This window comes from Pectinophora gossypiella, chromosome 14 (assembly GCF_024362695.1).
Source record: "Pectinophora gossypiella chromosome 14, ilPecGoss1.1, whole genome shotgun sequence".
Lineage (NCBI taxonomy): Eukaryota > Metazoa > Arthropoda > Insecta > Lepidoptera > Gelechiidae > Pectinophora > Pectinophora gossypiella.
Window position 1 is genome coordinate 8,120,436 of NC_065417.1, and position 238,334 is coordinate 8,358,769.

General features: G+C 38.2%; 15 protein-coding genes and 2 long non-coding RNA genes across 28 annotated transcripts; 8 read left to right on the forward strand and 9 right to left on the reverse strand.

The window, feature by feature from the left end:
- The first annotated feature begins 44,651 nt into the window (after positions 1-44,651).
- Positions 44,652-49,317, forward strand: LOC126372360 (mucin-4-like). The gene is made up of 2 exons (XM_050018069.1): positions 44,652-45,410; positions 48,704-49,317. The coding sequence occupies exons 1-2, from the start codon at positions 44,699-44,701 to the stop codon at positions 49,225-49,227; spliced, it is 1,236 nt and encodes a 411-aa protein (XP_049874026.1). The 5' UTR covers positions 44,652-44,698; the 3' UTR covers positions 49,228-49,317.
- Positions 49,318-51,529: 2,212 nt separating this feature from the next.
- Positions 51,530-52,777, reverse strand: LOC126372343 (pupal cuticle protein G1A-like). Its single transcript, XM_050018048.1, has one exon. The coding sequence runs from the start codon at positions 52,720-52,722 to the stop codon at positions 51,613-51,615; it is 1,110 nt and encodes a 369-aa protein (XP_049874005.1). The 5' UTR covers positions 52,723-52,777; the 3' UTR covers positions 51,530-51,612.
- Positions 52,778-53,850: 1,073 nt separating this feature from the next.
- Positions 53,851-54,566, reverse strand: LOC126372353 (cuticle protein 16.5-like). The gene has a single exon (XM_050018062.1). The coding sequence runs from the start codon at positions 54,377-54,379 to the stop codon at positions 53,870-53,872; it is 510 nt and encodes a 169-aa protein (XP_049874019.1). The 5' UTR covers positions 54,380-54,566; the 3' UTR covers positions 53,851-53,869.
- Positions 54,567-67,787: 13,221 nt separating this feature from the next.
- Positions 67,788-73,510, forward strand: LOC126372359 (uncharacterized). The gene is made up of 6 exons (XM_050018068.1): positions 67,788-67,879; positions 69,330-69,701; positions 69,819-71,042; positions 71,363-72,241; positions 72,335-72,630; positions 72,753-73,510. Exons 2-6 carry the CDS (start codon positions 69,333-69,335, stop codon positions 73,360-73,362), a joined length of 3,378 nt encoding a protein of 1,125 aa, XP_049874025.1. The 5' UTR covers positions 67,788-67,879; positions 69,330-69,332; the 3' UTR covers positions 73,363-73,510.
- A 1,081-nt stretch (positions 73,511-74,591) lies between these two features.
- Positions 74,592-78,558, forward strand: LOC126372684 (IQ domain-containing protein K-like). The gene is made up of 5 exons (XM_050018532.1): positions 74,592-74,841; positions 75,314-75,453; positions 76,008-76,102; positions 77,365-77,494; positions 78,415-78,558. Exons 1-5 carry the CDS (start codon positions 74,592-74,594, stop codon positions 78,517-78,519), a joined length of 720 nt encoding a protein of 239 aa, XP_049874489.1. The 3' UTR covers positions 78,520-78,558.
- On the reverse strand, positions 78,542-80,202 carry LOC126372349 (uncharacterized). The gene is made up of 3 exons (XM_050018057.1): positions 79,889-80,202; positions 79,271-79,519; positions 78,542-78,777 (listed from the first exon to the last, which is right to left on the reverse strand). Exons 1-3 carry the CDS (start codon positions 80,069-80,071, stop codon positions 78,622-78,624), a joined length of 588 nt encoding a protein of 195 aa, XP_049874014.1. The 5' UTR covers positions 80,072-80,202; the 3' UTR covers positions 78,542-78,621.
- Positions 80,203-81,168: 966 nt separating this feature from the next.
- On the reverse strand, positions 81,169-156,513 carry LOC126372338 (3-phosphoinositide-dependent protein kinase 1). Of its 2 annotated transcripts, none has more exons than XM_050018039.1 (5): positions 156,320-156,513; positions 85,050-85,305; positions 83,916-84,842; positions 82,794-83,071; positions 81,169-82,686 (listed from the first exon to the last, which is right to left on the reverse strand). In XM_050018039.1, exons 1-5 carry the CDS (start codon positions 156,320-156,322, stop codon positions 82,582-82,584), a joined length of 1,569 nt encoding a protein of 522 aa, XP_049873996.1. In that variant the 5' UTR covers positions 156,323-156,513; the 3' UTR covers positions 81,169-82,581. The 2 variants fall into 2 exon arrangements, with proteins under 2 accessions (XP_049873996.1, XP_049873995.1); XM_050018038.1 differs by lacking the exon at positions 156,320-156,513 and adding an exon at positions 89,882-90,339.
- Positions 132,917-189,492, forward strand: LOC126372335 (integral membrane protein GPR155). 2 transcript variants are annotated; one of them, XM_050018034.1, is made up of 15 exons: positions 132,917-132,937; positions 171,063-171,165; positions 171,258-171,547; positions 171,627-171,931; positions 172,271-172,392; positions 173,660-173,825; positions 174,632-174,859; positions 176,222-176,374; positions 176,894-177,065; positions 177,557-177,718; positions 182,531-182,663; positions 183,868-184,054; positions 185,043-185,218; positions 186,705-186,830; positions 187,252-189,492. In XM_050018034.1, exons 2-15 carry the CDS (start codon positions 171,074-171,076, stop codon positions 187,442-187,444), a joined length of 2,505 nt encoding a protein of 834 aa, XP_049873991.1. In that variant the 5' UTR covers positions 132,917-132,937; positions 171,063-171,073; the 3' UTR covers positions 187,445-189,492. The 2 variants fall into 2 exon arrangements, with proteins under 2 accessions (XP_049873991.1, XP_049873990.1); XM_050018033.1 differs by lacking the exon at positions 132,917-132,937 and adding an exon at positions 170,371-170,669.
- On the reverse strand, positions 158,533-165,862 carry LOC126372336 (uncharacterized). 3 transcript variants are annotated; one of them, XM_050018036.1, is made up of 8 exons: positions 165,737-165,862; positions 165,531-165,634; positions 163,343-164,783; positions 162,935-163,163; positions 162,664-162,822; positions 162,240-162,587; positions 162,008-162,154; positions 158,533-161,675 (listed from the first exon to the last, which is right to left on the reverse strand). In XM_050018036.1, the coding sequence occupies exons 2-8, from the start codon at positions 165,563-165,565 to the stop codon at positions 161,545-161,547; spliced, it is 2,490 nt and encodes an 829-aa protein (XP_049873993.1). In that variant the 5' UTR covers positions 165,566-165,634; positions 165,737-165,862; the 3' UTR covers positions 158,533-161,544. The 3 variants fall into 3 exon arrangements, with proteins under 3 accessions (XP_049873993.1, XP_049873994.1, XP_049873992.1); XM_050018037.1 differs by having other exon boundaries at positions 162,252-162,587; positions 163,343-164,789; XM_050018035.1 differs by having other exon boundaries at positions 163,343-164,789.
- LOC126372367 (uncharacterized) lies at positions 167,165-168,643 on the reverse strand. Its single transcript, XR_007567156.1, has 3 exons — positions 168,187-168,643; positions 167,536-167,575; positions 167,165-167,369 (listed from the first exon to the last, which is right to left on the reverse strand). It is a non-coding gene; the product is annotated as an uncharacterized LOC126372367 (long non-coding RNA).
- On the reverse strand, positions 189,478-191,471 carry LOC126372348 (DNA-directed RNA polymerase III subunit RPC8). Of its 2 annotated transcripts, none has more exons than XM_050018056.1 (5): positions 190,981-191,471; positions 190,773-190,867; positions 190,392-190,575; positions 190,092-190,232; positions 189,478-189,768 (listed from the first exon to the last, which is right to left on the reverse strand). In XM_050018056.1, exons 2-5 carry the CDS (start codon positions 190,863-190,865, stop codon positions 189,557-189,559), a joined length of 630 nt encoding a protein of 209 aa, XP_049874013.1. In that variant the 5' UTR covers positions 190,866-190,867; positions 190,981-191,471; the 3' UTR covers positions 189,478-189,556. The 2 variants fall into 2 exon arrangements, with proteins under 2 accessions (XP_049874013.1, XP_049874012.1); XM_050018055.1 differs by having other exon boundaries at positions 190,773-190,980; positions 191,397-191,454.
- A 1,902-nt stretch (positions 191,472-193,373) lies between these two features.
- On the forward strand, positions 193,374-201,852 carry LOC126372630 (ecto-NOX disulfide-thiol exchanger 2). 5 transcript variants are annotated; one of them, XM_050018457.1, is made up of 11 exons: positions 193,374-193,610; positions 194,062-194,083; positions 194,296-194,523; positions 195,119-195,753; positions 195,843-196,073; positions 196,297-196,480; positions 197,304-197,410; positions 198,960-199,079; positions 199,339-199,482; positions 199,893-200,036; positions 200,693-201,852. In XM_050018457.1, exons 2-11 carry the CDS (start codon positions 194,077-194,079, stop codon positions 200,882-200,884), a joined length of 1,992 nt encoding a protein of 663 aa, XP_049874414.1. In that variant the 5' UTR covers positions 193,374-193,610; positions 194,062-194,076; the 3' UTR covers positions 200,885-201,852. The 5 variants fall into 5 exon arrangements, with proteins under 5 accessions (XP_049874414.1, XP_049874415.1, XP_049874418.1 ...); XM_050018458.1 differs by lacking the exon at positions 194,062-194,083 and having other exon boundaries at positions 193,374-193,579; XM_050018461.1 differs by lacking the exon at positions 194,062-194,083 and having other exon boundaries at positions 193,374-193,497.
- A 77-nt stretch (positions 201,853-201,929) lies between these two features.
- On the reverse strand, positions 201,930-205,060 carry LOC126372331 (dynein intermediate chain 3, ciliary). The gene is made up of 11 exons (XM_050018030.1): positions 204,808-205,060; positions 204,556-204,703; positions 204,180-204,435; positions 203,957-204,066; positions 203,733-203,884; positions 203,531-203,665; positions 203,360-203,441; positions 202,809-202,987; positions 202,549-202,681; positions 202,354-202,458; positions 201,930-202,285 (listed from the first exon to the last, which is right to left on the reverse strand). The coding sequence occupies exons 1-11, from the start codon at positions 205,053-205,055 to the stop codon at positions 202,076-202,078; spliced, it is 1,758 nt and encodes a 585-aa protein (XP_049873987.1). The 5' UTR covers positions 205,056-205,060; the 3' UTR covers positions 201,930-202,075.
- A 124-nt stretch (positions 205,061-205,184) lies between these two features.
- Positions 205,185-208,078, reverse strand: LOC126372613 (meiosis-specific with OB domain-containing protein). 3 transcript variants are annotated; one of them, XM_050018437.1, is made up of 10 exons: positions 207,951-208,078; positions 207,319-207,627; positions 207,162-207,223; positions 206,896-207,049; positions 206,731-206,811; positions 206,563-206,656; positions 206,307-206,479; positions 205,655-205,814; positions 205,436-205,535; positions 205,185-205,371 (listed from the first exon to the last, which is right to left on the reverse strand). In XM_050018437.1, exons 2-10 carry the CDS (start codon positions 207,572-207,574, stop codon positions 205,213-205,215), a joined length of 1,239 nt encoding a protein of 412 aa, XP_049874394.1. In that variant the 5' UTR covers positions 207,575-207,627; positions 207,951-208,078; the 3' UTR covers positions 205,185-205,212. The 3 variants fall into 3 exon arrangements, with proteins under 3 accessions (XP_049874394.1, XP_049874395.1, XP_049874393.1); XM_050018438.1 differs by lacking the exon at positions 207,951-208,078 and having other exon boundaries at positions 205,185-205,362; positions 207,319-207,921; XM_050018436.1 differs by lacking the exon at positions 207,951-208,078 and having other exon boundaries at positions 207,319-207,921.
- Positions 208,079-208,081: 3 nt separating this feature from the next.
- Positions 208,082-209,602, forward strand: LOC126372332 (uncharacterized). The gene is made up of 3 exons (XR_007567149.1): positions 208,082-208,547; positions 209,180-209,219; positions 209,388-209,602. It is a non-coding gene; the product is annotated as an uncharacterized LOC126372332 (long non-coding RNA).
- Positions 209,603-210,985: 1,383 nt separating this feature from the next.
- Positions 210,986-214,194, forward strand: LOC126372414 (DNA polymerase delta subunit 2). Its single transcript, XM_050018144.1, has 8 exons — positions 210,986-211,472; positions 211,553-211,674; positions 211,754-211,847; positions 211,964-212,115; positions 212,520-212,696; positions 213,345-213,416; positions 213,527-213,763; positions 214,027-214,194. Exons 1-8 carry the CDS (start codon positions 211,111-211,113, stop codon positions 214,137-214,139), a joined length of 1,329 nt encoding a protein of 442 aa, XP_049874101.1. The 5' UTR covers positions 210,986-211,110; the 3' UTR covers positions 214,140-214,194.
- Positions 214,195-214,708: 514 nt separating this feature from the next.
- Positions 214,709-236,123, forward strand: LOC126372415 (activating transcription factor of chaperone). The gene is made up of 5 exons (XM_050018145.1): positions 214,709-214,863; positions 216,655-216,748; positions 217,869-217,990; positions 226,834-227,004; positions 234,896-236,123. Exons 3-5 carry the CDS (start codon positions 217,891-217,893, stop codon positions 235,609-235,611), a joined length of 987 nt encoding a protein of 328 aa, XP_049874102.1. The 5' UTR covers positions 214,709-214,863; positions 216,655-216,748; positions 217,869-217,890; the 3' UTR covers positions 235,612-236,123.
- The last annotated feature ends 2,211 nt before the right edge of the window (positions 236,124-238,334 follow it).

A 238,334-nucleotide genomic window follows, 5' to 3' on the forward strand; every position in this document is an offset into this window, starting at 1 on the left:
TAAAAATGGGTGACCACAAAATGGGAGTTAAAAGTCCATTTTAAGATTCCGAGATTTAGGCAAATCAAAATCGAGACAAAATATAAGAAATAAAAATAGAAATGATGCACCTAAGAAATTACGCTGAGGAGGTCTTCAGTCTCATCATATGTTAGTGTAAGTAACCAGTTTGTTACAGATTTCTTACACTTATAAATATTTAGGTTGTAAATATTACACCGTCTGTTAATTTTATTATAAATATATGCACCGAGAAAGAAGAAGAACCTACGAGCAAATGAGGTCTTGCAAGGTTGGGAGGGGCAAACAATATCCGACCGTCTCTTCGAAGCCACAAGATTCGGATCATAGGTCAGACTCACATGCATTTTCATTATAATTGAGAGAATAAAGAGCTTACGGATCGACAGAACCTGCCAGTCTTGGTAAAGTGCAATTGTCGGGAAGAGGTACGGACGGAAGGCCGCAACCTTCAATACTGCTCTCTGGGCAACCTCAAGCTTCATCAAATTAGACTTTGATGCACCGCCCCAGGACGTAATGCAGTATGTAAGAATTGATTTACAAATAGCAAAGTACACTGTTTTAATCAAGTCAAAATTAGCAATATGTCGAAGACACCTGAACACGTAAATAAGTTTTCTAACGCGAGATGCCACCAGGTTAATATGAGTCTTAAAGTTAAGGTGTTGGTCAATATTAATACCAAGATATTTAATGACCGGGACGCGTTGTAGACTAAGACAGGAGCACGAAGAGATCTGGTCTGGTGCCTGGTTGCAACAGTGGGCAATCAACTCGTAGAAATCTGGCGGGATCTGGGGACTACGGATAGCAAAGGTCATGTATTTGGTTTTGCTAGTATTAACTGTAAGATAGTTATTTAGAAGCCATGAAACCACAACATTAAGGCCAGACTGTGCGATACTGAAGACCTCCTGCCATGAACTTGCTTTAAACACTAAAGCTGTGTCATCGGCAAAAGATATAATTTTGCCTCCAGGCAGTGGGGTAGAACACAAGTGGTTAATAAACACCAGAAACAGCGATGGACCCAGAATGCTCCCTTGAGGCACTCCGCAATTTATAGGCAAGTCCGAGCTAACATAATCATCAATTTTTACCCGCTGTGTCCGTCCAGTAAGATAACTCTCAAATAACTTTAATTGATTGCCTCTAATGCCCAAGCATTCAAGCTTTTTTAAGAGAATGGGAATCGAGATTGTGTCGAATGCTTTGGCTAAGTCCAGAAATACTGATACGCATTTCTCGCCAACGTCCAACCCCTCCACCAAAAACTGAATCAAATCACGGACAGCATCAGATGTTGATAGCCCAGATCGAAACCCAAATTGCTGATCAGATAGAAAGTTATTAGCTTCTAAGAATTTGGTGAGTCTATTGTTCATTAGCCGTTCCAGTATCTTAGAGAGTGTGGGGAGAATAGAAATGGGTCTATAGTTTTCAACACAATCACGATCCCCAGCCTTATAAATAGGTAAGACAACAGCAATTTTAAAGACATTTGGAAAGATGCCAGCTTGTAAGCTTAGTTTACATAAGTGCGTTATAGGCTCAATCAAGATACCTTTGTAAGTTTTCAAAAAAGCAGACGAAATACCGTCCCAACCAGAGGTATTGCTAGTTTTTAAGGCTGTAATAAGTCTATTAATTTCCTCCTCATCCGTATCCAGTAGACCAAAAGATTGACAATTGGAGCTATTGGCCCAGTCTGACGGTACAATGCGATTTGGTTGATTGGCTTTAATTTTATCAGCAAGTAATTTACCACAGCTAACAAAGTAATTATTAACAACATTAACGGAGTGGTGGGAGTCATTGGAGCAAGACAACAAACGACTAGAGCCATCCCTAGGTTTTTTTAAGCCTGTATTAGACTGTATAACATTCCATAATTTCTTTTTATTTGAGCCTGCATCTATTATTTCCTTTTTTTGGTATTCTCGTTTAACTTTCTTTAATATTTCGTTACAAAAATTTCTGTACCTACGATAAGTAGTTCGCAAAACATCGTTGTTTGGAGCTTCTCTTAACTTTTTATGCATAAAGTTACGGTTTCGCATGCAACGCAGTAAACCTAAAGTAATCCAGGGTTTAATTATCCTAGCTCTTCGAGGCACCATTAGGATCTTGGTATTAGAAATAAGAGCCTGCGAGAGCAGAGAAACCAAGAGTGAGGCAGCAACATTAGGATCTGTAGAAGAGAGAACCGGGTGAAAGTTAAGAGTCTGCATCGTATGGTCTAGACCTTCATAATCAATGCGAGATACTCTTATACGAGCGTAGTCAGGCTGAGACATAGGAAGACATAAAAGAATGGGCTTGTGATCTGTTACTGCAGAATCGATTATGAATGTTAAACTTGAGTGAGTAAATTTTAAAAAGAAGTGGTCCAGACAGGTTTTGACTCGAGTAGGCTCTGTGTGTGTCGGCAACAGTCCATGCATGGCCAGTAGGTTTAAGTAATCATCCGAATGTGGCTCAATACTATCTGGGGATATGTCTATATTTATATCTCCTGTTAATATGATATTCCTAAAAGACGACAGAGATTTAAGGACATTATTCAGTGACTCAATAAACAAGGGGACATTCTTTTTGTAGCAGTGTGGACGGTAGATGGCTAAAATGACTGTATGGTTTGATATTTTTATTATAATACAGTTGCATTCAGGGAATGATGGCTCTGATATAACACAATTAATCGAGTTTTTTACGAAAACCACTACGCCGTCGTTCTGATTATAATTGTCATGAGTGCGATAAGAAATAAAACCATCAAGTATAGGGAGAATATCGTGACAACAGGAGAGCCAGCACTCAGTAAGTATGATAAAGTCGATTACAACATTTATACGAGCCAGTAGCGTTAATAGCGCATCGAAGTTGGCATTTATACTACATATGTTAAGGCATAAAATCTTAGTTTTCTTACGGGGATTAGTAAGAAGAGTTATGATGGAGTCAGCAGAGCAGTTTTTAACTACCGAGATCCCAGAACCGTCAACTTCGTCCAGTAATTGATTTACATCAGCGAATTTGGCGAGTATATTTGAAGAGGACAAACAATTTAGACAATGATTTTATTACCAACCTTTGAAGGATATAACAAACAAATAATATAGAAGAGGATTTACCCAAAAATAACATAATAAAACAAACCCCATTGTGGATGTAGGAGAGTGTGTTACATGTAAGTGTACCTAGTGTGTAGAGTGTGTGAATGTATTTATCAAAAGGGTACAATTTAAATTCCCTCGTAAAATGAAAACTAAAACATAGGGCTAGAGATACAATGGTAGTAGAAACTAGTCACATTTTAGACCTTAACAACTGCAGCTGGAGCTCACTTTTTATCAGGATCGCCCGTTCACCTTCTGCTTTTTTCAAAAATACATTACCATCCGAGACCCATGCAAATGCGTAGTTATCCTCAGTTTTCAACTGCTTTGCCAGGTAGAGAAGACGACGTTGTTTCGGTGTTAGATAGTCATTGACGTAAATATTAGTTCTGTCATTTTCCATGCCTAGATCAGAGGCTGTAAGATGAGGCAAATTAGTCTTGTATCTTGATTTCACGGCATCAAGGACTCTTGCTTTAGTAAGACAAGAAGTAAAGTCAATCAGAATCGAGGAAGTATCTTTACTTTTCATGCTGGGTTTGCGGAAAATGTTTCTGCAGTCATTCGTTTCGATTTTTAATCCCAAAGCGGAGCCAATGCTGCCAACATAGCGATATAAGTCTGCTTTATTTTCGGTCGTTCTCTTAGGTACATTAGTCAGCTCAATCACGGTCTTGTTCAAGTTTTTATCAAGTTCCTCGCACCTGTCATGCAACTTAGATACTTCCAATTTAAGGTCCTTACGGTCAGCTTCCAGTCCAGTGATAATTACTTGGATTGAATCGATACGATCCGATATATCAGACATGGATTTTTCGATACAACATCACCAAAGAGAAAATTTAAATCGAAAAAATGTATTTTTTTTTACTTTTTATTTCTTTTGTATACAACATCTACTTAACTACAGTTTCTTCCAGGCAATGACAACCAGGAATGACCCATAAAAACTTGGATGCGGGGTGGTACAACAAAATCGGGTACCTAACAGGTAATAACGAAATCACTTAACTAAGGAAATTAAAGAACATTGTCACCAAATTACTTATTCGTCCTGTAGGTCTTGTGATTCACAATCTATACGCTATCAACATCAAACAAAACATTACAACGTAAGCAACAGAAATCAAAATCATTTATTCAACGTAATTATATCAACCTGTTGAAGTTCAATTTAACATTTTTGAATCTATATCATTTCGCAAGGTGTTATGGCTGAAGAGAAGAAATGACAAGAAACTGCAACAGCAACACATCTTCAAGTTATTTAATAACTAGAGGAACACATTTAATACTAATTACACATAACATTTAATAATCATTACCTAATCTTATAATAAGCTTTTTTAGATAAAGTAAACTTCACATGTGCTTTTTTATTTTCTGACAATTCAAAATATTATGTTATTTTATTGTAACTGTAGTTATGTCTAAAACAAACATAAGTTAATTATAATGTGTAAGTAAATTATTGTTTTTATTATGACAATTATTTATTTCAAGGTATTGCGTCGCAGAATAAAAAATAAACAGCATTATTTTTCATGACATGACATAAATTTAAATAGAAATACATACCTGCAATCTTGTGAGTTTTGTGATCAATTTGCATACACAATCGTTTCCTAAATTGCCGATTAAAATGTATTTATTAAAAACAAAAAAGCTTTTTCCTGTTTGGCTTTGCAATTCATTATTTAGATTTATTTTGTTTGTTTTTATATGTTTTAACTAATTATTTGTAATTTACATCTTCCGTTTATGTGTGTGTACGTTTTGTTATGTCTGGAAACAATAGAAAATCTCAAATGATCTTCTATTAAAAAATATATATATCACATGTTTAAAGGAGATAGGGATTTAGTATAATTACTTCATCATTATTTATCCTTGCATATAAAAAGTACCACAAGCAAGTAGTTTTGTTATGCCTCATCCTCACTTTTCACGCCATACACGTTTCGCAACTTTCGGGCACATAATAATACGAGTATGTATCTGATAACATAACGTGACAAATACTTTATTGCACAAACAGGAAATACGAAAATACAAAAGAAAAGAGAAATAGAAAGAGTACAATAGACGGCATTCTTGCTAAGTAGCAATCTCTTCCAGGCAACCTAACACTACTTATACTCCTGTCTTTAAGCTGATATTGCCATGTAACATTTTTTCAGTGGCAAACCAAACGTACCTAAGTAAGGTTATGTTTATTACATGTCACTGTCAGTTGATAATGAGACTTTTTTTAAGTGACAGCCTATGGAAATCTTTCATACAGACGTAGTAATAGCCCTAATGGCGGGAAAAAAACATTTTAATTTTTTATAAGGATTTGACGCAACCGAAAAATCTGAAACATTTTTATGTTCATGAAAAAGGTTATTCCTACTCATAGGAAAATATTCCAAGTAAGTACTTTTAATTTATTCATCCATTTCCCATTGTGACTCTACCAACCATGCAGTAAGCCCCTTCCTGTCACGAAATCTTTTACAAACACGATTTAATTAGTCCTAGGTGGTCAAGCTACCAGACAAAGCTTCTAGGAACAATCTCCTTGTTCTGTTTACCCCTACTAAGTATCACCTTGATGACAGATTACGTACTCGACGAAGGTCAGTAACATGATACCAAGTGAATTGCAATAAGTCCGCAATTCATGATTGATATAGACACACACACACACGACTTCGTTATCAGATAGGTACTTTCAATTCCAGAATAAAATTAGACAAAATAAAGAACAGTCTGTTAAGTCAATTATATTATCACCTAATCTTATTTCTTTAACTATTTAAAAGTTAATTATTTAGGCATCTTCGAAAAATATAATATCACTTATGCCAATTAATAGAATGGATTAAAAATTGAATATCTTTGCCTGTCTTTCTCTTCAAAAAAAAGTAAATAGACTTCTACGTCAATGATACCTAAAGTTCTATTCTATTCATTAGGCACGATAAGCCGTTGGTCCAGGTTACTACTTACCAATGTAAGTGAGTATTCGTTACATAAGCCTTGTCAGGGGCCTTTTGCGGCTCAGTAATAACCCTGACACCAGGGTTGATGAGATTTGTGATCCACCTCACAACCCTCACGATAGAAGATTCTATTCATTACAATATATTTGAGTGCCTGTATCCTATAGTTTATAGTATTTTTTTATATTCGACTGCGGTTACACGGGGACCATATATTTTAAAAGTAAAATAATATAAAACTTAGTTTTCTTGGGTTATTTACGTTTATATTGAAGTTGTAATTTAATCGACGTCCAATCAAAGGTACCACCCAGTGAGTGAAGGTCGCACGCACTGCAAAAAAATATCATGTTCTACATTAGTTCACTTCCTAGCAATGTACACGTAATTAATTTATTATAATACATAATATTACGCATTAAAATAAAGAATTACATCAAAAAACACGACATTCTAGCAATGACGATAAGTTGTGACAAAATAGGAAGACCATTTAATTAATACGTGTAATTACCCATTACATAAACTGAATACAACTGGTTGGTATTTCTTATTATGATACGAATTACGAAAGCGACAGTCGAAGGATGTAAAAAAAACCGAAATTTCTACAAATTAATTTATTGGAATTTCTTCAAGATAGAAAAAATACACTGTTTTACTTAATTAACTTAATACTAATCCACAACTCGACCCGACCGATGCGTGTGTCAAAGTGGTTCCCAGGGCTCGTCTTCGAGGTCACACGCGCTTCCGATGCGCCGCTGCTTCAGCAGTTTCCAGTTTCTATTGCGAAACAATCTAGGCCATCAATGGCGTCATATATTAGTGCCGTGTGCAGCGTTGGGGTGTAGTCAGCATTATACATAGGGGATGATGACGTAACATCTCCCTCCCGAAGAACAGCAACTATTTTCTATGTTTTTATAGAAAATATTGCGGGATGATTCCTCTTGCCTGGTTCTTCTATGTCTTCATATTTCGTTTCGCTTTTTGTAGAGGTAGAATGATTTTTAATTTTGTTGAATTTCTTCTGGCGTTTTAGTATTAAAATGATGATACTCAGTGCAAGTGCACCTAATACAAGTGCATAAAATGGGATGGTTGTGTGATACAGTGAGTGTGGTACCACACTATCTACTTCGATGGGTGCTTGTAAAGTAATTTTCTTTTGAATGTCATGTAGAGCTTTCAGGTTTATAGAGTTCATCTGGAACCGTGGAGATGTAGTAGATTTTTGGCTTTCAGTGAAGGAAATTTTCTTGAGCTTCAGCGGTTGGCCAGCAATTTGATCGTTTTCATTAACAATGGTGAATTCTTCAGTACGTAGAATACAGTGTAGCGGCATCGTCACTAAGTAGCTCCCTTGAAGTTGATCGTAGTCGTCGCCGTCACAGGTAAGTTGGGTTCTTGTGAGGTTTGGGAAGGACACGATGTAGCTTCTGTCATCCAGCTGTTCCATGGCTTCTCTCTTCAGCTCGATAGTGGTCGGTTCGCAAAAGCTGCTAATAGACTGGTTGGTGATTAAAGTATGGACACAGTCATCGTGCTTTCTGATTTGATGATTGAGATTTTCTGTACAGAGGTATAACTCCTCAACCTTCGGGCATTCAGCCTCTATGTACATGAATAATTTCCCTTCGGTTGCTATGTAAGGGTAGGGAGGTATGATGACTTGATGATTTCTATTGGGTGCTAACGCTAATTTATATAGATTGTAAGTATTTATATCTAATATAGGAATTTTGAAAAGTATAACTAATTGATTTCCTACGTAATACGACCCTGGTTTTATTATATTATAATAATTTCTAATCTCTAAGTTTAATATCCTATCTCGTCCGTATAATAACCTAAGCTTATTAATCATATTTTTTAAGACAACTGTACTTAACATAGAATGATGAGTACTAGATGCTTGTATAAATGCTAACATGTTTTCTATCCTAGATAATTCCTTAACTAAATGTTCAGTGTTTGCGCTAATTATAGTAAGTAATTGATAAAACTTAGCATATTTAATTAAGCTGCTTTCTCTATATGATTCGGAATTTAGTAAAAGCTCAAGTGTAGAATTAATTTGTTTTTGATTCTCTGCTAGTTGCGACATTACCTCATAATGTTGCGACATCCATTCCTTAGACAAACTAACATGATTATCGAGTTCAGTTATGATTTTGTTTTCATTTGCTTGTAAAACTTTAATTAATTCATTATATCTTACGGCATCGGAATAATCAAGGTTACCTGTAATGCTTTTTATAACTGAGCCTAAGCCATCGATTAATCCTCTTTTAACGCGGTTGGGTTCTAGACTTCTCAAATGTTCTATAACATTATCCAGTTTTTCTGAGAGATAATTTATCTGTAGTTCGTAAAGAGTATACGTGTCATTCGGTAGTTTAGTCTCAAAGTCGCGTATTTGTAGTTTTATCATGTCAATTTTGTCTTTAATGTCGTTGATTTGTACATATTGCACAAATGTGTGGTAATGGGAAATAAGTCTTGTCGGTCCTAGTTTAAAAGGTAAGAGTCCCGGTCCGTCATCTAGATTTTCAAGTCTTATGTCCTTTGTCGCTCGAACCCACTGGACAGCTATCATCACCAGAAACCTGTAACAATTTACTAGATTTAGGGGCGCGTTTTAAGCGCGACTTAGCAACAGGACCTCTTTTTTTGGAGGTGTAAATATGAATTGGTAAGTCGGCCAAGACTTTATCCTGTGTGTAACGAGGCGCTAGTTTTTGGCGACTTGCTACCGGGTTCTTAATGAAGACTTGCTGATCAGGGTGGTACTGCTCCTCGTCCTCACGGTCCTTATTCCTGTTCTCTATAAGATTTGTACGATCATGAAGAGAAGACTCATTTATTATGTTATAAACCTCTTTCATCTGATTTCTGTGCGATTCTATATACTGTTGAAGTAAATGATTTGTTAAATTTATGCTTACGGGATCTCGAGGATCGAGATGGCCGCGTATAAGGTCACAAGGTCTACATTTAGTAAAACTATGTATAGATCCATTGTATGCTATAACTGCGTAAGGCATTAAGTTTACGACGGGTTCATTTTTCTGTTTTAGACGTAACAACCTTAGATGTTCCAGTAGGGTGGAGTGAAAGCGTTCGACGATTCCGTTATCATTTGGACAGTGGGGAAGTGTTTTATGGTGATCTATGTTATGTACTTTTAAAAATTCGATGAACATCTGATTCGTGAATTCAGGGCCGTTATCACTAACAATATTGAGAGGTAACCCATGGTGAGTACCATAGTGGAGTAACCCTTGTATTACACTTAGGGCTGTGCCATCACGTAGATGGTACGCTTGGCCGTATTTGGAAAACACATCTACGATAGTTAGATATTTCTCACTTTCGATAGTGAGAAGGTCCACATGTACAATTTCAAATGGCTTGGTGGCTGGAGGAACGATATTAAACCTTTGCTTGATGGGGTTGCGATCATACTTACCTTGACCACACACCGTACAATCGTTAATAAATTTTGAAATTTGGTCCTTCATTTTAGGCCAGTAATAACGTTTTGATAATGCCAAATAAGTTTCGTTTATTCCGCGGTGGTTCGTCTTGCCGTCGTGGTAATTCCTAATTATTTCCTGCTGCCTAAAGTACTCCTTTACATTTTCTAATTCTGATTTACTCAACACTAAATTCATGGCGGAACTACGGAATTTATTTTGGATAATGGGAATTATAGAGTACATTGCTAGGGGAGGTGTTATCAATAGGCCAGTTTTTACTTTTGGGTTGATGTATTCCTTAATGGCGTTAACAACGTCATTTTCTAAATCTGTATGTGAAATTTGGACCACGGTACGCGTATGTGTTTCAAAAGGTTTTGAAACGGCTGGGCGACGCTTGACGTCATCGACTACTGACAACACTAATTGTCGTTGAAATTTATTTAAAGGATCTTCACTAATAGGAACCTCGAGGATTGGGTTCTCCTGAGACGTATGGGCAGTGAGTGTTCGAGAGCCAGATGGAGAGGGCGGCCTCTCAGAAGGGTTCACGTCCATGGAACTAGTCTCTTCGTTGTGTAATTCGACGCGGGATAAAGCATCTGCATTTACATTATGTTTCCCTTTCTTATACACCACGGTGTAGTCGTATTCCGACAGTTTTAGACGCCATCTCGTTAACCGTGAATTGGGTTCTTTAATATTAACGAGCCATTGTAACGGTTTATGATCCGTTACTATTTTAAACTTTCGGCCAAATAGGTACGGCCTGAAGTATTTAGTAGCCCAAACGATAGCTAAGAGTTCTTTTTCGATAGTGGAATAATTTATTTCACTATCGTTCAAAGTTCTCGACGCGTAGGCTACTGGTTTGTCCGCGCCTATCGTACCTTGTGATAAAACAGCTCCTAACGCGATGTTCGATGCGTCAGTGGTCAGGATAAACTCCTTAGAGAAATCCGGGTATTGTAAAATCGGATCGTTAGTTAACAGTGTTTTGCAGTGCTCAAAACTCTGAACGTATTCAGGGGTAAGTTTTATTTTTACACCCTTTTTGAGCATAGATGTCATAGGTTTGGTGATTTTAGACAAGTCCGGAATAAAACGGCGATAATATCCTAACAACCCTAGAAAACTTTTAATTTCTTTGGTTGTCTTCGGAATAGGGTATTTTTGTATGGCGGCTATTTTATCTGGGTTAGGCTTGATGCCTTCTCCACTGATAATATGCCCGAGATATGGTGTTTCTAATTTAAGAAATTCAGACTTGTCCATCTGAATCTTAAAATTAGATTCACGAAGTTTTTGAAAGACTTTACCCAGATTTACCATGTGCTCCTGTAGTGAAGCGCTGAAGACTATAATATCGTCGAGGTAAACGAGACATACAGTATTTTGCAATTCTTTGAGAACATTGTCCATGACACGTTGAAACGTTGATGGACTATTTTTGAGTCCCATTGGCATGCGTAAAAATTCGTAATGTCCGTTTTCGACATTGAAAGCTGTTTTTGGGATGGATCCATCTGATGTTTCCATCTCAACCTGATAAAACCCACTGGCTAAGTCCAAGGTGGTGAAATATTGACATCGTCCCAGCTTGTCCAACACGTCTGTTATGTTGGGTATGGGATACTTGTCATCCAGGGTTTTCTCGTTTAACTTACGGAAGTCTATAACGAGTCGCCATTTAGTTTTACCAGAGGCGTCAGCTTTCTTCGGCACAATCCAGATTGGTGAGCTCCACGCGGAGCGGGAAGGTCTAATGATACCCTGTTCCAACATTTTGTCTATTTGTTCCCTAACTTCTTGCCTGTGTACATACGGATATCTATAAGTTTTTGTATAGATAGGAACTTCATCGGTGGTTTTTATACTGTGCTTAATTTGGTTAGTGAATGTAAGGGGTTCACCTTCCAGATAAAACACGTCTGCATACTGCGAACATAAAGATTCCAGGTTCGCTTTTGCCTCTGCGTTCATATGATCCGTACGTAATCGTTCTAATACACGTTTCGCGCGATCATTATGGGCGCGGTCAGTACGCGTGCACTCGATATTGTATAACTCTGCCTGTGCGGGCCTGTCTAGGGAAAAGATAACGTCATTAGGTGTCGGATTCTCGACTTCTAATATTCCACGATTGTTACTTACTGTTGTCAAGCATTCATGAATAATACAACTACATATGATCTGTCTCGGAATGTATGCATCGCCATCCGAGGTATGGATAGGTATTTTTATTAATTTTGTACTTTGTGCCGGTATAATGTTTTCATACAAATTTGTATTGCGCGAATTATGTACATTGATTGGATTTACGGCATGTTTAGTTGCTAAGGATAGTGATTTTAAATCGATCTTAGCTTCCCAATCCGTTAATAGGTCAAGCCCGATTAGACCGTCGAAAAAATTATGAAAATGATATATGAACAGTTTAATTTCATTTTTGTCGTTTAACTCTGGAAAGCAAGGTATAGTTATTGAGTAATTATTTCTAGATGTCGCATGCACATTAGTCACTTCAAAGGGGTCATGGTTAAGTGGCAAGTGGGGATAGTATTTTTTTACAGCTTCCGGGCTTATGAATGATTGATTAGCCCCGGTGTCAATTAACAGTTTCAAAGGTGGATTTGAAATCTGTATAAAGGGTAATTGACGCTGTGTTTGCAAATTAACCTCTATTTTAGTCTTTTTGTATTCGGGGTTTCCTGAAAATTTTCACCTACAGAGGGGGTGGTTGTTTCGTCTTTCTCATCGGTAAGTACAGTAACGTCAGCTGGGGATGTCTCTTCGTACAGACACGGTAAGTTATAGTTATCGTCATACTGAGTGTAATTTTGATAGCTATTATAATAGTCATTGTCATAAGTCGGCTGGTAAGTCATGTCACTATAGTAATCTGGATAGTAGTAGTAATTATCATAGTCGGTCGCACACTCATTAACATTTACTTCACGAGTCTTGAAGTAGTTTGTTGGGGGTGGATTCCCGTGTCTCCTCCAGTCATGTCCTGTCAAAGGTAGGTTTCTTGGTGTAAAATGTTGGACACCACTCATAGGCGTGGGAACTGGATTCCTTTGCGGTAAACGGAATACGTTACTGCGTGGGTTATAGTTGGGTGGCAACGCACGGAACATTTGCTGCGTGCGTGAAGGTCCAGGTAAGGGATTCTGAGGCTGTGGGTTGAATCTCATATGCTGCTGAGGGGGAGAGTAAAATTTGAATGGCTGCGGTGGCATATTAAATGGTTTATGTACTGGTACAGGTACCGGTGGTAAAAAGGTAGGGGTTGGTTTACCCTGTAATTGAGCTTTAGGTAGCGAATCGTTACGCTGTTGGAGATAGAGGGCGTTTAGTTCCTCTTGTACGAATTCCAAGGCCTTCTCAATAGTAGGAGGTCTCATGCACCTGATCCTAGACCCTAGAGGGTCTTTTAGTCCTCGCACAAAAGCCTGTAACGTAAGCTTCTTGTAAAGCTGACGTTTAGCCTCGATAGTGGTGGATAAGGTTTCATTCAATGTCACATATGTCATTATGGTGCTATATAAAGTCTGGCAATGGTTATAGAATTCTTGAGGAGATTTAGAGCCTTGCATAGCGAGTGACAGATCATTGTAAAGAGCTGTCTCGTCCCTTTGGTCAGCAAAGTTGTTGATTAAAGCATCACGGATACCTTGCCAGTTGTCTGGTACACCATTTGAATTTATAATCGTCGCAGCAGGTCCAGTTATCTTATTCAAGATGCCGTTAATTAGACATAAGTTTCCTAATTCACTGCCCTGAGCAGTTGACATGTAACTTACTACCAGTGCGTCACATAATTTTATAAATCTAACGAGAACGTTAGGGTTCCCGTCAAATTCGGGGACAGGGCGAAGTGCCTTATAAATTACATCAGGGTCGTGAGACATATTTACTTTCGTTTCAAAAATATCCTCTAAAATATTACCTAAATCAGGGCTATCCATAATTCTACCTAAATCTACGTTACGTTGCCTGCGAGCCTGCCTGATTGCAGAGTCGCTCGGCGTTGATTTTACGTTACGAAAAATTTTGGAAAGGAACTAGGAACTAACAGAGCAACACGAATAAGAAATATATTCAGTAACTCACATATACATCTCGGTTTCTCTGCAGTATCAATTTCTGGATACTCCTCCTGGCTGTGCAGCTCCCGTAGGTTCAGGATACTCGAACTGGACTTGAAAGCCTCCAGGTGGTCCGCGGATGTAGCGACGTGTCTTCGATGTCCGGAAGAATGCGTAGTTCACGAACCAGCCCGCGAGTATCCTACCGACTGCGCCAATTACGAAAGCGACAGTCGAAGGATGTAAAAAAAACCGAAATTTCTACAAATTAATTTATTGGAATTTCTTCAAGATAGAAAAAATACACTGTTTTACTTAATTAACTTAATACTAATCCACAACTCGACCCGACCGATGCGTGTGTCAAAGTGGTTCCCAGGGCTCGTCTTCGAGGTCACACGCGCTTCCGATGCGCCGCTGCTTCAGCAGTTTCCAGTTTCTATTGCGAAACAATCTAGGCCATCAATGGCGTCATATATTAGTGCCGTGTGCAGCGTTGGGGTGTAGTCAGCATTATACATAGGGGATGATGACGTAACATACGACTTGACAAACATAATTATTTCTATTTTTACAGATAATTTATTATTTTTGCCACTTGTAACACGTTAATAGTTTAAGATTGTGTTTAGCACTAAACTAAAAAAAGGAGAGAGACCGATTGGTCTGGTCTTTCACTATTTGTTCGTATTTATAAACCGTATAAAAAAATATAATAAACTATTTGATCTTTTCATTTTCATCCATTTTCATTCGGTTTTATTTTGCCCACATGCGTGAGAAAGTTATTGTATTCTGTGAACACAGCTAAATTTTCTTACGATCTGAGGAGTTAAAAAGGCTACAATGAATCAATTTATGTGCGCAAATGTCGAATTGCATTAGCGCAAGAAAAGTTTATTGCTTGTGCAAAGTTTATGCTTTTTAGAAAAACGTCTTCAACATATGTATAGATACATATATTAGAGATATGCAAATTTGTTTAAAAATACCCATAAATACTTTTTGTAAAAAACAATGTGACTGTCCTACACCGTATTGGCTTCGACACCAAGGCAGGTTAATGTTGCTAAATTCTACGCCTGAAAAGTCCATTAAAATATATAATAAGCTCCTAAAATATGAAACTAAAACGACTTTTTATAAAAAAAAAAACAATGCTAATAGAGCTGTCACACTGTAGAAGAATTTTAAAATGATTAAACTTAATACACACTTTCTGTCTTCCTTTCACCGTTACTGTGCTCACCAGGGTTCTTATTTTAGTTCTTATGCCTATGTATCACCCCATTGTACTACGTAGAATACAATAAATAATTGATTATTGTGTACGTGACACAAAAAAAAACGAATGCACTCCAAATCCAACATAATCCTCTCGATAAGCGATCTCCCTAAGATCTTAAAGGCTAGCCAACTAGATTATATAAATGCTAAGGTAGACCACACACTATACAATCCACTCTCTCTGTGTCACGGCTGAATGTGAACCAGGTTCTAATTGGTGTAATAAACGATCACAAATAACGTCGAACTGGTCGTACCTCGTACCATTGACGCATTCCTCTGTACCTAACTGGTAATTATAGTCTGACTACCCTACTTAGTGCAGTAAGTAAATATAAATTGTATAGGAACCCTAGACCCTAGTAAATTGGTTATTTAAACCAATTTGTTAATGTCGGTGTTATAAGGTGAAAATCTACACGACTTGCATCCGTCCGATCATGACCTATGCAGGGGTAGTTTTCGCTCACGCGAGTCCCTCTCAAATTCACCGTCTACAGGTAATAATACAAAATCGTTTCATGCGGAAAGCCACGGGAGCTCCGTGGTTCCTTCGCAAGGAAAATCTGCACATTGACCTAGGTCTGCCAACCATTGCCCAATGGCTCAAATTAGCTTCCAAACGTTTTTTCGATTCTCCTCCGCACCACCCAAATCCCCTGGTAGTTGCGGCTTCCGAGTACATTCCGCTTAGGGACGGTACTGAAAAGTATCGGCGTCCGAAGGACGTAATATACGATCCCGACGACCCGATCACTCTAGCCATAGAGGCAGCCAATCAGCTCGCGACACCAAACACTTCAGGTCCCCGATACCGACCCCGCCGGCGTGGTCGACGATTTCCCTCATTCAGCGCTTATCGCTATCGACCCACTAGGGTCGATTAATTCTTTCAAATATTTTTCCTCTCAGACGACGCCCTGAGCCGAGGTTCGCGCCCAACTGGGCACCCTCAGGCCTGTTGTCTTAAACGTTGTACCGGGTGAGAGCCTTCAGCGCTCCCCATTTGTCCGGCCAAGTAGTTAATGCCATCTGCGGCAAATCTACAATAAATCAAAAAAAAAAGGTGTTATAGCTTTATACCTAGTTATGACCTGCTGAGTATAACATGCTTGGATAGATCATCATCACTAATTTAAGAGTCACGCTCTTTTTGGTGTAGCATTCCCCATGCTAGTTTTTTAGGGAAAAATAGGGCAGTGGTTTCCCTCTTGCCTTACGCCCCGCAGTGCTCTGTCTGACGCGAGTGGGATGGCGCTCAGAGTAGCATATTTCAAAAACGTACTAGGACTCCTGTCCTCGGCCTAGACTTAGTAGTACTTTGATAGATACGGCTTTTTAATGAAATATTTGTAATAAATTTTATAAATTTAGTTGGAGAGAGTAAAGTTGAACGGCATTATGGACTTTGCCTGTGTAGTTAAGTATCGCCTTCTCGCGATAGGTATGTGTAACTTTGGTCGCACCAACTGTGTGTAGATATAAGTTTATATCCAATTTTTTATATTTTAAATCTTTATATACTTAACTCCTTTATTTTTAGAAGCTGTAGGAAGACAAAAGATAATTAAATTTTAAAACCACTGACTATACCTATTCTAAATATAGAATATCCTGATGTGATAGAAAAACAATATTCTTTATTTTAAAAATAGGTCTTAGAACTTCAGATAAATATTTTCCATTACTTGTACTAAGTTTATAAAACAAAAGGGTATCAACAAGTTTGGAAAAGTATATTCTTTTTAACGAGTTTTGTCTTGTTCTTGAACAAGAGACGCAAAAGTAAAACTTGTTCGTGGAGATCTATTAAAAATTGTGATGTTTCTACTTGTGCTCCGATAACTTAATTTGTTTATAAATTCGTGACTTTGAGACAAACTTTAATTAGTGTCAGCTGAAATTGTAAAATTCTAAGAACGAAATTACTTCTCATATTGATCTGGGGGCACAGGAGTGCCCCCGCCAAGACGAGCAAAGCGAAAAGCAAGGGCATAAAGTTTACATTAATGAGTTCAACAACAACGTAATCATGGATAAATGAGCCCTCAGCGGGCATTCATTAATTCCTGGCATTTTGGCCATACAAGTAGCGTATGCTATCCGAGCCAAATGTACATAAAGTTACGTCAAAAAAAAAGACTGACGAATTGACCTGACTAATCCAGCAATAAAATGTTTTTTTTTTCTTCAATTCTATCTATTTACACTTTGTCAAGTCAAGTTGTACAAGTAGGAATGAAATGCGATTTTATAGCATTCAACTGTCGCAAGGCTGCGTGGCGACTACAATCGCAATGTGGCTGACAACTATTAAGTATTGCATATACAAGCAGTTAAGTAACTTCATACAATAAGTTCGCTTTAACTCACACAAACAGCATTGCGTTGTAAAATCGTATAGTAGGTAGGTGCCATGATATATAAACGGTATTTCGGCTTTTCGTCAAGTACCTAATTACACGCAGATTTTCATTACTCATACAACGTTTTGCGATATGTTATTACTGCCATCCAACGATTAGCGTAAAAATGATTGCCATCTGTTTCATTTCCTAATTAAATTGACTGAAAGCTAATCTGTACGCGTGTTTTATTACCCTAGTGTGACATGTAGCGTTCGTATAAATGTAGCTACGAAAAAACTAATTAGCAAAAAATACGTGTGACACGTTCTCTTATTTTATGTGCACGGAAGGAGTAACCTAACCTAACCTAACCTATAATTTTGGCAAGTGAACTAGTTGGGAAAATTCAATTAATGTCAAGAATTATTTGCGAAGTGAAATTTACCAAATATTTTTATGTGATAAGGACCTGCACTAGCTTAACTAATCATGTTCGTTTAAAATTTGGGTAAGGTACATTGGGATAAGTTATGCAACTTCAAAAGAGAATACTCTCTTATCGTTTGCCTATTCGCACTGGAGTGAGTTGTGCTACATAGTTGGAATAACTTCCGGACCCTGCTACAAGAATGGCTTCTCGCATCAAACCGATTTCGCTAGCCATAGAGGCAGCCAATCAGCTCGCGACACCAAACACTTCAGGACCCCGATACCGACGTGGTCGACGATTTACATCAATCAGCGCTTATCGCTATCGACCCACTAGGGTCGATTAATTCTTTCAAATATTTTTTCCTCTCAGACGACGCCCTGAGCCGAGGTTCGCGCCCAACCGGGCACCCCCAGGCCTGTTATCTTAAACTTTGTACCGGGTGAGAGCCTTCGGCGCTCCCCGTTTGTCCAGCCAAGTACTTAGTTAATGCCATCTGCGGCAAATGTCCAATCAGTGACATAAAAAAACAAAAATAAGCATCAAACCGAAATTCACCTGTTTATGGCGCGGTTTGTGAAGCTCTACCATCTCGAGGGTAATGATGACCTCATGCATCAGAGCATTTTGGGCCGTTACACCTGTTGTAACTAATATGAGTTTTCGGTCGTGCTGCTTCACTGCAGACTGTCGTTTATCACCGGGTCGTGGGGGCCGACCAGTAACTCACCCGTGGATCGCCTTGATCTACAAAACACCCAGCCCTTATACAGAACGAACTGAAATTCGTATCTATAAAAACATCTTTGTATCTCACGCGATCTCGTTAAAACCCGCTATTGGAGTAAGTGAGACAGAAAGAGATGAGAATCACATTGAAACAATTTTGATATACCTATTTACTTAGTCCTCAAATAATGTAGGAATGCAGTCTTATTAAGTACTTACCTATATTTTGTATAAATTCTAAATAAAAGTCACGTTTTACAAGTGTACAAAGTGTATGTGTTTTAATCCCAAAGTTGATGTTAACGTATTTTAATTAGAACATTAATATGCAATGTCATTAATTCGTGTTTTTCTATCTGTGCAAGACAGACATCTTTTAAAAGTTTTAAATTATTATTGTTAATTCGACATAGCGCAGTTCGATTAACGCGTGACTTACATCATAGTTTCACGGGTTCGAATCTCGGCTCATGACTTCATGAGTTTGCATTAATGTTTGATATTGATATCACGCGACTTTCAACAAAAACATACAAATACCTATACCTAAATTGAAACAATATTTGCATGCTATTGTTGATAGGTGATAAGGAGGAACTTCTATGTACATCCATCTATTAATCAAATCAAATCAAATATACTTTATTGCACAGAACTAAATTTCAACAATCACACATAACACACAGAGAAGCTCGGTGGCGCAGCGGTAAACGCGCTCGGTCTGCGATTGTTGAAGTTAAGCAACTTTTGCAAAGGCCGGTCATAGAATGGGTGACCACAAAAAAAAAGTTTTCATCTCGAGCTCCTCCGTGCTTCGGAAGGGACGTTAAGCCGTTGGTCCCGGCTGCATTAGCAGTCGTCAATAAGTTTAAGGCCCGATCTCCCTATCCATCCTTAGGGAAGGTCCGTGCCCCAGCAGTGGGGACGTTAATGGGCTGATGACGATGATGACAGTACAAAAAAACCCAATTAAATTAATGTACCGTTTTCAAAGGCAAATAAAAAGTATTTCTATTTCATTTGTGCCTACCCCTTCGAGGATATAGGCGTGATGGTATGTTAATTCGACATACCAAATACGATTCACACGAGCTTTCGTTCGTTAATAATTAGCTTGTTTAAATATAAATTATGATGTAATGGCGTGAACCCTAACGTAAGCGTCAAAGGAATTAAATCGACGCCAACACTGTGAGCACAAATATTTCCTGCAACGGTGTCCTTGTTGGCTAAACTTTGGTAAGAACCACGGAACAAGTCCACCAACCTTATAGCTACGTGACTAAACGTGATTCTATGTATTATTAACGGCCTCTGTGGTCCAGTGGTTGAGCGTTGGGCTTACGATCCGGAGGTCCCGGGTTCGAATCCCAGTGGGGACATATCACAAAAATCACTTTGTGATCCCTAGTTTGGTTAGGACATTACAGGCTGATCGGAGAAAGTAATCCGTGCGAAAGGATCCGTGCTTCGGAAGGCACGTTAAGCCATTGGTCCCAGTTGCTAAATACTTACTGATGTAAGTGAGTAATCGTTACATGAGCCATGTCAGGGGCCTTTGGTGGATAAATCCCCTGACACCAGGGTTGATGAGGTTGGTAATTCACCTCACAACACAACCCACACGATGGAAGATTTACATAAAACAACCTAACAATGAATGGCGAATAGGAACATGAAGATGTAATTAGATCATTGAAAAACTTATTGACACTTCGGTGTTTAAATGTAACGCAACGGATTTGAGGCTATAATGCATGATTTTATCAAAAGTATTTCGAATCTGTAGTTTTGTTCAGAATATTCACTACTTAGTCAGACACGTTTCATACTTTGTTAACACGTTCACTGTGTAACTGAACAGTTGATATCAACCCCTCACGTGCAATATTATTTTTCGATAAACACATTGGAATTTATTGTACATAAATGGCAAGAAAAAAGCAATCTGAAATGCCTCCTAGCGGATTTTCCTATTTTCCCTAGTGGCCCACATATGGGATATGCACGTATGAGTTTCAAATTTATTATGCCTCAAAGGTGGTTCATACACGGAATCAGAATCATTTATTCAACGTAATTATCATAGATAAACTTGTTCAAGGTAGGTTGAAGGTCAATTTAACATTTTTGAATCTACGTCATTTCGCAACGTGTTATGGCTGAGGAGAAGAAATGACAAGAAACAGCAACACATCTTTTAAATCAATGTACATTACAAGTTATTTAATAACTAGAGACACACATTTATTAATACCAGGCATTTTTATCATTTAGGTAATCATCAATCTTATAATAAATAAGCTTTTTATATAAAGTAAGCCTCGCAAGAACTTTAAATTTATTTTCTGACAAATTCAAAATACTGTCTGGTATTTTATTGTAAAAACGTATACATAGCCCCAAAAAAGATGATTTTAATTTACTTAGCCTATAATTTCGGATAACTATACAGTACTTATAACGTATTGAAAACTTGTAAACGTTTTCGTCTTGGTGATACATTGCTATGAAACCTAAGCAGATGGCAACAGCAACACAAATGAGGAACGAATACGGTACCTGATGACGTCATTACGAGAATGATAATGAAGAACATAAAACGTACCACCAAAGTACCTCCTTACGCAATGAACCTCCATAATTAGACACATCACAATCCATGACGTCATAAACTTGGGTATCTTCTAAATGTCACGACGATCTTGAAAAAGATAATGTCTGAAGTGGTCGTAATAGGTAGCGAGACAGCTTATCAGATGTTCCACTTGGTGACAAAGGTATTGTCTGGCCCACCAGCATCATACCTGCCATTCAAAACGAGCATTATGTTTACACAAATGAAACGTTGTATGAATACAGCAACCCACACACTACGACAATGGCTTTCAATCTGCAGGAAGCTTTAGGTTTCCTGCTCAGGAGTGTCATAATCATTATAACACTTAAATACATATATAGAATGAATTTATTTATGGAAAGTGTTTACGCGAACATATAACAGTAGGTAGGTATATGAGTCTGAAGGCAAACTTCTAAATGAGTGCATACTTTAGTTGACACTTGATTGCAATCATACATGATTATCTGTTCTATAATCTGTGTGTTGTGAACAAAACAATTTTAGCCTAGAATTTTAATTTCACCCGACTTCGGCTACAACATAAGCCCATGAGCATATGTTACGTAAGTTACAAAAAACTAGAAATACCTTATCAACGTACATGTTTAGTAACTCCCCCATACTTTTAACTCTACTACAATAGTACTTATTGTTCCAAAACATAAACAGCCTATCCACGGCTGGGTACAAGTCTTGACAGACGGTCACGAGTACTGATATGTATACACTTTGAAACCATGTCACATTAACTTTTTTTACAAATTAAACCTTAAGTCTCATTAAATGTCAAATATTATAGTGCGACAGGGTTCTAAAGTGGGTACATGATATTGCTCATGACTGTACATTGACTTTGAATTTGGAGTTACTATAAGTTATTGATACTTACCTATTTATCTTCTGCATAAATCCATGCAGCTGAATTGTTTAATGGAAAACAAACATTTTCAGGGAATAAACTTGTTTTGACAAAATTTCCATGAATCGTTGTTTCCATTGACAATGAAATCAATATTTAGTGTCAAAGAGATAAATACGAGGAAGCTGTTTAAATAAAATATACTTTATATAAACACGAGTTTCATCTTGTAAGCAATGTCTTACACTTTTACGTATCAATCACTCAAATATGTTTCTGAAATATGTACAAGCCAACTCCATTTAGCAGCCATGTCAAAGAATTTCGCTGGAAAAAAAATGAAGCATGACATAGCAGTGTTTGCTATTGATCGTGACTCGCGTTTCACGGTTCCTGTTCTAAATCTTTTCATATTTCGGCAAGGTTCAACACCCACAGGCCGCTGATAAAAACATGGAGCAAGATATTAGGTACCTACGTACTCTGCACATAGGGGTCTATCGTGATTTGTCCGGACATAGATATTGGTATTTTGGCTTTAGTCGGGACTTAATTTGTCTACTTTATGCAGAGGATAAACAGGTAAGTATCAATAACTTTTAATAACTCCAAATTCAAAAATTCAAATTCCAATTATTTATTTGCTAAAATATCGAGAAATGGAGAGTGGTCTATACGACAGGTTTCACCTAGTTTAGGGTCCAGCCTCTTTTTTGTGCTCAAACTGAATGATTTTATAAGATAAATGTTATTTTTGGGGGAAATAAACTTAACTTTCATTTACTTTTATTACTTAAAGAAAAAGTAGTATGTCATATAGTTAACGATATGTAGCAATAAGTATAAGTAATTCTGTTTATTTTCTGAGTTCATCGTGTCTTTCCAAATTATTCTTCTTCTTCGAAAATTATTCCCGGCACTTTCCCGTAAATATACAAAAGTGGTATAAATTACATGAGACCTTTGAGTTCTCGATATTCTCGATCCGTTTTGAATGGATAGCTGACAACCGCGCCTTAGGTATAAGGAAACAATTACTAATAGTTTGGGTACAGCATTCTCCGGGCTAACATTTTGCAAGCTGGCTGATGAAATGTGCCTGCGACTTGCATCAAATGCAACTTTTACCGACATAATTATCTATATCCTGACCTATCAATATTATATTAGCACTATACTAGCAGTATAGTTTACGTACATATTCACGAGAATTTTAAAAGACAAGTAAAATGTGTCTATAATATAAAAAAAAAAACAATCCTTACTACATATCTTCTAAACTGTTACCTAATAACATCTGAAAAATCTAAAATAAGTATCGTGTACTTTCAATGTAGTCCTCAGAAAAATTCAAAAGTTTATTTGAGTTCCAGCAATCACTTATCTTCTAAAATGAATAGCTTCTTCTTCTTCTATATATATCGTGTAGATTGTGAGGTGGATTACCCAAATGCTGTCAGGATTACTATTGACCCGCGAAAGGCCCCTGATATGGCTCATGTAACGACTACAAAACGAATAGCTAGCTAACTCACAACATTAGTGGCATGGAAGATATTGGGTCCAGAGACATTTTTGTATACGTACCTATATAAAATAAATACCCTCACCGAAAACGAACACGCGATCATTTGAACAAATAGGCGAGCGGACCACTAATTCTATTAGAAAGAAATGTGTCTACAATAGCGTAAAATTGTTCATTCAGCAAGAAAAGTCGTAAACTTTTAGGTATCGCGGCCGAAGCTTAGACTCAAATTAATATAGTACTTCCTTCATTCTTGACGAACATTCACGACTAACTTGGAGGTCTCAGGACAAAAGTCTCAACTTTCGCAACTTTTTATTACACCATCTGACTAAGAAATTAAACAAACTTGCGCCTGTATTCAGGCGAGTCATTGACATTTTGGTCAACTTAATACTAAATTAGCTTTAATCTTTGTCTAATCTATAAAGCTCGCTACAGATAGAGCACCAAAAGCGGTCATGGGCGGGGTATTTGTAACGTTCGACTTTGTATGCCCGCGATCACACATAAATCAGCAGTGACTTGGTATGGTTTTAGGCGCCCGAAGGATGTAATATATGGTCCTGTGACAATCCGATTACCCTAGCTGAAGTCGCAGCCAATTAGTTCGCGACAACATACACTTCAGGACCCCGATACCGACGCCGGCGTAGTCGACGATTTCCTCCTTTCGGCGCATATCGCTATCGGCCTACTAGGGTCAATTCATTCTTTCAAATATATCCCTCTCAGATAACGCTCTGAGCCGAAGTTGCCAGCAACTGAGCACCCTTAGGCCTGTTGTCTTAAATTTTGTACCGAGTGAGAGCCCTCAGGGCTCCCATATATCCTGCCAACTGGTTAATGATTGAGATACCGCCTCTTTGTGCACTGGCCTTAAGATAAATACAGTCCACAATACAGTCACGTCCGGAACATTGAAAATGTTGTAAGTTTTGTCGCATTAAAACGTAAAGGACCTACGTAAAGCCTACATACACAAAGAAACTCATGTCCATAAAACCTAATTGGGCACGCAAATTAAACATACTTACTACTACTGTATTATTATTAAACGTTTATATGTTGCCTACTACCTAGATAGCTAAATTCTAATTATTACTTAGATTCAAAGATTTGTTTACTGCACTATAAAAATTACAAACACTGGTTGTGCGATAATGTGCCATAAATTACTTTTCCAACATAATAGCGTAATAAGCACGCAATGAAACGATGGTCATGGTCAATTAAATACTACTTAATGTTTACATGTCCTAGTAGGAATGTAGATATTATTTCTATAGGTCTATCTATGTTAATTCCTGATAGTATCTGAAAATATTTAGCACGCAATACGGGAGGTAATAAATAGGCGTTTTATTCGTTTGATACTTTTTATTGTACGCATTCCAGCCAGTATGTTCCGGTTTCCTTTGTGTCTGTTAGTTGTTTATGATTTGTGTGTGTTAGTACTAGGCCTCTCAATGTTGGTGCGTTAATTACAATGATTATTGCATAAATTTCATTAAATTAGCTGCCATACTATGGTAATGCTGCCCGCTGCGCGATTTTGTAACTCTCAGATCATATTCGAAGATATATTTGAGCTGTTATTCGTCAATATGTATTTCAAAACGTTAATTGAAAACAATATTTAATTTGTTTTTAGACATACCTAGAACACTAAATATTGAAATCGATGTCAGTTACTGCTATTATTTGTCGGGCAGTGATTAGGGAAACTCACAAAGAGAAAATTTAAATCGTACAAAATCTGATTCGGACGAGACTTGAACCTCTTGTCAAGCCGGGACGAGCGTGTTAACCATTACACCGCCGGGTCCTCCTCCTATCCATGCGAAATTCTTTCGGTCTATGACGCTACGTAATCACGTCGTGGACAAAGACAACAAACAATAATCCCGCATTTGCATATTTATCTTAAGATTAGGCGCTACGAGGTAACTGTTACTTGCTGAGGTTTTTGTGAGCGTCAGATTGGCCGGTCACTCGGCCTGTACCTTCAGCTGAGATTTCCAGAAACAATAGTTAAACAATGGGGTTTGGATTAAAAAAATATTCGGTCTTACGACTTTAAAGTTTAAATTCGTTTTTTTATACTGGTACCCCTACCGCACAGGATAGGCAGTGTCCTTGTTAAGTCTACATAAACAGGATTTTCCTTCCAGGAACAATCATTGCTATTAGTGCCGTTTGGTGCCTATCACCAGACATTTTAGAAATTATAACATTTAAATGTAACCGGCCATTCTGAATATCCCGGGGCGAGTTTATATTAGGTTTTAGTTGTAATATATTTGGTTCCAGGTCAGCCGTCTATGTCATGAATTAACCATTTAGCTTGTAAGTTGTTCTTTAATAGATAGATAAAAATTAATCCTATTTAATAACATAACTTTACCCGTCCCTGAAGGATAAGCAGAGGTATACGGTAGCTCGCCTACCAGGGTATATACTCTGGTTACCTTGCAGAAATGCTGGAAACACGTGATAACAATTATCTATGATCCAAACATGAATTCAAACTCGTAGATCGGTATTAATAAACTAACCTCAGCTTCGAGACTGCTCTCAAGATCGTGTCGATGTGACAGTTGTCATACAAAACAGGGACTTGAGCATGATCTTGAAGGCAGTCCCAGCTGAGATTAGTTTATTAATACCACCCATAAACTCGAATTCAGTACTTCAGAGCCCGAGCGGAGATGTGACATTTGTCATTACGATGCAAGTCACGCGACAGCTATCACGGATTTTGCTATTTCCTTAAACTAATCAATTTATTTTTACTTCCCACGTCAGGGCCCCGTCGACTTATTTTTCAGGAAAATAGAGCAATGTGATCCGGAGAAACGTGTAGTAGACTTCTGGGTTGTGCAGAGGAAAATTAACCGGTCTGTCAGCGTCCTTGACATTACGGTCACCAACCCATTTCCTATTGATGAAACTGTCACAGTAAGTACTTACCTACTTATTTACAATTTTTCTCTGAGTTTATAGCAATTTTCTAAGCGATTACGGGCAGCTATACTTTACGACTGCAAATGAAATATTGTGTTGGTTGGAGCGTAGTAAGCAAGGTACCCTGCACTCCATTGAACTACATTACACCCCATTAAAGACTAAGGTACGGTAATGTTCCCATGAAATACTGGAAGGGATTCTGAGGCGGGATTCTTTATTGTTAAAATCTGTGTAAAGTCCACGGACTTTACAGGCTTGATTGTCTGAAAAAATAAGTTGATTCCGTGCTTCAGAGGGCACGTTAAGCTGTTGGTCCCGGCTAATAGCCGTTAAAATACCTTCACCAACCCGCAGTGGAGCAGCGTGGTGGAGTATGCTCCATACCCCCTCCGGTTGTTTGAGGGGAGGCCTGTGCCCAGAAGTGGGACGTATATAGGCTATTTATGTTACGTTATGTAAAATCTGTGTAAGTACCTACGTTAAGCTGTTGGTCCCGGTTATTAGCAGTAAAAAGCACTGCCACCAACCCGTAATAAAGCAGAATGGTCGAGTATGCTTCCTTCCATTGATTGATGGGAAAGCCTGTACATAGGCCGTTTATGTATGTTCATGTTATGGAATTGAGGATGGACGCCCCCGCCCCTTTCATAATCATAATCATAATAATCATAATCATTTATTTGCTTAAAACATGGTATTATAACATGGTAAAAAGTGGAAATAAGTACATCATGTTTTGCTTATAAAAATAGGCATGCAATATTGGTAATGCGACGGGTAATCTTAAACAGTTTTATCTCATAAATTCTTCAATTTTATAATAATTTTATAAAATGCAAATCCAGAAATAGAAGCCAGTCTAAGATGATCATAATTCAAACACATTTTACTTTTAACTTATTTTCGAATTTGATTTATAAACAGATTTATGATTTAGGACAGTATTAAATTTTATTAATATCGAACTCCTGTTTCGAATAAGTGTTTCCCTTACCACCTTTGTGAACATCGAAGTTTATTTATAAATTGACAGTTTGAAGTCAAATGTGTGTAAGTAAGTACCTAAATATTAAGCTTACGTTTATACTGAGCTCTTTGATGCCCTGCAATTGTTTACCCCAGCGTGTCATGTAGCAGAACCTAGCGTGTGAACCTTTACGCCCTATTTTTACCTCCACCAATCAGGCATCGTCGCTCAAAGCAATTAGGTCGCGTCTGTTAGTACACTTGTCTGGTGCTGAGCTGAAAATCTATTTTTGTCTCGCGGCTCTGTTACATATTGGCAGAAAAGTGTGACCTAAACCCTTATAAATCCCTTATAAATCATTAAAACTAGACTGATAAATTAGAGGACGAAATAATCGTATTTTGCCTTTAACACCGCCGGAAGTCCGTACTGCTCTATGTTACATTACAATCAGGAGAAAATAATAATATGAAATTGTGACCAAACTCGATTTACCTAGAATTAAACATATTATTATGGAAACAGCCTCTGTGATCTAGTGATTAGGGCGTTGGGTTTACAATCTGGAGGTCCGGGTTCGATTCCCAATGGGGACATTGTCGAAATCACTTTGTTCGTCTGTCCTTTGTTTGGTAAGAACATTACAGACTTGAATCACCTTTTTTTTTGACGTGACTTATTGTAGATTTGCCGCAGATGACATTAACTACTTGGCCGGACAAATGGGGAGCGCTGAAGGCTCTCACCCGGTACAACGTTTAGGGCGTCGTCTGAGAGGAAAAATATATTTGAAAGAATTAATCAACCCTAGTGGGTCGATAGTGATAAGCGCTGAATGAGGGAAGTAGTCGACCACGCCGGCGGGGTCGGTATCGGGGTCCTGAAGTGTTTGGTGTCGCGAACTTGAATCACCTGATTGTCCGAAAAAGTACGCTAAGCCATTGGTCCCGGGCTACTAGCCCAAATAACTCCACCGACCCGCAGTGGAGCAATGTGGTGGAGTATGCTCCATACCACCTTCGTTTGATGGAGGGGAGGCCTATGCCCAGCAGTGGGAGGTATATAGGCTGTTTATGTTATGGAAAATGTAGACCAAGAATGGAATGAGGGTATAATATTAATTAACATTTCTACTTAATTTTCCTGTAAGTATTTGTAATGTTTAAAGTACAGTAAGCTTAAAATTATGTACACATACACATTGCGAATAACATAATATGTACAGTGGGTATCCCTTCGGTCCATAATTCCAGACACAATTGTTAAACGAATAAGTGGGTTTTGGATTTTAAACGGACTTTGAGCTTTATGACCTTATTATGTTTTCAGCTAGAGTTGAAAGGATCTATGAAGAAGGAAGGTGGGTACAAACCGGGGGCGATGTACTACAAGGACATAGCGTGCACTACGCTCGACAAGATGCTCGGTGACATGTTTCATGACATATTGCGACGGTCGGGTACTGAGGAGTGTCCTTTGCCTTCTGTTAGTAAGATCAGAAATCAGAATCATTTATTCAACGTAATTAGGCGCGTTAGGCGGACTCGGTAAGAATGAGACTTTTGAATGGAGTGACCGGGTGTGCATATTATACCAATGGTGAAATGAATCAGAATCAGAATCATTTATTCAACGTAATTATCATGGATTTAATAAACTTGTTGAAGGTCAATGTAACCTTTTTGAAATGACAAGAAACTGCAACAGCAACACATCTTTTAAATCAATGAGGGTATACATTACAAGTTATTTAATAACTAGAGGAACACATTCAATACCAGACATTTTTATCATTTAGGTAATCATTAAGCTTATAATAAGCTTTTTTACATAAAGTAAGCTTCATATGAGCTTTAAATTTATTTTCTGACATATTTAAAATATTATCTGGTATATACTGGTATATACCAAATATAATTCTCGGGCCGTCTATAATTGTCGGGCCAAGTGTGTTAGTGAAAACAGGGGGGTAAAACCCCACAGGTTTAAAAGGCCACATAGAAGCAATTCATCAAAAAAATTTTGCTATTTGACATTTATTTGCATTGCGCACTTATTCTTGTATGGGCAAATGTCAATATTATTATTCATTTATTACTATTAAGGCCTTAAATAACATTGGTGTAAATACAACGTCCTGCAAAATTGCAATATTCAATTATATATGTGATAGAGTTGAGATTAGGGGGCTTTGGACTTGGACTTTGGGCTTGGGACTTACGTATAATGATTTTTCTTTTCATTCTCAGGGTTACCATGAAGTGCTTGACTACTACTTTGACAATGACAAGTTTACAGTGCCACAGCTATACGGCGAGTACAAGATGGAGATATTCCTCTACAAAGAAGAAGAACTACAGAGTTGCTACGTTATATACTATGACTTCGAACCCAAATCGTCATGAAAATACTAAGTTAAAATACTAAATACTAAGTTTAATATTACTTACTTTAATACACTATAATTATACGAGTGTTATCCGAACAATTGAAAGGAATCATTTCTTTGCCCTTCAATGTAACTATGTACAGGACAGAAACTTCCACTTGATATCAACTCAGAATCATAGTCTGAATCATTCCTCTCAGTATTCGTAACGGTGTCCACCCTGTATTTTCATAGTTAACTTCTTTCTGCGTGCTAATTTAAGAATTATATTAATTACTAGCTTTTGCCCGCGACTTCGTCCGCGTGGCGTGTTATATAAGAGAGAGATCTTTGTATGTGTGGGAGTGCATATCAAATTTCAAGCATCTAACTTATGCAGTTTAGATTTTTTCATACAATTTTTTTCCCAATGACTCCCATTTTTCAAAATACAGCCAAAAATAAACTTTATATTTACTAAGGTATGCATGCATGCTAGATTGAATCAATTGATTGAATTGATTTTTTTTAATTGATTGTTCATTGAGTTTTAATTTTAATACACACTTCCTCTCTTCTCTGCAACGTTGCTGTGCCCTACAGGGTCCATGTTTTAGTTCCTATGCCTATGTAACACCCCATTGTACTACATGGAATGCAATAAATAATTTAATTGAATTGAAAACATCTATCTTACGCGGTTTTGATTTTTTCATACAAATGTTTTTTTCCCGCTAACTCCCGTTTCCGTGGGAATTTTGCAATATCCTGTTGCAACTAAGCTTTAAGTTAACTTAGGTACCTGCATGCCAAATTTCAAGCGTCTAACTTAAGCGGTTTAGATTTTTCATACAAAAGGATTTTCCCGCTAATTTCCGTTCCCGTGGGAATTCCGGGAATTCCTTTCTTAGTGCACCTCTACGGTACCTAAGCTATGTCCCTTCCAAATTTCAAATGCCTACGTTTAGCCGTTCAGGCTTTGCGTTGATATGTCAGTCACTGAGTCAGTCAGTTTCTCCTTTTATTTAGATTTGATTTTTTCATACAAATGTGTTTTCCCGCTAACTACCGTTCCCGTGGGAATTTTGTAATATCCTGTTGCAACTAAGCTTTAAGTTTACTAAAGTACCTGCATGCCAAATTTCAAACGTCTAACTTGAGTGGTTAAGATTTTTCATACAAAAGGATTTTCCCGCTAATTCCCGTTCCCGTGGGAATTTAGGGAATTCCTTTCTTAGTGCACCTCTACGGTATCTAAGGTACCTGCGTGCCAAATTTCAAACATCTAACTTGAATGGTTTAGATTTTTCATACAAAAGGATTTTCCCGTTAATTCCCGTTCCCGTGGGAATTTCGGGAATTCCTTTCTTAGTGCATCTCCACGGTACCTAAGGTACCTGCATGCCAAATTTCAAACGTCTAACTTGAGTGGTTTAGATTTTTCATACAAAAGGATTTTCCCGCTAATTCCCGTTCCCGTGGGAATTTCGGGAATTCCTTTCTTAGTACACCTCTACGGTATCTAAGGTACCTGCATGACAAATTTCAAACGTCTAACTTGAGTGGTTTAGATTTTTCATACAAAAGGATTTTCCCGCTAATTCCCGTTCCCGTAGGAATTTTGGGAATTCCTTTCTTAGTGCACCTCTACGGTATCTAAGGTACCTGCATGCCAAATTTCAAACGTCTAACTTGAGTGGTTTAGATTTTTCATACAAAAGGATTTCCCTTCACTACTCTGCTCCTATTGATTGTAGCGTGATGAAAAGTATACTATAACCTGTCCAGGAGTGTGAAGAATAGTTGTACCAAGTTTCATTAAAATCCGTCCAGTAGTTTTTGTTTCTATAAGGAACATACAGACAGACAGACAGACAGACAGACAGACAGACAGACAAAAATTTTACTGATTGCATTTTTGGCATCAGTATCGATCACTTATCACCCCCTGATAGTTATTTTGAAAAAATATTTAATGTACAGAATTGACCTCTCTACAGATTTATTATAAGTATAGATGTATTGCCTATCTCTTTACTTATAATATATTTAGACTAGATTTTTATAGACAATCCAAAAGATCGTTGGAGAGACTTGACCTGTGAATGCCTGTGAAGAGTAAAGGCTGATATCCTCCTCCTAATGATTGCTTACCCCATCATCGACCTACGATTTACTCTATTACCACAGAACAAATATATAAATCCGTGGTAACCCAGTTCCGACTTACATCTAAGTGTTGAATCACTGGTTTCGACTTTTGAATTCGCGTTTGGATTTTGGATAATTGTAATCACGTGGTTACAGTATTAGGCTTAGGTATGGAACCCCTTACATGCGAACAAATAATCCATTTTTTTTTTTTTTTTTTTTTTTTTTTTTTTTTTTTTTTTTTTTTTTTGACGTGACTTATTGTAGATTTGCCGCAGATGGCATTAACTACTTGGCCGGACAAATGGGGAGCGCTGAAGGCTCTCACCCGGTACAACGTTTAAGACAACAGGCCTGAGGGTGCCCAGTTGGGCGCGAACCTCGGCTCAGGGCGTCGTCTGAGAGGAAAAATATTTGAAAGAATTAATCGACCCTAGTGGGTCGATAGCGATAAGCGCTGAATGAGGGAAATCGTCGACCACGCCGGCGGGGTCGGTATCGGGGTCCTGAAGTGTTTGGTGTCGCGAGCTGATTGGCTGCCTCTATGGCTAGAGTAATCGGGTCGTCGGGATCGTATATTACGTCCTTCGGACGCCGATACTTTTCAGTACCGTCCCTAAGCGGGATGTATTCGGAAGCCGCAACTACCAGGGGATTTGGGTGGTGCGGAGCAGAATCGAAAAAACGTTTGGAAGCTAATTTGAGCCATTGGGCAATGGTTGGCAGACCTAGGTCAATGTGCAGATTTTCATTGCGAAGGAACCACGGAGCTCCCGTGGCTTTCCGCATGAAACGATTTTGTATTACCTGTAGACGGTGGATTTGAGAGGGACTCGCATGAGCGAAAACTACCCCTGCATAGGTCATGATCGGACGGATGCAAGTCGTGTAGATTTTCACCTTATTCCTAAGGGACAATTTACTTCGCTTGTTAAGAAGACAGTGAAGACGGCCCATTACAAACGCGGCGCGATCGCGCACACGTTTGATATGGGCCTTGAAAGTAAGACGTCTATCTAAGACTACGCCGAGATATTTGACTTGCTCCTCCCAAGGGATCGGCTTGCCAAACATCTTAATGAGTTTAAGTTGACGGCGTGACCGTGGCGTGTTATAATAGCCCTTTGAAAAGTACACCGCTGCACTTTTCTCCGGGTTTACCTCGATTCTCCATTTGCGAAACCACTTGCCCAAGGCATTGGCCGCGCGTTGGAGGATTCCGGTCATCATAACTCGACCACGGCACGAAGAATAGATGGCTGTATCATCCGCAAATAAAGCTAATTCGGTATTAGGGGATTTGGGAATGTCACTAGTATACAATGAAAATAGTAAAGGGGAGAGGACGGAGCCTTGTGGGACTCCGGCATGTATCGGGTGCGGTGACGAGAGCGTTCCTTCTACGCGGTAGCGAAAGGTTCGATTTGAGAGGAAGTCTCGTATGATGTGCACGAGACGGTCTGGCACTCCCAGTGAATAAAGCTTGTAGATCAAGCCGTTGTGCCAGACTTTGTCGAACGCTTTCGCCACATCGAAGAAGAGCGCTCCCGTAGCGACAGGTTTTTTTAAGTTTAATCTACTGGAGATATGTTCAACAATACGGTGCACTTGTTGAACGCAGGAGTGTTTGGTTCTAAAACCAAACTGCTCTGGTGGAATAAGACTATTGGATTCGGCGTAGTCCCGTAATCTAGCAAATATGAGCCGCTCATAAATCTTCCCCATGGTATTGAGGAGACTTATAGGGCGGTAACTGGAAGGTTCGTTTTTAGGTTTCCCAGGCTTTGGTATACCAATTACAATTGCTTCTTTCCACTGCTGTGGAAAGACGCAGTTGCTCATGGCGACGTTGAATATTGCCGTTAGTAAGCAGATGAGGGGAGCACCGAAGTTTTTAAGGACACGATTCGTGATACCATCTGAGCCAGGGGCTTTTCGGGTATGAAATCTTTTGATGATACCTAGTACCTCTTCCTCAGTAACCTGTGGAAGAGGAGGATCGATGGGAGGTACAGAAGCCCTACGCTGAACTTCAGAGTTCACCGTCGAGAGGTGCCTACGATCGATAGGGAGAGTACTGGGCGAACATTGGGCTTCGAGACTGTCGGCAAGGCATTCGGCTTTTTCGTCATCGTCAAAAGCGGGGGGTTGGTTAGGCCTATTGAGAGGAGGAGTAGGAACAACCGTATCCTTTTGAAGAGACCTAGACAGCTGCCAGATGGCCTGGTGGTGGGGCTCAATGCCGCTCAAATCCCACCGATTCTGTCGCATGTCATTAATACGTTTTCTTACAGTATGCTGCAAGAGACGCAAATGACGGCGACATTCCTCGGTGCGATTGGAATCATATGCGCGGGTGGCTGCGTTTTTCTCCGTTAGCAGATCACGGATATCGGTAGGCAGTTTCCAGCGATGGTCTTCCATCTCCGGAACCTGTTTTGAACTTTCATTCAAAACCGACCTCACGTGATCCGTGAGGGAGTTAATAGCTGTCGAGGCCTCCTCTAAGGAGGCTATTTCTACTGGGATACTATCTAAGTATACTGAACTAGAAGACTGGAGGCCTTCGGCCACCTTCTCCCAGTCCAGTACTGTCTTAGGGGTTGCTGGATTATCAGGGGCGTCTAAACGGGAGCCTAGTTTTAATATAACAGGTCGGTGGTCGGATTGTAACTCGTGTAGTACTTCTATAGAACATAAACGTAAGTTTATGTTCTTTAGAAGCGCCAAGTCGAGTATTTCTGGTCTGTGGTTCAAGTCAGGGGGATATCTAGTGGGCTGCAATGGTGTTATTATATCATAATAGAGGGGCTCGGCTAGAGTTTCTAATACCCTGCCTCTTGTGTTTGTTGTTAAGCAACTCCAAGAAAGATGTTTAGCGTTAAGATCGCCAGCAATTATGACTGAATTACTGAGATTAAAGAGGGCTTCGAGGTCACTTCTAAGTAACCTCTTAGAGTTATTAGGAGATAGATAAGCCGACACTAGTGTGATTGGCTGATGTCCTGTCATGCCCACTCGACAGATCGAAGCCTCAATGTAAGTGAGGGCAGGCGGGTCTATAGGTATACAGTGAAGTGACTTTCTATAATAAATGAGAGTGCCCCCTTTGGGCGCAAAGATCCTGTCGTTTCGCACTAAATTATAATTCGCCATCTTGGGGTCGCGATTAGAGGGTTTGAGGAAAGATTCCTGCACTAATAAAATATCTATCTGATGATGTTTTACAAACTCGTGAATCTCTGCACGTTGACCTAAGATGCCATCAGCATTGAAAAAACCTATTGTAAGGGAACGCGGTTTGACTCTACTTTTATTCGTACAATCCATTATTAGGCTTTAAATTGGGACAGGGAGTCTAATAAACTGTCAAGTTGACTAAGGGCCGACTTAAAGAGAATACTAAATTCCCTAAACTGGTTGACAGGAAACGCAGAGGCCTGAGGGGCCATCGCAGGAACCGGATGAGGCGCAAGAGAGGCTGCAGGAATACCTAAGTTGCTACTAGGTTGGGCGCGGAGCGGATTTGTGGGTCGGACGATTGCCGGGGGACGAATCCATGCGGATGGACGCTGTGGCGCGAGTTTGGTTTGCGTGAGTGGCAGAGCCGGGAAATCGCGAGTAGAGTGCGAGGAAGGGGCCATATGGGCCTTAGTGGGACCGGGTTGGGAAGCTGCAGCGCGGGCTGCCCTTCGTTGAGCTACCTTATGGTGGGTGCGTGGAGCCTTGGTGCATCCGCGATAGTTCGCAGGATGACCTTGCTGACCACACAGCACACAGCTAGGGGGTTCCACCTCGTTTTTGCCTCTAAGGCAATCCGAGGTAGCGTGATCACCTAGGCACTTTACGCACCTAGGCTTGGCATGACAATGCCTACTAGAATGCCCGTAAAGTTGGCATCTATGACATTGCGTTGGGGGGCCTCCCTTATGGGGAGTTTCAACTTTAAGGCCAGATAGACCGCAACAAGTCTTCAGGTTGAAGATCTTCTTGCCCTCATCCGTCCTTTCTAATATAACGGTGACCATGTCGTACGGGACTTGGCCACGACCGCGGTGCATACGGTGCACCTCGAGAGCCGGAAAACCGTTTTTAATAAGGTCCTCCTTAACAAGAGTGGTTTCCCACTCCTTAGGGATTCCCTTTAGAATAATACGGAGGATACGTTCCTCCGGGAGGGCGTAGGTATGGAATTGTATTCCTCTACCTTTTAGAATCGAAGTGAGCTTTCTATGCTCAGAAGATGACGGGACCTGGATTTTGATCCCATCTTGGGTCGTGCGGGCGCTGGTGATTACGATGTTCTCCTATTTCGCCCGAAGGGAGACTTCATTCCACCTATTTTTGTCCCTCATGTACAAGGGCGGAGGGGTGGTACCTTTTTGTACTTCAGTGACAGCCTTAGAAGGGCTGGAAGGGACCTTACGGACCTCGGGGATTGAAGAGGGGATCGACGTTCCCGAGGACGTTTTCTGAACCTTAGCAGGCTCAGATTCACGGTGACGGCGGGCTCGTTTTCCCTTACGGCCCTCCACGAGCGTGAATATGTCCTCCGAAGAGGACGACTCCACACACTCCGACGACGAATCGGACTCGGCAACGTCCATACGAACATCGCACGATACCTCATCGTCACCGGCGAGGAGGGAAGCAGGGGAAGGAGATGACGCGCGCGATTGGGACAAAGCAAGAGACGCGGCGGGGCGGGCAGGGCCGGGAAACGACGCGAAGGACGCGGTGGGGCAGGGGGTCGCGGGGAGACTGGGTGACGAAGCACGGTCGGCACGAGGGCTATCAACGAGGGGCGCGGAAGGCAAAGTTAACGCCGCAACTTGCGGTACTAAACGGCATATCTCAGCGTAAAGCGCGCTGCTTTTATCCGCTAGGATATGCGTCAAAATGATTTTACCGATTTCGGCCCACAGCTCGGAGCTGTCGGCCATTTTTAAGGGACGGCCAATCTGCTATAGAATAATTACTACCGCTTCGCAAAAGCGTTCCTCAGAGAATAAGCGGCGCAAGAAACTCTGAGGCGATCGCTCGCTAACTTTCGCAACTCGAGTGGGATTGCTCGAGGGTGTGTGAGAGTGAGTTTTGCCTCTTTGGTTGGGGTTAACAAAGAGGATGTGTGCTTATGGTGTGCCCTAAGCTGGTATCCCTTTGCCGATCTTATTGTGCAAGAGGGTTCCTATGCTCTAAGTGCGGAGGGTTTTTACACCCCGAAACACGAAGAGAAAAGAATAAGGGGTAGAGATTGTCACTCTACCCCGGGTGACAACTAGAGTCGACTAGGGTAGACCCCAAGGCCGGTGGTTCTAGCCCCGTCCGGGTAATATGCCTGCCTCAAAGTGAGGCAAGCGGACGCCCCAGGGCCACGTCCCACTCAGCTTAGTTAACACCGCAAGGTATCCACTGAGGACCACGAAACTGTGGTTTTAAATTAAGATCGATGCAACTGTAAAATAACAGTCGTTATTTTAACCTTGAAACTTAGATAAGCCAGCAAGTTCTGAGAAGAACTATTGTTGGCTCAATGTATGGCGGCAGGGTCACGCCAGCAGGTAGCCGGCAGACAATGGCGGCACGGGGCGCGGGGCGCGCGGCGGGGGGCTGCGGGGCGCAGCGCGGGGAGCTGCGGGGCGCAGCTCGGGACCTCTGAACAAACGACCGTTCGGGACGGCCGCTCGACGCAGAGTGAACAAATAATCCAATACCTGTATTCGACATTCTAATTTAAAAGTTTGATTTGGAACGAATCAACTTTTGTTTCTGATTTGCAACTTCCCTTTCACGTGTTGGCAATGGCCACGTGAATCACGATAATTATGTTATGATAGTTGCCAGGGTAACTCAACAATTAGGTCAAGAAGAAGTCACATTATACAGGGTATTAGTCACATCGTAACGAAAACTTTCAGGGATGATTCAGACCATGAGTCTTAAGTTGATTTCAAGTGCCTGAACTTTTACCCTTTAATTGTTTGTTCCAAAAAATACAATATTATTCGAATGATTCCATATAATAATATGGTATTCGAAAGATTATTCGTCACTGCAATGAAAATTTACTATTCAAATGAATTACTTATGACCGAAATAATTATTTCGAATAGACAAAACTGTCCGTCACTCAACCATAATAGTGTACGAATATTAAATATTTCTTTTCTTTTTTTTATTACCGTATAGAAAAGGGGATAATTCGTAATCCTAATATTCATATAAAATACTCCCCAATACGAACATAGCGACATATCTTTTTATCCCTTATAAATCTTTCTATGGAACAAGTTGGCGGAAAACGAATAAGGAAAATATTACTTTTATAGAAAAGGTGAAAGTACTCATAAATTACACAATATTTGTTTCACACTTTTTCGTGGTCATAAAAATATATGTAATACCTACTTACTCGTTGTGCTTATGTTTTATGTCCTATAAAAAATTTTGCCTATGCCATTAATATTTAAGTGAAGTTAGTGAAAAAGCAATTTTTATTTAATTTTTATTTGTTTTTCATGTAAGTGCCTAAATTAAATTAAATTCAATACTTAATAGTGGCCGATGTAGAATAAACAGTATAAATATATGTGTACAGACATTATAGTTAAGTATACTTACTGTTAATCAATAAATTAGCAATATTATTTCACATGAGGTGTCGTTTTGTTATATGTACCTATAACGTAAATAGATACCTACCTAGCTATTTAAAAGTAAATCAATTATAATTAAATAAATAATATTTTTATTGTTCTTCTTATACAATTGCTAAGTCTTCAAAATTTAATTTTTCTGTTAATTATACAGGGTGTTAGTGACATCGTAACGAATACTCAGAAGGATGATTCAGACCATGATTCTGAGTTAATATCAAGTGGAATTTTCCGTCGCAAAATTCATGTTATTTTTTTAGTTTTTTTTTTAATTATTTTCAATTCTATAGTTTTGCGATGGAAAATTCCACTTGATATTAACTCAGAATAATCGGGTGAATCATCCCTCTCAGTATTCGTTACGATGTCACTTACACCCCATACAAGTACATACAGTAGCCATACAAGTAGGTATGGGTGTTAGTGACACTGTAACGAATACTGAAGGGGATGATTCAGACCATGATTCTGAGTCGATATCAAGTGGAATTTCCTTTCGGAGAAGTCATGAAAATTTTAGAGCTTATTTAAATTATTTTCCGTTCCATACTTTTGCGACGGAAAATTCCACTTGATATCAACTCAGAATTATGGCCTGAATCATTCCTCAAAGTTTTCGTTACGATGTCACTAACACCCTGTATTTAGTGAGAAAATAAATTTTATTTTATTTATTTATTTAAATTAAAAAGTCACGCGTAAAGAAGTAAACAAACAGAATAAAAACAACCGCACTGTTTACCAAGTTGAAACGGTGCGTCCAGTCAAACAGATTTGATTCAATAGAGAGTGAATTAATGCAATCGTGTGGAAGAGATTAATCGCCGCTGAATCTTCAATCAAGAGAGGTCGTGTGGTGGCAAATCACAGTATGCGGGGTCAATGCCCGGCCGTAGGTTCGGCCGATCGAGACCGATCATCGTACCTACGTACGAGATACGGGTAGGTACGTTTGATAGGATACCATAGGGAATACTGCATGCAATGACCGCATGTGAAATAAATAGTTACTTAATATGAACATACCTAATATTTTTATTTAGTAAATAATTACTAGATATATGATTTTCTATTTGTTATAGTATGAGTTAAGCCGTTGGTCGAGTATGCTCCATACCCCCTCTGGTTGATTGAGGGGAGGCCTGTGCCCAACAGTGGGACGTATATAGGCGGTTTATGTTTTATGTACATACGTTATAGTACGAGTTTGGTTTTTCGCCATAAACCGCGAAAAATAGAAAGAGGAAGTGGGATCAGGATCCAGCAGTGGGATCTTGTAGTCTAGATTAGATTTGATAGTATGATTTTGGCTATCAATATAATTATTATACATCAATAGATTCGGCTACTTTCAAGACGTACAAATAGATTCCCTTTCATACCTACCTAAAGATAAAAATATTACAATATTAATCAGTGATTGTAAGTACTTTAGAAGAAGTGCGTACCTGCTCTTCTATAAGTTAATAACTTAAATCACGAAGTAACAGTCTTCAGCAGTAAAACGAATAAACACCACCCTAAGTTTTTTTTTAATAAATATTTATGTTCTGTTACACAGTGTCATTGTCCCATAATTGCCTTTACGCTCATTAATGTTCTGTAACTGTTTTATGTGCGCAATAAACTTTTTTTAATGAACATTTTTTTTGTAAAAAAAGGATTGCTGAAAATAACGCAGTAAGGCCGTACCTAAGTATTTTCAGTTTAGCTCTATAAATAAGCTGAGTAAGTAAATAAGCAACATCATAGAGCATTTCCTTTCCAAAAGGTTTACTTATAACTAGCTTATTAACATCTAAATTGAGATTACATCCAATCAAATCAAATTTCTTTGGTCACGATTTTATAAGGTAACAAATAAAAAACATCGAGCAATATCGTTGTCGCAATATAATTACTTAGAAAATAATTAAAATCGTCGCCTGTTGTACATATCACGTCACACGGACAGTATTTCAAAAACTACACCTTTTTTTGTTATTCGTTTTATCTTTAGCATGTCCGGAAAACGCCCCTTACAAGTTTTGAAACGTACAATTCACAGAAAAGTTTATTTATGGCGGGCTTATGCCTCAGGGCATTGAGCTATAATATAACGACCTCAGAATATCAAATTCTGCAAAAGAGATTTTATGTTTTAAGCACTAAATAATATTCACATTTTTTTTCTTCGCACTAGTTTATCAGCTTCCTGGGATAAAGGTTGCTGTGTTACTGCTGAACAGAAAGCTCAGTAAGGTATGGGTACTTAGTTCATATTACGATGGATGGATCACTGAAGATAAAACTAGAACCTCAAATGTAGGCGGCAACACTATTGAGTGTACCTACATTTTGACTGTTCTTCATGCTGTCCAGCTAAAATTCGTGATAAATTGCTATAAAACATGGAGCTACGTGGGAGTGTTTCCCGTCTGAAGAATGAGTTACGAAAAAGAAAAGCCACCAGTTGGATAAATGCAGTTATGATTGAAAATAAATTTTTCAAATTTTCCTCCTTCCAATCTTTAGAGAATATATATAACACTATGATTTTGCAATAAACACAGCGCAAAGGGTTACAGTGTAAAAATATAACCAAAACAATATGTTTGTTTACTCAAATAGAAAAAAAAAATAAAAGAAAAAAATAGATTAAAGAAAAGGTTAACGTCGTGTCTTATAGGGATGTCAAGGAATTGGCCTTTGATAGACTGGAATGGAAAATGCTACACCGACAAAAGCGTGGCTCTTAAATTGATGATGATGATGACTCTAATAGTATAAGGAACACAAAATTTAAGAATAGCGGCAGCTGATGGGAGAAATAGGCAGTTTTTGTCCCCATTTATAGTCGTGAGCTCATGTTATGTATATTATATAAATATAATAACTAGGTATACTAGTATTTAATGTTATAAAAATATTAATAATAATAAATGTAATAATCAATATTTTTTATGACTATGACAAGATAACATTAACAACAAGAATACTTAGATGAATACAGATGTCGATGACCTCGGCTGTCGATCCGAAATTCAGGTTTGCCCCTACAGCCAACTAGGATCAGGATAACACTAGATTCGGGTCACACGCACACACTACTTGGTAATCTCGTAACATAACTTCAGAAGTCACTCTCCAATTATACCTGATTAAATTTTAGAGATGTACCTATTATCACGCAATTCAGGTTGTTGAATTTATGACTATAACCATATTACAATTTGACAAAAACCAAACCAGCTGCTTAGTCGAACAGACAACTCAACGCCATATACATAATTTACTAAGCAAAGGTATGATAGACACTCAGCGCCTCTTCTATTCTTCTTTTTATTGTTTTGACGGAACTGACTGTAGGTTTACCTCAGATGGAATTTACCAGGTAGTCAATTGATGAATTAGTAGTGAATTGATTTAGTACTTGCAGAATTCCATCCGTCCATTTACAATTGAGGAGTGCGATGGGCCCTCTAACCCGTAACTCGAAAAAATCACCATCTCTTGGACAATTAATATACCTATAAAATATACGAATAAGAAATAAATTATAGCGCTACTACCCATGATAGTGAATTAAGTCCTTTAGCCAGCCTTAAATAGAAATAATAGAACGGTTTTCAAAGTACATTCTAATGTTTCACACTATACCTATTTCCTGTATGCATTCCAATAAATAAGTATACACATATTTATAAGTAAAAAATGAGTGACGCAACATACTGTAAAGGTCCGTGCCCACTACACCGTTTCATACTCGGACCGTATCCGTCCCGCACAGGTACATACATAACACAAACAGCCTATATATGTCCCACTGCTGGGCACAGGCCTCCCCTCAATCAACCGGAGGCACAGGTAAAAAAATATATTTGTATAAATTTCTATGGCGCAACGCCCACTACCGTTCTGTCACCGACCAACACCGTACCGTGTCATGCACGGATCGGCCAGAATTCCCGGTACTTACGGGGATGGAACGGAGTTCCCCCGTCTTCTTCTATCGTGTGGGTTGTGAGGTGGATTACCAACCTCATCAACCCTGGTGTTAGGGTTACTATTGAGCCGCCAAAGGCTCATGTAATGACCACGTACTTACATCAGTAAGTAGTAACCGGGACCAACAGCTTAACGTGCCTTCCGACGCACGGATCGTATTACTTTCGGTCTATCAGGTGATCATCCTGTAATGTCCTAACCAAACTAGGGATCACAAAGTGATTTTCGTGATGTGTCCCCACTGGGATTCGGACCCGGGACCTCCGGGTGAGCCCAAAGCTCAACCACTTGACCACGGTCGTAGTATGATACGGTGTAGTGGACACATGCCTTTAATATTTGGCAATAGTAATTATGAATAAATAACTATTAATAAAATATGTTTTTATTAATGTAGAAACCCCTTTTCGTATATTATCCAATTCTGTAATCTAATGGTAAAAGCTTGGGCTCACGATCCGGAGGTCCAGTTTCGATTCCCGATGGGGCATTGTTGAAATCTCTTTGTGGGAAAGTCCTTTGTTTGGTAGGTAATTCTTCAAAATTCAATAAGTAACTAGACATAAACTTGATGATATCAGGCAACCCGGTACAACATGTTGTGATATGATATACAACAGCCAGTCGAATACGTTATTATGACGCATGCGCACTGAACTCGCCGTCTGTACCTGGTAAACCTTCCTTACAACACACGACACGACTACAATAATTATTTTAGTATTAACACAACATAAATGGCCTATATACGTCCCACTGCTGGGCACAGGTGTCCCCTCTATGAACCGGAGGAGGAACACCATTACTTACCTACAATCAAAAGATTACCTAATTCAGGAGTTTACGCACAAGGATGCTCGTCTTCTATCGTGTGGGTTGCGTTGCGGAACCTCATCAACCCTGATGTCAGGATTACTATTGGAGCCGCCCCTGACTTAGCTCATGTAACGACTACTTATTTACATCAGTAAGTAGAAACCGAGACCATCTTACCTTTGGACAATCGGGTGATCAGTCTATTATACAATGAATGACTAGGATTTACAATGTACCCACACACGATCAGCTGCTCCTGTTACCAGAATGTCGTGCAAACCAAGACCATTATTACGGGCGATGGGCTGATTCGTGTACCAAATAAATAAATCTTTATTCCAAGTAACCATTGACTCATATGTGTTAGTAAATGACTTATTTCTAGTGTTAGTATAAAATAAAAAATAACATACAATATCAACTTCATGTATAACAAAAGAGTCTGAATTTTCTTTTGTTTATTGTGGCTCTGTCCACTTCATAAAGATTACAGGCACGAGTAATTTATGTAAGAAAGTATGTGTAGCACAGTGTAAAAAGCCTCCACAAAGTCTTTCTTTGTGATCGGCGCGTGCGCCGCCGACGCGGACTTGGCAAGGCTGTCGGTCCATTCACATTTAGCACCCAACGTGTAATTTATTTACAGAAACTAGCCTGGTCCTACGTCTTAAAATCTAGTTTAGTCATAGAATGTCCCCGATTCAGGTAAAGTCGTTCAGCTTTGCATTTTTTTAATTTTTTGTTCAATTACCTACAATAATTGTAGTTTTCGTTTTTAATATTGTAGGTTAACCTATCTCCGGTCAAAAAGTTAATGCCATTTGGGGCTAATCTACAATAAAAAAAACGTCAAAAAAGCCGACCAAATTCGTGAAAATTATAGAATATCTAGACGACTACCAAGTACACGAATGAACACCAAGGGCGCCGAATTAACATATTTGTTTACAATTATGATCTTCGTTAATAATATGCACGTGATAAGATCTTACAAAAATAAAGGCAGTGCACACTCTACCGGTATCGATACGCACTACATATTTCGGCCACGAAATTCTTTCGTTATGACCGCCACACACACGAGGTCATACACTTTAATGACAGCTGACATTGTTCTAACAGATATAGTTACGTTGCCCACTGAAATTATTTTACCTTTTAATTATATCCGGTCAGTATAAATACTTTGGCAGGCGAGTCGAATTTATCAGTCGACCGTGTGCGGTTTGAAGTGATCTACCTAGTTCGTCAGAAAACACAGACCACGTACATTATGAGTCCGCTGGTGGTGTTATTCGCAGTAGTGTCGGCGGCGTGCGCCTCGCTGATCCCGGCGCAGCCGCCGCACCACCCCGCGCTGGTGCTGGACCCGCACGGCCGCCCGCTGGACACCGCAGAGGTCATCAACGCGCGCGCCCTGCACCTGCAGGCCAAGCACCTGGAGGGCTCCTACGCCCACGCCGCTCCCCTGGCCCTCGCCCACGCCGCTCCCCTAGCCGTCGCCCACGCCGCTCCCCTCGCCGTCGCTCACGCCGCTCCCCTCGCCATCGCGCACGCCGCGCCCGCCGCCGCCGTGAGCCACCAGTCCCGCATCGACGTGCACTCGAGCCCCGCTGTGGTCGCGCACGCCGCCATCGCCGCCCCCGTGCTAGCTCACTCCGCCCTCGGCCACTCACACTGGCTGCACAAGCGTTCCTTGGGACATCTGGCGTACGCCGCTCCCGTGGTCGCCCACGTCGCCCCCTCTGCCGTCTCTCACCAGTCCCGCGTGGATGTCATCTCTAAGCCCGCCATCGTGTCCCACGCCGTGGCTGCCCCCGTGCTTGCTCACGCCGTAGCCGCTCCCGTGGTCGCGCACGTCGCCCCCGCCGCCGTGAGCCACCAGTCCCGCGTGGATGTGCGCACCAGCCACCCCGTCGTGTCGCACGCCGTGGTCGCCGCCCCCGTTGTCGCCGCGCACTCCGCCTGGGCCGCGCCTGCTCACTCCGCCTGGGCCGCGCCCGCGCATACCGCCTGGGCTTCCCCCGCCCTTGGCTACGGTCATGCTGGTCTCTCCTTGGCGCATGGTGCTTGGTGAACAGCGAATCTGACGAACCTAAGAATATAAAATAAGAAAAATAAAAAAATAATTTATAAACGAAATATATAAAATGAACATACCAGATCAGTATTTATATTTTTGTACCATTATTTTACATAAGTATATTAATTTTCGTTCTTAGCGCCATACAGACGCCAGAACTGCAAGCCAGCTGTGCAATATTACACGTGGTACAGATTACTATTACTCAAATTATACACCTGGCTTGCAGACTGTAAGATACAGTTCAAATGCAGTCCAATGTCTGACTTAAACTTATTTTTATTTGTTTTTAATAAGATGACACAATTTTAAAGTTGTTGGTTTCCAACAATTATGATTTTTCATATATTATCACATTTTCGACACTTGCAATCTAAATTAGGCTGCCATTCTAGTTCATAAAACTTACGATACATAACTGAAAATAAGAATTAATAAATATAATTAGGTAAATCTATAAGTAGGTAAATTTTTATAAGTATACTCTAAATCCGATAATAGTTACCTAGCATAATAGCACTTTAGACGAAATTCAGCTGACACTGAGCAATGAAATTTCTGAATTTTAATAGTGTAGGTTGTTTTTAACTTTTTTATCAATATTCGAAAGATAAATCAGTGTTATTCGTGGATTCCGATAGACTGATACTAATGCACTGACATGTTTCTGAAACCCGCTAACGTTGTATTGGTCTGCTTTTGATTTATGGCTATTCATGCTGATCTTCTTCTGTCATGTGGATTGTGGATTACCAATCCCATCAACGCTGGTGTCAGGGTTACTACTGAGCCGCCAAAGACCCCTGACTTGGCTCATGTAACGACTACTAACTTACATCAGTAAGAAGTAACCGGGACCAACTGCTTAACGTGCCCTCCAAAGCACGGATCATCTTACTTTCGGACAATCAGGTGATCAGCCTGTAACGTCCTAACCAAACTAGGGATCACAAAATGATTTTTGTGACATGTCCCCACCGGGATTTGAACCCGGGACCTCCGGATCGTGAGCCCAACGCTCCAACCACTGTACCACGGAGGCTGTTGATAATGCTGATTAAACGTTTATGGACCCCTAAATTATCTAAGTATTGATACTATCAATATCGATACTATCGATAGGCATATCGATATTTAAATTATGTAGGGGCTCAGAAAATAAGCCCCTAACATTAACATTACTCGATATACAGTCGATTATCGGGAAACACTAATTGCATTTCCGATTTCCGGTTTGGACAAACTCAATTTCGGATTCGGTTTTACCGTTGTTTTTCGAATTGGATCAATTCATTTAGTTTAGATTTATAATATTCGCGGACTTTATAATAAGACAATCGCTTTGGTTTTGTATTTAGATTCTGTTCTGAGTTCTGTTCTGTGCGCTAAATCAGGAACCGTGTTACCCCGAATTTAAATAAAAACTAAACATTTACTTATCATTTACATATCATCGACAAAATTTACATGCAGAATGGATCATCGGATTAAATCATTAAACTAAAAATAACGAGAAAAGTCCATGTTGTGATTTTCTTAGGGTCGTTGGTAAGGTTTGATTTTCCTTAATGGCTATTATAACATCAGTGCTACTAGAGACCCAAACTAGATTTGTACATTATTTTTATAGCACTTTGTTCCTCATGTCAACCCGGGAATAAATATCAGGAGTGGCTTTAGATTGCCTTAGTGATGACTTCTCTCTAGCCACACGGGCGGGACTATAAATGTATGTATGTATAGCACTTACCCGTGCTTAGAAAATTTCCGAAAGATAACTCTAATAGAGTTAACCGGATAGTTGACGCGGGCTAACGCTACTAGATGACTGGAAAGCATGAGGTATGCAAGGCATGCATCTTACCCTTGAGGATTCTCAACACCGGGAACCGTAGATAACAAATAATAGGGTAAATAAAAAGGCTCTACTAAATAACCCGTGTTATTCTGGGAACGAGATACTTCAATTATGGTTACTATTGTCAATTTAACACAATAAGAGTGGTTTTCCTGAATTATTTTCGAGAGCGTGAACCTCGGCTGCCGGTAGGTACGAGTATTTTAGTTTCTAAGAAATCTTGGGCCTCGTGACTTCCACGAAGTATAAGCATAAGATAACATACAATCACGTATATAACTCCTGTTCACGTTGTATCACTGATATCGGCACTCTGAGGGAACGTACGCGGTCATTCACCCTTGATCTTAACTTATCCTAGAGATACATATTTATGAAAGTCCGCACAGTCTCCGTATAAAATGCAAAACAGACGTAAAAAATTCTATAAAGTAACTATTTACCATAATATGCAATTCAAAACTATATAGGTTGCAATGTCTGGTGGGGTTAAAGGAAACTCACATACAACCAACCAGAGAAATCTGTTTCGGAGATATGTGACTTAACCTGAATTGAGGTGGGTTTTTCCTTCGAATTGACAGGTCAGGTTACTTAACAGGTGGTTAACACCACTTATATAATGAGAATGAACCTGAAACCGACATCAACCACCGTTGAAACGGGATAGCGCTTGGAAAATTATGATAGGAATACAATCCCCCCGTTTTTTTTTTTAATGGGACATTTTCTAATGTTATACGTTTAATTTTATACGTTTTTTGTGTCCAGTTTACCAATGTATTTGCCTTCTACCAAATACAATATCAACTATGTATCTCATAATACGTACAGATAAGTATTTCCTGAAAGCTACGAGTAGGTACGCTATACGCTCTGAGGTCACTTAATATTATGAATGGCAGCTGACATTGTTGCTTACATTCTGTTAGTTTCGTTACCGACTGAAATTACTTCACATTTTATTTATATCCGGTCAGTATGTATAAAAACATTGGTAAGCGAGTCAAAATTATCAGTCGACCGTGTGCGGTTTGAAGTGATCTACCTAGTTTGTCAGAAAACACAGACCACGTACATTATGAGTCCGCTGGTGGTGTTATTCGCAGTAGTGTCGGCGGCGTGCGCCTCGCTGATCCCGGCGCAGCCGCCGCACCACCCCGCGCTGGTGCTAGACCCGCACGGCCGCCCGCTGGACACCGCGGAGGTCATCAACGCGCGCGCCCTGCACCTGCAGGCCAAGCACCTGGAAGGCTCCTACGCACACTCCGCTCCCCTGGCCCTCGCCCACGCCGCTCCCCTGGCCCTCGCCCACGCCGCTCCCCTCGCCATCGCGCACGCTGCGCCCGCCGCCGCCGTGAGCCACCAGTCCCGCATCGACGTGCACTCGAGCCCCGCTGTGGTCGCGCACGCCGCCATCGCCGCCCCCGTGCTGGCTCACTCCGCCCTCGGCCACTCACACTGGCTGCACAAGCGCTCCTTGGGACACCTGGCGTACGCCGCTCCCGTGGTCGCCCACGTCGCCCCCTCTGCGGTCTCCCACCAGTCCCGCGTGGATGTCATCTCTAAGCCCGCCATCGTGTCCCACGCCGTGGCTGCCCCCGTGCTTGCTCACGCCGTAGCCGCTCCCGTGGTCGCGCACGTCGCCCCCGCCGCCGTGAGCCACCAGTCCCGCGTGGATGTGCGCACCAGCCACCCCGTCGTGTCGCACGCCGTGGTCGCCGCCCCCGTCGTCGCCGCTCACTCCGCCTGGGCCGCGCCTGCTCACTCCGCCTGGGCCGCGCCCGCGCATACCGCCTGGGCTTCCCCCGCCCTTGACTACGGTCATGCTGGTCTCTCTTTGGCGCATGGTGCTTGGTGAACAGCGAATCTGATGAACCTAAGAATATAAAATAAGAAAAATAAAAAAATAATTTATGAACGAAATATAAAAAATGAACATAAATAACCACATATGTATTTATATTTTTTGCCCCTTATTTGTATAATTCGAACTATTTATACATTCATAAGTCTTGCAGCACCTCTTCTTGTCCTAAATGAAGGACGGCAATCTATTAGAGCTGTCAGACTAAAAAAATAGGTTTTGTCTCCCAGAATCGACGCCATTATGTATCCATTGTGTTGATATTTTGAGTTTAACCCGTCAAATCTGAAAGACATCGTCACCTGCCCCGTAGACTTGCTAGTCACTTATTTCGTTACCAGTTCGTTGCTGAAGATTTCTGGCCAAGTAGTTAATGGCATAATATACGGCAAATCTACAATAAGTCACATAAAAAAGCTGCTGAAGATATTGGTATCCTGTGTGTCCTGTACTATCCTGTGTTAGGACGTTCGTCCTAACGAACTACTGATAACTTAATAACCCGATGACTCACAGAATTCGGTATATAAGGAAATTTTGATGGGGATTTTTTTATTTTTAAATAAAAGAATAGTTTTGCTTTTCATGCAGTATTTATTTTTTAACAATGACTTAAAAAAATCTTCTTCTTAAGTAGGCTGAATGACGTTTATGCCTTTGCTTGTATTAAAATTTTAATATTTTTCCTTACATACCGAAGTAAACTCATTCTCGAAATATAAATTTAATAAATAAGACGATTTTCAACGAATATTTTATATTATTATTTTATATACCCCTATATACCCCTATTAACAAAATTCTAAAAAAGAGACCCGGACCTAAGTAATATTGTTGGAATTGCACAATATTCGTATATTACATTATGTGGGCTTCTAAACACGTGTACCAAACATATAAATATGTTTGTCGACGCCTTTCCCAAAAACTACAAATCATATTCCAATTATTCTTTTTTATTGGATTAAATATCGTCCAACTTTGGAAATAAGTAGTGCAAGTTTCATCAAGATCTTCTTAGAAGTTTCAAAGTTATGGTGAACATGATCTCGTTGATGTCTTTTGTATGAAAAAATCCTTATCTGAGTTAGCCGGCAACATGAAGTCGGTATAGGTATGGTATTATATAGGTATCATGAAATTCGTCGGTGAAGGGGGGGGACAAGTAATGGGGGTGGGCGGACGCGGGTACTAGTATGCTAGTGTGAATGCATTAGATTGTAACATTCTATTCAACAAAACATTATTTCGTACCCGAAACAGCACTATGTGGCTCAACCATTGTAAATGGCGATACGACTCAGCCTATCACGTTGGTCTAACAGAAAGCTCTTGCGATGGATGTACCTCTGACTACCCCAATTACGATATAGTCGTGAGCCTATATACTATTTCTTACACTGTTAAGTCGGTCACACCACGGTCACGGCCAGTCGGGGATGTGGGTCGGTCAGTCGGTCGGTCGGGTGGTGTTAAGTCGGTCTTAAATGTGTTATCACGTGCTCAGCGGTTAAGGAAAATATCATGAGGAAACCCACATTCCCGAGAAAGAGTTTTGGAGGTATGTGTCCTAACTTGCATTGGGCTAGTTTTCCTTACGCGGGTTGAAATATCAGACAGGCAATTGCTTATAAAAAATCTGTCTTACCAATTTTTGAGATTGGGTAAACGGACCCTGTGAAAAACGGGATAACGCTAGGGAGATAGACGCTGTTAAGTCGGTGCATTCACTGGTCGAAGCGGAGTCCAGGCGTGACTTATTGTACATTTGCCGCAGATGGCATTAACTACTTGGCCGGACAAACGGGAAGCGCTGAAGGCTCTCACCCTATAGAAATTATAAAAAAGGCCAAAGTCCTTTATTATCTTACGTAATAAACTTATAAACCGTATTTGAACCTTCTACACGTCTGTGGTTCAATATAACTTTTTATTGCCTTCTTAATGGTCTCCATCAAATTCACAACAGCATTTCAGATGCAGATAATAGGTACACAAATTTGCGAACTAATTAGGCAGAAACACGGCCCCTACGGCCATACTTGAAAGGCCAAATTAAACGCACGCCATTCGTATAAGAGGTAAGATTGATTACTGTATTTACTACTTGCAGTGAAGTATGTCATTAGCATTCCAAACTTAATACAACATAATTTAGTAGTTAAGACTGTAATTGTGAATACTTCCTCTGGTGAAGATCGAATGACTCTATGCTTTACAACATAATTTTAAATATAAGTAACTTAAGCACTAACAGGTTTTTATTAAATTATTATTATGAATAAAAGATGAAAAGTGTGTTTTAAATAATTTAATTGTCTATTCATTTTATTGAATATAAAACGAAAACTACATGTTACGTCGAATCGAATGTTCGCTTTACCAGTGTCCAGCCAGAGCGAGGGGGGAATGCGACCAATGCGAGGCCGGGGCGGTCCACACGGCAGAGTGAGCGAGGGGAGCGATGTGAGCGGGGGAGGAGATCACGTCCACGCGGGACTGGTGCGACACGGCGGCGGGGACGGCGTGAGCCACGGCCAGGGGAGCGGCGTGAGCCACGGCCAGGGGAGCGGCGTGAGCCACGGCCAGGGGAGCGGCGTGAGCCACGGCCAGAGGAGCAGCGTGGGCGACAGCCAAGGGGGCAGCGTGGCTGGAGATCACATCAACACGAGACTGGTGAGACACGGCAGAGGGAAGGATATGAGCCAGCGCCAAGGAACGTTTCTTCAACAAGTGTCCAAGACCATGAGCACCGTAGGCGGAGTGACCCCAGGAGGAGATAGCAGGAGCGGCCCAGGCAGAGTGCGCGGGTGTAGCCCAGGCAGAGTGCGCGGCGACAACGGGGGCGGCGACCACGGCGTGCGACACGACGGGGTGGCTGGTGCGCACATCCACGCGGGACTGGTGGCTCACGGCGGCGGGGGCGACGTGCGCGACCACGGGAGCGGCTACGGCGTGAGCAAGCACGGGGGCTGCCACGGCGTGGGACACGATGGCGGGCTTAGAGATGACATCCACGCGGGACTGGTGGGAGACCGCAGAGGGGGCGACGTGGGCGACCACGGGAGCGGCGTACGCCAGATGTCCCAAGGAGCGCTTGTGCAGCCAGTGTGAGTGGCCGAGGGCGGAGTGAGCCAGCACGGGGGCGGCGATGGCGGCGTGCGCGACCACAGCGGGGCTCGAGTGCACGTCGATGCGGGACTGGTGGCTCACGGCGGCGGCGGGCGCGGCGTGCGCAATGGCGAGGGGAGCGGCGTGGGCGAGGGCCAGAGGAGCGGCGTGGGCGAGGGCCAGGGGAGCGGCGTGGGCATAGGAGCCCTCCAGGTGCTTGGCCTGCAGGTGCAGGGCGCGCGCGTTGATGACCTCTGCGGTGTCCAGCGGGCGGCCGTGCGGGTCCAGCACCAGCGCGGGGTGGTGCGGCGGCTGCGCCGGGATCAGCGAGCCGCACGCCGCCGACACTACTGCGAACAACACCACCAGCGGACTCATAATGTACGTGGTCTGTGTTTTTGATTCGACGAATACAAGATCACTTCAAACCGTATGTCGGTTGACTGATGCAGTAAAATTAAATTACTACGCTTTTATACTGACACCGGTCAAACAATTAGCTTATTATTTTAAACCTTATACAAATTAGTCAGAAGGCAATGTCAAGTGTCATAACGAAAGTGAGCGGCCTCGTACTCGGGTAGGTTCTGTCGAACATGCTTCCGACGCAGCGCAGTCGCCGTTACGCGGGCTAGCATAACCCGAGCGAAACCATAATTTAGGTTAATACACATTTTTATTTAGGATTTCTGTACATTACCCTATATGTTACTTGGAATATTTCAGTTATGTTAGCTTTAAAAAAAATACTAGTTACTTTTTTAAGTTATTAAAAGTAGGTATTACTAACTTCCCGAATTAACGTCATAGTAAACACAATATGATAGAAGATTGAATTAAATAATCGACAGAATTGACTTAACTGAAATCAAAGCTTCATTCTAAAACTTCATACATATTCATCTGAGTAAGGTCTGAATAAAGTGACGGGAGCATTCATTAACTTATCACATGAGCTGATGAGCCGTTTATCTTTCAATTTGGACCCACTACGGGACCCACGGCTATCTTCTAAATATCACTATTCGGAAGAGAAACACACCTATTTTCTTATTTCACACTTTTTAGAGCGTGAATTTTCTGTAGTCGGGTTTTAGTTTTTAAACTTAAGTATATTTTTATGTTTATATAATCACTACTAAATTCGTGGCTGAAAGCTAAAACACGCTATTTCTCGTGAGGCAGTACATTATACTGATACTCAATACTTCTTCTTCTTCTTGTCGTTTCGGTGGCATTCAGATTTTTTCAGTCCAGTATTTTGCCACTCGGATAGCATTTTCGGTGGCATTCATCAGCTTCTCTCGCGTACTTAATACTAATTATGTATATTCATTCTAACTAAGAATATAAGCTCACGACTATAACTAGTATACGTATAGTAGTAACTAGTATAGTATAACTAGTAAAAAGTAGGTAATTAATTAAAAACATATAAGTATATTATGTGACAAATATTTTATTCATTCGTACATAATATTTACATTCGAATTTATACCTATCGGATTCTTAATCGCTGTAGTTTTTACCAAACAGAGGAGTAAACAGAGGGAGCCCAGAGTGAGCGGGCATCAACGACGGCGGGGGCCACAACCTGTTGAGACACCAGCGCAGGGGCCGTCTCCACGTCCACGCGGGACTGATGCGACACGGCGGAGCCACCGGCGTATACAGTGGCAGCTGGAGCGTACACCGAGCGGGCCTCAACCACCGCCGGGGCAGCCGCCACGGGGACGACGGGGGCGGCCGCCACCACAGCGGGAGACGTGCGCACGTCCACGCGAGACTGGTGGGAGACAGCGGCAGGGGCAGCGTACACCGTAGCGGCGGGCACCACAGCACGAGCTTCTACCACGGGCTGCGCGACCACTGAAGTCGTATACACAGCCGGCGAGCTACGCACGTCCACCCTCGACTGGTGAGATACCGCCGCGGGCACCGAGTACGCCACAGCGTGCCCGATGGACCTCTTCTCCACATGAGGAGCGGCACAAGCCACTGCGGCTACAGCGAACAACACCACCAACGATTGCATTGCGACGAGGTCTGTGTTGGGATCCGAAAGGAAGATCACTTCGTACCGAGAGTGGTCGACTGATGCCCGATCGAGATTCGCCTCGGTATTTATACAGATGATAATATCTAAACATGGGCCCGGTAGACAGATGGGCGTTGAGGAATACGAACACGCCGTCCTTGCATCGCCGAAATTTGTTGCCAAAAGGTCGTACGTTACAATTACAGGACTAGTACCGGTAGCTAATGGATGGTTGGCATTTGCTGACGATTAGGTAGTAGGCAGTTGACGACATCGATGCCGGCCAACGCGCAAAAAGCTCATTACGCATTGTGATCTAGAGACATTTACCTCGCCAAGGGCGCGCGACTGCGCACCGCATCCGGTTGATATCCGCAATAAATTGCGAGCTCCAATCTAACTATCAATTAATTCTGTTATTAACATATTTGCATATCGAGTTTGGCGAGTTTTTTGTAAATTATAATAAACGCAAATAGCTCGAATCTATTGAAGGTATTAATTATTAAATACTCGAATAAATTAATAAGCCCTTCGAATAGCTGTGTCAACGAAAATGAGAGGAATTCCGCGATTATAAAGTTTGCTAACACGTGTAGGCACGGAACCAGTCGTCATGGTGACGCTAAACGATATTTCTGTAGACGCAGTCCACAAGAGACAGCGCGATACAATTTCCGGTTGTCATATCAAGAGCAAAACATTCACATACAAACAAAAAATCAGCCTTATTTGTGCCGTGCATACAAGCAACACCAAGTTTACAAAGCACACAAAAGTTTTCCCTCTAAACAGTCATATTTATTCTTTATTCTTTTGTCCCACGTTGTGTTCTATTTCCGCTTCAATTAATCAAGGAAGACTTATACCCAAAAGTGAGAACATAGTAGCTGTCACTATAGACAGCTTCTTGAGTAGGGATTGGACTTGAGTTCGACGCACTCTATGCAGAGACTGCTAATTAAAACGTATATTATTATGGATGTAGGTAAGTAGAGGATTCGATCCGGGTCGACTATTCTATTCCCGGGATTTCAGGAGTATCTACAGTAAATCTCGGGATCCCGAGATTGTCCCGGGATTGTATTAGTTATAGAAAGTGGTAAAAAATACTAAACTGGATTCAATAAATTTAATCCCGAAAATTTCGAGACTAAAATACGAATCTGAGATCCCGGGCGGAATCATAATAGTCCTATATATAAGCAAGACAGTCGGCATGGTCAGTTAATGGTTGGGGCAGATATTAAATATAATACAATACAACGAAAACAAAAGAAATTGATTTATCACCTATCAGCACGTTGGAAATATCCGTAATGATGTATGTAAGTATGTATTATGCATTAATAAATTAAAAGCAAAGTTTCTATCCAAATTAATTTCTATTTGTCGAAACCTGTACTTGTCTAGTCTGTATCCTCTATACTTCTAAAAAAAAATCTTAAATGTACTTAGCTATTTGTTTTTCGAAACATTTGAATGTAAGAGATATTGAAAGTCTTATTCCTAAAGAAGGCATTATGCAGGAAAAGTTTTGATTACTCCTAATTATATATAATGTTCTGTAATCTGAATTATTTATTTTTATTAATTTGGAAAAAAAAGTTCACAAATCGCCATCTATAGAGTAACACTGGAATTGATAAGGCCGGTAGGTAGCATTAACGTTAAGCACGGAGCGCGGAGGCTCTACATCCGTTTGGTAGAGTTCCCTTCACTACGCAAACTACAAACTCCAATAATTCGTGCTCGAATACATAGATGGCGCTGTTTTAGATACTACGACATGCTACGAAGCTTCTATGCTGAACTATGCGGCAACCGGTAACCATTGTTACTGGCAATAAAATTATTTTATTCTTCTTCTTCTACTCAAATAACATGGAACAATAGAGCAACACGGACCTCCGCGGCATGGAACGCGTTTAAGTATCTTCCCTAATTAGCGTCAAAATGCTCTAAGAACCGACAGAGGGATTACGTTCTTACTAAATTGGTGAACCATTATATGTGCGATCATCTGTTATTAAATCAAAACACTGTTTTCGGAAATACAGTATTTATTTATAATTGTATTTTTGGGAAGTATACTGTATTTTGGGTTGAAACGACATTACTGCTTAAAGACACTTTTGAGTTCTTCTTCTTCTATCGTGTGGGTTGTGAGATGGATTACCAACCTCAGCAGCCGTTGGTCCGGATTACTACTTACTGGTGTGAGTATTCGTTACATGAGCCAAGTCAGGGGCCTTTGGCGGCTCAATAATAACCCTGAGACTTTTGAGTTTAAAGAGCATTCGTCTTTCTCAAACTGTATTGACGAATATTACAATTTCCAAGTCATACGCAACTTTCGTAGAAAAAATGTTTAGGATCTAGACGAAGACGTTACAGATATGGTAATGGCGCGGCGATATAGTTCACAATATAGCTACGCCCGTGACCACCACAATTGGGAACATAGTTGTGAGCTTATATTTACATACTAGACGTACGGTCACGAGTACTAATATGTATACACTTTGAAACCACGTCACATTATCTTTTTTTACAAATTAAACCGTAAGTCTCATTGAATGTCAAATATGATAGTGCGACAAGGTTCTAAAGTTGGTATATGATATTGCTCACGACTGTACCAGGTACAGGGGGTAGAGGCTTTCTCCGGAGACGGATGTGGCGCCACGACACGGGCTGATGCCCTGACCGAGAATTACCATCTATTACGGCAATAAAAGTAACTATTGCAGTACTTACCTAAATGTAAAAATAAAAAGTATTTTTTTTTCCATTTCATTTCATACTTGTTCCTCTGTTGAACCGGCATGGTAGGCCTTTTTAATCTTCACTAATTATTACCCGATATATACTTATACGAGAAGCTCGGTGGCGCAGCGGTAAACGCGCACAAAAAAAAGTTTTCATCTCGAGCTCCTCCGTGCTTCGGAAGGCACGTTAAGCCGTTGGTCCCGCCTGCATTAGCAGTCGTTAATAACTATCAATCCGCACTAGGCCCGCGTGATGGTTCAGGGCCCGATCTCCTTATCCATCCATAGGGAAGGTCCGTGCCCCAGCAGTGGGGACGTTAATGGGCTGATGATGATATACTTATCGTTAAATCCGACTAAAAAGCAGTTGAGTGAATTCTATTTACTTATTAGTCCAACAAAGATGCGAATACTAATTCACATTCACCGTTTTTATTATATGACGGTCTACTTAAGGTACCTATTATATTACACCCGGAGAGATAGGCAGAGGTTTATAGTATATACATCCACTCCTCGCTATGTTTTATGTTCTTTGTAATACGGGGTGAAATCTTATGTCCTCTATAGTAGCACACTTAACTTCTTAACGCCGAGATTTCCAGACACAATAGTTAAACAATGGGTTTTGGATTTTAAAGGAACATTCGGTCTTACGACTTTAAGGTTTTTTTTAACCTTTGATGGATTTGCTGTTGGCCCCAGACTTGCCCGAAAGCATTGACGAGGTCTAACATGGAGCTCGCCCAGAACGTGCCTCTTCACTCTGGCCTTGAAATCACCCGGGTTATATATCTACTTTCGGAAATATAGAAGACGGCAAAAAATGACACTCCCAGGTATTACGTATTAAAGTCCTGACGAATTACATCACAGTTTCGGTTTAACGTAAGCTTACCGCATGACAGTAACATGCATATTATGCATAATGCATGTGCATAGGGGACACATTCACGCAACAATGTCTGCCAACACACAACCACCGGTTTGCAAACTAAGGACTTAACTATGAGGATTATCATAACTAATTATCACCAAACTATAATTAAGCTATTACGGAGTCGTTTCATAACGATTCAATATTAAACCTCCGTAACGTCCTCTGTGGTCCAGTAGTTGAGCGTTGGGGTCATGATCCATAGGCCGCGAGTTTGAATCCCGGTGGGGACAATCACAAAATCACTTTGTGATTCCTAGTTTGGTTAGGACATTGCAGACTGATCACTCGATTGTCCGAAAGTAAGATGATCCGTGCTTTGGAGGGCACGATAAGCAGTCTATCGCGGCTACTATTTACTTACAATACAATACAAATACACTTCCTCATCATCATCAGATAAACATCATTTCATTCATTTCTTTTTTTACTTATGTAAGTATGTAGTCGTTACATGAGCCACGTCAGGGGCCTTTAGCAGCTCAATAGTAACTCTAGCACCAGGTTTGATGAGGTTGGTCATTGACCTCACAACCCACACGAGAGAAGAAGAATAATATACCTAACACGACTCAGGAGCTCGATCATCGATTTCAGTACCCCACACAAAGGAAGATCACAAATCATATTAGCGCATTAATATGCGCACACATTTACTACATTAACTAACTACAGTAACTGATTACAGTTACTTATGTCACAATGTAGTAGAATATTTAAATAACCATTATGTTATTTATGTTTGTTCTGTTTGTTGTTGTTGTTTTTATTATGTTATCACCTGATTGTCTGAAAAAATAAGTGGATTCCGTGCTTCGGAGGACACGTTAAGCCGTTGGTCCCGGTTATTAGCCGTAAAAATACCTCCACCAACCCGCAGTGGAGCAGCGTGGTGAAGTATGCTCCATACCCCCTCCGGTTGATTGCGGGTAGGCCTGTGTCCAGCAGTGGGACGTATATATAGGCTGTTTATGTTATGTTGCGTTTATGTTATTTGGAAAGATGAAGGAAAATAAAACTCTAGTAAGACTAGTAGCTTACATTTTCAAACCACATAAGTGCGGCACGATGGGTGGTGATGGAGTCCCGACGTGCCGGCAGAGTAGTACCAGGAGAGTAGGATGAGTAATAGCGAAGAAAGCAATAAACACCAACAGGAAGACACAGTTTATTATTTAGCACTTCACAAACAAGAACTTAAGGCCAGGCGCGCACTACGAGTTTTTCGCCACGCGGCAGAAAAGAGCAGCAGCATAATGTCTGATGCGGTGGCTCTGCCGTCAAGTGCGCGCAATACAATTTAAAACTGTTTGATACAGTATTACAGTGCGACATTATGCCGCTGCTCTTTTCTGCCGCGCGGCGAAAAACTCGTAGTGCGCGCTTGGCCTTAACGAAATTATAACGATGCTATATAAAATACGATGAAGAATTTATGATCACAATTAAAGCTAGTGGGCACGGCCAGAGCTAAGTAGTATAGATGTCGATCTTATCGAGGTCGGGGATGCAATGCGTCAGTGTAGAATAAAAGGAATTGGGGAATGGAATGAGAATTTCGAAATTTAAAATGATTGACGGTTAGAAGGAAAGGCCAGTATGTGCAGAGTTTGCACTCTGCTACATAAGTTACAAAAAAAATACGAAAGAAAAATCTATCTCAATCCTAATTAGGAAATCATTACCATGAATTTGTATAACAACTCAATTAATTTCAATGTTATATAACGAACATTTTCCTCTGCAAATCATAAGCGTAAGTCACGCAAAGTTTCATAAGGTGGGCAAAACCCGCGTCCCGATTGCATTCAGGAGTCCTTGAGGAATGCTCGGGAAGCCCAGAGTTACGTGGTGAGTCAAACCAGCCGAATCTAGGTCATCGAATCAATTAGGACAGAAAAGCGTTAAAGTCGCCTTTAGTCAATATTAATTTTAAATGACATCTTCTTTAACTTAACAGTGTCTTGGTGATAGAAAATATACAGTTTCCATTATGGACAGTGCCATATTTCTAAGCTTAAAACAAAATTTAAACAACCGAAAAATAAATACCTATTTGAAATCAAGATTTTTAGATTATAAAAAGTATTATTTAAGAAATATTTTCATTGCCGTTGTTTTTTTTACTCTCCTATTGTAATTTGTATTAATTTTATCTCCTTTATCTACTAACCTAGTATAAGCTTTGTTATTAACAAAATGTGAGTCCTAGTAACTTGAACAAAGAATTTAATTATTATTTTACAGTGAGAAGAAATATAAGTAAGTTAAAAACTTAAAATGTCATCAAATTAAGGAACGCGAAAACACATGAAGTGCTTGATAGTAATTTCGCCAACGATTGTCCAATATTATTTAAAAAATGCATCAATATTAGTCTTAAAAGAAATGTATGTACAATAGCTACTCCAATCTCCACTCTGTCCAGCGAGCAAGTCGCGTGCGACCTCCACGCTGCAATAGACGCAGTTCGGAAAACCCGCGTCTTGCAACAATCGCTTCCCAGTAATGTGCCAAAATAATCAGCTGTTATTTTTATTCAGTCGTTACTTATTACTTCATATCATATATTATGATACCTTTGCAACAATAAATTATTTTCTTTTATTAAATATCTTTGTATTTTTTTCAATTAGTCTATTCAATGAAGTTTTTTCAGATTGTTTTTAATCTTCTCTTCTTCTATCGTTTGTTGGTACTCCAACCACATCAACCCTGGTGTCAGGGTTACTATTGAGCCGCCAAAGGCCCCTAACATGGCTCATGTAACGACTACTTACTTACATCAGTAAGAAGTAACCGAGACCAACGGCTTAACGTGCCTTCCGAAGCACGGACCATCTTACTTTTGGACAATCTGGTGATCAGCCAGTAATGTCCTAACCAAACTAGGGACCACAAAGTATTTTTTGTGATATGTCCCCACCGGGAATCGAACCCGGGACCTCCGGATCGTGAGCCCAACGCCACTGGACCACGGAGGTCTTTTTTAATTATTGACAATAATTATTATTATCAATGTTCTATAAAATATTAATCCTGAAATATTCCTGCATTCTCCATATTGCATATGTTTCCGTTTGGGAGTTTCCTTTTCTTAGACAAACCTCTACAATACCACTTCAGTTACCTGATTGTTTACATACATAAATAAATACTACTAAATACCTACCCAAGAACGCTTTGGTATCTTGGCTGAGAGTAGGTATAAAGTGAAGCCAGTACAAAGTTCAATTTCGCCATAAACAGAAACTTTCTACGCACTACTAGAGCAAGTAATGAGAGTAGCTGTTTAGCGACTGCGAGTACGAACACATCATATAACCACAAGCATACATATAAGTAGTGTTAGAACTTCTTACAGTCAGTTGCTTTTAAGTTAGCATATCTGCAACAAAACGACGCTATTCGAACAAATTAAATAATAAAAAGTCACTGTGGTCCTGTGGTGCACACCGGCTTACTGCTCTCGCCGGTTCAAAACTCGGTACCGATTTATCTTACGTGCAATTTTCCCTAGCAAAGTTGGCTCCACCATTACAGACGGCGATACAGCTCACTGCCTGTCACGTTTGTCTAACATAAAGCTCGACGAGGTGTAGGTACTTAGTTCATCTTGTGATGTATGTATCTCTGACTATCTCCATTGGGATACAGTCCAGAGCTTATGTAATGTTACATTAAATAATACCTTATTGACAGTGCCAGTTAAATTCATAGTTTACACTGAATTCAAAATGAACTGTTTTTATAATCACGACTCGATCACTGGAATAAACAGTGTCATAACTTGGTAAGTCTTCAATAACGGAACCAGACTACACATCCATCAATGTAGTAAACAAAATCACGTATTTAATATCTTCTCGTCTTCATAGAATAATAGTGGTCATGAACTTAGGATGAAACAACATAATATTATAACATCCATATTCTTGTATTACAATATAGGTATATGAACGCTATATCAAAATATTTAAAGACATACGTAAACATAGAAGTTCTTTTGGAAATAAGTGGTATTTTTTGTGTGTTTAATTATGTTTTGTGTGTTCTTGTGTGCAATAAACTGTTTAATAAATAAATTTGATAAAACCGTTCAAAGTAAGAAAGCCTTCCAATCGTGCGAGTAATTTAATATATTTAATGTCTCAATCGCATCACTTGCTCAGCTCGAGCGCATCAAGCCACATCAAACTGGTCACTGACCGGATATTACACAACCACAAATATACGTCACTCTGCTCCACATGGTATGGACAGAAAAAATGTAAACATCAAGATTATGTCATACTTCACGACTCTGCTCTGGAGTTCAATGCAGGTTAGGTACAAAAGTTTGACTTGACACGCAAAAATGTTGGTTTCTTATGGTCTCTGTGGTCCAGTGGTTGAACGTAGGGCTCCCGATCCGGAGATTCCAGGTTCAAAGCGCTAAAATTTTATCAGAAAAATTACGTTATAATTCCTAGCTTGGTTACGACATTGCAGGCTGACCACCTGATTGTCCGAAAGTAAGATGATCCGTGCGGATCTTTACTTTTGAGTGAGTGTGTAGTCGTTACATGAGCCATGTCAGGGGTGTTGGCGGTTCGAAAGTAACCCTGACACCAGGGTTGATGAGGTTGGTCATTGATTACACTACACACACGAGAGAAGTTTGGTTTCTTAAATGTCGCTAAAACATTGATCAGCAGTCCTTTTTTTATTTATTTATGTATACTTAAATAAGTGTGAAGGCATATACTCAGCTGTGGAAACATGTGCAATAACAATTTATCACAGCCTTAAAATGTAGTTTATATATGTCAATTCTCCTTAGGTAAAGCTTTGAATATAGTACACTGCAAGTACAGTCAATGCAGTCAATGAAAGTGCATGTCTGATGGCATAAATGCAACGTCAATCAAACAATAAATCAAATGATTTTGACTGTTCAATGCTGGTTTTATAAAGTTCAAAACGCAAGATGCTCACTTGTTTATGTCTAGGTAAGCTGTAAGTGATGATGAATTTTCATGTCTTGTTTGGGTCCCAAACTCAATTTTTCCATTCTACTTAATGAGCGATATAGTGAAAGAGGAGTTACGTGAGTGTTGCGTTAAAATTAATATTAATTACAATGACTCATTGACTCAAGTTTCTAGTTGTAACACACTTTTTCGAGGCTTGATTGCATTTTATTTAATACCTTACGATTGACTGACTATGTATTATTCATTTCTAAGCAATAAGTCTAGTACATTCGGAACCACGAGATTTTGATTGACTCATGTATGGTTTTACGAAGATCCCAATGACTGAAGCATCCGTTCGCAAACAGCAGGACATGCCTAATTAGTGATAAGTTCTATGCTTTATGTAAGGATAATGTAATATTATGTGTAGAATTCCTTTGTATTTTAAAGCAATAAAGAGTACACAACCAAACAAGCACGGTAACATTTGGTGAATCACAATACCTAGGAAAAAGATAAATCCATTTTAAATATAAAAATAAACATCTAGCTCTTGCCTGTACTTTTAACAATTCAGAATCCAGTAAAGCAGAAGTGATGAGAATAAAAAAATAAATTGAGAATCTCATCTTTACAATTAAATAATACGTGTATCCATTATTGTATCCGTATTATAACAAATCATCTTCCTGCAAACCGCCTGTAATTATTATGCAGGTATGATCTGTGTATGTTTTTTATTGTATTGTATCTTTATAGTAAAATAAACGATTATTATTCATTCAAAGTAGGCAAGGCCACGAATAAATGAAATGGTTCAGTCATTCATGAACTACTTAAATACTTACACAGAAGACTTAAAGTTGTATACGTAAACACATACTGTGTATCTTCATTCAGTGTAAAAAATGAAATGGGCAGTTCCGTATCCAGGATGTAATGTCTCTTTTCTATTAGCCAAGTCATGGTTAAATCAAACACATGCATGTCGAACTTCGTCAATCATTTATGTTTAGAGACGAGTGAAGTAGAGGTATAATTAGATTATCTCAATCAGATTATTAGGTCTCTTCTTCACTCGTGTGGGTTGTGAGGTAGATTACCAACCTCTACAACCCTGGTGTCAGGGTTACTATTGAGCCGCCAAAGGCCCCTGACATGACTCATGTAACGACTACGTACTTATCAGTAAGTAGTAACCGGGACCAACGGCTTAACATGCGTGCGTGTTATTAGGTCTATAGATTTAATTGTTTACTATTTTTTTTTAATCTGTACATATCGTTCAATTTTGAAAAACTAAGAACCTACCCTACTAAATACATTCATAAACACATCGTAATCCTTATTATGGCAGGCAGAGGACACAAGAATCCAGAAGATAACTTGCAGCCACTAAGCACAAAAAAATAATTCAGACTTAAGCTTAATGAGTCCCTTATGGGGCTAATAACACACAATAAGCTCCCCACAGGGGCCCGACCTTAATCCGTCCCTGAGTGCAATAGTTCAGCGAACCATTGCGCAAGCGACTCGGCGTCAGCGCAGGTCCGGCTGCGTTGGAAACCCCACTTGTGCAAGCTGCTGCGGCGTGCACCGAACGAATCCTGCTTTACGAAAATAATTACCAAATGTGGAACAATGTACCGATGGTCTCTGTATGTGGGCCACGATGCGTTTTGAAACTAAAAATGTTTGCAATCATTAATACATAATAATACAATAATAATGTTTATGTACACTTTTGTTTACGAAGCAAGACTACTGTAGACTCTATTAAACCTAGCAGGGACAAACAAAATGGAATTGCTACAAGTCAAATTGAGTGGTCTTCCTAGGTATCCTCATATAATACTCGACAAAACAACTTATACGTAGATATACCTAACATGTCTCACTGCCTTCCTTTATCAACCGGAGAATCTAAATATCCGAGCAATATTTTCCACCAGACTATAGAATTGGTGAATCTTCAGTTCATATTATATCTTACTTACAGAAGTCCAATAAATAAAATTCCAGTCTACTTTCTGCATTAGTGTATGTATCTAGATACGGTACGGAACTAGTTATACAACTATTATGTAGGTTAAATGGCTGCAGGTAATCTTTTTTTTGCGATGATTTAATAATTATCGCATAAAACTACTCGCTTTAAACATGGTTCAGATTTTTTTTTAAAACAAATTATTTTTAAATTGTTAAAGTAAGTACCTACTTTAAAGTTGATAGATACAGAAAATCAAGTAGTTTTAAGACACTAATTAATATTCTTAGTGAAATGTGTTTACAATTGAAAAAAAAAACTAAGTAATAAAAATACTAAAAATGACAAAAATGGTTGCTCCTAACCATATTTTTTTATATTTTATGCAAATCGCAGCAGGCGCGCGTTGATGTCATTTGTATGAATGAGCGCGTGAGTTTCATAACGCGACAATGACGACTGTCTCGTATTATTTTAACTTATATATTTTAGCTCATTTTTTAATATAACAGTAATTTATGTAAGTAAGTAATAAAACATCTGTAAAACTGTTAAATATAGTTATTATTTTCATTGGTTTGTATTAATTATGTTTGAACTACTTTAAAACAACATATAACTTCATAAAGTCGAATTCAGTGATTCTCACTACGATCTAATTTACTTAGAGAGTAAGAAAATTATTTTGTCTTCTCATAATATAAAATCAAATAAATTTATTTGCGAGAACACATAAATACAAAAAAGTGGTAATAACAATATTGTGATTTGTTCGGTCTGCATGCAGGCGTACAAATATTAAAAATATATAAGTAAATAAAAAATGGTACATTGAAAAGAAGATTATTACAAAATTTAATTATTTTTATGTTTATAATATTACCAGTCAGTATTTTTAATTTATTTATAACGTAAATAGTTTTAGTTATAACACATTGCTTAAGTCAATATTAATAAATACGAACCGAAGACGATTAGCTTGTAGGTCGATTGTCCTTAGCGGGATTAATGATGTAGGGGAAAGTATCTGTTTGCCCAGATTCGGTGCGGGGTGGTTAGATAACTGTGTGTCGCAAATATCACGACAATACACCTACTTGGATCATTACAAACAACCCTGATATGGTATTTGATAGACTAAATACAACGTTTCAAAATTCTTTACTGAGACCGACATTATGAAAGTCATTAAAATATAATGTACTTACTACATAAAAATCAAACACACAAGTGCAGTGACTGCTAGTGTACTTAAACAATAAGAATAATAAGCTTTAAACCAGAAAAAGGCCAAACAGTAGTACTGATCCCATCAGACACTTAATTTTATTTTAAGCTAAGTATACCTGTCATTTTCTCCCCTTATCCACCGAAAAGGGAAGAGACGGAAGATCGACAGCTCCGATCGAATCAAAAAGGCATTGCGCTGGTATGCAATGCTTTTTACGTGTGCTGTCAACTTGATTCTGCCGAGTTATATGCCAACATTCTTACACCAAAGGGTTGTTTATGATTTGTGCCTTTATAAAACTGATGTATACATTTCATTCCATTTTTAGCCTGTCGATTATCAGGAAAGCCTGATAGGTATAGCTTAAAATAAATTAAGGAATTGTCTGCTGGAAACAGCACCACGTTTAAGTAAACATTGAGAGTGCTTGTTTTGTAAAATATGAATTATTGCTCTTCTTCTTACTTGTCGATGCAATGTTATACAGACTAGAGCATCGTAGCTTACAGATTATTTTAATTGCCATTTGTTTAAAGCTATATTTGACCTGCATTCTGTTATCCCGAAGAGTTTATTGTCCGTCAACCGTCAATATAATTCAACTAATCTTTAAAATGTACTCTATAAACATACAAACATAGATACTAATCTACAGAAAACACCGCCTTTTCAGTCATGAACAAGAAACATTTTCGTATATCCTACTCTATAATATGACACTCTATTGTCTGTAAGATATGCTTGAAATAATTGTTAATCCAAAATTTTCTCTTGTGCCAAACTATGCATGGAAGGATACGTAGAGCTGTAGAAAATATGTTGTACAATCTCTAATTTCCTCAAGTAACAAAATAACAGTCATTTTCTCAGTACAGCACCAATAAACAGTCCGTTGTTAGATAACAACGTGTTGCAAACAACACGAGTACTTTGGAGGTTACAAATACACCCTGATATGGTATTTGATTGCTTCAAGATTTATATATTCTTATAATATTAAGCTACATTAAAAAAGTAAAATAGGTACTTTCTATTAGAGATGTAACACCATAAATATAATAAAGAAGATTACAACAATATTCAACATATTGCCTCGAATACTGGAAAACTAAAAGACAGTGCCAGAAATAAAAATATAAACCACGCTGCAGTAAAACGACGCTAATATTATTACAGATATTCACTGATATCTAACACAATTTTATAATCAACGTCACTACAAGATCCGCAAAGACGACCTCTAGACAATATTGCTTAACGTATACTTGGAACTGAGTATGAATGAAAAGACCATGGGGTTGATCAACCAAACAACCCGCGTACGTCATGCCTTGTACCAATATATCGCCTAAGCATTCGCTATCGTCATTTCTGTCGCGATTTCTCTCGATTTTAAAGACCATTTGCGATAGCTGGTAAATATAGTTAGTATAGTAGTAATAGTCTGCGTCAAGCGTCTTACAAAATCGCAGCGCATGCATTTTTCCTCAGCTCGAAGTATAAAGAGTGGAGGTGGTCTAAGTGGATATCATTCGGACGCAAACAGTGCGCCGGTGAAGTAGTGAAACTTGGATATTTACCATTAGTGATACACAAAGGATTATAAAACAAAAGTAAGTTTTATTTAAGTGCATCAGTGTAGAAGTGTTTACAAACATCAGTTCGTAACCTAACAAATAAGTCTACGAATTCTAAAATAATTAAAAATATTTGGAAATATCCCAAATCTATCAATAATTACAAACAAAACACATTTTTTTGCTGACATATTTACGTACTTATTATAATAATTAATACAGAAGCCAAATTAATAATAACTTTTTGTATAATATTTGTAAATGGAACCTAATTGGCTTCTTTCAAGTACTATTTAAATATTCTGTGTTTTATGTTAATTCCTAGTAATTTGTGAGTACTTTCACTTTCCAACGGAGCGTAAAGAGAGTGTTCTCGATCTCGTAACCGGCTCAGGACTTACTATAAATTGCATAATAAATGCATTATCTCATTCTTAAATAATGTTATAAACATAACAGTACTGTTTTTACTTCGTAAATAACCTCCTATTGAAAAGTCGCTGTTATTGAATAAGTACTTGCCTAAGTAGTTAATGGCATCTGCGGCAAATCTACAATAAATCACGTCAAAAAAAAACTTCAGCTTGAGAACTCAAAATTATACAAATTATTTCATATTTTTAATTCGCTAAGTTACATTTTTAAAGTCACATATAACCCTATAAAGTAATACAATGTACCCTAAAACTTTCAATGTAAATAGTTCACACTCGGAAAGTAAAAGGAAACGCATTTTCACATGGTTTCTTTATTGTGATTCACGAAGCGAAACTCTAATAGAATGAAATCTTGTTTTCGATCTACCATTATTACGGATATAACAATAGTTGCGGTGATTTACATACATGGCGGCTTAATGATCTTAAGGAGGCTAATACGTAACGAGTTCGCGGCAAACAAGATAAATAAACATTTCGGAAGTTACATAATAGAGTTAAAAAGTGTTACGCGGATGACACATCGAGACGTGCGGCGCCTGCCGATGGTCCACTCGGGCCAGTTTCGGTCGACACTGACACCAATTGCTACTTTCCATCACAACAAAAACAAAGGATGACACCAATACACATTGACAACGAAACTTCTGTACAGCAAGATTACCATCTACATTTCCCAGAAAAATACGAATATTTTTCAGATTTCCGACTTATTTGAATCGATAAATAATAAAGGCCAACCTATTATTTTACGGTTAGTTACATGTAAATACTTATTTACTACTAAATCATCATACGTAACTGTAGCCTCGCTTAATACGTGAGAGTGCTTTCGCGGCGCACTCCTCCCCAGCGCAGGCGCAGAGGTGCGCTGACATTATGGAGGCTTACATAACCACTGTCCGCGAAAGTAAAAGCGATTCTCCGCCTACTAGGGTTTCGAAACGACTTGCTTGCCAATAAGGATCAAATCACTGCCGGTTATATCATGTTACACCACTATTGTTCTCTGACCTAAAATGTTCAAATTATGTTTTTTATCTTTCCAGACCATGCGGTGGTTTACAAGCAGTTGTTTGATATTATCATTAGTTATAGCTGGCACATCAGCTGATTGGTCTTGGGGTGGAGACAAGAGCGAGTCAGCTAGGGACCAGGCTAATGAACAGAAGAACAGTGAGTTACTTGAAGGCGAAGAACTACCTGCTCCTGCTGCCGATAAGAAAAGTTTCGAATCGAATGGAACCGTGCTTGACGATATTGTTGATGAACTGGTTAGTCAGAAACAAGGCAGAAGCTTGGGTGGCTTCGATGATGACGTGTACAGCGATCCCACAATTAAGGAAGCTTTAGATTCTGGAGATGACGTTGAAGCTAGAAACTTAATCAAGTCGCGACTATGTACCTTAGGGCTTATTCAGGTGAGTTACATTTTAAATACTTTGTTAGTAAAAAGTACCGAACTGACTTATGAGTATAATAATACAAACAAGATACAAAGTGACAAAACTATTAATTATATAATTTCTCTTCTACAGTGTGAAGAAGAGGAAACTCAAGAAAAACGCTACCTATCTCCGGATGAACTCATTTACGCGCAGCCTGTTGACATTAAGCCCGTTGGTAGGCCGATAGCATCCATCCCCGTTCGCGGTCCTCCTAGAGCTTATGGACCTGCCAAGCCCATGCCATATCCCTCACGCCCACAGAAGATACCGCCTCCCAAAAGAGTCGGATACGGAGGCAACTACGGTGGAACCTACGGCGGTAACCACGGCAGCAGCCGACCCGGATTCTCAGAAAAATACGGCGTCTCGGGCAGCAACTTCCAATTCGCTCAAAGCAATTCTTTGTACGGCGGCCAGGATACCAATTTTGTCACAAGACCGCCTACTTACGCAAACGAAAATCCCTACGTATTTGAGAACTCGAAACCAGCCTATAACAAAGTTCCGCAGCCTTCACAAACTGGTTCCAAGACAGATTCAGTGGTACAGCAACACGTGCATCATCACTATGTGCACAGCGATGACAACAAGGACCCTAAAGTCATCATCAAACCCGTTGCTATACCCGTCGGCTCAGTGGGACATCTCGGTTCTCAAAGCCTCGCACAGCAAGCTACGGATATCATAACAGCCTCAGGCGGTGACTACAGCAGCTTATCAGCTTCAGGTGGCTTCAAACCCATGACAGGAGTTTACAATTTGGACAACCCTGAAACTATTTATGGATCCCAATCCCAATTCAATCAAAATAGCTTTAATAAGGGAAGTTCTGGTATATTTAACCAAAATTTACCAAAACCCTATCCCAGCAACACATTCGAAGATCAAAAATACGGAAATTCTTTGGGAAATTACGGCGTACAGAATTCGGAATTTTACAAAAAAGAACTTCATGTAGGAGGCGGTGCCAATAACTTATTCAACCAGGGACCTGCAACATTTAGTCAAAACAACGGCTTTCAAGAAAGTTTCCATGAAGCTAAAGCTCAAGGTTTCGAGTGCGTTTGCGTGAACTATGATCAATGTCCCAGCCAAGAAATTATTGGCCGCAGAGACGACCTTTACTTACCGATCGACCCTCGTAACAAAGGTGACATTGCTGCCCTCACTGAAGAACAATTGGACAATTTAAACAAGACGGAAACTGTAGAACCAAGCACTGACAAGAAAGACAATACAACTGAGACTAAGAAAATTAGCAAGAGAGAGACCAAGGAAGAAAAATCTGATGAAGCTACCAAAGAAATCGAACCGGTAAGTAAATAAATATTTTTGTTATACATAACATCAACTCATAAGACGTGTTCGTATGCATATTAACATCATAATTCCTTCACCAAGTTAATCCACATCAAACTTCCAAATCCTGAACAATGACACATCCTTCTTACCCATTCTCCATCGACATTAAGACTGGGGTAACATGTTTGTTTCGATCGGTATGGATAGTTATTCAAAATTCATCCAAACCCGACCGCAACAGCTTACAAAAGAACAACTAAACAATGGGCACTGACGTAAACCTAACGCAACATTAAAGATTCATTTAATTACATAAGTGAATGTCACTGCAGCGCCTCATTGGACTGGCCGGCTACGGCGGCCAGGGCGGCAATGGCAACAAACAAGTGCAGCCTACGTTTGGTGTCTCTTTTGGGTTGCCCCAGCCTTCCCACGGCGGCTATCCTATAAACCCCTATAACGCGAACCCCTTGCACAACCCTTACGGACCCGCACTTAACGGAGGCGGCCTTAACTTAGGCCTTATTTCCGTTAATCCTTTATTAGCAGTCCAGGTTACTAAGAATGACTACGGAGAAAAAATTGTTAAACCGTTCGTTAATTTCCATGTAACACCGAACGAACACGTGGTCAATAAACTTGGGTATTTATTCCATGAGAAAAAGCACTATTTGTTGAATAAACATGAACATTACCATCACTACAAACCTTATAACTATGGGCATTATCACCATGACCATCCTGTAATACATTCACCACATGGTCCGCCTCCACACATCCCCCCTCCACACTTTCCTCCTCCGCACCATCCTCCTTCGCACTATCCTCCTCACCACGGACCTCCAGTATACTCTCCTCATTTCACTCATTATGAACCCGGATTTAAGTCACCACCTCTTCCCATACCTCACAATACCGGTGCAGGTCAAGACGATTATTATGATGACGAGGAAGGCCATGGAAATAATTTCGATGGTAACCTGGATTACAATAACCTATATCAAGGTGGATATGATCCCGGGTTTGAGAGGTCTGCCAATGTTAGCGCAAATAATAATCAGGGTTACGCCAATAGATTCACATACTCCCGATCCCTCACTCTTCCCTCACATAATCCTGGGGCAAACCGGGGAGGCCAAACTATCCGGTTTCCTGCGAACAGAAAGAAGAGGGAAATCGTAGAGAAACCTGAGTCTGAAACAATAGAGGAGGTAACCTTACCCCTATTAATAAATATTTCTCGATTAATTCAAATTGAAAAAGACGGAGCAACTAGCTTATTTAATTATCTTTTTCCATTCCAGCGTCAATACTTCGCCGGTGGTAGACCACAAGTTCAACAATGCAGACAAAACCAAGTGTGCTGCCGACGACCTCTCCGTCCTCAAGCTGGAAACAAGGGCCAATGCGGTATCAGACACTCCCAAGGCGTCAACGGCAGAATTAAAACACCAGCCTACGTCGACGGCGACAGTGAATTTGGAGAGTACCCATGGCAAGCAGCTATCTTGAAAAAGGATCCCAAAGAATCCGTCTACGTCTGTGGTGGAACTCTTATCGACGGGCTTCACATCATGACGGCTGCTCATTGTATCAAATCGTAAGTATTATGTAATTTTACGTACTAATATAAATAATATCTTTAACGCCTATATAGGAATAGATTACGAGAGTATTTATTTGGAAGCGTCTCTTAACCAAAAACGTTAATGTTTCTTCCAGACATAAGGCGTTCGAATTAAGAGTGCGTCTCGGCGAATGGGATGTCAACCACGACGTCGAATTCTACCCCTACATCGAGAGGGACGTCGTTTCTGTGCACGTCCACCCCCTCTACTATGCTGGAACTCTGGACAATGACCTCGCAATCTTGAAGCTGGAGCACCCAGTCGAGTGGACCAAGTACCCGCACATCAGTCCCGCCTGTCTGCCCGACAAATATACCGACTATGCTGGACAACGTTGCTGGACCACCGGTTGGGGCAAGGACGCTTTCGGAGACTACGGCAAATACCAGAATATTCTTAAAGAGGTCGACGTGCCGATTCTGCCACATGGACAGTGTCAGCAGCAGTTGAGACAGACTAGATTGGGATACAACTATGAGTTGAACCCAGGGTTCTTGTGCGCTGGTGGTGAGGAGGGCAAGGACGCGTGCAAGGGTGACGGAGGTGGTCCGTTGGTCTGCGAGCGCGGAGGCACCTGGCAGCTGGTGGGCGTGGTATCGTGGGGTATCGGCTGCGGCCAGCCCGGCGTGCCCGGCGTCTACGTGAAGGTGGCTCACTATCTCGACTGGATAGCGCAGATCACTGGAAAGTTCTCCCCCTACTAGGGAGCCTGTCAATGCGCAGTCACATGTCACAAATCAGAACTGATTGATACTTCGTATTTATACTTAGGAATTAAATATTTATTTTCTACTTAATTTACATAATTTATTGCTAACTTTGGATGGTAATATCCAGAGAATATGAGTAATTGCGTATGCAGATTTTTAATAAAAACTATAAAATAAAAACAGTTGTTTATTTTAATGAATATAAACATAATCATTGACAAAATAGAGTAAGACCTCTCATTTAGAAAAGTTCGTAAGCCCATATTTAAACATACATGCTCATACATACTTACATACATAAATTCACGCCCATTTAATTTACCCCGAGGTAAGCAGACTATGGAATTCCATTTTCTACGATCCTGACACACTTCACATATACATAATAGTTAGTAATCATTATCTGACCGTGCGAACTATTGTTGTGGTTGGCTCTCCTATTCTCTCGAATTGATAACCTCCTCCTTTTTGAAGTGGGTTAAAATGAGTTCATTAGGCGTAACGTAGCGCAAGATTCCTATTCATTTCAGCGATCCGTCTTATTTCTCCCCATAACCATAACTTGAAAAATCCGATTTTGATGAAACTTGCATTATTTCCTAAATTGAACGATACTTAATCCAATAGAAAAAGTATTGCACGGCCTCTATCGACTCTTATGTTACCTACTAAAACTGAAAAGGGCTCATACAAAAGACATCAACGAGTTCATGTCATTGTTCCATAATAATGATTTTTTGACCATAACTTTTAAACAAGCCAATTTTGATTAAATTTGTAATATTCTCGAAACTGGACGATGCTTAATCTACTAAAAATAATCATTGCAATAGACGACGTTGTAGTTTCTGGGAAATGCATGGAGAAACATACAGTAGATATACACCTGCGTGGTACAGGCGTCTAGAAACCCATATAAACCAACATATTATAACAGGATATTGTGCATTTCCAACAATATTACACACACGAGTCAAACTGACAACCTCCTTTTTTAAAGTAGGAACTGAAAAATTTCAGCAAAAAGTAGATATTTGTAAAATTAAATACAATCTAAAATAACATTCCTTTCAATGACTGTCGAACAAAAAAGACGTCAAAGCTTGAATTTTCCCTGTTGAATCTTTTGATAAAGTGCTAAATCCAAACGATCAGAATTTAATATTGTGTCAAGGGTGTTAATTTGGATATAATTTATTTTATAGATACAATTACAAGGAAACATGGCTGCGAAAGGCAAGCTTGCTAAAGCGAAACAGGAAAATAAAGCGGCTAACGAAATGGCTGAAACTTTGGCCGCGTTTACGTTGCCGGACAGCCTCCCTTGTTCCGAGGTTTCCTTCCCTGTGCTGGTCCAGAGGGCCACTAAAGCTAACTGGAAGACTATTCTGAAGGAAAGCGAGCAGAGGTTCATGGAAATCGAAGAGTTTGTGGAGAATAAAAAGGAACCGATACCGTTGTCTCCGTTTCAAAGTAAGACCTCCATTTAGTGGCCATCGTATATATTTATCTTGATAGACGCTATTCTTTCGCTCAAATGGTTCTATACCTACCTATAGAACGCAGTAAAAAAAGTAACGCTCGGGGTACGTTCTATACTCTCTCCATAAGGGGTCTTAGCTTTTTAGTATTCTTTTGCAGTAAAGCCAGCTAAAGAATACTAAAAAGCTAAGACCCCTTATGGACTTCATTTAATTTGAAGCTATTTTCTTAGCCGAAACGTATTTCTTTACAATTTAATTATTGATAACAATAGGTGAAGTTTTCATTAACGTAGTTGGCTCGACCAAGGTAGACGGCCCATGGCTCACCACCTATCACATTGGTCTAACAGAAAGCTCGGTGAGATGTGGGTAGTTCATCTTACGATGGATGTACTTCTGCCTACCCCAATTGAAATATAGTTATTAAGTTATAACAGTAAGTTTTACTTTTTCGTTGTTAGAAACTGAATGCGATTACGTGAAGAACGAGGTGTTCACTCAACTACTGCCGGCATTGGAGGATACTCTCAACAAGGCCAAGATGTGGAATGTGTTCTACGACCAGCGGTGCTTCTTCAATGGCATCGACTGGATCGTTCAGGTATTGCTGCTTGTTGTTTTCCTTGGGGTCCTATCACACAGAAATTTGTCTCACGATAAGCTTTCCGCAACGGTACATTCTTACGACGTACCCAGTACCCACACAGCAGGCAGGAATTCTGACCGCGTCCGCTTTAAACGTTGTACCGGGTGAGAGCCTTCAGCGCTCCCCTTTGTCCGGCCAAGTAGTTAATGCCATCTGCGGCAAATCTACAATAAGTCACGTCAAAAAAATTATAATAATACGCACGCCTTCCAAAAGACCGGGACTCCATAGTCCCGAGATATGGAAATGACAAACATAATAGTAAATAAAAAAATTACCGCGTAGGTCTCTCAGGATACACAATGCAGATCGTTAAAGGAAATTGAACATAAACTGGGGGGTTAAAGGCCACATTTGTTTACATTGCGCACTTACTTTTAAACGTCAAATTGCAATATTGTTTTCCTAGATGAATTGCTTTGATGTGGCCATTCTAACCTCCCAGTTCGTGTATTGGGTATTTATGCTGCTTATTATTAAATAGTCATCCTGTATATTTCGCGTTTCAGGAATTGTGGAACAACAATCCGCGCTATCCGATTCGCAAAGATTCCAATTTACACGTGTTCAATATGCCGTGGGTCAGGAAGTACTTGGAGGAACAGTACGTATAAATCAGATTTTTACATGTCATTTATGAATAGATATAGTAGTTATAGGCACAGCGTGTACAATCAATTCTGTTAAGACAATTCAATATTATGGCCTTGCATTCACTGAAGGCTGGTGGAAAACTGTGTTTTTCCCCGAGTCAATCACATATATGTGTGTCAAAACGAAGACTTAACGATTAGAATAGGTTTAAAATAATCTACGCCCCGAAAGAAGTCGACGGATTTTAATTAAACTAATTGGCAAGTTATAATAATAGTTTCCAATTAGTCAAATCCTTTACTTTGTACTAAACATAAAAATACGAAATTACTATGGAATTTGTATGAAAAAGCAACCTGTGACGTCATAGAGAAACGTGACAAAATTTCGCACTTATTTATTACATTTCTTTTTTCTTAAAATTCATAAGTTAAATAGCAAAAATAAAACGTTTTTGTCACCATATATCTCTTCGTCTTTATTTAGTAATCAGAATTTCATAATTTATCTTTGACTTAGAAAAATACCCAATTCTATGCAGAATCTGCGACATTAGCGCCGCGGACGCGGATCTTCTTTCGTGACACGGACTGTGTAATACTGTGTATGTACAGTCATGAGCAATATCATGTACCCACTTTAGAACCTTGTCGCACTATCATATTTGACATTTAATGAGACTTACGGTTTCATTTGCAAAAAAAGTTAATGTGACATGGTTTCAAAGTGTATACATATTAGTACTCGTGACTGTAGCTTAGTTTATCTTTTAGTCTTCGTTTTGTAAAAAGACACATAATATGTATACATATGTATTATATTAGTGAATTTGGGAAAAACAGTCTATTCAAAAAAATATTGTGTTATTACACTGTGGTGCTAATTCCTGTAAATACCATCTAATTTTATTTTAAGTTATATCTGTCATTTTCTTATCCACCGAAAAGGAAAGGGACGGGTAATCGACAAGCATAAAATTTATGGAACACACGTCAATTTTAAGCACAAATCTAAACCAACCGTCTAAAAATTTTACATCCGTCAATAACACAGTTAAGTAGATAGCACGTCAAACGGATTGCATACCAGCGACGACGTACCTTTTGATTCGCCCGGGTTATTCATTCATTTACTCATTCTTCCTAAAATTAAGAGCTGTAAATCATCCGTCCCTTTCCTTTTCGACGGATATGAAAATGACGGATATAACTTAAAATAAAATTAGGCGGTGTCTGCAGGAATCGGGGCCTGTATATTTATAATTATTTCCAGTCCTCGTCCACTGTATCCCAAGTCCTGGCTATGGCCTGAGGAGTATGCAGCTACTCTCATACAAAAGACTCTACGCCAGTACTTCGTCCAAAGAGAAGAGGAGGTGCAGGAGATGCGCGATTTCTGGAGGGTAATGTGTTTATAGTTATTTACTTGACCTCTTAAATAGTTCACTAGGCAGCCTTTACCCGTGGTCCCGGTGGGTCGACCCATTACCGGGTCCGTGGGTAATTTTCATTACCCGTGGTTCCATGGCATTAGTGATTGATCCCTGGACTTCTGACTATCGATAGAAAATGAAAACCATCAGCTACAAACAAAATTTACTCATTGAAATAAAATAATTCCATCCTTAAGAACAAAAATATACTCATACTAGACCCAATGATGTTAAATAAATAAAAAAAAATAATGACTATCTCAACATTTCCAAAGCGTATCCAACTGATATTTCACCAGTAATCAATTCCATAAGTGTATCGGTTATGAACTGATCATTTTCAATTGATAATTTTGTTCTGGTTCTAACCGGACTATACTTTTTAATTTTTGATAATTTTTTTAAAACGTTTAGGAGACGCATTATGTTCGTGAAATTTTTTTTAAATTTAATTTTGCTATGCCAAGACTCCGATACGTTATTAGTTCGGTGCCTTTCTCCGAAGACACTGAGAGTTTTGACAATATCATTCTTCAGCCAAGAACGTTGCAAGTAATTTAAAAATTTCTTGATTTTAATATTTTAATAAGTTCATGGTATGTTTTGTACGTATCGTATGTTCATGTTTAATTTTCTATCGATACAGTCAGAAGTCCAGGGATCAATCACTAATGTCATGGAACCACGGGTAATGAAAATTACCCGTGGACCCGGCAATGGGTCAACCCACCGGGACCACGGGTAAAGGCTGTCACTAGGCAAGTTTTACATTCAAACCATATTGTTTAAATGTTCTAAGTTTTTCAATGCTAATTTAAACAATCTTTAGAAAGATTTACTAGTTTTCAGTCTTCAGTACTATGTTGTAACCAGAATTCAATATTTTTCAGAAACTGGAAGTGGAACGGACTGCTCCAGACATAAATACGAATCCTTATTTGGCAAAGAAGTTTGCTTCGGAGCGCAATATTTCATCATCTGGCAAAACACACTAATTGTTGTTGTGAAATAATATGATTCTATAAACTGATAAATTGTTTTATTCTAAATTATTTGACTATTTATTTTATATAACAAGAAAATGTACATATTCTACTTTAGTTCAAGGACACTCCTTCATATAATGATGGACTAATGGGCTTTCCTAGTTTCATTGTGAATTCGATGGTGGGTTTCTCACCCTCCTTGGCAATGCGCTGCACTCTGTTGGGGCTATGATTGTAGCTGAGAGGTAGGACATATTCCTTCATGACCTGGAATCACAAACATGAAACATATTTAACACTGCATTTTTATTGTGGTAGCTTAGAAGAACGCTTGATTCTCACTATAAGGTTGCATGTTCGAATCCCAACATAGGCTTAAAGCAATGTTTTTGCTTACTTTCAAAAACTAATTTTCGAAATTACATTTGGTTTATAAATGTTTATCACATACTTAGTAGTGAAGGAACGCATTGTGAGGAAACCTACATTCCAGAGAACTGCATTTTGGAGGTATGTGATCTAACCTGTATGGTTGGTTTTCCTTTTCGGGATTTGATGAAAATTAGTTGAATTGCCTGTAAGAATGGCATGAAAAAGATACTCAGGTTTGCAGCGTAAGAAACTACTGGAACCTGTGAAGATATATTGTGCTTGTCCAAATCCTTTTTCTTCAAGTCCAATCTGCAAGCCCCACTTACACAAGTTTAAATTTTCAAACAACTTAATTGTAAAAAACAAAAATGATTTAAGTCATACACACCTCAAGTCCTTTCTTTTCATGATCTTTGACAATAAACTTCTTCATCAAAGGTGGCATTTCAATAGTTCTGGGAAGAATTTGTTCAGGGAAATAATGTTCTTTCTCCACAGAATCTAAAAGTTTTGCTTCTTCATTCTTTGGAACCAACTGGTAGTCAGGTTTGTAGGACGTCCGGTAGATTTCTGTCACATTAGGCAATTTGTACCCCCTAAATGTCTTCTCAACCCAAACTCGCACTCTGCGCCTTTCCTGTAATGCAGATCCATTTTATTACTACTTTTGTAACATAAATTCGACACTTTTGTTAAGTCATAAAAGTTTCGTTTAGTGTGAGTATCCTGCATAATGTATTTTTTACATAAGATAGAATACCTAGTAAACTTTATTTTAAAAGTTAATTTAGTCGATACAAGTTGCATTAGATGACGATTGTGCTCCATTTATATTTACTACATTCAAATTGTTCTGGGTTCAATATTATTACATATTCTAGAAGCATTTTATACAGTTAGAAAAGAAATACAAATTATTCACACATTTGAAACATAACCTCAACACATTTGTGTGAATTCGTAAATCAAACACAGTTAAATAAGCACGTTACAGGGTTTTTCTTACCTCATCAGGACATGTTTCCACCTTAACAATTTTCATGAAACTTGGTTCAGGGTAGCGCTGGAAGACGGACCGACGCACAATCCTTCCAACACCAAAATTTTTGAGACTCCCCACTATTTCCCAAAGGGTTTTGCCCTTGAAATCTGTTGTTCGGCCTACGTACGTAACTACTTTAGTTGCCATAATTTATTTTACAAAAACCTGAAGATACTATTTCATAAATTTCACAACAAGTAAACAAACCAAATTATACTCGGCCCCGAAAGGATTTTTTACGAAATACGATTTTTTTTTTTTTTTTGGTTTGGTTTTCCCCGAAGGGTAAGGCAAAGGGAACTATGCCCATACAGCCATGTCTGACGTATTTTTTTTCTTGATGATTAATGAAATGATGAAACCTAAGCCCCCACCCTCGGAGTAGACTCCTACTCCGAACCCCAAACGAATTAACTCAAAAGTCCGCATAAACTTTTGAGTTATGAAGCGGCTTCCTGACACGAAGCGAAAATAGGCAGATACACTTTGTTTATTGAATACTCCAATATAATAACACTCGCGAATGTCTTCCGACTAACTTAATGCGATCATTAACCACAAAACACCACTTCGTATTAATTATTTAGATTATTCAATGAAGAAAGCAACTGTCCCGTTCCCGCCTCCCGCCAAAAAAAATTACGAAATACGAATGACGTTTCGTTCAGTGTTGCTAATGACGATTTGTCAAAATGTCCATAACGCGCGCGGTCTCACACGGAGGGATTCTAATGAGGGACTTTCCAGGTCACGTTCTTCAATTAAAATATAGATGGCGTTGTATAACTCTAACATAATAATTACCTATTTTCTCATTGCTCGGGTACATACATTTTCAAAAATAAAACGTAATGACTTAGTAGCGTCAGTAATTGTAGTTACTTGGATACTCCAGTATCTCCGTGTGAGATCGCGCTAAGAAAAATTCCACAAATTGGGTAGAAAAATCTGCTTTTTCCTCCAAACCTGTTTGGGTGAATATCAAAATGTCAAGTTTGGTGGACGAGGAACAAGTTACCTCGTAGCTATAACTATCTTTTTTCATGTCGGAATCCAATTTTCCACGAAAAAATAATATGAAAGTTCACCAAACTTGGCACATTTTGATATTTACCCGTTTACATCACTAAAACATTAAATGTAGCAGTTTTAATTTCGTGTTTTGACGTTTAGTAAAAAGTAACTGATGGTCATTTGTCGTTAAAATGAAATAGAAGGGCAGATAATAGAAATATAAATACATGTTAAAAAATCAACTTCAATTTATTTTCAATTTCTTACTTTGTTACCGTTATGGAATTTACGCAATACAAATGTTGTAAAATATAATTACAATAGTTAACAGTTATTAAATTTTAAATGCAGAATTATTAATTAACAATGTCATGGAGATGTCAAATTTATGCTGACAACTATTGTTTTACATTGTCGAAATTATAATTACCCAAACAATAAACAAAATTCGTACATGTGGCTCAATCTTATAATAAAAGTATGCTATCATTTTACTAAACTGAGGGTTTTGTATATTGAACTATGGATTTAATCCGATAATAAGCCCTAATTTAATTATTCCAGGCAAGTTTAGGCATTTAATACAACTATCATAAGTTGGGGATTACAACAAACATTTCAATAATTACCGAAATTTGAATATTCCCGATAGCTTGCAAAATAAACAGAATAATATTAAATATGAAACACAAATCAATGATACAATGTCCATTAGGCAATGCGAATATCTAACTTCAAATTAACAAACACGGGAATAATTGTATTGTGGATTCTTCAATGAAGCTTTCCAATTATCATATTAGTCACCTTTGGTGGCGTTATCCGTATACTTTTGCTAAGTTAGGATTATAGTGCACGTGTAAGATGCACGTAAAGCAATACAGGTGTCGAGGGCGCGTGCGCATAGGCGCAGCGGCGCCAGCGACGATCGGCCGTCCTGCTCAATATTACACTACCTAATCTAAGGCTACATCGCGACGTACCAACACCGATACTGGTGAGTCGTTTGGAAACGTGCCGATCATAATTTCCTACTTTTATAACTGTACAGCAGTCACATTCCGTTGGCAAATAATTAAAATTAAAATAAATAATATTAATTTAGCTATAAATTGCCTAGTACCAACCGGAATGGGCTTCGTGAACACGCGGGTGGTGAATAACAAGTCCATTCTTACAAGAGGCCTGTATACGATAAACTTACAACGGCCCACGATTACACATTACACTATATCTAAGCGATCGCAATAATAATTTAAGACAAATATTTACACATCATCGACATATCCATATTAAATAAGAACTTAATTATAATAATAATTTAACATAGTCTGGACATACTAATAGGAATCAGTCATCAGTATCGACAGTGATCGATCGGGAAGGTGACGTCGTCGTCTCGTCGGTTCCGGCGCCGGCCCGCGGGGGGCGCGGGGCGCGGCGGCGGGGCCGGGCGGACGAGCCGCCAGCGCCCGTGCGGAGGCGGCTGCCTCGCCTCAGGACACCAAGCCACCAGCTCATCATCGCGTAAGCATACCGGCCGGATGGTCGTCGTGAAAATGAAGGCTAGTAGTATCCTAGAAGTGAGCACGGGGCGTGCGGGAGCGGTGCGGGCTGCGCGGCCGGGCGCGGGCGGGCGCCCCTTAGGTCGTGTCGCGGCCGTACGTACCGATGCGGACCTCGTCTATCACTCGCGCCCACTCCAGTGCGAACGACTTCGGGTCTTCCAGGTAGTATGTCCTATTCGGCTGTGAACAAGAAATAAACTGTAAGTATACAATTTATTGTCATAGACAAATATTGAAATTCGTATAATACAAACAGAACTATATTATTAAATAGTTGCGTTGCTCACCGTGTGGACCAAGAATATTCTGAAGTTCTTGGCTTCTACACGCAGTTCTGGCGACCATGGGATTTCACCCTTCAGCACCATGTTAACGGGGTCGACATAGAACAGGCGGGGTCCAGTAGTCAGCAGAAGCATACGCCGCCGCGCAAACAGACCCTTCCTCTTGTCCACTTGGCCTTGCTTCAATATCAACTCTCCATCGACAAATTGGTGCCACTTGTTTTCACGAGCTTGAATTTCGAGGCGACGCCGCTTCTCTTCGGGGCTGATGTCCAAGATTCCTGTGCGACAAAATATTTTTTTTAATACTGATAATAACTTTAATGACAGGCGGAATCGATGCAATACCGCGGTGTCTATGCAATACTAGTGTCGAATGCTCAGCTGTACGAATAAGGTCGTCATTAATAAAAGCTGTGGCGGACGTGGCGAGTCATTCATGCCAGGCGCAGGCGGAGAACGTGGCGGCGCGCGCCGGAAGGCTGACGTCACCTTACTATAGGACACACCAACAACGGAGGACGTCCGCTCTGAATGTGCACAGCGGCGCGCGATGACGCAGCACTATGCGTGCACCATGTGCAAGGATCGCGTTACAATACCTTTTCAGTCCATACGTGTTATTAGCTCTCACGTTTTTAAGTGGTTCATACATAACATTGGACGGGCAAATTAAGATTCCGTTATTAGTGAAGGAACCGTAAAAACGGAACTCTATCGGAGTCAGCTCAGTTATGAAATGAAACACGTATGAATTGCGAAGAATTTAGGTCATGGACGCTCCAGTTGCCTCTTACTCGTCGCTTCACTGCACTCGGCTTTTTGTAATTGTCGACATAAGCTATGCAGTGCACAACAGCTGCACTTTTAATTGAGATACTCGCCTACTATTAGAACCAGTTGAGTCCGCCTACACTTTTGTTTACATTTTTTCATCCACGAAAAGAAAGAAATGAAACTGTGTACAAAACTGTATTTAAAATAACGATGTCAAAACAGTTACTGTTTCAGGCTAACAATGATGTTTGAGGGAACTCTTTTAAACAGTACTGCACCAATTTCCGTCAGCGAATATTATTGTTCGTATGAAAGGTAAAATACGGAAGACAAATTCAAAATAATTACCTTTGGAAGTGGAGAGGTCGAATTCCCATAGTCTCACGAGCTGATTGTTCCCAAGACCCGGCTCGAGGTGGTCAGGCACTGTGTATTCTTCTTCGAAGGAGCCTCCCGGTAAGTACGGGCTGATCTTAGGTGGTGTTTGATCCCAAATATTTTCCCAGTCGATGCCTTCAAAGAAGGGGTGTTTACGAATACTTTCATAAGTATCTCCCTTATCGTTCGCTCCCAACCTCTTTGAATGGTCTAAAACTAAAAGCTTTTCTACTAAATCTTTCGCTTCAGCTGGGAAGCCTTCTGGGAATTCATAGTCCATTTTGAATATCTTTTGGAAGGTGAGGAAGTCTCCGGGAGCGCGGAAGGGCGGCAGGCCGGATATCATCTGGTAGATGATGCAGCCGAGCGCCCACAGGTCAGAGGCGCGCGTGTCCACGTGGTTGTGCAGCAGCTCGGGGCTTACGTATTGCGCCGTGCCTACGAAGCTCACCTTCCTCGACCGGTCGTTGTTAGACTCGTCTTGCTCCTCCTCAGGCTTCACCACGGGCGATCGGATCTCCTCCGGATCCAAAATTTTTGCCGTTCCAAAGTCAGCAATTTGCAAATGCATATTTTCATCTAGTAAAATATTTTCCGGTTTTAAATCACGGTGGATAATTCCCTTGGCATGCATCTTTTCTAGTGCCAACAATAGCTCGGCAGCGTAAAATTTAGCTACGTTTAGCTCGAAAGAGCCAACTTTATTAATATAAGGCAACAGTTCGCCGTTCTTCGCATACGACAAAACAAAGTACAATCTTTCGTCGTCTTGGAACGTACAATACAGCTTCACAAAACCGTGCGGAACATTGAACATGCTGTTCAAAGCATCTTTTTCTCGCTTTATATATTCACTCTTCTTTGTTCTGATGATATGGATTTTTTCACAGACTTTAACTGAAAAAGAAACACCTTAAAGTTAATAAACATTGAATTTTGAGTTACTATTGCAATCAAAACAGTAGTGATAAACGACAATGACGAATAGTATCATACTATGACATCAGGTGTCGATTAAACAGCTGCATCGTGGGCAGCATCATGAGTGGGCTCGTTTATGTATATCAATTCCTGTTAGATCATTGTAGTAAAAATTACACTCACTTGCATATTCCTTTCCTGTATGGATGTCCTTTGCGAGAAACACTGTACTGTAGCAGCCTTCCCCAATTAATTTTCCGAAGATGTAGTCTTTAGCTGATCTCTTTGCAGGTTTGGCGGATTGGCTGGGTGTCGACGCAGCGGTGGGCGCCGGCGCAGGCGCCGCCGGGGCAGGTGCCGCGGCCATCTTCACTGGAGACTCGATGACGGTCTCGGCCGCCGCTATCGGCGCGCGGATTTCACTGGTCGCACGGCTAGTCTGTAACAATACAAACCGACCGTCAGTCATACGAATCGAGAAACCCATTAAGAAACTGTGGAATATCACGAACAGTGTGGATGGGTCGTGTGGCGGCAACGGTGTGGCGCGCGGCGCGTCGGCGCGCTCTGACAGCGTGCACTTGTTTATCGCGGCGGCAGCGGTGACGGCGCGGGCATGGTGGCCGCGTCATGCGCGGTGGGGGCCACCAGGCAGCGCGCCGTCTGCTGTGTCTTAGAAATTAGGTGACCACTGCCTATCCAAATATGCGATCGTCGAGTTAAATCAAGTTTTAAACCAGATTTAGAGGTGAAATCACCGATTCTGAGCGCTCTGTCGTTATGTCATTGTAAATGGTTGGTATTTATATTTTTAACGTAATATTATTTCCCTATTTTACAATGTGAGAATAATATTGATCAATCAAATCAATTCATAATAGATAATGTTTACAAGGAATGACACAAATATTTCCAGATTTTATTTATCAATTCACAATAAATCGAAACACAAATAATCACCTGCAGTGACTGCAAATACCTCAAGTAAGCATTTTACATAGCTCAAATTCCGTAGCAATGTAAAAAAATTGCGCACAAAACAAAAAATCGTACCTAGACTGATGATAGTAGAATAGAAAGTCTGCAAGCCAAATATCGGATACTGCCGCCACCCGCCGGCACGTTCACTGGCCTCACCTACAGTTCGATGATCCAATTTCTGGAGTTCGCGGCTCGAATTTTTTGTTCATTTTCTTACGGAGGCGTCTAACAAAAAATGCCGCTTCCATTCAACATCAGCCAAGCTAGACAGAGAGCGTTGTATTTCGCAATTCTGACTCTTTCTAACAACTTCACCGAGACCACTGCTTCATGGTTAACGGTGAACTTGCCAAAAACAAACTTGATGAAAAGCAAATGAAAGTACAGAGTACCGTTACAAGAATATTCGCGATAAGTTGTCTGTGTGAAAACTTTCCACTTCAAACATTTTTTGTACGAATCTTACGTTGCTTGAGTATTGTTCTAATTGTTTTTCAGATGTATAGTAATATTCCTGTGGAAAAAACCGTAAGTCGAGATACGGTGGAGCTCTGTGGGATGCAGGCTATAATTACTACTAGTACTAGGTCAAGCTAATTACGTATGTACATACATCTGAAATAAACACTGCAAGACGAGACAACGCGCGTTGCTGTGACGAATTCGCAGCTGTCTCGACGCGACATCAATGGCATTTTCTCTACTCGGACAACGTTAATGTTTACCTATTTTCCAGTACCTGGATCGTTTTGAAATTCATCGATTCTGATATCATAATGGGAAAAAGCGAACACAAAGTTAGCTGTACACTATAGACCTTCATAAATCGTATTTATAAATATTTAGCGCCTCGTCCTTCCAAGAATTCGGTAGGGCCGACTGACCGTATTCACTAGTGGATCTATTCTGCGAATTTTGATGAGTACATAATAAAGATTGTGTGATTGTGTATTTAACCAAAGATGTGTTTGGAAACTTGGGTTGGGAACGTTGAGTGTGGTCCAGTGGAATAGCGAATGAGTCACGAGTAATGAGTGAGTTGTGAGCGCAGCACAGGTCGCAAGTGGGTCTCGCATTCCGCGGCGGGGCGGCGCGGCGCGGCTCAGCCCGCAACGGTACTCGGAGCGCATTCCCACCGCAACGCATTCCGCCGCGCGCACACCGCCGACCTCGATCCCCACCACCAGAACCTCTACTACTGCAGCCGATTGCACATTACACCTACTCTTAATAACATACTCAACGACCAATTTTTGTTTCACGACTGACACAGCACGGTCGACAGTTAATACGCTCTCAGCTTTGACCGTGCCGACATAACTGCACTCGTTAACCTCAATTTTGTGACAATTGGGTTCGAGAGTCAGCTTTTTGACTTTGAGGAATTCAATTCACGTGACTCGGTCTCACAGTAATCGCGAGAAATAACTTAAACGTTTACACAGCGCTGTACTGCGGTATCCTTGCCGTTGAACACTGAAGGTTGACGGACGGAAACATCGCGTTTTCGTAACGTTTGTTTTGAAAACAGTGACGTAACATTGACATAAATCTGAATCGTAGAGCTTCCAACAATATAATCGAAGTACCTAGATACCTAGTTAGTTTTTTCTTTTTCCGATATTATTACACGGAGTGTAACTCATGATAACGAAAAAGATTACTTTATTACTGATGAAATATAACAATCTCGATTTTTCAATGAGCATTATTGTTCCAGTGCTAGCTGTGACTGGTGATTTGAGAAGACGGAGGTAGACGCAACCACAGCCGCGCCGGCCTTGTACCTAATACTGGGCCGGATGTAAAACGCCACACAGCCATTTAAGTTTTAGCCCTGTCGCATATCCAACTAAGTACATCCGGCTATGCCACTAAAGCTGCTATCCTTAATATACTTTACTTTATTGCACTTAACAACTAGTTACATCACAAACAAGAAATGGACGTTTACAAGGGTGGACTTTGAAATGCGTAAATCAAATAGTTTGCGTACAGAGTTAAAAATTTAACTGTAGTTAAGATACCACTTTTTCTCAATGTGATCGCTATAATTGAGTATTTGTCTTTACTAGTAATCTTATCAACAGAAATTCACTAAGAGAAGTCGTGTTTGCATGACCTTTCATTAATGTAGTAATCGTCGTCGTCTCAAAACAAGAAGTTTATCTAAAGAACTTGTTTTCGATTCAAATAGAATGTTGTTGGGTTATTTATATACCCAACAGATTTCAAATGATCACGTTTATAAGACAATTGAATAAGTATAAACTGTTAATTGCAGTAACACACAAACTATAGCACTTTCATTGCTGTTAGTGTTTACGAGCGAGTGCAATCAGTGCTTTTCCATTAAAAATGACAAGTGGAACCCAGCAAGCATATCTGCAGATAAGGAATGTGGGTGTATGCCTCTATTGCAGGGCATTACGCCATCATATCACTGATGTGATGACGTATCAACTAACATACAGTACTGGCGTGTTTGACGTAGATAAGAAAATATGCGTAGGGAGCAAAGTATAACTGTGTACTTGTTATTATGTTTATGATAATAATGCTATTGCAAACATGTTTTCGTTTAGATGTTTGAAAATTAAACAAAATTTCTCCACTATCACTGTCTATAGAAATTTTCCAAGTTTATGTGTAAGTAGATACCTACCAACATTAGGTACCTATTTAGTATATTATCTCTTTGCTGTGACATGATTACTTTCAATTGCAGCATCTGCAAGGACTTTTTGGTATGTGCTTTGTTGCTTTAAAGGTAGTCAAGTTCAATTTGAAGGCAATTTGTAAAAAATAGCAATATGGTTAGACAAGTGTTGAAGGACATTGCGACGGACTAATGTGACTATTGAACTTTTAGAAACAGTCACCAATTACTACTGGAACCGGTTGCGACTATAAAACAAGCTAATCAATATTGATTCGTCTGACATTTGGAGATGGTGTAGATAGGTAGGTACCTATATTTCGTGGATTCAGTAAACGTACTTATTTCTGATTTAGGGTTTTATAATTTGTTTTTCTAAACATGATTGTGTCTTAGCTATTTTACAAGTATAGGAATGTATTAGTAGGTAGATATTTTGATTGTTATATTCCAATGCAACTTGATGCATAACTTATCGTGTGCAATCTTAATGGCGGCGACGGCAAAGTTGAAGGAAACTATAATTTCATAGTGGGTCATTACAAGCGGATGGATGAATGTAGCTCTCGAGGCGTCCGCATTCGCAGTGGTAAACAAGGTGTGCACGCCGACGACGCGTGAACAAACAAGTGGCATGTCCGCTGCCGCCGTTTGTTTGCATCACACCGTCACACGGCCATATGCGGCCCGCTCGTCACCGCCGCCTGCCGCCGCCGCCGCCGCATCAGGGAAACACAGCGAAAGTGCGCAATCACTGCGCTATGCAGCGAAAGTTTACCAACAACGATGCACATGCTATCCGAAACGACACGCTCTGCCCTCTTTTAAAATGTCACCCCCCTTAATATTCGTTTTTGACATTATTCTTTCTTTTTATTCATAATTAAGTAGGCATATATTTGTGAATGCGCTTCCGTTCATGCCAGAAAGGTGGTAAATCCAATTTTTTACCATTTTTCCTTAAATTAAGAAAAAATATAAGGCAAAATCTGAATATTACGACACTATACAATGCCTACTTTGTGGAAACAAACTAGTAAACAATAATAATAAATGAGAAAAGAAACGTAAATTAATAAATTAGCTCCATGAGCTAAAATAGGATAATTACTTTAATGATCCAAGAAACGATAATAATCAAATCTAAAATATTACTTAATTTAGTATACAATATACATAATTATGAATGATTGCAACCTTTCACTTTCGAAAATTCCAACTTTATAAAAATAACCGAATAAAATGAGTCGAAAACTGTAAATGGATTCGATATGTAGATTATTTTTCTTTAGAACACAAACATATTTTATTAGAGCAGGCAGACACAAACAAGTGGGTACATAAAAGCAGACGCGCGCCGAGTCGTTGACCTTACCTTAGATTTGGGTGAGGGCTGTTTCCCGCGCTTCGTGGAGCTCACGCCGAGCAGTCGCAAGATCCTGTTAGCTGCTTCAAGAAGAGTAGCACTTCCCCTCGATCCTCGTTTAACTCTGATGGTCAATCCGCTCATTTCGACCTATCTCACACGTTGTTTACAGTTCTATTCGAGTTTCAAACGGTCCAAAACACGATCACAGTTCATTAATTTTGTTTAATCAGTCTTAAAAAACCGTTAAAGCCACAGTGAATAATATACTAAACAAAGATAATTTACTAGGAATGCAGATTACTAAGAAAAATAACAAATAAACAAACGTAGTTTGATATTTTTCTGCGGTAGTGCGTACGCGCGATCACTTCAACAGCGCGTTGCGGACTGAGCTGAGCTATTTGAATTTGAACGAACGAACACAGAGAGTGGGGCGCTCGACTACTTGACGCAACGTCCTCCGCTCCGCGCTAGACGGAATAATCGCACGCTACGTACGGCGCTACTTGGCTATACAGATGTGGATGTGGCGCCCCCCGCGCGCCACCCTCTTCACCTAGCCTAGCCTTGTAGGACGGTGCATCAACTCACCCCCTCCCAATCTGCCCACCCGAATTAATATGCGCCTTCATGTTGTTTCTACTCCATAATCTTTCATGTGTATTTTATAGTGTTTATTTGTTTAGGTAGGTTCCTACTTGATGTTCAAATAAATTCATCAAATTTAGAACACGTGGATCGTCTTCACACGTGTCATTTATTTACCATAAACCATGCATGTTTTTAGTATTTAGACATCTATTTAAAATTGGTTTAGCGTAGTAATGTTTGTTTTGTTGATATCCTCAATGCAGAGTTGTTATCATATTGTAGCCACGTGACTATGTTTTGGAAGTTTGAGGACGTGGCACGGCATGGCTGGCGGCGGGAAGGGTGCGGTGCGAAGCGCGGGAGGTGGAGGACGCCGAGCGCGGGAAACGGGAACAAAATCAATATCAAGATTTGCAGCGACTGCGGGCCACGCTTTTGGTGCAAGAGCGGCAGCATGCATTGTATGGCGCCTACCCTTCTCCCCCGCCCTAGCTATGTTCGCTTTTGCGCCACGTGGTCGCTAGGATATAAACATTTCGGATATTGGTTTCCTTAGCTCAAAACTCATCAAACTTTGCTGTTATTCCTATACCAGTACACTAAAGTCATAAAATTACATCACTGCAGCCTTGAACAAATACCTATAATATATTATGTTATATTCACTATAAGAAATGACGCCAACATGCAAAATGATAGATTTTAGTGCATTATTTTATACTGCAGTTATTTTTATAGGGTCGTAAAGAAGGAAGCTCGTGTACAGCGGACGTTGCCTTATGTCAATGCCACTCGGTGGATGCGTCCTACATGCGTAACTACAATGTTGGTTGATAATGAATGTAGTTCTGATTAATTTTCAAATATTTGAAAACATATTAACATTTACTACTAGTCCCCGGTATGGATTTAATACTCAGATTTCCCAATACTTAAACAGCTATCTAAGTCTTTTTCGAACCAACATTTTGATCAAGTGTGTCTGCGTAAACACATAATAACAAAAAGTTTAAAAATAATAATAGAAGCCAAGAAAAGCATCCGACGATTGTGGTGGAGTGCTTCTAAAAATAGAATCTGGATTGGAAGGCGGCGCTTGAATGAGCAGCCGTTATGCCCCGATTTGTGAGGATACGGCGGCGCGGGCGCAACAAGAATGTAAATGCATGCGGGCGGTGCAAGGGTAACGACCATATAGATATTTGTTACACTGGTTCCCTGCGTCACAGATTGACGTCGCTTCCGATCTAATTTTGAACTAATGTTACAACACCATTCTGTTTTTAATTAGAGCTTTTGTTTGCTGAACAAAAACTGAAATCTAGTCATAATAATAAAAAATTAAATTCATCTATTTACATTTCAGTTATTCAATACTTCATTGAGAACAAAATGTCAATCAGACTAATGGAAAATTTTACACAAGAACTTCTAAGATAACGGAAAACCCAACCAAATACCCTTCATTTCGTGGAACCTCATATCATATGATTACAAATAAAAAAAAAACACTTTAATTGTAACAACAACGTTTATTAGTAATATTGTAAAGGTGAAACGCTTTAACTTTGAATACAAATAATTATATTTCGCGGAAACAGTAACTTTTCTACGGAACTCCTAGGTTCTGCGGAACCCCTTTGGGAATCGCTGTGTTAGACTACTGCACGGAAAAGGAATCTGAAAGATAACATCCTATGACTAAACTAAACCAACCAAGACTAAGACCAAGACCTAAGACTAAGAAAAGTCCAAGTACTATGACTAAGATCAGTTATGCATCAGAGATGTGCTAATAATAATGAACCGAACCGTTATAATAAACAAGTAACAGATACTACATATCTGATCGGAGTTTGAACGGTCATAACGTGGAGTGGTGGTATTGTTGGAGATTTTAGCGAGATGCAGCTGTCGTGTCACGTGCGGTTCGTAGCACGTGCTGTCTTACTTACACGCATGTGCATCCCAGTCCCACCATACGACGCACAAGCCGAAGCGTACCTGCATCACTCTATTCACTGACATCTATCTGACTGTGCCTATAAATTCATTATAAACATCTTAAGATGAATGCAAGAAAGCGTATAATCCAGAATTGAGCAATATTTTTTTCGTTTTAGTTAGATAAACTATGTATTAGCTAACTTTATCTGGCCATTCTCGCCTTATGTTAAACTCTCAATATGGCCTCAAACTAAACCTTTAGTTTTGAATATTTCATTGATTCACTGAGCGCATCCAGATTACTAAAGCAACGTACTTATAAAAGTAGGTAAATACGAAAAGGGCACTTCACCTGAACAACTAACTACTTTGTAGTAATCAATTATGTATTGTAGAACACGTGTCCAATATCGTGTAAGTATAAACTGCTCGCCTCCGTGGCCCTAATGAACTTGTTTATTTTTCATGTTTACCAAACAGACATATTATTATTATACCCAATGTGAATGTTATTTCTTTTCCTTGTCACAAAAGAGAAAGAGCAATCTCGAATGAATAAAAACATTCTAGAATTTGCAAATTTAAAAAGAGCATTTTCTTTAAAACACTTTATTGTGTTCGTATCAATAAACAAAGAGTTTGTGTAGGTCAATATTTTTCGTAGATTTCATACATCTGGACTTTCTGGTTTAACGAGAAAGAGAAGACTGTCATCGCAAGGGAAATGTTTTATAGTTTGCTGTGAAACGAATTATGGATCGGAAGGTACCTATGTATAGTTACAAAAAAGCCAGGTGGTTGGAAGCGTTTTTTGCTTGGTTAGGTAGGGCAGAGCGCCAACCCCTAGAGCTCCGAGCCTTCGGTTCAAAACAAAATAAAAGCCGCATCGAGCATTGAACCCGCCACCTGGCAATGCTTTTTCGTGATATGGACTTTGATCGGGGAACGATACCAATGTTTCACCCGTGTATAATTTACATATTTTAATAAAATTACCAAAATAAATAAATAGGTACCTACTTAGTTGGTTCATCTCTCAGCCCAGGGAACAATGAGCGCGAAAAATTGCAATTTTCAGCTCATTTAACATGAATAAAGATTATTTCAGTGTTTTCTATGAAACAATATACTTATGATGATAATTTATGTAATAATAAACAAGCATATTAACACGTGGATATGTTAAATTTGCATAGGTGGTGGTGGTGGTGGGTGAACATAAAGAAGTACAGAGACACCGACAGATGCAAGCCAGCCGGCACGCGTACTGGCGACCTGTTGATACAGCATACATATTATGTTTCAAGGAAGTATCTGCCAAGATACCTATGTTTACCAACATTTTGTTACAGTCAAGTCAATTAACCACCACTGCTAACTTGTCAATAAGTTTCGACTGTTACCGCTACGTTCTATATTTCAGCGTTTACAGGTGGATTTGATACCATTTCAAATTCACGTGAAGATTATCATGTTTGTGTACAATAACAAGTTGATAAGGTGCAATAATGGTTTAGGGATGTCAGTCCATAGTTTAATTGCAAAACTTTTAAATGTTTAACAACGTTTAATATAGGTAGTACTTAAATATATCTTAGTATATTATCAAGTTGTAGTGGTGCCTGCTAAGAGATAAGTAGAATTGAAAATAAGAAGAGCTAGTTATCATCAGCCCTATCTGAAGCGGTGCTAGATAAGCAAACGCGATGGCGCCGAGCCCACGTGGGCGCTAAAGTCGAATGGCGTCGCCACGACGCCAGAAACTCACAATCAAATCAAACAATATCGCTCTCTTATCAATTGCAAAAAAATGATATGAAACAATTGTTCATGAAATCCCGAAAACATTCTTTTAACGCATCCACGTCACAGCAAAATACAAATCTTTTCCTATTGATATCGATGTAATAAAGAAATTCGTAAAGTAAAAATTTTGTTTGCAAATAGGTACCTGTCTCAAAATGAGCAAAGATAAGAAATGTCTAGAATTCAAGATGAATGCAGCCAAGACAAATGTCAACACAAAGGTGCCCGTTTAAAGAATGAAATGAAAGAAAACGCTGAGAAACATTGTGTGTCATTCCCAAATAGATAGAGCCTTTTATTCATATCCCCGAGGAAGGCTACAAAAAAAGGGAGCAGAAGGCATTATTACAATGGACGCGAAGACAATCGAAGTAGAGCGGCAGATGTTCATCCCATGCGGCGCAGGAGGCAACAGGTGTGTCATCTACACCGTGGCTCCGGATATATTAGTTACTAGAGTAAGGTATTTATTATTTATTGTTTTAAATACTCTAAACGCAAAGACAGGTTTAATTTCTACTTGATATTTTATACATAAGCATGACATAGGAAAATACAAAATACAGAAACAATACCATACCTAGTTGTTATCTAAGTACATAGAAACAACGTTTATTTTATTGTTCACGAGCCTGTCATTGAACCGCTAATAAATAAAGCAAAGCGCATAACGATATAATTTTATAGCCGACGGGTGCATAGACTTTACAAAGTATGCCTTACCTATTTGACACGTGTTAGTCGTGGCCTTGCACTTGCTGATTGAGTACGGCAGTTATATGAGAAAGCTTCACGGTTCAGGAAAAAACTGTTTCAGTCTAATGATATAATATTACTTGTTGATAGAGTATGATTACGCTATGTGAAGCGCTAGCAAAATTGTGAACTAGAAAAAAACAGTGTTATTTATTAGTTTTAAAGCAAAAATCGTACGTTGCGGCCAACCGATATTGGGCTATCACTGGAGCCCACTTAATATTATGTTAATGTCACTCGCCCATAGGGCTAGCGCCCGCTCTTTGTACAGTGTGTATCCTTTTGTCTGGACACGTGGAAGCTCGCACTAATATAAGGTCGTAGTGTTCATTATTATCCTTAGGGACAGATATTTTACGTTAACTTTATACAGACAATTTATTTGCTAGTACAGTTACTTCCGCAAATATTACCCGGAAAAATAAAATGTCCGCTTTGATCTGTGAGCCCATCGGACCGCGCGTGTCCAACATAATACGGATGTGTAATAATGGGTATCTTATTGACAGTCTCGAGGCGCCTAGCGAAGGTTGTCGACGCTGCGAAAATGTCTTGGTCGTGGCCTTGAGAGGGTCCTTTGACCCTATGGAAGCAGTATCCGCCGTCTGCGAACCACCTGCTTGAGTGCCCCCTCGCACGTTCATTGCTTCAAATCTTCAACAGCTGTAGGTATCATATCATCATGAGTAAATCTACCTACTTTAAATAATAAATATTTTACAAAATCTTTGCTTTGAATTAGATAATCACTTTCTTAGCAATTTCAAAGTTTTAAAGACATCGTTGTATGTACAGAACAAAAGATAAACATAATGAATGATTGTTATCGATTTGAAACTTAAGTCTTTTCTTGCTAGGAAACTACTGTTAGAAGAAAGATGTAAACAGATAACATGCAGCAGGTAAATGGAGTTAACAGGTAGAAGACAAAGTAAACAATAGCATAGCATAAGTAGATTGGTTCTTATTTCTCGATTCTCGGAGACCGGCAGAGCAAAACGGTCGTTGTCCTTAAGGTACTCAACCTTAAATACCACGACATAAATAACTATAGGATTATAAAAAATGTAGCGGAATAATGGAAAATTTTGCTCCATGTACCAATGTAACAACATGCAAACAAAAACTGAAAAATACGTCCCTATATCCATAGAAATATTTAGATTTTCTGAAATAAACAGTTTTTCCTTACTTCATTAAGCAGTAATCAGATAATAATTGGGTAAGCTAAATTTTATTTCAAGAAATACTTATGATTCTCTATTTAAATAAGTACCTATATTTTTCTAATTTACAGCAATTTCTCCAATACATCACATAATTACATTACCTACATCAGACATGTCAAAGAGTTTCTATTAGGTTATATTAAGTACTGTTAATGGTATAAATAAACTTGTTTATTTGGAATATGGCGCGCCGCGCCGATCACAAATATTTATTTTTTAAATACCTATACCACATACGTAAAACCAACAATACTTATCTAATATTTTGTAATATACATCTGTTTATCATCTTTGCATCCGCATCATTGTTGTTGATAAAATTATTGTGACGTATTGTTACTGTTTACGTTCCGTATAGAAATAATATTTGAATACAACATGGCGGAAACGCATTCTAGTGATTTGACAAGTTAATTAATTCGCCATCTGTACTTTGTTTGGTAGTTCGATGACCGATGAATAATGTCGAAGGGTCTTAACTGCTCGTTCGTACCTACGCATTTTCCTGATAACCTTCAAAATATGGCCCCATGTGTGAGGTGGGTATTTTTTCTGTTTATACTTAACCGTCGACGGATGTAGAGTACGATGACACTTGCCGTCAATAAACATCAACTATATACTGCAAATAAAGTTGTACTGGTGGCGCCAATAAATGGCAATCAATCGTTGGCCGGGTTGTGTGGTATAAAGTAGTGCAAAATACTGCAAAATAATTTGCTTTATTGACTCACGTAAACGTTATTTTTTATTATTCACCTATTTAAATATCAATTGTAATGGCAAGGGAAGTATAAATACAGGTCTATCTATACCTACCAGCACCTATAAAATAGGTAAGTATATAGTAGGCATACTGTCGAGGAAGGGATAGAAAATTGTTGATTAAAAACTTTGTAACCTGACCCAGAGTTGGCTATTAGGTGAAACTTCCTGCGGCTTGGAATTAAAAGGCTTCTTTCTGCTTTATTTAGCACAAGTTAATAATAAAAGGTAGGTATGAAAAAACAAACAACACCATGAAATACATGTATTATTACTCTAGTACAGCACAGGGCGAAAAATGTGTTGTAGAAACCTGCAATATTCTCTACCCGTAAACAGAAACCGTTCAAATGTTTTTAGAAAGTAAGCGTTGTTTACTTAATGATAGACGGGACTGTTTTGTTTGTCACTGGTGGTTATTAAAACAGTCAGTTGAATGGCACGCGGCCAGCACGCCACCCACCAATAATATCGATAAAATAATGGACAGAGCTGCCTTGTCTCATTGGAAAACAATTAACGCACTACAAACAATTTGTTGTTGATGCTAAACAGGAATTCGTGCCGAGATAACCACATTCTCGGAAATGTTAACATTGGGTCATTCGTATTTTATTTATTTACTTTTATTAGTATCGTCTGAACTTATAAATAATATTTGATTGATAAGACTTCATTCACAATTTCACAAAACTAGGTACTAAGGCTATTTTTTGTGTATGATAGGTGCGCGGGCAAGTCTGATTAAAAGTGCAAAAGTAGATACTGACGAGTTCTATTTTATCCTTCGCAAGTTAAAAATATACTGGGATGCTAGAAAACTGGTTAGTGCCGGGGTGCATGCATAGTGTGGGCGAGTGGTACAGATGCCACTGCACGCACATGGTATTCGAGCAAGCGGAATGCCTTCAACTATATTATTCTCTGCTCAGTTCCCGCGCGTCTAGACATCTACTGCATAGAGCCGACCAAATGCACTCTTAGCACCACTTCCTAAGATCCCATTTCTCCGAGTGTGGCCCGGCTTTAAAACGCAATAAAAACGCCTGCTGTCCTCGGGAAAGTGCATTGATCTCAAGGCGCGTCCTTCTGCGGCACAAAAATCGCTGCACGTGATATGGGCATCTCTTTTTGGTACGAACATGGAAAACGGGCGTGAGTAGGACGCAAGAATCGTAGTAGGCAGGATGCGCGTGGCGGGCCTCGGCCAATACACCCAGACGGGCGCAATGAACGGCGGCCATTAACGTGGAAGTACCACGCTACGTTTTGGCGCCAACAGACCCGTAAGTTGTGGAAGTGATAGAGGTGAACCTATTACGCTTATGTTTATTGTTCAAACACGGCCTCAATCGGCCTCATAATAGTAAATATAGCACGCCAATGGAGACGTTGAGGTGTTTACGTTTATAATTCTGAAAATTAAAAAGTTAATTATATTAAAATAATATTGCGAACTAAATAGAAGAACTTATAAATGTCAGCCTTATTTCAAAATACCAGTTTTCTGAGTAACTTAGGTGTGAAAAATATAATACATAACATAAATTAATCAGGACAGGATTTATGTTTGTATTTGTGACGTATTGTTATTTTTCAAGAATTAATAAATCAATCAGGACAATGTATTACGATGAAGCTAATTAATATAATAATATATGACCACCAAGAATGGCTGGCGAGCAAACGAACCCTTTTCAAGAAACCGTTGATTTATAACACAACAACGGGTAAATTATACGCGAGAATGCAATATATTTGCCATTTCTGATAGAACCGCACCGATGTCTGGGGCAAATGTTGTGTTCCAACATAAGGGTGCGCACCCTCCCCTTTTACCCTGTCTGGTCGCCGCGATCCTATCTAGCTATCACACCCAATATTATTACGATTCAAAGGAGACTATATATAATATATACATTCTAATGTACCTACCTCCCGATTTCGTATTGAAACGGTTCCACAGCAACGAACTCTTATTGCGATTATTAAACGTTGAATTTAAATACAAAGTACCTAGTCATAAAACAAATAGTTTGATAGGGAGGAAACAAATCTGAATAACACTTTGGAGAAGGGAGTATCGAACAAGCTCAATATAACCGAATGTAAGTTTGGCGCCAAAAGCTCGCGTTCCAATATGGCGGTACACACGTGCTCGTGTAGTTTCTATGAATACGCCGTCGCTTCGCCCTGTAGTGAGTTGAAGCATCCCAAAGTTTGTTTACAACTTATTCCCTAAAAAAGCCTACCACAGGCATGATGTGAGCGTTTGTGTCAAACACATGTCAAGCTAATTAGCCTAGCTATTTTGGAAGCAAGTGTAGCTGAATAAAACGTTAAATCTAGTAGCACTTACCTACTTCTGACTACACCGCTGTAAAATATGCTAAACGAAATGCACCTAATACTACATAATTAATAAAACTATTAAATATTAGAAGTCTGATGCTGGGAGGGGATTAGGTTAGAATTTACCTAATCTTAGGTAGGTTTCCAAAATTAAAATCAAAACGAAGAGAATCATCGCAAAAAATTCAAGCACTGCAAAAACTTAAGAGGTCTCAAAAGCAGCGCCGAAGCGTTAGTCGCATCGCACAATAATCTCTCCTAAAAATAAAAATGTCGGCTGATTTCAAAGTCCAAACAATGACTATAAGAAAAGGAAGGTTATGTGTGGGTGCAAATTCCACGAAGGATGAGATGCCGCCAATACGTTCAACTCGGGTGAACCGGCTTGCCGAGCGGCCAATGGCAAATATGACCGTTGCATTTAAAATTGCAAACAAAGTAGTAGTACCTAGTAACTAAACTGAGCAACTATTTTGTTTGGTGATTTTATTTTAGATTGTATTTTGAGGTTCTTTCAATATACGAAAGTGTCATGAAGAAAATCGCCTTATAAAGTATACAAGCCCAAAATGAAAGATCTTGATATTTTGGCTCATTGCCTGTCAGACAAGAAGTTAACTACCTTTATTCAATTTTACTTCAGTTTTTGAAATCTATCTATTTTCTTTAAATTATCTTTATAGCTCCAAGAGCACATTTATTACAAGATCTTGAGTAGGATAATTTTGCCCATGTGTTACTATATATATTTGTTTACTAATTGACTACTTTAAAGATAAGTCCCCAAACAACCGTGGGGTTTTCTTGTAGGCAATGAATAGAAGGGCACCTCTATCCAGTTTCTCGTTTTTGACCTCAACCTTTTTGCCACCGACTGTTATAAAATCAAACAAAGAGTCAACATAAATCTTATACATTATTTTTGAAACACGATGCAGTTGAACTTCAAAATGTTCCAAGTAAAATAATGCTATCAAGCGAAAAAATCAACAATCCGGAGTGTCTGGCCGTTGAACCGGGGAGCGGACGGCAAAAAGCTCGATACACTTCTAATTGGAATACCTTCAAGAAACCACTCGTTAACTCCTGATCGGGTTCGCATTTCGGGCTTTGTGAGTGGCCGCCCAGGCAGCCTGTTCATACAAAACACAACAAAAACAAAACGCTCCAAATTCCGTTCCAAGTTCTGCGGGTACATTTCGTTACAATTTACCCATACATTATTTGTTTGTCTCTTTAAAGATATCAACTTATGCGACGGCGGGTCTTTAAATGACACGGACTAATTAATCCATTCGAAAAATATGAAAACTAAACTAAAAGAATAAGCACCTTTATAATAAACACACCATTTCATAAATTGTTGGTGACTTAGGTTATGGTGAGAGTGTTATCATCACAACAACAAACAACATCACAAGAAAGATGACGTAAAGAAAAATTTATAAAGTCGTGGAAAACTCAAGGGAGACGTCGTAACAACCTTGAAGTTGGAAAGCCTCAGTTTTCTGCGCGTCATTTTGGAGTTCCATGACCCATCAAGTTCGTAGAACTACATCTTACTGCGCATTACACAACTTTTTCATTTATTGCACAAATACCTGTAATTACCACAAAACCCTGGTTGTTGTAATTACCATATTTTTTGTAATTAGGTTTTAGTTGAGACAAATACCTAATGAAGGACTACCAGGGCTACGTTCCAGAAGAAAATATAGATGGTGCTGTGATAATTACCTATTTTCTCAATGCTTGGGGTACATAATCATTCAAAAATATAATATAATGTTAGTGACATCGTAACGAAAACTTTGAGGGATGATTCAGGCCATAATTCTGAGTTGATATCAAGTGGAATTTTCCGTCGCAAAAGTATGGAACGTAAAATAATTTAAATAAGCTCTAAAATTTTCATGACTTCTCCGACAGGAAATTACACTTGATATCGACTCAGAATCATGGTCTGAACCATCCCCCTCAGTATTCGTTACGGTGTCACTAACACCCATGCCTACTTGTATGGCTACCGTATGTACTTGTGTGGGGTGTAAGTGACATCGTAACGAATACTGAGGGGGATGATTCAGCTGATTATACTGAGTTAATATCAAGTGGAATTTTTCATCGCAAAAGTATAAAATTGAAAATAATTAAAAAAAAACTAAAAAATCATGAATTTTGCGACGGAAAATTCCACTTGATATTAACTCAGAATCATGGTCTGAATCATCCCTCTGAGTATTCGTTACGATGTCACTAACACCCTGTATATATAATGTTGCTAGATATTTGGGTCAGATACGTATAGAATTATGTTATTATCTAAGTACATTGCTTCACCTTATTTTGATCAAGAAAATAGTGGGTGGAAGATGTGTTGTACCTGGGTCTAATAACAACAAAGATAAAAGATGCATATGTTTGTTATCCGTGAAATTAGAAGGTCAAATGAAGACAAATCTGTACGGCGCCATCTATATTTTTTGGGGTAACGTAGCCTAGAAAGTCCCACATTGTCAGTTATGTAAAGTAGCGTAATTAAAAAGATTTTGATAAGAGAAATAGGCGTAATGTCAAAATTGCTGGAAACAATTTTAACATGTATGAAGCTAATGGCGACGTTTAATTATACCTTACTCCATATCCCTATCTATGGAGTAATGAAAACGGACGCGATTACTCCACCGACAAGAGCGCAGCTCATAAATAAAGAGAGAGAATTATACCTTAGTATCTTTACAATAGCATAACGGTTGCATTTGTATCTTTAGTGATTCGTTGTTGCAGTATTTGTCATGCAAGCCTTTTTGGCCATCTCTTTGTCTAATCTCTAATCATCGTCTATCATCTGACTACATTTGGCGCCAAAACCACGTCATTGACCCACGCGCCGGAACGTCATCAGTAAAATATACGAAAACAAAGTCACGTGGGCACTTTTCTCGTAAGTTAATTTTGGGTTGCAGTCAGCGGATGTTACGAAACGTCTTGGAAGGTGCTTTTTGTAATAATAGTGGTAAAAACAGTGAGGTATGCCGTAGTTCTACAGCTTTCACCAGAATTTTGTTTTTGAATGATTAAGATTTTTACACATGTTGTTTTTGTGCATTTTATTTCCAGCAGGAGCCATAGTTTTCCTTAATACGACGGAGTGGACTCGCAAGTCATGAAGTGAATCAAGCAGCGGGAATGCAAGTCGGTCGACGCGCGGTCGTTCGCCGTCGCGGAGTCGGACACAGCATCGTTCGCGAGTCTCTGCATTCCATACATTCCAGTATCGCCGCTCCGCCACTCCCGTCCGCTGCCGTATCCCTCCATACCACGTCACCTCCGGAAGAATGTCTCCGTATCCGGTTCTTCAACTTCACTTGATTTTATTAACACAGTTACTTTCATGATGGGACATGAACGAAATCCGAACATTAAACACTAATAAAAGTAATTTATATTGCGCATTTAAAAGCAATTTAATTTTCCGTCGCGATTATTTTGGTCATTTATCTGTCGATCATCTGCGCATGTCTTTAATTTCAGTACACCTTCATGTGGGTACGACGCAATTATAGTAGCGGATAATGATATAAGTACTTGAAGATGAAAATGGCTGGCGTCCATATTAAATCGGTAGTTGATATCACGTCTTCTATAAATGGTGGTACAAGGACACGCCAGGAGCGTTGGGCACGGGATGCGTCATCCGAGATGTTCAGGTTATAGACCCAGTCATTCACCCGCACTTGGGGCACTCGCATCGCTGCTTCATCAAAACAAGAATGTCCGTTGAGCGTGGTCAACGTAATTACGTATTTGAAAACAGACATTCCATCTCTCGTTCAAATATAATGTTCAACGAATGCATACAGCATGAAGATAAATACTTTTCTGTGTAAGTCAATGTACAGATGTTGTGAAATAGCGGGGAAATCTAACATCTATTTTCTTTTCCCCATAAACACAATAGCTTGCTACTGCTAGTAAAATGGGAAATGCACATCAATCATCCTTGTACTTAAAACTTGTAACTAAAGAGTTCTGAATGGTGTAGATGTGCCCTGACTGGCAGACGAAGTACAATTTTCACACACAAAGTGATTCAGTGGCATGTCATGTATCTTCAAGTAACAAGCGAGAGGCGCCTCCATTACCGTTACAGAGGCCATTAGGAGACACTACCGTGTGACTAAGCTTTTGATAGGAACTTATCTACTTACAAGTTGTGACTTGAGACCACGGTACATTAACTGCACCTTAAGTAGACTTTCAGATGTGTGAAGTGCTTCCTTTAATAGGTTCACATTTATAATAAAGTAAGAGCTAAGTTATTTATGGAAGACAATGTTTTTGTTCATATTAAAAACAACTTGTCATTCATTTGATTGACGTAGGTTGTATAGTTTCAATAATACTTCCAGAATATAATCACACAATAAAAACATGCACTAGGTACGCATTGTGTTTCAGAATACAAAAGAAATGATCAATAAAACACGTGAGGCTAAACAAGCATTGGTATTTGAACCAGTTTAAGGTTCTCATTAGTACTTCTAACTTCTATTTTGGGATTCGAACTATGATGGTGCATTGTTTGGTTATGTTGTTAGAGGCTGTAATAGGGAAGCATCGGAGGCGTCGTCGTAACCACGTAAGTTGGGCGTGGGTGGTCCGGTGAGTCACTAGGCGGGCGCAAGCGCATGCGGCCCGCATTGTGCGCGCCCATTCACGACCCTGGCGCCTTCCCACTACATGCACATATTGGGCAACGACCACCGTCGCGAATCCAATTCTTACTGGTACACGTATCGTGTTTCATTAGTACTATTGTGTACTAAATACACTGCATCTCAAATAACAATTTAAAAATTGTTATAATTTTAGAAACTAAATCGAAAAGTTAGATGGGTTAGGTACCTGGTACCACACATCCATAATTCAAATATTCATAATCCAGGACGTAATTCATACAAATTATTTTACCAGGATCTCCACTTTGCACACGTATTTTAAACTTTTTATTCCTACTTATTAAAAAATACTTATAAATAAAAAAAAGACTCACCTAAATCATCCACAAAACCAATGTCTAATAGAGCCCAATAAAAATAAAACTATTGAAAAAGGTCCGTCGATACAGTATTATTATCCTTTTTGTTGTGAAACCGATTCGCCGGGCTGACCGTTTGACCTACAAAGCGATTAACTCAGTCCTGCGTCCCACTGCCATAGCCCGGCCAGAAACATTCAATATGCAAATTAAAGCATCGACTACACGTGTGCCTAGAATCTTTATGCAGTCGTTATTAGAACGTCTGTATACGGGAATGTATTTCCCAATGGTTACCATGCAGGATCTGGGAAAAGGAAGACTAAGAATGTTATTGCTGCTTATCATTCAAGACTAATTGAAGAAATCGATTTAATGAAATTGAAATAGGCAATAATTGTTAACAAAATAAAAACGACGAATCAAAAAGCAAAAAAGAGTATACAAACAAACAAACGAATGTGTATGGAACTTCTTTTGTGTCATTGGACATTTTGCTATGAATGTTTGTATTTCCCAGTCATTAGGTATATTTAAGAATTTCTCGTGTGTATAGTAAAGTTATGCTTCATACTAACTCCGCTTCATTGAGAAAAGGCTGTACGGTGCCTACCCATATAAAGACTATCAGCTATGCCGTAAAGTACCTACTTGCTACAGACTATGAGCTAGTATCCTGATAAAAGATATCGAGATCTATTCAGTACATTATTGAGTCGAATATAATAATGCGTAGAGATAATAAATTAGGGCCAGTAATAGCGACTCATCTCGAATGTCTGCTCATTTGCGTCGCTCGACACTGAGACACTTCGCAGACAGTTTATTTTGGCCATTCACTACATATATGCACTGTAATGTATACCCACAGTACTACCACGACGTCTGGACGAATATAGCAAGTTCATTTTACGGCAATGTCTACAGCTTATTCGGGATGTGTGATTGTTTACGTTAATAACGTTCCTTTTCTTCATAGAATATGCTATAAAAAGTAAAATAAAATTACAAAGTTTCATCAACTAATTCAGAATTGCGAATTGCAGTCCAGTCTAATTGTCGTTTGAAATGTTGATAATTTGATACGCTTGTAATTTAATATGTTACATAAATACTAAGTATTTGGTAATGAAATTCCTTGCATGCCTATGCCTATTTAAACGCAAGTGGTAGACATCAGCGATGAGTATTTAATATTAATAAATGTGTAATGTATAAAAAGAAAAGGTAATACCTACCTATAAATGAGCAATGATGTCTGGTCGATTCTCGGTTTGTTCTTTTTAGGGCACGATGACAACAATTGCGTCTGGGACGATGAGAGTTTGCACAGGGGAGGGCGAGGTCAAGAGGGGTGTCTGGAGAGCACGCGACGCGTCCTCGGTCTGCGCTCACGCCCTCTACCGTTTTTTCCGTACGGTTATTGAACCGTCTGGGACCCGAAACATGATTAATTTGAATTAAATCAGAGTCCCTCGCCCGGGCGCAGCTATAAAGTATTTCTAAGTCTTCGCCGAAATGTTCTGCTCGTAACCGAACTCTGCTAAAGAAAAGGTAAAGCATAAACTTTCAAGTTTCATGCAATGATTGTACGTAAAAACTTTTAAACAAAATAAAGAAAGGAAGAAAAGAAGAAAGAAAAATGATTTGAGTTAAAATTCAACAAAACGCTTTCTGATGTCAAAATTCTTCCATTTTTATATGGTTTCTTTCTACAATGCTTTACGTAAAACAAAGTCAGAAAAATGTTTACCACTCGAAAACCTCTGCGGTGTAAGCTATTATGTTACAATGTTTCGAAAAACATTAAGGCGGTGTTGATACAATATTCACATTGCATGCACCATATAATGCTCTATCTCTGCATGTAGTCTGGGTTGTAGCGTAGTGAGGGAGTTCGCTGCGTGCGTTCACCCGGGGGCGCCGGGCGCTGCCCTTAGCCCCCGCTAAATACTTTAATTTCGCCCTTTTCCCTGCCTCCTCGCGTCTCGCGTCTGGCGAGACTCGAGAGCATTCTGACACACTCCACCTGCCCTCGGCTTCAACTAGCGAATAGCTCAATAATTCTACTCAAGTAGTAGCAGCCTAACGTTGTACAACAACCGATTAGTATTAAACAAAAATAAACAAATAATTAAATAGTCCCCGAAACCTTTAACTGCATACAAATGACCACATAAAACCTGTTTATCGACATAACTTCCTCAAAAGGTATTTAAGTTGGGGCACATTGTACTGTGACCCTCGTGAACGTTGAACACATTTTTTGCACGGCTAACAGCTAGTGAGCCTATAAACGTTAACAAAAATCTTAACGAGGTATATAATGGTGTAATAAAGCAATAAAATTCAAAGCATGAAGCAATTATTCCACCCTATGTCGGCGCGACATCCGCTTATTTCGGCGCTCGCTCGGACCGGGGCGGCGCTGGGTGCTCCTACAGATAATTGTGCGGTTCGCAGCGAAATATTGCCAGATTTACGGCTCTCACATCAACAAGGAAAATTTGCGCTTTACACAACCTAAACCCAATATTATTAATGGTATTTTCCACGTGTTTAACCCCACTCTCATAATTTTAACTGGAATTGAATTAATTTGCAATTTATTTAAATGGTTTTTAATGGTGGATTTGTTAGGAAAGCGTCTTGCATTAGGGCACATGTCACTTACCAACAGTGAGATTGTGGTAAAACGCGAAACATACATACATTAATAAAATAAAAAAAAGTAATTAAAAAAATATCTACTTTAAAGTCTGTCTAATAAAAAGTAACAAATCATATTTGTTGTATATTATAATGTTTGCATAGAAAATCTGAAGTTAGCGCAACCTGCTACAGTAGGTAATACTGAAAATAATATTACGCCAGTAACAAAGTACCTACCTACGTTATCAAACCACTGGAATATAACAGGTATTAATTCGTATAATATATGGGCGACACACCTTCAACCGTTTTTCAATTTCCTTTTATTTGCGCTATATATCGAGTTAGAAACGGAAGATTCCTTATAATACCAGCATTATGTCAAAAATTGTTGACTGTTTTATGACCAAAACTTGAAACTATGTATTCCCTAACTAATAAAAAAATAATATAATAGTAGTTTCTGAGAAATTCGTACGGCCAAACATCATACATGCATACCTACATTATCAACGATAGGCTAATCCCTTATCACCATAAGGCTCATTTAAAGTGGCTACAAGTTTCTGTCGTCTTTTGATTACTTGTGGCGAACATTTTTAAAAATATTTCTGTCATAATTATCAATTTCGTGGTAACTACTTTCTAACTTATCGCTTTTAAAACGTCTGTCATACATACATAAACATCATACCTACACAATCATTTTTTTAAACATGTTCTTAATACAAATATACTCTTATAGAATATTATTTATAATGTCGTGAATACTAATAATAGAAGATAAATACTCTAGGCGCATACGCACGACCACATCTTCTAAACTTATCTCACAATGGTGGGAATATTATGAGAAAACGTGTAAACTTTTCCTTCCTCAATATAATAATAAGATATAATGCTTATAATGAAGCTCAATACTGACCATATTTATGACTTAGTATAAAAATACATAATATTTCCTCATGCTGCATTCCCGGACCCTAATAGTTTGTTTTTGTAAAGATTAGATTAAATTAAGTACTGTAGTACCGTACCGTCCATGCAAAACATATCATCTAAACGACGTGTCTGGTGAGTTGCTATTGAATTTGTGTGGACACTGGATAACATAATAGTTATGATGATTTATTTAGAAAACCAGTAAGTCGAGCACAGAGGTCGTCGCGTCTCGCCGCCGAGCCGTCTGCTCACCTTGGGTGAGCCCATCGTGGGTACATCCGCCGTATCAAGTGATTTATATTTAAATATGTATGTATCTTATATCTCTACAGCGCAGAGTGGCTCCATTACTTTCACTCGGTGTCCAAATAAATATAATTTAAAAACAAGTTTCGAAATGCGCCGCATATGAAAACGTGAGATTTTCTTTTCCAAAACATTGTCCATGTTATTGGGGATTGGACCCGTATTTATACAATTTATGGACACGACACCGTATCAACAGTTAGTATGGATATCATGCGGGTCGAACGGACACAATTACGTCGTCCACGCTTTGATTTTCAATAACCACCCACATGTATCAGAATTACTGTAAATAGAAACTAATTAAAGTTCATAACGGGACGAAGATTGAATGAGTTTATAACTTTTACTCGTTCCCACACGAGTTACAAAGAACAATTCGCGCGCTTTTTTCGCAACAGCGCATGAGTAGTATTAGCGTAGTAAACTGAGAGCACGTGTATGCCGATAACAGTGCAAGTACTTGCAGAAGAGTACATATTCTTGTAAAATCGATTATCCTTAGGTCTTGGTGGGCTTGCTCTTTCAGCCTTACGTAGCCGCCATTAGAACTCAAGCCTTGTTTTGTGTAGTAAGTACCTACAGCGAGGCGGCTATGAAATTGGCTCGTGCGACTCTTTTACACGTGGTGTACGCTACACTGCATCTCTTATCAGAAAAAAGTTACAATGTTGTGTGAACACGAAACCAATGAAATTTTCTATTATCGCTGTGAACTCGAACGAAAACAAACACGAAGAATTTGCAGCCGCCGCACGAGGCTGCTGGGGGCATTAAATCTGATTAAATAGTGCAACTTCTTTGTTTATTTTGGTATTAATACACGTTTACTTTATAGAGTACATTATCGTAAAGAAAACAAATTCCATCATTGCATATCTATACAATCACCGCATAGCATACCAATGCAGCGGCAGGTTTTGCGTCAATCGAAAAAGATATCAAACAATAATTTACCTCAATTCCTAACCTGATGTCGAAGGAGCATAAATAATTTGATTGTTTTTGTGTTGCGGCGACCCTACAGTCTCGACACTAATACGAAAATGCAGTGTGAGTTGGACTTCGACCCGCAATCGCGGCCGCGGCGCGTGCGGCGACGCAACACACATTGATTATAATATGTTGTGATCACAACATCGCTGACGACCTCGTCGTTTGATGTGTATGATATCAATCATACACAGAGGTCGCGATAATATTATATCAGCTTTCTAATAAGACAATACATGGTTCATGCAGCGGATATGGAATATGTACTTTTTACATAACATTTATAACACGTAATGTTGCGATAAATATTTTTACTATAAAATTATAGATAGTTAGTACAATCGCCACTGCATCCGTTACAAATTGTAATAATTTTAGAAAAAAATATATATCACGTAATACTATAGTATTGACTACAATCGGATATGTATCTCATGTTGGCGACGTACTTGTGTTATGTTTTTCCCATGCACTATACAATACTAATATACATTTTTATTCGGTTGAGAGACCTCAGCGCTCCCCATTTGTCCGGCCAAGTAGTTAATGCCATCCGCGGCAAATCTACAAAAACACACGTCAAAAACATATATATTAAATTAAATGTCAGTTACTTTAACGTGTATTGTGTTTAATACACTCTCCCATGCGTTTATTTGAACCCATTTACCCTCTGCGGCTAGTAGATTGGGTTTCACTTAATATTCTATGTCAATACGAATCCGTACAATTTTACTATTTACGTGGCTTAGTTTATTCAAGAGAAATATCTTGTCTAGTTATTTAGTCTGACTAAATATCGATATAATGTGACGTAGTAAAGCTTGGAAAAAGAAAATGGAATATCTGGCAGAGTAGTGCAACTACGTCTAGATTTAAGTTAAAACAAGGTCTGGGAGTATTGGAAATTCGTATAGTTTTGTTAGAAAAAAAACGTTGATTGACGTTTCTTTAACGTCCTGCTGGGCTCGTGGCTCAGTTCGTGGAATGGAAAACAGATCAGCAGGGCGGACCGTCTGCTGTATTTATATTTTCATTGAGTCGCGCCGCCCACCGCCACCGACGCGCGATGCAACTTGACACGCCGACAAAATCGCTCTGACGCCTTCAAAACTTTTCCACAATATTCTACATACGAGTATTTATTCAAAAACAACACTATCGAATTTCCTCCAGCAAATATTTATTAGCCAAAGCCAAGGGACATTCTTTTTTAAGACGGACTCACGAATTGAGATGTAAGGGAGCACTGACAAAGACGGAGGAGGAAACAACAGTGCCACCGCCACATATCCCAAGGGAAATATAAACCATGTTAATTTAATACTGCTCCTGTCCTCCTCACATTATTACATCTGTCTCAATGGAGTTACCAGGATGTTTGGTTTTGCGAAGGGGCATAATATTGAACATTAGCTTTACCTCTTTTTTTTGTAGTAAGTTTAGTCTACCGCAATATTGGTCGCGTTTTAGGTAGCATTTTAGGTAGGCACTAGCGCTGAATGGAGTCTCAATCACTTCATGTCTATAAAAAATTGTTTACCATTCCGGCTGTCTATCGCTTAGTTAGGTGATCTCATCGGTGATGTGTGTTTAAATGCATTTCCTGTTCGATCATCCAAGTGTTTAAACTATTCTTTTGTGTCTAAGTGATGGAATGCAAACAAGAATAAGAATACGAGCGTCGCGACGTCCTATTGTTGGCTCGGTTGGCGTCGGCGATGCATCGCGCGACGGCGCGGCGACCGCCACCGCACCGCTGCACGTCGACGGCTCATGTTGCGGCTAAATGCGGACGCGCAGAAATAAACCCAAACAAATAACCTTATACACCAAACCAAAACTTTGCGACGATCCAATTCTTAAGATACAATTTTTTTGTTGCAAGTGTTACTGATTATCTGGAAAAACTACTGACGACGACAAATAACTCAAAGTCACTTTCAAATTGGAAAGATGTCCCGGCTCAAATGTGCGATAACAACGTTGATCCCGGCTTCTTGAAGTGAAAATAATTCTAACGATAGCATCTTGCGATAGGAAATGACACCGGACGGAAGAACACACATCGTTATAAGAAGAATGTTATTTTTCTGCTCACATTAAGTCGAAGGCAATAAATAGTGTAAGAAACCCAATTTACTGACTGTTTGAGTGAAAGTTATTCTATAAGAAATAAACTGACTTCGAAACTTATCTAATAAAAAGTAATAAATAATATTTTGTTGAATACAATGTTCGAATCGAAACTCTGAAGTCGGCGCCAATACAGAGTCGGCCGAACTATTGAAGTCGGTTAAATAATACCTACACATAAACTGGGCTAAATCGCGTCAATTTCATATCTTTTAATTTGTGATTGATTATTATAGATATACTTATTAACGGGTGCCACCGTAGGAGCGAAAACTGCAAGAAACGGGTATGCGAGTAAACAAGAGACGGCTGTAAGTAAGACAAATCGTCCGTTTGGGGCGGCGACGAAGTTTACCTCGGAGAGATTGATCGCTCTATCTGTCTTCCGTCGGATTTATTTGAATGCATCACCACTATGTCACACTTTCGGCGAACGCTGCAACTAAAACCAATGTCCTCATCCCGTTTCATAGAAATAAAAGTTACACGCGTGATCCATTTATTTCTAATCTAGTACGCGTATTTTACTTCTAATTACTGATGCCGAGCATCTATTTAGAGCATGTGTGTCACATCTTGATGATGATGAAGTCACAACATCGGTCATATTGTTGAGTTGTGACTTCATCGTATGAACAACCTAGTTAATGTATGCTTGAACGTTTATCACGAACAAAATGTTTTATGTAGTTTGCCATAAAGAGATTGGAGAGTGTCAATTTGGGGAGAGAGCTGTATCAAGTGCGGGCTGGTCTGCAGTTGTGTACAGCTGGTGTAATTAGGGTAATGTTTACCGTTGCGCCGCCAAGGCAATGAATCACGAGTGGCGTGGGCGCAGCCAACGGCGACCAAATCAGTCCGGTCCTGCCGACACACCGCTTTTAACCTAACCCTATAAATAATGTTTTTCTGACGAGTAGATATGACGCCAGCGACTGTGGAAAAACGCTTAAAATAACAAACGTCACTTTGTTTATGTACCTTTGTTGAGATATGACGAAGCAAAACTCATTAAACGCGATTTTAGTACCGGTACGACTACAAAAAACATTCAAGGGTTTTTAACCGACAATAATAAATAAACATCGAGAATATTCTTACCAACTGAATTTCCCGTTGAGATCAAACTGCCAAATTGCATTCGAGAAATAAATAAAGTTGTTTACGTGCATGGGGTATTAATAGTGATTTAATACTATCAACAGTAAATTAAAGCATTGAGACCGTGATTTTCAGATGCGTTTCAAGGTGTAATTTCATGTACCGTTAACGCAATTTTTCCAAAAACTGTATATCAACAGCTCTACTTTCTGTAGACAAAGTGAACGCAAACCTGTACCTCCATATACAGTCAGATCTGCCGACAAAGCCTGTTGACTTTTACGAAAGTATGGGTGGTTAAAAACACGGCGGAGAAAATTATGGGTGTCAAGTACGAAAATAAAACAACAGTCATATATACAGCTATTCTACAGTTACGTCATCAACGGTATCAGTGTTTATAAATATTTTTTTATTCAACGTCCTGCGATCAGCATAAAATTACATCACCGTGCGCTATGAGCGTCATCTTATGAGGTAGTTCGCAACAGTGTACGCGTATAAAACGATTGAGTTGTGTAAGTCGTGTTCAACATAATAACATTGTGTACATTGGCGTTGGTTTGAACTCGTGATCGTGGCAGGCGCCGCGCCAAGTCGTCGTTGCAACGGCGGCGGCGTCGGCGAGGTCGCGTCATCCATCCATCACATAGCTCATCATCTGCTATGAATAGAACACGAGCCTAGTGTACCATACCTCGAATTCCGTTCACTGTAAACAATACCGTCATCACAGAGTAAAACCGAATTGAAATTATTACAATACCATTCCCAGAAATCTTCAATCATATGTTGAAATATCCGAGATGCATCGAAGTGTACTCGTATGCGATAACCTATTATCGGAAGGTCGTGTTTGTAAACATAACAGGTTGGCCTCACATTCACGCCTAAACGGTTTCATGACGAAAGGTCGGATATAAATATATTAACCACAATAAATCAGGCAATTTGAGATTAATGAGATCACAAAATATCTATCGAGATTATTAAAAGCCTTTTAATTAAGTAGTTAAAAGAGAACGTAATAAGTATAGGTCAGAAATTCAGTGACATATAAACCTATACTTGATGGTAGTCAATAATAGAGTTAACGCCGTACCTGACTTTTAAAATAGCAATAATTTTATTTGTTATCAGAACCATAAAATATTTACTTAATATAGCTGTGCCGAATATTTTGCATAACACTCATTTAATCTTACTTAAATATGTTGTTTCTGCGATATAATTTCGAAATAGTAGAAAATCTTATTTTGGATGCACATTAAAATATATGATCGTGTTTTACGAAAGTATGTTAGCCAAGAACGAATAAAGTTCAGACGAGTAAAAACGTCAGGTAAGGCGGTAAACAGTAATATCAAGTCTACGTATACAGGGTGTTAGTGACATCGTAACGAATACTGGGGGGATGATTCAGACCATGATTCCCCGTACAAGTACATGGAGGTAGCCATACAAAATGCGTATGGGCGTTAGTGACACCATAACAAATACTGAGGGGGATGATCAGACCATAATTCTGAGTTGATATCAAGTGGAATTTCCTGTCGGCAAATATATGAAAATTTTAGTGTTTTGTTTTTAATTATTTTCATATTCCATACTTTTGCGACAGAAAATTCCACTTGATAACTACTCAGAATCATGGTCGGAATCGCCCCTCAAAATTTTCATTACGATGTAACCTGTAACCCTGTATATTATGCAATACTATAATGTTTTAGTAAATAGGCCTCCGAATTTTCGGCCTAGGGGAAAAATGCTGCTCAAAATACAGCACAGAAATACAACATTGCATTGTAATGCATGACATTAATAATATTTGGTAGGTTACGTATCTTATCTCTCCGACCGAGATATTTTAGACTGAATCAGACATTATTTTCTGATACAATCTCTCGAGGTATCATTGAGTTGAGCTTGGTAAAACATTCCTATTTCGACAAATTACGCGTCAACGTTCTCTAATAAAACAAATTAATGAGCCTTGGTATATTTATATCGTTGAAGGACTTAAGTACGATTCTTCAGTAAACAAAGCAGAATCAAAAGATAAACAAGAGTATAAATAAATAAGTAAATGATACACTGTAATATATGGAGTTGGGTAATGTTGTGAAAAATGGCATAATGGCGAAAACTCAATATGTCTATTTATTTGTCTCGTTCACGAAAAGGAAGGTGGAGCAGTGAATTCATTAGATTTACGTCATTAATGACAAAGTTCCTTGAGATTTAATTACATTAAGCCCCTAAATTACGCAAAAACGAGGATAGTTATTTTGACGTCGAAATAGTTACTTGATAGACATTTAATTACATTATATTACGACAGATATACTTAGGCAAAAGAGACGCGAACGTCATGATAATTTGGTACAGAATGAAATCACTATTGTTGTAAAAAATCTGCATAAAACCATCTATACAGTTCAATGCTTTGTTATTCTTTTATTAATTGTCACGTGACCACAGTAGGAGTATATTTGGGCTACAGTTTTTGTGGACTGTGTCAGTAACCGGCTCGGTCAGTCACCGGCATGGTTAGGTGATCCAAGGTCTGCGCAAATATGGATTTTATGTGAACGATTACTGCGTACCTCGCTCAGCCTCGAGACATTGGCCTCAAGAGGCCTCGCATCAACTCGGTTCCCGTGTAACCCGACCAAATACGTTTGTATTAAGAAGCCAAATTATGCTTTGAAACGAATTCGGTGAATCACGAAAAAGGAAAATCCTTTGATGTACCAGGAACCGTACCTACTTTTGAGTAAGGTTTTATGCTTCAAGTAAGCGGACCCCGTGGATGCGATTAAACAGTATGACAAAGGCGAAGAAATATACGATGAGGAATGTTACAGATGTCTTGATCAATACGATAATGATCCTCTTAAGTTGTATTCATTTAAGTAATTGCAATGTTACGTTTTTAATTGTCTTTACAATTATCGTTCTAGTTTATGGCGTCAAAATACTTCGAAACAAGTTTTTTATTTACCTATAATAATTACCTGTTATCTGTGACAAAAAACAGCAACTCATTAAGGATACATTACCTTACAAAATTAGAATTCAAAACAAGTGAGCACACAAGTCAATAACAAATTGAACAGGTTTTAAAGTTCAATTAACTTGCGGTTAACGATACTTTCGAATTTGCTATCTTAATGTCAAGAAGAGTAAATAAAAAACTTCCTTGTTTTTGTTTATCAAATTATATTATAAATAAAAAGAAATTCGTTACATTGAAGTATCTTCAGCATATAGAATCAACGCTACAACGACGACAATTCTTACAATGACTACTTATTGTGTTTGTTCTCTTTATTCATTACATTAGATGTATTCAATTCGTATTCGTCATCAGTGTCTGTTAGGGCTGCCCTATAATCACCACAAGTGGTTTGAGCAGGCTCGATCTTCCGCTGTTCATTGTATATCTGCTTTGTACTGAACTTTAACCAATTGTAATGAGTAGTGTCCTACTTAGCATACCAGTTACATTACGCACGCTGAGGGCATGAACGATCCGACAATTACTGAAAAATATTAGTTTAACTTCACGTGTAGTGTAAAGGAAACTTCGTGTAGCGTATTGCAAGTTGTCGCATTCAAACGTGATAAGGACGTGACTGTAACATCTGGTCTATCATATCCACATCCCAAATGTACACTAGTTCACACTGGTACTCCACCAGAAAGCAACGTCTCATATGTTGGTTTTGTGACGTTACAAGAGATTACAATAAAAATTTCCCGCTAAAACGTTCTGAGCGGAAAAACAAACTTCTTCCACAGATAGCATCAAGCACCGAGTGTTTTTTGTTTAGTTTTTCAATCCTACCTACTTTACATTATTATACAGGATGTTAGTGACATCGTAACGAATACTGAAGGGGATAATTCAGACCATGATTCTGAGTTAATATTAAGTGGAATTTTCCGTCACAAAAAAATGGTCTGAATCATCCCTCAAAGTTTTCGTTACAATGCCACTAACACCCTGTATATCACTACGTCTCCCTGTTCATCTGTTTGTTCATAGTACGCTTTTTAACTCTGGAACCAAAGTTTGATTTATATTTTAGTTTATAGGTATGTTTGTAATAGTTAATGTTACATTATACAACGTAGGAATAAGTATCACGTTACCATGGATAGAGGAAAGACGGTCACGGCAGTCGGGAGAGGGAAAGTTTATGAAGCTACGTGAGCGAAGCCGCGGGCAGGCTCAATTGAATAAATAATGGAATCATTAAAATCGAATTCCCATTCGATAACGTAACCATCAACGTTCCCAGAATCTTATCGTGTAGATTATTTGTCGTGTATTTATTATGAAATAATAAAATAAAGCGCCGATGTCGGGTGTCTGTCACGTGTCGAGTGCACATGCCAGACAATTTGCGATATGTCCGGGCGATTTCGTGCTTACCGCCAATAGGCGTCGTGATCACGCTTATGACCATGACCTTATGAGTCAATCAAAATTATACCACGTTACACAACATTACAAAACATTTAGCTTATTCCCATCCTACAGTAATCAGAACAAGTGCACATTCCAACTTATTTGTTTTAAACTTTTAGGACATGTTTGTAAAATCCGCTGCGCTGCGTAATATATTGAAAGTGAATTAATTATGAGCATACAGAGACACATTGTGTTGGAGCCCCCGATACTGTTTTCAATAGCACAAAAGACGTCAGAGACACGACAAATATTGACAACGAGCGACCCAACTATTGTGAGTCGCCATTTTCTTAGGCGGCTACACACATTACAATGCGAAAATTTACACGCCTAGTTACGATGTGTCGTGTGATTACGTCAATACCAAGTTAAAGCACGAGGATTTTGTACACATCCTACTTTCACAAGGTAACTTCTCAGATTAGGATGTTAGCTCGTGCATCATCATCATTGGCCACAAGATAGATAGATAGATAGATAAAATCTTTATTTAGGTTTAAGACGTTACAATACAGTGGTTGAGATAAAGATTTTATCTATCTATCTAGCTGTAACGTTTGTTGCAGGGTCTCCTGTGACTTATCAAACCAATAGCAAGACAACAGGAATAAAATAGCAGTTCGTGTAAGACTAGAAAATAATTGGTAATATTTTTTTTTTTATTTCCAGTAACTAACTTATAATTGCCCAATTGGAACTGGAGGCATTGCATTCTGAATTCGTATGTTCAAATTTCGCAGTGGGTCCATAATACCTGGATTTGTTTTAATTCGAAACCATGTATGTTGTAAAAGCGACATACCTAACCTGCTCAACAGGGAAGGAAAACATAACAACAAAAAAAAACATGTGATTAAATGACCGGCAACCTAACCATTTTTCATCAGGTTGAAACATCGGATGGCAGTTGCTTCTGTAAAAAGTCGGTTCTTATTATTTTTTATTTTTTTCAGATTAGATTAGACTACGGAATGACCGCAAAAACAAAGACAAACCTACCTATAGGTAGTCGAGTCAATGATCAGGGACTCATTTCGCAGAAACAGGTCCGATTTTTATATTTAGGGCTGTATCTTTGCACCGTATTAGACTATTTTGTACTGCTTTATTGACTGAACCACTAACCGTAACCATCTAAAAAGTAGAACAAGACTATAAAGAAGAACTATGTAGAAGATTATTAGATATAAATCTCGCAACAAAGTATCTCTTCTTCAAGCATAATTTCATTGACCCTGTCTTAAATGCAATTAAATATCCTTGTTAATATACCAACATCTAAGATTAAACATCTTGCGGTAACGTTAGGTGAGGATTTAGGTTATTCGCAACAAAGCTATGTAGTTAATTATTTTCCTTAAAAAAACTTCACACGTCATTTGGCAATAAATTATACAATATCGTTATTATCAACAAACATTCTGAAGTTTCGTGACCTTCACATGTTAATGTTAAAACAAATTGATGTTAAAATAATGTTATCATTAAATAATTGTTATTATTAATTTGTACTGCGTGGATTTTGGAGTTAATGAGACGTTATTTCAAAACAAGGCATTGTTTGTTCTGACTTCGCTGTTGATATTAAATACCTACAAGTAATAAAAGGTGTTTTATGTTGCTTGTTTTGAAAAGAACCAGATAATTACAGACGACCTTATTGAAAAGGCAGGAGTGTATATTAATGTCGTACAAACCATATCTTAGAAATCAACTAAGAGATCATGTGCTATCGAGCGTAATATGTAATCTGTTAGTATACAGCTCATGGTATCTCTCTTATAACACCAGTACTAAGTCTACTATTAACTCGAGGATCCCCTCATGTCGATAGTACTATTAGTAGTATTAGTGATAGTTTAATAGTATTAGTAGTATTGTTGTATGTTGTTGTGCAATAAAGTATTATTGATTGATTGATTGTACTGTATTCATGTGTTAAGTCTGATTGTTGAAATTTAGCTCTGTGCAATAAAGTATATTTGATTTGAATAGTGTACGAGTGTTAGTAATGTACTATGTTAAAGTATAACCTACCCGAACAAATTAGATAGATAAGTTACAAATCAGAAAAGGTTACACCTTTGTCCTACCACTAAGGGTTTAGCGCAATGCATATTTTTCACGCGATCACGCGGTCGACATGGCTATGCGATATAACTAGTTTATTATAAAAAAATCAAGAAATCAAAAAAAAAGCATAATGGAAAAATAGGAACTTCGACCTGGATGATCACCGTGCAAATCATGATCATGTCATGGCGCTTGCAGGCGTGCGGCGCTTGCGACGCCACCCGTACCTTGCGAATGCGCCGGGCGGCAGGCGTACATGCGCACTCGCGCTTACATATTCGTAGTTTATTTCCATTCAGCGGCGGCGCCTTCTTTAACACGTAAATGGGTTCATCGACCTCGACCTTGGCGCCGCGGACGCAAATGTATATTGTCTTGAACACACACTGAAATAATAATTATGTAACGCAATTAATTAACAAACACTTCAGCACTGACAGCCGCAGAATTGCTGTTCCTTATCTTATCAGCAAATTAATAGCATTGTATGATACTTGTTTAATAAACATTAGAGTAATTTAGAAGGGTACCAAATAAGTACATTCTTAAAGTGTTTCAAATAGACAATATCAAATGAATTATTAACTAGCCAAGCGGATCGGTCACCCGTCTCGAGTCTCGACGTCTTTGTGGCATCATTAAGTCATATTATTTTGATGAAGCTGTTATTTTGTATGAATCACCAAAAAATATCCCAGACCATTGATGGATTCATATGAATGTCGTCAATGAAACATCCTGGTCGAAAAAAACAGTTTCATTAATGCAATGTATAAACTAATATTTGTTTATTTTTGGCGTAAATCATTAAACGCGTCTTACTAATCAAAACATATACAATAAACATGGATTACAAAACTGTTTACCTATTTATCTTTCCCAATATCTAATGATTGTAATCTCTAACCAGCTACGGAAGTATACCTAAATCATTGAAAACAACATGTGGTTTGTTTTGTCAATGACGTATATCTATCTATCTATCTAGGGTAATTTAGGGTAGCTCTAGCCATTCAACAAACACAACTGCATTTATCTCTACGCTGTGTAACGTATGTACTCTACCAAAGGCAAAAAAATAACTTTAAAAATTAAAATCCGACTACGCAAAAATCACGCTCAAAAAAGTATGAAACAAGAAAAAAAATAGGTATATACAGGCTTAGAAGATATCCGTGATAAGCAAACTCTTACGATAAATTAACATACGACACTGCTATAATTTCAGAGAAATATACATATCTTCTTGTTCCATACTTTTTAGAGCGTGATTTTTTCGTAGTCCAGTTTAGTTTTAAAACTTATATTTATTTATAATATTTTGGAGTCTTATTTATTAAGATAACGTGCTTCCGATACGTGTTTTGTGCAAGATTTGGAGATAAAACTTATCCGGAACATGTCTGAGTAGTCATGTTATCAATTCAACATAATTATCGAGTAATTACAAAAAAACTTGCAAGTAAAAGCTAGTAATATGTACATATTTAAAATGTGCAAATTAAGCCCTTTCATTTGATTAATACCCAACACACTAGCATTCGAAAAAAATATATTTTGTCCTCACTTTAATTCCTCTAGAGGACGCCACATTGAATTTAACGTGACGCGACATTACAACCGGACCATTAAGACGCATCTATTGACACCTCATTTGTTAAATTCTGATAGGTGGTTTAGAAGTTACGCTGGAACAGACGTACATGGATATACATACACACATAGCGGCAAACACATAACCCTCCTTTTGTTCCCCGCAGTCGGGTAAAAACCATGAATGATTATAGTAAATTTTTAATGTACTATAGTATTGTTATTTAGAATGAACAATTTACGCAACCAGGTGTCGGTTTATAGGTCGCGGCGAGTGTGTCGGAGGCTAGGCCGTGGGTCTGCGGGTCGGCGTCGACAATACTTTGTTAGGGCTGCCATACTCTATTACTACTACAAAAAAAAAATTAACCCGACTACGGAAAAATCGCACTCTAAAAAAGTTTGAAACAAGGAAATAAAGTTAGGTCTCAATAGTGATGTTTGCTTACTGCGGTAAACGACTACTACAATATAGTCTACTATGACATTTCAGGTCATGAAATCTGTGTCCAGAATCAGATCATGAGTGAACTAGGTCAACGTGCAGTGGGGGTAAATATTCGGAATTGATACTACTACTAAGTACTACGAGTACAACATCTAAATTTAAAACAATGTTACAAGTTACAACTGTGTTGGCTTAACATCATCAATAACCTTGGCATGGCAAGACTCAGGGGCAACATAACAAATAGCGTATGACGTTTAAGTAGCACACGCTGAATCTATTGGTGGGGATACCACCAGGTGGTTACGTCTGCGTCTTGTGAAGTCACAACCCACATGATAAGAACGCGTATTTCACCTGGAATACCAGCTTCACTCATCAACCCTGGTGTCAGGGTTATTATTTAGCCGCCAAAGGCCTCTGACATGGCTCATATAACGACTATATACTTACATCAGTAAGAAGTAACCGGGATCAACGGCTTAATGTGCCTTCCGAAGCACGTATCATCTTACTTTCGGACAATCAGGTGATCAGCCTGTAATGTCTTAACCAAACTAGGGATAACAAAGTGATTTTTGTGATATGTCCCCACCGGAATTCAAACCCGGGGCCTCCGGATCGTGAGTCCAACGCTCAACCACGGTACACGTTTGACTATAATCTCACCTATTAGTAAGAGACGATGTCACTGAAGGTAGGACATCTAGCAAATCCCTATTCATTCACTCTTGCCTTGAGAACACCAAGATAATGTTTTGAAAACACAGACACGGCAAGCAGTTCCTATTCTTCACAATATTTGATATTTCTACATTTAAGACTATTTATAGTTTTGCATGATAGATGTAATCATTTACACTAGCTGTTATTTTTTTTTGATAGCTAGTTACTGGTGTGGCACATGGATTTGTTTGTACCTACTTATAAGATTTTACTGCGTGCTACACTCAGCCAACCCTATGTTACGTGGGAACGCACGTTGCCTACACTATTCCCACGCGCGATGCTGCGCCTGAGTTTCGCCTCGGGCCCGGAAGCGAAGCGCGTGCGACTCGCTCTTGCTGCTCAGGCAACAACAAACCTCTTTAGAACACCATTAGATAACGTTAGAACCCGTTAAGTACCTACATTCGTATCTATTACAGCTCGCCAAACAATATAATGCTTTGATGAAAGAATATTTAGACTTGTTTACAGTTGACAAATGAGTGCCTAACGTTTTTTTATCAAATTGTTCTTGATGTTGGTTATTTTATTGTTTTTGTTGAGTATTTATGGTAAATATGAAAGAAAGAGGCAAGTATCATATCATGATGCGTGGTAGCGGGAGCAGGCAAGCGGAATGTGACTGTTACACCGCAATAGTGCGGAACTAACGAGCCGGCCGCCTTTACACCGAAGGGTCATCAGCACCAGCGAGGACTAATAAGAAACGCCTCGGTGATCACGTGTAACAAGCGACGCGCAAGCTTACTGACTACTTATACCACACACCTTATCTCATCATTTTTGACAGCATTCGTTAAAAGAAAGTATCACAAAGTGGAAATTCAACAACATATTGTTATTGTTGTGTTTGAGTACATAAATAATTTCGTTAGCCTTACACATACAAGATACATGTACGCCTAATAACTAAGCACGTGGGCAACCTTCAACGGATTGCTCATAATAAGGACAAGCCAATTTTAACGGTCAGCCAGTACAAACAATGTCAAAGTGGCTTCAACTAATAATAAGCTGTCCGAAACTGTGGCTTCCGTCGTCTTCATGTCGCGTCACGCGACATATGGTAGCGTGACAGAACGTATCTAGTGCAATGTGATTGCTTAATGACATGATTCACATGACGGGCGGGTGGTGTTTACACGAACATGAATGAGATAACGCGCAACAACAAACATTGCACAATGACAAACATAAAAACAAGAATAATCGCAGGTCTTTCAAAATACCGACAATTACAAGTACAATATGTACATCACTATCGCTAAAGGAGCTAACCTGAAACATCATGACAGCCTCTAGGACACTTGTTATTCACAACAGACGATCTAGATATATCTAGAATAATCATCTGGGTTTTAAACAAATGTTTGCCAAGCACAATACACAGAAATCTCTAGCATAACATTCTGTTAGCGTACCTACCAATAATGGACAGCTTGGTTTTACAAAAGTATTAATTAAATTGCGGAAGTTTCGTTAGTCTATTGCAGGTTTGCGGGTAAAGAAGACAATCAGAGTTTGTGCGCAGTAGCGTGCAGAACTGCAAGTCATAAGCCTGGAGGTCGGCCTTGCCGCATCGCATTGTTTGGCCTTTGTCTAATGCTCATGCGCCTATTCTGCCAATTGTATACAACCGTTTTTGCACACAAAATAGAAAAACATAAGTGACGTCCACAATAGTGTACAATTTAAAAAGTATATTGTTAGTAACGTTGAAAAATATTGGATCGGGTCCAATGTTTTAAGTATTATCTAACAATATTTCTTGTTCGACGTGTTTGTTGTCACATGCGTGTGACTTGAACAGTACCTAATTGTAGTCTTTTGAAAGATTTGTGGAGGAAAATATGTATACTGGGTGTTAGTGACATCGTAACGAATACTGAGAGGGATGATTCAGACCATGATTCTGAGTTAATATCTAGTGGAATTTTCCGTCGCAAAATTCATGAAATTTTGAGTTTTGTTTTTAATTATTTTCAATTCCATATTGTGCTTTTAGCTGCATAGAACCCAAATTTCAATAAAAAAAACAATAATAACAAATTATCGAAAATTTTCGATGTAATGGAGACAACAGCTGCTCGAACGGGTCAATGGCCACACGCACCGCGCGCCGCGCGCCCCGCTCCGCACGCCCCGCTCCGCGCGCCCCGCGCCGCACGCCGGCGGCGGCGCGGCGGCGGCGCGGCCTACAAAGTAGACACTACGAACCGATCCTATTTCTTTCTCTGTCTATCGTAAATTATAAATTTATTTTATTCTTATTCTTAAATGGACGGATAATCAACAGGCATAAAATTTATGGAATACACGTCAATTTTAAGCAGAAATCTAAAACAACCGACAGAATTAAGTTGACAGCACACGTCAAACGGTTTGCATACCAGCGAGATACCTTTTTGATTCGACCGGGTTATTCATTCATTTACTCATAGGAATCGGGGCCATTATCTACCTAAAACAGTTGAAACAGTAAATAATTGTATTCTTTGTTGTCATTAGAATAACTAACAACCAACTAACACAACCACCACAGATTAGGTAATTAGTTACCTACTATGTCAACCATCCACCAACTTAGTATTTAAGTACCTACGCAAAACCTCGCTACACAAAAATCGAGCGAGATCGCGTCTAGAATTGGGCGGACACTCCGCCAGAGTGTTGCCTATCGATATTCTATCGATACCTAGTTAAAAAAAAACCAATAGTAGGTACCTATCGATAGATCTTTTAGATCAATATCAATACCCATTATTGTTACAAAGCAAGACCTATCGGTACTATCGCTAGTATCGATCTAAATGTACTATCACTACTTTCGATAGTTTAGACAATTTTCAAGTTCAACAATTGATAATCTACCTATCGATAGTTCGGCAACTCCGCCGCGTAGGCAATGTCGGCATGTTCAAAGAAAAAAATTGTCCGAGAGGAGTGATCTTATTTTTCTTGTTACATGTTGGTACCGAGGTACTAAGTACATACTAAGTTATTCGTGTTTTAAATCTCATTGTTAAATCATCAGTAAAGAACTAATTAAACCTATCCTGTTCTGTGTACAATATTCATGTAACGGCTACGTGCTTACATAAGTACCTAGTAGACGGGAGCAACGACTTAACGTACCTTCCGAAGCACGGATCAGTCCGAAGACAATCAGGTGATCAGCCTGTAACGTCCCAACCAAAGGCCTTATAAACAGATTTTTGTGATATGTCCCCACCGGAATACGAACCCGGACCCTCCGCATCCCATCGCTCAACCACTGGACCACATAGGCCAAGAAGGTTCTAAGACATAATTAAAGGATCCGGACGCAAGACCTCCGAGTTAGGGCTTGTTTGATCTGTCTTGATGGATACTCGGACGTGAATAGCCTCACGGATCAAGGGCAACGCGCGCCAATAAAGTAGGCATTACGAACAGATACTAGGTATTTCTTTGAGTTGATAGGTATCAAGTGAAGTTTCCTGTCGCAAAATTCATAAAAAAAATAGATTTTTTTCAGTCCCATATTGTGTTTTAAGCTGCATAGAACGCACATTTAAAATAAACAAATAAAAATTACTAATTATTAAATTTTATCAATGTCATCAATAATAATAATAACGTATCTACAACTTCAGCTATGCGCAGGTGAATAACCGGCGCACGGGTCAAGGGCAACGCTCGCCAATAAAGTAGGCATACGAACAGATACTATTTCTTTCTCTGTCACTTGCACCATAAACATACTTCTCTCTCTCTGTCTAGTCGTCGGCTCGACTCGGCCGCGGCCGGCGCGTCGTCGGCGCGCCTTTGATGCTTTGCGCTAACGCCGCCGCGCGCTTCCGCTCAGTCGAATACTAAGCTTGACCCGAATCGCGTGATGTTTTTCGAGGATATTTTTTTCGTGTTTGTGAGTGTTTTGTGTTTGTTTTATTCTGTAAATGAGTAGTGTCGACTATGATGATAGATCATAGACCATTTACTGCACAAAAGTATGGAAGATTGTTGATGTTTATTAAAGAGCAAGGTGTTGTGTTTGTGAGTGCGTGTGATACCTACCTACCGCGGAGGAAACGCGATGTTGCATACCTACGTGACGTGACATGTTCTAGGGTACCTACCTAGGTACTTTATCCGAAGGAATAACAATTAAGGTAAGGCAAGAGTAGGGTTTTTATTGTTAATAAGTTAGGAACGTTTTAATAACTGGTAGGTAGGTACCGTGCGTGAAAAATCGTGGCAGTAGGTGTTCTACTTCAACAAACTCAACATTTTTAAACGTTGCACCACTAAGCATCTAAATACAAGAGAATGAAAACTCCTACCTAGATACAACATCGTATCACGCACGCACGCGTAACGTAGCCGCGTTGTTCGAATTACATTGCGGCACAGTAAAAATTGAAAATCTTAATTAAACATTTGCGACAAGAAAAACACCCACCATCGTTTTTAGTACAATAAAATAGGCGTTCCATTTTTTTTTTCGTTACGATGTCCCTAACACCCTGTATATAGGTACCTATAAAATTGGAAGGTGAAAAAACACAGTAAGTGTAAACAGCAGAGAACAACGCGTGACCTCGTTAGAGTACTTAGCGCCCTTGTTATGAATATTTATTTCCAAAACACAATAAGGCTTAAAGAGTATTATGTATTTTCAAATGTTATTTAGATGTTATAAAAACGTACCTCATTTTACATAGGTCGATGGCTTGAAATTTTAATTCTATTTGCACCGTTCGTTCCTTTGAGAGAATAAAAACAACATGCTAATGTCACCGACAAAATGACGCAAATGCGTCATTCAGTGAGATGAAATGCTGAAGTTCATTCACATTACCAAGTATACTATATCATTCGGATAATACAGGTAAACATCTATTTTTGTACCACACTTTCCGCACTGACAACGCAAATAACAAGTTCAATTGATTTCGAAATATACAACCATATTGAAAAAACTGTCTCAGAAAGACTGAAACTGTTTCTGAAAAAAAAAAACGTTCATGCTCCTTATTATAGTTATTTTTAGACAAAATATATCTCATAATCTTATCCACTTCTCATCTATTAGATAAACAGGTATGTTAAAAAAGCACAGCTATTTAGCATAGTAAACATAAACTCATTCTTTAATGTAGGCAAGTATTTAAAGGGTATTTAAAATATTAATTTGTTATTCATTCAAACAGAATCTAAAAGAATTACATCGTAATTCAAATAGAATGACAAAGATTTAAATAGATGAAATGAAAGCAGCTTCAATTTTGAGTAACAACGATCTGCCACCTTAGATTAGACACGAAGTAAATACTGATCCCTAATAGATTTCCACGACGTTACAGATTATACCTAAATAATTCAAAAGCGACATGGAGGTTCTAAGTCTTTTCTAAGTCACAAGTTTTTCTTTTTCCATAAACCAAGCAATCAGAAAAGCAGAAATAATCCATTCAGACAACGTCAGTCAACTAGAGTTGTGATACATAGTCTATCACGTCAGACGATCTAAGGAGATGTATAGGTATATTAGAATACTTTCAGCGTCTGGGAGTGCTGAATTAGTAGCGTAGTGAGGTCATGGCCCGTCTAGACTGTACTAGTACTACCAAACGTAGTCTAGACTACAATATTTACAATTTCACACGCCACTCCTTTGTCTCTTACTTTACTTCATATTAGGGTTCGCTGTCTGGGTGCTTACTTATTTTACGGTACAACTTTTTAGTGTCAAAAGTAATTTACTTTTCTTCAAAATTGATACCGCAACATACAATCGTAAAAAAGATTTTTTATGTACCTTATTAATGTAACGTTAATATTAAAAATGCCTCAATATCATATAAAAGAGGGGCAAAACAGACAGTACTTCAAGGTACTTCACTTCAGAACAAACCAAAAAGTCAGTACAGTACAAGTCCGCTCTTATGTGGAGTACTGTTGTCACTTTAGGAAGACTGCCCGCTGTCATTTGGCTGCTTTAGACTGTATAGGGTAGGTGAAGATTAAGAAAGGAGAATGGGCGAATCTGGTGCAAGAACCTCCACTGATGAGACTTATATGTAATGAAAGCTTATGCTTTCCCTATGAATCTGGCAAAGTACTATCAGATTCTGTCCCGGGGTTCTTTTTTTACGGCCATGTTTGTCCTGGCTAAAAATGTGATAAAATACAGTGGGAGCTAAAATCGGCTCAAGATTTGTTGCTGGATAACAAAGTCTACATAAATAATTATGTATCATATTGTATATCATTTTAAAGAGGATCTTTTCCAGAATCCGAAACATAAAAAAAAAACAAAAAAAAAATCTTTTTGTAAGCGAATTATAGTCAATTTATATCTGCAGCGCCATTGTTTCTCGGTAGCTAAGTTCAAGTTTCATGCATTTTACCCCTTCCAAAAGTATCTTACCGATTTTTTTATATTGCTTCCGGAATTTGATCTGAGTGATAATAACAAGAAAAATAAATAAACACCTCTCCGATAGAGACCGGCTAAGCTATTGCCTATTGCAAGAAATCGTCATCATTAGCAAGTCATTACGGTATTGCATATTATAAGCTTATCAGCAACTTGGAACTTGGTCCAAGAACCTCCACTGGTGAGACTTGCATGTAATGATAGCTTATACTTGTCCTATGATTCTGGCAAAGTTCTATCAAACTCTGTCCTAGGGTTTTTTTACGGCCATGTTTGTCCTGAGTGTACAGTAGTGGACTGCAAAATCACCTCTGGATTTGTTGTCGAAAAACTATTTAACTAAGTCTATATACATAATTATATATCATAATGTATATCAATTTTAAAGGGAAAGGTTATCAGAATCAGAAACACAAATAAAAAAAATGCATTATGTAAACGACTTTTAGCCAACTCACGTCCGTAGCACCATTTTTCTCAGCAGCTACGTACGAGTTTCGCGCCTTCCAACCTTTCCAAAGAAGCCCAATCATTTTTTCCTTCTTCTGATATTACATTCTTAACCTGACAAGTGACAACAAAGAAAAAAAAAAAATAGATACCATTCCGATAGAGGCCGCGTAAGCTATGGACCTATTGCAAGATAACGTACTCAAAGGCTAGTCATTATAATCCAACAGACGTAACATGATTAGAATGCGGCGGGACGGAAATGTAGTACATCGCCTTATGCGAAAGAGACGAAATATGTGTCTCTTTAACACTAACAGCAATACAACTATACAACTATACAGCTTAGTACGAGAGAAACAAGAAATAAGTCATTCTAATCAAGATGCAATGCAATGACTCTATTGTATACAAAAGAAACACATTAAACAAGTTCAGGCAATAACTGGTGCAAAAGGCGGCTTTATTGCCAAGGTAGCAATTACTACCAGGCAACCTTACGTTTACGATACGTTTGTTGTACCATTCGGCATTGTTTATAAGACAAGATATAAGCCTGGATTAATAAAACAAGATTGTGGTGAAAGAAAACAAACTACATTTGCGTCCTCCCGCATTCTAATCATGTTACGTCTGTTGGATTATAATGACTAGCCTTTGAGTACGTTATCTTGCAATAGGTCCATAGCTTACGCGGCCTCTATCGGAATGGTATCTATTTTATTTCTTGTTGTTGTCACTTAGTCTTGTCAGGTTAAGAATGCAATATCAGAAGAAGGAAAAAATGATTGGGCTTCTTTGGAAAGGTTGGAAGGCGCGAAACTCGTACGTAGCTGCTGAGAAAAATGGTGCTACGGACGTGAGTTGGCTAAAAGTCGTTTACATACTTACTTAATGCATTTTTTTATTTGTGTTTCAGATTCTGATAACCTTCCCCTTTAAAATTGATATACATTATGATATATAATTATGTATATAGCCTTAGTTAAATAGTTTATCGACAACAAATCCTGAGGTGATTTTGCAGTCCACTACTGTACACTCAGGACAAACATGGCCGTAAAAAAACCCTAGGACAGTGTTTGATAGAACTTTGCCAGAATCATAGGACAAGTATAAGCTATCATTACATGCAAATCTCACCAGTGGAGGTTCTTGGACCAAGTTCCAAGTTGCTGATAAGCTTATAATATGCAATACCGTAATGACTTGCTAATGATGACGATTTCTTGCAATAGGCAATAGCTTAGCCGGTCTCTATCGGAGAGGTGTTTATTTATTTTTCTTGTTATTATCACTCAGATCAAATTCCGGAAGCAATATAAAAAAAATCGGTAAGATACTTTTGGAAGGGGTAAAAGGCATGAAACTTGAACTTAGCTACCGAGAAACAATGGCGCTGCAGATATAAATTGACTATAATTCGCTTACAAAAAGATTTTTTTTTGTTTTTTTTTTATGTTTTGGATTCTGGAAAAGATCCTCTTTAAAATGATATACAATATGATACATAATTATTTATGTAGACTTAGTTATCCAGCAACACATCTTGAGTCGATTTTAGCTCCCACTGTATTTTATCACATTTTTAGCCAGGACAAACATGGCCGTAAAAAAAGAACCCCGGGACAGAATCTGATAGGACTTTGCCAGAATCATAGGGAAAGCATAAGCTTTCATTACATATAAGTCTCATCAGTGGAGGTTCTTGGACCAAGTTTCATACAAAAGTGCCCATTGTCATTTGGCGGAAAGTTTGACTTTTCGATGTTTTGCAGATTGCACTCGTATTGGAATTCGCCAAACTGATTTAACGACCACGCCGTTCTATCAGCGGATAACTGGACAGACTTTTCAAATTATTATATATTGTATATTCCACCGGGCCGGGATTTTAGACATAAAAAACAAAAGCATAAAATCCACTTCCATTACAAAAACAACTAAGATATTTCCGTTATGATTTGAGGATACATAACAAAAACAATATTTTTATATTGCGACTGGGTTTTTACATAGCTTTATTATTATAATTTAAGGAAAAAACAATTACATACAGAAGCCAATACTTACACAAAGCGAAGCATTGCAAAGAGAAGTAGTGTCTATAAATAATAAAACTATTTTTGTTTCCTCACAATTGTTTTTACAACGTTGGAAAATATGCGTTACTTAATCGACAGTTGTGAATAACAATAATAATCAGGCAGCCATCCAAAGGTCGACTTACGCAGCAGCCAAACCCAAAATTCATTTGTGTTGTCTACTTATTGTTCATATAATGTTATATTCATTTCATGAATGTTTCGTTTTAGGATAAGTTCCTTGCTACTTATTATAAGAAAATTCTGAAGGATTTTAACTATACGGCACTGAACTCATGCACATTCTGGACTTAACATGTACGAAATAATGGCACATACTCGTATTATATTATTTTAATAATGCGTTTTTTATCATGTCCTGCGTACCCGAACCTGTACGCAGGAGACTGATGAGCGCTGCAGCTAGCGCCATACTTGTTGCCAAGATTTGGGCCGATACTATTTAGTTTGCCATCGACACAATAAGAAGAGAAGATTGCGTTTTTTATGACTTAACCAATAAAGAACTACATACTTGAGTGTAATATTTATGTCACTACGTTGCAACAGCGCCCTGAATCCAGGTAAAGTACCTTAAATGTTTACTCGACAATGCTTATAGCGCTAACCTGCATCGTGTTACAAAAGCTATTACTCAGTCTCTAATGGGGAAAATCCCGGACGTCATAGCAAACAAATATTACAAACTACTAATAGGGCATAGATTGTGCACTTTACAAAGGTAATGGCTTCTCAAAATTACGAGTAGACAGGATGGTCGATAACGTAAGTGTTGTGTTATTGTACATTGTTTAACTTACAATTCACAGTGATGTAAACAGGACTTTTCGAGTATCGACTTAGTTATTTGCTGTTATGATTACAAATGTAAACTTATAGTTTATCAAGTTATTATTGTATGTCTGGCTAAACTACTCGTGTACTCTCGTATGTAGGTTTTGAAGAAAGGTGTAGTTTAAGTTGTAACCTAGACAGATTATTTGTTGACGAAAATCACTATTTATTACGATGTATGTTAGCAATGAGCTGATAATCTAAGAACGAACGTTTCATCAACATTATATCCATCTGGGGATGAATATCACTTGAATCTTATTGACGACTTGTGGCTTTTCCTCGGTCGATAGGGATACGGACGTGTGTATATGTGTTTTAAAATATCCATAAATAAATAATAAAATTGTACGACGTGTTTAATATTTTAAACAACTATCAAAATTGCTAAATAAAAAGAATCGATATTTATATTTAGACCACGTACGTATCTGTAATATATTCAAAACAAAAGAGTTTTTATTCAAACATCGATTGTGATATACCAGGACTAAAGATTGGCGCCTAGCAGGCAAACATAACACTATAAAATATGTTAATTCGGAAATACCAGACCTTAGTCATATCTAGGAAGTACTTGAATATCATAGGCTATAAATAAACTGTATGTATCATTGACATCGAATAACTATAACTATATTTATATTTATATCATGTATTAACTATAAGTAGATAGCTATTAAATATAGTATATTAATCCAGTTCTGAACACAAATGGCGCGGTGTGGGTGGACGTACAATCATGAGCAATATCATGTATCCACTTTAGAACCCTGTCGCACTATCAATTTGACATTTAATGAGACCTAGGTTTAATTTGTCAAAATAGTTAATGTGACATGGTTTCAAAGTGTATACATACAACTCGTACTCGGTCGGTCGGTCGGTACTCGTACATACCATACATCTCTGCCCGCCCCTCCGGGCATACAGGCATAATGTTATGTTCTGTTAAAAATTTTGAATACATTGTACATCAAATAAGAGTTAAGAGAAATAATGAAAATAAAGAAGTGTGAAAAGACAGAATTGGACCGAACATCCCTGTGATTAAACTTCAGTAAAAAAAAACTATTAAATACAAGAGTTCTAGTCCTAGACATGATAGTTCTGTTGGTATTAAAGACTTATTAACAGGAAACAGAAGGAAAATAACGAAGGAAGTAGAATACAACGGCGGCATAGTTTCAAAATCTAGTCTAGGCGTCAAGCTGCGTGTTGGAATGCGAGAGCGGCGCTCGCGCAGATAACCGAACGATCGCCGATAAGGATTTGCACCGACAAAACATCCTGTTCGCTACGACACCAACACGTAAGTACCTAACTTTTGTGATACATATGCATTACTATCTTCTGTTGTTGTTTTACTTATCACAAATTGTTCATAACATATACTGTTGGGAAAATATTAAAAAGGAGATTATTAGTTGTTATCAAAAAGTTAATTCGCGCTTCATCATTCAGATCTAATCAGGTGATAAGTACCTAATGATCTAGAGAAACAACGCTTACCGATGAAAGCAGAGCATACGTAACTTATTACGCAGTGTCGCAGCTTTCATCTGCTTTTCAAGGGTTTATAACGGTTTTTTATTCAACTAATTGTAACGTTACATTGTCCCTCTTTTCGTGACTTTTTTAAAATTAATTATTCTCAAGGTAACGGGAGAAGGAAACTAGTTCTTTCACTGGACGTAATACGGTACATTTATACAATTATAAATGTACCGGTAACGAACTTGCACCAATGAGTTATTATATTATACGAGTATATGCAGTTTTCACTAACACAGTTGGGTGATATAGCCACCTGTCACGTTGGTTTAACAGAAAACTCAGTGATGTGTTGGTACTATTAAACATAACGACCAATTCCGTACAATTATTTATTATATTTCAATAAGAACGCGGAACTGAAAACTGCATACATGTTTGTGCCCGTGGCTTTTGAGACTGCAGGTCCTTGGGGTAGTGAGGCGAGGGAATTGATCAGGTAGATCGGCCGGAGACTCAAAGTCAGAGGGGGTGACCCTAGGTCTGCGTCTTACCTGGTCTAACGCCTGTCAGTGGCTGTGCAACGGGGCAATGCCGCTAGTGTAATGGGTTCGTTTGGACCAGGTCAGATTCAGAACACCTAAACGCCTAGTTAAACGTGACGAAGTTACGTATGTTTCTGATTATGAGTTTTGATTTTATTTTTAGTTAATTATTGGTATATTATAAGATAACATTTTACAATAAATAGTCTCAATGCGCAGTAAGAATTAGATCTATCAATGTACGTCAGCTAGTGTTGTGACGTTCATTAGCATAGTGATGTATCAGTCGATATAATGTTACTTACACCCCGTAAAAGTACGTACAGGTAGCCATACAAATACGCATGGGTGTTAGTGACACCGACAATGTTGAGTTGATATCGTGTTGGGTTGTTGTTATTTTCCATTCCACCATCACTTAATATCAACTCAGAATCATGGTCTAAATCATCCCTCAAAGATTTCGTTACGATGATATTAACACCCTGTATAAAGCTATACAACTCCCAGCAGTCCCAGTCTAATTGAAATAGTTACTTTACAATAAGGTGTTATTAAACTGACCGATTGATTATCGATCGCGCCACCGTACGGTCACGAGCATTAATATGTATACACTTTGGTACCATGTCACATTAACTTTTTTGACAAATTGAACCGTAAGTCTCACTAAATGGCAAATATGTTAGTGCGACATAGTCCTAAAGTGGGTACATTATATTGCTCATGACTGTACACGTGACGTTAGACGTTAGTTAACTTGCTACGCAACTCTCCAATGACGTTACATCGCAAAACATGCTTGTTTGTTAATACTCTATTGTATTTTGAGCCTTTCCTTCAGTAAAAATATAAATCATAAAAACACACAAAAAACCTACCTAACCTTGTTGTCTGTTTTTAGACAACAACAAAGAGATATAACAAATAATAAAACTTGTTTTATGTCTAATGATTAGACGATAATAAAAGACAGTTTTACAACGTTTACGAACGAAATTATTGCATTTAAGAAAGGGGTGAAAATGAGTAAAGTTATTTCATATAAATAAAGCTGGACCTCTTCGCGCGAAACAACTTTAGCAATTGTGACCAGCCGTTCCAAAAACTCCAAGTTGTATTTCTTGTAAGTTTCACTCCCCTTCTAATAACTACCTCATGATGTTATCGAATAAAACTAAAGTTCGCTTGAAAAATAAATATTGGACATGCATGACGTGATATAATGCAGTTCCTCGAATGCGTCTTGCGAAAACAAATTCTAAGTACTTGTTATTAAAAACACTAACTCACAAGGGTAACGAACTGAAAAAAGAAAACAAATGATTCAAACATTTTCCTGGGACACAATGTTTTGTAATAAAATACGCATTACTTTTATTAGGTGCTTAAGAAAATGAATAACGGTGGGCGCCCCCGTGAATCTGCAACGGTGTTTGTTTACAAAAGGAATCGAGGGCACCTTTCTTTTTGCAAGTCGTGACTAAGTGAAGTTGGCAAAACAACTTGCGTCACTACAAACGGTTTCGGTCGCAATTCACAATCGCAATGCCTCACACTTTTTAAGAACTGCTCCGTAAAGAATTCGAGGTATGAAGTTCGTGGTCGGTTTTTAAATGAGTTTTCCCCTACTGACTGTAATGTTTATAGTACACACAATAACATATAATAAACATTAGACAATATCTGTGCATATCATCATTGTGCTTACCTAAGGAAATACCTTGTGGGAAATGTTATTAAATTACGTTTTCCTTAAATATACTTAGTACACGTATAATAGTAATAAATAAGATTATAGTATTGTTTCAGAGTAAGTACTATAGGTAACCGTAGTACTAACACTCGACAGATAACCTCTGATTTTATCTATCACACAAATATAGAACATTAACAATTGTGGAAATTATTTTATCTGTTTTACTCATTATTGTTATGATAAGAAGCAACCCCAAGATTAATATTAGCTAAAGCTTTAAATAAATAAATACATGTCGCACACGGAAAACGCGTCACTTGTGTCCTGTTTGAGTAATCGTATATGTACCTGAGGTGTTTCAAAGAAACGTGAGGTCATCTGCAGTCCATACGGTGCAAAAATGTGTTTTGCATCAAGGAAAATCACCTAAAATTAGAATTTAAAACGAACCTTAATAATTTTAGAATTCGGGATAGCCCTGATTGGAGCAGGCGTGACTTCCATCGTAGTATCGCAGGTTGGAATACCGGCTCCGGCTCTATACCACTAAATTCGACTTTATTAGTTTGAATTTATGTTCGGATCATAGATAATTGATATCACGTGCTTTCCAGAATTTGTGTCCGGTCAATGACTCTATTCTCGCCCCAGTCCTGGCGGGGAGTGGGTTTATATATGCTATACACCTCTGCCTACACTTTCGGGGGTACAGGCGTGATGCGTTTTTATGTTGCGTTTACGCTTAATAATTTTATAGTTTTAACATATTTATGTGATTCTGCCAAAAAGTTATAGAACAAAGACTGGACCATTTCATATTTGAAGGGTACTTAAAGGGGTAAATGGTGCTGATTCCAATATACACCATCAAGTTCACTTTAAGAAAAGGAAAGAGATGGGTAATCAACAGGCATAAAATTTATGGAACATACGTCAACATTATGCAGAAATTTAAAAAAAACCTCTCAAAATATAATAATTATTATTAATAGCCCTCAATGTCCCACTGCAGGGCAAAGGCCTCTCTTCCCTTCTTCCACTCCACTCTGTCCCCAGCTTGTTCGTGCAACCATTTCGAAAAGCGGTCTAACTCGTCGCGCCATCTTTTTCGTGGCCTCAAAATATATTGGACAATAACCCGACAGAATTAATTTGACAGCACACGTCAAAAGGGTTCATCATATCAGGCAGATACCGATTTTATTCAGCCGGGCTATTCATTCGTTCACTCATTCATTTTAAAATTAACAGTTGTCAATCATCCCTCCCTTTCCTTTTCGGTGGATAAGAAAATGAAAAATGAAAAATGAAAAAAAAATGAAAAATGTTTATTTTCTTTTACAATAAAGCCTTAACTACTGGTGGATTGGGGTCTCCATTTAAGCGACATAGCCTGTGTTTGGAGGCCCCGCTCTTCCATTATTACAAATAAATTGTATGTAAATAAAGCAGTGTGGTAGGTTTAAAAAAAAAAAAGACAAGTACTACTAAAATGATAGGTATCATAACTTAAAATACAATAAAATTAGGAGGTGTCTACAGGATTTGGGGCCAGTATTGGTTTACTTAATCGCAAAAGTTTTTAAACTCTATAATCATAGATACGAGTATTATGAAAAATACTAAGGCGTTTCCAGTTAATCTATTTAAAAATGCAGATAAAGGCGTTTGCGTAGTAAATGACGTAAATATTTCGTTATCACACCGTAGTCTACTATTTTATGGGTTGTTCTTTTTATTATCGGAATAGCTAACAATTGGCCCTTACGACATTGTTTAATTATTAGTTATACAATGACTTTCATTTTCAGTACTCATTAGTCATTCCATAATTGTGATTGGACGTCATCGTTTTATCTAATTATATTAATCAGATAATAAAGCTCGTTTAGCCATTATACGTAAATAATAAATATACATAATATATAATAATCATCTGTCCTTCGAATTTGGTCGCATTAATCTACAGATTTAGGTTGTTTCCTCAAATAAAAATGAAGACTTTTTTAATCTTTTGCAAGCACCTTCTACTCATCTGATTCTATTGCATCTGATACAATTGAAGCTTGGTCGTCGAACGACCGGTGGGAGGTTTCCCAATGCAATTTCCAATAACTTGCACCATTTTCTCGTTAAGGATAACTAAGACTATTGAAGTAAATAATTGTCCAAATTGCAGTCGGCAAAGTACAGGGACGTCGGCAATTATTATTTTATCTATCGCGCCGGCGGCGCCACCGCGGCAATTGGTTGACGCACGTGTTATTACAGCTAATGCCACACTATTACTTCTATTCTCGGTATCAGCTGCCAAACAACATCGATACACTATCGCTTTCGAAGAACTTATTAAATATAGATTATTTATTTAACCGATACGCCCTAACGTGTTAACATTTCAATTCACCTAACACCTTGGTACTATATATAATATTTGCCCGCGCTATCTGTGCATTGACAACTATTAGCGGGAAAACGTTCTATCGTATTACGCGGAATAAACAACATGTGTGTTGCACATAGCGTGCAGTGATGTATACTAATTATAATACTTGGAATGTCATGGGCAAACCAACCATATTATATATAAGTATATCTCTATAAATATAAAAAGAAAATCATTTACGAGACCCAGACGGACAACTGGCGACCTTATTCGTCACAACCTTCAACGTTAGCAGAACTGTGCAAGTATTGTGCCGTTATGTAAGCTAAGTAGCCTACCCGCCTACAAGACGCCTACTACCCGGCGTAGCATGCACCCTCGCCCCGCCCCCTCCGCGCTACGAATGCACCGCACTGCACCACGACCTTTGCTCTTTCCGCCTGTACACATGCTACGCTCCGCCTACGCTGCGCCCGCTCGTAGCACACAGCTACATCTAGGATAACCCACTGACCTTTTTGAGAAACCTACACCGCATAAATATAATGTCAAATCCAAATTGGATACTCGTTAATTTCATGTATTAAACCGTAAATTCTAGTGACCGTAAATTTACTGAAATCCTATTTTCAGCCAGAAAAGGTTACAGTTACAGCAGAACTTACAATTATTATGCAATATGGGACAAATGGGCGCGCATCGCATAACCTGTGACATTTTAGTATTAAACTCTTACGACGATAGGATGTTAATCAATACTGAACGGATATTGTTAATTGCGATATTACTACTCATTCATTACTCGTAGTACTCGCACTCGTACTACAGTAGTAAGTAAATCAATGAAGTTTGAAACAGATGTGAACTGTGTTTTCGAGTCTACTGACTACTGACTTTAGGAATGCAGACTGCCATTTCTGTAACGAAGTATGGCGGGCTCATTTGTTCCGGGGGTCGTTTAGCGCATTTCACGAGAGTTATTTCCGTTTCTTACTAGGCAATAAAGATTATGAAATATGCATAGTATTATGAAGTGCGCAGTATCCGGCGACCGGATCACGCGTGTAGCTTCGTGACGTAATTATCACCGTTCAAGCGACAACGGTATAAGCGCGTGGGCGGGCACCTAATAGCCGTTTCAGTCTCATCCTTTACAACCTTTAGAATGTATACCCTAACATCCGCCCACAGGTTCTAACACAACAACGATTCAGGATTACCTTTCACATTTATAGAATATCTATAGGTTATAACAATGTTAGTAAAGTTTTATATAACATTGTGCCAAGTTCCTAAACTGAAGTTATCCGGAAATCTTTTGCATACTAGATTGTATTTTAAAGTAAGTGGTAAAGCATACTTACGAGCTTTTGTTACAGGTTTAAACGGTTTTAAGTGAACTAGCGAATCGCAATTTTTATATCCCAACTAAAGTGTGAACCTGGTCTTACCTGAAACAAGAAAACAATAATGATTAACAGTGGAAATAATAATGACACAACAAAAGCGAAATGTAATTTAGGTGGAATAGAAACGTAGTTAAAAAACAAACAAATATTAGTCCTACATTATGCACTGACTCACGCACGACATAGAAATTACAAGTCATGTAATAGCTTTACTGAGAAAACTACTATAAATAGACAGGGTTTGTGCTGCTATCTATGTAAATGGAATTTACATCGTTGAGTACACAGTGTAAAGTGCAGTGTATTGTGAAGGGCGTAAAGTATGTAGGACAAGGCACGTCGAAAGGTGTCCGACAGCCACGATAGCAGGGGTTTTGTGGACACTATAATGGAGCTGCGTAGTGGAGAACGTTATTATCTCAAAAACACGCTTCCTAAAGTAACACGTGTCCGTCTTTTCGTCCGAAACACTAATACGTAACAAAACATTCCTAAATCTTAACAAAACGTTTTTTTTCTGGTGTTATCAAACCCGCGACGACATCAAGCTTCATTACATCCTGAATTATTGTTATTTATTTAAGTGTTATATCCATAAGTAACATTGTAATACGAGTTTCCGGAGATCCGTCCTTGGGCCTTCCCCTAAATGCGTGTCTAGTAAAGTCGGCCGCAATAACATACCTACTAATTCGTCAAAAATGTAAAATTATTTATTAGGGTGTATATGTATATAGCGTTCTTTGTGTTCTAATTGATACGGAGAATTAATTTATATAATTAATTATTTCAATTTATTCTGAAAATATGATTTTAAAAATATATATTATATATATATGTATATTACTGGCACCGACTGTACATGAAGTACAAACAACCGCACGTGTAGGATTTGACTCCGTATTGCTTGGCACGTGGAGTTTTACTAGCTGGAACATACCCATGTAATATTATTATGTTACTAGCACTATAAATACTACAATACATGCTAATTCAATAATGTTTACATAAATCAACACATGCATTAAAATATTTACTATCACGGTGACATTATTACGTCTGAAATGAAAAGTCATACGTCATAAACCGAAGAAAAATACTTAACAAATACGATACATAATGCGTCACCACCAAGGGTACTTGGAAGGTTTCACTTATTTAAACGGGAAAAGTTGCGAGCATCATTTATATAACCTTTCAGCTTGACCTTTTCGCTGGGAAGTTGGGAACAACATATAATTGGAATTCAATTGAAATATCAGAAGACAGCCAATATATCTTTATATGTGCAGCTATTCATTTGATAATCAGAAATGCACAAAGCAAAGGCAACGCCGCCTCCTCGTAACCGACGTCATACAAGATAGCAGCGGTTGTGCAAGGATTTTCTGTGAACTCCTGACGTCAATTCACCCATTGTGATTGTAAAAATAGCCGGATGCCGAGTAAATCGATTGTCGTTTTGTCGATACTATCGCAGAATGCATACCATTCAAAGGTTGAAACGATTTCCGGTGAGTGTGTTTACAAACAATTCTGCCAAGAAAACGTAAATCTAAACTATAGTTTGATTATTTTACGATCTGCACGATCCACGTCCGGACCACGTGGTTGCACTCACACCCTACACGTGTACGCTAACTATTACGATTTATGCTACAATAGCGCAACTGTGTATTTTACTACCTACAGGTAAAGTACTACCTTAAAATGGCAGGTAAAATTTACAAACGTTTACGACATAAAGAGAAATGTTAAGCAAAGAAAATCCCCGTTTTAGGGTTTAAACTTTAAAGCGTCGCAAAGTCGTAACTTACAAAAAACAAAGTCGTTAAATGACCCGAGAAAGTAATGAATGAAAGAACTCTTTTTACAGGCGTTCATTAAACAGTACCCGGAGGTTGAAAACTAGGCTTACGCACGGCTAGGAGCATAACATTATTAATTGCAGCATGCAGCCCGGGTCGCCAGGGTTTGGGGGAAGGGGGCTAGGGAGGCGCAGCAGGGGAGTGAGGCAGGGTGGAAGGGAGTACTACCGACGCGACAACGCTACGTCACTTACGGCGCCACGTGCGCGATCAATAGTGACGTCGTACGAGCGGAGGGTGCTAAGGCCCGCTGCGCGCGCACCAGCCGACCTACTTACGATTACGTTTCACGTAGCGTCGACGTAACGCGATCGAACACAGGCAGCAAGAAACCCACGAGGCGCAGGCGCGTGCCGCGAACTTGGCAGACGAAGTGCCTTGCAGCGTGTCCTAGATAGGAGCTTCGTTACGAACTGCATTCTACGTATTGCGCAACCATGCAAAAAATTTCTACTTAATAATTACCGTGCGACTATTACATGATTTTTCTGATAAACACTTTATTGTTGTTTACTTAGAAGGATTGCTCGCTGGTTAATAAAAAATATACTTCTTGGCAAAGAGATCAGTTGTAACTTCTTAAGAAAGGCTTGTGTACATTAAAACTCAAAACGGGGCATTGCGACAGAAAAACATTGTAATTACTTGACTGTTGTGTAACACGAACGCAGAACGATACTAAGGGCTATAACAGATCGATGGTGACCTACAATACCGGAAAGTTAATAAACACATCGTTTACATGTGGATGGAAATGTTGTAAATAATCAGGGCAACGTATTCACAATGGTAGTATTAGTGACAGTGCAGCGGCTAGGCGAGTAGCCGTGGCCTAGTTGTCAGTAGGTCGCTGCAGGTCGCACCAACCTACAATCCTTTACATAACCTACACCACTTGACGTCAATCCTCATATACGCTCTAGATTAGACAGACGTAATTCATGATACGATACCGAAGTGATCCTTGCTAAGCCTACGCCGAGATAAATTGCCAAAGCTATCATAGATAAGGTCATAGAGTTTTCTTTAAGAATATCTGCGCATGTACTATATGGTTGAAAAAATTGCCCTAATAAAACTGTTTCTCAACTAAGTAAAAGCTAATATATGTATAGGCAGTGCATTGCAGCTAAACAAAATAAAGATTTAAAAAGAAATCGCTGTCCAACTTGAAAGCTGCTGCCAAGTAGGTACTTGATGCAGTTATGTATTTGAGACCTATATCCCTGGTATATAAAGCGCTCGGCCTACCCGCGACCTAGTTGGACTAGAACATAGTGCAGGCTGCACTGGCCGTGCACTAGCGCTAGCGCTGATAAGCTGCGTGCGCAGCGCACTCTGCCGTAGGTAGTGAGCTTGATCAATACGCGGGACCCAAACAAACCGGGCTGCGGCGCGGCATGGGCGACTGACCTATTTAGCGTTATCGCCGACCTGGCCCGGTGCACGGTTATGTCGATCATGCAACTGCTAATCACTAGCTCGACCTAACAGATTGATTACGCCGCAATTGACGCACAAATTAAAGGACTACGCCACAGTACAATCTCAATCACTATATATCATTCGTCGCAATATTGCAATATGCAATCCTATAATTACTTCCTCATTTCGCCTTTTGCGGATGCTCTTTATTCCGAACATTATTACTCAACATAATTAACTGCTCTTGTTTACAAACACGCTGTATTTATTATTATTATTATTTTAATTTTCCTCAAAGGAAAACACCGATGACACTCGGATCACAAATATTGCTATCGTCCGGTGTGTTTTATTTATTATTGTCAATTTTCTCTTCTCAATTTGTATATCATATCAACCGCAATTCAGTTTAGGGTTTTCCCGTAGCTAATGGGTGGAACCCACAAGGAAAATCAATACTTAACATCCGTTTTCTGATATAAATAAAGCGCTTGTTTTCCGAGAACCCATAAAGTGTTATTGGCAAATAAAACTGCTCCTGAGTCTTTAACTCCCAAGTAAATCACGTCTAATTCAATGCTTAATTTTATCAACGCGAGAATGCATCCGAGGTGGTATGCGTTCAAAAGCGATGACAAAAATAGAGTGAAGTATATGAGCGCTGCGAGCAAAGGTTGTCGTATTATTAACACACTCTAATTCGGGGGGACCCAAACAAACCATCGCAAGCAGGTGACCCAGATTCCGGCGCTGCGAGCGTCTGCGGGCGGGCGCAAGATGCGATATGATTCATGCTGGCGCGCCGCCGCCGCCGCACCGCCTGCCTACCTCACCACCGCCCGCGCCGGCGACACCGACACCCGGCTGGCTTCCAATACACCTAACACGCGATCCCAGCGCACTCTCTTGACCTAAAAATCTTATTTCATATACAACATTAGCTAAACAAAACAACGTTTTCCTTTTCCCAAAGACGTAATAAAAATTAGCTACTAATTATGACTCATTAAAAAGGCCACCAAAGTTGAGCTACTGAAAAGGAAAAACAACCTATTGAAGTTTAAATTTGTATAGCAGAGAAAAACAACATCTATTCACTGTTATTATCTTTGGGTTCTGCAGACTTTTTCCAAGTAGGTTGTCTGAGAGGAAACCACGAATTGGCCTTCAGGCTCCTCGCTTCACTGCACATTGGCTAACAGTTATACAATGCCAAGAATGTTGGAACGTAAAAAAGTCCCTAACTATAGCCAGTTGTATTTATAAATAAACGATGTATGATATCGGATATCAGGAAAATAGAAGATAGGTTTTGTTGGTTTAGCTGTCTACGTCGTGGATGTGATGTCAAGTGTGTGTGTATCCGTTATCGCCCCCTGTCCTAGTAAACCGATACGGGGAAACGCTGATTGCTTCGGCTGACATTACACTGATTGCCGCTTCTAAGGAAATGACACTGTTGATTTGCATTTTGACGACCACAATATCGATTCAGGTACTAAGTGAAAGGAGGAAAATACTATATTTTTTGTGTTTGTTTTATTTGTCAGCACTTTTAAATTGAATTTAGAAACCGTTGCAAATCACCTTAAGCTTGTAATACAAACAGATTAAGGTTATCGGCTCCTGCGATGTACTTAAATAAGAAATCTTACGAACTGTTGCGCTTGGTCACCCATATGCAAACTATATCAAATCAAATGTAAACAAACTTTGACCTGCATCTCAGTAAGCGAAGTAAACGTAATGTTCTGAACATATGCAATCAGTAATACATCTTAATAAAATCTATTCATGTCACAAACAGCTTAGGTTTGTTCCGCGTGGCGCCAGGAAGCGGCGCTCGTAAAGCGGGTTCATTCTCGCTTGACCCACATTCTGCCGCAGCCGCATCGAAAGCGCATTTCACAATACAACTCCCCCTGGCCCCGCGCCAGGGACACCTAATACACTTGCCTATTATCTAATGCTAACTTCATTACCTACTAACGACCTGTCACAACCGATGCACAGCCAGAGAGCGTGGCTAACACGGCTCTTCGCTAATACGTTTAATAAATTGGATAGTTGAAATTCCATCCAGCATTACGTATTCTACACATTACGTGACCACCTCACTTGTAGCTGTCCTTGCCGTGTGTAAATTATTTGCGATCCCCTAGACAGATGCATTTGTTTTGTACTCTGTGGTAACCGTTCCAGATGAATCTACTATGGAGAGCTGAGTTTCAGAGTAATTATTCGTATCATGTTTTCTTAGTCACGTGAGATAGATGCCAGCGATTCGCAGTCACGAGATTGAGTCACGGCAGAGCAAAACACATGTTCTTACGCTTCTAAGAACCGTAAAACAGTAGTCAAATAACAGGATGTCTGTGAAACTTTTAGCAGTTACAAACACTAAACGTGGTTACGAATATTTCAGGGAAAATGCTACTTCTTCTATAGTGCTACTGGTGTGATGACAAACAAAAAATCGATGATATGGAAACCTTAGCCATACAATTTTGAATTATTTCTCTTCTTAAGCGAATTTGCCAAAAGAGATAAATACGTACTTAATTTATGTTAGCGAATGCAAGCAGAAATTGTTCGAGTTGAAAGTGTAACCCGACGAAAACGAAAGCGGAAAGCGTAAAATGAAATTTCTGACACGGTTAAGTGGCCGATTAGATAGGTACTAGCGATTCGTTCTGCAACTAGAATGCCCGCTAATCCTTCCACTTCAGGATCCTAGAGCATTAACAAGCATTACACACAATAAACTAAAACCAGAATAAACTTTCACAATCCAACTACGCATTCGAGAGCTTGAATGAGAATGTAATTGATATTATGGAACATGAATGAAATAATATTTCATCAAAAACCATTACTGCATGAAAGTTGTACTGCGCTGCACGACCCGCAAAGACGAGAAGTACTTTCACTTGCACGTGAACCAGAATAATCTTCCTTAAAGTAACCTCCCGCTTACATCAGTGCTTGTAGCTGCTTCTGCTGACGAGGACATAAGTGACGAGAGAAAAGAACTAGGTTATATGTGACCCACTCGCGATGTCTCGGACTGAGGATATTTTTAGTTATAATTTTAGTAATATAAAGAACCCAATTATTAAGCAAATAAAGACATTTATTCCCTTCTCTTAGTACGCCCTCACCATAAGGAAAAACTTGTACCAACATAGATCATACAACATTCTTACTCCCTCCGGCTAAGAAGGGGGAGCCTATGTCCACTAATGTAAAGCTGAAAATATAGTTACGAAAGTAAATATGTGACCCGCTTTAGTAATGAAACATATCCAACCGCCCTCCTCAGCAAAGGGCTAAAAGGGCTAATATTAGCATTAGTTATAAAGCGCTAGTAAGTAGGTGCAATGAAAAATGCACGCCCGCGACCTTAGCCCAGTTGTGAGCGACACCGAGGCGCGAGGCGGCGCCGGCGCACCACTCGGCGCTCGCGTGAAACCCCGCACCGGCCAACAAGCCCGGGTGACACCATTTCGACACACCTACTACGATTCACTTTACTTAGCGGGAAACTGCAAACAATAGCTTGAATACAATTACAATTTGTGAGAACCTTGTTAAAAATGAATGTCCTTCCAGCGCGTTTTCTTTGCAATCGACAGTTATATGTATACCTATCCCATTTTCAACATACACGGGTTACATGTAAAATGAAAACTTACAAGTTTGTACGATGGCAGTAAATCATATTACCAATGTCACAATATGAAATAACAAATCATCGGCGATGTCAACAAATTCATCGAGTGACAATCGTAAACAACTGGCAATAAACACGGCGGCCGTAATGTTATGTTCACATTTACAGTGCAAACGAATACGAAGCTAGTGTATCAAAATACACGAGTAGTTGAACCACGTGAATGACAGCCGACAACGCGGCGACCTTGCTGCGGCCGCTCGTCCGGCTTTACTAACAACCAATTCAATCCTACTAAATCCTACTGCACACCAGCCTACTTATTTTAACCAACATCGGCCGCTTACCAACAGATCACAATCAAACCTAAAACAAACCACGTTATGTATGCGGAAGCACTACGACAGGCAGCGGTTCAAGAACAGCAACTTTCCTCAGAATAGGCAGACGTCAAAACGAAAACATGCGGCAGTAAAGCCTGCAATCATAGACAAAAACAGGAAACGCAACACCGCAAGCCTTCATAAGGTTAAATAAATAATATAGTTGCAGTATGTAAACATCACGCCCACGACACATACGGGACGAGGACGTGAAGCAGTAGCCAATCTAACTTTAATGAATGAATATTGACTTTAGTGATGTCTTAGGAATACAAGAGAAATCGTGACTTTCTTAAATGTTATTGGAATAACAAGCCACTAAATAACCAGTGGGATTATACAATCTAGGCATTATAATTACTTGAAAGTATTTATCTATGTACGATTTACGAATGGCGGGATGTGGTTTCAAATTATGGTGTAATTTATCATTATGCGATAACGGAACCTCCACAAGAATTTCCAAAGCGTGACTTCTACTCGGGTTACACTATCTGGCTACGTTCCCTTGTACATTATTGCGTCTCGGCTCGATGCAAGGGTTTTTTCCATTCTGTGCAGCCACATACCACAGCATTATCAACATTAATTCTGGCGTTTAAATATCAACAAACAAAACCGATAACGACGAAGGTGAGCGAGAAGTCCAAAACAGCCGTGAATTTAACGGTATGAAAGTATGACTAATTACCTGCGTACTTCGGTGCTACACATTAGTGTAATTTATTATACCATCTCCAAAACACCAAATTTAAATAGTGTTTGCATTTCATGATTTATAATAATGTTAAGTGTAGTTGATCTTGATTCTGTATTAAGTTATCTACAGTAATGTGTAATTTATGTAAATTCGTAATTTTAATTATAATATAATGAATATAATTTGAATTTAGTCAGACTCTATTACTACACGAATGAGACTTTCGAAATAATTGTTTATGTCTATTTATATACTTAGCTAAAACCGTTTTAATTAACATACTGCCGCGACATAAATTCCGCAAACCACAATGCAAAAGTTGTGCAAAAACGTGATGAATTATGAGAAGATTATGATTAGCGACATGAAAATCCCATTATCAATTTTCATAAAACGTCGTGCCCGCGCTATAGTTGTGAGTTCTCGTTAGCAAGGTCGTTACAAAAGCCGATTTATCCAATAATTTTGTATTTGGGGTTACAAAGGCCGCATTTATTTATCAAAGCCCCAGCAGCGTAAACTGTGTAAATATGACATTGCAGTTTTTACTCGATCAATACTTAGACGAGCGGCCCCAGTTTTATTTCAGGCGCTTTGATGAATAAGCGTTTCCTAACAAAACAAGATAGATGAAATTCCACAGATTACTTAGTATAAAAGCACTTGTCTGTTGTCCATCGTATCTTGGCATTACTCAGCTCACAGTCATATCGCCTGTAAAAGTTACGTCAATGAACTGATTCATATTGTTTTGTAAATAAGAATATGCCACCTTAGTCATGTTAGGTTTCAAGTTATGTTGGTTCTGTCTACATAATACATTTATACTAATATAATACCAAAGTGCATACTTGTCGCAAAACAACCTTACTCATATAATTCAAGCTTGACGTCAATATTCTTGAGGCAATAACTCAGAAGTGAAATTCGCAAGCTTGTTTGTGAATTTTTAGGGGTTCGTAAAGTAGTAGGCGTTAGAATTTTATAGTATACAAACAAAGCATATAGGTGCGAGTATCTAGGTACGACGTATCCGATTTAGCATCGGTGAACGGTTACTGCAAATAATTTGAAGGTTGTCTTCGGTTGTCTTGCCTGTCTTCAAAGGCTTGTAATTCTCTGTAACGTCAATTACTTCCAAGTATATAAAAAAACCGATATCTAAAGGTACACTGTCTTAATATAATATTTCATTTCTTCTATCATAAATTCATAATACCCATGCGGAACCCGTGTCAATGGTTGTTATAATATATTTATTTACTCTCGTAATACAAGTTGAAAGAGAGAGCTGAGTCGTCTAGAGTAGATGTTGCAATGGTTTGTTTTGCAAAAACATCGCCTCTGGCAAGGCTGTCGACACGAGTTGCGCCCGCGCCGCCGCGTCGGATCCTGTTCATAGCCAGCTGGTTAGTGGTTACTGTATACGCTTACCTTCCTTCACTACCTACCTACACACATTCAAACTGTTTTCATGTATTTTGACTGAGTCATTGCGTAATTATAAGCGTCAAGTAAGTTTCAACCTTGTTTGTGACGTGACACGGTCGACAGATTCGTTTAAAGATTGTTGCACAATTTATGAAACGTCAATCAATACGAGCGATCATGCAACAGGATCGCTTTACAAGACGAATGGTTCTTCCTACAAGGACGCTATAATATACACCATTCAAACGTTTTGATCGCTCACCTTCTAGAATGCAACCGCGAAGTCTAATTGAAGTACGAGTATATATAGGCATATCCAGGAACTTGCTTCTATGCTGTTCTGGGAGCATATAAAAAACATAGAACACGTTCAGCTGCTTCTCTTCCCGGGCATGTCGTAAAAACCGACAGAGGGATTGTGTCCTCTAACATGATGGACTAATGTTATGGGCGATAGGCTGATCCCTTATCACCATAAGGTTCATCATATCCATCTTTGGACTTCGTATCAACAGTGGCTGCAAGTTGTCTTTGATTACTTGTGGCTCTGCCCACCCCATTAGGGATTACGGGCGTGAGTTTATAGATATATATATATATATCTATATATATATATATATATATATATATATATATATATATATATAATATATATCCAGGAACTCGTTAATACAAACTAGTGACTAACAAGATCATAATGCGACTTTCCAGCTACGAGCTATCATAATTACGTGTTCCAAAGAACTGTTATTCTTAACGGCACAATGCGGGCGCACTATTTGAATTGCTGGTCACGCAAGGCAGAACCCTGACACCAGTAAACAACTCTTGATGAGGTAGTTTCAAATTCCACTCGATTCACACAAAACAAATACCTAACTTACTTATAATTAATTAAGAAGAAACCTTCAAGTTATGGTTTCGTATTGCCAAAACTTTTCTTTACAGGAAGTTTTCTTCAGTCAAAAGAGGTGTACCTACACAAAATCCTTTATAGCATTGAAACTCATAACACATAACAGTCGAAAAGTACGTTATAAAATAATGTTGAAATAAATTTATTGTTGAATTACAAAATATGTGGTTCATACTTAAGATAATGTTTTTAAACTTTCTTTGGTTTTAGAAGCTAATGTTGCTACTGTTGAGACGAGAGTAAATACGAGAGCAAAATATATTTGGATTGGGCGACGGAGACGTGGCATGGGAAAAGAGATAAATATAATGAATCATCAGACGAGATCGATTGGGCAATCCCTGGCGTAGGAGCAACAATAAATAATGTTGGCTGAAACTTAAGTCAATCTGTTTATTTCGCCTCAGTATTTAATAATTCAGTTATTACAAGCAGCGTAAGTGAAGGTGTAACTTCTGGAAATATGTAAACAAATCACTTATTTCGAGTATCATTTATTACAACTACGTATAAATATATAATTAGCCATAATTATTTTGGATGATTCAATGTTTTCAATTGAAATTATTTATGACATACTAATGATAGTTTGTGGTATAGTTTAAAAACAACAGGGATAGCACGTTTCTATTATTAGCGCGGCGCCGAGGCTGTCACTAGAGCTTAGTGTGGTGAACACCGCGTGACCAGGTGGAAAACATTTAGTCTCCGGCATTGTATGAAGCAATGAAGTAACGTTTCGCTCGCCGTCAAAACAAATTGCGCAATACGCTCGCATTCCGCTCACTCGCGAACGGCGCATTCTCTGCTCAAGCCTACCCTACTTATTCTGCATTTTGTTACGACGCAGATGTCTTCTTCACATAAAGATTAAAACGAGTATTTTACAATTATTGCGGTTTATTTAAAATAAACGCGTTGGATCCTCCGGAATTTGTTTACGCTATGAAATGATTAATCTTAAAACATTATGTTTGTTCTCCCAATATCTTCCCAAGGTTAGATGTAATTATTTTTTAATATTTTTAACCTTTGTTGTGATTATGACACTGCACTGTTTCAAAACAAACAGGGGAGAAACACAAGACCGTTGCGTAAGTTAGAAAGTAGGTACAGAGAACATCTAGATTTAGCACTATGTTCGTGTTAGGTAGGTTACAGTTGGCCTCAATCAGACTTCGGTTCACTGAAAATATTCTTATATCAAAATAATAATAAAGTCTTGGGACCTTCGCTATATAATTTTCGGCGACAATAGATGGCGTAAGTATAGCCACACCTTTCGGTGATCGAAATATATTTTATTTATCAAAGATAAACTAACCGAAATGAGCTCTACACCTTTATGCCACTACTTGAAGGTCTAGAGAACCTACACAAAAAAAAAAATTAAAAATATTATAAACCCTTCCTATTTTCTTCAGGTTTACTCTGGGTCTGAAGCTATTGACAACTTCCTATTTAAATGTTCTTTTAATTACTTATTATTAGAAACTACATTATATACAGGATTATTTACGTTTATTTGTAACATAAAATACAGAAAGTTAGTAAATACTTTTGTTTGGGAATGTATATTTATAATCAATAATTTAAAGAAAATACATTATTATTTTACTTGTGGCACAAATAAAATGAAGCCTCAGAAATAATGATAAATGAGAAAAAGATTAAATTAGATTAGATTTATTTACGTTTTACACTGAATCCGCTATACGTACGCCATCTAGGTATGGATAGGAACTAGACTAGTCCCTACATCCTTAAAGTGTTGAGACATTGTTAATGACAAAGAATTCTCAGCCAAGCAAGACCTAATTAAGTACATAAAAGAGGGTAATGAGGTGGACTTTGCCCCAGCCTAGTTAAACGTAGCCTGCAAACGTAAACAAACAAGCGGTTTGTTTGTGTATTTGAAGACATGCAATAAACATCCACTTTCTCAGTCAGCAATTGAATGCGTACGAATGCGAACGTCACCCGCAATAGTTGGTACCTACCACACGGTCCGAGTTTTAAATGCATGTTTTTTATGAAGACTCGGAGTTTCACTCACAAATCTTCCTCCTCTTTATTTTAAGTATACTCACCAATTCCTCCAGTTATTTTAACAGGCACTATTAGAGCAAACAAGATAAGTTATTTAAGAAAACACTATTGTAAATGAACAAACCATCAGCGGTTTGGAAAAAAAATTTATAATACCTCTTGCCTATTTGATTGCATAAACCTGTCATTGTTTCGGATTACTAGAATATTTTGTATCTAGTTCGTAAGAATTACGCAAAGGAATGCACGCAATTAGTGCGCGATGAAAGTCAGCTGCATAAACATGAATCACGGTGTTTACATCGCATTTTTTAGAACGGCCGAGTTACCATACTAGGTGATGTTTCTTACCTCGTTCCGCAATCGCGACCCGGTTACACGTGTATGACGCCTTAACCTAGTTGCTGCCGCCCTTGGTGGCCATCTGCCAGAGTACTAGCGCCTGGACAAATAGAAACGTAATATCATTGCACGCACGTATCTATCTACAAAGGACTAATTAAAATTCCATCCAACCTCCAAATTGCCTGACCTGTAAATAGGGTAGTTTCATCATCTCCCTAGCATTATCCCGTTTTTCACAGGGTCCGCTTACCTAACCTGGAAATTTGACAGGTCTGGTTGTTTATAGAAGCGTGCCTGTCTGACCTTCGAACCTGCGAAGGAAAACGAGCCCAATACTGGTTAGGTCACATACCTCAGAAAACGCATTTCTCGGGAATATGGGTTTCCTCACGATGATTCCCTTCACCTCTGAGCACGTGATAATCATTTATGATCCAAAGATGAATTCGAAAACAAATTCGACAATCATAAGTTTAAGCCTGTGTTGGATTAGAACCTGCGAAATAGGTAGTTCCTAAGTAGTCAAATCAGTTACTTTTTACTATTTCGACGTTTAATTTAAACAAGAAATTACTATTTGTCACCTTTAGATATGTGTTTATTTAGAAGTCAGAATTTCAAAATTTATCTTTGACCTAGGAAACTATACAGTTGTCACTGGACAATTAAGCAGGCTGCAACTAGATATAAGATTTGGAGAAACTAACACCCTTATTTTGAGATATTAACTCGACTCTTCCTCCGCACGACTCGGCGGATAAGAAAATGATAGGTATAACAAATAAATAAACAAACTTAAAATAACTTAGATGGTGTGTACTGGAATCAGTCAGTACCTACCATTGTTTAATTATTATTCACTTCAATCAAATCAAATCAAATATACTTTATAGCCCACAACATACAAAACAAATTACACAGATGATGATAGATACAGTACAATCTGGCGGCCTTATTTGCTAAGCAGCAATTTCTTCCAGGCAACCAGTGGAAGTTACTTCAGGTAGGTAACCTATATATTTCCTTCATTTTGAAGCTAACATATTTAACGCCTACTAAGTAGTCGGTACTTTTGCCGACTAATCGGCGTCTAGTCGGTGTCTCTCTAAATTGGAAAATAAGTGTGTTGAATACCTATTTTTGTCATTCGATAGGAAACCTACCTACTTCGATAAATCCGAAGTAATTCACCAAGCCAGGCCTGGTCTCCATTTTAATATAAGATCAGCTGAGTTGCACGAAGCGAGATTGCGATGAAGATAGACCACACACACGCACACGTTCAAATCAGACTATGCCTCTATCTACCTACCTACTAGCAGTACGTAGATACTTACTAAAAACACTACAAAAACTATATTTTAGATTTTGTACTTATTTACCTACTTCCAGTCAGATTCTAGTCTTTTTTTGTAGTTTTTTTAACAGTACCTACCTCGTTATTTCAATTGGTAGGCAAGTAGGTACCTACCTAGTAGGTAATAAAATGAAGAGATGAGGCGATGTCCACCGAAGTTAAATAAAAATACGGACAGAACAATAATTATTAGTTATTACCTATTTAAGGCTGCATTCTCCGCAAAATTGAGTCGTTGTGAGTTTTTGCTGACAATTATTTTGCTATTTTAAGCAATGTTAAGATATTTCTTTGACTACCGTTTATTGCACATAAATAATAATATATATGATATAAGTAAAAGACACGTATTTTTAAGTTCATTTAGCTGGTTTATATAAGATAAATCAAACGTTGAATAGTTCTTTCTTTTCCTGCTAAAACAATTTCGAGTCATTTTTGTGCACTTAGATTGACGCAATAGCAACTAAATTGAAAAATCTACTCAGGCTATCCTGATATTCAGGCTAGGTATATCTTAACATCCTTGTCTAAAGTATAGCCTATTTGAATTTTCTTAAAAGCTAGAAGCTTTTGTCCTAAGTTAACTGCTTGAAAATCGTAAATTTTCGTCATTTTGTCTCTTATTACAGACATTTTTTTTGTAAGGAAGCGTCAACATATTTATAAATGACATATTATTATAATATATTAAACTGAGGAATGCAAAAACTGTAAATTATAAATATGGTTAAATAACATTTTCTTGCATAAATTATAACAACAAGACTCGCTTATTTACGAAAATTTTAAAAAACATCCCGGTGGCCGCTGATCGGTCGAGGCGTTCAGTTCAGACGTGTGGTCCACGGCAAATTTTCTTTTCCTTTCGCCGTTTTGTTTCATGACGTATTATGCATTTTTTGAACACTTTATGCGGCAACGTGCTCCACACACTTCACTTTATATTTCTTTACAGTAGCGGGAAGCTTAATTTATTTTATGTAATAGGTCTACCAACAGCTACTACATCAATCCATTACTACTGTAATAAGCTTGGGTATTATTCTAAATTCCTATTAACCAATTATAGGTAAACATAGTTTCCACTAATTTGTTGACGTGTTATGAGTCATAACACGTCAACAACAACAAGTCATAACTTATGACTTAAAACTAAACTTATAAGTGGTATTTTTACACAGTTTTTAAAACATAATAATGGGTATGTAGTGTATGTAATTATGTACCTATGATGCATGTTTAATGTCGGTTATGTAATGGCGATCATTGTACAACTTGCAGATTCTTGGGATAGGTGAGTTATAACCTAAGACACTCCTATAAGGTGGGATGATCGCAAATATTGGTCAGGGACATTGAATCGGATTAGTAATTGGGTTTCGAGGTTTCGAAGCGCCTTATTCAGACCTAGCACATATTTTTCTTCCGGAAATAAAATGTCACTTTACATCAAAACAGACATCATGTCGAGCCTTGCCCCTTGTATATAAAATATTTATTCAATTATGATTTATAGGTAAATAAGCATAATTATATGTATAGTGCAAGCCACTCAAGATACGAAGTCTACACACTTACTTCGTAAAATGGCTTTATGGACATCGTCCATTTTGTTCAGATAGAAAAGTGCCATTCACCTGAACAAAATACGTTGACACTTACGCTACGGGGTAGGTGCCTCTCGAACATTTTTTGATATGTCACCAAAACTATGACCATAATTTTCGTCGACGTTGTATTTAAAAAAAAATGGTATTTCATGCATTTAAAAAAGAAATAGCTACATCTTAAATAAGTGATATAGGCATGTTAAAAAGGACATTTATTACTGTAGCACTATGGTGCTACAGTAATACGTCTACCGTTGTCTAACCATGACTTACAAAAATCAGGATTTTTGTAAGTCATCTGTGTTATCTTACAAGCAGTTATCAATAGATCATTGAACATACATTTTTTTAATAATTCAAGTCCACTCAAAACTCACTTGTGCGTAAAATTATTATTTTTAACTCCAATAAAATAATGATTATAGAGTTCGGTATTATAGTAAGAAATGGCATAGATACCTAAGTGGTTTTTTCAAAAAATTAGGAGAAATTTCTTGAATGATGATTTTTATTTTACCTAATATTATGTTCCATTAGTTCAAAAAATGTTCGAGAATGTAGGTAATCGGATGTTTGAGAAAGTTGTAAAATGTTCAAAAGCATTCTAATATCATTATATATTTTTAAAAAATAATGACGAAATCGTAGACACGCTTATACCTATTATAAAAATATAGGTAGGTAAAGATATCTAAACATCCAAAATATTAAGTAATTAATTATACTTTTCTTCATAATGTATTCAAAATTATTTATATTAAATTATTTATGGAACAAAAACAATTGTACCTAACTACATTGAATTCTAGATCCTATTTCGCAAGCGTTAAGTACTTTTTCGTCTTTCATTGTCAATGTCGTGGAATAGGTAGTAAAGTAGAGCAACTTCAGGTATAGTGTCGTCAGCGGGGGTGCCCCCCGAGAGGGGTGAAAATTTTCAAATTCTAAATTTTGCATTCGGAGACTGGACCCTAAATTAGTAACACCAGGCAAAATTATTAGAAATAGGTAGGAAGTTGGCTGTAACACAAAAGTAAATTACCTACAATGAAACCATAGGTATTTAGCAAGAAACAAGGAAAAATGAGGTATCTATGGGAGCGGCGAATAACAATTCCCTGGACCTGAATCCACATGAAACACACAAGATCCTATAGTTTTACATAGGCTACACTGTTATAAAATTAATATATAAATACATGAAATTGATAAACAAACGACATTGACTCGACAAGATTAGACTCAAGGCCGTCTGGTCTAGTAGGACACCAATGTATGAAAGTTGGGTTATGTGATTTTATTCTACCTAGAAATGGCGTAAATCTAAGACACATGGCTAGAAACGTATCAATGTAATCACCAGTTTATGCAAAATATACTAAAACAAGGAAAAATACTTACCATTATACATTTTCAGCCATTGCAATTGACCTCCACATAATTCGCTCAGCCCAATTTTGTGTCACAGTTAACTATATATAAACAACCGAATTAGAACAAGTATACATAGATTTTCGTTGATTAATACACAAAACTCCATCCACAATTACATTCACTACAACATTGCAATTTTTCTCAAAAAAAAACCAAGTAATTATCGCTATCAGCCATTCAACCCAGACAGAGCATGGTAACTGCAAAAAAGGAAGAGGCGCCATCTAGGAAAAATCTATCGAAACAGTGATTGCTTACTGTCAAAAAGATGGCACACTATTTACAAGTAGTATTTATAAGTGGTACAAAATCCTCACATTTTAAAACATAAAATATTATTACTGTTATACCTACCTAGTAACATATTCTTAGAGTGTCTTGATATCTTTTTGGTTCTATAATATGGGTTTTGTGATGCTGATGATTAAGGGATTTCCACGCCATCTAGGTTTAACTACAATAAACTTCTTGGAAATGTAGGTGGGAATACAAGCACAGAAGTAATAGATGACGACGAAACAAAAGCCATAAAATCTTAAAATCCGGCGCCGGCGGCGCCCCACCACTGCCCATCCAGTGACTACAACTTGTTTTACTTGACTCTGCCTACATCATTAGGGATTATGGGCGTGAGTTTATAAACAAACTACCTTAGTATTGTTTCTATCATGGTATAAGAACAGTTTTTATGATATTATTTATGGGATGTAATTTGCCGAAGCAGGGGACGTAATTGTTGTAAGAGGGCCCGTAAATTGGTGTAGTAGGGGGGACGTAATTTGCCATAGTAGGAGATGTAATTTGTCGTAAAGGGAACTTATCGAAGTAGGGGACGTATTTATCGAAGCAGGGAACGTAATTTGTCGAAGTAGGGGACATAATTTGTCGAAATAGGAGAATTTGACGTAGTAGGAGAGTAAATTTGACGTAGGAGGAGAGTAAATTTGACGTAGGAGGAGAGTAAATTTGACGTAGGAGGAGAGTAAATTTGACGTAGTAGGAGAGGCAATTTGACGTAGGAGGAGAGGCAATTTGACGTAGGAGGCGAGGCAATTTGAGGTAGGAGGAGAGGCAATTTGACGTAGGAGGAGAGGCAATTTGACGTAGGAGGAGAGGCAATTTGACGTAGGCGGAGAGGCAATTTGACGTAGGAGGAGAGGCAATTTGACGTAGGAGGAGAGGCAATTTGACGTAGGAGGAGAGGCAATTTGACGTAGGAGGAGAGGCAATTTGACGTAGCAGGAGAGGTAATTTGACGTAGCAGCAGAGACAATTTGACGTAGCAGGAGAGGTAATTTGACGTAGCAGGAGAGGTAATTTGACGTAGCAGGAGAGGCAATTTGACGTAGCAAGAGAGGCAATTTGACGTAGTAGGAGAGGCAATTTGACGTAGTAGGAGGCAATTTGACGTAGTAGGAGAGGTAATTTGACGTAGCTGGAGAGGCAATTTGACGTAGTAGGAGAGGCAATTTGACGTAGCAGGAGAGGGAATTTGACGTAGCAGGAGAGGCAATTTGACGTAGCAGGAGAGGCAATTTGACCTTGTAGGAGAGGCAATTTCACGTAGCAGGAGAGGTAATTTGACGTAGCAGGAGAGGTAATTTGACGTAGCAGGAGAGGTAATTTGACGTAGCAGGAGAGGTAATTTGACGTAGCAGGAGAGGTAATTTGACGTAACAGGAGAGGTAATTTGACGTAGCAGGAGAGGTAATTTGACGTAGCTGGAGAGGTAATTTGACGTAGCTGGAGAGGTAATTTGACGTAGCAGGAGAGGTAATTTGACGTAGCAGGAGAGGCAATTTGACGTAGCAAGAGAGGCAATTTGACGTAGTAGGAGAGGCAATTTGACGTAGTAGGAGAGGTAATTTGACGTAGCTGGAGAGGCAATTTGACGTAGTAGGAGAGGCAATTTGACGAAGCAGGAGGTAATTTGACGTAGTAGGAGAGGTAATTTGACGTAGACTATAGAAAACATTTTGTATCCTTTCTATCTTATTGTATAATATTTACATACAATGCCGTCACAAAACGCTTTGCGTACATTAAGGACAAATACAACAAGCATACCATGTTGTATAATGTAATATTACAACAAGCGTCCATTACAACACTTGCTAGGTTTCTTCTCTCTTATAAAAGGTGGTTAAGAGGTGCAGAATTGCAGGAAAATGAAACTTCCCTTAAATAATTATACATTCATTTATTAATCGGAATTTAATACTGTATTACATAGAAGAAATGCACTTCTCAGAAACATTCAGAAGACCTCCCTTTGGGACAGTTATTAAGGAGCCTCTCTCCTTTTTTTAAATTGAATAAATATAAACTATGACGTTATCTTGTAATAGAATCATATGAGGATCTGCATTGCCACATACTTAAAAATCTATGTATATTTTTCACAAACTCACAATTTTGGAAAATAATTCTTAAATAGTACTAGTAAAGCATGAAAAGTACGATCGCCTATGAGATACTGGTTTAATAAATAAAATTTTGCAAATCAACAACAAATAATATAATCTTCATAAACTCAAGTGTTTATACTGCCGCTGCCACATAATTTGTCAACAACATTTTCCATCACAATAAAGGAAACCGGAAAGTAATGTATTAAAACGATTTGAATATTGAATTTCAATTTGGTGACCATTTAGAAAGGCGTTTTGACACATATCCAACATAGTGAATACTCAATTTTTGAATTAAACACAGCATAAGAGAGAAAAATACTACCAATATAAATACAGACATCTTAATTCATTCAGTCGAAGTGGAACATGTATAAAATATTTATCAATAAGAAATAATCAGTCTTGTTTAGAGAAAACGTTTAGTCAAAGCACGCCAAGTGTCTGCGCGCTTCGATTATGTTATCACAATACAGTATGTCAGATATGCTGTCATCCCTTCTCTGGACGTATCTAGAATATAAATCGCCTGCTACGCTACTTAGTGTTATTATCACAGTTGTTTAGTAGAGGTGGGTGCAGTACTTTGTACACAATACAGGAGCTACCTGCGATACGCGACCATTCGACTCGACACACTCTTGTCGACCTATTCGCACGCAACTAGCCCGACCCTACCAGCAGACAGCACACTACTTCGTTTACTTCACACTATCTGGATACCAAATAGCTAACTACCAACGAAATCCAGGACAGGCTAGCTTCAGAAAATCATCTTTGAGATGAAATTATGCACATATACACATCTTTCATTGGCAGTCTTTCTTATTTAAAATGTACACAAATAAAGTAATCTCGCAGTCAAGTCATTGCAATGCGAGACAACACGTTGTTCACCCCTTACCCCGTTACGAACCCCGTAAATTACTACATCGTATCTTCTGATGTGCCTCAAATGCGGGTTTCTTAAATAGGTAGATAATAACTTTTACGTCCCTTTGAACTGGTTCAATTTCGTCACCTAACGGTAAACTGAAAACTAAATTGAATAACAATAAATTATTAAATCTTACACCTATCATATTATTATATTATCTGTGAACGTATTGCGAGTCACAAACATTCTTGAAATTCGTTCAAATAGTCAAAAAATATATTTTTGTCTAGTAAAACACATTCCAACTCGGGAAGTGTTCTTATTATGTATTAACAATTGACCAACGCAACGACAGGTTATAGTAATGAAATATCACAGATTTTTCCAAATCTTTGGACTGCAACGGGCTTCTAATACACAATAATTGCCTCAGTATTTGTACCTATTGACTTTATCATAAGCCCTTAGAACCCGTTTACGTACAAAGAAACAGTAAATAACTAGACAAATTATCTGAAATCACATATAAAAATAATCGAAAAACAAATACGAAGAAGTCGCTTATTTTGCTAAGAAACGAAAGTAACCGTTGTTCGATTATCTATCTCGCTCAAAATACTAATCTTCCTATGGTAAATGCATGTTTATTTACATACTTTCTACATTTCTGAGATGGTAAAAACGGTTGATACAGCGTTTCAAGCCAAGCTGTCGTCTAGAGGCATCCGACGCAATATATTATCCCTAGGCATAACATATTTAATATTCAAGTATGTATATCAAGATCTAATATTCAATAAAAAAATAACCTTCAAATCAGTGACTTGAAATGTCATTGACATCACTTCACATAAGAAAAATATTCACAATTTTATCTGGCAATACAGATTGTTATTACGAGGTACGAAGCATTATTTCAACGCGTTTATAAGTATTTTTCTAATACTAAGTTTTCCACTTGTCCACTGGATAAGATCAATCATTAACAATAAAATAATTTATATAAAATATTCAGATAACTTTACTCTCCCTAAATTTCACTCATCTTCTAATGTTTCGTGCATTTCGTACATCATACAGACATTTTAAAGAAAAACGAAAGGCACCCGGGATTACACAAGAGGGTACCCACACCAACTACTCTAACAAATATAATGATTAAACTCTAAAGGTGGAACCGCGAAAGTAGCGTTTAAGTTGCCACCATACATTTAATGATGAATTGCGCTCTGTTGGCCTTATCCATATGTTACCATGATAATATGTTATTACAGATTTGCATCTGCTTCTGCAGAAGTTATAATAAGCTCATCTTTGTATTTATATCACACAATGGACTTTGTAATATTCATTATTTTGGAATTTAGGAAACTCATGAATGTGGCCAACAAAATGTAATCCCTATACCGTAAAACTAACACACATATATTATATTCGTTAACGTTAATTCAAATGGATCTGAAAGAGAATTCACAAAACATTTTAATATTACAAAAAGTGCACGACAAGGTTTTCCTCAAAAATACTAACATAATCATAAATCCTTGTCAACTTTAAAATACACCTTTTTACTTTATAGTGTAATATTGTCCGTTTCTACTACAATTTGTAAACTTCCACATTCAGATCTAAAAAAAGTATCCTAATCAAAATAATAAAATCGAAAGTGGTCACTAAAAACGACACTCATCTCAACACCCCGATTCACAAGAAGTTATGGATATCAAAATTCAAAAGCACTAAAAGTACAATGTTAACACTGCAAGTTCTATTTAATATGAGATTTATGCAAAATAGTTGAAAGATTCGAGGTGTTGAGCAGGAATAAGCACTTGTCATAATATCGATTTGAAGGTCGGGGACAAGTACTGTATAAGAGGGTTTAATGGAGCGTCGTGGTTAACCTACTGCTGGACCGGCGCCGCGTAGAGCAGCGGGCCAGGGGGCAGGTGCGGGTACGGCACGCCGCCGCCCACCGCCGCCTGGTAGCCGCATGGCCCACCGCCGCCTACTCCGCCGCCGTAGAACTTTCCGCCTACACAAATTATAACATTTACTGTCTGCAAAATGTGACGACATCAATGCCAGAAACATGTCTCGCATTGCTTTTCGTGCTTTGGGCTATTAGAGATTTCACCAATCAATAGTCAACAAGATTAAACAATAATCATGGCCAAAGACGAAGAGTAAGTAAAATGAAAATTTGAAATCACAGACTACAATGTTTTGTCTATTTAGTGAGTATGTGTGTGAAAGGAAATGTTTGAAGAGCTGAAGGTGAAGTTGCGCAAGAGACGTGATGTAACTGGCTTACTTATAATGTCTTGCAATAAAGAGATGAAAATGAATAAGAATTTATTAACTTACCTAGCATGTCCTGATGATGAGGGTGCATTTGTGGGAAGTGTGGTGGTGTAGCAAAGTGAGGAGGAGGAGATCCGAAGGATGATCCAGATCCAGACTTGTTGCCATTAGTGTTGTTGTTACGATACTGTTGCCCGCCGTTGCGAGAGTCTAAAAAAAGATATTTGTTTAGGCAAATGGATTCTTAAATGGACATAATTGTAACAATACAAAAAAATACTAAGAAAATAATAACCTGTATACGTACTATTGTAGGTGCGCTGGCCATACGCATTCTGATTATTATAACCATTTTGGTATCCGCTGCTATAGCCACCTTGGTAGGTTCCCATAGACTCAAATACATTAGGACTTGGGAAGGGCACTGTTTTCTGATAATTATTCTGTCTATAGCCTTGGTTGCCTTGGTTTTGGTTATTGAAACGTGGCGCCTGTGGGTTAGCATTGCGGTTTTGGTATGTATTTTGGTTGTCTTCCTGGTTGGAGACATTATTGGCCATCTTATTGTTCCATTGGTTGCTTTGTTGACGAGGTGAGCTGGAGCCACTGTTGTTTTCTTTGCGTTGCTGCCAACGGTTACGTCCTAGAATAAGATACAAGTAACATTATAATTTTTACTATAATTGCAACAAATATTATTTGGTAGGTGTTAAATTTACCAGAATTGTTGTTGTTATTTCTGGCCATGTCACCCAGCTTTGCAGGCGGATTTTGACCAGTTTCGCGTAGTACGGCGACGAGTCCACGAGCCTGTCGTGAGTCGCCACTTGTGAAGTATGTGTATGCTGTTCCAGATTGTTGGCAACGTCCAGTGCGACCTGTGTGTTAAATAAAAATATATATATCTATGGTATTACCAACCAACCCAAATAACAGAAGTAGGTTAATTCAATTTTGAAAATTGGTACTCTTGCCGGCTTTATAACTTACCAATCCTGTGAATGTAATCTTCGGAAGAATTAGGGTAATCGTAGTTGACGACAAATTTGACATCTTCGACATCAAGGCCGCGGGCGGCAACGTCAGTTGCGATCAAAATGGTAGTGGCACCATTCCTGAACTCTGTAAGTACAGCGTCACGTTCCGGTTGTGACTTATCACCGTGGATCGCGAGTGCTTTGTGCCCGTTGCGACGAACAGCGCGTGCAATGTCGTCAACCTGAAAAAGTTAAAGTTGATATTATATAAACTCCTGTGGCTCAGTCTCCAACAAACCATAGTTAAACATTGACATTTGAAATTTTAGATTTTTAAAAAGGACTATGGACGTTTTTAGATAATAATACTCATTTACTTCATCACAATGTATTGATAAATTAACAATTGACTTATATTTACCTTCTTTTTGGTTTCAACGAAGACAATGACTTTATTGTCTCGTTCAGATGCAATTTCTTTAAGTAGATTGGTAAGCTTGGCCTCCTTTTCATGTTCTTCACAGATTTCAACTATTTGTTTGATATTGTTATTGGCAGATAGATTCAAAGAACCAATATTAACTTTTACATAATCATTCAAAAAATCTTCAGCAAGAGCTTGGATTTCCTTAGGCCAGGTGGCAGACCACATTAAAACTTGACGATCTGGACGAATTTGTTCAATAATCTTTCGGATTTGAGGTTCAAAACCCATGTCTAACATTCTGTCAGCTTCATCCAGGACCAAATATGTGCAACGGCGTAGGTTGGTGGTTCCTCTTTCCAAGAAATCAATTAGCCTTCCAGGAGTAGCAATTACAATCTCTACTCCTCTTTCCAAGTCCCTAGCTTGGGGTCCTTTGGGTGAACCACCAAACAAACAGGTGTTCCTGATACAACCGTGAGCACTGTAAGCCTGAGCTACTGATTGAATCTGTTGAGCCAGCTCTCGCGTGGGAGCAAGAATAAGCGCAATAGGGCCATCGCCTCTCTGGATACGTTGCTGATGAACAATATGAACAGCAGCTGGAAGCATGTAGGCAAGGGTTTTACCAGACCCAGTCGAAGCAATGCCAACCATGTCACGGCCAGAAAGTGCAATCGGCCATCCTTGGGCTTGGATACCAGTAGGCTCTACCCAGCCCTGTTCCTTGATGGTATTCATAACATGATCTGGGAAGTTGCCTTCATCGAACACCTGATTGGGTCTGGGCACATTGTTGCCACTAACAGTGATCTCCTTAGCAGCACGGAACATTTCAACCTCATCATCAGTGCGTGCATCAACATTAGCATGAGGCTTGTAAAAATCTTTCTGTATTGGCTCCAAATTAGCCAAGTCCCACATTGGTTTTACCAAGCTATCTCCAGGGTGTTTTGCCTTCATGCTCTGTGTCTTACGCCCATTAAAATCTAAGGGTTTTTGGCCAGGATTTGAGTTGAAAGGTTTCTTAGGTGCAAAATTTTGTTGGCAGTTGGGTCCATTCTGATTATTGTAGGGCTTAGGTCCAAAATTGCTTTTGTTGTAACCTTGTTGTTTAGGTCCTCCAAAATCATTCTTTCCATTGTAAAATTGCATATTCCCATTTGCTGATTTGTCATCATAATCATTTCGTTTCTGATTTGGATTGTTGTAATTGTTCCTGGGCTTGTACTCTTTAGGCCCACCAAAATCCTGTCCATTCTCATTTTTTTGATTGTTGTAATCATTTCTCACTCCGTTAAAGTCATTTCTGGGGCGAAAGTTATTTTTGTTTCCAAAGTTGTTGTTTCTGGGACCAAAAGTTTTTGGCCCACCAAAATCAGGGATTCCATTGAAGAATGGAATTTTACCGAATTGTTCATTCCGGTCTGGGCGAGGCCTGAAACTGAAGATTGATTAGCATCATGGCGAATTCTCCCCATATCAGACAGGACATTTTACTTGGCTAATAAAATTAAATTGAATAAACCTACGCGGATGAAGTACTATAATTCTTAAATGACCTACTTTTCATGATCATTTTCAATGTTTTTATTATTAAAATTCTAACAGAGATCAATGAAGACACTGTTCCCAATGTCAAATCATTTATTTATAGTAAGACAGTGGGTATGACTTTCATCAGTTCTAGTTTTCTTTGTCAGGTGGGCATTGCAATTGTTTGAAATGAAGTAAGGTAGTATTTTCTTATATCTCATGATACAAAGTCTGAATAGCATAATCCAATCACTCCAATCAGAAAGAAATAAGACAAAGTACAACTGAAAGGTCATTTTCTAAATCTCAAATAACATTCACTAGACTCCATTTTTATAATGTATGTAAGTAGGTACGTAGGTAGGTATACAATAGGGAAAGTTGGCTATTTGGCATTCAACAAAAAAGCTATCCCATGATTACTAACAACTTACTGCTTAAAGCTTTTATCGAATAATGGTTTAAGTCTACGTTGTGTATGACATACAGAAGTTAATACGATTTATGAAAATAATCGCAACCATTATCAGCTGAGCATGAGGGATTTCACAAAATGGCCGCTGTAAGCGACGAGACAGGGCACTAAGAACATTGGCCGTCTAGTATTTGACGAAGGCAAAGGAAAAATCAATAATAAATATAAACGTACATAGGATGCTGGTTGTGAAATCCGTTGTACTGCATTTTGCTGCTTTTGATAACGGATTGATGATACCTTACGTGGTGGTGCTAAACGCTTGAGTAGGCAGGAATCTGTAACAAAAGGGAAAACAAAGCACAATTTTAGCACTAAGACATATTTAAAGTTTAATTGTACGTATGAAAACCCGCTTTATAGAATAATAATGTACATACCTCTCAAAATTGAGAGAATTTGAAAATATTTGGTTGTTTCATTCACTAACACCTCTCACAGACCCGGCGAACGAACAACTCGATAATGGCCGCCGGAAAGGGAAACGCCTCCTATTTCAGTTTAAGTTGCCATAGTAAAAATTGCAGTATTGATCGAGCAAGCCTTGCCAAAATGTTGCCAAATTGTAAGAAAATTCTTGATTTCTTTTACTTTTTGGGGGCGAAATGTTTGATATTTTATAAATATTATGGTTTTAATTCCTATGTAATGAACTGATTATAAATAAACGTAAAGTTAACGAATTAAAAAATCCTAAAACATCCTATCTTGCAAGAGTTTTTTTAGTATAGCAACATTAATAAGGTATTGTCAACTATTTTGATTTGACATTTCAGGAACAAAATAAACGACCGAATTTGGTCTGTACAAAGCTCAGAACAATAACTAAAGCATAGAAGGAAGGCTAAAATAGCAACAGAACTCTATAATTCTGCTCTACTTTATCTTACGGAACCGGCGTAATGTTAGACAAAGACGCATATACAAAAATTGTTTCGTAATTTCGTAGGTTGTCACAAGTTTTTCATTGCCTAGTGTTGGGTTTCACTTTACTAATATGTCGATAAAATTAAATTTACTTACAATTAATGTCGATAATTTTTTTTTTACAAGATTTCTTTTTGTAGGATGCAATTATCTTCTTCTTGATGAAAGGAGACTCTGTCTCTGATAGGTAAGTATCTAACCATTTTTGGATTATATTGTCTGGTTTATATTAGTTTGGAGCTGCAGCTCACATTCAGGAAGGAAAGAAAATAGCCAACTGTTATCGTTTCATCGGTAAGTATTTTGTAATATTCGAATTTATTTATGATGTCATCCGCCGTGCACTGGTGTCGATCGACGTGCCGTGCAAATTGGAACCGCCGGGTCTAAGCCGCACAGACGGTAAGAGGCCCGATGGGCTCACGCCATAGACATAGAAAAGAGTATGGACTGGAAATACCTACAGAAAAAACGTGCCACTCTGTAAACATAAAATGGCGGTCTTTACTAGGGCTACAAGCTGTTTCAATACTAGGATTACCATACTCGTACCTACTAGATATAGCATTATACTTAAAAAAAATACGGCATACAAGTATTCATAAGAGAACAGAAAGGGAAAGTAAAAGGTAGGTAGGTGGTGTACTGTATCTTTCGTGTAAAACTTGTAAGTATTGTATATTGTGTGCAATAAAGTATATTTGTATTTGTAAAGGAAGGTTTAGTCAAGATTTATCTAAGTCGCTTACACAAATCTATAACATTCATTACATTCTTTATTGGGCGCAGTTCGTATCAACCTGGAGTGTTGGAGTAGGAGTAAATAAGAACAGGAGGTAAAATGAAATATAAATTAGATCGTAAATCTGTTCATTAGCAAGTATTTATTATACACGTTATTAATTATGTACATTATATTTACAATAAATACAAATTTATTAATTTCTAAACAGTGTCAATTTGTTTAGAAACTGTCTTTGTGACACCCTGTCACATTGATTTTTTTTTTTCATTAAGTCGTTTGATCTTGAGGCGTGACTTGTTCAGCTTTTCTTTTAAATTTTTCATCTCGTCTTCTTGAACTGACTGAAATAAAGTTTAATAATAATGTTAAAATAGTGTATGTACAAAATAATCTATAAAAATAAAAGTAAAATATATCTGATTTAAGTGCATTGTGCAGCTGGTTGAATTATACGCTCTATATATGTATATCATGATAAAAATATAAAAAGAAAATTATTTGATATACCTTTTCATGTAAATCCAGTCGACACTTTTGGATTTAATATCTGAAATCAAAGATAATAATCATTTACTTATATAAAACGTGTACAACTCATAATTGTTTAGACATAAAACAACTACAGACTTAGTATATACTAAGTTTATTAAGTACATAATAATATGTAGTTGAATGATATGTACAAATATCTTATCTATCTAGCCAGCAGTGAGATGATGCAGGCTAGGCTGAAATTTAAATATAAATTTAAACACCATTTCATCTGTCTGATCTATAATGTTCAATGTAGGAATAGCATCGTCTCGAAGACGCCTCCACTTTGAATTAGGAATACACATAAATGAATCCGCAGTAAAATGTTTCGAGCAAATACGGCTGTACTTATTTGGAATCCAATTTCGTCTATTAATGCGAATTATCCATTCTTTCTCTTTGTTATCGTCTACAGGAAATCTAAAAATTAAAAGTATCGATAATTTTAGTACATCACTATGGACAATCAACATAACCTCAAATCAATTCCGTATTCATCGATGAAACGTATAATATAATGGATATCTCAAATATTTTATGCTACAAATCTATTCAGCAAAACATATTACTTTCCTAAAATTGTTCAGCAGTTCACATTTCACTAGAAAATTACAAAAAACTTACCGATGAAACGACAGAAGTTGTTGGCTATTTTCTTTTCTTCCTGAATGTGAGCTGCAGCCCCATACCACACAAGACATAATGTCACAGAGTCGAGACACTCAATTATTTGATATAAATAAAAGTTTCTTTCCATTTATTTGGAAAAATATTGTTAAATTATCACTTAAAACAATCTGAACACAAGACACTCGTAAACAAAGTTCACGCGACCGTGTCAAATAGTTCGGTAAATATAAGTAAAATCTTCTTATGTATGTTACTATGTATTTGGCCGAATTAAAATGAGTCCAATAGGTCCAAATGACATTTCATGTTGTGACAACCTCGGAAAAAATGAAGCAAAGAGCGAATCATTTGTCCTTTTCTCACTCATAGTTTGTGTCGTAAGCTAGAAGAGAGCCGGTTTATAGTTTCTGAATTCTTATTTTAGCCTTCCTTCTATGCTTTAGTTATTGTTCTGAGGTACAAAGACCTTGTATAGAATAGACGGAGCATATTTAAGACGAAAGAAAAACATAGGTTTTGTTTTTCGCACTCATGTGAGCCGTCATAAGTTAAAAAGAGATAAATATACTATCGTCGTAAACGCCTTTTGTACTTGCGTAGCGGGTTTGTTATAGAAACGTACTTATTTGTATATATTTTGTGTCACGACCACTAGGGATGTTCTATGTCTTTATCGATATTATTTTAGGCCAAGATCTAAAACTTTGTGCATACAAATTGAGTGATTAAATGCAGAAACAAGGCCCTTGTATCCATATCGGAGTGGATAACAAGTATTTTAATCAAAACGATACCTATTCGTTCCCAAATAGATAGATACCTATGAAGAACCGTACGGTGTGCTCACAGATTCAAAATAACTTCGACCTTCTAGTATATAATAAAAGCAAATACTTCTTTATAAGATTTTTATTCAATATAGTTAGAATACAATGACCACGAAGCACTTAACAATTCCGATTTTTGGTGGTAAAAAAATTTTTCCTCATGTTCACTTTCTTTAGAAGTGTACAGTGTCGGCTCTGGTCGTTATAACTTTAACTGCAAGAATGGCACATATTAACGTGGAGCACACAAATACACAAGAATTACATGTTTACACATTGCACATAGAAGGAATAATCACAGGTACTTACAAAAATAGTTATTCATACTAATTATTTTGTGCAATAGAGAATATTTGTATTGTATTGAATTATTTTTTCCATGCTAATGTAGAATACAAAAACGAAATAGCTGCAAATTCATCTACAAACTTATAACTAAACTTAAACTCACCTTATGTGAGATATGTGAGTGAATATTGTTGGTACTGCATCTCTATGTAATATTTTTGTTTGGTATCCTGCTCGATAGAAAGCAAGATACATCGAAATGTAATTAGCACAGGCTTAAATAAGGAGAAGGCGTCCTTCAGAAGAGAGAATCATCTCGTTTCATGGTCTGAATCCAATTGTTTCTTAATTTCTGGTTTCGTAAATTAGGATATTTAGAAAATCTGGAAAATACAATATATTTATGTAATCTTCATACAAATCGGAAACAGGTCGAAAAATAAATTAAACGAGAATAGAATAACACATGTAGATGATACATTAAAACATAATATTATGTTATCGACATCAAAGGACAACACTACTTATAATACTTTGGGTACATGATCTGTCAAAGCTGATTAACGTAAACTGTGAAATCAATTATTTGTACAAATGGGACGGCTTTGCTGAAAATATGCATCTGCATCGTGTTTAGGGCTCAATAAACTTTACAAAAACCAGACCAGGTAATGTATTTCTTGCACACAAACATGTATTATGTGGTCGATAACTTACCCATGGTGAGACATTGTTTGATCGTTCTCCATTATAACACCCATTCTACTCTCACAACCAATAGCTACGCAAGCCATGGTTCATAATGAATAACTATTTCACAGATTGTTTATATAAAAAGTTAAAATAACGTCCCAAAACACCAAAAAACTAACGGCAGGTTTGGTATCCAGCTGACTACCACAACATCTCAAAACGGTAAACACTGACGTTCTAGACAGCGGTGTTTGTCTATGTTTGTTTCTTTTTTCCACAGAGATTGTTGCCATAGGGAAGAAAGAGAGCTGTGATAGTTTGATCGTCACTCTAAAATATTATCCGTCTATTCTATACAAGGTCTTTGGGTCTGTACTTACTCTCTTTTTCGTTTATTGCATTTTTGGGTAATGAGAGACAAAGAAGGCAATGAGCTATAACACCAACTAAACTTAGTGCTATTTCAAAAAGATAGAAACAGAAAGAAGTTCAGAAATCGTCAGAATTTGGGTTTTGTGTGATTTATATTCAATTCGGTCCTATCTTTTTATTTTGGGAATTCATTTTATCTAATTAACAAAATGATATGATAATTAATAACCATGTTCGTAATGAAAACACTCTGAAAACGTATACTGTCGTAATTAGGGAATTTGTATCCTGAACTAGGTTAGTGAATACATTCAGTTTTTCAGGATTATATTCATGTTGTTACAAGTACTCCACAATTTATATAAAATATGCCTTCATAGAATTAATAAAACTATAGGATTGTATTCTAGTTCTAGGAAACAATAATCCTGTAAAAGAAACTTATAACAACATAACACATAAGATGCTCACTACTCTACCTTATTCCCAATTTGTTGGGCTAGTCAAAAGTATGCCCATAGCAAGGTGAACTAAGTATACCTACCAAGCTTTCTGGAACTTTACAATATTTATTATGACTCAGTCAGTATCTTATTGTTGACATTCATCATGTTTCTACAAGAAAACTTGCAATTCTGTCAGCATAATTAGTATATTATTATGCTAATGTATATTTTTTTTTAATTTTAGGATAATCAAAGATGGACGAGCCACACATTATTAGTTTTGGAGATGCAGCAACTGATAATTTATACCCAGCTCTTTTCCAATGTTTTGCTATCATTATATGTGGGTAAGTTGTACTTCAATCTCTCTGCACTTTCACTTCAGTTTTGACAAATATGCATTCAATACTAAATGTATTAAATCTTGGTATTATTTTAGGTATATCGCTGGTCGAATGAATGTTGTGTCACCATCGGAATCAAAAGGGATAGCCACATTTGTTGGTACATTTGCTCTACCATCTCTTATATTCCTCTCATTAGCTCGGTTGGATTTCAGCACTGTTAATTGGACTTTTCTCCTTGCTATCTTGCTTGCCAAAGGAATAGTGTTCTTTTCTGTCATAGCAGTAACACTGCTTGTATCTAAACCTTTAAACTTAGCAAGGGCAGGAATATTTGCTATATTTTGCACTCAAAGCAATGATTTTGCATTAGGGTATCCAATAAGTAAGTATGGGTCTCTTTTTAAACAGCATTTGGATGTTAACCATGGCATGTGAGTATTAATTTTGCTATTTAATTTCAGTCAATGCAATATATGAAAAGACCCATCCAGAATATGCACTGTATTTATACCTGATGGCGCCAATATCTTTGGCTATATTAAACCCAATTGCATTTGTATTGATGGAAGTAAATAAACAAAAGGAGTCTTGCCAAGCCATTTCCAATGAGGAAGAAAGAATGAAGAATTTTTCCAAAGCCAAATTGTTGAGACAAATATTAAAAGGAATTATTTACAATCCAGTGTTAGCTATGACTGTTTTGGGAATAATTGGAAATGTTATATTTAAACATAATATTTCTATTTATATTGAAGGTCTTTTGGAGGTGAGTTTATACCTATAATTATTATGTGATCCATCAAACCCATAAGAGAGAAGATCTGACTGATGGACTTATTCACTACTGTACAAGTTAGCCCTTGTGGCACGGTACTCGCGCCGCGAATTATACCCATCGAAGGCTTCGACCGACCGGCGCAGTTACCGTTGTGCGTGGAATGGAATAAAAAAGTATGACTTATTAGCTGTAACAAATACCAATGTTGCACACTGTTAGCAACAAATTCTGTCGAAAGTAGTGACTGTTTCTTCACTTACCATTAAACTTATACCCCATGCTCCAGTTTAAAGCCAGATACTCAAAATATATTTATTTCCTGCTCAGGTGTTTGGCAATGCTTTCTCGGCGTCCGCATTGTTCTTACTTGGACTACGAATGGTGGGGCAAATACACAGATTAAGAGGCCCTGCCCTGTTGTTACCATGTGTATTGATCATGGTCAAATTGTAAGTATTGCTATTATAGTATATACCTATTCTTTTATAAACATACATAATCTCCTTATTGGGTTTCGCTGAACTACAAGTAGGTACAACTTGTAGCCAATTTTGAAATTGGTTAATAAATAACATAATAGGCACTTTTAATGATTTACACTTTTATATTATTATAATATAAGTGGCAATAGGCGCGAGTCGCGACCCCCTATTACCTATACATATAGGACTTAAATATAGTAGAAGATGAGTAGGTGTATAAACTATTCACCTCTGCCAACCCTTTTAGGAACACAAGCGTGATACTATTGTATGTTGTGTTGGTATGTAATTAATTGGTTTTCACGAAATATTACATCATAGGAGGGTGAATTAATAATAATCAGGCTACCTATTAATTTGGTGCTTCACTAAAGAGTCCTGTACCTCTTTTGGTGTAGGGACACCAAAAGCAAATAGGTAGGTAAGGTAATAATACATCATCATCATCATCAGCCCATTAACTGTCCTGGTCCTGGAACACAGGGTTATACCTAGATCAGGCACCAGATTCTCACATAATGGCCCCGATTCCTGCAGACACCGCCTAATTTTATTTTAAGTTATATCCGTCATTTTCATATCCGTCGAAAAGGAAAGGGACGGATGATTCACAGCTCTTAATTTTAGGAAGAATGAGTAAATTAATGTGTCGGGTTATTGACTGACGTAAAATTTTTAGACGGTTGGTTTAGATTTGTGCTTAAAATTGACGTGTGTTCCATAAATTTTATGCTTGTCGATTACCCGTCCCTTTCCTTTTCGGCGGATAAGAAAATGACAGATATAACTTAAAATAAAATTAGATGGTATTTACAGGAATTAGCACCAATGTATTGTTATATTACAATGGCATTACTTTTTGTGAGAGTAAATAAAGATTTTATTATTTTATTATTATTTATTATTATTAACGTCCCCACTGCTGGGGCACGGGCCTTCCCTATGGATGGATACGAGTAGGGAGAATGGGCCTTAAACCATCACGCGGGCCCAGTGCGGATTGATGGTTATTAATGATTGCTAATGCAGCCGGGACCAACGGTTTAACTTAACGTTCCTTTCGAAGCACGGAGGAGCTCGAGCTGAAAACCTTTTTTTGTGGTCACCCATCCTATGACCGGCCTTTGCGAAAGTTGTTTAACTTCAACAATCGCAGACCGAGCGCGTTTACCGCTGCGCCACCGAGCTCCTCAAGGTAATAAATATGACTTTAATAATGATAATGTTTTTCCAGGATTGTATTACCAGTGGTGATGAGAGAATTCGTCAGCTCGCTAAAAGCGGGCTACAATGAAAGTGAAACCACGTCCCTGTCAACTTACGCATTCCTGTACGGAACCATACCGACGGCACCCGCCGTATTCGTTTTCTCGAACTTATACCAGCTAGAAATTGACTTGGTCAGTACATACATAGCATAGATACATAAACTCTTGCCATTTTTGAAGTAAGCAGGCTATGGTATTCCATTAAGTTCGATTCTGACGTCAATTGTTTCATACACAGACATAAACCGGTTCTGAGGAGATCGTATTAAATATTTAGATAGGTTTGGTTAGAATAGGGAATATTTCCATCTAGTCAAATCAGTTACGATTTACCAAACGCCAAAATACGAAATGACTGTGGAATTTGTATGAAAAAGCAACCTGTGACGTCATAGATAAACGTGATAAAATGTCGCACTTATTATTATATTTTTCTTTAAATTAAATTAAATACAATAAAGAAAACGTCTTTTTTCACCTTTCGATCTGCGTATATTTAGTAATCAGAATTTCATAATTTATCTTTGACCTAGGAAACTACCCAATTGTACTAATATTGAATATTTATCGCATTATTACGCAAAATATAAACTTCTGTGTTTGATACGTGATTTCCTTAATTACAAATCAATCGAAGAGATCGCTTTTAGTAATAAGGCCCCCTTTGCCACATTTTAGTGGTTTTCTAAAAAAATTATGAGCAATAAAGTAGTATCGATCTAGTAATACTTACAGAAATGTCGTTAACCCGACATTTTGAATTACACAAAGTTACGACCATGGGATTCAATAGTATTTTTCCCTCGACGATCAGAGACTTTCATCAAGCCATCTTTTGTGGAGATTTAACAAGAACACGGCATCCGTCTTACTAATATTTGCCTATCGCACAGTGTGCCTCCACAGCAAAATACCTATCAAGTTAATATCTTTTTCAGATGGCCTCTTCCATGGTAATATGCACGTTCCTATCTGCTCCTATGATGTACTTGTCCGCGCAAGTCATCTCTATAAACAAGGACTATGAAGACCAGCTGAAGAAATTTGGCTTCGAACTGTCCATAGTGGCATTGGTTGCTGGCCTCTGGGTCCTAACTGTATTCATCGTCACCAAGAAGTACAAACGCATGCCGCATAGACTGACGCTCTGCCTGCTAACTTCTCAGGTATCTATAGAACTGTTCTTCCATCGGTGTGTAAACTCACGCCCAAATTATGTGAGCATAAGTAACCAGATTTCAACCTGCAGACACATTTGACACGAAGTCTGGAGATGGATATGATTAACCTTTTTGTGATAAGTGATCTGATGAGCCAGTTATATCATTATCAGATTAAATGTTATTACATCCACTTTACATCCAGAATAAACAAACAGTTCTTATTAAAATTATGGATGGTGAAGTGTATGTGATAAGTGATAAGTGGTATGGTCACGAGCATTAATATGTATACACTTTGGTACCATATCACATTAACTTTTTTGACAAATTGAACTGTAAGTCTCACTAAATGTCCAATATGTTAGTGCGACAGAGTCCTAAAGTGGGTACATTATATTGTTCATGACTGTACACAGGTACACTCCAAAAGGCGAGGTTGATGTAGACCCCCTTAATGATTTCGGTACCCCTAGAGGTGCTCTACCTCTGGACTTAACATTATAGTTTGGCATTAGGTACAGCCACTATCAAAGATAACTTTCAGGTACTTTGGCCAGCCCAGTTAGTTCCGCCCACATGCAAAAAGATGGCCCCACTGTTCAATAATGCAGTCCTGAAACACACACAGTTTACACAGCGACACGCATATAAACAACATCCAACATGACTCAAGTGGATCGTCGATCCCTAGTCACACTACCAACTTGTGGCTAGCGGGGTACTAACAGACAGAGTATACTCTGTTCGGTACCCCGAAAACCCCGAAAGATTATTATCAAATTCTAGTCCATTAAATGACGGACTGATGACGCATCCGAAGTGGCCATAGTACTATTTTATATGGTAGCTTGCGTACTACATAATATCTCTTAGTAATTTTCGACAGTCCGTCATTCTCTAGGTCGGATCGGACGTAGTGCGAAAACGCTTTCATGATGGAATAAACCGTATGATCAGCCCATTGCCCATATGACGATCAATTTAACATACAATAACAGCCTATATATGTACTATGTCCCACTGCTGGGCACATGCCTCCCCTCAATCAACCGGAGGGGGTACGGAGCATACTCCACCACGCTGCTCCAATGCGGGTTATTGGATGTGTTTTTACAGCTAATAGCCGGGATCAACGGCTTAACGTGCCCTACGAAGCACGGAATCATCTTACTTTTTCGGACAATCAGGATCATCACGCCTGAAAAGTCCTTACCAAACAAAGGACAGTCTCACAAAGTGATTTCGACAATGTCCCCATCGGGAATCGAGCGCGGACCTCCAGATCGTGAGCCTAACGCTCTAACCACTAGACCACGGAGGCTGTTAACGACGACGACGATCAATTTAGTCAATACTATTTTCCAGATACTATTAGCCGCGAGCGTGATCTGGGGCGGACCCTTGACGAAGTACACCCCGTCTTGGCATGTGATGCTTCAACAGTCTCTGCGAACGTTCAGTATGTACTCTTGCCTGCTGTGGACTTCCATGCTTTCTGTGGGAATACTAATGCTAGAGGTAAGTCTTAATATGTATGCTAATTATGAAATTCTGATTACTAAATGAAGACAGATCTGAAGGTGACAAAAAACAGTTTTCTTTTTCTATTAAACTTATTTATGAATTTTAATAGAGAAAAATGTAAAAAAAAGTACGAGATTTTGTCACGTTTTCTATGACGTCACAGGTTGCTTTTTCATACAAATTCCATAGTACTTTCGTGTTTTGACGTTTAGTAATAAGTAACTGATTTGACTAGTTGAAAAGTACCATATTAGAAAATGCTAATATAGAAATAAAATACTGTCTAATATGATCAATAAATCAATCTCATTTTATTTTTCCTCTTATTTTCGATTTTTATTTAAGATTTAAGTAGGAATGAGTATAAGATTTTACAACTTTTATTGATGACGTCACAGGACAGTATTTCCATACAAACTTTCGTTTTGCCGTTTCGCCGTTTCATAAAAAGTATCTTATTTGACTAGTTTGTCAAGTAGCCTATTATAATAGTTGTGATATTTTATTTTATAGAGTCGCGGTCCATGTTTCGTGGTGACGCTGTGGCCGGTGCTGGGGTTCGTGGCGTGGGGCGCGCCTGTAGTGATGGTCGTCATCCTGATGGTGACGCAGGCGGGCGCTGGAGAACTGAACAGCAACGCCGTGGACGCAATACGATTGTGCCTGCTTGTGTTCTGTCTTACAGGTATGTGTGTTCTATTCGAATCCATGATCGCCCTGTTTGGGGAACGCGTGACTTCATCACATCGTATTATCCGGCTCGGGGCCTTAAACCACTGAATTCGACGTACACAACACACACACACATAAGCTCGCGACTATCCCAATTGTGATAGTCAGAGGTACATCAATCGCAAGATGTAATATTCTTCTGCACGATTGCGTTTTTTATTTATTACGCACTAAACTTTTTATTACTTAACTTTGTATATATTAATGATTAATAACTTAGGTAGATAAAAAATCTTCCGGATTAATCAACAAACAGTTTTCGTGAATGAATTGTCATTCAAAAATGTTCATTTATTCATTCATTTATTTATTAATTGTCATTCATTTATTTTTTAATAAGCTATATTTTGTCATTCCAATATGGTGCCACGGCAACAGTACGGACGGAAGGACAGGACAGGGACTTGTTTTGGTAATAAATAATGCTGATGAAATGTTTTTCAGTGACGACAGGCTGCCTAATAGTGTACATCCGGTTCCGCCGGCGCAGTGCGCAGTTCGCGACACTATCTGCCGAAGTCTCGGGTTCTAGTCCACCCGAGGAAACCACCAGCCTAGTGGATAACGCAGAGCCTGTGTCCAACACACAGTCCATCTCCCAGAACGGTAATTATTATTTATATCAATAATTAATTTGTAAACAATATACGGCCTTCGTAGTCTAGTGTCTTTGGGCTCACGATCCAGAGGTCCTGGGTTCGATATCCAGGCGTGCTCCGCCTAATAAAAAAGACTGACACTACCCTTAGTTTGGCATTGCAGACTAACCTATCATCTGATTATCTGAAAAATAAGTCGGCGCGTCACAACGATCGTTAAGTAGATAGTCGTTACATGCATGAGCCATGTTAGGGACCTTTCATCACATCACAAATTTAAGAGCCACGCTCTTATCGGTGTAGCATTCTCCATGCTTCTTTTCTAGGGAAAAATAGGGCAGTGGTTTCCCTCTTGCCTTCCGCCCCGCAGTACTCTGTCTGACGCGATTACGATGGCGCCCAGAGTAGACTATTTCAAAGCCCGGCCTTTAACGGCGCGATAATAATCTTGACACCAGAGGAGTCAGATCAGTGATGTTGATGATCAACCTCATCAACCCACACGAAAAGAAGAATTATTTATTATAAAAGGAAGTCTGTCATGTATAATATTGTGTTCGGGCTAACCTCCAATACCATAGAATGGTTTGCGGTTTTTACTGTTGTTGTGATCTGTATTTCTCTAAGAATAGGATCGGCTAAAAATTTTACCTAGGTGAAGCCGAGAAGAGTCGCTAGTACCAACGAACAAAGAAATGTAATTAAAGAAACGTCCAATAAGAAAGCGCGTTTTCTACCAGTGTTGCTAGCTATATTGTGTGTCTGTTTGTATATACAGGTTGTTAGTCGTATCGAATAAGGGGATGATTCAGCTCATGATTTAGAGTTAATATCAAGTGGATTTTTTTAACGCAAAAGTATGAATTTTGCGACGGAAAATTGTACTTGATATTGGCTCAGAATCATGGCTGAATCATCCCGCTAAGTTTTCGTTACAATGGTGCTAATTCCTGTAGACACCATCTAATTTTATTTTAAGTTAGACATAAAAAGGGACGAGTAATCGACAGGCATAAAATTTATGGAACACATGTCAATTTTAGACACAAATCTAAAACAACCCGATAAAAAAATTACATTGGCCGATAACCCGAAAGAATTAAGTTCACAACACATGTCAAACGGTTTGCATACCAATGAGATACCTATTTGATTCGTCCGGGTTATGTTCGTGACATGTATAACTTAAAATAAAATTAGATGGTGTCTGCAGGAATCGGGGCCAGGGTCACTAATAGATTGTATTTGTCACCCACTCATAGCATAAACTGCCTATATACGTCCCACTGCTGGGCACAGGCCTCCTCTCAATCAACCGGAGGGGGTTAGGGATTGCACTCATAGCGAAAGAAGATATTTAGTATAATGTTTGGAAGTATAATAAGGTTTTATAATGTTCATCTTTTAATATATTCTTATTTTATTGCTTTAGGGGTAGACGTAGAAGACCTTTTTTTTTTTTTTTTTTTTTTTTTTTTTTTTTTTTTGACGTGACTTATTGTAGATTTGCCGCAGATGGCATTAACTACTTGGCCGGACAAATGGGGAGCGCTGAAGGCTCTCACCCGGTACAACGTTTAAGACAACAGGCCTGAGGGTGCCCAGTTGGGCGCGAACCTCGGCTCAGGGCGTCGTCTGAGAGGAAAAATATTTGAAAGAATTAATCGACCCTAGTGGGTCGATAGCGATAAGCGCTGAATGAGGGAAATCGTCGACCACGCCGGCGGGGTCGGTATCGGGGTCCTGAAGTGTTTGGTGTCGCGAGCTGATTGGCTGCCTCTATGGCTAGGGTAATCGGGTCGTCGGGATCGTATATTACGTCCTTCGGACGCCGATACTTTTCAGTACCGTCCCTAAGCGGGATGTAATCGGAAGCCGCAACTACCAGGGGATTCGGGTGGTGCGGAGCAGAATCGAAAAAACGTTTGGAAGCTAATTTGAGCCATTGGGCAATGGTTGGCAGACCTAGGTCAATGTGCAGATTTTCATTGCGAAGGAACCACGGAGCTCCCGTGGCTTTCCGCATGAAACGATTTTGTATTACCTGTAGACGGTGGATTTGAGAGGGACTCGCATGAGCGAAAACTACCCCTGCATAGGTCATGATCGGACGGATGCAAGTCGTGTAGATTTTCACCTTATTCCTAAGGGACAATTTACTTCGCTTGTTAAGGAGACAATGAAGACGGCCCATTACAAACGCGGCGCGATCGCGCACACGTTTGATATGGGCCTTGAAAGTAAGACGTCTATCTAAGACTACGCCGAGATATTTGACTTGCTCCTCCCAAGGGATCGGCTTGCCAAACATCTTAATGATTTTAAGTTGACGGCGTGACCGTGGCGTGTTATAATAGCCCTTTGAAAAGTACACCGCTGCACTTTTCTCCGGGTTTACCTCGATTCTCCATTTGCGAAACCACTTGCCCAAGGCATTGGCCGCGCGTTGGAGGATTCCGGTCATCATAACTCGACCACGGCACGAAGAATAGATGGCTGTATCATCCGCAAATAAAGCTAATTCGGTATTAGGGGATTTGGGAATGTCACTAGTATACAATGAAAATAGTAAAGGGGAGAGAACGGAGCCTTGTGGGACTCCGGCATGTATAGGGTGCGGTGACGAGAGCGTCCCTTCCACGCGGTAGCGAAAGGTTCGATTTGAGAGGAAGTCTCGTATGATGTGCACGAGACGGTCTGGCACTCCCAGTGAATAAAGCTTGTAGATCAAGCCGTTGTGCCAGACTTTGTCGAACGCTTTCGCCACATCGAAGAAGAGCGCTCCCGTAGCGACAGGTTTTTTTTTTAAGTTTAATCTACTAGAGATATGTTCAACAATACGGTGCACTTGTTGAACGCAGGAGTGTTTGGTTCTAAAACCAAACTGCTCTGGTGGAATAAGACTATTGGATTCGGCGTAGTCCCGTAATCTAGCAAATATGAGCCGCTCATAAACCTTCCCCATGGAATTGAGGAGACTTATGGGGCGGTAACTCGAAGGTTCGTTTTTAGGTTTCCCAGGCTTTGGTATACCAATTACAATTGCTTCTTTCCACTGCTGTGGAAAGACGCAGTTGCTCAAGGCGACGTTGAATATTGCCGTTAGTAAGCAGATGAGGGGAGCACCGAAGTTTTTAAGGACACGATTCGTGATACCGTCTGAGCCAGGGGCTTTTCGGGTATGAAATCTTTTGATAATACCTAGGACCTCTTCCTCAGTTACCTGTGGAAGAGGAGGATCGGTGGGAGGTACAGAAGCCCTACGCTGAACTTCAGAGTTCACCGTCGAGAGGTGCCTACGATCGATAGGGAGAGTGCTGGGCGAGCATTGGGCTTCGAGACTGTCGGCAAGGCATTCGGCTTTTTCGTCATCGTCGAAAGCGGGGGGTTGGTTAGGCCTATTGAGAGGAGGAGTAGGAACAACCGTATCCTTTTGAAGAGACCTAGACAGCTGCCAGATGGCCTGGTGGTGGGGACGTAGAAGACCAAGGTAACTAGAATTTTACTGATTTTTGTTTTTTGAGCACTTGTGTCGATTCGGGCAACCACCAACTTAATTGACAGGACTAAAACTAGCTGCATCTTTTTCTTGCACTTATTATAAGTGAGGATAGCAACAATTTATGAGCTGCGAAACTATAGGTTAAGTTTGTGTCCGCCCGAATAGGCACTACTGTGTTGTGATTTTAATGTGTTTTGTTGTTTATTGGTGGCTGAAGTGAGCCGAAGAATATTTTCTGCTTCTTTGTAATGTCTGCTTGGTTTTGACAACGCAGTAACCTCGTTTATATCTCGTGTTTGCTTATAACAGATGTTAGGTGGAGGTAATATAGAATAGTATATTTGAATATGAACATTCTGTAGAAGTTTGCTGCCGAGTTTTATGTGATTCTAATTTTCCTCCATGTCTTAGGTAACTAATTATTTGCTACCCGAAGTCTGCGTAACAAGTCCTTTCGTCAAATAAAGTAAAAGATATATTCTACTTAAACTGACGCTACAATATCTACCAATAAATATGTTACTACACAGAGGCGATACTGGAGCTTTGCGATCCGGAAAGCGGAAATGTGTGAAAATAAGGCGTAGTGAATTTTCACTGAACGAGTGCACATAAGTCAAGCATTACAAAATTCTCGTCTTGAAAATACACCCGGTATAGCCACTACTCTATGTGCTTTTAAATAATAATTATCTTCTAAAAATATAAAAGGAGAAACTGACTGACTGACATATCAACGCACAGCCTAAACGGCTAGACGTAGGCACTTGAAATTTGGAAGGGACGTAGCATAGGTACCGTAGAGGTGCACTAAGAAAGGAATTCCCGGAATTCCCATAGGAACGGGAATTAGCGGGAAAATCCTTTTGTATGAAAAATCTAAACCGCTTAAGTTAGACGCTTGAAATTTGGCATGCAGGTACTATTGTAAACTTTAAGCTTAGCTGCAACAGGATATTGCAAAATTCCCACGGGAACGGGAGTTAGCGGGAAAAAACATTTGTATGAAAAAATCTGAACTGCATAAGTTAGATGCTTGAAATTTGACATGCACTCCCCCACACACAAAGATCTCTCTTTTATAACATGCCACGCGGACGAAGTCGCGGGCAAAAGCTAGTTGCATATATAGAACAGTAAATTCCCACCCCGCACCCATTCGTATCGGGCGCCGAGCTAGACTTACCCCACCCCCTCTGGGTCTTACTTTAGCCTAAATGGCCATAAGCCGATAAAAAATTGGAGCACGCGGGGGTATGTACCATATTTTATGCAATAAACGAATATTCTATTCTACTAAAAGCTATATTGTTACAGGTTGTTATGGGACAATAACAGCCACACCGTCGCCGAATAGGACTATTAATGCGTGCTGCTCCGACGACCCTAACTGTAACAATGGGCTCAACGGCAACGGAAACGACATTGAAGACATTGCTAACGATATGCGGTAAGTTGGCTAAAGGTCCCATATATGGTACGATCCGTCGCTACAGACCGATCGAAACGACGAATCGATAGTGTATAGATAGTGTGTGATAGTGTATCAAGGTCGTTAACAATTTACTTCATCGAAGACGATATCGGAAATCGCAACAAAAACCCATGCAATCTTGAATATCGTAACGATCAATCGACAGTCCCAGCTCATTAATTATGCCAATCTTCTGGATGGAACCTTTATTCCTATAAAATAATTTATATGCGTATACTGGTTTCGCTTTAATAGCCATTTCTTAACTCACATTTTTCTAGGCTTTCTTTTTTTGTTTTGTAGCCGAATCAAAGTTACCTTATTTTCCATTTTATTAGGCACGTATTGAATTATTAGAAAACGTGTTTATACTTCAGTTTCAAATAAATAAATGATCGATCGTTACGACCAATCGTTTCGTGTATGAGCGTCATTTGCGGTGCGATCAATCGTCACGATTTTCATCAGATCGATCGTACAGACGAATCGTACCGTATATGGGCCCCTTAAGGTATGACGGCGCGCTCAGATCGGTTACTCACAGACTGGACAAGTCGGATAGGTCAGTCTTTATTCGTGGACCATTCCTCTATAACCGTTTACCATAGAAAGTACGACTTGCGCCGTCTCCTGCAACCTTTAAAATGTAATTATTGATAAGTTAATGGTGTTAGTAATTATGTAACAATATTCCCTTTGGTATATTGATGTTTTTGCCTATTTTCACTTTTTATCTTCTTGTATTTGACTTGTAACGACATGTTATTAACAAAGTTCTGTATTCTGATTCCGTTAATCATAAAATACGTACATAAATAGCCTTTATACGTTCCACTGCTGGGCAAAGGCCTCACTCTAATCAACCGGAAGGGGTATGGAGAATACTCCACCACGCTGCTCCAGTGCGGGTTGGTGGAGGCATTTGAGTAGTCCGGTACCAAGGGCTTAACACCTGCTGCAGCTACATCAGATATGACGTCTGAAAAGATGGAATATACTTTCCCTGCATGAGAGACTAAAAAAATAAATATAGAGATCAAATTCCGGTAAAACATAGCCTTGAGGATATCAGTTACGAGACTGCACCTCTAAATAAATAAAAATAACCACAAACCATCTGATAAAGACTTTCAAGTCGATGGCAGATCGCAATGCAGTGAAAATAAAATGTTCCCAACAGAGACTGCGCATGTCCAGCATCGCAGAAGCACCGCTGCGCAGAGACAGAGTCGTGCCGCTACTTGACTGAGCTGGAGCAAGCGGCCGGCCACCTGGGGCTGTTGCCACCTGAACAAACTAGGGGTCGCGGCACGCAACTGCTGAAACACACCGTACTCATAATCGTCTACAGTCTTAGCATGTTTATTGTAAGTAGTTTTTTCTTTTTTTAATTCAAAGCTTGCTGCTGTCGAATACCCCTTCGTTAAAGGTACGACGTAGGGGCGGACGAAGCGAAAAGACCTGTTGAACACCTGGGGGGTTAAAAAAGTCACGTCAAAGCAATTCACCTAAACAAGCTTAGCCCTTAGTTTTATATGTGCAAATGTCAAATTGCAATATTGCTTTTTTAGGTGAATTGCTTCGATGTGGCCTTTTTAACCCCCCTTTTCTAATTGGAAGTTTAATTTTACCGGTCCCCTGACCGCGATCATCGTTTGTAAGTAGTGGAGGCACAAACTGACAAAAAAATCAACATCGAGGATTAAAGCTCGGGCGCCAGAGAGATCGCTCGCGTGTTAAATGTTATTTCACTTGCATGTGATCGCGGCACTTTAAGTTCTTCTCGAAGGTTGTGAGTTCAATAATCGACCTCACCAACCCTGATGTTATGGTTGTTATTGAGCCGCTATTCTAAGTTGAAGACTTTCATTATATTAATTTATCTTAAGTGCTGTTTTCACTAACACAATTGGCTCGAACATTATAGCGATACGGCTTACGTTAATAGGCTAGTTTCCAACTAGTCAAATCAGTTACTTTTTACTAAACGTCAAAACAAGAAATTACTGTGGAATGTAACGTCATAGAAAACGTGACACAATATCGGAATTATTACGTTTTTCTTGATTACAATTCATAAATAAGTTAAATAGGAAAAAGAAAATGTTTTCTGTTAGTTTTAGATCTGTCTTTATTTAGTAATCAGAATTTCATAATTTATCTTGTACCTAGTATACAACCCAATTTAACAGAAAGTTTAATGAGATATAGGTCTTAGTTCATCTTGCGATGGATGTATCTCTGACTACCCCAATTAATAAATAAAAAATAAAAAAATTGGGATATAGTCGTGAGCTTATGTTATGTGTTATAAATTTGATTTTGCCACTCCAGTAATAATGTCATATGCTGCAGGGTATAACGTACGCTACGTGGAAGATAATGAAGAAGGACGAAAGCGGAGTGTTCGTGGAGATCGAGTTCTTCGACATCGCGGCCAACTACGGCCAAGTGTTGCTGATGTTCATTCTCTTCGGACTCGACCCGGAGGAGATATTCATACCCACCGTCAGATACTTCCAGAAGAAATTGTATGTTTGTTTACACAATTACACACATAAACTCACATCCAAAGTCCCAAGATGTAGTTATTATCAACCGCACGCCGCCACACAATTCCTTTTTCGATTTTTACAACATACATATAATTAAAACACATAATATCGGGTGTTTACCGCGTTAATCATGGATATGAGACTCCCGACATTTCAACACTGTTGCAAGTGCCATGATCATGGGACGACTTATGAAATTGGAGTGGAGTAGGTACATCCAAAATTTTCTAAGGGCAAACATAGGTATCTGTCTATCCTCTTTCTGTACCGCTTGTTTCTACATTTGATGTCAGAATGTTCGGAACCATCTGAAGTCGCACCAAACTCACTACGATAAACCGTACTCACCGCGCGAAGCTCATAACGAACATATTTCATGATAGAAGTCATCAGAAGACATGACCGATATAAATCGGCCCATCGCCCATATAGAATAGAATAAATGATTGTTTTAACACAAAGATGCAAATATAGTTAGAATTAAAAGCCCACATAACCAATTGCTCGGTTTTACAATGGGTGTGGTGTTCGCTTTATTATTTATTAGGACTAAAAATACATAAAACTAAGAATAGGAAATAGGTATTATCCGTCAAGTTTAAGTAATATGCTAACAATTTTCCGACCATATAGTAATCCCACTAATACGACGGGCAAAGCCATAACGAATCAGGAAATAACCTGCAGTATGTTTTGATATGAAGTCCAAAGATGGATATGATGTACCGTATGGTGACAGGTGATCAACCCATTAACGAAATAATGATCTATAATATCAGAAAAGCTGAGGAGCTCGGTGGCGCAGCGGTAAATGCGCTCGGTCTGCGATTGTTGAAGTTAAGCAACTTTCGCAAAGGCCGGTCATAGGATGGGTGACCACAATAAAAAAAGTTTTCATCTCGACCTCCTCCGTGCGTCGGAAGGCACGTTAAGCCGTTGGTCCTGGCTGCATTAGCAGTCGTTAATAACCATCAATCCGCACTGGGCCCTCGTGATGGTTTGAGGCCCGATCTCCCTATCCATCCATAGGGAAGGCCCGTGCCCCAGCAGTGGGGACGTTAATGGGCTGATGATGATGAATATCAGAAAAGACAATCGCTTTGTCGGTTTCTACGACATCCCGAGAAGACAAGTACTTACGTTCTTTGTTTTAGTCGCTTTCGAAACCTTCCAACCTGAAAGAAAAGCTAGTCCAAGTACACCTAAATTATTTTAAAATAATAATAATGCTGCTGACTCCTGCAGACACCAACTTAATTTTAATTTAGTTTGACTCTTTATCTCTGTCTTAGACTCGTCGTAAGTGAAGGACGTTCTATTTGAGGGCTGTCAAATTAAAATAAAATTAAGTTTGGTCTGCTGGAATCGGGGCAATTCACCAAGACTATTCTTGGTTATCCACGAAGTAGTGAGTCTATGCGACATCCACGTAATAATAATATTGATTTTTTTTTTTCTATAGCCATGGAGCGGATACATTGGTGTTGCCGTCAGTCGACGATCTCAGCTTTGAAACTAAGCACGTGTGTGACCAGTTCATAACGCACCACTTGGAGCGCTGCAAGGAAGCTATTGCGAAGGATACCAGGTGAGAATTCATTTATGTACTGGCGAACTCATTACGGTACTTCCAGTTGCAATAGGGTAGATAAACAAGTTGACAACCTAGTTAATATTTTCTCATATTTTAAGACAAAGTAAATTACTTCCATATATTATATATTTTCTATTATTCCATAGTCTCTGCTTACGCCGGTAGGAAATAGATAGATAGATAAAATACTAGGTAATAGGTGTGAATTTATGTATGTATGTGTACGTAATAAATTACTTTTTGATTTTGCTATGCAACAAGTCCAGATTTGGAATCAAACTTTTATAGTATTTGTTTACTAAATTACTAGAATTAAAGTAAGTGTGTCAAAGGCCACTCGAAACAAAGAATGCTATACATACGTCGACTGTTATGTAGGTATATATTATTTCTCACTACTCTATAATTGTTCTAGGTGGCGCATGCGCACATATCACGGGGTGTTCCGCGGCTCGTGTCTGGTCCATTGGCTGATGAACTGCGGCCTCGCAAAGGACGAACACGAGGCCGTTACTTACGGACGACACCTCCTCGACGGAAGACTCATCGCACACATAAACAACGCGCATCACTTCTCCAATTCACCTCTGCTCTACACGTTTAAATAATGCTATAATCAATATAGGTACAAGTATTATTATACTTGCGCACATTATTATCTGCAGCGTGCTGCTCGCATATCGCGGTCAATGCGATAGGTAATAAAACCAATAAAATCAGTTTCTTTATCGCGTAGCAGGTATGTTTAGCTCATTTATCGCGTCGCCGATGATATGCGAGCTCCATGCTCGGCTACCGATCATGTTAAGAAAGTAACGTCATCAGACCTTATTCGTTCTAGAATGTGTAGCTAGGTTATATTTTGTATATACTATGTGAAAGGCGCCTCCATTGGTTTAAGTTTACAATGACAGAAAAAATATATCAGAGTTATATTTAGTTAGCAAAATAATATAATGGTTTTGACACCTTAGTGTAACGCAGCGGGCGTTAATCTTTCTTCACATGTTCGGATTATAAACTTATAATCATACCTTTACCTCATATCTCCAAATAACCCATACTTCATAATCATAAGTATTTTTATTATTCCTACGATTATATTATGCGCACTGAATACGTATCCAGTATATTCGCAATAAAATCCAGTTGAATGCTAAACCAGTTAAAATTATAAAATATATAACCAAAAAGTATGTCAGGTTTACCCCAAGTTGCTATTCAGAGTGTATCTTCTGAATGTAAATAATAATTAGATAATCTGTGTTATTACCAAGTACCTGAGTGAGGGTCACAAGTTAGAATTCAATGTAACTGCCTGCAGTTCATATTATGCGCTTTTATTATTAGCCTGGTCAAGAGAATATAAATTGTAGTATATTACTACTACTATTGTTGTAGAATACCTAACTCAAGACGTTTTGGTTATTGGCTTGTGTTTTCATTCATAAATCGTCAAAGACATAAGCTTTGTCTAGTGCATTTTATGGAAACAAATATTACGTAGGTAACATCAACAAAACCTCGATATCTTTTTTTTCTGGATTGCAACTGTCTCTATTGCGAGGTTGTGTTAACAAAACGTGAATTTTTCAAAAAATCTCTCACGTGGATAACCACGTAGTAACTGATAAGTTACTTATCTCGCGAATTATGTTTGAATAATGCCGCCGTGTGCAGACGTGTTTTCTCATGTAAATTCTTCATATACATAATAATACTTAAAATGCAAAATAATATGGTATTTTACGTGCTGGTATAAATGACAATCTCAATGTAGATGTTAAGTGTAACAGTTAGTCCAATCATGAACAACATGTCAAGTGCAGACTTAATCACTGACATAAAAATGTGTGATAAAATAGGTAGTGTATATTTTTTAGAACATCCATACCTTGTCTTGTATGGGACTTGTTGTTTTATCATGTATATGGCTAAAGCCAAAGTAACATTATTATATGTCAATGGCTAAGGCAAACTGATTTGGTTGGTATTCAGTTTGCATTAGCCGAAAGACTTTCCTTTTAATTATCCCATTAAAACTTTTGTTTATGCCATGAACATAAACAGCCTATGTACATCCCACTGCTGGGCACAGGCCTCCCTTAAATCAACTGGAGGGGGTATGGAGCATACTCGGCCATGCTGCTCCACTGTGGGTTGGGTTTATGACATTAAAACTTATTAGGTACCTATTTTATACAGTGTCTTCACTGCTCTTTGTAGTTCTTTTAAGGTTATTTGAGTTGATCTCATTATACAGTTTATATTTAGCCCAATATTATGAATATTTTTCGATTTCGATGTTTCGGAGTGTAACTCCATTGCAAAGGATGTTAATATATTTTATCCTAGCAATTTATTAATTTATTACATAATTATGTACATGGATACATATTTAAAGACAAGATTTTAGTAATTTACATTTGTGATCATATTTCACTTTTAGGTGCTGAATTTAGTTGTTCTTATTGTGATGTATGGCTGTTGCTTACCAGTAATCATTATGTAGGAATATTTAAAGAAAATTTATTAGTATATACCTAGTAAATTAAGTAAAATGTTACTATTATGTATTACATGTTGTAATGTTATATATTAACTATGCAGAAGAAAATGTAAAAAAAAAATGAAATAAATGTTATTGATTATGATCCTTATGTGTTTAATATAGTAGTAATATATGTACAAGACTTAATTGTACTATTTTTATAGTAATTTTATTCATCATTTTCCATTTCTTCATTATCATCACCATCATCTGGCTGTTCGGGTGCTTCCCACCATGACAGGAGCCCTAATCCAGGCTCATTGATTCCTCCTACAAGTTTGTAGGGTGCTACGGTCTGTACTGCACATTCAGTTCCTGGAGGGCCAGAAGGCAGACTTTCTTCAAAGGCTTCACTTGTTACACGAAACCTTATTGATTCCCCTACAAAAGTAATAACATATTTATATCAAATTGATATCATCTCCCTCACAGAATTTTATTATATAAGCTCACAACTATATTTCAATTGGGGTAGTCAGAGGTACATCCATTGTGAGATGAACATAAAGGTGGAATTAATAAACTAATCTCAGCTTCGAGACTGCCCTCAAGATTATGTCAATGTGACAGTTCTCATATAAAAACAGGGACTTGAGCATGATCTTGAGGGCAGTCTCAGCTGAGATTAGTTTATTAATGCTGTATCTCTATTACATGTCTATAATGGTGGTGGCAGAATTTTATTCATTAATAATAATAAATACCTGAATCCATGAATAAGTCATGTTTCTCTCCATCTTCTTTAGGATACTCCCAAACCCAAGCTTGGTCTGTTTCATCAAACCTTGAAGGGTGTTGAAGCGCATTTACAGGAATTAAAATATCATCAAAAAATCCCAATGTAACTGTAAAGACAAAAACCACTCATTAGGTAAAATGGAAACAAAAAATAATTCTAAGATTGATAAAAACTTCATGTATTATGAAATGGGTACAAATTTTGCTGAAAATTAGAAAAATAATATGAATTATTATTTTAATAACATTCGTTTACTTTTACATACCATGTACCCCTTCTCGGCTACAGCTTCTAATTTTTCCTATCAAAATTTCCTCCACAACAGGTCTAAAGACTATGTAGCGGAACTGAACTTCTGTGTGGGACGAGCCGTCACCAGGCAATATATATGAGTGGCCAATATGTGTAATATCAAACAGTGCTATACATAATCCAACATTAAGTACTACCTGAAACATTTTATTTGCAAAATACATTAAATAGAGAACTATAATTAGTTATCATGAACAATACTGATATATTATATACATTGGCAAAACTACAATAGCAACTCTCATGTTCGTATGTAATGCGTAGATTGTTAAATTCAACCAATTTACATATAAAACAGCTTAAAAAGAGTAACCTTAAGAGGTTAAGTAGTTACCTTGTTTGCTAATTTCCTATTCAGCAAAGTAGTAATAGATTCCGTTAAGCTTTGATGAAAATGCTCCGGAGTAACTCGTATAACATCTTTCATTTCTGCTAATACAAACATATTTTTATTTAATTAACTATTACAAGAAACCTCAAAAGAAACACGAATTCAATTCAAAACACTCCATTCGCGGTTTCAAAACAATGCGACCACAGACCTTTTTTTTTTTTTGGTTTGGTTTTCCCCGAAGGGTAAGGCAAAGGGAACTATGCCCATACAGCCATGTCTGACGTATTTTTTTTCTTGATGATTAATGAAATGATGAAAGGTGATGATGATGAAACCTAAGCCCCCACCCTCGGAGTAGACTCCTACTCCGAACCCCAAACGAATTAACTCAAAAGTCCGCATAAACTTTTGAGTTATGAAGCGGCTTCCTGACACGAAGCGAAAATAGGCAGATACACTTTGTTTATTGAATACTCCAATATAATAACACTCGCGAATGTCTTCCGACTAACTTAATGCGATCATTAACCACAAAACACCACTTCGTATTAATTATTTAGATTATTCAATGAAGAAAGCAACTGTCCCGTTCCCGCCTTCCGCCAAAAAGCCGCGACCACAGACCAAGTAGAGATGCTACGCATGAATGCAAGGGCCAAAATGCTTTGCCAAAATGCGATGAATGCGACGGACGGCCGATAAACAAGTCCGGTTAATGTACATCCACGTAATGTACGACCTGATAAGTGCGTGTACAATCCATGGTCGGGAAATATTAACTGCGAATTATTAGTCCGGCCACGGATTGCACATCCCTGTAATGTACACCCAGGTAATTGGAAGCCAAGATGGCGGCCACCTATTCTATCAGCCAATCAGGGCTCAGTATCATAGACACAAAACTCCATTGCTATGCGTCGTTTTAATTAGCTACCGTGTAGCTACATTAGGCAATTTTATATTATCATAATGTTAGACAAGGACAAAATATAGGCCCCATAGTGCCCTCAGCTTTGTTTGTTGAAACGGTTATCTATCTTAAGTTTGAATTTTTTTCTGCCGAATTTCATTAAGCAGAAAACTTTTAGACTATGTTCGTTTTTCACTTCGCCGAAATCACGTTTGCCTAAGTTTTGTTTGACTTATAACAATTCGTTTTTATTCGTTACTCCGACGTTTCATTTGTAGAAAAATCTATTTTCCGACGTTACGGTTGGCCGAAATACATTTTGTCCAAAATATCATGATGCCGAACATTCATTACACTACTGTTAATAAACCTTCAAAATCAGTGACCTTAAAAGGTCTTTACTGCCTTCGGGCTTCGATGGTCACAAGTAACCTAACCCACTCAGCTATATGGCTATATGCCATACAGCATTCGTAGCCAATATCTACAGTGTTGGGGTACCGCGAATTTCCGTGCTGGCTTCTCTCACACCCGTGACTGCTGTCGTTACGAAAACAAATCTTCGTCTGTTCATACATTTATTTAAACGCATAAAAATAACATAACATAAACTCACGCCTATTTCCCACCGGGGTAAGCAGAGACTATAGAATTCCATTTGCTTCGATCCTGACACACTTCTCACATAAAAAAACAACGCATAAACGCATAAAAATAGAATTAAAAATATAAAAATACAAATGAGGTTACAAACAAGCCTTTTTGACACCGTTTCTCTCGCTATATCGTAATAAAGTACATTCCTACTGCGTCTAAAACACAACCACAAATAAAACATTGATCAATTAACAAATAGGCGACGAGCGAGATCGACCAATAGAAGGAAACGTACATGGAATATTTGTATGGGCATTATCGCCGTGTGTCGCTTTTATACAAGATATTAATTCGCAGCCACGGATTGTACGCGATGATATTCCGTGTATACATGGTCACGGAATATTTGGATGTACAATACTCGGTTGGGCTTTATCGTGGTCGTGAATTATCGTATCCCCGATAAAGGAAAAACTGTCATACTCAAACAAAATTATCATTTTTGTCTATGGTTCGCATGCGGTACGATAAAGCGCATCGCACACGGAATGATCTTAATCGGGTTCCTTTCTGTCATTGCCGTCGCATCACTGGCAGATTTCTAGTTTTCAGTATTCCAGTTACAGTTAGTCAATTAAACTAATAAGAGACTTTCCAGCCACGTTCCCCAAAAAAATATATAGATGGTGTTGTACATTGTTACGTTAGTTTAACATTCTAATTTCATGGATAACAGACATCCTTGGTTTTGGGTTCAATACAAATGATGACTTTTGTTATTACACCCAGGCGCAACATATCTTCAACCACAGACTAATAAGAACTTCTTATTTATCTTCTTATTAAGAAGATACTTTTTCTATGAGAGCGAATCAGCCGTGTCTTCTACCCATTTTTATTCTGATCTTGTTCTGATCAAAATAAAGAGAAGTAATATTATTACTTCTTAGGTAGCAACTGAAATTTATACATATCTGATCGAAACATCACCCAAGCAATGAGAAAATAGATTACCTATCACGTTAAATGTATACAGCGCCATCTATATTTTTTGGAACTGGAATGTCCTTCATTAGGATCCCCCCGTGTGCGATGGTACTAAGTACAGGGTGACTTTTGCGAGCTGATTATTTTTATTTTCCATGTATCTCTTATTAGTCTGTGTTTTCCATTCTACTGTTCCTTCTAGGAACGTTTCTGCCTGCTATTCTTTGTGAAGTGCGTGCGAGTGCGGTGTGATAAAGATAAAACGCAGACATTATTATGTTTGTTGCCAGTGACCAAAGTAGTCTGTGGTGATGTACGAAACGAAAAGAAGTTTAACGTTTTGTATCTAAGCTAGCGATGGGTCGTTATCGGTTTTTGAGATAACGTAACGTAAGCGTTATGTGATTTCCAATAACTAGTTTCTTAACTAGTGATTTTTATAACTAGTTATTTTCACAACGTTCTGAAGCAAACGTGATAATTGTAACGTAAAATCGTTTGGTTAGGTAGCAGTATAACTTAATTCTTCTTCACGCACACGTATTGTAAAACCAGTGTTTTTGCGTGAGTAGTGAAAGTAGCCAAACATCGACGCTATGCCTTAAACATAAGAGTGAATTCGATTTAACTTTATGGCGTTGTGATTAAAAGAGTTATTGAAGACTGATGCCTATTTCGATCGTTTAAATGGCGTTATGAATATCACTAGTTTTTGTTGTAGTGGAAAACGAGTGATCACTGTTCGAGCTCGTAACTGCATATATAACCAGTTATGGTTAATAACGCCCATCGCTAATCTAAGCTTCTATAATGTCTGGTACGATTTTCTTTCATTTGGATTTCCTAGCTAAATCTTGACTGTAAGACCGACCTCATCAATCCTGGTGTCAGGGTTATTATTGACCCGCCAAAGGCCCCAGACATGACTCATGTAACTACTATAATATACATCCTTAAATAGTACCCAGGACCGATTGCTTAGTTATTATTAAATTAAGTTATTAGGAAATATATTATCTTCTGTAACAGGTAACAGAAGAGACAGGTCTAGGTCTCCTACGAGAGTAGGTAATGTGGGTCGAAGAAGAGAGAAGATTAATGAAACCCGAATGGGCAGTGGTGGATTGGGTGGCGGCGGAACAATGGCCAGCGGCATAATGAGCGGTGGCATTAGTGGTAACGGTAATGGTGGCAGTGTTTCGGACATACATAACAATATGATGAACCCACAAATGATGATGACAAATATGTATCCAGGTACATCTTATACCTTTATTTAGTACCTAGTTTGTTTATGTACCTTTTATTTATGTTTTGTTAAATATAGTGATTATGCCAGCTTCATAGGTCCTTTTGCATAACCCTTAGGCAAAGAATTGGTCAACTAGATGTCATACTCTAAGAGATTTATTTAATAGTGGCTTTGCCAACCAGCAATGAGGATAAAAACTAGAAGCTCAAATGTAGGTGGTACACTATTGAGTGTTCCTAAATTTTGACAGTTCACAATACTTTTCAGTTAAACTTTGTGATAAATTGCTATCAAATGTGGGGTAATGATGAGTGTATGCCTTCTGAAGGATCAGTTACAAAAAAGAAAAGCAGCCAGTTGGTTAAAAGCAGTTTTGATTGAAAATGAGATTCTCTAACTTTCTTCTCTGCTCTCTCGTTTTTGCCATGGGAAGTTATAGGGACTTAAAATCTACTACAAAATATTATAAATCCTCTATACCTACCCATGTTCATAAATTAATTATTATTATTGTTGAAATTTAAAAACACTTTATTTTTTAAAACATTTATGGTAAAAAGTAGTAACATACTGTTTTTAATAATTATTATTTTTAATCAGGAAATATGATGATGGCTGGTGGAATGTATCCAAATATGATGATGCCAAATACAATGATGGGTGGAGGAATTATGCCTTCTACTGGCATAGATATGATGCCTAGTAGTGGCATGGAGATGATACCACAGCCATCTATGGACATATCATCAATGAGTGGACAACCCATGCAGCCAAGTGGTAATCCCTCAATGGATTTGGGCATAATGGGGGGCATGATGATGGACCCATCTATGATGGGTAATATGGCAATGTATCCTAATTCTGGTGGGGACATGCCTATTGTTCAAGAAAAAAAAGAAATCATCTTAAAACACTGCAAACTGACTCCTCCAAATCCAGGCATGGCACTACCTCCACGTAGATCAAAGCCACCTGGCTGCCGCACTATTTTTGTTGGTGGATTACCAGATAACATCAGAGAAAATATTGTAAGAGAGATTTTTGAAAATTATGGAAGGATCCATATTTTGAGATTGTCCACAAAGAACTTTTGCCATATTCGATTTGATAGAGAGGGATGTGTGGATGCTGCTATGCAGATATCTGGTTATAATATTAAATTGATCAGCAAGGAGTCTGAAAGTGAAGAAGAGACTAAAGCAAATTCTGGATGGTTGCATGTAGATTATGCATTGGTAAATTTAAATTTTGAACTCTATAGTTTTTGCAATGTGACGATACATAGATATTCTTAATTTATTGTCTTATAAATGTTTTATTTTAGAGCAGAGACGATCAAAATGAGTATGAGCGGCGTCAAAGACAAGCTATGCGGGCCCAAGAACAGCAGTTGCATCAAATGGGCGCACAGCAGCAGGCTTTAGTTAGCCGTAATATGTACTCAGGCAGGCATCGATCACCTTCACCTATGCGTTTGCAACCATTTTCAAATGCTGCTATAGTTCAACTTGCAGAAAAAATCAAAAGTGAAGAAAATTTTTTGGAATCTCTACCAGTAAGTTATTTTAAAAATGATTTTTCTGTGATATCAGAGTTTAGGTGAACGCGCACCTAGACGGACCGCAGGAGCCGCAAGCGCCGAAATCATTTGCAGGTCGTGCGGCGCGGAGGGGTGCGCCGTTGCATACAATATAAAACACGATGACTACAGCGCGTGTAGTTGCCGTTCACCTTTGAGTACCTACAAAAAAAAATCACAATAAATTCTATTTTTTCAGACTTTGATCTCTTGGCTGGAACGTGGAGAATGTTCAAAGAAGAATTCAAATCAGTTTTATTCAATGATTCAAGCTACAAACTCGCACATCCGGAGGCTGTATAATGAAAAAGTACAAGCTGAAGATGAATTGTCAGAGTGCAAAGAGAGGATCAAAAACACCATTGCACTCGTAATTGAGCAACGTAAGTGTTAGACAATATTCTTCACTTTTTATTGTTAATGAGTGACAATATACTTATACCTCATAAGGTATTAAAACAGAGGGTACTCTGTTAAAGTAATTTTCTGCAAGGTAAGGTGATGAACATGTTCATATTCGGAAAGGAGCAAATTGTGAATACAAAGCCATTAGCAGTATTTTTATGGAATTTGGAAATGAATACACAGGGAACATTCATTCCATGTTGAAAATGCTCTTTTCTGAAGATGCATTTTCAATTGATCAGTTGCAAGTTTGTAAATGCTATCTATAAATGCGTACACAAAAAAGTATCCTGGTCACTCTGGTCTGGTCGGCTCATAGTCACATAACCGACTTATAATTTGTAGTGATTCTCAGTCAGTAAATTATGCTGCTATGACGACTTCTCGACTCGGAGATCTGTACAAACGGCGGCGATATAAACAGCAAACGTGCTCAGTAAGTTGAAGAAGTTTTGATAATGTACTTTGAAGTACCTAATTTTGATATTATATTTGTACATAATAATTCTTAGAAAGATTTAAAAATATTGTCATTGGAGTTCATAACAAAGTGCATTGTCAGAAATTCAAAATTCCTTGGTTTGGTAACACACTGACATGTGTGTTCCGATACATCTTCATCGACCTACGTGTCCACACCAATCACAAGATTACTTCACGAGATGCTGTCGCATCTCATGCCAGAGTAGAGTAACTTCGCGCGAGTAACAACTTTCGTTATCCACCGTCGCCTGGGATGGCCAGTCGCAAAAGTACGACGGTATGGGCACTGCTCTTAACATAATTATTTGTAAACCTCAGTCGAACAGGTGGCGAAAGTGTTTGCAGCAGCTACCCATCAACGCGTATGGGACCACTTTACAAAACCTCAGCGAAAGAATATTGAAACCTGGCAGAAAATGAGTCAGGTAACTCTTCCAAAAGGAAAAGTTTTATTTATGTAATAAGGACGTGAACCAAATATCGAGTTGATAAGAACTATTTTGGTAGAAAAGGAGTATTTTTGCATACATAGTATATTTTACTTATAAACTTTACGATCATTTTGATCGGCCGTAAGGCGTTAAGCAGGTACCTGAGTGCGTGTTCGTCTTAATTAGTAAGTAGTGTCTATTTTGAGTCAAAATAGTCTTAACAGAGCTACTGGAGCCTTCAACACCAACACAACTAAAAAGATCAAATACAATTTGAAGTTATTTCACGAGCTAGAAGCAGTTCCCAGTTAACACGGACGTTTATACACAGGGATGACAATAAAAATCATTCAATAACCGACACTAATAAGCAGGTATTATGAAAAAAGTTTCGTAGTTTATCGAGCATTACTTAACGATAATGGCGTGTTCAGAATTCAAAACAATGTTTTGTGGCGCCGAATTTTTGGTAAGTGACATTTTTGATCTGGACAAAAAAAGCGCGGGTAAAGTATATCTTCTGTTTTGGTTCAGTAGAACGAGCGAACGAAATCTCAGGTGAGTTAGCACTTCTTTAACAGTTAGATCTGAGCTCAAACAGTATGTAAGGTAATGTGGCCTTCAGAACTGATAAATATTTGTCATGTAAGAATACCAACTCTCTAGATTTAAGTATGGGCCAACTTTTTCGCTCAATTGAGCGACGCATGGTATTTTGTCACTGGCTCTAACATAAAACTGATGATAGCAGGAAATTATTGCTGACATTCGCTCGCGAAACTCTTCTCCAGTAAACAGCATGTAAGTACAATGTTAAAAAGCCAAAAGTTTATTACGAACTTGGTTGTTCTAGAGGGATAAAAAGGCCGCACTGAAACAATTCGTCTAAAAAGCAATATTGCAATTTGACATTTGCGCATATAAAACTGAGTGTAAGTGCGTAATGTGAACCCCTGGTATTCATCGTTACTCAGAAGTGAAGAACTGGTACAATCCGATTGGATTGATAATTATAGGTTCAAAATTATAGCTGCCTCTCTGATAATAAAATGCGACAGGTAACTTATACGTCAACATTTATGCAACTCTACCACATCTGTAATTAATTGTGTATAATTAAAATAAACTGTGTATGCATACAGAATGCCAGATATCAAAATAGTTCTCAAGATATAAAAAGTTAAAGCCGACCAGCGTATGAAATCTATTGTCATTTTCGAATACTTGGTTTACATCCTCACTGATTCAAAAAGAATGCAGTGGGACATAAAAGGATTAATTAGTTCTTTTATATTCCGAGTGGGCAGCGTGAGGGTACAATGATAAAATTGTAAGTATTATATATTGGAAATCGCGGAGACGTCAGTTCATTACAGGTTTGTATTATGAAGCGGAACAATAGTAATACAGGTATAAAATATAATTCTTCCAAATTGCTGTATTTAAGCAGTAATTATTTCTAAGAAATGGCACACCCATACTAGTTGTCGTAATAGTATTACTTATTCAATTTTGTAAACTATGAATATCAATTATATTTCAGGAGTTTAATGCCTTAAAAGAAGAGTTCGTGGAAAGGTTCAGTGAGGAAAATGAATATAATGGTTACAATCCTAGCCGTGGCAATGAGTTTGGAAACAATGAGGAAGTTCATAAGTTAAAGGTATGTTATTTTACTTGGCTGTTAGTGTTCCTGGGAACCCTGTAAAATCGATGAAGAGGTATTGTGTCTACAAACACGATGGACCACGATTTGGCCCGATCATCTTTCATCATACGGTTCACACTACCCCTCAGAGGACTTCATATATAACTCATAAATAACACCATTATGTTTGTAGATTCATTTTCAATGGCGAAAACCACCTGTTTAAATGAGCAAAACAGTGTCTAACCTGCTTACATAATTTATTTTCTTTCAGCTTGAGAATGACAGTCTGAAGTTCCAATTAGAAGCTTACAAAAATGAAGTCGATGTTATCAAAGCGGACGCACATAAAGAGTTGGAGAAATTCAAGGCACAATACATCGCGCGGCAAGCTTTACAAGGAAACTTCGACAAAAATGTAAGGCAATTACTTTATACACGAATTACAAAATAATACAATTTATAAACGATAACCAGTATAACGTTCGTCCTATATCCTCCTGAGGCCCAGGTTTGCAGACACAATATGCTGGTTTCCAACTAGTGAAATCTGTTAAATTACTAATGGAATTTGTATGAAAAAACATACTGTGACGTCATACAATTTCGGACTTATTATTATTTCTTTTTATTAAAATTCATAAATAAATTAAAAAGAAAACGTTTTTGGTCAGTTTTAGTTCTGTCCTTACTTAGTCATCAGAATTTTATAATTTATCCTTGACCTAGGATACTACCCATTGTTAAATGGGGTTTGGATTGTATTAAATGGGGTTGTGTAAAGGTCTCTGAAATTAAATAAAATATATTTGTCTATTTCTTTTTCAGCCGCCCTTGCCATCTCCGTTAAAGAAACCGCCGCCTCCGCCCCCGCTGCCTGATGATATGGACAACAAGATCAATTTGAAAGAAACTGTGGAGGTCGGTTGCGGCGAGGCCAAACTTATTGGTATTATGTCCGCTTTTCTACAGGTAAGACAAAGAAAAACTTACATACAATGAATATATTATTATGGAGACTGGCCAAATTTTTGTTCCCTATCTTGAAAATTTGATAATAATTGGGTTGTGTATTAGGTTCAAGATAAATTATGAAATTAGGATTACTAAATAAAGACTTATCTAATTATTATTATTAGCCTGTATGATCTGCTGAGCAAAGGCCTCCCCCATGTCTTTCCAAGTATCCCTGTTCTGTGCGAGCTCTATCCAGCCTTTGCGATAACCGTCGAGATCATCACGCCATCGTTTCCGGGGTCTACCACGTCTACGGTGTCCGTCCTGTGGTACCCAGTGCGTGATGATCTTTGCCCATCGTTCCGGATGCATGCGGCACACGTGTCCAGCCCAGTCCCAGCCCAGTCCCAGCCCAGTCAAGACTGATCTAAACTAACTAAAATCATTTTCTTTTGTCTATTTAACTTATTTATGAATTTTAATCAAGAAAAACGTAATAATAAGTCCGACATTTTATCACGGTTTTCTATGACATCAGTGTCCTTTTTCATACAAATTCCATAGGAATTTCGTGTTTTGGCGTTTACTAAAAAGTAACTGATTTGACTAGTTGGAAACTAGCCTATTACATTATAGATACTTATTAGTACAATATTTTTAATTGTCAACAGGTACACCCGCAAGGGGCAAGTCTTGACTACGTGGTGTCTTACGTCCGCGCAATGTTCCCGAATGTGTCACAGGCAAACGTGCACCATGTGTTACAAAAACATGACGACGTATTTAAACGCACGACGTCGGGCGTCGGAGCCAACATCGAACACCGCTGGTCCTTTATAGCCTTCCAAAATACAGAAATTTAAAATCGGTGTGTTCCACATTCAATATTTATAATCCTTAGTTTATCGGCAAGCGTGTACTGATGCGCTACCGGTAATTCGATTATCTTTATCTGTCATACGTTTGTATAGATGCTACGAAACGAATGTGCGTTGTACATTCCAAAAAAATGTCATGATTATCGGAATTAATGTCATCATTATCATGTTGTCATGCAATGAGGGACTTTCCCGACTACTTTCCCCAAAAAAATTATAGATGGCGCTGTAAAAACTTGCGTTCGTCCTTCTAATTTCGTGGATAACAGACATATTATGCATCTTTTATCTTTATTGTTGGGTATAAATGATGACCGTTTTATTACACACAGGCACAATTACATCTTCCACCTATTATTATTCTGATCAAAATAAACAGAAGCAATATAGGTAGCAATATAATTCTATACATAATCTGATCCAAATATCAAATCAAGCAACAATTATTTTTATGTATGCTTCTGCCGTTACATTAAACTTTTGAATACTGATGTATCTGAGTAATGAGAATTGCGTTAAATCTAAACAGCGCCATCTACTTTATTTTTGGGGAACATAGCCTGGAAAGTCCTTCATTTGAATTTGGGGTCAAAAGCTTTGCTACACAAATAGTTTGGTTACTACTTTTCAGACCTTTCAAAAGATATATCAATATAGTGCAATAATTAACTATAAATGTAGCTATCATTAAAATTTTCGTATGATGGTAATTTCGACTGTTGGAAACACCTCTAATGTATGTGTTTGAACTGCAGCTATCACACTATTTTGAAAATAATATAATTATATTGACTTGCTTTAAAATTATTTGTGATAAGTGTATTCTGTATGTCTCCTACTTTCATAAGTAGGTACTGTTTCAAAGTGTATTTATTTTACGTTTTCGACATATCATTGGGAATACCTAGTATGTAGGTAGTTACTTTAATAAAATGTATGATTTGTCATAGGAAGCAGGTTTTTTATTCAGCAGAAATTATTTATCCACAAAAAATACCTATTTCCATTTATTTCACTTATTGGCTTCGGTGATTGGCTATTGGTTTCTATTAACAATGCTAGTAAGAAATTATTCCTTCCAGGCCCGTGGAGATCACCGCGATAAACCACTGTTGTATCCACGAGTAAAATTTCTTCAACTTTCCTTTTTGTTTAATTAGATCTCATGAGATCAGCCTAAGCTTTATCTTGTCCTTTCTGTAGAGCTTGTAGTTCATTGACAGATTGTACGTACTCCGCCGTAGCTTCTTCAAGGTCCCTGTCGTTGCTGGTAGGATCGTTGTCTCCCATTTGTTGACCTCCGTCACGATCCTGACGCATGCGCAAGCGCAACTCTCTTGCTCTAGCTTCTAATATACGCTCTCGTTTGTTCTCTCGCTCTAAGATCTAAAAAAATAAGAGCAGGTGTAACGATGTCAGTTATTCGTTACTTTATTTATACACAAGAAACTTACGTGAGTTAATAATTGCTTGTCATTTTTGTCCGCTGTTCCAAGATTTTGGGAAAGTTCTGCTAAATATACAGTCCCTTTGCTACTACCACATGCTACCAGCAGACCCTGAACATAATGGGCAAGGTAAAATTTTTAGCCACATTACAAATTTAATGAAAAATGAATTTCCAATTTTCCATATACCTAGTTACCTACCCCTTCATGAGGTCTTAAACGCAGTAGTGGTTCATCACATAGTTGTGCAGTTACAATTGGCGCGCTACGTCTGCGCAGCAAGTCCCAGCATGATAAACAACCATCCCACTGCGTTACTAGCATTAGAGAAAATCTGGAAAATGCGAGTAGGTTTAGTATGTTGTTATAGATTTGTATATGTAAATGTTAAACATACAATTTAGAAGGTAAATAGATAGTAAAAATTGGACCATCCATTAATGTTCGCTGATGAAATCTACCTTATTGGGTTCCAAGCACCATCCGTGAGTTTTGTACGATGTGAGTATGTCCACAGTATAGATGACTCACGGCAATCCTCACTCCAAACTCGAGCTGTCCAATCCCCCACAGTCAAGAAATTCTTCAAAAATGTTGGGTTTCTCTGTAGTGCGTATACTGGGCCCAAATGAGCTTCATACTGCGAAACATACAGTCATTTAGCGTTGACCTAGAGCAACGACGTATGACTCAATCTCAACATAATATTATTCAACTTAACGCGGACCCACGATTTTGTCCCTTTTGCCGTCGAGACTTCGGGTGTGTGGTGCTCGGCGGTAAAGGATTTTATTCGCGTGTTGGGGAGGCGCTTGAGGAAGTGCGGTAGTGACCCCCGCGCCTGCTCGTTCCTGGTTTAAAAGGTTTCCTTGGCAATAGTGCGCGTAGTGACGCGTTACTACGCGTCCAATATAATGGACACCTTTGAACCAGGTACGGGGGCGGTATTTTAGACTGACCTGCGTTGTTTGTGCAATAATTTGAAATGGTATTATATTATTCATAGAAATACCTTAGTCGGAAGCTTTTCTATAGGATTCTTGCCTTTCCGATTTCCTCCGATAACTAAGCCTGTTTCAGTTCCAACCATAAATCTGAAATTTTTCCCAGTAAATTGTAGTAGATCTTCACTAATACCTACTTATAAATATTTGATTTAATAATTAGATTAAGTTGCTATTACCTTGTAGGTATTGTTGGCTCGTATTCAAGCGCGGATATCCCAAGTGCGTTGTCGATGCTTTGTGTATCTGTCGGTAATTTGACGAGATCTATTATCATCGAATCGGTTGGTTCGTTCATATTTCGGGTATCCCACCTGAAATATTGTTTTTTTAATGGAAATAGTCACGTCTAGTCCATTGATCTATGTTAATATTACCTACCATTTTACGACACCGTCAGGAGAAGAAGAGAAGAATTCAGCGCCAGTTTTGGAGTTGATAAAAAGAACATTACGAACGAGATCTCGGTGTGCAACATGTGGTGGACAAATGCCTGCTGGTTCTCCACCTTTACGCATATCCCACCACCCCACCTGCAAATTGGTATACGAAATAATTAGACATAAGTACTGAGGTACTTTCTCTAAGTCTCTTTATTTTGTTACCTGCCCATTCATCATTCCACCAACGAGTGTATGTTGATCTCGAGGGTTGTACTGGAAATCTAGCAGCGGGTGTGGCGGTTTTACTATCAGCTCTGGTGCATTAGCATTTTCTATAAAAAAGTATGGTTAACATCGATCACGGAATGGTTCAACGTAACAGAGTAATACTCTGTTATTAAAACTGTTATTCAAGGATATACGTCGCACTGAAAATAGACCTTACCTATGTCCCAAATGTAAGAGAATTGTTGGCTTCTCACAGTTTTAACGAGGTCTACATCGGCATGAGTCGTTGCCAATCGGGCGCCTCCATCGGCTTGCCAAGACAATGAACGTACTGGTCGCCTAGTTCCGGGCTCACGATACACGTTTACTGTATGGCAGCTGCTACGCTCCACTGGCGGAATTGCGGGTAGTTCCGAGTAGTATATTTGGTACATATCCACCGCGTTGTTTTGAAGAATATTGTGCTCCATGCTCTGTTGGTTTGGGTGATTACAACTCTTACATTTACAACAGAAGGAAACGAAAAACGTACCAACTTAAATTTACCAAATCGTATTTGCCTTACCAACGAAAGAAAAACAACCAATACTTACATGACCAAGATTCATAACAGCATGGATATAGGCATCGTCTTTCTCTATTTTACGCCGGTACCTCTGCGTAGCCTCTGGGTCATTCATGTTAATATCTTTGGGCCAGCCGCCTTCGATATGGTTTATACCTGACGTTGTATATTCCGCTCTAACGGAGAAATCGTTCGTAGGAATTACAAAAAAAAAATACCCATTTTAAATGCATTATGATAGCTCTATAATGTCATTAAATGCTGAAGAGTGCCAAATTACCTTACTGAGTTCACCCAATGTTCGGACATAGTACCAGTATTTTGTATAGCCACATGCACTGGATTCCTTAATATGTAGTTTTGATAAAGGGCCGGGTTACATTGTATATCGCACAACACTTCCGGACCGTGATCTTCGAAAAAATACTGCTTACCAAACTCTTTCCTTTTCATCGAGTATTCGTAAATTAGTTCGTCCTTTCCTTTTTCTTGTTTAGACGAAGTTGTCGGTATTTCTAATTTATCCATTTTTACAAGGAAATTTATAAGTGAATCAAACCATGAGTTAGTATCGAGTTTTACTGTTTAATCAATAAAGTCACAAGGCAACCAAAATAACATAAGTAGATGGAGACATTTTACTCAGTAGTACATACGTACGGATAAATTGGTATTATACAATTATTTAGTACAAAGGTATAGGGTCAGCTGGTGACGCCCGTCGTATGGCCAACACGAGGAGCCGCGAGGAAGACCCGGCAAGTTTAACGCTGCATTGCTCTAACAGTATCCTCCAGCGAAGAGCAGCCCTGTCGTCAGCCACCATCCCCTTTAACTGATTTGCCTATATAAAAACTGGAAATTAAGTATCTCATACTCACATTTACATTGATAGTATTGATACTCACAGGGCACCCCAAAGCATCTTCTAGAACATTAACTGGAAGGCGAGCGTTTAGTTCCCCAGTGTGATCCGCAAAGCGTACCTTCAATTCTTCGTTGTTGTCGCTAATGGAACAAATAGGTAAAACGAATGATTGGCACGAATTATTGAACTTTCCAGGTGAGAGGGCATATCCAGAATTTTGGCGTTTTATGTAGGTAGGCACTTCTTTTCCCAAACTTACGTCAAGCTAACTAGTTCATCAAGGTCGAGGTGGGTAAGTAAAGCGTGTAGCGAGGCGCAGAAGGGAGATCCGGTGGCCAGGCGGTCGCGAATTTGAGCGACAGACGCGGCGGAGGCACGCTCGCCACTCCAAGCCGCCCACGCAGCCGCTTCGCCTCCGCCTTGGAATTACATAATGTTCACCACAGACTAATAAGAAAATACTATGAACAGAATAGCAAATAATTACGTGAAGAGGTATTTGGCGCATCTAGCCTGTGGCATAGTAGGAAACTTTACTAGGAAAGCGATGAACGTTTTTCGTAGCAGCTTGCTCGTTCCTATGCATTGTAGTAACGAGATGTAGCAGAATGGTATTTGCAGCTGTAGGACTTCTTACATGTACTTAAGTTCCAGTCAATTTCAAACAAATGTTGTGTTTTAGAATATTAGATACATTTCATGCGGAAATTAATCTGTTAGATAAACATAGTGCATAGCATACAAAACATAAGCTCTTGATTATATTCATTAACATGGGCAGAAGAAGATACTTATATCGAACACAAGATAAACTAAGTTCCCACGCTAACTCGATAGTGTATAAGTACCTAGTAGGTAAACCTTACTATGCGTACTTAGCTTTGTATAGCAAAAGATACTTGGGAACTTACGTGTATTAGCCTGGTTGCGAGTGTAGAGTCGCAACGCTTCTGCATCGGCTGTGTGGGGCTGATGTGTGATGACGGTTCTCGCAGAAACTTGTACTTTCACCGCTCTACCACGCCAGGAAACCTTTGCGTCCGCGATGAAAAGAACACTCTCTAACGGACGCCAGTCTTCGGCCCTGGTTAAACGTTTCAAGTATTAAATATACTTAGTCAATGAAACAATATTTAAGTACGTAAAACTTTTATAACTTTTCCTAACCTTTGAATGGTGTCGATGTCAAACATATCTAAATTAAGAGGCGCGGGAGTTGTATTATCCATGATTTCCACACAGCGCACTGTCATATCTGTTCCTAAAACAAAACAAAAAAATATATTTTATATAGTAACATTTAGGACTTCTGTTCCTTAAAAAAATATCACTAACCTGCTTTTGTTTTTATAGTCTTAGCGGGTTTTACAGTTTTCACCACCACCAACAAATCGACGAAAATGTTTCCGCTCTCTTCTGCAAGGAGGACGAACAATAGTAGGCATAATAAAATGAATGAGACTGAATATAAAGTGTTCAAAATAAGATAAAATTATGAACCTGGAAGTTTGAGAACTTCAGCAAGGCCGCAGTAGCCCGCCGCGGGTTTACTCGGGATGTGGAGGAGCGGCAAGAACATGCTGAACGAATCTCCAGTATGAATAGTGACGTCAGACATACCCTCGTTTAGCGACAGATAAAATGGAGACGTGACCTTACAAAGAAAATATGTTTAATAAACTTTAATACTTAAAAAAGTAATGATAATATAATGCCATGCAACATACAAATACAATAATGTATGTACATCATTTTAAATGCTTTACCTGAGGTCTGAAATTCTCGTTTTCGCTTCCTTTCACACATATTTTAGGGGAAGAAATTTCAACTGGAATGTCATATTATGATTAGATAGTGCCTTACGTAGGTACCTGCATCGATAATAGAGATATACTTATATCTTAAAAGTATTAAAATAATTACCAACATCCCCTACCAGAAACCTTTCATAAAAAGTAATAACGAAGTATTCCGATCCCCAAACATCGACATTTATTGTGTCTACTTGTGAATCTCTCACGGTAAAAGATGTTACTCCTCTTGTATCACCATTCTTCTTCTTGGATCCAAATGTCCGAGGACTATTTTTTGCGATAATTATTCCTACGATAATAGCATTTTTTATGTTGATATTTAAATTATTCAGTCGTATTTTTTGCACTCCCGCCATTTTGTTCATAAACTCAAAACTGTTTTTAAATTTTCTATATTTCCCGCTCTTTTATTAAGACACTTCATTGTAAAGTTTTAAAAATATATCTAGGTACGTAATTTTTTTTTTCATCATGTTCCCGTGAAATCCCGTGCGTAAATCTCCAAACACCAATGGTCAATTTATTTATCGTTAACGCAAATCTATCCTACAATCTTTGGTATTTATACGTTGGCGACATACATAAGTTCTTAAAACTGAATATTTGAAAAAAGACAAAAGATTATATAATATTTTTGCGTTCACGGTAATGACGATGACTTCGGTGTTCGAAGAATCACCCCGATACGCTCGGTCGTGAAACAGTATTTTTCCAGAAGTTTAGAATAAGAAATAAAGATACTTGGTCCTTTTGGTCCTTGATAAGGAACAATACTACGCATGTACGCGATGTTATTCCGCGTACATATGCTCACGGAATATTTGGATGTACAATACTCAAACTGAAACAATACTCGGTTGCAAACTCGGTTGGCATCTCAGAACAATAACTAAAGCATAGAAGGAAGGCTAAAATAAGAATTCAGAAACTATAAACCGGCTCTCTTCTAGCTTACGACACAAACTATGAGTGAGAAAAGGACAAATGATTCGCTCTTTGCTTCATTTTTTCCGAGGTTGTCACAACATGAAATGTCATTTGGACCTATTGGACTCATTTTAACTCGGCCAAATACATAGTAACATACATAAGAAGATTTTACTTATATTTACCGAACTATTTGACACGGTCGCGTCAACTGTGTTTACGAGTGTCTTGTGTTCAGATTGTTTTAAGTGATAATTTAACAATATTTTTCCAAATAAATGGAAAGAAACTTTTATTTATATCAAATAATTGAGTGTCTCGACTGTGTGACATTATGTCTTGTGTGGTATGGGGCTGCAGCTCACATTCAGGAAGAAAAGAAAATAGCCAACAACTTCTGTCGTTTCATCGGTAAGTTTTTTGTAATTTTCTAGTGAAATGTGAACTGCTGAACAATTTTAGGAAAGTAATATGTTTTGCTGAATAGATTTGTAGCATAAAATATTTGAGATATCCATTATATTATACGTTTCATCGATGAATACGGAATTGATTTGAGGTTATGTTGATTGTCCATAGTGATGTACTAAAATTATCGATACTTTTAATTTTTAGATTTCCTGTAGACGATAACAAAGAGAAAGAATGGATAATTCGCATTAATAGACGAAATTGGATTCCAAATAAGTACAGCCGTATTTGCTCGAAACATTTTACTGCGGATTCATTTATGTGTGTTCCTAATTCAAAGTGGAGGCGTCTTCGAGACGATGCTATTCCTACATTGAACATTATAGATCAGACAGATGAAATGGTGTTTAAATTTAAATTTCAGCCTAGCCTGCATCATCTCACTGCTGGATAGATAGATAAGATATTTGTATCATGTTATCACAACACGTTTATACTATCTATCATTCAACTACATATTATTATGTACTTAATAAACTTAGTATATACTAAGTCTGTAGTTGTTTTATGTCTAAACAATTATGAGTTGTACACGTTTTATATAAGTAAATTATTATTATCTTTGATTTCAGATATTAAATCCAAAAGTGTCGACTGGATTTACATGAAAAGGTATATCAAATAATTTTCTTTTTTTATATTTTTAACATGATATACATATATAGAGTGTATAATTCAACCAGCTGCACAATGCACTTAAATCAGATATATTTTACTTTTATTTTTATAGATTATTTTGTACATATACTATTTTAACATTATTATTAAACTTTATTTCAGTCAGTTCAAGAAGACGAGATGAAAAATTTAAAAGAAAAGCTGAACAAGTCCCGCCTCAAGATCAAACGACTTAATGAAAAAAAAAAAACAATGTGACAGGGTGTCACAAAGACAGTTTCTAAGCAAATTGACACTGTTTAGAAATTAATAAATTTGTATTTATTGTAAATATAATGTACATAATTAATAACGTGTGAAATAAATACTTGCTAATGAAAATGAACAGATTTACGATCTAATTTATATTTCATTTTACCTCCTGTTCTTATTTACTCCTACTCCAACACTCCAGGTTGATACGAACTGCGCCCAATATAGATTTGTGTAAGCGACTTAGATAAATCTTGACTAAACCTTCCTTTACAAATACAAATATACTTTATTGCACACAACATACAATACTTACAAGTTTTACACGAAAGATACAGTACACCACCTACCTACCTTTTACTTTCCCTTTCTGTTCTCTTATGAATACTTGTATGCCGTATTTTTTTAAGTATAATGCTATATCTAGTAGGTACGAGTATGGTAATCCTAGTATTGAAACAGCTTGTAGCCCTAGTAAAGACCGCCGTTTTATGTTTACAGAGTGGCACGTTTTTTCTGTAGGTATTTCCAGTCCATACTCTTTTCTATGTCTATGGCGTGACCCCATCGGGCCTCTTACCGTCTGTGCGGCTTAGACCCGGCGGCGGCGGTTCCAATTTGCACGGCACGTCGATCGACACCAGTGCACGGCGGATGACATCATAAATAAATTCGAATATTACAAAATACTTACCGATGAAACGATAACAGTTGGCTATTTTCTTTCCTTCCTGAATGTGAGCTGCAGCTCCAAACTAATATAAACCAGACAATATAATCCAAAAACGGTTAGATACTTACCTATCAGAGACAGAGTCTCCTTTCATCAAGAAGAAGATAATTGCATCCTACAAAAAGAAATCTTGTAAAAAAAATTATCGACATTAATTGTAAGTAAATTTAATTTTATCGACATATTACTAAAGTGAAACCCAACACTAGGCAATGAAAAACTTGTGACAACCTACGAAATTACGAAACAATTTTTGTATATGCGTCTTTGTCTAACATTACGCCGGTTCCGTAAGATAAAGTAGAGCAGAATTATAGAGTTCTGTTGCTATTTTAGCCTTCCTTCTATGCTTTAGTTATTGTTCTGAGGTTGGCATGGTCGTTTCCCGGCTGTTAGCCAGCCAGCTGGGGTAGGGGTGGGCGATTATGACATGTAATCTAGATATTAAGGCCGATAATCGGTTTCGAAATTATTTATGTTTTCATAATCGAATGTTGGTACTAATTTGTGTATACTATTATTAATTTGCATCCATGTCCCACAGATATTTAATACTATGCCATGTCCACATTGTCCACTACTACTAAATTAGTTCAAATAATATATTTTCTGCTTATTTTACGAGAAAGGAAGTTTTTGCAGCTACTCCACACGCAAAGTGCACCGTTTAGTATAATATTAATAAGTTGATAATCGAAATATCTCGATACATCTTCATAATCAAATCGACATCACTCTATTCTACTAGGTTAAAAAAAACAGCCAGCTGTCAATGTCACTGTCACACCATGCATGCGAGAAATAAAGTTAAATCGCGCCAAAAGGTTTCACAGATTTGTGGATTACATAAATAGTAATTGTTGATTCGAGTGATTGTAAATTAATGTATTTGACGTCAACATGCTTTTCAAAGAAGCATCTCGTTCATCTACAGCGAAACAGAGTGATTTTCAACCAACTGAATTGGAAAGACATGTAGTTGATTATGTGGATTGTTCAAAACGATTTTATGAAGTATCGAGAGATTTTTCAAAACAATATGCACACATTTATTCAGCTAGATTAAATACTTTCCGGAATATCTTAGGTGCAGCTATTCACAAGAAGTGGTCAAACAAATATAAGATATTGAAATTGTGCGAGCTTCGCGAGAAACACACATTGTGTGTTATCGTCGGAACACTGTTTAAGTTGCAAGAATTGAAGCCAAGTATTTTAAAAGAGCTTTCAGATCAATTAGAAATAATTCCTCAACCTGCAAGGTGAGAAAATTAATTAATGGGCAAACAACAGTATGTTTTTCTTACTCAGTTTCATAAAACTAAATTACCTATTATTTTAGGACCCATTTCGTTCACGATGCAGATAGTTTAGTACTGGAAGATGAGTTACAGAGGATCAAATTGGTTGGGGAATGCATTGATGTTCATCAAGTTGTTACTGGTGTTGTTTGTGCTGTTCTAGGTAATTAGTAGTTAATGTGTGTGTGTACTTGAGACATATTATTTTACTTCAGTTTATTACCATGTTCTGTTTTATGCAGGGTCTGAAAATGAGGATGGCATCTTCACAGTGAAGGATGTTTGCTGGCCAGGATGTAACATACAGAAACCATTGCCTACTCTAAATAGTGATAGGTGTGTACATTAGGTTCCTATACAAATTAAAAGTAATTAACATTGTATTGTTTAATATTTTCTATGTTGGATGTAAGTCACTTGTATTTATTTAATATTTATAATTTTCTTAACAGGTATGTTGTTCTCATGTCTGGTTTAAATCTGGCATCCAAATCAGCTGATCATATATTTTCGTTGCATCTTCTTCTGGAATGGTTGTCAGGCATGTCTGGTACTGCGGAGTACCAGGAGGAGATCTCAAAAGTGGTCAGGGTTATTGTTGCTGGTTAGTATGAAAAGTTTATCATTTATGTTTCATGGAAAATGTGAAAGAAAAAAATTGATTTATTACACATAAACAAAAACATTACCCTGCTCCTTTTGCAGTTGGGTTAAAACAGAACATCGCAAGTTTTTATGGCTTTTTTATGGTTGTGGTTGCCTGAAAGAAATTGCTTCAGAACAATAAGGCCGCCCATTTGTACTGGACTGATAAATGTTTTAATAAATGTTTGTATATTTTGTTTGTGTGCAATAAAGTATATTTGATTTGATTTGAACAACACTACAAAATCCTTACCTTATTTCAGCTCAATAAAGACAAAGACAGTCTCATAACATTACCCATAGCCTTACAATCTTTTAAGATTTGAGGAAACACATTTTAACCAGTTTATATATTGTCCCAAGGTGGTGTGTTTGCCAGTCACTCTAACGAGAGCAGTCTGAATGAGACAGATGTGATATCAGCAGCGGAGTCAGTGGATGCTTTCTCCACTGCAGTCAGTGCTGTGGCTCCACTGGACCTCATGCCTGGCTGCAAGGACCCCACTGGAATCATGTTGCCTCAAAAACCATTCCATTATTGTAAGTAGATATTGCCAGGTATTTATATTAGGGAAATTAACAGCAAAAAAGCACAAGTGTATAACACTAAAAAACTAAATGCTAACAAAAAAATTCCACATATATGTATGTGTCTAGTTAATTAACTAACTACTAAAAACTCAAACCATTTATTAACAGAAACAAGTTATAATAACAACAAAATAATAATTGTGTACTTAAGATACCATGACATTTAAAAGTAAAAACAGTTTATACATTGTTTTAAGTTTACGCGGTTATTATCATAATTAAAACACATAATAATGGGTTCTACCTACTCCACTCCAATCTCATCAGTCATCCCGTGATCATGGCACTTGCAACAGTGTCGAAATATCGGGAGTCTCATATCCCCATTTAAACGCGGTAAGAACCCGTTATTATATGTTTTAATTATAAAAACAGTTTAATTAAACCTACCAAAGCACTATAAGCTTAACCTATTAAAATTGTTCTGGGTTAACAGGCTCTCTATGGATGCTATGCTAGTGCAGAAAAGGTCTATGTCAAGATCAGTAGATGCCTTGTTGAAACTATTGTTGTACACTATATCTAGATTACTAACTGTAAAATCAATATTTTAATTATTTTTTTTAAAGATAATTTATCATATTAATTTTGTTACAGGCCTATTCCCTAAAGCTATCGAATACAAATCATTCAATAGAGTTTCAAATCCTTATGAATGTGATATTGGAGGTACGTTTTTCTGTGTATTTTATTTATGTACAATGACATGATTTAAAAAAGTAAAACTATGCATTATGATTATAGGTGTGTAATATGCATAATTATTTTATTTTTTTAAGGTTTCTTATGCCTTGGAACATCAGGAGAGCCAGTAAAAGATATCATGAGGTACAGCAAGCTGGACAGTCATTTAGAAATATTGAAGAAGACCCTCCAATGGCGTCATTTGGCGCCAACATGCCCTGACACTGTGCCATGTACCCCATGCATTGATACTGATCCATTTACTATATACAACTGCCCTGCAATTTATTTCAGTGGTGATTCCAATGAGTTTGCTACAGAATTGTATGAAGGTATTCACAATTTTAATAGTCACACATCTAGAGTAAATTAAAATGGCATAAATATACTAAAATTAGATAAATAAGTATTTACTCGGATTGTCCTAATTGTAATTTATTATTATCGTTATTATCATAGCTATTTCATTTGGCCAGCATGTAAAATCCAGTTAAAGCCAGTGGAATGATCTCAACTCTTAAGGGCTCCTATCTATAGGAGGTGACCCAGTGGAATTATAATACGCGAATAACATGTTTTATTAATTTTGTTTCAGGTGAAGACGGACAACGAGTGCGATTAGTGTGCGTTCCCGATTTTTGCAACACAAAAACTGTAGCGTTGATTAATCTAGCTAATTTAGAATGTTACAGCATGATGTTTGCGTGAAGTGTTTGTCATACTTAATTATTATTTTTCTTAATAAATGATTAATGTAATCAATCATTTTTCTTTATTCTATATAAAAATATAAATGTTTAGACCAATAAATGTATTATACAATTATTCCCTGGCTACCCTGATATTGCGAAATTCTTAATGAATACGTTTAAGTAGATTAATTATAATTGGTAACTTTTAGAATGGAAAACAAATATTATTTTGTTTTATTTTCCGCAGTTCACGCACGTGATCAGGGGAAGGAAACGTGGAAATGGCGCCATTTCATTTTCCACGAAATGATGTAATGCACTTCTAATTCACATTCATGGCGTCACTAAGAAACACCTTCCATTTGCTTTACATTGACTGGTCATGAGACATGAAGTCTGTTAAAAATTACAACTGAGAAAATATCTTTATACTTACTATACATAAAATATAAAAGTTAATTTAATTCCATTTATTGATGATTTAATGTGGACGTATCATTATTTTCATCGATAACTTCGTAATCAAGCGACTGTTATATGCGTTTACAGGTATGAGAATTGAGCAGTTTAGTTTGACCTCCCGTTTCCCCTCTCTTCACCCCCTCCTATTACTCATCAATGGCTCAAAGTTAACGGACGTGTATATTGTTTTTCTTGTGCTATAATTGCGTTAATGATGGGTTTCTAGTTCCAAAAGTTCGCACACGTGCGTGTGCCTTCACATATAATATAAAAATGTTGTAAGTATAAAGTTTTACTTTGTTTATTATGGTAAATGTTAAGTCGCGGCGAACTACCATACTACCATGGCGTTCGCACTGTGGACACATTCCGTGAAGCAGCTTTCACTGCATGAAGTGAAGCGTTCGCGTCGCAGGCTTATTATTAGTCTACTATATTCCGGTACTAGCGAGCTATATTACAACAACCACTCGTTATTAGAGCGTACATGCGGCTTACGCATGTTCGTTCATTTAGATGGGGTCACAACTTTAGTAGTTGTATCGCATTACTTATCAACGTTTAGCTAAATGTGATGAAAATCAATTTTAGCATGGCTAATAGGTATAGACATATTGTATGAGAGTAGCATGTGTATTGAATAAGAATATGGTCTTGTCTTGACTATACCTACCTTTACCTGTCTATGTGTAGGATTGCAAAATGTTATGCAAAAAATCCTTATTTTATAAGTTGTTTACTTCTTTCTTTTATGCTAATCTAACACCAGATAGGTTCTGGCATCTACTTTCACAAATACATACCTATTAGCATCTATAATATTCATAAAAGGAATAAACTTGTTTATGTTTTGATTAAGTACCTACCTATCTATCTACTTTTGTTTTGATTAATCATTCATAAGATATTTTTTTAACATTCTTCAGGCCACTTGCAAATTATCACAATGAACTATGATCAACATTATAAATTGAAGCACAGATGTGGATGTGTAATAATAATAATTTATTACTAATAAAATAGGTACCTATGTGATATTGACTTTGGTTCACAATTGCAATATTGATATTCTGATCTGTATCAAATTAATAAAGACAATTTCTTTATAGGTATACCTACATAAACTCACGCCTATTTCTTCGATTCCGACACACTTCTCTTGCTTCCTCCACACTCATCAATTGTTTCATACATGCACACCGGTTCAGTGTAGATTGTACTGAACCTTTTCTAAGGACATCTCCAATTTGGTCAATTTCTTTACAATTTAAACATTTAAGCAACTGCAACTATAATATTGAAAGCGTTGAAAATTTAAAGTTTTAATTGTATTACAATGTTTACCAAGAATGGCTACAAGCCTTTACAAAGCTTTGTTATTCATTATTTGTATACTTTTATTGTATCGCACTATAAAAGGATGAGAGCGACATGGCTTCTTTAGCTGCCTAGAAGGCATTATTCACTGCATGATCAGTATTACAAAACAGTTTAGTGTTGCAACTGTGCCCATTGTAGTTATGGCGCTTTAGATAGGTACTGAGATGATGACATCACCTATTTGCAACATGCTGAGCCGGTAGTTGTAAAACTTTCATAATTGTGAAGAAATAGTTATTGAACTGTAATGTAAGAGACAGGAATAATTAAAGAAATAAGCATGCTAGTTGCTACATAGTAAAATTTTAACTTTAAAACATTTTTTTCATTTTTTTTTGTGTTATGATTTTATTTTCCTTTATTATTTATATTATTTTGTAATACATAACACAAATAAAATGATATGGTTAATAGAAGGGGTTTAGCAAAAACTAGTTGTTTCTGGTTCTGACTTTCTGGTCACAGGTTACAAATTGGTTTACTTTTCTGTATGATTTTGAAAATGATTGATGGAAATCACCCTTTAACATCAGCTCACGATTATTACATTCATCTCATGCTGTTAATTATGCGGATTTATGTTATGATGATTAGATTATTCTACCTAATTAAGGGACACTCGAAAGTAGACTATGCTTTCTTAAAAAGTTACAGTATGTTTCTCATAATTTTATGTTTTTACTTTTCAGTGCCGACATGGCGCCCTCAACGGACAGCTTTGTCCTTCGACAATCATCACCACAACCGGACCTTGTCATCTCCCCGCTTGTACTTAATCCTGTGGTACGTATATAAATAATTTATATATTATGATTACTCTATAATTTCTATAAGTTTGTGATGTTAGACTACATTTTTTCCAGTTGATAGGAGGAATTTGTGCCCAACAATGGGAAGTACATGTTGGGGAATCGGAAAATACCTGCCTGTTGTACTACCAATTTAATTATAATACTAATGTATTTTTAATGTGATTCAAGTGCAATAAAGAGTCTTTGTATTGTATTGTATTGTATTGTATTGTAAAATACTCTTCTCTCTCTCTCTTTGTACACCTCCAGTTGATAGGAAGAACTTGTGCCCAATAGTGGGATGTGCCTATGGGGAAACCAGAAAACAATGCATATGTAAAAGTTTATGATGTACATTTCCTGCAATAGGTATAATGTTATATGGATAGCTCACATCAATATTAGTATGTTGTATTTTGTGATACCACATTTTAACTTTTACAGATACATAGGACATTCACCCTCTCTAAGGTGAAGGGTGATGGATGATAAGCTTTCTTTATATATTTTATGAATGGAAGCTTTTTATTAGATAAAGAAAAATAATTAATTACTTCTTTTATAATAACAGAATAATTTGTGCCTAATAGGTCAAATACATTACAAATGAAATCATGGTAAAATTATCAAAGATTTGTTTCTTTTTAGACGCTTGAAACACCTTTTAGATTGGTACTTTACATTTTTATTGATACTTAAAACATTGCAAACAATATAAATAGACTACATAATAGTATTTTGTGACTTAGAATTGCTACACACTTATCAATGCAGTTTACTTGTTGCAAATGGGGTATAATTTAAAATGAAATAACTGCAAAGAAATGCCAACCACAATCCGAACTTATAATTACCGTAATATTTTCCTCGTTCATTATAGGCGACCAATATTAAGTTGATGGCGTTTAAGTAGACCATTCCAACTTGTAATTATGCAATAACAAGATTTGTGCTGAAACAGGAAAATAGGGTTAAAATCTGTAGTAGTATGAGTTGCGGAAATTCACACAAGAATTGTTGCCGTTTATTATATATAACCAATTATCACGAATGTGTCCCTGAGCATGTTTGTTCTTGAATGCGTGTTAATACGATGGTTGTATGGTTTTCAGAGTGCCCAACACATCTCCAAGAATGAGTGCGAGCGTATGGGATTGGTCGGCGGCTTCGGCCGACGGCCTTCTCACCACTGAAGAGTGCTCTTTGCTGCTCGATGTTGACGTATTCGACGATGGTGGGTATTTCATTAGTACTTATAGAACATACATAGCAAGCAAGTTTCCTTACAGGTAGTAGGTCATAGAGAGGTATTTAGCTATATGCAGTAACTAATTACAGGCTGAGGACTTAGCTAAGTTTCAAATACTTTCTACACTAGTTAACATACTACTCGCGTAAATCAGGACGCTTCGCAGGTATGCATCGTACATGACGCAAGATGTAGGTATACATATATAATTAGGACGGGTTTTACTTTAGCGAAGCGAGTGTAAAAACAAGGACATGGATAGTTGATATCACTTGTGCCAGGTTAATGCCAATAGGCTCGCCCCCTATTAAATGGGCTTAAACACAGCTGTGTTTAAGTCAGCTGACGAGGAGTGGGTATACTATATCCTACTCTTCAGGCATAAACGCGTGAGAATATGTATGTATGTAAAAACTAGGATGTTTGCAGTTTGGTTAGGGCTTCTGCTTTCTATGGTTGCATAAGAAATAATGGTGATGATGATGGCCTCTCAGACGTGTCCGTCGACGGTGATACCCTTAGCTATTGTTAATCTGGGGCCTTTGCGCATAATGGGCCATCTTAGAGTCTAAATGCGGAAAACAGCCCACTAACACAAACACGCTTTTTTTTTGACGTGACTTATTGTAGATTTGCTGCAGATGGCATTAACTACTTGGCCGGACAAAGACCTGGGGCCTTGTATAGGTTCGAGGGTGACGAGCAAAACGAAATACTCTGTTAGTGGTGTCTCTGATTGCAAACGTATGGCATAGACAGCCATAGAACCCAAGTCTCATTTTTTAGTTCTCACTTCAGCGACACTTCGCAGGCGATACTATTTGTTTTTATGGCTGTCTGTGAAATACCTGTACTTACTTCGCCTTCAAAATAGTTGCTATTTTAAAAGTGTAGCACCAATTTAAAGTTATGCTTGCAAGGACACTATTATGTCAATATTAACGTTGACCAAAAATGCTGAAGTTAATTAATACGTCAAGAGTACTCTTAAGTTTTACCTGATTATTTTGACATGACTATAAACCCATGAACATTATAAACCAGTCCATAATACTACTTGGCTGGTGAGCGCCGAGGGCTCTCACACTGTTGGTTGCATGTACAATAATGTACATTTATCATTTGAAATGAAAACCTGCTTCAAAAATTGCAGGTTTAATTTGTTCACTTTTTGTCTAGTCACTGTGATCCTGTGTGTCACCGGCTTGCATCTCAAACGGGCAGCGCCGGTTCGAACCGTGATACCGGACTTGCACCAATGAGTTATTAATTTATCGCAAGTGCAATTTTCACTAACACGATTAGCTCTACTTATAGACGGCTCCGCACCTAACAGACATAGGGTCTAACAGAGAGCTCGGTGAAGCGTGAATACTTCGTTCATCATGCGATGGATGTACCTCTGCCTACCCCAATTGGGAAGATAGTCGTGAGTTTGTGTTATGAGTTCACTTTTTGTAGTTTTTGTTATCACCCTATCCATCTAGGTATATCTTCTCTCTCTCTTTATTTAAGAGCTGCGCTCTTGTCGGTGGAGTAATCGCCATTCCTCTCTTCTTCCCGCCAAAACCTTCACCTCCTGATACGACACGACCTGCACCTTCTCTTTTATTTGTTTGTTTTGTTTTAGGTATATCTTATATTCTTATTATTAGCTTGATTTTGTACAAGACTCTCTGTACATAACATTTCCTCGGGCAGTCGTATAATGTATGCAACCACATCCAATAATAAGTAAAGGTTTACCTCCACAAGACCCGAAACACCCCACAGGGCGTGGTTTTTGTCATCTTACGGTATTTTCGAAAGTCCCATACCTAATTCAATGTCTTCACACTAATATGGAGCTTAAATAGCATACAAATCGATATTTAACACTCAGTAGCGTGTAGCACTTCATTGCCTATATTTAGACTGCTTCTGTCTAATTAGTATATAATTGCTAATTAGTACAAAAAGCTGTTCGGGTTAATGACCGTAATCGTGTGGTTGTATGGATATGCCGAAAGAGTTTAGGAATTATCGATGGGTTGACATCTATAAATATTTACAAAAAATTATACCTCTCTCGAAAGTAGCTTTCTGTTGTAACGTAACATTGAAAATAGTTGAAATTTAATTTATGAAATAGCATCACGGCTGTATCCCCGAAGGGGTATGCTGAGGTGTATAGTACACCCACCCCTCGCTAGCTGTTTAAGTCCCATGCAATAGGGGGTGAGCCTATCACCATTAACCGGGTACATATCCTGGAAACCATGTGGTATCAATTATCTTATATAGGGTACATTCTATAATCTATATTGGATGTCAATAATGGTTTGAAAAAGGCATATAAATTATTATGACAGCTGATCGCAAGCATCAAAAATAGGTCTACTTACTACTAATTACGCATACCTTACATACCTTTGTATGTTTTAAATAATTTGTATTATTAGTAAGAAAGCTCAGCTTGAATAAAATCCGTGCCATGCCATGTTACTGTATATATTTTGTTTACCTTTGCACTTTGAACATTAAAATGTTCCTGAATTTCTTCATACATAATTCTGTTATTCCATTGATATAATAATTCATCCGTTTATGCAAAAATCTACTGCAAATAAAGTAAAATGGAAAGTTTATCAAATGGGTTCTGTTGGTTGGTAGTTCATAAAATATCTGAGTGGTGGCGCTACCAGTTATCATTGCTATATGAAAAACATCTTTATCTTGATACTTGCTGCTTTTTAATGATTCCAGAGATTAACATTAACATGCACAAAATCTCGCTTGTTCCTATGGAGGTGGACAGAGATAACAGATAAACATAATATATATTTTTTATATTTGAGATGTAAAACGATTTTCGACACAGAATAACTTAGTGTAAATTAAAAAGAGACAAAATTCTTCATTTCACTCTTCATCTATGATTTTCATTCATCGCTCATCTTAAATTTTCATTGGATCAGGGATAATCAAAGTTACGTTGCAATTATCACGTTATTAAAAATGGAACGCTACTTACTTAGTTAAACTATCTGTTGTTTCCCGGAAAAAAAAAATCATTACATCGTTTTGTGTGAGTTATCATACTTAATAGCGTTTATTGTAAGATGTCACATTTAGACCATAAAGCACAAATGCATGATTTCGCTTATTGTGATTTTTGTTTTATAGCACTTACCCGTGCTTACGGAACTCAACAACAGAAAATTTAAATCGAAAAAAGTCTGACTCGGACGGACAGCGCGACCCGGTAGTGTAATGGTTAATACGCTCGTCCTGGCTTGACAAGAACTGCGGGTTCAAATCATGCCCGAGTCGGATTTTTTTCGATTTAAATTTTCTCTTTGTTCACTTATTATTATAGTGCTAACGGTCAAACCACATCTACATCCTTCGCAGTGACTTCTAACTGTGAGCATAGAATAAGGAATAATACTAAGTATAGAACGGCAACTCTCTGCTCCCCACCAGCGGCTGAGCTAGTTTTACCTCACACCCCCCCGGTCTTACTTTAGTCCTCAATCGTATGGGCGTTCGACGTCACACACACAGATACCTACGCGTGTACGATAATACCAATGTGTGGTGTCTGTGTAAAACAAGGTATTTTGTATGAAGTGTTCGCGGTGTGCTGTGCGTACCAACTACGCAGAGGTAGAATTCCCAAGACTGAAACTATATTATATTATAATGGTTATTATTATTATTTTGGATTATGTCTTTCAGCATTTATTTTCCCATGGGTCCTGTGGTTTGCCTTCCACCCCACAAACCATACTAATGAACAAGCTTTTATTTTGTTTTGCGAATCTCTTTGACTAACCCGTTTGATACTACATTAATGACTCTAAAATATCTAGTTCCTGTGTTCACGCTCTTCGCGGTAACAACCTAGATCCAAACATAAGCAAAATGTGTTTTTTATTTTAAGAACGTCTATGGCCCTGCGCCGAGGTTTTTCTAGAAGCTTCTTTTCCCTGTCTATATTGGTTGTGTGAAGCTGCAGTAGTTTTCGGCGGATGAGACGTTCGTTACGTAAAATTGATGATTCAAACTAAGTTACATTTTGAATTTGTACCAAATATAGTAACTACGCCATTAAAAAAGGCTTGCTTGTGTTTATCTGGTTCATTAAATGTAAACGTGTACGGGCCATCTCCGGAGGGGGCACGTAACGGCGTATGTTCGATATCTTGGGCGTTATCTAATTATAATTAGTGACCGCTGACACGGGATAAGACAGCGTTCCTGAAGTGGCACCCCCCACGGTCTCACCTCGTGTTCATGATAGTAAACTATTACGGTCACAGTAAGTTTCCATCATTCGATAAACTTCACGCCGATAATACAGACTATATTTAAATCTGATATAATGTTGATCGGTAATCGTTACGCGTGTGCTGAAACAGCACAAAGAGGGGAAAAGATTCGGATAGGATCCGCAGATGGGTAAATTTACATGGCCACCGATATCTATATGTAATTTCGTTGGCTCAATTTTGAAATGTTTTTCCGACTTCAAAAAAGAAGGACGTTATCAATTTGACCCACATGTTTGAAGTCAGCGTAAATAGAATGATGAAGTTTGTTGGTTGCGACGACTTCAAAATTTAGATTCTAATATCGTATTCAATAAAATATTACTTCTTTTAATAAAATATTTGTCAGATTTTGAAGTCGATAAAATTTATTAAAAATATTTTTTGTCATAATGTATGTATCCAAATATGGAATTGATTCTTCTTAAACGACCTTTGTGCTTAGCGATATCCGTATGTAGGCTGATAGTATTCAGTGATATTCAGGTTGACGTGCTATGTTTGGAGGAATGCTACGTTATCTCAGTGCTTGCTGCCTCTTCTAAGCATCTTTTTTATTTTTAAAGTAATTATTAGTTTATCTTGAAAATTTTCCTTATTGAATTACACATTAATACACATGCATAATATATCCTAATGGATTGCAATACTAATAAATAATATATATTTGAGCAAATATTGACATTCTGTTATAAATGCAATAACAAGTCAGGCCTCGTGTTAGTTATAGTAAAATGTTTGTCAGAATGTAAACTAGGTGACCTGTATCTAAGACCTAAGTACTGGCAATACTTTACGAACAAACATGTTTTGCACTTAAAATAGCTAGTCGATGATCTATGTACTAATTCAAATAGTCGGTAATATGTACTTATGCATTGTTTTTAACTATCTGTCAAATAAGACCGAGACCTAGAAGGACGTATATTGCCTAAATTGGAAATGTCCTTAGAAAAGGTTTAGTACGATCTACTATGAACCGCCGTGCTCTATGAAACGAATTATGATTGTGGAGAAGTGCCAGGATCGAAGCAAATGGAATTCCATAGTCTCTGCTTACCCCGGTGGAGGATAGGCGTGAGTTTATGTATGGCAATCAACAAGCCTCAATCAATCGGAGAGGGTATGAAGCATACTCCACCACGCTGCTCCACTGCGGGTTGTTGGTGTTATTTGGGCTTTCTAAGCACGGATTCATTTTGAAATTAATTAAAAATATTTTACGTCTGAATATCAAATTATTTAATTTTTAATTCTTTGTATTATCAATAAACAAATTAATTCTTGAGCATTTTGCCTATATTTTAATTCAAATCTTAAGTAAACATCATGTTACTCTAATTACTAATTAATTAAATGAAACTATTTTTTCTTTCTTTTCATTGCATCATGTTCTTCATATCCGCGATGGCAATGAGTGATTTATAGTGAGATTTGGACGGTACACACTGGAAGGTCTTATGTAGTTATCATAGTTATGACACGAAGAAAATAGACTTTATAAAAACAGTTTATGACGTTACTCTTGCCAACAGGCGTCAAACTTCAACATTATTATATTTATTTCATTATTAGCATTAATATAATAATGCTAATTGTTTCTTAGTTTTTTTTGCACGCTAAGTCAGTCCATACAAAAGTTTCGACGATGATTCAATCAAAAACACCACCATTTTAACCGTTTACATTTTTGTGATTTGTTTCCTCAATTGAATGAATATCAAATGGCTAAAAATTAAGCAGATTCTACATAACACGCAATTATGTGCCAAAGATAATATTCATCGATTTTTTATCTCGTAGCCAAAGTTTACATAATGCTTTAAGATTGAAATAATAATTATTGTTCTTGATAATAACCTCTTATCCTCCCAGCACTTCAACGAATGTGATGTTTTCAGGTTGCTATGCTAAAGACGTGGGTGTGTCTTTGTAATCACTTGGTCTCCGAGTGATTGTTTATAGTTATTTAAATTTAAAGTTAGATAGCTGGATCACGTCACATAAAGATTCCTTTTAAAAACATGTTTTTAGTTACCAGCCCTCATGTTTTCGATTGCATATCGCCAAGTATACTGTTTTCCATTACTTATCTTGTATCCAATGAAAATATGTATGTTTTGACATGTGAATGTATAAGATGTTATTTGCCAGCATATGGAGATGGATTCAAATATAAAAAAGCCTTTCATAATTGGGTAGTTTCCTAGGTCGAAGATAAATTATGAAATTCTGATTACTAAATACAGACAGATTTAAGGCGACAAACAAGGTTTTCTTTTTTCTATTTAACTTATTTTTATGAATTTGAATACAGAAAAATGTTAAGTGCGACATTTTGTCATGTCTTTCTATGACGTCCCAGGTTACTGTTTCATACGAATTTCATAGTGATTTTGTGTTTCGACGTTAGTAAAAAGTAACCGAATTAATTAGTTGGAAACTACCCTATTAGATAATACCTGAGAGGAAAATTCAACCGTATAATCATTCAATTGTCTGATAAAAAGCACCTTAATTTGCCCGTGAACTTTAATCTAGATGTGGGTTGAATGGATTCCCCGAACGCTATTGAGTAGGTACTATGCTGAATAGCGTTACGTAATCAAACACATATCACATAACTCTCCTTTTTTGCTTCCCTACAAAATGTCGGACACGCCCACGACAGGCTATTAGCACATTTTGTTTCTAAAACTTTGTGTTTTTTTGAAATATTTTGATAGATGCGCCATTTTTTTTAGATGTACCTATAGGTACTTTACGTCAATGTAGGCATGATAGGTGCATTAATGAGCGACCAAAAAGCTTTGACTTATTTACATACATAAATATAAGGTTTCCTAGTTGACTTCGGAATTCATATATCTCGAGATTTCTCTCTAACCTTTATCACTTCCAAAAAGTTATTTAAATAATTACATAACATACATAAACAGCCTATATGCGGCCTACTGCTGGGCATAGGCCTCCCCTCGTTCGACCGGAGAAGGTATGGAGCATACTCCACCAAGCTGCTCCACTTCGGGTTGGTGGAGGTGTTTTTTACGGCTAACAGTCGGGATCAACGGCTTAACTTAAGGAAACGTCCCTTCTAGTAAATACTTTTTAAAGGTCGAAAATAATTGTGCTCAATAGCTATTTATATTAATTCTATTTGACGTCATCGACAAATGGTAGATGTGTTATTTTATTTGTGCGTTTAAAAGTGAGAGTATCAAGTAATAAATGGGAATGTTTTTATAACCGAGCCCATTGTTGTGACACTATCGGGTAAGAAAGATTTAAAGCATCGCGACATCTGGACGTTGCTTTGACGTAATATCGTGCGATTGATATCGTTCACATATATATTGACGGCTCCAGCCTCCCCGGCGTATTTTGTCCATTACTTATCTAAGCTTATTACCTTGAAGCTTCTCCGATATATACCACGTTTGTGCTAATTATTTCGTAATAATTTATTAATTGTAATACATACAATTCTTAACTTTATTAAGTTACAATTTTGGGTGCAATATGTGTTGTTACAATAAAAATAACGGCGGTATGTGTGACCTGTGTAGAGACTTCCAGCTTTCGCTTCTTCAAAGTAAGAGTTATTCTTTAATCATGTTTTAATTTTGGAATAATATACCTATTACCTTCCATACCTAAAAATATATTTTTTTAAAGAAGGGAATTAAATGTATCCAGTCTGACAAAAATAAGTCATGTGTTTCTAGCCACGTTAGGCTTGACTGGTTATAATTATAACATAAAATATTTACAAAATACAATTTTCTAAATTGTAGCGAAATTATTTGACATGTTATAATTATGGAGAAGTTAATAATTAAATATAGAATATTATTCATTTGAATAAAGAATAATTAACAATGAGAATTGTCGCTGAAAAAACTTGTAGAAAAAAGCCTGTATGCTTAGTTCATCTTGCGATTGATGTACCTCTTACTAGCTTACGATATGTTTTAGAAAACTTATCGGTTGTCAAGTTTGATAAGAGCGTAGAAAAATATGAACATTACGCATATGTGACGTCAAAGGGGGAAGGAACATATAAGCATGAGTACGCTAGTTAGTATTGTAAATAATATTTAAGAGCTATTTTGTTCTCCTTTTTATTTCTTTATTTTGTTTCTGCTTGATTTTTAAACTAGGAGGATACTGACGCGGTTAAAATCTCTGAACTAGACCATCTGAAAGAAATGTTGATAGATAGACAGTCATGGAACGCCTTTGCCCATCATTGTCTGTAAAAGTTTAATATGTATTGCTGTATGTGTACCTAAATAAATAAATAATAAAAATGTAGAAATCATCAATCAGGAACTGATATCACGTGGTGTCCAGGATTTGTGCCGTTGTCAATGCGGTTGCTATTAAAATATCACTTTAAAAATCAGTTTTTAATGATACTTTAATTAAGGGAATTCCCACGATTAAACTGTATGTTATGCATACTAGCTAGTATTGATTTACAGGAGTTAAATTAACGAAGTATTTCTTCCGCAGATCTGCTTAAGACCCTGCCGAACGCTGCGCCGAAGGTGGAGCCGTCCCGCTTCCAGCTGCACGACGACATCTCGGCCAGCCTGTACCCCCCCTCCCCCCCGGAGACCAAGCCCAGCCGCGCAGAGCTCGCCAGCGACCTTCTGCAACAGATAGAAAACCAGTGCAAACAAGGTATGTAACTCATTTTCTTAATTAAGTCGCAATTTACCAGCGTTTCAAGAATAAATCCATACGAAAATATTTTGACACATTTTGTATGAAGCAACGCTGCGGCAGTGCAGCTACTTTGTCTTCTGCCGTCTTACTTCGGACGAATAATACAATGGCTACTACGACTACTACTAGCACATGAATTGATGAATAGGCACTGATAGCTATTCCAAAGGATAGCGAAATCCTACGGACACGTAGTAGAGCATAGGTGTTTCACCATTTTGTGAAGAAGCCTGTGCCTAGGAGTGGGATGCATATCTACACTTTTACCATTAACACCACACATCTCAAACCACTCGTCTTGTTAGCCTAAATGACGACGCGACGCCTCTAGAGAAATAATTCAATGCCAATTTCTTATTTCTGGTTATTCGAGACTTAATTTTACGGCATTCTATGCACAACTAGATTTGATGCGGAATTAAGCACCGCTTCGGTATAAGACATCTAACTCGTTTTTAATCATACATAAAATATGTTTTACTTGCGATGTAGCTAAATGTATTTAGTATTTACCTACCTATGTTCTGTAATCGCGATATAAATATTAATCAATAATGGAACTTTAAAAAAAATCATGACATCCATTTATAACAGAAGCCTAAAGTTTATTACCGGAAATGGAATGACATTTGTAGTAATTTAATTTGAAGATGATAGATAATAAGAAATTAAGTAACAGGATGGAGACGTTTTGAATTTTTCAACTAACAAGTGTGTAATGTATAAATTAATAAAAATGTTTTTTACATATTTTCTAGAATAATCGGACCTGCGTTTTGATTGCGCGATAAATATATTTATAATTCATATAATATAATCATAATTCCGTTTTCCTTTTGTTATATATTTTTTAAATTAATAAATAAGTTGTATAAGGATAGACTTCTAAACAGATTTTCCTTGTTCGCTTTGTATAGTTTTCATATATCGCCGCGTGCCTCTAAGTAAAAAAGAGAACTGAAGATGTAGACTACAGGGCTTATAGCAGTAATTACAAATACTATTAATGTATTTTCAAAGGGCATGTTTTATTACACTCAGAATGGACACAAAAGCAAAATGTCGTTTGTTATGATCGTGTATTTTCCTTTTATATGGTCTGTTTGTTACCAAAGTTTATGAACCGTTGTAGGCGGACAAAACTTGTCGCGCCTTTCTATTTTGGTAGAGGCAACGCAATCGGGGCTGCCCGTTCCTCAAGAGTACGAAGGTCATGTTCAAAATATGATCACATTATTACCGTTATTAATGATAATACAAGCATTTTTATACAACTGTATAATTAAACAATCGTTCTGGACTAATTAGGTAGTCGTTTTCAAAATGATTTGCTTTATTCAAATGAGATAGGAATAATCGGTGTAAAACGTATCTCATTCAAACATTCAGAGGTTATCAAATGGTGTGCTTATCACATAATGGGATCTCTTCCAAGCAACACTTCGTAATATAAAAAGGGGTATGTATGGGAGGGCACACAGTTTATCTGAAGGCGGTACGTTCCAGTACTCTTAATGTAAATAAGACACACCTCTGATGTTCGTGACGCGACGATGATACACGCGTGATGAGTTGGCTTATCTCAACTTATTAATTAACTAGTAGCTGCTGAGTTTCGCTAATTAGTAGGCTATTATTATAAATTATTTAGTCTAGTCTTCTACGTTATGACTAAGTTTAGCGACCCGATATTTGATATTTTTAAATGTTACAACGCAAGCTACATTTGGTGAGTAAATGTAGGTAATAAAATCAACTTCGTTTATAAGGGCAAAATAACAAATTCTTGTTAGCATTTCTGATATTCCAAGGTTTTCTGCAGTTTAGACTGGGTTGGCGGTGAAAGTTGCCGGTCAACGGCACGTGTATTAAACTCCGCGCTTATCTGGTGAAATGAGATTATTATTTCATTTTTTATTCATTCCAAAATAGAGTTGGAAAAGTTTGTCCGCTTTTTATACCAATGCCAAGCTTGAAGGGATATTATACATTATCATCGTCGTTATCATCACCTGGTACCGTTTAAATTCCACGTATCTAAGTATGGACAGTTTTAGCCATAATGCGTTATTATTCCCTAAGCGGTTTTTTAAGTTAAGTTTAATCTTCAGAATGTCGGGACGTAGAGAACACATGAGAAACAATCTTAAATCTAACCAAAAATAAGTCAATAATCATAAATATATAAATAATCTTAAATCTAATCATTTTTGTAAATATAACTTATTGTAATGAAATAAAGTCAATAAATATATTTTAATAATTAAATAAAGTCAATAAATATATTTTAAATCTTGGTTAATAAGGTTTGGTCGGCCATTCTCGTGTTTATGGCTGCAACTCTACTACCTTCAAGGATCACTTGTTATCAACCAACACTCTACGTAGTCTACGTAGTCCTCTATATCCTCTACTTCTAGCTGTCTTGTGTGATCTTCATCCAAAATCTTGAGTGAAGAGTCAAGATTAATATTTAGGTATTCCTTAGATATCCGAGTATAAATAGAACGTTATATAGGTCTATCTAAATAGGCTATTGGGCTATCCCAACGGCTTAACGTACCTTCCGAAGCACGATATCATTTTACTTTTTCGGACATTCAGGTGATTCAGCCTCTCTTCTAACCGAATAAAGGACAGTCTCACATAGTAAATTTAACATTGTCCCCGTCAGGAATCTAACCCGGCCCTCTAGAGCTACTCTCTAAACACTATCCATGGAGGCCGTTAAGTACATTATGTTAGTTAATTGCTAATACACCGAATACCTACGTAATTTGCGTGCCGTAGTGTGTATCGAATGTACGCACAGTGTTGATTCCACGTGAGCTGCCTGAATAAATTACGCCTTACAATTTAAATAAAATAAGAAAAAAGTAATCTTATTTTTCCTAATTGTTCTTTTCATTCTTTTAATAATTTAATTTTGATTCCGCACTTGAGGAATCCTTTATCTTTGCAAATTTTGAACAGGCTAGCTTACTTGTTCTTGTTCAGTGTTGAATTGGTTTTATCAACTCAACTGAGAGATTCCAATTATGTTTAGCGTTATTATTACGGTTTCAGCGCACCTGACATAGACAACGTCCGACCTCAGAGTTGGCAGTTATTTTCGTCAGTATCCTGGAGACTTTGCTTCACGGTCATATTTCAATATATTTTTTGTTTTGACAATACTAGATCAAAGATAAAATATGAAATTAAAATGTGAGATTACTAAATAAAGAGTGACAAAAAGCATTTTCCTATTTAACTTATAAATTTTAATAAAGAGAAATGTAATAATGAGTGCGATATTTTGTAACTTTTTCCTATGACGTCACAGGTTGCTTTTTCATACAAATTCCATAGTAATTCCGTGTTTTGACGTTTAGTAAAAAGTAACTGATTTTGACTAGTTGGAAACTATCCTATTGTAAAGGAAAATACATTTCATTTCAAGTTACTCTTTGAGTCTGGTTCTTTGTATGTGTCTAGTAAATTTTCTTTTTGGACGTTTTTATCGCGTTTTGTACATCTACCATGTCTATTATAATATAGGTGCATACATTTATTCATATTTTGTTTGCATTTTAATAATGAGACCACGCTCTGCAGTTGGTAGTTACAGTTTAATGAAGAAGTATTTTCTTCGTATTATCAGTGTCACTGACAAAACTAAAACCTATTATTTATGTTATCTTCCATGGAATGTTTTGAAGCAAAACATGAAATGTCCACATCGAAGTATACTTGTCATATCAACTCGAGTCGTAAGGGCAATATTTTTCCATTACACCCTTCGATAACAAAGGTTGGAATATTTGTATCGCTTTCAACTGTTTTACGTCATGTCGAAATAGTTTGTAATTTTTTGTCGAGGGTCATACACAATTTACATTAGATGATAACGGCGATGGCTACGGTGGAATAGCAATAAAGAAAATCTTCAAAGTTAGAAAATACTGTTGTTCCATACATAACATTTTGTTGTCACCATACACAGGAAGTGCCATGATCACACGATGATCAGATCACTTACTTACTCTTCTTTCGTATTGTTCGTGCTTGAGCGCGCGTAACTTGACCGCGGACCTTCTACAACGTATGCAAATCTTACAAATATTTGAAACCTGTCGACTGGTCAGCCCGGTTTAGGCAAAAAGACAACGTCCGACCTTCGATTTAATATCCAATCAATTCAATTCAGCTATAAAACCTTATTTTGTATTGCTTTAGGGTTTAATGAAACCAAACAGTAATTAGATCGCATCCCATGGCCATTCACAGAATGTGTTAATGAGGTACTTGAGTTTGTAAATGCCCTTACGTGTTTGTTTACGTGTCTCGTTTGTTGTTGTTATTATATCTAATATAATATTGAATAACAAATAGAACAGGAAATATAATTAATAGTTAATTATTTAAATGAGACATGGACAAGTGCCTTAGCTATGTCAGAAGGCGAAAAGGGTATGGCGCACATTCCGTTTTTTCCTTTGTTCCGTTATCATACGCTACATTTCAATTATAGTTAAATTGATTTTAAATGCAATAGTGTCATTAATGAGATGAATCGAGGTTTTGAATGCCATGCGGAGCCTGCGCGGTGTATTTATGTGGCAGCGGCGGCGCGGGCGCGGAGCCGCGGAGGGGTGGCGCGAGGTCCGGCCGCGCTACGTCATGTGCGCGCGCGCCAGTAGCACCGTGTCTCGCGCCGCGATTGCAGTGTTCGTTCGTAATTAACCGCTTGTGACAATAAATTCCTCTGGTAAAGAACATTACGGGCGTTCGCGCTCGGCTCGCGACCTATGCCTGCCGCCGTCTATGCGACTCCTGGACACCGTTAGAATGAAGTGCCAGTATCGGTGCATTTGGAACAAGGAGATTGTTTTCAACTCACAGAAACTTGTAAAGAGACGTTAGGCCTTCCCGGCTTACCCTGGACGATCAACGACGACCAACGCTCACCACGAGGATACTTTCATACAATATCACTGCCTATATAATCGTATTAAAATTACCTTAAGGATTGTATTGTAGAAGTTTATATAAGAGAACTATTTTTGTGGACTCAATAATCGGCTCAAAGAAGAGTTTGGACGTCGTGATGGCACTTGCAGATCTGTATGTCGGTACGTGGTATTGAGTTGTTTGTGGCGCCGCCGCCAGCAACTGTTGTTTGTTTTTATTGAAAGGCGCTCTGGCGGAAAGTTACTCTCAAGGTCTGAATGCTCTAGTTCCTGCTCCTCCGTCAATTAAAATTATTCTTAACAAACAGAACGATGTTAACTTAAAACACATTGTTTTGTCCTTATTTTTAAGTCCTTTCTTCACGTTTAATTGGGTAAACGTGTTGAAAACATCGGCGAAAACTGGAGCGATATTTACTGCGCAACAAACTTGTTTATTGTATAAATATACGTATTTAGTCACACCGATATTTCCAATATAGAAAACGATGTTAAAATTGAGTCGTTACGTAGTTCCAGATAGGGTTAATTGCCGTGCGTGCAGTTCAATAATTTGACGTTCTGACGCATTTAATTACCTACGTGCTATAATTACACTTCGATTCTAAAACAGTTTAAGGATGGAAAATCATATCGATAAACGTAATTGGCACACATCAGTATTCAACTTATTCCGCATATTTAGCAGTGCATAATGTTTGCTCAAGTTCATTTCGTTGTAATCGTTTATGTATCGTGTGTTGTGGAATCCACGTGGCTCGGCGCTGTAATGCGCTCTAGCCTGGTAGCGGCTGGTGCAAGCGTTGAGCGGATAGCGGGCAGGGTTGGCTTGCTCATTTTGGTGAAGTCGTCGATTCTACAAGTTAGTCGCCCTACACTTGGACCACGCCACCTGATAACCAGTTCGCGCGCAGGCGGCCTCGCTCGCTGCTCGCCCAATAATTAAAGCGACTTATTGGCCACTTGTTTCCATTCCTCCATATTGATACAGATATAAACTTACCAGTATTTTTGAATGGAGGACAAATACCTAGTTATTTGTCACGAATCCTATGCGTGACAAATTTTTTGTCTCATTACCTTGATCGAGTTTATTATTGGCGTTTTTTAAGTAGACCATGTGGGTACATATTTGCTATTAATATTCATGATTGGTACATTGTTTATTTTCATTATCATCTTTCTCGAAGTTTCGGTAGTTAAATTGATTTATAATAAACTTTGTTTTTGTGAACAATCAGTCTAACGATCAACTTGCTAAACAAATAAAAATAGGTACAATTTCCTTATTGAAAATTTCTATAATCATATAACGGTCTCCGTGGTCTAGTGGGTGAGTATTGGGCTCACCATCTGGAAGTTGGTTAGGACATTGCAAGTTGATCACTCGATTGCCTGAAAGTAAGATGATTTGTGCTTCGGAGGGCATGGCAAAGAATCAAACCTGGTGTCAGGGACTCATGTAACGACTACATACTTAAGCCATGTCAGGGCATTCTGGCGGCTCAATATTATCCCTGACACCAAGTTTGATGAGGTCCGTCATTGGTCTCACAAAACACGTGAGGTTAATATGATTTAATGCAGTCATTGACACTAGTTTAGGAGAAATAATAACCCTAAAATGTCTTGTTTGACGTGGCCAGATGGAATTATCTAGCGGTCTGTTATCGAGGGCGTAGGCCACCGAACTCTTAGATTGTACAGGTTTATCAGGGGTCAGGACGTGCGGGCGTTGCAGTCAAACGCGCTATTTACAACACGCTTGTCGCCATCTTGCAACCAATCACCCGGTCCAATGTACCTACCACTTTAAAGTTTTAAGAACAAGAATACGTTGACAATTTCACCATCGTATTTACGAGCCGAGACACCAATCTGATCAATTAGAATCAATTGATCGGCAGTCTCGTTCTGCCTTGCATTACTTATTATATATTAGTTGTTTTGTATATAGTTTGTATATAAACACTCAAGGTTTGAAAAGGTATTTCGGTAGTCAAATATTTAACGAGATCGTTTTATTTAGATTATATCTTAATCTCCCTTGTTAAACGTGGCAAGATATTATATATTCATAATTACATATAAATATTTATATTCTGATAAAATGTTGTTCATGGCTAGGTGTTGTTTATAGTAGATATTGATTGTTACTTGCTGCTTTGCATAAATAACTGAATATAGAGTATCTCTGGTATTTTCCATCAGCACTCGAAGAAACCTATTTATTAATCGGAGGAAATTAGATCAAGTTCTTCAGTGATAACCTCTGTCATATTATAATCACAGCTTTACAATAGAATTGGGGTAATTCAGATGGCACAATTCAGATTTAATAATTGGTCGGTTATTGGAACACCGAATAGAGTAATTACGCCATAATGATGGTCGGCTAAGACGAACAATGGTGGCGGCGGGCGGGTGTGCGTGCAACATGATATGGCGCTTATTTAGCTCAGGGAGCCGCCTGCGTCCTCCACCGCCCGCGATGTTTAATTGCCACAAAATGAATTATTTAATACCAACCATAAATTATTCATTTTCGTTTCAACGTCTTAGACGAAATTTAAACAAACTCGCTGCTTTAGTGAATGTCAGAACAAAATTTATAATCTACTTTGGATCTAAATTCTAATACCGTGTACCTACCGGCTCTCAAACGTTCTGAGAAACGTCTGTTAAAGCTCTTAAATTACTCGGCTTAATTTTAGCATAATAACCTTCGCGTTCTAATTGTATCTGTATCGAACGAAATGACCTCTGTCCAATCACAACAACAACAAAGTACACATTAAGTACTTACCAGTCAATCAATTACCGACGGTATGTGTTAAGATACAGCTGGGAGTCAGTTCAGTTTTGTAATATTTGTGTCATTTTGTCTATTGCAGAAAACATCTTCCCGAACTGGCTGGAGGAGAAGGTGGAGCTTCCCATCTTCGAGAACATTTCTCAAGTGCCGGAGCGGGTGGAGGTGCCGCTCCCGGTTACCGGGCCGCAGTACGGCGCGCCGCAACACACGGAGGAGTTGTTGCGCGAGTTCGAAACCGTGTACGGCGCCGTGGAGCTGACGCACCTGACGCCGCCGCAGAGCCCTCCCGGGCCCGCCACGCAGCTGCTGCTTAGCTACGCGCAGCAGGCGCAGTGCGCGCCGCAGCACGAGCCCTGGCAGCTGGCGCCCGCCGCGCTCGCGCCCGCCTTCGACAGCGAGTTGCAGGCGGTGGACGAGCTGGTCCGCCACCGCGCCGCCGAGCTCGCCTCGCCGCAGCCCTCGGGCGCCAGCAGCAGCGCATCCCCGCGCAGCTCGCCGCCGTCCTCACCGCGCTCTTCGTGCACGGATGAGGAGTGGGCTGCGCCCTCGCGCCCAAAGCCTTACTCGCGCTCCACAGACGACCGCCGCTCCCGCAAGAAGGAGCAGAACAAGAACGCGGCGACGCGGTACCGCCAGAAGAAGAAGGCGGAGATCGAGGTGCTGCTCACCGAGGAGCAGTCGCTACGCCAGCGCCACTCCGACCTCGGCGAGAAGTGCTCCGACCTGCAGCGCGAGATCCGCTATCTCAAAGGGCTTATGCGCGATCTCTTCAAGGCCAAAGGCCTCATAAAGTAAAACCATATTGACCGCCGCCTCCAGCGAAAGAATAAGTTTCCGGCGACACTACGGCGTGCGCTGAAGCGAGTACCGTTCAAAAGAAGTTAATGTTTAAAGGAGATTTTTGAAGATTAATATTATCTTGTTTAGTTAAACGTTTAAGTTTGCCTTTTATGTTTGTATCTCAAATAAGCAGATCACTTTTACTTCGAGCAGCATTCTCACTCACGTAATCAGTCGAGGGATAACAACATCGAGTTACCTTAACATCATAAAGGTGGCGCCATTTTATCATCATTCATCATCATGTAGACAATAGGTCGCATTCATATAGAAACTATGGAAATGTGAATTATATTTTTTAATTGTACCTGAAATCGACGTATTTGTTTTTAAATGTTCCAAATTGTTATTGTACTTAGTGCAAACCAATGCAATTCCTGTTTTTAATGTTTTACCTAAGGAACTTCAAGTTTTATCAATGTATTGACTGTTCTATTTTCATGAAATATATGGAATGCGACGGCGGACATCATAAGTTTTCTTTTATGCCCTTTCCCTCAAACAATTTAATTGACTAAAATTAGTTGTTATAAAAGCATCCGTCGAAGCGACGTGTCTAGAGAACTGCATAAATCATGACCTCGATAATAACATAATTGCAGTAATTACACCTAAATATTTATGAAGGATTAGAAACTGCTAAGGATGCGTTGCCGCTATTGTCCGACAAATAGCTTGATTACAGAATCTTTCCATCCATCTATTGTGTAGAATATTTTATCGGTGTCCGAACCAAAGTTGAAGGAGAAGTAATAAAATTAATGTATGTATATTAATAACTAGTCATAACCATAGCAACAAATAATGTTATTTCCTATATTTGTCTAAAATGAGATAACGGGAGCGTTATACAGACGTCATTTGCCGCTTTAAATTTGTGAGAAACGATAAGAACTACTGCTCCCTCTGTAAATCGGGCCTTATAATATCATAAACTAAGACGATACGACTTCTAATTATATAAATGAACGTCCGAATAACCGTTATCTTTCGGTATATGAGCAAAAGTTTTCCAATAAGCGTGAGATAAGGGCGAGTTCACAGTGGGCCGTAAACACACCCCGGACACTCAATATAAAAACATAGAATAAGGACTTATACAGCGACTCTCCACCAGCGACTGAACTAGGTTTACCCCATCCCCTTCGGTCTTACTTTATATAGTCTTTAATCGTATGGGCATCAGACACACACAGATGCGCGTGTACGATAACTTAATAATAATAATATCTTTATTTCGTACCATTAAAGCCTTAAATATATGACAATATTTGTTTACATTTATAAATATGTAGTTACAGGCTGTGACATAATTGCTATGAGTCGGCTGTTATCCCTAAAAGTTTTAAAACTGAGCTAAGGATACCAGCTACCATCCAAAAGTTGTATCCAAAAGCCAAAAGTGAGGGTGCTGACAATGAATATTGTTATAATATTTAAAATTTGATTGATATCAAGTTATCAATAAAAAGAGAAAATAATAATTAATAGTTAAGGTAAAATGCAACTTGCTATGTGCGTGTGTGTGTGTGAGTGTGTGTGTGTGTGTGTGTGTGTGTGTGTGTGTGTGTGTGTGTGTGCGTGTGTGTGTGTTGTGTGAGGTGTATCTACTTGTATATTATTATGTTTACTAAAGGTAATCAACCAACAGGTTTAAGTAAATTCTCCGTGTCATCGTATGATAGTCTTTGTAACCATTTGGTAACTTCAATGTGTAGTGCCTGTGTAAAACGAGGTATTTTGTGTATGAAGCTTACGGGTGTGAAAACAGTTTCGTTCTTACACATACACTACACAGACGCAGTGTGTACCGCTTTACCCCGTGCCCACAAAGGGGGTGAGGTTATCAAACCCGTATAGTTGGGCGGAGAGTATCCCTTCTAATGTAACTATTATTATTGTTTATTCTGTGTCATAAGTATGCATGTGACGTGCTGTTAATGGTGTGAGGACGGACAGCTCCGGAATCTGCCCTACGACCGAATGTTATGAATGTATTATGCCCGGAGCCGCGAAGGCATTTTCATGGATTCACCCGCAGCTTGGAAAGTACGTGTGACCTTGGTCAGCGTGCTGAGCTGCATATCAAGTAGGTACATCGCGTAAACATAACATAACAGCCTATAGAAGTCCCACTGCTGGACACAGGTCTACCTTTAATCAACCGGAGGAGGTGTGGAGCACTCCGCCACGCTGCTCCACTGCGGGTTGGGAGAGGTGTTTTTACGGCTAATAGTCGGGACTAACGGCTTAACGTGCCCTCCGAAATCATTTTACTTTTTTGGACAATCAGGTGACTCAAGCCTGCAAAGTCCTTACCAAACAAAGGACAGATTTCGACAATGTCCCCATCGGGAATATAACCCGGACCTCGAGATCGTGATCCCCGCGCTACAGTAGCATCGCGTAACTAAGCGTGTAAACTGTTCTTTATATTTTATGTCAGTGACTGCAAGTTGTCTTTGATTATGTACTTATTTTATGTCAGCCAAAATTAGTCGCAGTTAGATGACCACACAGAACAACTAGGTTGTCTTTGAATAAGTACTTACTTAAGGCTATGCCCACCTCTTTGGGGATTGCGGGTGTGTGTTTACGTATGTGTAATGTTAATTATGTTTATGTTGGCAGTTGAAATGATAGATGCATTGACGGGGCACAGTAGTTGTAAACATTTC

Bases quoted from the DNA above. Each gene is read 5' to 3' on its own strand.
- LOC126372360 (XM_050018069.1), top strand. From the start codon at position 44,699: ATGAGTCCGCTGGTGGTGTTATTCGCAGTAGTGTCGGCGGCGTGCGCC. The intron at 45,411-48,703 runs CCGCCTGGGCCG...TCGCCATCGCGC, and splicing joins CTGGGCCGCGCCTGCTCACT to ACGCTGCGCCCGCCGCCGCC.
- LOC126372343 (XM_050018048.1), bottom strand. From the start codon at position 52,722: ATGAGTCCGCTGGTGGTGTTGTTCGCAGTAGTGTCGGCGGCGTGCGGC.
- LOC126372353 (XM_050018062.1), bottom strand. From the start codon at position 54,379: ATGCAATCGTTGGTGGTGTTGTTCGCTGTAGCCGCAGTGGCTTGTGCC.
- LOC126372359 (XM_050018068.1), top strand. From the start codon at position 69,333: ATGCGGTGGTTTACAAGCAGTTGTTTGATATTATCATTAGTTATAGCT. The intron at 69,702-69,818 runs GTGAGTTACATT...TCTCTTCTACAG, and splicing joins GTACCTTAGGGCTTATTCAG to TGTGAAGAAGAGGAAACTCA. The intron at 71,043-71,362 runs GTAAGTAAATAA...ATGTCACTGCAG, and splicing joins CTACCAAAGAAATCGAACCG to CGCCTCATTGGACTGGCCGG.
- LOC126372684 (XM_050018532.1), top strand. From the start codon at position 74,592: ATGGCTGCGAAAGGCAAGCTTGCTAAAGCGAAACAGGAAAATAAAGCG. The intron at 75,454-76,007 runs GTATTGCTGCTT...TTCGCGTTTCAG, and splicing joins GCATCGACTGGATCGTTCAG to GAATTGTGGAACAACAATCC. The intron at 77,495-78,414 runs GTAATGTGTTTA...AATATTTTTCAG, and splicing joins AGATGCGCGATTTCTGGAGG to AAACTGGAAGTGGAACGGAC.
- LOC126372349 (XM_050018057.1), bottom strand. From the start codon at position 80,071: ATGGCAACTAAAGTAGTTACGTACGTAGGCCGAACAACAGATTTCAAG. The intron at 79,520-79,888 runs GTAAGAAAAACC...TCTGCATTACAG, and splicing joins TGGAAACATGTCCTGATGAG to GAAAGGCGCAGAGTGCGAGT. The intron at 78,778-79,270 runs GTGTGTATGACT...TTGTGATTCCAG, and splicing joins ATGAAAAGAAAGGACTTGAG to GTCATGAAGGAATATGTCCT.
- LOC126372338 (XM_050018038.1), bottom strand. From the start codon at position 90,016: ATGAGCGGATTGACCATCAGAGTTAAACGAGGATCGAGGGGAAGTGCT. The intron at 83,072-83,915 runs GTAATTATTTTG...TTTGTCGCACAG, and splicing joins CGACCTCTCCACTTCCAAAG to GAATCTTGGACATCAGCCCC. The intron at 82,687-82,793 runs GTGAGCAACGCA...TCTTGTTCACAG, and splicing joins GAATATTCTTGGTCCACACG to CCGAATAGGACATACTACCT.
- LOC126372336 (XM_050018035.1), bottom strand. From the start codon at position 165,565: ATGCAGTACAACGGATTTCACAACCAGCATCCTAT. The intron at 164,790-165,530 runs GTACGTTTATAT...ATCAATCTTCAG, and splicing joins TTTCACAACCAGCATCCTAT to TTTCAGGCCTCGCCCAGACC. The intron at 161,676-162,007 runs GTAAGTTAATAA...TAATTTGTGTAG, and splicing joins TCATCATCAGGACATGCTAG to GCGGAAAGTTCTACGGCGGC.
- LOC126372335 (XM_050018034.1), top strand. From the start codon at position 171,074: ATGGACGAGCCACACATTATTAGTTTTGGAGATGCAGCAACTGATAAT. The intron at 171,932-172,270 runs GTGAGTTTATAC...TTTCCTGCTCAG, and splicing joins ATATTGAAGGTCTTTTGGAG to GTGTTTGGCAATGCTTTCTC. The intron at 184,055-185,042 runs GTAAGTAGTTTT...CATATGCTGCAG, and splicing joins ACAGTCTTAGCATGTTTATT to GGTATAACGTACGCTACGTG.
- LOC126372348 (XM_050018055.1), bottom strand. From the start codon at position 190,883: ATGTTTGTATTAGCAGAAATGAAAGATGTTATACGAGTTACTCCGGAG. The intron at 190,576-190,772 runs GTAACTACTTAA...AAAATGTTTCAG, and splicing joins ATAGGAAATTAGCAAACAAG to GTAGTACTTAATGTTGGATT. The intron at 189,769-190,091 runs GTATTTATTATT...TTACTTTTGTAG, and splicing joins TGACTTATTCATGGATTCAG to GGGAATCAATAAGGTTTCGT.
- LOC126372630 (XM_050018457.1), top strand. The intron at 194,524-195,118 runs GTACATCTTATA...ATTTTTAATCAG, and splicing joins GATGACAAATATGTATCCAG to GAAATATGATGATGGCTGGT. The intron at 196,074-196,296 runs GTAAGTTATTTT...CTATTTTTTCAG, and splicing joins ATTTTTTGGAATCTCTACCA to ACTTTGATCTCTTGGCTGGA.
- LOC126372331 (XM_050018030.1), bottom strand. From the start codon at position 205,055: ATGGATAAATTAGAAATACCGACAACTTCGTCTAAACAAGAAAAAGGA. The intron at 204,067-204,179 runs GTAAGGTCTATT...ACTTTTTTATAG, and splicing joins CTCTTACATTTGGGACATAG to AAAATGCTAATGCACCAGAG. The intron at 202,988-203,359 runs GTATTTCTATGA...TATGTTTCGCAG, and splicing joins TAGAAAAGCTTCCGACTAAG to TATGAAGCTCATTTGGGCCC.
- LOC126372613 (XM_050018437.1), bottom strand. From the start codon at position 207,574: ATGAACAAAATGGCGGGAGTGCAAAAAATACGACTGAATAATTTAAAT. The intron at 207,050-207,161 runs GTAAAGCATTTA...TTTCTTTGTAAG, and splicing joins ACGAGAATTTCAGACCTCAG to GTCACGTCTCCATTTTATCT. The intron at 205,536-205,654 runs GTAAGTTTGGGA...TTGTTCCATTAG, and splicing joins GATGAACTAGTTAGCTTGAC to CGACAACAACGAAGAATTGA.
- LOC126372414 (XM_050018144.1), top strand. From the start codon at position 211,111: ATGCTTTTCAAAGAAGCATCTCGTTCATCTACAGCGAAACAGAGTGAT. The intron at 211,848-211,963 runs GTGTGTACATTA...TTTTCTTAACAG, and splicing joins CCTACTCTAAATAGTGATAG to GTATGTTGTTCTCATGTCTG. The intron at 213,764-214,026 runs GTATTCACAATT...ATTTTGTTTCAG, and splicing joins TGCTACAGAATTGTATGAAG to GTGAAGACGGACAACGAGTG.
- LOC126372415 (XM_050018145.1), top strand. From the start codon at position 217,891: ATGAGTGCGAGCGTATGGGATTGGTCGGCGGCTTCGGCCGACGGCCTT. The intron at 217,991-226,833 runs GTGGGTATTTCA...TTTCTTCCGCAG, and splicing joins TGTTGACGTATTCGACGATG to ATCTGCTTAAGACCCTGCCG. The intron at 227,005-234,895 runs GTATGTAACTCA...TGTCTATTGCAG, and splicing joins AGAAAACCAGTGCAAACAAG to AAAACATCTTCCCGAACTGG.